Source organism: Vipera ursinii, assembly GCF_947247035.1.
Source record: "Vipera ursinii genome assembly, chromosome: 4".
Taxonomy (NCBI): domain Eukaryota; kingdom Metazoa; phylum Chordata; class Lepidosauria; order Squamata; family Viperidae; genus Vipera; species Vipera ursinii.
In genome coordinates this window covers 8964511-9252868 of record NC_139514.1, presented here as the reverse complement: position 1 = coordinate 9252868, position 288358 = coordinate 8964511, and the positions used below count along the sequence as shown (strand labels likewise).

At 42.4% G+C, this 288358-nt stretch overlaps 2 protein-coding genes across 3 annotated transcripts; one reads left to right on the top strand and one right to left on the bottom strand.

Annotated features, from left to right (window-relative positions):
• Positions 1 to 47153: 47153 nt before the first annotated feature.
• TMEM135 (transmembrane protein 135) lies at positions 47154 to 214334 on the bottom strand. The gene is made up of 15 exons (XM_083362146.1): positions 214072 to 214334; positions 202068 to 202195; positions 200858 to 200950; positions 179704 to 179737; positions 157026 to 157091; positions 100117 to 100163; positions 70696 to 70737; positions 69119 to 69265; positions 66122 to 66191; positions 55982 to 56149; positions 53743 to 53806; positions 52205 to 52281; positions 51221 to 51319; positions 49416 to 49483; positions 47154 to 48061 (listed from the first exon to the last, which is right to left on the bottom strand). Exons 1-15 carry the CDS (start codon positions 214210 to 214212, stop codon positions 47923 to 47925), a joined length of 1383 nt encoding a protein of 460 aa, XP_083218272.1. The 5' UTR covers positions 214213 to 214334; the 3' UTR covers positions 47154 to 47922.
• Positions 214335 to 247418: 33084 nt separating this feature from the next.
• On the top strand, positions 247419 to 269994 carry FZD4 (frizzled class receptor 4). Of its 2 annotated transcripts, none has more exons than XM_083362134.1 (2): positions 247419 to 247815; positions 258738 to 269994. In XM_083362134.1, exons 1-2 carry the CDS (start codon positions 247522 to 247524, stop codon positions 260067 to 260069), a joined length of 1626 nt encoding a protein of 541 aa, XP_083218260.1. In that variant the 5' UTR covers positions 247419 to 247521; the 3' UTR covers positions 260070 to 269994. The 2 variants fall into 2 exon arrangements, with proteins under 2 accessions (XP_083218260.1, XP_083218261.1); XM_083362135.1 differs by lacking the exon at positions 247419 to 247815 and adding an exon at positions 254189 to 254220.
• The last annotated feature ends 18364 nt before the right edge of the window (positions 269995 to 288358 follow it).

The following is a 288358-nucleotide window of genomic DNA, read 5'->3' as shown; positions in this document are numbered from 1 at the left end:
TAAGATTGAGCATAAAGGAAGGGTTGTGTTTCAACAGGACCTTATTAAGGACGTTTTTGTGGATTTTTATTCTAAATTATATGCTAAGGAGAAAATTAATGAAAAAGATATTGATACATATTTGGAGAATGCTAGCATCCCGGTTCTTACGCAAGTACAAAAAGAGGGGATTAATCAATTGATTACAGAAGAAGAAATTTTTACAGCAATTAAGGAATTGAAGTTGGATAAAGCACCAGGTACGGATGGTTTGACAGCGGCCTATTACAAAAATCTACAATTAGAGATGATAAAACCGTTAAAGGAACTGTTCCAGACAATTCAGAGGGGGGGAAAGGTGCCACCGTCTTGGAGAACAGCTTTTATTTCCTTGATTCCGAAGGAAGACCAAGATGCTACTCAAGTTAAAAATTATAGACCGATATCGCTTTTAAATACAGATTACAAGATATTTGCTAAGGTTTTGGCTAATAGATTGATGAGGGTTCTGCAACAGGTGATTCATGGGGACCAAACGGGGTTTATTAGTGGTAGGCAAATGAAAAATAATGTGAGGCATATAGTTGATATGTTAGAGTTTTTGGAAAGGAACAACCAGATCTCTGCGGCGCTAATTTTTTTAGATGCTGAAAAAGCTTTTGATCAATTGAATTGGCAATTTTTGTTGAAAGTTTTAGACAAAATGGATTTTGGGGAAAATTTTTTGCAACCGATTAGGGCATTATATCAAAAACAAACTGCCCGAATTATAGTTAATAATAGTTTGACAGAAGCATGTAATATTGAGAAGGGCACAAGGCAAGGGTGTCCGTTATCGCCCTTGTTATTTGTGTTAACATTAGAGATATTATTGGTTAAAATACGGAATTCGGAAAAAATTAAGGGGATACAAATTAGAGATCAGGATTATAGATTGAGAGCATTCGCAGATGATCTGGTTGTTACAGTGACCCAGCCAGAGAACTCTGTTGTGGACCTGATGGAGATAATAACACAATATGGGAAGGTTTCTGGATTTAAAGTTAATACACAGAAAACCAAAATTTTGGTTAGAAATATGACAGTTTCGCAAAAGGCTCTTTTAGAAGGACTAACTGGATTTGAGATTGTTAAAAGGGTTAAATATTTGGGGGTGCTTTTGTCGCCCTCTAATACAAAGTTATATAAAAATAATTATGAAAAATTATGGGGGAAAATTCAAAAAGAATTGGAGAATTGGGAAAAATTGCAATTGTCTTTGTTGGGACGGATCGCAGCAGTGAAAATGAATGTCCTGCCTAAATTTTTATTTTTATTTCAAATGATACCGATTCTTAAGAAAGATTCTAATCTGGAGGAATGGCAGCGAGGTATCAATAAATTTGTTTGGGCAGGGAAAAGGCCACGAGTTAAACTTAAGATTATGCAGGATACTCGTGAGAGAGGTGGTCTTAAAATGCCTAATCTTAAACTATATTATGAAGCTGCTGCGCTAGTAGGAATAAGTGATTGGATTAATTTGACACAAGGGAGATTATTAAATCTTGAGGGCCATGATTTGTTGTTTGGCTGGCATGCATATTTGTTGTATGACAAGAAGGTAGATAATGTGTTTAGAGTGCATATTTTAAGACAGGCATTGTTGAGAGTTTGGAAGAAGTATAGACATAAGTTAGATTGCAAGATACCACTGTGGGCGATTCCAAAACACGCAATAGAAAATATACATGCTGGTTTCAAACATGATGTGACTACGTACAAGGAGATCCTAAGTTTGGAAAGAAATGTCTGGTGTTTGAAATCATATAGCCTCTTGCGAGAAGAGAAGGTTGTTCAAAATTGGTTTCAATATACTCAGTTACGGGCCAGGTGGAAAGAAGATCAGAAAAATGGTTTTACAATGACTGATGAAAATTTGATAAAGCAAATTAGAAATCAGGGACCAGCACATATTAAATGGATATATCTTGCGTTGATAGAGATTGACTCAGAAACAGAACTTGTTAAGGATTGTATGATAAAATGGGCCCAAAATATCCAGGAAGTTATTACAATGGACACGTGGGAAAAGATTTGGGTGAGGAACGTAAAATTTACACAAGCTCAAAATCTAAGAGAGAACTTTTACAAAATGTTTTATAGATGGCATTTAGATCCTAAAAAGCTTGCAAGTATGTATCCGAATTATCAGCCTAAATGTTGGAGGTGCGGTGATGAAGACGCAACATATTTTCACATATGGTGGACTTGTAAAAAGGTTAAGGCTTTTTGGATAAAAGTCTGGTGGAACATGCAGAAGATTTTTAAACAGAGGATAAAGTTTTGTCCGCAATTTTTTTTGTTGGGAACAATTACAGATGCCACAGTTGTGGACACCAAGTTGATGTTGAATTTAATTACGGCAGCAAGACTTTTGATAGGTCAGTATTGGAAGAAAGAGGAACTGCCGACCATAGAAGACTGGACTTTAAAGGTTTCCGACCTGGCTGAGATGGCGAAGATTTCGGCCTATTTGAAAGATCACTCGCAAGAACGCTATATTATGGAATGGAGAAAATGGATTGAGTTTATCCAGAACAAGTATAGGGTTAAGAAGTTTCATGTAGCATTTGAATAAGTCTTCTTTCTTTTTTTATTTTAGTTTCTTTATATATATTTAATATTATTAAGGTTTGTTTTATCCTATATAAGCTAGAGAGTGATGGATTTTAGAGTTTATAGTTGTTAGTATATGGTTGTTTATGATTGTTTTTTTTTATATATACCTTGTATTTAGCTCTGGGAAGTCAGGGGGGAGGGGGGAGGGGGGAGAGGTAGGGGGGAGGGAGAAGGGAGGGGGAGGGGGGGTTTTAAAGAAAAAATGTATGTTAAAACTTTTCAATAAAAAAAAAAGAATAACAGAGAAGGAAATTTGGAGGTCTTCTAGTACAACCCCCCTGGCTCAGGCAGGAAACTGTATAAAGTAAAATATTATTACCGCTTTATAAAGCCCTAGTAAGACCACACCTCAAATACTGCAGCCAAATTTTGGTCACCGTATCACAAAAAAGAGGTTGAGAGTTTGGAAAAAATTCAGAGAAGAGCAACTAAGATGATCAAAGGCCTACAGTCCAAAACCTATGAAGAACAGCTGCAGGACTTGGATTTGGCTAGTCTAAAGAAATGAAGAAAGAGGGGAAACATGCTAGCAGAGTTCCAGTATCTGAGGGGCCGCCACAAGGAAGAAGGGGGTCACATTATTCACCAGAGCACCAGAGGGAAGGACAAGAAACTCATAATTCCAATGGAATCTAAAAACTCAAGGGTACCTTTTTTCCAGATAACCCTGTTCCAACAGCTCACTTTTGGGCTGGTTTTAAGAAGGGGATGGAATTTAAATGAAAGATCATGGCCACACTCTGGGCTCATTTAAGACATTAATGGGATCTGTCCATATTTGATACCAAGGAGAATTGAACCAGACAAAGGTCTAGAGCTTTAATTTCACCCGCTTTGTAGTTTGGGGTTTTATAATGGAACACATGCCATAAGTTTGAAAGCTGATTAGAAGGTAATTTTAAATTGGAATTCAGTCTAGCATTTCATCTCAGACTGCTGTGATTGTTGCGCGTCTGTGATTGTTCAGTGAAAAGCATTGATGTGTGTAAAACCCAGTTGGAATATGCTTGGTCTCTAAGACGGTTTCCACAGTCAGCTGCAGTGAGGCATTTTGAATTTTTCCTCGCAGTTTCTCAGGCATGTTCTCGCCTTGTGAGTTTTTTTAAAAACAAAACCAAAAACAAACAAAACGATATTTTCAGGAGGCTTAAGACTTTCCTTGAAGTTTTCCCATGGATGTTTTTGAGCTTAGAACTAGCATAAATGCCATTGGGGATATCATTGATTCAACTGGCAAAAACTTCCATTGCAGCTAGTCCTCATGACCACAGCTGAGGCCAAAACTTCTGTTGATAAGTGAGACAGAGGTTAAGTCTTACTCCCATTTGATGTCCTTTCCTGCCACCACAGTTGTTAACTGAATCACTACAGTTGTTAAGTTAGTAACTGGGTTGTTAAGTGACTCTGGCTTCCCCATTGAGTTTGCTCGTCAGGAGGCCGCAAATGGAGATCACGTGATCCCAGGACCCTGCAACTGTCATAAATAGCTGATCATATGACTCTGGGAAAAGGTGATCATGTGACAAAAGGTGATCATGTAACTCTGGGACACTGCAGTGGTCATAAATGTGAACCAAAAAATCTGAATTTTGTTCATCAGGATGCTGCAATGGTCGTTAAGTGTGAGAAAAGGTCATAAGTCACTTTTGTTGAAATTCTGCTTACGAAATGAAATTCAAAATTAATTTCTCTTTCATCAAATTGAGCGACAATTGGTAAGAAAAATGAGGAAGAATTTTTCTTGATTTATTCATTATGTGCCACCAACTTGTTGTTGACTCTCAGCAAGTACATAAATAGGTTTCCTCCATGAAGAGAACTCTACTATGTGACTCTAATTTGTATAATAACATAACTTAATATAGTAATTGTAAAAGAGAAAACCCGAAGTGCTGTAGTTGTTTGTTGATGGAATCCTGAAGAATGATTTGAGAACTTCTGGAAGTGGGGATGCAATTAAAGCATTATTTTTATTGGCGTTCAATCAACACTTTCTTGGAAAAGGCAAACCTAGGTCCAGTTCAAATGTCATGGGATAGAATTATCTCCTTCCTCTGGCATTCAGACTGTTGGCCAGATTGCAAGAGGTCCTTCTGCCTTAGAGAAAGAGAGTCTTGTGTTGTCTATGAAAAACCAGGAAACAGTCACCGTTTCTAGCATCAGATGGGCCATCACAAGATCTCAAGTGATGGACAAATTGATCCCAGCCTCCAACTGCACAATCCTCATGAGACCGCCAGGTCCTGCAAGTTCACCATGTGACTCTGGACTACATTCCAACAAACAAACACACACACACACACACACCAGAAACACACTCATGTAGTATATGTTTATTTTGACTATTCTCATGGAAGGCTATAGTTAGGTGCTAGGCTTTCCTCATCTATATACAGTATCTATATCTATATCCAGGGCTTTTTTGTCATAGAACGCTCAGAACGGAGTTCCGGCACCTTTTTTGGATGGAACCTTGTAGGGTAGGCAAGGCGGGTTGTATGACATATGTGAGTTCTGGCACCTTTTTCTTTTACAAAAAAGCACTGTCTATATCTATATCTATCTATATCTATATCTATATCTATATCTATATCTATATCTATATCTATATCTATATCTATATCTATCTATATCTATATCTATCTATATATGCCAATATCATCTTTCTTTCTTTCTTTCTTTCTTTCTTTCTTTCTTTCTTTCTTTCTTTCTTTCTTTCTTTCTTTCTTTCTTTCTTTCTTTCTTTCTTTCTTTCTCCATGGTGGTGCAGTGGTTAGAATGCAGCATTGCAGGCTAATTCTGCTGACTGCTGAATGCCAGCAATTCGGCAGTTCGATTCTCAAAGGCTCAAGGTTGACTTACCTGTCCTGTACAGTGGTTAGAATGCAGTATTGCAGGCTAATTCTGCCAACTGCCAGGAGTTCGATCCTGACCGGCTCAAGGTTGATTCAGCCCTTCCATCCTTCCGAGGTCAGTAAAATGAGGACCCAAATTGTTGGGGGCGAACAGGTTGACTCTATAAACCGCTCAGAGAGGGCTGTAAAGCACTGTGAAATGGTATATAAGTCTAAGTACTATTTCTATTGCTATTGCTATTTATTTACTATGAAATTGGTTTGCTGCCCATCTCATATCCAATGACCCTGGGTGCTTACAAAATAAAAGGTAGTAAGTTATTCACGTAGTCCTTGACTTACAACTACAAGTGAGCCCCTTATTTTCTGTCACTAAGCAAGACAGCTGTTAAGGGAGCTTTGCCCCATTTAATCACCTTTCTTGCCCCAGTTGTTCAGTGAATCACTTTAGTTGCTAAGTGAATCATTTGGTCATTAAGCAAACCTGGCTTCCCCCATTGACTTTGCTGGTCAGAAGCCAGCAGGGCAAGTTACAAACGGTGATCACATGACCCTGGGACATGCCATGAAGAAACCGGCATAAATACTTGCCAGTTGCCAAGCATCCAAATTTTAATCATGTGTCCATGTGGATGGTGCAATGGTCATCATCAAGGAGCGAAGCAGCCTAGAACTAAGGAGATATTTCCTGACAGTGAGAACAATTAACGAGTGGAACAGAAGTTGTGGGTGCTCCAACACTGGAGGTTTTTAAGAAGACATTGGACAGCCTAAAATAATATAGGGTCCCCTGCCTGTGTAAGATAGCGATGCGGTGGCTCAGTGGGTTAGGACGTTGAGCTTGTCGATCAGATGGTCGGCAGTTTGGTGGGTCGAATCCCGAGTGTCGCGGAACAGAGTGAGTGCCTGTTACTCGTCCCAGCTTCTGCCAACCTAGCAGTTCGAAAGCACGTAAAAAATGCAAGTAGAAAAATAGGGACCACTCCGGTGGGAAGGTAACAGCGTTCTGTGCGCCTTTGGCGTCTAGTCATGCCGGCCACATGACCACGGAGACGTCCTCGGACAAGCGCTGGCTCTTCAGCTTTGAAACGGAGATGAGCAATGGCCCCTAGAGTCGGAAACGACTAGCACGCATGTGTGGGGGAACCTTTACCTTTACCTTGCCTGTGTAAGGGGTTGGACCAGAAGACCTCCAAAGCCCCTTCCAGCTCTGTTATTGTGTTATTCTGGATTATGGGACTTCGTGGAGGAATGCCATGTTAATAGCCAGGTCAAGCGAGGTCAGCCACTTGTCTGAAATAATTTACGGTCTCCTGCTCAAGCAGAGCTTTGGACTTGAAGACCTCCAAGGTCCCTTCCAATTCCGTCATTCTATCTTCTAATCTATTGTTTAGTTTAATTCAGGTTTTGCTGGATTTCCCAGTTTGAAATAAATCCTAAATACATATCTGCGTATTTTCTTTTGCCTCTTGATCGCGCTACACTTTTACTTTTTTCTGTATTTAGCTGTTCATCCTTTGGGATATAGCAGCTTTATTTGTTTAGTTTGTTTTCTTATGCTAGTATGCATTGAGAAATCTGTAATTTTTTATGGTGCTGCAGCCACAGGAATGCACTCAGCCTGTTTATTCATGTTCAGCTCACAACAGACAGACCCTTTCACAGAGATTTATGTGTATGTGTGTGTGTGTGCGCACGCATGCATACAAAGGATGAAATGTGTCTGATGATATCACCTGAAAATACTGCAATGTACAGATAGTCCTCAAGTAATAATAATAATAATAATAATAATAATAATAATAATAATAATAATAATAATAAGAAGAAGAAGAAGAAGAAGAAGAAGAAGAAGAAGAAGAAGAAGAAGAAGAAGAAGAAGAAGAAGAAGAAGAAGAAGAAGAAGAAGAAGAAGAAGAAGAAGAAGTTGGAAGGGACCTTGGAGGTCATCTAGTCCAACCCCCTGCTCAGGCAGGAAACCTTATACCATTTCAGGCAAATGGCTGTCCATTTCAGAGAAATGGCTGTCCAGTCTCTTCTAAAAAACTTCCAGTGTTGGAGCATTCACCACCTCTGGAGGCAGGTTGTTCCACTGGTTAATTGTTCTAACTGTCAGGAAGTTTCTCCTTAGTTCCAGGTTGCTTCTCTCCTTGACTAGTTTCCATCCGTTGCTTCTTGTCCTGCTTTCAGGCGCTTTGGAGAATAGCTTGACTCCCTCTTCTTTGTGGCAGCCCCTGAGAGATTGGAAGACTGCTATCATGTCACCCCTCACCCTTCTCTTCATTAAACTACACATACCCAATTCCAGCAACCGTTCCCTATATGTTTTAGCCTCCAGTCCCCCAATCATCTTTGTTGCTCTTCTCTGTACTCTTTCTAGAGTCTCGACATCTTTTTTATATCGTGGTGACCAAAACTGGATGCAGTATTCCAGGTGTGGCCTTACCAAAGCATTGTAAAGTGGTATTAGTACTTCACTTGATCTTGATTCTATCCCTCCGTTAATGCAGCCTAGCACTGTGTTGGCTTTTTTGGCAGCTGCAGCACACTGCTGGCTCATATTGAAGTGATTGTCTACTAAGACTCCGAGATCCCTCTCACAGTTACTACTATTGAGCAAGGTACCACCTATACTATACCTGTGCATTTGATTTTTCCTGCCTAAATGTAGAACCTTACTTTTTTCACCATTGAATTTCATTTTGTTAGATAGCGCCCAGTGTTCGAGTCTGTCCAGATCCTTCTGTATCTTAAGCCTATCTTCTGGAGTATTGGCTATTCCTGCCAGCTTGGTGTCGTCTGCAAATTTGATGAGTTCCCCATCTATCCCCTCATCCAAATCGTTAATGAAGATATTGAAGAGCACTGGACCCAGAACAGAGCTGTGTTCCTTATGACCACAATCGTTGCTAAGTGAGACTGTGGTCGAGGACTACCTGTTCTTTAGTATATAAGTTGAGCTCCTGACTTCAGTGTTTCTTTTATCTTCCCCCAATAAAAAGCATATAACCAAAAGCAGAATAGGGAATGACAGATTTTCTTCCAAAGTGCACCCAGAAGTGCTCACAAGAGTTTATGAATTAAATTTTATAAATAATTGAACAAACAAACAAACAAACAAATAAATAAATCTTTCTTTTGTAGGCTGAGTGCATTTCCAGAATTCCCAGGGAAGTTACAGATGTCAGCTTTAAAAGAAACAGGATATAGCATACAGAATAATAGACTTGGGAGGGACCTTGGAGGTCCTCTAATCCAACCCCCTGCTCAAGCAGGAAGCCCTATACCATTTCAGACAAACAGTTGTCCAGTCTCTTCTTAAAAGCCTCCAGTGATGGAGTACCCACAACTTCTGAAGGCAGGCAGTTCCACTGATTAATTGTTCTCAGGGAATTTTTCCTTAGTTCTAGGTTGCTTCTCTCCTTGATTAGTTTCCATCCGTTACTTCTTGTCCTACTGTTGAAAGAAAAATCTTCATCAGGGTCCAGTCCAAGCTGGGAATAAACAAAATGGAGACTGCTTTAGAAAGAAGGTTGTAGTTTATTGAAGAGCAAAGCCAGACAGAAGCGTGGCTCTGGGAAAGCTGACTGCATGTAGTAAGGAGTGGTGAGTTTTTATACCTTCTTGAGCAGGTCATATCCTGCTTCTCTGTGGGTGTGGCTGATGACTATGTCCTGTATTGGATTTTTTTGCTGTAAGGGATTGTTGATTCTAGGGATCTTTGTCTTTCTAATCCCATCAGCTCTAAGCTTCCAGGTGCCAGTCTTTCTGAAAGGATTATGATATCTGCATTTCTAGAGTTGGTTTCTGCTTGGGGGAGGGAGACCTGGGGCTATTAAGAAAAACTGGGCATGCTTTTCTGCCTTTTTAAGATCCTTTGAGGAAATATAATATTCTGCCCTTTTTAATATTTCCATCTCTGGGGCGGGGGGGGGGCTGACTTCCCACACTACCTTCAGGTAATTTGGACAATAGGTTGACCCCTGTTTTCTTTGTGGCAGACCCTCAAATAAAAAAAAGCATCTGATTTTAACCTGAAACTGCTTAATAATACGTAGGCCAGAATGTTGTTAAAAAACATGTTCTGGTATACAATTGTGGCAAGCTGGTGTATAAAAATTGGTATTTGGTAGTCCTTGACATACAACCATATGGAGCCTGACCATTATGGTTGTATGTTGTGATTGTGTTTTTTGTGGCTGTGAATGTGGTAGCCATTAAATGAAAATGTCAGTCGTACGTGTGAACCCATTGTTCGCTAAGGGCATGATTTTGCCAAAACCCACAAATAAGTGTCCATTTCTTTGCAAAACCATCATAAATTGTGTTCGCAGGATTATGGGATGGTGTGAATGGCCTCAAACATGCTTGTGTTGCCAAGTGCCCAAAAGAGTGGTCTTGGGACCACAAAGGATGGTGGTTTTGCTCACTGTGGGTCATAAGTCCCCTTGTTAGGGTAGATCATAACTTTGAACAGTTACTAAGAGATCAGTCATAAGTGAAGGGCTACCTATAACCTGGATGTAGTTCTTTCCAGAAAGTTTTGTCCTCTGTAAAAGACTGTGGGAAGAATCCAGAGAAAGAAATATTTTGAGAAATATTAAAAAGGCAGAATATATTTCCCCAAAGGATTTTAAAGGCAGAAACCAACCCCCCCCACACACACACCCCAAAGTCTCTCTGCCCCAAACAGAAACCAGGTCTGCAGAAATGCAGATGTGATAATCTTGTTAGAAAGACTGGAGTCAGGAAGCTGGGATTAGAAAGACAAAGATCCCTAGAATCAACAATCCCTCACACCAAAAAACCAACACCCATCAGCCCCAGCCCCAGGGAAGCAGGATATGACATTTGGGACATATTAGGATTAACCCACCACCATCAGAATACCAGAAAGGCACACTCACACTCAGGTCAAAGTTCAGGCCACAAGACCAACTCCCAACAAAAGCCCAAGAAGGTATAAAAACCCACCACTCCCTGCTACATGTGGTCAGTTTTTTTCCCAAAGCTATCTTTCTGTCTGGCTCTCCTCTTCAATAAACTACAACCTTCTTTCTAAAGCAGTCGCCATGTTGTTTATTCCTGGCTTGGACTGGACCCTGATGAAGATTTTTCCTTCAACAAGACGTTTTCTGTCTTCTATTTCATTTTTATTGGAAGTGACACAATGCTGTCCCTGCTATCCTTCAATTTTAATTCCCTCTGAACAGCCGTTTTGCCATCTTAAGCAGCTTCTCTTGGTGCATAACATTTAAAGATCTTCAAAAAATCTCCCAAATGGCATTGTGCTACAGTTTCTTTATGCCCAGTTTCAACAGCAAGTTAGCCCTGTTCACCTTTAATAAACCTATGCAAGGAGGGGTGGGAAATCAGACTTTTGAGCTTCCAATTTCCAGTTTCTTTTTGGGCACGTCCAAGATATTAGTTATCACCTTTAAAGCCCGATATGGCACAGGGCCAGCTTATCTGCAGGACCACCTTGTCAACCAAGTCAGATAGGATAGGCACATTCCTTTTTTATAATAATAATAATAATAATAATAATAATAATAATAATAATAATAATAATAATAATAATAATAAGAAGAAGAAGAAGAAGAAGAAGAAGAAGAAGAAGAAGAAGAATATTTATTTATTTATTTTTATTGTATTAGACTTATATACCGCCCTTCTCCCGTAGGACTCAGGGCGGTTCACAAGGTTTTTTAAAAACAATACAGCAAATTACAAAAATTAAAAACAATTAAAATGATTACATTAACCTTGAAATAAAAACCCCAATTAGAATACAATTAAAACCTCGGTTAATACTCTCAGTCCAGGCCAGAAAGCTCGAAGAGCCAGGTCTTCAGGTCCCAGCGGAATGAGCGAAGGTCAGGGACAGTCCTAAGCTCTACAGGCAGCTGGTTCCAAAGGGCCGGCGCACCCACAGAGACGGCCCTCCCCCTTGGTATTGTCCGCCGGCAATCTTTTACCGGCGGTACCCTGAGAAGACCCTCCCTGTGGGACCGCACAGGACGAAGGGAGCTTGATGCCGGCAGCAGGTGTTCCCTCAGATATCCCGGACCCAAGCCATTTAGGGCTTTATAGGTCATCATCATCATCATCATTATATTATTATTATTATTATTATTATTATTATTATTATTATTATTATTATTATTATTATTATTCACTTGTTGCATAAAATACGAAAATGCAAAAGCAAATAATAGGGAACAAAGGTAGGGAAAAGGGAAAAAGAAAAATGTGGGAAAAGGGGGGAAAGGGAAAAAAGGCATTGACTTCCCTCTGTTGCAGTAAAATAAGGCATTAACATCGAATCTCAACTTTTTACATTTATGTAGTAGTATGAACTAGCCTTTTCTATATCAACCAATCAATCTAATCAGTAAAACCCAAAATTAAAGTGTTATGTACTAGGCTTTTAGAGGGAATACAACGTGGGTTGCTGGAGTAGCTAACGGCTCTCCAGCAACCCAGACTACAAGTCTCCTGTGCTGCAATTGGCTATCTCCAGGCGGCAATGGTTGATTCAAACCTATTGGCTGCTGCCTAGTGGCTAGACTATATATTGCGGCTGGTTGCAGCCATTTCCTCCAGTACAGTCACAGCACAAAATAAACGATGAGTTACCCTGTACTCCATCTCGCGTCTTCGTTCCTGCGTCAAAGAACCCGCTATTTAAGACAAAGTATCCTTTTTCTCCACCTCAAGCACAAAGTCCAGAAGCAGTTTTCCAAGTAGAAACAAAAGTACTTATATTCTTTTCTTTTATCAGAACAGTCAATTTAGTCATCTGTGCTAGGATTGGCCCACTCCTAATCCTTTCCTCTAAACATTGCCATCTGACAGGAGTTAGAAAGTGTGTGTGGGGGGGGTGTGTTGGTGACAGCCCCTGCCCTATGCAACGTTCTGCTCGGTGGTGGGATTCAAATAAGTGAACAACCGGTTCTCTGGGTGGACGCCACTTCTGGAAGTCCATTCTGGGCCTGAGCAGCAAAAAAATTAGCTAATCTTCTGTAAAGCTTTGAAGATCTGGCTTTCCCCCAAAATGCTCAAAACAAGATTGGACAATTGCACATGAGAAGGTGTGACCTGGCACCAACTCTTTGTTGTTGTTTTTTTGAATGTTTCAATCTGTTTAGTTTTATGGTTTTAAAATGATTTCTTACGTTCAGCCCCTTTTCTACCTGCAAGTGATGACAGGGAGAAAGTTTACATTGTTAATAGTGCGTTGCTGCTTTAGCTATTATACGTACACATACACATACACACAAACACACACTCTTTGCAGATCCCTCTGGTTTAAAGCATCTAAATTTCAAGTGTTTAGCAAACTACTGTAGGAAATTACCCTGCTGTGTTCCTGTTCCTCACAGTCACCTCCAGAGGTGTCCCCAGAGGCACCAACATCTCACAATACCTCTTCACTTCTGCAGCCAGATGTTTTCTTTGTTTCATCTTCAAAATTCTTCTTTTGTTCCTGAAAGAGCCCTTCTGGCGCTGGCAAATGAGTCTGTGCTGACGTTTACATCTCTTCTTTTTTTTATTGTGGCCGTGTTCATATTCTTGACTTCTTTCATAGCTTTTTCCTATGTCTTTAGCTCTTTGTTCTTTTTCTGAGTTCCTCCCCAGTTCCAACAGCTGCCTTCTTCTGTTGCCAAGGCAACACCCTTCCTTTCCTCACTTTCTCTTTAGGCTGGTAACAATCCACAGAGCCCCCCAAGTTCTTGGCAGCCTTAAACTTTATTTCTTTTCAAGATTTATTGGTTGGCTTCCCTGATTTACATGCTGCCTTTTGGCTTGGAGGACACAATCAAGGTGGTTTAACCTTGAAAGCAACTCTCCCTCAACACACAAGCATGATTTTAATTATATCGAACTGAAGATTCCCTTCAGCCAAGCTCATGAGAACATAGAATAATAGAGTTGAAAGAAATCTTGGAGGTCTTCTAGTCCAACCCCCTGTTCAAACAAGAGACCCTATACCATTCTGGACAAATAGTTGTCCAGTTAAGAAAGCTCTAGTGATGGAGCATCCACAACTTCTCAAGACAAGCTGTTCCACTGAATAATTGTTCTAACAATCAGGAAAATTTCTTCTTAGTTCCAGGTTGGACGTCTCTTTAATGATCATCCATTCATACTTCTTCTCCTGCCCTCAGGAGCTTCCCCCTCTTCTCTGTGAGAGCCCCTCAAGTATTGGAAGACTGCTATCATGTCACCCCTAGACCTTCTCTTTGTTAGACTAGACCAGGGCTCTTTTATGACTCGTGGACTTCAACTCCCAGAATTCCTGAGCCAGCATGGCTGACTGGAGAATTCTGGGAGTTGAAGTCCACGAGTCATAAAAGAGCCAAGGTTGCCTACCCCTGGACTAGACAAACCTAGTTCCCTCAATCATTCATTTGCCTACTTCTTATATTTGCTGATTAAGGGGTAGAGGGAGTTTCTGATTTACAACCATTTGTTTCGTGACTCGGATGAACAGTTGAAGGAGCTAAGTATATCTAGCCTATCAAAGAGGAAGACCAAGGATGACATGATAACAGTCTTCCAATGTTTGAGGGGTTGTCACAGAGCAGAGGAGATTGACTTATTTTCCAAAGCATCTGAGGGCAGCTTGTTAGTGAGGGATCCAACCGAGAAGTTAAGGAGAAATTTTCTGACATTGAGAGCAATTAATGAGTGGATTGGTTTGCCTCCTGGAGTTGTGGGTGCTTCATCGCTGGAGGTTTTCAAGAAAACCAATAGGGTTTCCTGCTTGAGTGGGGATTTGGACTAGGAAGACCTCCAACATCCCTTCCAACTCTCTTATTCTGTTAAGTTGGCGACTACCTGGATATTTCTCAGAGGTCTACCTTAGTGTTTCATATGGCTTCAGGAGTAAAAGATCACTTATCACACACTCACAGTCTATAGCAACATATGTAAGTGTGAGTTGAATAACTCTGGAGGGAGAACTGCCTAACAAGCTACCAATCTCATGCAGATTGGCCAAGTATTCCACAGATAACAGAATGTGCTCAGTCTCTTTCCAAAAACACAGCAAGTCTAAGAGCTGTTGACTGATTGGGAAATATGGAGAAAGCCATGGAGCTGAATCTGCACCATCAGCTTGGAAGAATATATGGTGAGAAACAACACTGTTATCACTGCAGGTCCTGGCTACAGAGGTGAAAAGTTATATCAACCAGATCCCCATCTACAATCTCCACATAATCCTGTTTTGTTGGTTGGTTGGTTTAAAGTCTTCAATATGGCTGATAGTTTGGGTCCAGGTAGATCTGGAATAAACTTCTCCCCACTGAATTCCAGTGAGGACTTGTAACTCGAACAAAACATAGATAAGAATGCTATTTCCTCTCCCCATCCAATCTCTTGGGTCATTGAAATTTGGGCAGCCAAGAGTAGAAAATGCTCTCTAGCTATAAGGAAGGCATTGGCAGAAAAAGGGTGAGTCACTAGCCAGATCTTCCCAATTTCCACTGTCTATGATGAGCAATAACGACTCTGCATTATTTGTTATCTGTTGGGGAAAATGAGAAAAAACACGGGCTTGGTTCCAACTTCATAAATGAGGCATTTGGCATTTGGAAATGACCATTTGTCCATGTGGCACCTATGATCACAATCTGCCAGCCTGCAGGTTTTGGGGGAGAAAAAGATGAAATGAAATGAAATGAAATTAAGATGGAGATGAGATGGAGATGGAGATGAAGGTTAGCAAAGGGTAGAAGGTCTTTGGTCAGAATTGCTCAGAGTTCATTTCCTTTTTCCTCCAATTTAATTATGCACAGATTTTTGGACATCATGGTGGAAAGTTTAGATATCTAATGAATGATAGGATTTGATTGCAACAGCCCTTTCATGATAGCGTTCCAAGACACCACACACGTCATCAGTCAGAGCACTTGATCAAGATTGTATCCAGTTTTGGTCACCACGATGTAAAAAAGATGTTGAGACTCTAAAAAGAGTACAGAGAACAGCAACAAAGATGATTAGGGGAGCTGAGGCTAAAACATATGAAAAACAGTTGCTGGAATTGGGTATGTCTAGTCTAATGAAGAGAAGAACCAGGGGTGACACGATAGCAGCCTTCCAGTATCTCAGGGGCTGCCACAAAGAAGAGGGAGTCAAGCTATTCTCCAAAGCACCTGAAGGCAGGACAAGACACAACAGATGGAAACTAATCAAGGAGAGAAGCAACCTAGAACTGAGGAGAAATTTCCTGACAGTGAGAACAATTAACCCGTGGAACAACCTGCCTCCAGTAGCTGTGAATGCTCCAACACTGGAAGTTTTTAAGAAGAGATTAGACAACCATTTCTCTGAAATGGTATAGGGTATCCTGCCTGAGCTGGGGGTTGGACTAGATGACCTCCAAGGTCCCTTCCAACTCTGTCATTCTGCTAACCTTATTCTAAGACTTCCTCAGATCGACATCATGACTGAATCATCCTTGGAGATTTTTCTAGGCCTCATGTGATGTTGTGTCATGTCATTACTGTGATCCTAGCACAGAAACAGACAACCAAGGTACAGTTAGGTCTTGGCTTATGACTATAACTGAGCCCAAAATTTCTTTTGCTAACTGAGACCTGTGGAAAAGTAATTTTGCCCCATTTTACAACCTTTCTTGCCACAGTTGTTGCAGTAAGTGAACCACTATAGTTGTTAAGTTCACAGCACGGTTGTTAAGTTAATGTGGCTTCCTCCGTTGACTTTGCTTGCCAGAAGGGCGCAAAAGGGGATCTCGTGACCTGTTCTGTACCAGCCTGCTACCGGCCTTGCAGAAAAGGCAACCCCTTTACAGACGGCAAGAGGCTGGAATACGTCTGCCAGATTTATTACAAAAACAAACAAGACACGAACCAAGATACCGGAGCTTTGAAACACTATCTGAGGGGTTGCTTTCAGCAAACCAGTCCTCCCCACACAAGTCCTTTATAAAGAGTTCAGGGCGTGGCTTCTCTCTCCCTCCTTCCGAGAAGCCCCATTGCCTTCCTCTGCTTACTCCTACTTGACTGCCTCCTGCGTCGGGCGTCCTTGAACAGGGCCAGCTGTGGGTCATCTTCATCCACACTGTCAGGCTCACACAGCTGGGTCTCCATGGTGACCAAGTGGGAGGGGCCTGCCTGAGGGCTATCATCAGCAAGGTCTTCAACACCCCCCTCCTCCCCCTCATCTGAGTCATCCGACCCAACTGCCGAACCCACAGGCTGACCCTGAATCACAACACGACCTGGAGACACTGCAAATGTCATAAATGTGAGACTGTTGGCAAGTGTTTGAATTTGGATCACGTGACCAGGGGGATGGCGCAACGGTCATAAGTGTGGAAGAACGGTCATAAGTCACTGTTTTTCCACTGGCTACATCCACTGCAGGTGATCGAGAAAAGAATGATCCTATGCACATAACTGAGCAACAAAGTCTCCTTATGAGAAAATTCTCCTCACGAGAAAATTTCTCCTCAAAAGACAATAGCAAACCACTTCCAAAAATGTTGTCAAGAAAACCGCAGGTACGTGTCATCTGGAGTCGAGACCAAGCTGAAGGCACAAAATAAATAATATCCCACTTTTACTTGGGTCACTGGAGTTTAGTTTAGTTTGAGACTATATTCTTCGTAAGCTAATGAGAGGAGACATCAAGTGAATTGCGGAATGCCACCGGGAAGCAATTTTCCCTCAAATGCCAACTCTGAAGAAAGAATGTGATTATTTCCTTCTCAAGGTTCATCACGGTGAGGGCGCCGTCTTTGGGTCTGCACTCCCCTAACAAATGGCTGGGCCATGTCCAAAATTAAAATGAAGATATCTGAAGAAATTGAATTTAAGGTACAAAATATAAATCGCAAAGGGAAACACTTGACTTTTGTGACAAGGCAAAAGCTCGGTGCATCCACTCGGACTTCTTAATTGCTCCTTTTTGCGCTTCCCAGCGATCAGACTTTTCGTATTTTACTAATCACGTCGACAATTCAATTCAGAAAGAAAAGGGGTTGTTTGATTTTGGCTAACTCTCCTCTTAGCTCCTCCTTCTATGTGCTGTGGCTGATATGAAAGTATTTGGACTTTCTCACGGATGCAAAATGATCCACTGGACTCTGTTGCAAAGTCTGCAGTCCTCATTTTGGATAGAGGGGACCATTGGTTTGAAAGAGGGCAAAAGAATCCATCTATGTTAGAGTTGAACATCCCTCCCTCAACAGAGGGCGAGGGATATTTATTTATTTTTTATTTATTTTAATTCCATTTATATCCCGCCCTTCTCCGAAGACTCAGGGCGGCTTACAAGCTTAGCAGTAGCCTTCATTCTATGTATATGCCTGCTTATTAGGGCTTTCACACACACCCCAAGCGGCATTATTACAAAGTCAGCTTATTGCCCCCAACAATCTGGGTCCTCATTTTACCTACCTGGGAAGGATGGAAGGCTGAGTCAACCACCTAACTCCACTTTACAATGCAGCTCTTTCAGCAATTCCAAGAAGATTCCACAACCAACTGCACCCTGATTCAGGTGACCCTGAAGGCAAAAATGAACCCCCAAGTGGCCCCGAGAGTCCTCAGGGAGAGTACTAATAACCAGGTGATTGCAAAGAAATGCAATCCTTCCATTCCCCGCTCCCATCCTATCAGAACCCATCCTTCTATCTCCCCACCATCCAGTCTCAACTGTCAGCATCTATTCTTCCATCCCTCAACCATCAGAACTGATGAAGCTTCTTAGATGAGAAGCAAAATGTTTTCTTCTTCCTCCTCAAAGAAAAAAAAATCCATCCAGTCACCTTTTGAAAAAGCACCTTTGGGACAACTACTGTCAAGGGTGGAAATTTGGAAGCTACATGCCTCTTTCAACTGGGTTTGTTAGAAAAATGAAACCTCTCCAATTCTTCAGCAGTTTGTTGAGGGAAGGCTGTCTGGAAACCTTTCAAGGACATTTTAGCAGGTGTGAAGAAGATGGCAGACGGTTTTCATAAAAAAGAGAATTTGTTTACATGAGCTATGTGGACTTCTGGAGGGTTTGGTTGGAATGTCATTGTTATATGCTTTGGTTAGATATCTTTGGATTTTAGAGTTAGTTTTCCTTCACCTATACCAGGGGTAGGCAACCTTGGCTGTTTTATGACTCGTGGACTTCAACTCCCAGAATTCCTGAGCCATGCTGAAGTCCACAAGTCATAAAAGAATGAAGGTTGCCTACCCCTGACCTATACCATGCCATGTATTCAATAAATGAAATGAAAGTAATCCTGGACTTTATTTGAATATTCGAGCTGGAGATTGGCAACTACAACCTGGATGACTGAGAATCTCCGTAGACATCTGCAATCCCCAACACTGCCAAGAAGAAATAATTTTCTCTTTGAACACTTCACTAGCTCCTGAGTCTAGGACAACTCACTGTGGCCAACTCACCACAGCCCATTCACTGTGGGACAACTCGCCATGGCCATCTTGCCACAGGACAGCTCGCCATGGGATAAGAGTTACACTAATATCAAATTATTCCAAATGGTGGAATAGAATCATTACAGGAAGGATGCAAAAGGAGGGACAAAGTGAAATGCGAATAACAAAAAATAAAATATTTTTTAAATTATTTTAAAAAATGAAATTGTATTGTTGAATTGTCCCCTAGCGAATTGGCCCAGGGAGAATTGGCCACAAAAAGTTGGCCCATTCTGTGGCCGTGGTAGTTATAGGTCCAGATATGGTGGAGGTGAAAAGACATCCAGATCCTCAATAGCTCTGGTTTTTCTTGCACACCTTGTCCTTGACTTACAATTGCAACTGAGATCAACATTTCTGTTGCTAAGCAAGACAAATTGTTAAGTCCGTCTTTCCGGCCAAAGTTGTTAAGTGAATCACTGCAGTTGTTAAGTTAGTAACATGGCTGGTAATTGAATCTGGCTTCTCCATTAACTTTGCTTGTCAGGTGGTCGCAAAAAGGGATCACGTGACTCTAGGACACTGCAACCGTCATAAGTACATGCCTGTTGCCAAGTGTCCGAATTTTGATCATGTGACCATGGGGATGCTGCAACAATCATAAGTAGAAAAAACAGTCATAAGTCATTTTTTGTAGTGCTGTTGTAACTTCAAAAGGTAACTAAATGAACAGTTGTAAGCTGAGGACTACCTGTAAAGACAGAAGTCAAGACGTCTTGTTGCTATGAAGACATTGGGGGTACATTTGTGCTGGCTTTTGGCTCAGTAGCAAAGCAGAATTTCCCTTCTATGCAGATTTAAAAATACCCCAAGTAGCTTTCTTTTTATTATCCCTTCACTCAATCCCTTCAGCGCTGGCTATTTTTATTTTTCTTCTACATCTGCATCACACCTGCCAGTTGGATATTCCTATTTCTTAAGACTACTTTAGCTTCCCATTTTTCAAAAATGGAAGATGCATTATTCTCCGTATTATTATCTGCTAAACTTTTGCAAAAATAGGCTAATTCCTCTGTATCGGATGTGCCTAACTCAGCAAAAGTTGCAAATCTGTATTCTTACTGTCCAATTATAGGATGCTATTTTGATTAAAAGGGACGCAGTGGCTCAGTGGGTTAGGACACTGAGCTTGTCGATCAGAAGGTCGGCAGTTTGGCAGATCGAATCCCAAGTGCCATGTAACAGAGTGAGTGCCTGTTACTCATCCCAGCATCTGCCAACCTAGCAGTTCAAAAGCATGTAAAAATGCAAGTAGAAAAATAGGGACCACTCCAGTGGGAAGGTAACAGCGTTCCATGCGCCTTTGGCGTCTTGTCATGCCGGCCACATGACCACGGAGACATCCTCGGACAAGCGCTGGCTCTTCGGCTTTGAAACGGAGATGAGCACCGGCCCCTAGAGTTGGAAACGACTAGCATGCATGTGCGGGGGAACCTTTACCTTTATTTTGATTAAAACTCCAGATCATCCTCTTGGTGATTTTCTGGCAGTGATTTCTTTAGAAAAGGGGTTAAGTCTTTTACTTTCTCTCATCCATCACCAGGCAGATTAATAAGGTATGGTCCATTTGTGGGAACAATTTTAATAATTGTGGAATGAATTTTAATTCAAGGAAGGAAGGAAGGAAGGAAGGAAGGAAGGAAGGAAGGAAGGAAGGAAGGAAGGAAGGAAGGAAGGAAGGAAGGAAAGAAGGAAAGAAAGAAAGAAAGAAAGAAAGAAAGAAAGAAAGAAAGAAAGAAGAAAGAAAGAAAGAAAGAAAGAAAGAAAGAAAGAAAGAAAGAAAGAAAGAAAGAAAGAAAGAAAGAAAGATACCAGATAATATTGAGGAGACATACATATTAGTTAAAGTGTGAAGAAACCACAGTAGCATTCTTTGGAATTCAGCGCACAACTTTGATATAGGGGATGTCTCAGGACTAATTGTTATTCTAACACACCAATCTGGGGTTTAAATGGAGACAGGGAAAAAATCAGAAGGAAACTACTGCACTTCCTCAAATCTAGTGGGTCCCCCTGAAGACAAAATTACTTAAGAATCTGGGGGCCATTGGCACAGCTACCAAGAGCACAAAGATTTTTTATTGCAAATCAAATGAACCACTGAAGAAGACTCAATATTCTAGACACATACTCAGATGTAAAGATCAATATTGGAATGTGCATAATTTATTTTTCCCAGAGCAATCCGTTTCCATAGATGCCTCCAGTGTTTCGAAACAAAGGCAAGACGGTTGGTGGTCAGCAATTGATCAATACAATTTCTAGGTAGTCCTTGATGTCAGTGCTGAGACTGAGCATGGCTACAGCCATTTTCCTGCTCATTCTGGTGTTGCCACATAGAACAGAAAGAGAGGGTTGTCCAGGTGCTTTGCTAGTCATAATAATCTTTTGTCCCATGGGAAACAAGGTCATTGGTTGCTCCCAAGCCTGCAGGCTGGGGGTTGTCGAAAAAGCCTGCCAAATGATTGCATTGGGAAACGTAGTTGCTTGCAGAGTTTTACAGGTGGGATTTTAAACTTTATATTGGGGAACTGTTATGTGTGTATCCAGACTTGGTTTCACTCTTGACCGTGCCGATAATTTGTAACCAATAAACTCATACTTTGAGGAATCTGCAAGCCTCGGAGTTCTGCTTTATTCATCTCTGTCTGTCGGAACCATCATACTTGACTTCAGAGGAGGAGGAGGAGGAGGAGGAGGAGGAGGAGGAGGAGGGGAGGAGGAGGAGGAGGAGGAGGAGGAGGAGGAGGAGGAGGAGGAGGAAATAATAATAATAATATAACACATCTTTGCCCAGTTTACCTATTTTTGCAAACCAGTGTTGCAACCTGTACCCATTTTAAACATTTGGAAAGGGGGGAACACTTAATGGAAATCTGTACCCCATATGTCAGCAGTGATTCTGCCTGTGATGAGACAGAACTAAGCCTGGATGCCAAATGGGAAGGAACTCTAATGGAAATGTATAGATCAGCCTTCTCCCATCTGATGCTGCAATAGATCTCTGAGGCAACAATTCCCTCAATCCCCATCAGTGGCAGCCCATCATAGTGGCAGCCCACGCGATACTTGAGCAACACTAGCATCTACACAATGCTGCAAGGCTAGTGCGAGTGGGGATGTTGTGCTTGCAGCGACAACAGCACCAGCATTATGCCTTGATGCTATCACGAGTGGGGGGGGTGAGTTCATGGTGATGCTAGTGCCCTCCTGATGCTCACGGCATTGCTTGCGCCTGCACAACACCACAATGCTAGCGCAAGTGGGGGAGTGTGAGTGTGCACCAGTCAGCCACTCATGCAGCCCAGTGGCCAACAGCCCACAGCCCAGTACTGGGCCGTGGACCACAGGTTGGTGACCCTTGCTTTAGACATTAACTCAGCCTTCCATCCTTCCGCGTCTAAACTGTACAGTATGCTGACTTTAGATAAGGCTGTAAAGCACTATGAAGTAGTATATGTCAGGGGTCCTCAAACTTGGCCATTTTAAGACTTGTGGACTTCAACTCCCAGAATTCCCCTAATTCTGGGAGTTGGAGTCCACCAGTCTTAAAGTGGCCAAGTTTGAAGACCCCTGATATAAGTCTAAGAACTATTGCTGTCTAGTCCAACTCTTTGCCGAGTGCAGGACAGCATGTTTGGCTTATGTAAGATGGACTGAATTTGCTTCAGTAATGACTTTCAGGTGACCAGACTAATTGAATCACTCGCTGTCACTCCAGCTGTCCTCTCTAGCCTTTCCAGCACTTTACTGGAAAGGCAAAAGAGAGCTTCAAAATTACCAGAGATGCAAAGCAAATCAACATGACAACTTGGCATTATTCTGTAGAATAAAAGATTGGCAGAGCTTCACGAACATCAGGTTTAAACATCAGCTGAAGCATCTTCGAACCAAATACCCCTTGGAAACTTGGAAGCGTCCTTAATCACAAGTTTGATGTCATCATCAAAGGTTAAGGTGGTTTTTTTAAGAAGAAATTTGTTTGTAATCGTATAGAGTCTCCTCCTTGAGTGAGGAGATCGACTAGAAGACCTCCAAGGTCCCTTCCAACTTGGTTACACTGTTACTGGTAGAGTCCATTCTTTGTCTAAGAGAGAATAAACGTTCTGATAACCCTTTCCTTCATTAAAACTGGTAGCAATTTCCTTTGCTTGGTTCTGCTTTTTGTACGGTTCTAATAAAAGCATTTATGCATGCTTTTAAGTCCATGCAATTTGTATCTTTTAAGTACATTTTTCCCCATTCAAATTTATGTCGATTCAGCCACTGGTTTTGCTAGAGTATGGATGGACCCCTTAGGAAAAGAAGGGAGGGAGTAGAATGTTTCAATAGTAACATATCAGGACTCAACAATCTGTGTTGAATAACCCCTGTAATGTACTGGCCTTTTGATATGCTGAAATTACTTGCTTGTCTGTATCGTTTGCTAACTGCTCTATTCATGTGTATGTTGTAACGGTTGCTGGGCCGGCCTAGACTGGCTGTCTCCAGCCGGCTAAGTAGGTCTTTGGGCGGGAAACCACTGCTTTAAACCTATTGGTCGCCACCTGTTGGCCAACCGTATAAATACCTGCATAGCAGCTCCTATGTTGCTTCTGTTATGTTCTGACCTTCAGTAAAGCCTGTTGTTGTTTAAACCTTCCGTCTCACACAATGCCTGCAAGAACCGACTACACAACAACCCTTAAGAGAAATTGTATTGAAGAGTAACAAAACACAGAAAGCAATTGATTTCATGTTCTTCTGACAGTCCAGTATGATCTTAAACATTTAGAATCTAGAGATGTGGGCAGGTTTGGGTTAGATCTCTGACTTAGAACAAAGCTGGTGTAAATGGTGAAAAAAGTAAGGTTCTACATTTAGGAAAAAATAACCAAATGTACAGGTATAGTATAGTATAGGTGGTACCTTGCTCAATAGTAGTAACTGTGAGAGGGATCTTGGAGTCCTAGTGAACATTATTTAAATATGAGCCAGCAGTGTGCTGCAGCTGCCAAAAAAGCCAACATAGTGCTAGGCTGCATTTTCAGAGGGATAGAATCAAGAACACATAAAGTGTTAATACCACTTTGCAATGCCTTGGTAAGCCCACACCTGGAATACTGCATCCAGTTTTGGTCACCACGATGTAAAAAAGATGTTGAGACTCTAGAAAGAGTGCAGAGAAGAGCAACAAAGATGATTAGAGATCTGGAGGCTAAAACATATAAGGAACGGCTGCTGGAATTGGGTATGTCTAGTTTAATGAAGAGAAGGACGAGGGGGGACATGATAGCAGTCTTCCAGTATCTCAGGGGCTGCCCAAAGAAGAGGGAGTCAAGCTATTTTCCAAAGTGCCCGAAGGCAGGACAAGAAGCAATGGATGGAAATTAATCAAGGAGAGAAGCAACTTACAGTAGAACTAAGGAGAAACTTCCTGACAGTGAGAACAATTAACCAGTGGAGCAACCTGCTTCCAGAAGCTCCAACACTAGAAGTTTTTAAGAAGAGACTGGACAGCCATTTGTCTGAAATAGTATAGGGTTCCTGCCTGAGCAGGGGATTGGACTAGATGACCTCCAAGATCCCTTCTAACTTTGTTGTTGTTGTTGTTGTTGTTGTTGTTGTTATTGTTATATTTGGGCTACTTGCTTGCAAGCGCTTCCAAGCATCTTCGGTTGTAGCTGGGTCTATGACAATTCGACACGGCCAACTCACCTCGGCCAGCTCATCACAGGACAATTCGATGCCGATAACAGTAACACTAATATCAAAGAAACAGTGGGATAGAATCAGTGAAGAAAGGATGCCCAAGGAGGGACAGAATGAAATGTGAATAGCAAAACTGTAAATATTTTTTTATTTATTTTAAATAATTCAATAAGAACTGTTAAATTGTCCCGCAGCGAATTGTCCCATGGCGAGTTGGTTGGAGTGAGTTAGCCGTGGCAAATCCATTCCCAGCGACGCTCACAAAGCAAGCCACTAGTATATAAAATAAGAGCAAACACTCTTCCTCACTAGCACTGATTATGTCATCTAGTTTGGTAGTAAAACGTCTGCAAGAAAACCAGCAAGCTCAGAGAGCACCAAGGATCCCACACAGCAGCAACAACCTATTTCCAAGGACCCATGATGATGGTTACACCAGCTCCAAGTGATGGAACATAAAACAACACATAGGTTGGCTCCAGACTGCCAATTTAGCAGCTACCCAATACATCTGTCTGTATATCAGAGTATTGTTAAGAAAATGAGTAGCTAACTGTGAAGTGTAGCAACAAATCAGCTAGTCAATAATACTACCTAGGCAGACATTCTTTGTTTTCCTCTAAAACCTCTCTTTTGTTTTATTTACCTTTTCCTTCAACACTTACACAAACTCTCCCTTTTTCCTTTCCTCTCCCCTCTATTCAGACAGCTCTACTCTCTGCATTTTAAATAATAATAATCTTCCAGTTGATCCAACAGGGATCCATTTAGTTGATCAAGTCTTATCATCCCTGAGAATCAAAGGGAAACAAAATACCGTATCTTTCCAAACATGGAACTTATTTTATCAGTGGTTGGAAAAACGAAATAGTGAGTAAGAATGTAATCTTTATGACTAGGCAAAAATAAACCCAAACGACACATTGTTTATTAAGCACAAATAAATTGTAATGATAGAAAACTAATAAAATACTTTTTTTTAAAAAAAGAAGTCTTATCACCCTTAGAAGCTTGCTCCGATGCTACAATAATCAAAGCAATAGGTTGTTCTTAGGTACGTAGATCTAAGCCAGGAGTATGCAACCTTGGCTCTTTTATGACTCGTGGACTTCAACTCCCAGAATTCCTGAGTCAGCCATGCTGAGGAGAAAGAGAGGTTTCCAAGCTGAGCCATGCTGGCTCAGGAATTCTGGGAGTTGAAGTCCACGAGTCATAAAAGAAATGAGGTTGCCTTCCCCTGACTAAGCAAATAGCAGTAGCAATAGGACTTAGACTTATATACCGCTTCACAGTGCTTTACAGCCCTCTCTAAGTAGTTTACAGAGTCAGCATATTGTCCCTGACAATCTGGGTCCTCATTTTACCAACCTCAGAAGGATTGAAGGGCTGAGTCAACCTTGAGCTCCATCAGGATCAAACTGCAGGTTGTGGGCAGAGTTATTCTGCAATACTGCATTCTAATCATCAACAAATGTTGTACAGCTTAATTCAATTTGCAAGGAAGGGAGGGGAAGGGAAGGGAGAAGGAAAGGGAAAGGAAGAGAGGGAGGAAAGGAGGGGGCACTCCAAGTACCACAGCCCTATCAGAAGGGGACCGAGCTCTGAAAAGAGCAGCAGATTAATTGAAGCTGGAGTACACAAGCTTGAAACGGGCTGGGAACATCAAACTTCGGTACTCCGGGAACGGTGAGTGGTCCACACCGGTAAAGGAGCTAAGCAGAAAGTATGGATTTGCCCCACAGCCTCTTATCCTTCAACAGAGAGGTGAAAGCTTCCTTAATCCTCCCTCCTGGAGGAATCAGCATAAATCTCTTCTTCTCAAAAAAAAAGCGTGAATTCACCACAGGAGGCAATCCTTAGCCATGTATTCCATTTGCAGATGCTAACTAAAGCCTTTATATTCCACCTAGTGGTACCCCAAAGATATGGCAATATTTATGTACCTCAACTTCCTACTTCTTATTTTATTTTTAATCTCCTGCACTGAATCTTCTGATCTCTGTAGATACCATACATTAAATAAATGAATGGATAGATAGATAGATAGATAGATAGATAGATAGATAGATAGATAGAATATGAATTGTATTTTCTCCAAATCCAAATACATGGATTATGTGCACTTAACTCCCAGGAGCAATAGGTAAAGGTAAAGTTTCCCCCTCAGGTGCCTGCTAGTCGTTTCCAACTCTAGGGGCCGGTGCTCATCTCCGTTTCAAAGCCGAAGAGCCAGCGCTTGTCCGAGGACGTCTCCGTGGTCATGTGGCCGGCATGACTAGACGCCAAAGGCGCACGGAATGCTGTTGCCTTCCCACCGGAGTGGTCCCTATTTTTCTACTTGCATTTTTTACGTGCTTTCGAACTGCTAGGTTGGCAGAAGCTGGGATGAGTAACAGGCGCTCACTCTGTTACGCGGCACTCAGGATTCGACCCACCAAACTGCCGACCTTCTGATCGACAAGCTCAGCGTCCTACTAGGAGTTTATTTGCATCTGCAAATGGAATACACAGCTAAGGTTTCCCTCCTGTGCTGAGTTCAATTTTCTTTGAGAAGAAGGGATTTATGCTGATTCCTCCAGGAGGGAGGATTAAGGAACCTTTCACCTCTCTGTTGAAGGATAAGAGGCTGTGGGGCAGATCCATACTTTCTGCTTAGCTCCTTTACCCATGTGGAACACTCACCGTTCCCTGAGGTAACCCTCCATTCCTTCCTAGCCCATTTCAAGCACCTCGTGCTTGTGTACTCCAGCTTCAGTTAATCTGTTCCTTCCTTCAGAGCTCAGTCCCCTTCTGACAGGAACGGCCATGTTGCCTAGGGAATGCTGGAAGCTGAAATTCACACAGAGCCCTAGGCTACAGAAGGTCTACAACAGGGGTAGGCAACCTCGGCTCTTTTATGACTCGTGGACTTCAACTCCCAGAATTCCTGAGCCAGCCATGCTGAGGGGAAAGGGAGAGGTTTCCAAGCTGAGCCAGGCTGGTTCAGGAATTCTGGGAGTTGAAGTCCACGAGTCGTAAAAGAGCCAAGGTTGCCTACCCCTGGTCTACAACAACTCACTGCAGCCAACTCGCCTCGGCTTACTCACCGCAGCCAACTCACCTCGACTTACTCCCCGCAGCCAACTCTCTGCAGGACAACTCATCACGGAACAAGAGTTACGTGGAATGGAATAGAATCGTTACAGAAAGGATGCCAAAGGAATGACAAAATGAAATGTGAATGATGAAGATTAAAGTGTGGTTTTAACTGTTTTAAGTGATTAAATTGAATGGTTGAATTGTCCTGTAGCGAGTTGTCCCGTGTGGAACTGGTTGTGGCAAGATGGCCTGTAGCATGTTAGCTTCGACAAGTTGTACCATTCCAGGTTGCAAAAGATAAGCCCTGGGCTCAAACGGTTAGTGGAGAAGAAACATAAGTCGACACAACAATGAAATAACCAAAATAATGCTAAATATCTTTTTTATCAAGATAACATAGCATGTCTCCCACTATACAGGTAGCTCTCGATTTACAACAGTTCATTTAGTGACTGTTTGAAGTTACAATGGCACTGACCATTGTTCACACTTACGACCATTGCTGCATGGTCACCTGATCAAAATTCGGATGTTTAGCAATTGGTTCATGTTTATGACGGTTCCAGTGTCCCGGGGGTGGGTCACGCAGTCACCTTTTGCGACCATCTGACAAGCAAAGTCAAGCAGATACAATTAACAACCATGTTACTAACTTAACAATTGTAGTGATTCACTTAACAACCATGGAAAAAAGGTCGTAAAAAAGGGGAAAATTCACTCAACCAATGTTTCACTTAGCAAACAGAAAGTTTAGGCTCAATTGTGGTCGTAAGTTGAGGACCGTCTGTAGCGAAACGCTCCAGTCCTTCTAGTAAAGAAAAAAGGCTACTCAGATGTGTTTGGTTTTCTTCTTCAATGAACTATAAAGTGATGGAGCATTGGACAAAGCAAAAAAGTAATTAAACAATCTGGACCTTTGCCCATCAATCATCTAGATTTTCTAGGTACAAGACCTGCGCTGTGACGCTTTTGACTGCCAATTTTGCAGCAAAACATTAAAAAGCGGAGATGTGAGATAACGTGAGTCCTTGAAATCAATTCTCTACAATATCCGTTTCTATCTGAAATGAGCATTGTCCCTGCCAACGATGGGAATAAGAAGTGCCAGAAAAACAAATCCTATCACAGTTTTCTGGTGGGCTATTTGGATCCTGCCAAGTGTTTTGTCATCGTTCTTGTGATTCTAATTGGCGGTAATTAAGCTCCTTAGTCCGAATGAGAGCTGGTCAAAGGTGGGTCAACAGAGATTCAACCGGGTCATGGACTCAAACTGTTTTAAAAACAATCTAGGTCATCACTGCTGAGTAAAAATGGTAATGTCTGTGAAGGGGTCATGAGAACCACCATCTGCTGGAGAAGGTCTTGGCTTGTTTTTGGAGCGACACTGGGATTCGCGGAAAGAACTGCGGATGCAGCTAGTCCTCAATTTGCTGCCACGATTGAGCCCAAAATTTCTGTAGCTGAAGCAAGACAGTTATGACGTGAATTTTGCTCCATTTTTACAATCTTTCTTGCCACAGCTCAACTTTTGCAAGTTTTTTAACTTCTTGTTAGCTGGCATCACTTGAGCTTGATTTGGTTATAGGATTAGGGCATTTTGTGCAGCCCTGTATTAAGCACAGTGGACTAAATCACCCAAACCAAGACTGAGTACATCCAACGTGCGCAGCCATTAGGAAAAGCTTCAAGATTAAATTCAGTCTAGGAAAACAGGCTGTGCAAATGTCACCGCTAAATCTTTAACCAGTCTAAACTCAGCGGTCTGAAACAAATATAAATATGGCAGAAAACTGAACGGTGGTTTTGCTAATTCGTTGGACTGGGCCTGATTGTCCCATTGTCTTTCTTCTATTCAGCTCTTCTGTGACATGTTCGCTCTGGGGCAGGACACATTCTCCTTTCTACGTATAGCTCCCTTGGCACCTCAAAACCATAACAAAGTGACACCGTCAAAGTTACACACAATCTCATTAATGAGGATGTTGGAAGCTTGCATAATTTCTCTCCTAATTTTTGAAAATGGTCCTGGCATCCGTCTGTCTGTCTGTCTATCTATCTATCTATCTATCTATCTATCTATCTATCTATCTATCTATCTATCATGACGGTAGTGAGGTAGTGACAGATTTTATTTTCCTGGGCTCCAAGATCACTGCAGATGGGGACTGTAGCCAAGAAATTAAAAGACGTTTGCTCCTTGGGAGGAAAGCCATGGCAAATCTAGACAGCACACTAAAAAGCAGAGACATCACCCTGTCAACAAAAGTGCGTATAGTCAAAGCTATGGTCTTCCCAGTTGCAATGTATGGCAGTGAAAGCTGGACCATAAGAAAGGCTGAGCGCCAAAGAATTGAAGCCTTTGAACTATGGTGCTGGAGAAGACTCCTGCAAGTCCCTTGGACTGCAAGGCGATCAAACCGGTCAGTCCTAGAGGAGATCCACCCTGACTGCTCTTTAGAAGGCCAGATCCTGAAGCTAAAACTCAAATACTTTGGCCACCTAATGAGAAGGAAGGACTCACTGGAGAAGAGCCTAATGCTGGGAAAGATTGAGGGCAAGAGAAGAAGGGGACGACAGAGAATGAGGTGGCTGGATGGAGTCACTGAAGCAGTAGGCGTGAGCTTAAATGGACTCCAGAAGATTGTAGAGGACAGGAAGGCCTGGAGGAACGTTGTCCATAGGGTCGCGATGGGTCGGACACGACTTCGAAACTAACAACAACATCTATCATCTTTCTTTCTTTCTTTCTTTCTTTTTCTTTCTTTCTTTCTTTCTTTCTTTCTTTCTTTCTTTCTTTCTTTCTTTCTTTCTTTCTTTCTTTCTTTCTTTCTTTCTTTCTTTCTTTCTTTCTTTCTCCATGGTGATGCAGTGGTTAGAATGCAGTACTGCAGATTAATTCTGCTGACTGCCGATTGCCAGCAATTCGGCAGTTCGATTCTCACCAGGCTCAAGGTTGACTCAGCCTTCCACCCTTCCGAGGTCGGTAAAATGAGGACCCAGATTGTTGAGGGCAAAATGCTGACTCTGTAAAAGCTGCTTAGAGAGGGCTGTAAAGTACTGTGAAGTGGTAGGTGGCAATAGCACCTAGACTTATATACCGCTTCACAGTGCTTTACAGCCCTAGGTGGTTTACAGCAGTGATGGAAAACCTTTTAGAAACCGAGTGCCGAAACTGCAACCCAAAACCCACTTATGTATCGTCCTGTGCCGGGTGAGCGTAGGACATTGGCTGGGTGTGGCCAATTGGCTGGGCATGGCCCATTGGGTGGGCGTGGCTGTGGTGGTAACAGCCAACTGGGTGGGACTAAACTCTTCAATCAATCAATGCCAACTTTGCGAGATCTTTTCTTTTCCCTGCAAGAAGTTGAAATTGATTGAACCTTTTATTTTTTTGCACACGGCGGCAGAGGACTAAAGCGAAAAGGTTTTATAAAACCCAGCTGAAGGCCTAGGACCGGGTCAATGGCCCGTGTGCCCAGAGAGAGGGCTCTGCATGCCCCCTGTAGCACGCGTGCCATAGGTTCGCCATCATGGGTTTACAGAGTCATCATATTTGCCCCTAACAATCTGGATCCTCATTTTACCGACCCCGGAAGAGTGGAAGGCTGAGTCAACCTTGAATCCATAAATAGAAATAGAAATGCTTCTGCTATTGCTGTTTGTTTGTTTGTTTGTTTATTATGAAATTGGTTTGCTGCCCATCTCACATCCAATGACTCTGGGTGGCTTACAGCATAAAAGGTAGTAAGTTATTCAAGTAGTCCTTGACTTATAACCACAAGTGAGACCCTTAATTTATGTCGCTTGTTGTTAAGACAATTGTTAAGGGAGCTTTGTTGTTCAGTGAATCACTTCAGTTAAGTGACTCATTTGGTCATTAAGCAAACCTGGCTTCTCCTGTCGACTTTGCTGGTCAGAAGCCATCAGGGAAGGTTACAAATGGTGGTCACATGACCCTGGGACATGGGTCAGGAAGAAACCATCATAAATACCTGTCAGTTGCCGAGCATCCAAATTTTAATCATGTGTCCATGGGGATGGTGCAATGGTCGTAAGTGTGAAAAACGGTCTTAGTCACAATATTTTAGTACCATTGTAACTTCAAACGGTTGTAGGTCCAGGTCTACCTATACTCTCATAGGTTGTTTGGCTTTGCTCTTTACAAAGTTCTTGTGCTTTCATTGTTTTACTTGTCCTTCTCAACTTGGTAAGGCCACACTCTGAATGCTGCCTCCAGTTTTGGTCACCACGATGTAAAAAAGATGTTGAGACTCTAGAAAGAGTCCAGAGAAGAGCAACAAAGATGATCAGGGGACTGGAGGCTAAAACATATGAGGAACGGTTGCTGGAATTGGGTATGTCTAGTTTAATGAAGAGAAGGACGAGGGGTGACATGATAGCAGTGTTACAATATCTCAGGGGCTGCCCCAAAGAAGAGGGAGTCAAGCTATTCTCCAAAGCGCCTGAAGGCAGGACAAGAAGCAACAGATGGAAACTAACCAAAGAGAAAAGCAACCTAGAACTAAGGAGAAATTTCCTAACATTAGATCAATTAATCAGTGGAACAACCTGCTTCCAGAAGTTGTCGGTGCTCCAATACTGGAAGTTTTTAAGAAGGGACTGGACAGCCATTTGCCTGAAATGGTATATTGTCTCCTGTCTGAGCAGGGGGTTGGACTAGATGACCTCCAAGGTCCCTTCCAACCGTTATTCTGTTATTCCGAATCATGGGACTTCCTGGAGGAATGATGTTTTAATATCCAAGTCAAGCAAGGTCATGCTTGCGTTTGAATAAACTTTCTTTTTATGGATCCAAAATAAAAGAAAAAAAATGAGGGGGAAGCTGATGAATGCTTTCCTCATTGCCTCTGATTTTGAAAAGATTGAAAGCAAAATAAACTGAAGGCTTCTGAAAAGTGGCCAGACAACCACAGAGTGGTTTCATTAATTATTTCATGTCGATCCTTGCTTTGCCTCAGAGGTGGATGATTAATGGAAATTGATTGGCCTATTTAGAAGTAAAAGAGTGGCAGGATTTTAAAAAAATCAGTGAGATGAATATAAGCTCGCCTGTTTTCCCTGTATTTTATTTTATAGTAATTTTATTAAAGATTGCAATTTCAATAAACTTGGATCCTAGTGCAAAAAAAATCAGTTTTCCCTATCCCTGAATGAGTCCTCTCTGTGGGCGCATGCACCATCGCCCCAGTCCTAGGGCTTCAGCCGGCTTTTATGAAACCTTTTCGCTTTAGGCCTCCGCTGCCGTGTGCAAAAAAAAAGTGGTTCAATCAATCAATCAATTTCAACTTCTCGCCGGGAAAAAAAAGATCTCACAAAGTTGGAATTGATTGATTGAACTTTTTTAGTCCCACCCAGTCTGCCGTTACCCAATGGGCTATGCCCCCCCAATTGGCCACACCCACCCAATGGGCCACGCCCACGCAGCACACAATGATACATAAGTGGGTTTTGGGTTGCAGTTTAAGCATTCGGTCTCTAAGAGGTTGGCCATCACTGCCCTATATCATTTTGGAGAAATAGCTATATATTCTCTTCTTTAAACGGTTTGCCCACAACTTCTGAATGCAAGCTGCTCCTCTGATTAATTGTTCTCATTGTTAGGAAATTAGAATAGAATAGAATAGAATAGAATAGAATAGAATAGAATAGAATGGAATAGAATGGAATGGAATGGAATGGAATGGAATGGAATGGAATGGAATGGAATGGAATGGAATGGAATGGAATAGAATGGAATAGAATAGAATAGAATAGAATAGAATAGAATAGAATAGAATAGAATAGAATAGAATAGAATAGAATAGAATAGAATAGAATAGAATAGAATAGAATAGAATTCTTTATTGACCAAGTGTGATTGGACACACAAGGAATTTGTCTCAGGTGCAGAAGCTCTCAGGTACATACAAACAACAATATAATATAATCATAAGATACCAAAAGGAGAAGGTAGTAGGAAAGATGTTAAGGGTAATAGTAATACAGTCCTACTATAAGGGTACATATCCTGCCATAAGACAGTGTTGTGAGAATTATGTGCTCAGCAGAGTGATCGTACGGGAGGGAAAAAACTGTCTTTGTGTCTAGTTGTTTTGGCATGCAACACCCTGTAGCAGTCTCTTGAGAAGAGGAGTTGAAACAGGTTATGTCCATGATATGAGGCCTCTGTAGATATTTTTTTCAGCCCTTTTTCTGACTCGTGCAGTATAGAGTTCCTCAATGGAAGGTAGCCTGGATTACATTTAAATAAATTTCTGCTTATTTCTAAGTAGGGTCTCTCTTTGATAAGCTTCTGTCCACACCGATGTATAACTGAACGCTAGTTCTCAAACCCATCCATAGTCATGTGTGTGAAAATATTTTTTGTTCTTTGCATAGGCATCTCCCAAGCAAAATGTCACGTAAAATTGTAAGGTTGTGACAAGCGCCCCAAATACCCTATGCAACTAAAGAAACAACTTTGACAAAATTAGAACAACTTGATTCATTTGCTCACTGGAGTACTCAGGTAGACTCATAGCTAAAATCAATGACCAACCCAATAGCCTGATCTAATATCAGAGGCTCTGGCATTTACCAAATGTTGTTTTCCTCCAAGAAAATTTGGGATAAAGACTAATATTTAATTCAGCAAAAGCCTGGGGTAGGAACTGACTTCTGAGCTATTGCAATTCAAGTGGATTGTGGCAGATGAAAAATATGATGCATTGCTCTGATAGTATTAAATTTATAAAGTGCATTGTCTGCCTAACCAGCCACTCAGGGCCAAACTGTAGCAATAATATTGATCAAAATTTAACATCAAACCGAGGATCACAGGATGTTGAAAAAGTACAAAACTTCAGAAAAGCATTAAAATTAGTGCTACCAGTTCACAAAATGTTATGGGGCAAGTCTTTTCTGACTCTTTAAGCACTGTATGAAAATACCGAAATTCATTTCCCTTCGAGGGAGTTTTATCCTTAAGGTGCAGCTACCGAAGGAATAGATGCCTTTCCACAAAGAAAATTTTATATACTGTTTTTGTGCTTTTGATATTTTATCATACACCACCCCCAGTGAGGGAGATGGGTGGTTCTTATATATATGATAAATAAATAAACAGGAAATAAAAAAATGTAAATGAGCTTAAATAGGAATTGGTTACATTAAGCTCTGATTATCAGAGGAAAGTTTGCTGAAGTTTCTGGGAACAGAAGCAATAAAATAAAGATATTTACAATGGGGACATCATATGTCCTCTCAGCTCAGTTTTCTGCTGACTTTAAGGATGAATGGAGAACATTATAAGTTGATGGTGTAAGATCCCTTGTGTATGATAAGATATAAACATAGGAGTCCAACTTTGACTCAGTCCAACTTTTGGTGCCCCTAGCCAGTGGTGGGATTCAGCCGATTCACATGACTTTGGCAGAACTGGTAGCTAATTTTTTTGTTGCCCAGGCCCAGAATGGACTTCCGGAAGCGGCATCCACGCAGAGAACTGGTTGTTCACATATTTGAATCCCACCACTGCCCCTAGCTCAGTTTCTGTAGAAGAGCAGGCAGAGCTGAGGGGGCAGGGTTAAATGTGTCATTAGCTCAGAGTCTTTACATTGTCACAAACGATTCAAGTGCTCACTGTTAGTTGACTAGATGCTTGTGTATAGGTTTGGGAATAAACCTTCTATGTTGCATTCTGACGAGTGGTCCTGATCCTTTGCACCTGACAGTTTTGTCAACTCCAACGAGATACGTGGTTTCAGGTAGGCATGTTGATGACCTTGATTTGAGAAATGACAAACTGCATCTGGGCTCTTTGGCATGGCTTGCCTTCAGAGGTGGTGACTGCTGCAACACTGGAGGTTTTTAAGAAGAGATTGTGTAACCACTTGTCTGAAATGATATAGGGTCTCCGGCTTAAGCAGTGGGTTGGACAAGAAGACCCCCAAGGTCCCTTCTAACTCTGTTATGTTGTTATTCTGCTAGATTTAATGGGACTAGTTGTACCCACGCAGGAGAATTTCATGTTATACATATGTGTTATATTTTAAAATGTCCTTCCATGATAGAAGGACTCCTCCTCCTCCTTCCTCCATTCCACAGACCCCAATCCCTTCTAGAACTGATGATGTTACCTAGTTTGGTAATGAAACACCTGCCAGAAAACAACCAAGCTCAGAGAGCACCAAGGACCCCACAGTCCCTCCTCCTCCTCCTTCTCCTTTCCACAAATCCCACTCCCTTCTAGCACTGATGATGTTACCTAGTTTGGTAATGAAACGTCTGCAAGAAAACAACCAAGCTTAGAGAGCACCAAGGACCCCACAGTCCCCTTCCTCCTCCTCCTCCTCCTCCTTTCCACAAACCCCACCCCTCATGTCAACCCTGAGCTACAAATATTCTTCTTTATTGGCAACTGGATATATTTCTACTCTCTTTCTTCCACAGCAGCAACTGGGTTTTTAGCTAACTCCCATATGGTAATTAAGATGTTGGCCTTGGACTGCAGAATGAATCGGTGCTTTGGGAGAATGGAAGATATTAGGTCTCAACGCTGTGACAGTGGATGTTGTCGCTCTGACAACTGAGAACCAGCAGCCCTTTTTACTTTTGCTTCTAGCCTGCCTTTTCTATTCTTTTAGAGTTCAGATGTAGAAGGGGGGATGGGGTGAACGCTTGAGGATTTAGCCAGCCATAACAGTGTAGAAGTGTGGGACATGGTCTGATAAGGTTTTGGCAGGCGGAGGGGCCGGTGAGAAAAGCCCGCTTGCATTAATTGGGGAATGCGATTTATGACAGCATTTGTGAGGTGGGAATTGCAACTTGTTGCTTTGTATTTGCGGGGAGGAAATCTCAGTTTGGGGTTCGACCATGTAAATGTCGATACTTTGTTTCCTAAAAAAAATGTTCTTTAAGGAAGAATTCTTGCCCTGAAGTTCTTTTACTGGATTCATCTATCGGAACCATGACATTAGGATAATTTGCTGAAATCTTCTGTTCTCTTTTGGTATCCGAACATGGTGTTCAGATATAAATAAAATACAGCTCATGAATTCTGAAAGGACAATGGGCAAGTGCGCGTTGAATCACTCATTGCTTCAACTTGAGATGTCAGGAAGCAATTATTTTGAATTACACCTAGTTTTCTACTCTGTCAAGTTTATAATTATCCCCAAATACAGTATTTTATCACTGCAATAAGGTTTCCAGGGATATCTAATCCCTTTTAAAGTAATTTCCTTGTTGCCCATCATGCTGTAAAGTGGTGATGAATTCCTTAAATTAATTAAATATTGCATGATCTTAAGTGTGCTTATTTGGCTCACCTTGGAGCAATTTGTTTGGTGGAAAATGATAGCATTCCCCACTGAAGGTCAATATTTTGTGGCATTTTTGAGAACGGAATGCTTCTCTCCCTTATAAACAGATGTGGAGACTCTGGAAAGAGTAGAGAGAAGAGCAACAAAGATGATCAGGGGACTGGAGGATAAAACATATAAGGAACGGTTGCTGGAATTGGGTATGTCTAGTTTAATGAAGAGAAGGACGAGGGGAGACATGATAGCCGTGTTCCAATATCTCAGGGGCTGCCCCAAAGAAGAGGGAGTCAAGCTATCCTCCAAAGCACCTGAAGGCAGGACAGGTTTTTGGGCACTTGGTCTCTAAAAGGTTCGCCATCACTGCCCTCTAGCATTTCCAGATTTTTAAGAAGAAATTGGACAACCATTTATCTGAAATGGTGTGGGGTTTCCTGCTTGAGTAGGGGGTTGGACTAGAAGACCACCAAGGTCCCTTCCAAATATCATTTATCCAAATCTGTTAAATTCTGAGCCAGACTTATGGTGGAGCAGTGGGCTAATGCCTCCTTAAGTAACACCAGCTGCCTGCAAATTAGCGCAGGTTCGAGTCCCACCAGGTTCAAGGTTGACTCAGCCTTCCATCCTTCCGAGGTAGGTAAAATGAGGACCCAGATTGTTGGGGGCAATTAAGCTGACTTTGTAATAATGCCGCTTGCGGTGTGTGTGTGAAAGCCCTAATAAGCAGGCATATACATAGAATGAAGGCTACTGCTAAGCTTGTAAGCCGCCCTGAGTCTTCGGAGAAGGGCGGGATATAAATGGGATTAAAATAAAAAATAAAAATAAATAAATGTCTTATTTTCTCCTTCTCCTTCTTCCCAGTTCTTGATCTTTGCTTTTGTTTTTATTTTTATTTTCAGTTCCCTTTCCATCACTGATAATTCAACAGTTGAACTGACTCTAAGGGGAACTCATCATTTGGTGCCAGGCAATTCATTTGTATATCTGTAGTTTGCGTGCTTTTTATACGCTGAAGTAAGTCAGCCCTGTGTGAGAAGAGCTTTTAAAAGTAAAAGAAGGAAATAGTATTGTGGAGATACAGCGCCATCATGTGGACTGAATGGTTAATCACAATGTTCATTAAATTAATTAGATTATTTTTTTCACAGGTACGGTAGTTCTCGACTTACAATAGTTCGTTTCAGAAGCATTCAAAGTTACAGCGGCACTGAAAAATGTGATTTATGACCTTTTTTAAACTTATGACCATTGCAGCTTTACCACGCTCACGTGATCAAAATTCAGACACTTGGCAAGTGACTCACGTTTATGACGGTTGCAGTGTCCCGGGAGTCATGTGATCCCCTTTTGCAACCCTTCTGAACAAGCAAAGTCAATGGGGGAAGCCAGATTCACTTAACAACCGGGTTACTAACTCAACAACTGCAGTGATTCACTAAACACAACTCTGGCAAGAAAGGGTATAAAAAAACAGGGCAAAACTTTTTTTTTAACAACCGTCTTATTTCGCAGCAGAAATTTTGGGATAAATTATGGTCGTAAGTTGAGGACTACCTACACTTGCTTTCTAAGGTAGCCATCCGTGCATTCTGTGACCCTGGGGCACTGCAACCATCATAAATATGAGCCGGTTGCCAAGCATCTGAATTTCGATCACATGACCCAGGGGGAATGCTGCAATGGCTGAAAAGAGGGTGAAAAATGGTCCTGTCACTTTTTTCTGTGCCGCTGTCATTTCAAAACAGTCACTAAACAAATGGCCATAAGTCGAGGACTACCTGTTTACAATTCTTCAGGGGTTGGACTCAGCACCCCATTTTTTAAAAAAAATCTTAAGGATGCTGAGAGCTCATTCTTCAGCCAAGATTTTGCCAGTTGAGTTCCTGCAACAGTAGTGGTTTTGCCGAGACTTCCATTGTCGGTGTTGCATATAATAATAATAATAATAATAATAATAATAATAATAATAATAATAATAATAATAATAATAATAATAATATCTGGATAGTGGACATGGTAGTGCCTGGAGACAGCAGAATAGACGAGAAAGAACTGGAGAAGATAACAAAATACAAAGACCTACAAATAGAAATAGAAAAACTGTGGCAAAGGCAAGCAAGGGTAGTACCAATAGTAATAGGCGCCTTGGGTGCAATCCCAAAACAACTGGAGCACCTCTTGAACACCATTGGCATGGACAAATTCACCATCAGTCAATTGCAAAAGGCGGCCTTACTAGGAACTGCTTCCATCCTGCGACGATATCTGCAGTGCCATCCAACACCCACATCTGCCTATCCCAGGTCCTTGGTAAGGACTCGATAGGTAGACAAAAATGCCAAATCCAGTCTCAACATCTGGCTGACTGTGCGATGATCAGTAACAACAATAACAATAAAGTTGGAAGGGACCTTGGAGGTCTTCTAGTCCAACCCCCAGCTCAGACAGGAAGCCCTATGCCATTTCAGACAAATGGCTGTCCAGTCTCTTCTTAAAAACTGCCAGTGTTGGAGCATTCACCGCTTCTGGAGGGAAGCTGTTCCACTGATTAATTATTCTAACTTTGTAATTTTTGATCACTAGAGAAGCAGGTGGCCCTTTTGTTGTCTGGATGTTTAAGGGCATAGTAATCCCTGAGGTTTGCTAGGCTGGCTTCCCCTCTTCTCGGCCTCCCAGGCTGTCTGTTCTCTGACGGACGACGTTCTCCGAGCCCAGCCAAAATTCCTCTAGTGAAACTTTCCCTTATATCTCTCTCTTCAGCCTGAGGGGGAAACAGCGTGACTCAGTTTCCTGCCTGGCTAGAAGCAGAAGGAAAAATGAGGAAGGTGGGGGACAGGGGGAGGGCTGGATCAAACACTTCCTGTAGACCAGAAGAAGTGGAGTGTTACTGTTGGAGTCTCTGCCAAGACTTAAAACTAGCTAAATTGCAGTGAAATTGTTGACTGGCATGGAGAAATGAACTTTGCCAGCTGTTGCGTGGCAAGCAGTCAATGGAATTTCAGCTGCATCAGTGAAAGTCCACGAAAACGGGAGAAAGGCTGCAAAACAAGCAGGAGAAAGAGCAAAAAATGTTGAAGGCAAAATCTTTCGTGCACTTACACAGGCAGTTCTCAACTTACAACCATTTGTTTAGGGACTGCCTGAAGTTACACCACGCTGAAAAAAGTGACTGACAACCGGTCCTCACACTTAACGATCGTCGAGGCATCTCCCCCCAAATTCAAAATTTGGGTGGGTTGGCAACTGGCATGTATTTATGACAGTTGCAGCATCCCAGGGTCATGTGATCATCACGTGTGACAGTGGTGGGATTCAAATACCTGAATAACCAGTTCTCTGCGTGGATGCAGGCCTGGGCCTCCGAGGCCTAGAACGGATTTTTGGAAGTGGCATCCAGGCACTTCTGGTGGGCCGTTCTAGGCCTGGGAGGTCTCCTCCAGGTTCCTCAGGCCTAGAACGGACTTCTGGAAGTGGCATCCACGCACTTCTGGTGGACTGTTCTAGGCCTGGGAGGCCTCTTCCATGCCTCCGAGGTCTAGAACAGACTTCCAGAAGCAGCCTCCACACGTGCATTCAGCTGGTTCTCTGAACTTAACAAAATTTAGCTACCGGTTCTGAATCCCACCACTGATATGTGACCTTCGCCGCTGGTTTTCAACAAGTAAAGTCAATTCAGGAAGCCGGATTGGCTTAATGATAGAATGATTCACTTAACAGCTGCAGTGATTTGCTTAACAAACTGTGACACGAAAGGCCATAACATTGGGCATGAGTTAAGCACTGCCTTCTTAGCCGTGGGAATTCAGATCCCAATCGTGGTCATAAATGTGTGTGTGTGTGTGTGTGTGTGTGTGTGCTCATCTCTGAGTAAAAGCAAGGTGTCTGCTGATATTTATTGGATTAAAACAGTTATGCTTTTAAATTGAAGCAGAGCTCTGAAACATTGCAAAATCTATTAATAAGTAAGAAGACAAATCAATAAGAGCAAACCTTAAGGTAGGCTCAGGGTTAGTACTTCAATGGCTGGATTTGAATAGTAAGAACTTACAGCTAGTCCTTATGACTTATGACCACAGCATTTCTGTTGTTAAGTGAGACATTTAAGTGAGTTTTGCCCCATTTTATGACCTTTCTCGTTACAGCTGTTAAGTGAATCACTGTAGCTGATAAGTTAGTAACCCGGTTGTTAAGTGAATCTGGCTTCCCCCCATTGACTTTGTCAGAAGGTCGCAAACGGTGATCACATGACTTGCAACGGTCATAAACATGAACCGGTTGTCCAGCATCTGATGTTGACTCTATAAATGAGCATGGCTGCAGCCATTTTTCCTACTCTTTTTCAGTTGCCACATAGAATGGATGGAGGGCGGTTGGCAGGTGCTTCGCGAGTCTAAATAATCTTTTGTCCTGTGGGAACCAAGGTCATCGACTGTTCCCACGAAAGCAGCCTGGGCTTTGCATAAAAAGCCCACCAAGATGTATTGGGGAATGTAGTTGCTTGCATAGTTTTAGGGGTGCGATTTTTAACTTTGTATTGGGGGATTGTTATGTGTGTATCCAGACTTGGTTTCACTCTTGACCGTGCCGATACTTTGTACCTAATAAACATGTTCTTTGAGGAATTTGCAAGCCTCAGAGTTCTGCTTTATTTGTCTCTTGTCTGTCAGAACCTTGACATGTGAATTTTGATCATGTGACCATGGGGACATTGCAATGTTCTTAAGTATGAAAAATGGCCATAGGTTACTTTTTTTGGTGCCATTATCACTTTGAATGGTCACTGACCGAACTGTTGTACATACCTGTAGTATGCTAAGGTAAAACTGTACCAACACTGGCCCATAATTGGTCATAGCCTTACCAAAGATATAAGGAGATAAGGTGATAAGAGGAACAATTCTGTAAAACTGTGATGTCTTTAGTCTTGTGGTTTCAGATGAGTCAGCTTCATGTCTGGCCCTGATTAAATATCATTCTGGAGTGCAAGCTTGAACAAGTCCACCAAAAGTTGCTTCAGACCACCTGTTTGTTTTTTTCCAATTGCCCTGTGACTAGAACAAACCGATTCCTAGTAAGCATGTTTCTAGCAAGCATGTTTTTATCCCTTTATAATCAGTATCTTCCAAAAAGCAATGATTTCTGCAGAATTTCCCAGACTTGCCTTTCAAGGCAGGCAGAGAAACCACTAATAAAAATTGAGGGCCAGGGATCTTCAAAGAAAATGCAGTGTAGTGTACAACAGACTGCATTCTACAATGCAGTTTCTCCTGAAATTCTGAATGGTTGGACAAACTGCTGAAGTTCACTGAGAACGGAGTGGAGTGGAGTGGAGTGGAGTGGAGTGGAGTGGAGTGGAGTAGAGTAGAGTAGAGTAGAGTAGAGTAGAGTAGAGTAGAGTAGAGTAGAGTAGAGTAGAGTAGAGTAAAAGCTGGAAGGGACCTTGGAGGTCCAGCCCTCTGCTCAAGCAGGAGAACCTATACCATTTCAGACAAATGACTGTCCAGTCTCTTCTTAAAAACCTCCAGTGATGGAGCGCCCACAATTTCTGAAGGCAAGCTGTTCCACTGGTTAATTGTCCTCACTGTTAGGAAGTTTCTCCTCAGTTCCAGGTTGCTTCTCTCTTTGGTCAGTTTCCAACCATTCCAATAAATAAATAAGCAAACATATGGTTTGGGAGAGTATCAGGAAAACAGGCCATCAAAAGACACAATGGCTGGACACCATCAAAGCTGACACCAGCCAGAGCACAGAACAACTCAAAGAAGAAGTGTAATTTTGTAAGATGTGGAGCAGGGGGTCTTCAAACTTGGCAGCTTTAAGACCTGTGGACTTCAATTCCCAGAATTCCTCAGCCAGCAATGGCTGGCTGAGAAATTCTAGGAGTTGAAGTCCACAAGTCTTGAAGTCGCCAAGTTTGAAGACCCCTGATGTGGAGATACCTGGCCCATAGGATCACCAAGAGTCAGACAAGATTGAATGGATAACATCAACATCATCATCATCATGTTAATGTTGCCTCCTCCCATGTTTTATTGACTTCTTCAAAAACTGGACAGAAAATGGGACTTGAAAACTGCCTTAACAGGAATTGCTTTCCCCTTTCTAATCTCAGGGGTTCAACCGGAGTCCTTTTTAGATTCAAAGAAAGTGGAGGAAAAACACAACCCACCTAACTTTTAACATTTGCCCTTTGCTGCTGACTTTACAGAGGGGTGAACGCAATCCCCCTTGTCTTTGGTATATCAATATAAATATGTGGAGTTCCTTCACAGGTTCACGGCAAGGGGAAGGGTTTGTAGATGGAAAGAAAGGATCAGCAAAGTCATTGGGTTTCCTGCCTGCGCAGAGGGTTGGACTAGAAGACCTCCACGGTCCCTTCCAACTCTGTTATCCTGTCATTTCCTCACCACCAAAACTGTTTTCCAATGTAACCAGCAGAACAATCTTCTGGGCTATGTGACTTCCATAAGGAGTCCAACTAAACAGAGATTCCTTAAAAGAAGTCTCGCTTTATTAAATTAATTCAAGAGCAATCAGCAAATGCTTAAATAATCAGGAATGAGAGAACTGCAGGACTCGCTGTTTATTTCCAACTGTTCCAGTCAAAACAATAACTTCACTCCTCTTTTAAAAGTCCTTTTATGTTACACAAAAATCCATCATCGCTATGAAATTGATAGAAGTGCTTCCTGCACATACACACTACTTAAGGTTTTATGTGGGAAAAGTCCAAATGCCTGACATGTATGCTGCTAGCTCCTAACTCCTAAGTGTATTTATCTGGAAATTTAATGGTTGGAGTAAAGAGGGTGTCTTGTCTGTTTTTTTTTAAAGTGGAACTTCCTCTTTCCTCAGCTGATGGAGGAATTGTGCTCTCTCGTGAGGGAAATGAATACTTTTTATAAGAACTATCCCTTGCAGTCATATTTTACTTCCACACAAGAAGCTTAAATCGGCCTGTTAAAAAGCATATATAAATAAAAATAGTATTTTCAACTCCCACTCGGAAGTTTGCCACAATGTGCAAAGTTCAACTTTTTTTTTTAATCCAGTGTTTTCCTCAGAGTAAGGCAAACTTTTTCTCGTGAAAGAAACACACCCAGAGAGTCCTCTGTTCTTTTAGACACAGGCGCCTCCTTAACAGTCAGTTTTCACTTACACATAATCCGACACAGCTTTATGAAACATCTACTATAGTGGATATAATCAATGGGTTATAGAAATCAATCTTCTGCGAGTTGCAATTGCAGATATTAAATTTCTGAAGTGATTCTATTTCAAAAAAGCTGAACAACATCTGCTACTGGCAATTTGAGCCTACCTGAAAAAGACAGTAGTAAGCTTCATTATGAAGAAATGTAAAAAAAAATAAAAATAAAGATCTAGGCTCAATACAAAGATCTACCTTAAGCCAAAATGCAAAGAGACTATTAGTCCTTGCAAAGATTAAGTTCTTTATTTGCAACTCCCAAACTAATGTTTTCCAAATGAAGACAAATAGGAAATATATACTTCCACAGAACACCCGTGCATTATCATATTTGTCTTCCCTTCTGCCATGTGACCCAAAATGACTCTTTTGGCTTGGCATCTGGGCATCTGAGGGAACCACCCTCTCCAACTGGAATCGGCCCAACTGGCCAGATTATTTAGGGAGAAGCTCCTTGTTGGTCCTGAAACTGAAGCCAGTTTGGGCCAGCCCCTCCCTGAAGACTTTTAGAAAGATGTTTAAAAACCGAGGCAACTTTGGAGAGAGTTCCAGATGAGTTCACGACTTGCATCTTCTTTTATTCCTATTTTTATTCGTGGCCTTCATTATATTTTTGTGATTGTGGCCAAGAGGATCGTTATTGGTTTATGGCTTTATGATTTAAATTTTTAATGTTTAAAGTACCTTGGAGGTTTAAGTTGTTGTTGTTATTATTATTATTATTATTATTATTATTATTATTATTATTATTATTATTACTATTATTGCATCATGGACATTATGGAGAGCTTTGGGAGGGCAGCCTGATATAAATGTGGTATCTAAACAAATAAATCACACAACAACTATGAACGTTCAAAGAGCTTGGGGCTGTGGTACATCATAAACCTCTTCCTGCTCAGGTCCAGTCAACTGGAATTCTCTGCGCTTTGCCCCTTCCCCAAGTTCCCCATACAGGTAAGATCTCCCATGCTGTCCTGAGGTAAAAAAAATTAAAAAGAGTAAGAAGAAAGTGCTCAAACACTTGGACATCCTTCTGGCTCTTTCACTCCCAATGCTGACTGCAGATGTCTCCATCCCATTCCATCTCACTTCTCCTGGCCCTCAAGTTAATCTATGGATGCCATAGAAGTTTTTCCTTTCAGGAAATTAGGATATCCAGAGAAAAGAAATACTGATGTTTGGAGATAGGATTAAAAATAAATGCTGACCAGGCACTTGTTCTGTTTATTTACTCTTCTACCCAGCCCAACTGGCAGGCGTCGGACTAGAAGAGCTGCAAGGTCCCTCCTAACTCTTGTTATTCTATGTACTTTGTTCTTCCAGGCTTTAACAACTGCCCTACATTTTTATACCGTTTATATTTGGGGGTATTTGTATTGTACAGGTGTTGGGCTTCTTCAAACTATTTCAGCAGACTTCAAAGTCACGGGCAAACACATGAGATGGGAGCTGGATAGACCCCTGAGTTCTAAGCTTACTTTTGTGAAGTATTTGCTCTACTGCAGAGGTCCTCAACCTTTTGGGCACCAGGGACCGGTTCCGTGGAGAGGTGTTTCCGCAAACCGGAGGGGGCGTAGTTTTGTATGCCTGCCTGCATCCCACGGATGGGGCTATGCTTGTCTGTGCTGACCGGCTGCTGGCATGCCGCAGCCCGGTAGCGATCCACAGACCGGAGGTTGGGGACCCCTGCTCTATTGCCTTTCATAAGGAATATGAGGTTCACCATTCACCCCTACCTGGGACATTCAAACTTTCTGCTCATCTAGCAATTGACAATGCATCACTTCCACCACACAACTGGCAGTGACAAATTTTTAGGGCAGCCATCTGATTTAAACAACCTAAGATAACACTGAACAAGTATAATCAATAGTCTCTTAAAACAGCAGGCCCCAACCTTTTGGGCACCAGGGAACGGTTCCGTGGACGGAGGTTTTTCCGTGGGCTGGAGGGGGGGTGGTTTCGTGTGCTGCCTGCATCCCGCAGATGGGGCTTCCCTTGTTTGTGTACCCCAGTTTCTGATCCACAGACCAGGGGTTGGGGACCGCTTATCTTAAAAGATTGACATATGATTTCATTCCCCAACAAAGACAATAAACAGAGTGAGTCCTGTTAGTCCAAACAACAACTGGAACACAAGTGCAAACTTGGATTGAAATATTATCTCACACCAGAGAGAGATGCTCTACGGTATGATGTAATAGATTTTTTTTTCCCCATTCCACTTTCCTTCCATTTCCATTCGTTCAGTCTGGATGACAATTCTGACAGGTTCTTTAGGATCAAAATAAAAAAAAAATTATGCTCCTGTCCTGTGAATGCAGCATCATCGTTACAGAGAGTGAGATAAGAATACTAATTAATTTGTGTGCATGTTCAAATCATATAATAGATGGGGGGGGGGGAAATACGTTTTTACAGAAATTAAATCTAGTTCCAAGTAATCTCTCTCCTTCTGATACTTTTGATCACAGGATCTTTCAGCTTTTAAGAAATCATACAGATCTAAGGTGGGTTTTTTTTCTTTTTCTTTTAATCTCTCACATGCTTTGAAAGTCCTTCTCTGCGGTTCATGTGCAACTATACTATAAGGTGACTGATAAAAGCAGAAATCAGATAATCCATCGAGGGAAGCGACTTTGTGCAATGACCAACTTACATTGTCACAGGCTGGTCAGAAAAATCAGCTAACACAATCTGTAGATGTAGATATCAGCAACATTCTCAACATGTTCCCTTTATCCACTAAATGTAAGGTCTTGGATTCACTTTGAACGTTACTGGAAGCCAACATTAAAGTTTATAAAATCAAGACAGCTGTATGTTCAGATGTGGCATATTCACTTTTCTGAAGAATGTTGTTAGAACAGTGTCAATTTTTCCCCCCCCCCCTTCAATTTACCTGTGCAAAAAACTGAAAAATGCTACATTCCATCTGGCGCTGATGATTTTCTATTATTTTGCAAGACCTCTTAAAAAGTCCCAAGTGTCCAACTTTTCCCCCCTCTCTTACCTCTCCGTGTGCAACTGGGTTTGGAGAGCTGGTGCTCTCAGAAGGCAATAGTCAAAGCCAAAGTTGGATATAAACAGTGCAGTTGTATAAATAAAGTACCGATATTGCCAATTGTCAAGAGCCATAATAATCTTTTTTTTTCTAAAAAAAAAAATCTATCTAAAGAAAATCTTTTTCACTAGAATCTGACCTGCAAGTATAGCATACATATACATATATGTCTGACATATCTTTTACTTCTAAATGTAAAAATATCATATATTTTTTTTATAAAAGGCTACCTACTGGAATGAGACAAGAGTGAAACTGTGGATGGTATATCTTTTAAACCACATCTGGGCAATTTTTTTTTTTAAAAAAAATTCTTTTTTCATATATTAATCCATCAATATATAATGTCATTTTTTTAAAAAAAAATCTACCAGGTTGTGTCGACCAGCCACGGTGACCCAGAGCTTCTATCTAAGAAGGGAAGTGGAATTAAGCCACAACTTGCTAGGGTGTTTCAGTATTTTGATTCGTATAACATAACTCACTGAAACAATACTGATGTGGAACACAAGCACTCTTCCATCTATTTGACTGTTAACTTAATTAACTCTTTAGGACAGCCATTGGCCAGACATAATCACCAACGGATATCTCAGTTCCAAAATTTTTCGACGGGTCTCTCTGGTGGAAAAATTGTGTATCTTGGGTCGAGTTCTGGATAGAAATCCTTAAAATGCTTAGACGCTTCAGTACCAAACGCGTCTAATATTTTTCTGTTCATGACACCAAATCTAGAAAAGGAAAAATCCAAAATTAATTTAACTATATAAACTCAGGGAATAAAGCAACCTAAAACAGGATTATGATCTCCGAGGTAACGAATTTAACTTTTCTCCAGCAAAGTTTAGGGACTTAAAACTATGTTCATCCCACTAAAAAAAACAATCAGGAAATAATATATATTGCTCCAAAAAAAAAAAAAGGGAACAGAAAATAAGACATCCTACTATTAAATACAGTACATTGTGTTGTTTAAGTGTTCCCTTTAATTATTTTGAGCAGTGTATTTATTAAAAGAAGCATGCAGTGATCTATTAAGAGAAATATAATAAATATAATAAATGTACTACTGTGTTTATACACTACAGTGGTAAAATGATAAGAAATGGCAAAAATATTTTCAAATAAACCCGACTAAAATTGTGTAAATTGGCCATCTCATCATTTAACACAAAATGCCTTCAAAATTCCTTAAAAAAAAAAAAAAAAAAGCTGGTATCCACCATGTTTCTTACAGAAATGACCAATGGTAATCTGTGAGACCCAAAGGTGCGTTTTGTCAAAAAGCAAGTGGACTTTCTTCCTTCCTTTCCTCCCTCGCTCCTTCCTTTCCTCCCTCCTTCCCTCCTATTCGTCCTTCCTTCCTTTCCTCCCTCCCTCCTTCCTTTCATCCCTCCTTCCTTCCTTCCTTTCCTCCCTCCCTCCTTCCTTTCCTCCCTGCCTCCTTCTTTCCTTCCTTCCTTCCTTCTTCCTCCCTCCCTCCTTTTCTCCCTCCCTCCTTCCTTTCCTCCCTGCCTCCTTCTTTCCTTCCTTTCCTCCCTCCCTCCCTCTTCCTTTCCTCCCTCCCTCCCTCTTCCTTTCCTCCCTCCCTCCTTCCTTCCTTCCTTTCCTCCCTCCCTCCTTCCTTTCCTCCCTGCCTCCTTCCTTTCCTCCCTGCCTCCTTCTTTCCTTCCTTCCTTCTTCCTCCCTCCCTCCTTTCCTCCCTCCTTCTGTCCTTCCTTCCTTCCCTCCCTCCTATCCGTCCTTTCCTCCCTCCCTCCCTCCTTCCTTCCTTCCTTCCTTTCCTCCCTCCCTCCCTCCCTCCCCCTTCCTTCCTTCCCTCCCTCCCTCCCTCCCCCCTTCCTTCCTTCCTTCCTTTCCTTCCTTCCTTCCTTCCTTTCCTCCCTCCCTCTTCCTTCCTTCCTTCCTTCCTTCCTTCCTTCCTTCCTTCCTTCCTTCCTTCCTTCCTTCCTTCCTTCCTTCCTTCCTTATGAAAGCATTTCATTTCTCAAGCTTCCAAGAAAGTTCAGTTGCCTTTTGGAAAAAAGCACCTTGGGGACAACCATGACCTGGGTAATAGACCTGTAACCCCTGGGAGTTACTCACCTTCCTTTTGTTAATCGCAATAGGAATTTCCAGTATGAAGGTCTCAAGTTCTGGACTTCCATCACAGCCTAAAAACAAAAATTCTGGCTTTAACTTGGGAATTCAACTGAACGTTTTGCTATAGTGAAACCCCACTCCATCAGACGCTGGGCAGCTTACAAATCCCCCTTCCCCCCAGCCCCAGCCCCAGCCCCCCAGCCCCCAATCAAAGCAGCCGGGGCTAAAACAATCAGAACAGTAAACAGCACAAATATATGAACGTACGCATGAAACCCAGCTTGGGACCAGAGTCGGATCTGAAGGCTTCCTCGGAACCCAAGGAGAACGGGCACCATCCCTACCTCAGGGGAGGGACGTTCCAGAAGGCAGTAAAAGCATGTTAGCTCAGTCCCTCAAGATAGCGACGTTTAATTGAAGGGAACTGGACTGCATTCACTTGTCCAGGTGTATCAGGCAGGCAGAAACATCGGGAGAGAGAGGGATGCCCAAGAAGGTCCTGTGCCACGAAGGACTTTCTAGGTCCGTGGTGGCGAACCTATGGCACGCGTGGCCACAGGTGGCACCCAGAGCCCTCTCTGTGGGCACACGTGCCGTCGCCCCAGTCATAGGCCATCAGCTGGGTTTTACAGAACCTTTTCGCTTTAGGCCTCCGCCGCCGTGTGCAAAAAAAAAAAGGTTCAATCAATCAATCAATTTCAACTTCTCGCGGGGAAAAAAAAAAGATCTCGCAAAGTTGGAATTGATGGATTGAACTTGTTAGTCCCACCCAGTCTGCCGTTACCACCGCAGCCACACCTACCCAATGGGCCACGCCCACCCAATGGGCCACACCCACCCAATGGGCCACACCCACCCGGCACCCGATGATACATACATAAGTGGGTTTTGGGTTGCAGTTTGGGCACTCGGTCTCTAAAAGGTTTGCCATCTCTGTTCTAGGTGCATCTTGAACTGCACTCAAAAGCCTACTGGCAACCACTAAATTGTGCCAGTAGGCATAACGTGAAGAGAGTCTACGAAAATGCACCATGGCCAACTTGCCACAGCCATCTCGCCGCTGCCAATTTGTTGAGGTCAACTCAAAGTGGGGCAACTCACCATGGCCAACTTGCCGCAGGACATTATTTACACGACTATAGAAGAAATAGTCAAATGGAATCATTAAAGAAAGGGTTCCAAAGGAGGGCCGAAATAAAATGTGTCTATGGAGTTTCTCAGTCGTCCCGGTCAGGGGTCCCCAACCACCGGTCCGAGGACCGGTACCGAGCCACGGCATGCCAGCAACCGGTCTGCACAAACAAAGAAAGCCCTATCCGTGGGATGCAGGCAGCACACAAAACCACGCCCCCTCCAGTCTGCGGAAAAACCTCTCTCCACAGAACCAGTCCCTGGTGCCCAAAAGGTTGGGGACCTCTGCTCAAGGTCATGGTTATCCCAAAGATGCTTTTTCACGAGGCAACTGGACTTTCTTGATTTTCCTTTGAAGACATTTTGCTTCTCATCCACTGACACCAAACTGAGAGAGCAGCAAGTATCTCTCAATTCCATCCTGCACTACAAATATTTTCTTCTATCAATGCGGTTGTTTGGGCTGTTGGAACATGTCCCCAGCTAGGGCGGGTTTGATCATCTCTTCTTCTCTAGCAACATGTAAATACTAACAAATCTCTTAAGGTGCAATAGAGTCAAGCAGCTATTGCATGAATGAATGTCCGGGACAAACTGCCCTACATCCTTTTGCTTTACTTAATGAGCAACCTTAGACATAAACAAAAAGAGTTTGAACCTAAAAAACAGAAACTTACAGCTTGGAAGCAGATGGCTGTGGATACAGCATAGATTATACTGTCCGCATGAGGGAAATAAGGAACCTTTCCAGCTTCAATGCCTTTGAAATACATGGTCTATAAAATTAAAAAAAAAAAAAATCAAGCAAGCAAGTGAATGAGTTTCCAAAAAGACCAGTGATGTAAGGCTGGGCACAAGAAAAATGACCCATACAGGGACTCAACCCTACCAGGCGTTTTAAAAAGCAGCTGTGGAATCAACAGACTATATCCTCCAGTGCAGGGGTGTCAAACTCCCGGCCCATGGGCCGGACATGTCATCCGGAAGCCACGAATAGAATAGAATAGAATAGAATAGAATAGAGTAGAGTAGAGTAGAGTAGAGTAGAGTAGAGTAGAATAGAATAGAATAGAATAGAATAGAATAGAATAGAATAGAATAGAATAGAATAGAATAGAATAGAATAGAATAGAATAGAATAGAATAGAATAGAATAGAATAGAATAGAATAGAATAGAACAGAATAGAATAGAATACGGAATAAAAATAGAATAGAATAGAATAGAATAGAATAGAATAGAATAGAATAGAATAGAATAGAATAGAATAGAATAGAATAGAATAGAATAGAATAGAATAGAATAGAATAGAATAGAATAGAATAGAATAGAATAGAATAGAATTCTTTATTGGCCAACTGTAATTAGACACAAGGAATTTGTCCCTGGTACATAAAGTCTCAGTGTCCATGCAAAACAACAAAGTAATAATAATCGTAATAACAATAACAATGGACTTCAAACTCTCAAGAGTTCGTCAACAGCCTCTGTAAGAAGCAGGCCCGCCGACTAGCTAAGAAACGGGATCCTAATATTTCTGAAAGGTGCTTTCTACTCATCTAGAAAATCCATGGTTGGGGAGCTTGACTCGGAGAATCACGGGATGAAACCAATTCTGCCATTCCTGAGGAAAAGATATTCTGACAGGACAGAGAGGCTCACCTCTACCAGTTTGGAAGCCAGGTACATTGAAATAGATGTGCTTCTGTAAAACATCATTGACAATCCTGCTAGGGACCCTGTGTGGTTAAAGATATATATATATATAAAGTAAATTAGCCAAATTCTGAATACTGGACCACATGAAATTCTACTATAGCAATTCCCAAATACATGGAGAGAAAAGAGAGTCCAGCTGGATTGAATAAAAAAAGATTTATCTAGTTCAGCATCCTGTCTCACCCTTGTGGACAACCTGAGGCCACTGGGACATCTTTCCACCTTGAAGGTTTATAAAGAGCTCAGGTACTTGAGGTAAAACAGATCATCCTTCCCTTTCTGATTTGCTGCAGGGAATCATGTTGGAGAAGGCTAATACATCACTGTGATGGCCAGGAGTCACTTAAAACTTGATGCTCTATCTGTCTACTCCTGTTCTGAAGCCACTGCGAATTAGGTATATCACATCACTGGTAGAAAATGTTACACTTCCGCCAGGTGCTGCGTGAAGAAGTGATTCCTTTGGTTTGTCCTAAAATTTTCACCATTTAGCTTCATTGGATGAATGCTGATTTTTAACACCATGAGAAAAAAAGGGGGGAGGTATCACAATCATCAACATATCCCCCCCCCATCTGTTAACTCATATATATTCAAGACTTGCAAACCATTCTATCCTAGGCGCCTTTCTTTCTGTGTTTCTGACTATACTTCCTTTCTGTGCCTTTCCAAGTTCTGCTGGGGTTGCTTCTGTTCCTACAATCTGTTCTAACATTACTCTCATCCCGAAACACCCACCCACCCTCATGATTTTTTCAATACTGCAAACGTTCTGTTCCAGACATGGTCTCCACACCACCTTTGTGTAATTATAGTAACTAGCTTCGTAATTTATCAAGGCTTCCTTGCAATCATTTGTGGAGCTTCCACCCTATAAGATCATAATCGTAGTAGTAAAGTTGGAAGGGACCTTGGAGGTCATCTAGTCCAACCCCCTGCTTGGGCAGGAAACCCTATACCATTTCAGACAAACGGCTGTCAAGTCTCTTCTTAAAAACTTCCAGTGTTGGAGCATTCACAACTTCTGGAAGCAGGTTGTTGCACTGGTTAATCGTTCTAACTGTCAGGAAGTTTCTCCTTAGTTCTAGGTTGCTTCTCTCCTTGACTAGTTTCCATCCATTGCTTCTTGTCCTGCCTTCAGGTGCTTTGGAGAATACTTTGACTCCCTCCTCTTTGTGGCAGCCCCTGAGATATTAGAATACTGCTATCATGTCACCCTTTGTCCTTCTCTTCATTAAATTAGACATACCCAATTCCAGCAGCCGTTCCTTGTATGTTTTAGCCTCTAGACCTCTAATCATCTTTGTTGCTCTTCTCTGTACTCTTTCCAGAGTCTCAACATCCTTTTTACATCGTGGTGACATCATTACATCGTGATGCACAACATTATTCTCCAAAAAGCATCAGAAAGCTTTTCACTCTTAGGGAGATGCATGGAAACTACTAACTTTGGGAATCTGAGAGAGGAAATGTACATTTACCTGCAATAAGTGCGTGTACTTCATCGTCCAGGTTCCGTACCCATCGCAGGAAACAGCTTGTACCCTGCATTTTAAAGGTAATCATGGCAACATTTTCGTCACTGCAACACAATAGATTATTGTTCCCATAATAGATCCCAATAATAGCCTTAAAATTTAATCAGGCAAAAAACCCCTGCTGATTATGGCTTCAGCTTTGATCACTATTTTATAGCTACCCTGTGCTATGACATATAAAATAAAATAAACACTGTATTTGGGGATATATTAAAAGATTGTCCAACAGGACAAAGCTTCAGCCAAATCCAAAGGGGTAGTAAGAGTCTTTGCACGCATGCAAATGTATGTGTTCGTCCCTTCTTATACAAACATTATTCAGTCATTTAATAATTAGCAACCTGTTATCTTAAATATCCTCCTCACACAAAGAAGCCTGTATATTTCTTATCTACTTTAAACTTCTATTATGGAGAATTTGCTTCACCATTGTGTACATTTAGGTATTGCATATAAAAACTATACATAGTAACGCCTTACCTCTAAATTAGACTTTTAGTTTTAATCGTAATGTAACACGTGCGAGCAACCGTTTTAAACTTAGTGTAAACTGCTTTAAAATTGATGGTAAAAATTTTGATTTTTGTAACAGAGTTGTCAAAGTCTGGAATACGTTACCCGATTCAGTTCTCTCAGCTACTAACTTTCACGGTTTTAATTCTAACTTAACTTCTGTGGACCTCACCCCATATTTAAGAGGTTCCTAAGGGGACATGCGTAAGTGCACTAACATGCCTATCGCCCCCCCCCGTCACATGCTAATTGTTTTCATTTTGCTTGTTCGAATTTGTAATTTTTGTTTCACAAATTAATGTAAACAAATAGATAAATTTTAGCCAGGCAGCTAAGAAAGTTTGGTGCAGTGGTTAAAAGTGCTGGCCTAGAACAGGAGATGGTGACTTTTAGTCCCACATTAGGCATCAAAAAACCAGCTTTGGGCCAGTCGCTCTTTCTCAGCCCAACCCACCTCACAGGGTTGTTGTTGTGGGGGAAATAGGAGGAGGAAGGTGTGTTGGATATGTTTGATGCCTTGAGTTAATTATAAAAACAGCAAAGGTGGGATATAACCACATAAATTAATAATGAAAAGTGATAATCAAGCACAACAGAACGCAGGTGCCATTAGGCATTTTACATCGCGGGCGTCAAACTCGATCATGTCACGTGACGTATCGTGACGTTTTTTGCCTTTGCAGAGCCGGGATGGGCGTGGCCTGTACGTGACACATCCGGCCTGCGGGGTGCCAGTTGGACACCCCTGTTTTACATGAAGGCAGCATTGCAAAATCAGAAAGCGTTTCCTTCCGCTGATTTCTAGTCTGAAGTTCTACCGTTTCAGCCAATCCATTAGCTCAGTGGACAGTCTGCCTGTTTTGATTCCTATACAAGCTTGTAGAAAGAAATAACCTTCACAAAGCAACTCCTTCTCTGTGCTAGGGAAAAAAACAAAAACCCAGGCATGTAGAGAAAGTGGGACTTGCTTGCATAGTAAACCTATTTGTAGTTACGTGAGGAAAATAGGAGGAGGAAGGAACATTTTGTGTGTTCGCTTTATTTGTAAAAATAATGGCAGCGGGGAATGAATGAATGAATGAATGAATGAATGAATGAAATTGATTAAAAATTAATTTTAACCAAACTCATTAATAACATTCATTAAAATTCAAGCTAATTGAAAATATTAAGGGTGGTTTTATAACAACCACTTAGCTAAACTTCAATTTACTGAGCCATGACAATACCATTTTTTTTAAGCCTCACATTTTTGCGACTCGATTTAAGACTCACATTTTTGCGACTTGTTGTTCCCTCTGGGCTTACCGAGTAATGGAATGTTATAGGTCAGAGAAAGTGAAATCCTGTCAATTTCCACCTTGCCCCTAATTAAGGAGGTTATGCATTTCTGACTCAACCCACCAATTTCCCTCTAATGCTCACTAAAGCGCATGAAGTCTTTATCCACATTAGGTTAAAAATGAGGTTGGATAATGCCACCATATAAACATATATATATATTTTCTCTCCAAAACTGTTTGCAGATAACACGTTTCATTTCGCTTCAAGAGATACTCTGCTCCGGAACAATCAAGGTACTTAACTAAAAGGTTGCAACAGCAGCAGCTGCCAGATGAGGAGCTTAGCATAATTGCGTTCTAATTTTTTCACCACTTTTGAAACTTACTTTGTATATACTGACAAATGACCCCAGGAAAGCTCCAAGCTGGAAATTTTCTTTGTTGTAGAAAAGCGAGAGAAGCCGGGATGGTTTTGTAAACAGATGTCGGAACGTGGATGGGATGCGAAGGCAACACTGGATCAAGTATCCAACGCTAAACATCCTAATGAAGCCCTAGAAAAAATATTCAGAAGGTGCCACTGAGAGGAAAACAGTGTCAGGAATTCCACAAATGGGCTTCGCAAGGAACAATTGAAATGATTTCCGCTCTTTGCTAAATACCCTTCTGGTTCCGATTTGTTTTTATCTCAAAATGTTATTATTGGATCAATCTGATTTGTATTTCCCAGATAGTCTGCACAGTCTATTGTAGTAGTCCTCTACTTACAACCACAATTGGGCCCCAAATTTCTGTTGTTCAGTAAGACAGCTGTTAAGTGAATTTTGCCCCATTTTATGATCTTTCTGGCCTCCGTTGTTAAAGTGAATCACTGCAGTTGGTAAGTTAGTCGTCCGGCTGTTCAGTGAATGGGGCTTCCCCCCATTGACTTTGCTCATCAAAAGGTCGCAAAAGGGGATCACATGACCCCGGGACACAGCAGAGGATCTTAAATATGAACCAGTTTGCCAAACATCTGAATTTTGATCCCATGATCATGGGTAATGCTGGAAAGGTCGTAACTGTGGAAAATGTTCATAAGTCGCTTTTTTCAGTGCCGTTGTAACTTTGAGCGGTCGCTAAACAAATTGTTATAAGTTGAAGACTACCTGTACAGCTACACCTCAACTTACAACCATTCATTTAGTGACCGTTTGAAGTTACAATGGCACTGGGGGGAAAAGTGACTTATGGCCATTCTTCACAGTTACGACCACTGCAGCAACCCCATGGCCACGGGATTAAAATTTGGGAGTTTAGCAAATTTAAGTTTAGTTTATGACAGTTGCAGCATCCCGAAGTCATGTGATCATCATTGAAACCTTCCCAGCTGGCTTCCAACCAAAAAGTCATTGGGGGAAGCCAGATTCACTTAGTAACCACATGATTTACTTAACAACCACAATGAGTCACTTAACAAGAGGGCCAAAATAGATTGTAAAATGGGGTACAATTGGTTTAACAACTGCCTTGCTTAGCAATGGAAATTTTGGGCTTCATTGTGAGAACTATCTGTATGAACTCTAGCCCTTTTCAGATATTTTGAAATAACTATTGTTTTTTTCCTTTTATCTTATTGAAGGCTGACTTTTGTGTTTTATTTGTTGGTCTATGACCAAATAAAGATTTGGCTTGATTTCAGCTTCACTATAAAACGCGCTTTTAATGTCAAGACTTGAGATGGACAGATTTCATTTCTACCTGGAAGCCACAGACCTGAAACCATGTTGTATTTACAAAGTTTTCAATTTATGGGAAAGAATAATTACTGGCTGACATTACTTTTCCTCTAGAAACCTCCAAGTTGTTGTTGGCTCTTCTCTTTGGACACCTTTAGAAAAATCTTGGGAGGCCAATGAGGCTTGGAGAGCCTGATTGATTTGCCCAAAGAGAACTTTGAAACTGACATTGTTGGGACTGAGTAACAATCTGAACCTAGGTCAGCTTTGTCCCAGGGCTACACAGAGATCTCGAGGCTATCACTCTCCAAACATTCAATAACTCCTTGGGGAAGAATGAACTTCTTGATTCCCAGCTCAGCTATTTATTTTTAGTAGACCTTGAGCGTTTCCTTTTCTTGGGAATTTGGGCAGCTACTCATGGCCTACAACCACGTAGCTTTGCATGGATTCGCTGGTAGCACTACAGATAAAAATTAAAAACAAGCAGCTCGAGGAATATTTCATTAACTCGTCACACACCCTTCCCTGGCATCTTAAAAGCAGCGGGTTACATTTCCCCTCTCTCTCGTGAATCAATTTGTCCAAACAAATTAGCTCTATCAGTCAATTCATCTCTGCTTCGCTTTAGTGGCGCTGGGGCCTTTTAAGTTCAAGGCATTAGTTTCACTCAAAACAGAAAGTCAAATCTCTTGCTCCTTAGTACCGTTGCCCGTGGACCAAACCTCCGTACTGGGTTGTGAAACAGAAAGGGAAGCATTGCGGTGAGAAAGATCTTCTCACAAAGTTAATATTGGGTTGAGGGGGGGAAATGTGACCAGGGGATTTGGGCAGGCTGGTGCAATGTAGGCCATTGGAGGTGGGCTTCTCACCTTTCGCTTTGCTAGCGAATGTTCCAAAAAGGGTGGCGTCTGTGCGAGCACAAAGCCACGGGCGAGAATGTACCAGCACCACAATGTTTAAGGGGAAAAACTCAGAACACAAAAGATATTTATGAAAGCATAGGAACTAGAATTCATACTTGAGCACTTTCAACGCTTCAGTTCTTTCAGGAACTACTTTGCCAGGGATACCCCAGAGCGAAAGGAGATTTAGGTGTTTGTAAAGAGTTCCAATCAATGCTAATTAGCGGATTTAATGATTTGTTTCAATATCTTGGCCACTTTCAGGGCTCTGAATACGTGTGCAAGCTATTCTCTAGAAGAGGGCACGCTGGCCTAATGGTTAAGATGCTGGGCTTGTCAACCAGAAGCTTGGCAGTTCGAGATCCTAGAGCCACGTGATGGACGAGCTCCCGTTCATGCCTCAGCTCCTGTCAATCTAGCAGTTCAAAAGCATGCAAATGCAAGTAGATAAATAGGTACCACTTCGGTGGGAAGTTAAGAGCATTCCATGTGCCTCGGCATATAGTCATGTTGGCCACATGAGGATGGAAGTGTCTTCAGACAATGCTGGCTCCCTCAACTAAGAAATGGAGATGAACACACACACACACACACACACACACACACACACACACACCAGATTTGGACACGACTGGACAAGGGAAACCTCTATTTTTACTTTTGTTATTTAGACCTAGCACCTGCCTTTCAGATTTACAGCTGTCAGAATAAGTGACTATATCTTGTATAGTACTTCTTCACAGATTCACAGTACGACCTCAACTCATTGGGAATACTACCTTGGCAGCTAGTAAAGTTGTTTGAGAATGGGGAAGTCTGTCTAAACTTTCATATTTACTTGAAATTCGGTATTCTGCGAGCAAGGAAGAGAAAGACCTGTTTTAGCAGTGATGTCAGCAAGTAGCAAAAACAATAATGCCATAAATGGCTCCGGTGCTGAGAAGGGTAGGCAAGATCCTAGATGTCTACTCATCCATATGATGTCACTGCCTGTCTTACCTCTGTTTGTTCTACATATCTCCGTGTCATTCCCATACACCATAATGCTTTTTAAGGAATGTTCTTCCCACCTTCTACCTATGTGTTAAAGCAGCATTTTAAAAACGTGGCAACTTTAAGATGTGTGGACTTCAACTTCTTGCACTGCTGGCTGGAAGTCTAGAAAACTGAAATCCGCCTAGCTTAAAGTTGCCACGTTTGAAAAACATTGTAGATTTTTGCTTGTCCTCTTTCTAATGGCCTGCCATTCTGAACATTTTTCTTTTAGCTTTCAAGTAATGTGATTCTTGGGAATCTGTAGGAGTCCTTTGTAAGGCTGTCAAATCAGATTTCTAAACCCCTCTGTCTCACAAATAAACTAGTGTCAACATGGCTAAGTGAAAGAGCATAGTACAACTTATCGGAAAGCAAATAGCTCCAGATCTCAAGCTACTAAAGGGAGCCAAACCACACAAGTGAAGAAAAAGGCAAAACAATTTCAGAGTCATTAACCTCAAGGAAAATTCCTCTTGGACCCCAAATGCAGATAAAAGTTGCACATGTAAAAACAGTTTAAAGAAATAAATATTTTTTGCAGAGTTAACTTCCTTCCTATCTAAAAACAAAAAACAAAAACTGGATCCCTCAGCTAGGGAAGGAAGATAAGCAACACCCCTATAAATGGACACAACTGGACTTGTGCTTTTCTCTATCTAAATGTACTGGATGGCCACCAGTTCATTTAGAATACAGGTAGTCCTCGACTTATGACCACAATTCAGCCCACAATTTTCTGTTGCTAAGCAAATAAAAAGTTGAGTGAATTTTGCCCCCCCTCCCCCATTTTATGACTTTTCTGGCCACCGTTAAGTGAACTGCTGCAGTTGTTAAATTAGTAACACGGCTGTTAAGTGAATCTGACTTCCCCATTGACTTTGCTTGTTTAGAAGGTCACAAAAGGGAATCATGCGACCCTGGGACACTGCAGCCGTCATAAATATGAGCCAGTTGCCAAATGTTCAAATTTTGTTTACATGACCATGGGGATGCTGCAACGGTCATAAATGGTCATGTCACCTTTTTTCAGTGCTGTTGAAACTTCAAACAGTCACTGAACGAACTATTGTAAGTCAAGAATTAGTAAAGGTTAAAGGTTCCCCCGCACATGCGTGCCAGTCGTTTCCGACTCTAGGGGCCGGTGCTCATCTCCGTTTCAAAGCCGAAGAGCCAGCGCTTGTCCGAGGACGTCTCCGTGGTCATGTGGCCGGCATGACTAGATGCCAAAGGCGCACGGAACGCTGTTACCTTCCCACCGGAGTGGTCCCTATTTTTCTACTTGCATTTTTACGTGCTTTCGAACTGCTAGGTTGGCAGAAGCTGGGACGAGTAACAGGCGCTCACTCTGCTACGCGGCACTCGGGATTCGACCCGCCAAACTGCCGACCTTCTGATCGACAAGCTCAGCGTCCTAACCCACTGAGCCACCGCGTCCCTTCAAGTCAAGAATTACCTGTACATATATTGTGAGTTTCATTCAACTTAAACGCAACTAGCACGCAGTTAAAGGTGAAGAACCTGGGTATTCCGGAAGCCATCAGATCCCTCTAGCGATTGTGTGAAGCAAAATCTGATTTTATTTCTTTGGTCCTCTAGCCAAGATATTTTAAATGGCTGGCAAGAAGGAATTAGTTGTCTTGTGCAGTTCCACAACCGAGAGATTTAATGTACTTTTCTCTTCCAGCATTAGAAAAATGCAGCTGATTAGGCGCAGTTGCTAGAAGTAAACAAAATAACACAAACCCACACGTTTGTGTTTTTTTTCAATCGATCCGATCCAATGTCTCTAAAATAATATGTATTTTGTCGTAGTTAACTAGAATAAGAAAATTTTCTCGATACTTAAAAGATAGAAAGGGGTCAACTGTAGGTTGCCCCACTTTGTTCACTAGTGAAGGAGGGAATGCCAGAAAAATGTGACGCATAAAGAAGTACAGCAATGGCAAGTCAACCTCTTTGGCAGGAAGAAAAGCTATGACAGATTAGAAAAACTGCTAGTAGCTGTCCTTTCCAGAATAAAGAGGCAATTGTTCCATTAAGAAAATAAAACCACATCAGGCTTTCCTTAGCAAACAGCTGCTGCTGATTCCGTCCAAAGATCGCCTTAGAAAAATATCAGAATTGCTTGTCTTCCTCTTAAAAATCTCAGTCCACGTGTTTCCAACCAGAAGGAAATGGCCTAAAATACTGATTTTTGCCTCAATTAATATAAAATAAGGCCATTAATCCAGACTGGCCAACAACTCCAGGATTCAGTTTGGCTAGAGTTCCTTAACATGAATAAGGCACCATCACCCCTGTTCTGGGTGAGCCCTTGGCTCTTAATCTATTTAATTTTTGTAATTGTAATTCTTCCTATATTTATAATTGTTTCTATACCTCTATTTTTATTGTATTTTAAGCTGCCCAGAGTTACTCTGGACAGCAAGATGGGCAACATATACAGTGAACCAATGAGTAATAAATAAGCAGGCAGATTTCCTTTTAAACACTCCACTTTCAACATGTGGCACTCTGGGTTTTGTGTTTGTGTGTGTGTGTGTGTGTGTGTGTGTGTGTGTTTGTGCGTGTGTCCTGCTCAAGATTTCCCAAAGGACTTGGTTGATTATTGTGAGAAAGGGAACACACTACACCATTTACAATGACCCTTTCAATTTCTTGACTTTCAAGGAGGTTGTCTTCTATTTTTAAACAGAGCATTTAAAAAATCTTGATGATTTATTTATAGTGCTGATTACTGTGTATTACTTTACAGGGTCAGGGTACAAGAATTTTGGGTGTGATTAAACAGGCCAGTGTGTGCTGGTAGCAATGATGGAAGTAATTGATGAAAATATGCCTATGCAATGAAATTTAAGACCACTTACGTGAGACTTAAAACAGACTATTGTGAACGAAGTCAACGCATAAGTTGCAACTAAAGCTGACCAACAACCAGCCTCTTGTGTGGAGTACTAGACGTTTGGATTGTACTGGTATGTATGTGGCTGGTTGTAATCTGCTACGGTACAAGAGCTGACACACAGGAAGTAGAAAAGACTTGCTCAGCACAAACACTCAACAAACGCACTTTGTCAAAATGTGCAAGCTACTGAATTGCAACTTGTCTTCCATATGCTGGTATGTTTTTTTTTAACCCGCTGTTGAAAAAACCAAAACCACTTAACTCTGAATGGAAGAAATAACAGGGCAAATAAAACATTTTTCTTCAAAAGCCAGTTTGCCCAATAAATATTACTTTCAAAATCCAAAATTTAAAATCTGCCGGAGTCCCACCAAAGCAAATAGAAGCAGGCGTGCCCACTTATCCTAATCAAATTCCAGACAAAATAATTTCCCTGCAGTTACACGGAAAGAAAACGCTATCACATTCTGGGCAAGAATAATTTATATCCCTGGACAACGATTGCTCTTCCTGTAAGCAACAACTCTGGATTTTCTCCCATTCGCTTTAAACTATATTCACAGGTTGACTTCAAAAAAAAATTGTCCTAATACGTAGAGAGGCACAGCTGTATGGATGCTGCTAACTTGAGCTGCTGAGCACAGCACATTCCCAATATTTGAGCTGATCTGGGGGACCAGATGTATGTGGGATCTGTTACATACTTTCTGGCCTTGATTAAATTAGTCAACACACACAAGATCTCGCTCTTCACTCACTTTAAGAGTTTACCGTTGACACTAATAATGAATCGTTTCTTCCACCTGCAAGGCAACAGTAGCCCCCAAAGGAAAAAGTCGCTTGTTAAAGCAACATTCTTTTGAAGATGCTTGCTTAAGGAGGGTGGTCACCCAAAAAGGTTACTCTAACTAGAGTTGCAGAAGCTGCTAGTTCACTGCACCTGTTAGTGTAAACCTCCTGATGCTTTACTTAAAAAAAAAATACAGTTACTTCGATTGTTAACAATCCAGTATTTTCTCCACCCATAAGAAAGGCTGAGCGCCAAAGAATTGAGGCCTTTGAACTATGGTGCTGGAGAAGACTCCTGCGAGTCCCTTCGATTGCAAGGCATTCAAACCGGTCAGTCCTAGAGGAGATCAACCCTGACTGCTCTTTAGAAGGCCACATCCTGAAGTTGAAACTCAAATACTTTGGCCACCTCATGAGAAGGAAGGACTCACTGGAGAAGAGCCTAATGCTGGGAAAGGTTGAGGGCAAGAGAAGAAAGGGACGACAGAGAATGAGGTGGCTGGATGGAGTCACGGAAGCAGTAGGCGTGAGCTTAAATGGACTCCAGAAGATGGTAGAGGACAGGAAGGCCTGGAGGAACGTTGTCCATGGGGTCGCGATGGGTCGGACACAACTTTGCAACTAACAACCACCACAACAACATTTTCTCCACCACAACAATCAAGCAAATGCCTCAAAATAATCAAGGCTGGAAAGCCATTTTGTTTGTTCCGTGGCTATAGCATGAGGGATAAAATCTCCACTCAAAACACCTGTGGACTTCAACTCCTAGAATTTCCCAGCCAGCATGGCTGGCCAAGGAATTCTGGGAGTTGAAGTCCGTAAGTCTTAAACTTGCCAAGGTTGAATACTCTGCTCTAAGAGACTGGAGAATCTGCGTTGTTTAAATATGTCCTGGATTTTTTGGAGGAAAAACTTAAAAAAGAAGATGAGACAGTTATTGGAGAAAAAGAATTCTTTGGAAAGGCATCGCTAAGACACCCAGAACTACAGTAGTCCTTGACTTACAACCATCACTGAGGCTACCAATTATGGTCATAAATCATGACAGTTGTAAAGTGGGTCACACAGGTAACCAACCTGAATTTACGCCTTTTTTTGTGGTGGTTATTAAGCAAACACCATGGTCATTAAGTGAAGCTATTGTTTGCCATGGGACCCTTTTCTCAGAAACTGGAAGTAAACCCTGTTTGTGTGTGTGTGTGTGTGTGTGTGTGTGTGTGTGTGTGTGTGTAAATAGTGTAAACCAGGGGTGTCAAACTCAATTTCATTGAGGGCCGCATCAGCATTGCGGTTGCCCTCAGGGGGCCAGTTGGGTGGGGGCGGGTGGGCGTGGCCTACTGGGTGGGCGTGGCTAGAGCGCGTATGGCCTACTGGGTGGGCGTGGCCAGCTCTACATTGTTCACATCAAGGGTGCCTATGGGGGCCTGGGCAGGAGTGGGACAGATCTGAGGGTCTCTGGCAGAAGGAGGGTCTCTGGGCCAGGGCCAAGGCAGTGGGGGCCGTTCCCTCACTGTTTCCAGGATGGCTTCGCGGGCCACATGAAACCACTTTGCGGGCCAGATCCGCCCCCCGGGCCTTGTGTTTGACATGTCTGTTGTAAACTGATCATGTACAAATGGGGAGTGCGGGAAATTTGGAACCAGTTCATAAATATCTTTTGGGGGGGTTCATTATAACTCTGAAAGATCGCTAAGTAACTGGTCGTAAGTCGAGGATTACCTGTATAAAATATAAGATAAGCATGCTTATTGCAAACTCCTTATTGCAATCCAATTTATGCACATCTCTCAGCATCTATGCCAGGGGTGTCAAACTGTCAGCCCAAAGGCCAGATGTGTCATGGCGAAACGGCACCCACCCCATTGCCAGCAACGGGGAAAAAACTGCGATACGTCATGACACATCACGTGATGTTGCGAGTTTGACACCCCTGATCTATGGGCTGTCTAAAGTTTACCCAAGCAATAATTTAACTTGCATTCTTAAGCAGCTAACATACCAATGAATCAGACTTTTGTGCAGAAGAAAGAAAGAAGTAAAAAAGAAAGTAAACAGGGCAATATCCACAACATTTTTATTTGTGATCACAGCTGGTGTCTTGCACTTCAGCCCACTGCCATCTATAAGGGTTGCACAACAAACCCTGCTTACATCCGTGGGAATTGCAGACAGCTGTTAAAGATCATGTGTTCATTTAGCCGATAATCATACACAAGGCAGTTTTAGTCTATATATTCTGCTCATGTGCTGCAGGTGACACATAGCTAACATACCAAGATGAGATATACATACCAAAGTTTAATCAACTATGATATTGAGCCTGCATTTGCTGGGTTTTCTGCAACACAGCAAACTATATCCCAGGAATTCATCCATTTTTCTGCTTAGAACCATACCTGGATCCATATGTTCTGCTCTAATAGTAGAGCAGAATTTGTAAATTAAGTATTGAGTGTTTATTGGAGGTAAAAATAATTGGAAACTGGTGGCTAGTGATATTCATGGCATATAAAAGAGGACTGCCTGCAAGAATATCTAGAATTTGGTGGGAGAAATAAACTAAAAGAAGGATCGTAACAGGATTTATGATGAAGCAATCAGAATGATTGAACAGAAAAGAAATATACTAATATTATTATTGTTTTTAGGAATATTGGGGGGGAATTATACATTTAATTGTTATTTATCAAAATAATAAGAACTGTATTAAACCAATGCTTGCAAAAGAGGTTATTTCGGGGAAAGAAGAAATCAACTAAAATTAATATGTGGAATATGGATTATAGAAATTAATTGTTAATGATTCATTTACAAATGTAACCCAGACAACGCACTGTTCACCAATTACTGAGTGGGGGAAAAAATCAATTTTTTTTTTAAAGAGGACTGCCTGTGTTTTATCTATTGCCTATCTCTGCCATAACTATGGTTTACTAGTTACAACTGCGATGTCCACCTAATCCATTAAGGCAAAAGGACATGGCTTGAGAGATTGTCTGACAAGAATCATGTATAATTTAACATTCGTTCTAGGTCACCATATCCATTTCTAGACCACAGATTAAGGATTTAGAGCGGGAACAACTCCATCAGAACTTTCATCAGCTTCTGTAATTTCCCTGTTAATTTCTAGATTTCTCTCTGCAAATGGAAGGGTTAGTGTTGACTCACTTTAATACAATATGAGAAGCAATTATCTTCATAGTGCTTACAGCATCTGTGCCTGGGACCATTTTTGCATCTGAAAAAGCAAATAAAACAGTGTTGACTCTCTAGATTTCTTCTGCATTCCACAGGTACCGTACATGTTCCTTTTTTTTCCCAACACATACAAAGTATTCTCCTATCAGTCCTTCATTATTTGTATTTACCAAGGTTTTATTTACGATACTTAGATGTAGATACCTGTAACAGTAAGCTTTGAAAATGCGGCACAACTCATACAAATAAAGGCACAATGGGATATCACAAAGAAACCCACCTATAGGATGTAAGAAAAGCAGGATTTGATCAACTCACTGCTCACTGCCAGCAGTTCGAGTCTCACCAGCTCAAGGCTGACTCAGCCTTCCATCCTTCCGAGGTCGGTAAAAATGAGGATCCAGATTGTCAGGGGGGGGGCAAAATGTGCTGACTCTGTAAACCGCTTAGAGAGGGCTGTAAAAGCACTGTAAAGCGGTATAAAAGTCTAAGTGCTATTGCCATTAAGAACTATATCGCCTCCGATATGCAGCCTATGAGCAGAAAACTATGCTTTCAGCCTTATTACTAATTCCAACATCAATTCCTTCTGCGTCTTTTTTTAAAAAATAGCAGTGCAAGAATGTATGAATATGTATGTGTTCATTTCCCCCCCCCCCCCCAAGAAAAATAGACCAGGCTTTCTCCCATGCCTTCACTTGGACATCAGAACCTTGCTGCAAACAACACAATCATCCTGGGCAGAAAGAAAAAAAATCTCAGTGACATCCTACAGCTGCGTTTTAAAGACCATGTAACCCCATTATTCATTTCTAGGTTAAGTTTATGGGGGAAAAAGGGACCCCATCAGCTGAGAGAGCAGGTAGCCAGGAATGTGTTTGGCACTGTTATACACCTCCCTGAAGAAATAATACCGCAGAGAAAGGGCACAAAGTTACTTGGGAGATTATATATTTGGCTTTCCAGTTCCAGCAGAGAATCTGTATATGCCTGCCAAATTTGTATTCTTCCGAGTTCACAGGACTTCACTTTCCATAAGCGTTAGAACTGTGCAAATCTGTCATGGGGGATTCCAGCAGTTTTATGGCAGAAAACTGGCAGAGGAATGGAAAATGATAAATACTTCATGGAGGGCTATCCAGTTGTTAGACATTATCAGCTGGAATGACAAGGAAATCAATGTGATCCTGGTTCTAAGACGTGAAATTTTCTTGCACTCAAATATTGGTAGTTGCAGCACAAAACAACATTACTCAGTCTTCATACCGTGCCAAATATTTTTGGAAGCTTTGAATTATGTGCTGCAAAGGCGTATTAGTCATAAATCATCTATCCGGGTCCCTTTTGTGTAGCAAAAATGGTAATGAGGACATGATCAAGTTACAGACATTTAGACTTAGCTATATCTGAAAGGAAACATATGGGAGAGAAACATGATAGAGGATTAGGATTACGAACTCAATGGTTTTTTGGGACATGTGCAAATGGGACATTAGAAATACCAAAGAAGGTTTATTCACCTTGTTTGCTGAATGTTCAGGACTTTTTTGTTTTTAAAGCCCAGCAGTGAGAGGTTTTTTTGATGGAGCTGATATTGACTGAGTAGTGATAGCTTTTTGTAAGGCTTTGGGTAATTTGCTGTTGAATAAAGTTTCTTACCTGGATTAATCCAAACATGTACCAAATTGAGCTCTTCAGCCTACTAAAAATGGAACACTGGGTCTTTTTTTTTAATTTCTGGAACTTTACAGGCTGGTTCATTCAAGGAAATATACCATGAAAAACCAGGAATCTTGAGAATTCAGACAGTAAAATGTATCTTGACATATTTTCTCTTCTGCTCCGGAAACTAGCAAGAATAAGCTATTTACTGGCTGGTGCTCCATTCTGCTTTAGGGCCATCCCACTTCACAGGTTTTCCATTCTACGTCAGAGGGCACATGATGGCAAACACACCTAATACAGGTAGTCCTCGATTTAGTGACCATTCAAAGTTACAATGGCACTGGGAAAAAGTGACTTAGGAACATTTTTCACACTTATAACCATTGCAGCATCCCCATGGTCAGGGGTAGGCAACCTCGGCTCTTTTATGACTCATGGACTTCAACTCCCAGAATTCCTGAGTCAGCTGAGAAGCAACCTAGAATTAAGGAGAAACTTCCTGACAGTGAGGATAATTAATTAAGATTTTTAAGAAGAGGCTAGACCAGGGGTGTCAAACTGCTGGCCCGCTATCTGATCAAATCTCATGCTGAAAAAGGGCCACCTTATATTAGATTTGTCGATCTCCTACCACCTGGCAAGATCACCTTTTTGGTTTTTAAGATCCCTTTATTGATGTAAGTTTCACTATGGATTTCTATCTATTTCTTAGTTGTAAATAAGTTTTAATGTGTTTGCTTTAAATATTTAATTGTAATTGTACAGCTTGCCTTTTATTTTCTTCTTTTTGTGCACCATTTATAATAGAAAGGTTAGATATGAATCACCTGCTTGCTCCCTGGTAACTAACTGCCATGTTCATTAATTAAAATGTTGATTTCTTTTCATTCAAGGCAGTTCACTGTATTCTAGCTCCCCAATACAATCAAGTATAAAACAAAACTGGAGGGGGGGGGGAAGAATTGCAAAAGGAATTTAAAAACCACATGTGATCTTTTGAGGCATTACTACTGGGGGGAAAAAACAGGAAATCAATCAATTGTTCATGTGCAATGTACACTCATTACTTGCTCTAAAAAAGGCCGGATTTGTGAAATAAACATTAATAAATGGAAAGATGTACGCATGCACAGAATGGGTTCGTGTATGCAATGGTGGCAGAATGAGATATGTAAATATTTCAGGTAATCAGCACAAATATTGGGGTCAAAATAAAAAAAAGAGGCAGTGTAAGGTTATAATTGCACAAGATAATGTACAGATAAAACAAGACATTACGAAGAATAAAAGTTTTGCACTCACATGTTGTCCACAATTTTTTTGGTAGCAGCAATAAAATTCATTTGTTGTGTTATATCTTTGCAGTGTTTTATTTTTCTTTCTCGCTTTACAAAAGCGCCTTCTGGTACATACGAATGGGTGGGAATTTCTTCTTTCCCTACAATGAATCTGATAAGAAAAGAGAACACATTTATTAGCTACCTGTGCTCCATTATTCCTTTTATAACATATATTACAACGGCTTCTAATTGTATGACAAAACGGGATATTTACAGTTTAAAACTTTTATGGTAAGGGTTTTAACATTTTGCTACTATGTTAAGACATATTAGCTTTTTTGCTAATATGTTAGATTCACATAGGTACAAAATGATGTGTTTATTTTTTTAAAAATAGGGAACCCTGCTTATTATTACAAGACTTAATATTCTATTGTAAACGTACCACTGATGACAACAAGACTTTGGAAAGTAACAAAAGAATGTACTTCTCTCTATATATGAAACATGTACAAATACTAACGTCTGGGTTTTTTTATCACATTTGTGTGAAGTCGTAACAACTTTATATATCGTGGCCATCCAATATAGAAATGAGGTAACCAAGAGAAAGTGAGTTGTGGAAACATAATGCAGGTAGTCCTTGATTTATGGCCTGTTGCTTAGTGACTACGCAAACTTAGTGACCTCCCAAGGGCTGCTTATAAGCCAGATTCAAAGTTTTGATGCTTCCAACCCTATGGTCATGTGATCCCATTTTGGGACCTTGGCAAACAATTTGCATTTATGGTTTTTTGCAGCATCGGGTGGTCGCATCATTGCAATTTATGATTTATTTTGGCAAAACCGGCATCTACTCCTGGTTTCCAGGCAAAAATGCTCGCTGCAGAGAACGGATTTGCTTAATGAACGTGGTGTTTGTAAAGAATGCAGATATTCACTTAATGACTGCCACCAAAAAGATTGCAAAACTGGGGACAGTTTGCACTGTGACCCACTTAATGAGTGGCACAACTTACGACTGTAGTTCCAGGCTTAAATTATGGTCATAAACTGAGGACTTCCCTGTAATGAAATTCTGGGCTTCTAGCCCTGACCCACAAAATATTTATTTGTCAAATTTAGATACTGCCGATCTTCAAATATCAATGCAAATGAATCCCCAAAAGAGATTTTCCTAGTCTTTTGAAAATTTATGAGCAGTCTCAGCACCTCTGAGAAGCAACTTAAATACATGTGTCTTGCATGCTATTTAATTTTCCCCCTGTTTCCCCATCCATAATCTTGTTTGGTTTGAGGGCTCCACTTGTTCTCTAAGTGCAGTGACACAGATGCAATCCAAAAAACATGCACGGCTGGAAAACTAAAGCTGATTTCATTTAATTCAAACCCAACTAGCATCAAATCTGTGGTTTGATGACATTCACATTACAATTCAAGGACAGGATTTGCCAGGCCTCTGGTTCTCCATTTCTGGATGGCCAAATTCTGCCATACGGGTTGGGTTGTTGCTTGTGCACCAGATTAAATTTGCACAAAATTTCACTCCATCTTGAGTTGGTCAGGCTATTAAGAAGAGACTTGCTTAGATTTGCTTACTTTAGTGCGGAGAATGTAAATCCTTTCAAACCATCCTTGCTTCTGAAATAAAAATCACATATTTGGGGTATGAGTAACCAAGAACAACCTCACTATAGAGGCAATTTACAATATCATAGCCTTAAGAACTTATTTCTCACAGACTTCCAGCCAGTCAGCTTAGGATAATATGTCTGCAGTTACTAGGTTTTTATTATATATTATAACTTTTCAAGAGCACATGTAATGCAAACAGGAGGACGAAAAAACATTCCAAATGACATTAGCAGCTTCAGCAAGTTTTTGCAAAGCCCAGCTTTGGGGGGGGGGGGGGGGAGAGTTGTTCTGATTTCCATTTCAACATTTGCCAAATAGTTCCAACATTCTGCCAGCAGGTGTCCCTAATCGGCAGCAATTAATCTTAAAATTACATCAAACTAATAAATTCAATGTTTAGACAAGAGTACAGATGGACATTTATTTACACTGACCGCTTTCTCTGAGATGTTTAACACATTTAGTATATTAGCCACCAATTATGAGAGCTGGAAATATGCTTCAAATACAGATTTCCTCTTTAAAGGCCATTTTACCTGAGGGACAATGAGTAATTGAATTTTGTATCTAATACGTTTTGGAGCTGGGTTGAGCCAACAGTTTAAAAGGGAAATTGCAAGAACATTAAAAATATTGCTTATATGGTACATGAGTGTTCTTCGAAAGAAAGCCCATAACTCACCATCAGTAATCACCCCGACAATTACCAAGGGAAGAATACAAATGTAAATACAAATCAGAATAATAGAAAAAAATAAGAGAAGTGGAGGAGACCTTGGAGATCTTCCAGTCCAACCCCCTGCTCAAGCAGGAGACCTTATATATACCATTCCAGACAAAATGGTTGTCCAATCTCTTCTTAAAAACCTCCAGTGATGGAGCACACCCACAACTTCTGAAGGCAAGACATTCCACTGGTTACTTGTTCTCATTGTCAGAAAATTCCTCCTTAGTTCTAGTTTGCTTCTCCTTGATAATTTCCATCCATTGCTTCTTGTCCTGCCTTCATCTGCTTTGGAGAACAGGTTGACACACACACACACACACACACCCTTTCTTTGTGGCAGCCCCTTAGATATTAGAACACTGCTATGTCACCCCTAGTTCTTCTTTTTTCATTAAAAAAACAATTCCTGCAACTGTTCTTAAGTTTTAGCCTCTAGCCCCCTAATCATCTTTGTCTTCTCTGCACTCTTTCTAGAGTCTCAACATCTTTTTCATACTGTGACGCTGAGCTTGTCGATCAGATGGTCGGCAGTCTGGCGGGTCGAATCCCGAGTGCCGCGTAACAGAGTGAGCGCCTGTTACTCGTCCCAGCTTCTGCCAACCTAGCAGTTCGAAAGCACGTAAAAATGCAAGTAGAAAAATAGGGACCACCACGGTGGGAAGGTAACAGCGTTCCGTGCGCCTTTGGCGTCTAGTCATGCCGGCCACATGACCACGGAGACATCCTCGGACAAGCGCTGGCTCTTCGGCTTTGAAACGGAGATGAGCACCGGCCCCTAGAGTCGGCAACGACTAGCATGCATGTGCGGGGGAACCTTTACCTTTACCTTAAAGAGGTACTAATACCTCACGTGATCTTGATTCTATCCCTCTGTTAATGTAGCCTAAGATTGCTTTGGCATTTTTGGTGGCTGCAGCACACTGCTAGCTCCTATATGTAAGTGATTGTCCACTAGGACTCCAAGATCCCTCTCACAGTTACTGCTATTGAGTCAGATACCACCTATTCTGTACCTGTGCATTTGGTTTTTCTTGCCTAAATGTCTTTGAATGCCTAAATCAGGGGTCTTCAAACTTGGCTCTTTTATGACTTGTGGACTTGCAACTCCCAGAATTCCTCAGCCAGCGTGCCTGGCTGAGGAATTCTGGGAGTTGAAGTCCACAAGTCATAAAAGGGCCAAGTTTGAAGACCCCTGGCCTAAACCATTGAATTTCATTTTGTAAACTGAGGGAGCTCCAGTTACTTAAAAGTTACTTGAATATGTTCATGCACTGTGCAATTTGTGGCCCTTACTGTGGGATTTGCCTGCTAGCAACATGAATAATCAGATATGTGAGTTAAGGACCACCATCTGCCCCACTGTGTAACATTAACAGCAGTTTTTTTTATAATTAATTAAATAAGTCTTTTATGTGACAAACATTAAAATCTGGAGAGGTATTTCTACACAAAAGCCATCTTGGGTCTGTGTGTACAAAAATGAGGTCAATTTATTATTATGTACACATGTGTAATATATAATATAAACAAAAGCAACATGGATTTGGCTAAGGTTTTGCAAAACAAACACAACAATATTTAGGAAGCAACAAAACCTCTGTATAAAATGAAAGGGATCAAACTTCCCTTATGAATGAGGGGGGAAAAAACCTATGTACTCCAGATCGTTCTGATTTTAATACAGATTAGCACTGGTTCCAGTCTTGTTCCCTCTAAGTCTAAGATAAATTACTAGCAATCTTAATGGCTGTCTGCTTCTGGTATATCCTTCTAAACGTGAACCAATCTGTGATAAGCAATGAAGCACATTTCTGCACCAACCAGTTCATATGGCTGAGATGGGAACTTGCCCTGTTGATGTTGCTGAATTTCAGTTCCAATTTAATTTCGTTGGCCATGATGCCTGGGGACCTTAGGAGCTGTAATTCAACATCTGCTGAGGCACAGATATCTTGTGGAGTAGAGTACTGCAAAGGGAATATCCTTTAAACTTTAAACCCAGATGTTGCTTAGGAAGACTTACATTTCTTTACCAGGCATGTTACAATGTGGCCAGAATAAACCTGTCAAAAGGTTTTTGCTCTGACAATGTCAGCGAGAGTTTAAAAAGATCAATCCTGAAGATATTTTTATGCTGTATCTCTCAAGCCAAGACACTTTGAATTTGTAGCCCTATTAAGGGATGAAGAATATCTGAGAATAGACTAAATTCTTTCCAAGGACAGTGGAATTGAAAGCAATGTATGTTAGTTACATATACTCAGCAAATAATAATTTATCAGGCTATAATTTGCTGTTAAACACATCACCATTTTGCATTACCCAAAGAAACTGTCAAGTTGTTTCGAGGCTGCTGACACCACCTGTCAGGTCTTCTTCTCCAACCTAGCACTGGCATTCCAGATGTTACAACCCATCTGGAAAACTCATTCCTGCTGAGTTTATTTTAAGTGTAGAATCAAGATGAAAAGTTTCACTCTGCAGTCAATCACTACGTTAACAAACACTGCTTTGTCTGTAACTGCCTACAGATAAAATCCCTTATATATATCAAGGAATTCCCAACAGTGAAGCTGAAATCATGGCTTAGCCTTGCAACGTTTTGAATCAGCAAAATAACGATTATGGCTTGTTAAATCGACAAAGAAATCTGTACCTTAAGGGGATCAACTCATCTTTTAAAATCCTGCCAAAACCCACTTTCTTCTTAGAGAAAGTCACACAGTTGTATCCTCGGCCCAGTATCCCTCTTGTCTGCTAAGAGAAGTTCAAATTAATTTGCCAGCAGTTTCTTCATAAAAGTGAAGTTCTCAGTTGGCAAACTGTAGAAAAAGTGGAATTGCTCATGTGTGACCATAAAAAAGGCTGAGCGCCAAAGAATTGAGGCCTTTGAACTATGGTGCTGGAGAAGACTCCTGCGAGTCCCTTGGACTGCAAGGCGATCAAACCGGTCAGTCCTAGAGGAGATCAACCCTGACTGCTCTTTAGAAGGCCAGATCCTGAAGCTAAAACTCAAATACTTTGGCCACCTAATGAGAAGGAAGGACTCACTGGAGAAGAGCCTCATGCTGGGAAAGGTTGAGGGCAAGAGAAGAAGGGGACGACAGAGAATGAGGTGGCTGGATGGAGTCACTGAAGCAGTAGGCGTGAGCTTAAAGGGACTCCAGAAGATGGTAGAGGACAGGAAGGCCTGGAGGAACATTGTCCATAGGGTCGCAATGGGTCGGACATGACTTCGCAACTAACAACAACAACAACAAACTACATCCTTTCAGAATAACAGAGTTGGAAGGGACCTTGGAGGTCTTGTAGTCCAAGCCCCTGCTCAGGCAGGAGGCTCCCATACCATTTCAGACAAATGGCTGTCCAGTCTCTTCTTAAAAACCTGCAGTGTCGGAACACCTACAGCTTCAGAAGGCAAGCCATTCCAATGGTTAATTGTTTTCACTGTTAGGAAGTTTCTCCTTAATTCCAGGTTGCTTCTCGCCTTGATTAGTTTCCATCCATTGTCTTGCCTTCTGGTGCTTTGGAAAATAGTTGACCCGCTCTTCGTTGTGGCTGCCGCTCAAATATTGGAAGACTGTTATCATGTCACCCCAAGTCTTTCTTTCCAAAAACCCCCCCCATGAAATTAAAATTGGCTTATGAGCCAGACACAGTTACCATAGAAACCTGTCAAATAGGTGACCATATTATGCATTTGAATCGTACGGAGGCAAGAAGAGAGCAAGTGACTTATGACCATTTTTCACACTTACAACTGTTGTGGCATCCCCACTGGTCATGTGATCAACATTCAGACACTTGGCAAACTGACTCATTTTTATGAGGGTTGCAGTGTCCTGGGGTCATGTGATGACCTTTTGCAACCTTCTGACAAGCAAAGTCAACTGGGAAGGCTGGATCCATTTAACAACAGTGTTGCTAACTGAACAACTACAGTGATTCACTGTGGCAAGAAAAGTCACAAAATGGAGCAAAACTCACTTAAGCAACTGTCTCACTTAGCAACAGAAATTTGGGGCTCAAATTTTTGTGTTAAGTCGAGGATTACGTAAGAATAGATTTATGATGTTTCACCCTAGAAATGATTTAAGAGATGTTTCTAAACCAGCTCGAGTCCTTTGCTTTTCTTTTTGTTGAGTCTGGTTGCACCACGTATTAAATAAAGTTTTGTGTTTTTTTTTAAAAAAGTAGGATTTTAAAACAGCTATAAAATTGTGTGTCTCTTAAAGTTATCTGAAGATTACTCAGCTCCACGCTTCTTTATTACATTTAGAAACAGTTGTTTCCTCTCCCAAGAGTATCATTATGCCAGATGTGAATGGAGGAGAAGAAGCACATTTACAACAAACACAGATGGACCAAGCAAGTAAGCTTCACTGGGAGATACAGGAAAAAGCTATCTTCCCGTGGTGACCAGCAATCAGGGCCAACAGGGATACTGTCTAAATTTAGTCACAATTGGAGAAATGGGGAGTGGGGTTGGAGTGGGGAAAAAAACTTGGAAAAGATTTTCTAACTCTCCTTACTCAAAGGATACGCAGACAAGTATACAAGTACAATCTGCAGCTGCTGTATAGGCACATTTCTGATTACAGGAGCTATATTTGCCTCCAGTAACTTCGGACGTGCCAATGAGATCTAACCATTTTGTGTCTAGCCACCGACCAAAACTAATTGCTTTTGTACTGGGAATGCGGGTGTACTAATCCTCTCTCCACACCCCCATTGTGAGCGAAGGCAAGAGGTCTCCACACCACTTTGTAGGGCTAAATGTCACCAATTAGCTTTTCCATTTTTTAAAAAAAAATGTGTCTTGTTGTAAACCTTTCAAAAAATTCTCATTTAGAGGGCCTGTCCAGGGCTCCTCTGGTGAGGCATAATCACTTTCGTAGGGAACAAGCATCACACGCAGTGAAAATTACAAGCATTATAAGATAGAGAAACGATTATAAAAGTAAAATGTAACTTTCCTTACAAGAAAGCTGTAATTATGGTTATTTTCAGGAAAGCGCAGCTCCGAGCCTGCCCTTTTTTACTTTTATTGTAAGCATTTTCATTCTGTTCTGATTGGGGAAAAGGGGGAATGGGAAATTCACAATAAATGTCACGTCAAAAGAACGGTGCATGTTTCTGGAAGAGAGAACTTTCTGTTATGTTTTGGTACTGTTCCTAGGTCTTCTAAAACATGCCGTTTCGGAGATTATGTTTTAGCTGTCAGAACTCTTTTACCCTAATTAATAACAATTGCTGTTGTTCTTGCAACAGCATTTAAATTATAAATGGATATAAACTAAGCAAGTCTAAAGTCATATCGGTACAACGCTTTCAAGGTGAAAGCAGAAGAGATGCAAATTAAAAGCAATGTCACAGTTCATCAACAATCTCAATAAATAACATGAAAGTCAACGGTTGACATTTTGGATCTAAATTATGGACATTCAGAAGCAGTGTCTGTATGGATGCAAGAATCTCTAGCTAAAGCAGGCTTATTATCACACAGCCATTTCAGGATATAATAGTATTGCTAGTACCTTTATAGTACCTTTATAGACAGGCATACATTACCTTGTTTACAAACTTCCTCAAATTAACAAACATCATATAAGAGCTGCCCTGTCTTTGGCTTTCTGAGAGTTATTTCAACCTTCTTAACTATTTGCGTTTGCAATGAAAATGATTGTGACATAAAATATATCCAATTCCTTCCCCTCGTGCTTTCACCTTCGTATATAAACATGCCTGACAAAACAAACCATCGATAGCAAGAACCAGGAAACAACCAGTCAAGAGCGATTTGCTTGGGTTTTCCAGGTCCTCCATTAAAAGAAAAAAAAATATGGGAGAAGACAAATTAAAAAAACCTTTCCAAATATGATCAGTCTTGCCAACCTTTTAAAAAAAAAGATTCAAAAAGAAACCGTAGTCCAAGCAGTCGACACAAACCGCAAGAAGGAACAGAATCCAGACGATAGGGGGAATGGGTAGAAAGAAACAGGAATTGTTTCACATTTTACTGTAGCTTATTTTTCATTTTGAAATATTGTTCTTCCAACTGGGGCAGCAAAGAAACTTTCTGAAATTACCCATCAAATGTGAAATATCTCCCTGGGTGAAAAACATCCTTCAGATGCTGTTTTTCATTCTAGATTGAAGCACTCTAAAGCTGCTTTAGTTAGCTAACAGACAAATGCATTGAGTAAAGATGCCAAAAAGAGCTCTTTTACAGAGGTCAGGAAACAGGGATTAGAACAAGATCAACCGTCCAACATGGCGTTCGCCTCTTGCCCTTGAAGTGAACAAAAAGCATGCTATAATCTTGGTTACACGGAAAGCTTCGCCGCTTCTGAAGGAACTTTGTTTATCTTATGTCAGACTCGCCTAACCTGAACCCTCTCAATATGTAAGACATAACTCCCATAATTCCCAGCTTTAATGGCCTCTGGCTGTAGGAAATTCTGACACACTAGCTTCCTTTCCTGCTGATTTTAAATCCTTGCCATACTTGTTTTCTTTTAGTCGTTTTTTTTGTTGTTGTTGTTGTTTTACCATTAATGGCTTTCAGAAGTCTTCAGACTGAAAGAGAACTATTTTAATAGTTAATATAAAAACCCAAGAAACGAAAATATTAAATAAACCAAAGAATATGCACGCCAGCTCCAAACAGATGTGGAAACTGACATGAGAAAATAACCACTCTCTGCTACGCTTGCGATGAAATACGAGAAAGACACTCGTTTTTGGAGAAAACCACCAGGCATGTTACAAAGTGTAATGTTCCATAAATACTATACCATAAACACCATAAATACTATTCATTTGGGTGCTTGGTGCTCTCTTGGTTTTCTTGGTGCTCTCTTGAGTTTGGGTGTTCTCTTACAGACATTTCATTACCAAATTTGGTAACATCATCAGTGCTACAAGGGAATGGGCTTTGCCCTTATTTTATATACTAGTGCAGACATGTCAAACACAAGGCCCGGGGGCCAGATCCGGCCCGCGAAGTGGTTTCATGCGGCCCGCGAAGCCATCCTGGAAACAGTGAGGGAATGGCCCCCTCTGCCTTGGCCCTGGCCCAGAGACCCTCCTCCTGCCAGAGACCCTCAGATCTGTCCCACTCCTGCCCAGGCCCCCATAGGCACCCTTGATGCGAACGATGTAGAGCTGGCCACGCCCACCCAGTAGGCCATACGCACTTTAGCCACGCCCACCCAGTAGGCCACGCCCACCCAGACCACGCCCACCCGGCCCCCTGAGGGCAACCACAATGCTGATGCGGCCCTCAGTTGTCGCTTTGCCTTGCCAGGGTTGATAGGACTGATCTTTGTAGTTCCTTGATTGGGTTGTTGTTTATTGTTTAGCTTGTTTGTCTGCATTGGCAGTGCCTTGATCAATCACTACCAATACTGACAGGGCAAGCCACTGCTATATAAAATGAGAGCAAATCCCACTCTCTGCTAGCACAGATGATGTTACCTAGTTTGGCAATGAAGCGCCGGCAAGAAAAAACAAACCAACCAAATTCAGAGAGCACCAAGAACTCCATAGTTCAATCCTGAGCTACAAATATTCTCTTCTATCAGTACTATTTATTGCACCTGTATCCCCCAGCCACCTTTCTTGAAAGAACTCAGGGTAGCTAATACGTGTCTCTTTCTTACCACTTTTATCCTCGCAACAGCCCTGTGAGATTGACTTTGGTAACACTAGATCAGGGGTGTCAAACTGCCAGCCCGCGGGGCGAACGCATCAGGTGGAAGCCGCACCCACCCCATTGCTGGCCATGGAGAAACCGTCCCGATACGTTGCGCGATGTCACATGACATCGCGAGTCTGACATGTCTGCACTAGATGAACAAAGTAAAGTTAGTTTCTCAGCTGTGAACAGATCTGAACCAACTTCAGGCCTCAAACATCACCACACTATGCTGATTTTTCACCTGTTTTTTCAAACTTACTAGGATTCTCAAGTAGGGATGTATTTCTCTTAGGTAACACAACCCCCTTTTGTTTTATTTTTGCAGATTTTATATCTGAGATACCGAGAATAATGAAGGGATTCATAACACGGATTAGGATGTTACAAATCATCTGTGACATGTGAATGGGGGTTTGTTTCTAAGTGGGCATTTTAATTTCCAAATAAGTGAGCAGCTATAGTCAGGAACATTCTTTGGAAACAGCACTCCTGACAATACACTTACTACATAATTACTTTATTTATTTATTTTATTTATTTTATTTAGTTACATTTATATACCGCCCTTTCCCTGAGGACTCAGGGCGGTTTACAGGGAATTAAAAAATCCACCATACAAAAATTAAAAACCAAATTAAAAAAAACTTTAATACCAAAATATGTCTACAAACGTGTCTCTTCAATTAAGTCTTGAAGTAAGGAATTTCATTAAGCAACAGCAAATAAAAGGTACTATTTTAAAATGAGAAAGTTAAACGGGCTGCACAAATATTACTTTAATACTATTTTTTTTCTTTTTAAAAAAATATTGAGGACAATTTAAAGGACAGTTCAGAGGAAAGCTCTCATGAAAAAAAGCCCTAGGCAGCTTGGAAAAATTTATTGCCTGTGGAAAACAAAATGACAGCTTGTTCTCATCTCACATTCACAAATGAAGTAGGACTGGAAGAAGAAATGTAATTCAACTTTGACAATGACACAGTGCCCTCAAGACAGCTATGCAGTATATTCAGATTTGTCCTCCAATCAAGTAGAGTAGATAGAAATAGGAGGAATGCCCCAAAATATTCTACTTTTCAGGATATCCCCAAAACTACCATCATATCACTCAATCTAACGGTAAAGATGATCTTGCAAAATCTGATTGAAAAGAACGCAAATTATTACAACAGTAATGAAATCCAAATCTGTCCACTACAGTCCTCGACCTATGACCGGAATTGAGTGCAACATTTCTGTTGCTAAATGAAACATTTGCTAAGTGTCTTCAGCCCCAATTTATGACCTTAAAGCGAATCCCTGCACTTGTTAAATTAGTAATAGGAGTTGTTAAGTGAATCTGGCTTCCTCATTGACTTTGCTTGTCAGAAGGTCGCAAAAGGGGATCCCATGACCCTGGGATGCTACAACCATCATAAATACGAGTCACTTGCCAAGAGTTCTGAATTTTGATCACGTACCAGGGGGATACTTCAAAGGTTGTAAGTGTGAAAAACGGTCATGTCACTTTTTTCAGGGCTGTCGTAACTTTGAACGGTTGCTAAATGAACTGTTGCAATACTATCTGTATTCTCTCTGTTTTGTTTTGTTTTTTAAATCCATCGGTCATAAAAAAAGAATATTTTTATTAGCATCTGGGTTTTTTTTCCCTCCATCTTGATCTACTACCTATGGAGATTTTTGGTCATCCAGGTCAGGATTGTCTCAAAAGTGCTTTTCCGGAAGGCAACTGGACTAGGTTTTTTTTTCCCCACCTTTGAGGAAAAATATGATGTTTCACTTCTGATCCAAGAAGCATCATCAGTTCAGAACTGATGAAACTTTTTGGATGAGTAGCGAAATGATTTCTTCTTCCTCAAAGGGAGGGAGGGAGAAAACCCCTAGTCCAGTTGCCTTTCGAAAAAGCACCTTTCAGACATCTTGCTCTGCTATTCTGTCCCATAAGCAGGATTCCCAAATCAAAGACAGTCAAGCAGCTGGAATCCAGCTTAAATAGAGACAACAAATCAAACATAAAGTAATGCTGTTTTGCCACAGTCCAACTCTTCCAGTGCCACACAGGCATTTAAAAAAAAAGTCTATGTCAAAAATTTGGGATTTGGAGGAATTAGGCTCAAACCCCAGATCCTCACAAGTGACAAAAACAAAGAAACCCCACTGATGACATTAACATCCCAGGTAACCAATGTTTACTAGCTTTGTAGCCTCAACAGGAAAGTACACACTGAATGGAGCTAGCTGATAAGACCCACCGCCCCATTGCACACACCACAATCTCCTCAACCCTAAGGTCACAACCTTTACCCTCACATCAATCACAGAAGAGAGACAGGGCTCCTTCGGTGAAAACCTTTGTAATTATTTGCTAGACACTTTAGTAATTGAGAAAGCACACAGACACAATTCACTGCTGGTGTTCTCCCACGAAAACACACTCCCTCCCTCACACACTGGGATGCCAAGTTACTCCTGAGAAAAAGCAAATGTACTGTTTATGTTGTAAACATGAAGAGTTCACCTCAGAAATAATCACTCTCACACGGGTAACGTACACACCAATTTACTTTGAGACAGTGCACCTAATATGACTTGAGTATAGGCAAAATCTTTTGAAAGATCACTGGTTCAATTACACCTTAATGTCAAAATTCAGAAAGCGTGTGTCAATGTGACAGCTGAGATATTAGAATTTCAGTAAGAGTTATGCAATCAGTAACCAACTGTATAGTATACTCAGGAAACTTTGTTTAGGCGGAACTACATTTCAAAAGAGTAAAGGTTCAAGCAACCTGAATTATCTGTGACTGGTTGTTTCTATTGTGTAAATCACATGTAAATGTAAAAAGGAGTAGCAATTAAATAATACAAGGTTTATATCTTATCTTTTCACATTTTCCTTAAGAACTCCGATAGCTGTACATGTTTATATCTATCTTTGGTTGTTTAGATTTGTAATATTACAATTCTAAACAGAATTTGTTAACAATCTAGCCATTCCTCCAGGAGTCCAGGCCAATTTACTTTAATTGAATTTGTGTAAATTTATTAGCTGCCCAATCCAATATATATCCATACTGATGGGTGGCATAGATAGATAGATAGATAGATAGATAGATAGATAGATAGATAGATAGATAGATAGATAGATAGATAGATAGACAGACAGACAGACAGACAGACAGACAGACAGACAGACAGACAGACAGACGTGCCTAGATCCAGCTGGAACCCCAACAATGGTCCTTTTCCTAGAAACCATAATAATAATAATAATAATAATAATAATAATAATAATAATAATAATAATAATAACAACAACAACAACAACAACAACAACAACAACAACAACAAAGTTGGAAGGGACCTTGGGGATCATCTAGTTCAACCCCCTGCTCAGGCAGGAAACCTTATACCATTTCAGACAAATGGCTGTCCAGTCTCTTCTTAAAAACTTCCAGTGTTGGAGCATTCACTGCTTCTGGAGGCAGGTTGTTCCACTGGTTAATTGTTCTCACTGTCTGGAAATTTCTCCTTAGTTCTAGGTTGCTTCTCTCTCTTTGGTTAGTTTCTATCCGTTGCTTCTTGTCCTGCCTTCAGGTGCTTTGGAGAATAGCTTGACTCCCTCCTCTTTGTGGCAGCCCCTGAGAGATTGGAAGTCTGCTATCATGTCACCCCTAGTCCTTCTCTTCATTAAACTAGACATACCCAATTCCAGCAACCGTTCCTTATATGTTTTAGCCTCCAGTCCCCTGATCATCTTTGTTACTCTTCTCTGTACTCTAGTCTCAACATCTTTTTTACATTGTGGTGACCAAAAATGGATGCAGTATTCCAAGTGTGGCCTTACCAAGGCATTGTAAAGTGGTATTAACACTTCACATGATCTTGATTCTATCCCTCTGAAAATGCAGCCTAGCACTGTGATGGCTTTTTTGGCAGCTGCAGCACAGTGCTGGCTCTACTAGACCACCAAGAGAGTACATATGGCCACTTGTGATGTTTTTCCAATTCAAGATATAAATTCCTGGCAAAATGAATCAAAGTACATACAGCATTGCCTGGTATCAAGCTTAATTCCAAGCCAAGCATCTTAAGCACGAATCGTCATCTTGACTCTGCAGAAGCAAAGAAATTCCAGTGAAGTGGCTTATGACTGCAAACTAGCGAGCTGTTGAGATTTTCATTCCAGCTATCACTTTGTAGTCAATATATAAGTCATCTTTAAAAGAACATTTTGGAGAAGAAATGAAAACCACATTTTTTAGCACATCCAGATTCAAAAAAGTATAACTGGACAGAACAAAGATAACCAGTGAGATCCATTTATCCCAGAAGAAGAAATGAGAGGGCTGGGTGGTCTGCATAGCGTCCAGGAACAGATGAATTTGGCATCCTCGCAAAGAAAATCTTTTTCACAGACACCCCAAATTGCTTTTTTATCCTCACAGGGTAAAACAGGTTGCAATAAATGCCGGGTGATGCTTCTTCTATATAAACTATCCAATGTTTTGTACAGCCACAGCATTAACTTATCTTGAACAAAAAAAATCTCATTTCTGTCTTCAAACAGCGAACCATCAGGGGACTGAAGAAAAGTCTCAGACATTACAACACACGTATAACTTAATAAAGTGGCTATGGAAATGAAATTTAAAATGTAATCTAGAAAGCAGATTTTCCACTGCTATTTAGCTGTGAATTTTAAAGTCAACAGTCTGGTCTCTATTTTGTGAAAGGGCTGAAAAAACATAAACTTCCCATCAGTCCCAGGAAGGCTGATAAAATGATTGCTAAGCCTTTTCCCGCCTGTCACAGGACTAATCCCTCTACTTTGCAAACGCGCAACACAAACCTGAATTCCAGAACCACAAACATCACTTCTGCCCCAAATCTCAACATAATTTTATATGTATAGTATCTGAATAAGCCAAAGGTGTCTTGGGCCTGATTTTTTTTAAAACACACAGAACTATAGAGAAGTTTCTATATATATATACATATACACAGTGCTTTTTTTGTCATAGAACTCACCAGAATGGAGTTCCAGCACCGTTTTTGATGGATTTTCCAAGTTTTAAAAGTAACTTTTGAAAATTTGATGTTTGGTCCATGTGGACTTGAACCGCCCTGTCGAGCGTTGCAGGTCGGCGGCAAAAATCATTAAAACGGTGCATGCGGGCTGCTTGTGTCAAGTCTGATGCATGCATACTTCATCCAACTGCTCGGCTTGTGGCGCTGCTCGGCTTGTGATTGGTCGTGTGGTCGCGCACTGAGTGCTTACTGTGGGCGGCGACCATTAGGTTTCGTTGCACCACTGACGCGTGTGGGTGCGTGTACAGTGATTGACTACGTGCGAAAGGTAAATAAAAGATTAACAACATGTGAGTTCCGGCACCTATTTTCGTACAAAAAAAGCACTGCGTATATAATTATGCATGTAATTGGATGCATCACCTCCAGCTCAGCTGTGTTGGTTAATGTATGCATAGCCCTCATTGTCCTGCTCCCCGCCACATGCTTCCTAGGCTGTGTGCGCCTGCCCCGTGATGTCAAAGTGTCCGGCATTATCCCACAATTGCTCTCCCTATTGTGGTCCGGTGCGCTACTGCCGGTTCTTGATACAAACATTTTTTTTTAGGATGTCTTACCTTGCATCTCTGAAAAACATTGAAAATTACTGTGGTTTGCTTGTACATCACAACACTTTGATATAACTTTGCTTTAGTTATGGTATCAACCGACAGGTTGCTACTTAATGGTACTTTTTGCATGCCAGGTTCAAATAGTAAGTGTAGTGGGGGGGGGGGGGAAGCCGAACTCAGTGAAATGAATTCATTTGGAGCAGCAGTGTGCAACTTTTCCAGCTTGGCAGCCCAGCCCAGGGGTGGGGGGCTGGTGCGTGAGTGAGTGGCAGGCGCACGCGTGCACAGATCCATTTGTGCGAGTGGCACACACCCGCTCCCTCCGCTCAACAAACGGAGCTTCACGTGCGAGCAGAGGGTGCTTGCAGTCACGCGCAAACCTCCCCTCGGGCGAGCAGAAGGGCACTCGTGTGTGAAACTTTGCACAACTGGAGCTTCACTCCTATGCTTGCCCATTTCTCCCACAGTCCGGTTTCGAACAGGCCGTGGCCCAGCGGTTGGGGACCCCTGATTCCAAGAGTTTCTCATTTAATCCTCCTATAAATAAGCTTGGAGCCTTCTCAAAGGGTTCAGAGACTTGCATACTTGAAATTGTTTTTTGGACTGAAGAGGGGGGAACCTGGCATTTCACGGTCTGTCGTCTGGTATTCCTGAGGGCTCTTAGGGTGGGGTACGTTATAAATGTGCTAAAGAACCCAACCCAGTTTTATAGCAAGTTTAGTTGCTGCAATAAACCTACTGATACATCTCAACATGTCAGCATGGGAACAAGAAGGGAAAGAAAGGAAAAAAAAGCAATGTAAAAGATGACCATTAATCACTTGGCAAATTTGAAGATCTGTGGGAAAGAGTCTGCTTTGTATCACTAGCTGTTTTCATATAATTCACCCTGCAATAATCTTGTACTGTACTTATCTCGTGGCAAGATGCCCAAAGAGGAAACCACAAACATCTAACCACAAAATAGTTGTTCTTTTCCGTCCCTGGGTTTACAGGTTAGCTCACTGGAGCAGAATCCTAGGTATTTAGCAGTGGCCCTGAAATACTACATATTTCTGAAATACTAATTTCTAGTAATCTCTTAAAACCTGCAAATGCTTTCCGAAACATGTGCAAACCTGTTGATTTAAACTGTTTTTCCAAGATAACTGCATAACAAAAATGGGTGGCATCTAAAATTTATGTTAGAACTCACACTGTGATGTTACGAAATACACACATTTGAATTAAGGGTCTAAAATGAACACAAAGACAGTTATGCACATTTTATTTAGTTATCTAATTAAGTTTGTATGCTGCCCATCTCTCTACCCAGCGATTCCGGTTGGCATCTTAATTTTTTTTTAATGTAATAATAAATATATATTTTAATCACGGTTATGGCTCCTATCCTTTAATATGAACTTCAAAATCACAATGGTCAAATTTTAATTTTGTAATAAAATGTTTTGAAAGAAATATATGAAGAAGATAAAGAAAGCTTTTGTCTTTCAGCAAATTTAAAATGGCATTAGTAATGTTGCCGAAAGATAGTTTTATATAATTGTACGGTTGATGTAGTTTTTTAAAAAGCTGTTTGGACATTAGACGGTATCCAAGCTTATTTAAGCATATGACAGATGTACATGTAGTCCTCGACTTAACGACCATAACTCAGCCTAAAATGTATACTGTTAAACAAGACGGTTGTTAAGTGAGTGTTGCTCCATTTTACAACCTTTCCTGCCACCGCTGTTAAGTGAATCACTCCAGTTGTAAAAAGTTAGTAACACGGTTGTTAAGTGAATCTGGCTTTCCCCATTAACTTTACTTATCAGAAGATTGCAAAAAGTGATCACATTACCCGGGAAACGGCACACATCACAAATATGAGCCGGTTGCCAAGGGTCTGAATTTTGATCACATGACTGTGGGGATGCTACAACGGTCACTAACTGTGAAAAATGGCCTGACACTTTTTTCAGTGTTACTGTAACTTCAAATAGCTACTAAATGAATGGTTGTTGTTGAGGACCATCCGTCAATAGGAGCCACGTTCTATTGATACTAGAAATTGGAATCCTAACGCATCCCAAGAAGCACTGCACTGGGAAATGATGGTTTAATAAACATGCATCTTGAGCTAGGGCCAATTTACCTATAAGTAAATTGTGTTTAACGTATTGAGGTACATTCCCAAATAAGCACAGCCCAAGAATTCCAGTTCATAAAACTGCATACCAGAAGAGAACGGCCACCAGATGTGTCTATTTTAATGAGAGGATCTTAGAAGATGTGATTAAATTACATCTTCTTGTTGCGGTGAAGCTTCAAGCAGGAAGGCAACAATTCTGATTAGGTTTATAAGAGATAACGAAAAAAGAATAAGCCCTTTTTTTTTGCCTGATGGAAACTTGGATATGATAGGGGAACCTGAAAAAGCAGCACTTGGTTATTTAATCTAAAAGCTTTCCAAGCATTTCAAGTATAGAGCCTTGGTGGAGCAGTGGGCTAATGCCTCCTTAAGTAACCCCAGCTGCCTGCAATTAGCGCAGGTTCGAGTCCCACCAGGTTCAAGGTTGACTCAGCCTTCCATCCTTCCGAGGTAGGTAAAATGAGGACCCAGATTGTTGGGGGCAATTAAGCTGACTTTGTAATAATGCCGCTTGGGTGTGTGTGTGTGAAAGCCCTAATAAGCAGGCATATACATAGAATGCAGGCTACTGCTAAGCTGGTAAGCCACCCTGAGTCTTCGGAGAAGGGCGGGATATAAATGGAATTAAAATAAAAATAAAATAAATTTGGGTGAAATGCTACTTTTAAACTGTTAGCATTGCTTTCCCCCCCCAGGGCAAAGAAAGAAACCAAATCACTAAAATTCAAATGTTTTCCCCCACCACCCTTGTAACATCAGCCACGTTCTCAGCAGAATCCACGAACTGAGAGCTGCGACAGGAATGTGACTCATTGTTAGTGACCCAGTCCTAACCATTCCAGGCAACTGGGGCAGAGATAGCCCCAAGCAACTTATATCCTCAGGGGCCTGAGAACCAGAGCAGCTATTTCTCCACTCCCCCCACCCCCCCACCACCACACACACTATTATTTTGTATCTGGGGATGACAGAAACATGATTAACAGCCAAAGGCCGGTCACATCATGCATTAAAGGGACAAAAGGGCTTTGTGACTGACAGAGGCAATCTTAAAAGGAAACCAAACAGCCCCCACTCATTCTTCCTGGGATGGCTGTGTTCGGAGACACCCGAAACTTTAGCCCTTAAAGGCTTCTCCCATTACTGCCAGCTCACCTTGCAAGCAAACACCTTCCTGAGGTAGAGAATCAGTCACCTACTGGAAATGCAACCACTGTTTAAAGTCAGAGATAATGCTTGTAATTCGGGACTGCTTGTCTCCAGCACTGATTTCCCCCCCTCTGACAACGTCACGACATAACTTTATCTAGCAAAATGAAAGCCATATAAGCCAGCAAGGTAGAGTTAGCTTCAGGAGTGGGTCTCCCAAACAAGGAGGAAGTTACATTTCTTTCTGTCTGTGTTTGATTTTTTTTAATCCCAACTTTTATTACTTAATAAATAAGTCAAAGCAGTGAACATACGTAATAGTCCTTCCTCTTCCTATTTTCCCCACAACAACGTGAGGTGGGTTGAGCTGAGAAGGACTGGTCCAAAGTCGAAGAAGAAGAAGGAGGAGGAGGACGATGACGACGACAAGGAGGAGGAGGAGGAGGAGGAGGAGGAGGAGGAGGAGGAGGAGGAGGAGGAGGAGGAGGAGGAGGAAGACGACAAGGAGGAGGAGGAGGAGGAGGAGGAGGAGGAGGAGGAGGAGGAGGAAGACGAGGAGGACAAGGAGACCTTGGAAGTCATCTAGTCCAACCCCCTGCTCAGGCAGGAAACCCTATACCAGTGATGGCGAACCTTTTAGAGACCGAGTGCCCAAATTGCAACCCAAAATGCACTTATGTATCATCGGGAGCCAGGTGGGTGTGGCCCATCATGTGGGTTTGGCCAATTGGGTGGGCGTGGCCCATTGGGTGAGCGTGGCTGCAGTGGTAAAGGCAGACTGGGTGGGAGTAAAAAGTTCAATCAATCAATTCCAACTTTGAGAGGTTTTTTTTTCCTGCGAGAAGTTGAAATTGATTGATTGAACCTTTTTTTTTTTTTTTTTTGCACACGGCGGTGGAGGCCTAAAGCGAAAAGGTTTTATAAAACCCAGCTGAAGGCCTAGGATTGGGCGACGTCATGTGTGCCCACAGAGAGGGCTGTGTGTGCCACCTGTGGCACACGTGCCATAGGTTCGCCACCACAGCCCTATACCATTCCAGACAAATGGCTGTCCAGTCTCTTCTTAAAGACTTCCAGTGTTTGAGCCTTCACAGCTTCTGGAGGCAGGTTGTTCCACTGGTTAATTGTTCTCACTGTCAGGAAGTTTCTCCTTAGTTCTAGGTTGCTTCTCTCCTTGATTAGTTTCCATCTGTTGCTTCTTGTCCTGCCTTCAGGCGCTTTGGAGAATAGCTTGACTCCCTCTTCTTTGGGGCAGCCCCTGAGATATTGGAACACTGCTATCATGTCCCCCCTTGTCCTCGGCTGTTTGGTAGGTGGGACTAGAACTTACCATTTCTTGGTGATTGGCCCAGTCACCCACATAGCTTTAATGCCTAAGTTGGAACTAGAACTCACCATCTCCTGGTGATTGGCCCAAAGTCACTCAGTCAGCTTTAATGCCTAAGAGAACTTACAGTTTCCTAGTGATTGGCCCAACATAAGTCAGCCAACTTTCATGCCTAAGGCGGGACTAGAACTCACCATCTCCTCATGATTGATCCAAAGTCACCCAGCTGGCTTTCAGGCCTAAGGCAGGACTAGAACTCACAGTTTAGTATTTTGGGTCCCTTGAGAAAGCTGCATCCCATGTTCCCACTGAATGCAAATGCTGCATCTATTTAAATGCAGTGTTTGTGCTATTATTTCTGCATGTTGCCCTCCTCTCAGAACCTGAACTAGAAGATAATAAATGTAATTAATAAACACAAACTTGAAACCTCTGTGACAACATCAAACCACTGATCTAAGGCAGGCATGTCAAACCCACGACATCTCTTCCAAATGCATGTGGCATGGATTTTGTTGTTGTTTATTTTGTCCAAAGGTAAAGATAAAGGTTCCCCCGCACGTGCCTGCTAGTCGTTTCCAACTCTAGGGGCCGGTGCTCATCTCCGTTTCAAAGCCGAAGAGTCAACGCTTGTCCGAGGACGTCTCCGTGGTCATGTGGCTGGCATGACTAGATGCCAAAGGCGCACGGAACACTGTTACCTTCCTATCGTAGTGGTCCCTATTTTTCTACTTGCATTTTTACGTGCTTTCGAACTGCTAGGTTGGCAGAAGCTGGGACGAGTAACAGGCGCTCACTCTGTTACGCGGCACTCGGGATTCGACCCGCCAAACTGCCAACCTTCTGATCAACAAGCTCAGCTTCCTAACCCACTGAGCCACCGCGGTCCCAAACATGAGATTTATTCTGTGAGAATAAACAATGGCCTGACACAGTCAGCATTTATCAGAGGTAGGAACAGACTCCAACTCTTTGTCAGAATGACCCATCAGATAGCACAACACAAGCTCTACTCTTTATTACATGGCATCACGGCACAAATAGAAAAAGGGGCAGGGCTTCCATTGTGTTACTTCTGTTGTCATTTGGCTCTGGCTTTCTCTCTCTCTCTGTCTGCCCACAAGCAGTATGGACATTGGGTGACAAAATGCCTATTTAAGAGGGACTCAAATCAAGATTTATTGCATCTGTCTAATGCTGCCTGCTATCATTTGAGAGGCATGATGAGAATATGAAAGCAGTATTTTCTGCTTAGCTTTTCAGGTTGCATTTTTTGCTGCCTTAGAACCGGGCACTATACTCAGAATGTTGTATGTTCTCTTTTCCTAACAAATACGGTATGATCACTTATTGGCAATCCTTTAATACTGCGACCATATAATACTAGGAAGAGGGGAGGGGAGGAGAGGGGGAGAGGAGAGGAGGGGAGAGGACAGGAGTCATTATTGCCTAAGTGTGATTGGACACACAAGGAATTTGTCTCCAGTGCATAAGTTCTAAGTGTACATGCAAGCAATACATAAACTTTTATAAATATATTTCCTTTCAATTCCAGCTGTTTAGAAAAGGAAGCAGCTACTACAGAAAGATCACGGGCTTACATCCCACAATTTCTGCCATTTCTAAAGAAAAACATTTTTTTCAGAGTTTCTTGGTTTCGGTCTCCCTTGAAAAGCCAAGCAGGCCAAACCAAATACGGTTTGGTTTGAAAAAGCCAAGCAGACGAGGCCAAATCAGGCCAGACCAAATACGGTTGTGATGCAGCTGTGAAAGGCCTACTACAGAACCGAATCCCAGAGTATACATAGGCCCTAAAGCAGACGTTTGGGGCTAAATATTCTTCAAGTTTCTTCCCATATTGCAAGCCTGATTTTGTATTCAAGTTATATTTGTCTTGTGAGAATTTCATCAGGGAGGACGCATAAGCTAAGGGAACAGGAGCATTCTTTGAAAGGACTCCAAGGAGAATGATCAACAAGCTGAAATAACTTTTTACCGACAATCTACGTAAATCATAAACCCAGCTGAAAGAAGCCTTCCTCTCGGTGCTAAATTTTCCAGAAATATTTTTAAAATAACAGGCAGATGGATTTGAAACTGAGGTGCCATAAAAACATGCTTCCATTCCTTTCTATTATGGGGTGGTGGTGGTGGTTGTTGTTTTAAAAAATGCACAGTAGCACTTACTTGCTGTAAGAAAACAGACTCTTAAACGTCCATTGCCTGATATTAGAGCCACCGCAGAGAAAGTGGAAGCTTATTAAATTGCACCTTGCATAATAAAATGTTCTAAAAATGGATCTTGGCTTTAGAAATAGAGTATCAAAGGTGCTTCTCGCTGACATAACTGATGGAATTACCGCCACAGTTAAATTTCATCCAGTTTCACTTCAGCAAACTTTGCAGAATTCTAATTTTATGTATGATGCTAGGAGGGCTACCTGCACAAATTTTCAGAAGGGTGTGTGTGTCTCATCACCGTGGAAATGGCAAATAGCTGCAAAGAGATAAAACTAAATGCATGGTCAGGGGTGGGCAACTATGACCTGTGAACTTCAATTCCCAGAATTCCTGAGCAGCTGGCTCAGGAATTCTGGGAGTTGAAGTCCACAGGTCATAAAAGGCCACAGTTGCCCATCTCTGATCTAGGTGCAATGGGAATCTTATTTTTAAAGAAAACAAAGTTTGGAATCTGAAAAATCTCATGTTTTTCTTATTGTTATCAACAAAACTGATCAGTAAGTGCAAAGATAAATAAAGTCACTTTATTGGTGAGATGGGTGGCATATAAATTAGTAAATAAATAAAATAAATGGAGAATGATAACCAAAATCTATAATCTAAGTTGTCCCCTTTTTTGCTAAATACTACCTTTCCTATTTCTTATTAAATCCTAAATATCTAACATCAAATGTTTAAGTATTTCATTTAAACTGACTTTTTTTCTAATCATATTTTTCATCACAATATGAAAAGTAATCCCCATATGATGAAAAATACTATTGGTCTTTCATGGTTTTTATTAACTGCAATTACTAGAGGCATTTTATCAAAATTAACCTATCTAATGTTGTTTATTTTAGATGTAAAATAATTTCTACTTATTATTTTTACACTTTTGCACTCTTTTCACTGATGCTGTTTCTTTCCTATAGTTTGCTGTTTATTTTATATTGCATTCTATTTTTTAATTCTATTTGTCTAAGTGTTTATGTTTACTTAACATACATCATATTGCCGATATTTTGAGGTGTCATCAGTTTGTTACCTTTCAGAAAAATCTGCACAATTTCTTACACTACATGATAGTAGTCTATCAGCCATGATCTTAAAGAAATAAAGTTGATTCTTATGACAACCTAGGCCACAGAATATTTCACATGTTTTCACAAAGGAAAAGACTTTGTTTGTTGTACCAGTCTGGAAGAGAATACAACTTGAATAATTAAAATGCCCCTGGTCAAAAAGAAAAATTAGTGTTAAAAAGCATCTAAATCTCTAAATCTTTCTTTTTGCTTCTTTTTTTAAAAGTAAGCATAAGTGTTCAGAGCTAAATGGGAAAGAAGGAGGGGGAAAGCTTACAGAAGTCTAGGGTGAAAGATGGCTGTCTACATATTGTGTTTTGAAAACAAAAGAGGATAAAAGATTGTGTTACCCGAACCACAGGTTATTTGGTCCTATTTAACTGCTTTGGCTCATATTTCATTAAAACACTCCCTGCAAAAATTGTAGGAGGATACATGAGGATATGGAAAAGGAAAGGGAAAAAAATCAAATAAGCTATCATTAAAATATTTTATCAAATGGGCCCCAATCTCAAATTTCATTAGAATTATAAAAACTCATTAGTCAGAAAGCAAATCTGAAATGAGTAAAATGACAACTCATATTTACAAAAGTGGATTTGACAATTTAAGTCTCAGTCTCAAATGAATCATTTTGGGATACAATGTAATATTTACATTAGCAAAACTGAAGAGCCAAATATTTAATTATAAACTACATAGTTAAGTTCCTTTGTATATACTTATTTGCGCATATATGTATTACTTTTTAATGTACGCAAATATATACATACGTATACATATATACATATTTGCGTACATTAAAAAGTAATCCTTAAGGATTCCTTTCCGTTTACAACTCTACCTTTACACTTCTCTTTCCAATGTTTAGTACAAATTCAGACACATCCAGTGTGAATCACTACTAAGGATTTATCACCATAGTAACTAATCTAGCCTATTGTACGTGCAACTTAAGAAAATTGCTGGATGTCTTAAAGCGATGTTGCAATGGATTTGCATTAAGTACATGTCATGAACAAAATGAAATATTTAGCCTATAAAATTTTACTGGAATCATTCAGCAAACACAAGAAGCTGTCCAATTCTTTGGAATCAATTCCCGAAAGGTGATTTGCTGTATATGTGGGACAGAGCCAACAGCACATCAGTGTGCAAGTTTTAAAAACAACCATATCTACGGCTGGAATCATGTCAAAGCTTCAGAATGCAGAAAAAGATCTGTATGCTTTAAAGAGTTTCACGTTGTCATGTCTTCCAAAACTCTAAGAATGCATAAAGATAAAGCAAAAATATTTAGGACAAACCAGATAGAAAGTTAACGTACAGCATTCTTTCTATATTATGAGGATAACTTTAGAAACGTAAGCATATCATATAGGTCTTAACGCTCTCAGCAACCAGCCTAAAAATTCAACTCTTATCACAAATTCAGTTGGACATTTAAGACTCACTTATTTGATAACCAATTAGTTCTTCCAACATGAAAGCCCAACTCAAGCTAATCATGAGTTTTTAGCACTATTGCCAATGGCAGTCAGGGAAGCAGGGGTCCCACTTCTTTTTTTACAAATTATATCAAAATAAGTTAGTGCGCTTGGTGTCAGTAAAGAAGTTAAAATAGAAGCCGATGAATAAGATTGATAAATGTAGTAGTAGTCAATTTGTTTACTGTGTTTATAATAAGAGGCCCAACAAGGAGACTTGAGGAATGTCTATTGAGAAGGGGAAAGACTGACAAACTAGGCCACTCAGTGAAACTAAAACACTGCATAAGATAAATAACGTTGACAGCTTCTGGAGGAAGGTTGTTCCACTGGTTAATTGTTCTGACTGTCAAGATGTTTCTCCTTAGTTCTAGGTTTGCAACTCTCTTTGGTTAGTTTCCATCCGTTGCTTCTTGTCCTGCCTTCAGGCGCTTTGGAGAATAGCTTGACTCCCTCTTCTTTGTGGCAACCCCTGAGATATTGGATCACTGCTATCGTGTCATCCCTCTTCCTTCTCTTCATTAAACTAGACATACCCAATCATCTTTGTTGCTCTTCTCTGTACTCTTTCTACTCTTGAAATCTTTTTGACCAAAACTGGATGCAGTATTCCAAGTGTGGCCTTACCAAGGCATTGTAAAGTGGTATTAACACTTCACGTGAACTCGATTCTATCCTTCTGTTAATGCAGCCTAGCACTGTGTTGGCTTTTTTGGCAGCTGCAGCACACTGCTGGCTCATATTGAAGCGATTGTCCACTAGGACTCCGAGATCCCTCTCACAGTTGCTACTATTGAGCAAGGTATCTCCTAAACCAGGGGTAGGCAACCTCGGCTCTTTTATGACTCATAGACTTCAACTCCCAGCATTCTTGAGTCAGCATAGCTGGGAGTTGAAGCCCATGAGTCATCAAAAGAGCCGAGGTTGCCTACCCCTGTCCTAAACTATACCTGTGCATTTGGTTTTCTTGCTCTAATGTAGAACCTTACTTTTTTCACTACTGAATTTCATTTTGTTAGATAGGGCCCAATGTTCAAGTCTGTCGAGATCCTCCTGTATCTTAAGCCTGTCTTCTGGAGTGTTGGCTATTCCTGCCAGCTTGGTGTCGTCTGCAAATTTGATGAGTTCCCCATCTATCCCCTCACCCAAATCATTGATGAAGGTTCAAACCATTTAAATGCTGCACTAGTAACACTAAGACAACTCAAACATGCTTTTAACGTCCAGGGGTCCAAGATGTCAAAAGCTGCAGATACAGCTAACCACAATAAGACTGATGATAGGCACTTTGCCTTGGCCACCATAAGCCATTAACAACACAACCTAATGCAGATTCTATAGATTATCTGACATGAAAACCCAAATGGGATGGATTATCGACTGAAAGATGAAGTGAGAATTGAAAAGGAATGATTCTTTCAAGAACTTCAAATAAAAAGGAAAGGACACTTGGTGACTATAAGGATAAACAAAACGATCAAATGACGATTTCATTTTTAATAAAGATCACACATAAGCATGTTTTCAGGAGTCAGCCGCCGCCCCCCGCCCAAATTGAAAGAAAACAGTTCACTAGCCTCATACCAAAAAGAAGGAAAGAAGGGAGGCAGGATAAATTGGGGGGGGGAGAGAATAATCCTGATAAATGCTAGCTAGAATTAGTAAACTGTTAGAACTGAGCTTTGATACAATTACAAAACAATTATCAAAATCACCTGGTTTCAAGAACAGTTGGTAAAGGTGAAGATAGAAATGATGGGAAAGCAGCAAATGTCTTCTTGGGAGATTTTGCTTGAGTACATATTAAATTTCCCCTCTTGCAGTCAATCAAAATATGCAGAGAGGTTGAGATTTGGAAAGATTGAATAGAGATAAATGCAAAAAAAAAGCAAAAAAAAATGGATCAAAAAAAGATGAGACACATATAAAACCTCCACAGGGTTGGAAGCCATACTGTTCACTATATTCCTAACAATATTTAATGCTGCAGATATTCCCCAACTTTGCTTCCAAGCAATCTTATTTAATTTCTCACCAGTCTTTCCAAAGCTGATTCCAATATGGCTGGTCATCCTACTGCTTTACAGTCCATGAAAATTCCTAGCTAAACTTTCCCTATCCCGATGCCCTCCAGATGTGTTGGAAAACACAGCCTTAGATCATCCTGGGTGGGAACCATGAAAATTGTAGTTCAACACATCTGGAGCACGTCAAGCTGGGGAAAGTTGTTTTAAAGTCATAAAACGACGTTGCTACTAGCTCTTGTGAACCCTTCAATACATGGCTGGGAAAAGGGAGAGCAAAGAATCCTTTAAGGAACTCTGTTTGGCCTAAAACATCCTTGGTGGGTGGGCTAGAGCAAGAGTACTATGAACTTGGCAACTGAAGATTAAATCTGTTTTAACATCCAGATTAAACTCTGTTAACTACAGACTTTGAATAACAAACACCAAGAAGCAAAGTTGGTTCTGAGCTATATTTGTTGGTGATTGAAAGACACCACGGTCCAACGCAACTGGAAAATATCATGTTGTGAAAGGTCGAAGAAGGGTATCCAGGGAAAAGTTGGCTTGAACTCTGAAAAGTTGCAAATTTACAAGCTTTCAGCTACTAAATGTTCTGAAGATCTTGAGCCTGGCAGAGTAGGATATTGTGGAGCCAAGCAAATTATTATTTCTTATGGGACATAAGAAATAAATCTAATTTCCAAATTTAACCATATGAGGTCTCAACTTCCAAGGAAGGAATGGTGAACCAAAGACATCTCTAATAAAATGACTGCAGTGGAATGAAAAGCTGGAAAATAGCTTAAATTCCTCTCTGGATAAAGAGATGATTTGAGATTGCACACAAGTGCTCCACACAGTTTACTCCTTGCAAGGAGATTAGAAGACAGCGGCAAGTCATCTCTTTATATATTTCTTCTTTTTTTTTACTATGTTTTTATATGTTCTTTCTTTTCTATTTTCCTTTCTATTTTGTCTTATCTGCACCTTCTATTTCTTTTCTTTTCTTTTTATATCTCACAAGAGCATTTTCTAGAGCACATTTTGAACAGCTAGATCTCATGGTAAGATATGGGAGGTCTCTTGGAGTTTAGTTTGAAGAAAGACTGTATTTGTGGAGCACCAGTTGTTGAAGATATATTCTTTCTGACTATATAGACTGTATTCTGCAGAAGAGGCTGCTTATTTAGATTCTTACTTAAAAACTTAAAAAAAACAGGACATCCAGGACAAAGTGTCTTACTCTTTTCAGGGAACAAACCAGCTTATCATTACTAAGGCCACACCCTTTATTTCAAAGGCCATTTCAAAGAGGAGGGATATTTAAACCAGATTGGTGTTAAATGTAGGGGTCATGACTTGCTATGAAAATGTCCTATTGTTCTCTTTGGATCTACTTGTATATTTGTATTAGTTTTATAGTTTTGATATGGCCAAATGACAATATCAATAAATAAATATTCCTATTCTATTCTAGGGATGCGGTGGCTCAGTGGTTAGGACGCTGAGCTTGTCGATCAAATCGTCGTCAGTTTGGCGGGTCGAATCCCGAGTGCCGCGTAACAGAGTGAGCGCCTGTTACTCGTCCCAGCTTCTGCCAACCTAGCAGTTCGAAAGCACGTAAAAATGCAAGTAGAAAAATAGGGACCACTACGGTGGGAAGGTAACAGCGTTCCGTGCGCCTTTGGTGTCTAGTCATGCTGGCCACATGACCACAGAGATGTCCTTGGACAAGCGCTGGCTCTTCGGCTTTGAAATGGAGATGAGCACCGGCCCCTAGAGTCAGAAACGACTAGCACGCATGTGCGGGGGAACCTTTACCTTTATTCTATTCTATTCTATTCTATTCTATTCTATTCTATTCTATTCTATTCTATTCTATTCTATTCTATTCTATTCGAATGAGCTATACAAATCAACATATGGTTGTTTGTGTTTTAATTCTAAAATAAAATAAACTCTCCTTACCTTATTAATTTTAAGTAATATACATTCCACCTTAGATTATACATTGGTGCAATATTTAATATTCTTTCTTTAGTTTTAATTAAAAAAACTCATTTAAGCCATCCGCCCGACTGCCTAAAGAGCAGATTTAAAGTTGCGTAATAAAATGTTTAAACCAAACACACAGAGAGAGTTGCCAGAAGCCAAAGATCCAACGTCCAAGCAATGCAATCATCGTGACCGAGCCAAGTCAGAAGAAAGCAAGCCAAAAAAAAAAAGGCAGACAGAATTATGACTGCTTTTCTTCTTCGTGGATCCCATGAGTAGGTTTAGGAAAGGTTTACTCAATTTGCCTAACTTAGTTGCCAAAGTTTAGAAGGTCTTTTGTGTGTGTGTGTGTGTGTGCTCATCCCCACAAAAAGTCAATAATAGAAAAATCCAGAAGCAAAATCTCAAGGAAGGCATTGGTTTCACTGAAGTGAAGTAGCTAGGTTATGAATACAACAATGTTCCAAAGGTTAAGCTTTGCTACAGAAATGCAGCACACCCATGCCCCAACTGCAATGAGAAAGATAAGGAATATTAGCCAGTAAGTAAACTAAGTTGATTCTGGAGAACGTGGTCCTAGATCAAGGGTAGACAACCTTGGCTCTTTGATGACTCATGGACTTTTCCCAGAATTCCTGAGCCAGCATGCGGGAACTATGGCACCTTCATGACTTGTGGACTTCAACTCCCAGAATTCCTGAGCCAACATGGCTCAGCTTTGGAAACCTCTCCCTTTCCCCTTAGCGTGGCTGGCTCAGGAATTCTGGGAGTTGAAGTCCACAAGTCATAAAAGAGTCAAGGTTGCCTACCCCTGTCTTAGATCTAAGAATGTTTTCTGTGTAGCATTATAAATTGCATTATAAATTCAAACCAACACTTTGATTTCCATTGGAAGCCTCTTGAAAGCCAGTGGACTGACCTACAGCATTTGTGTCATGTGCTCTTGCAACATGCACTAATTAACAATTGCACTGTGAATCAACTGCAGCTTTCGAGCCATCTTCAAAAGCATCTCTGTGCAGAACGTATTACGTATTCTTTCTGTCTGCTAGAATACTGATGTTGAAAGCAGGGGATAAATAATAATATCCCTCTCAATCTCATCAAACTGTAATATTGCTTCTTAGGAAAAATAAACGTGAATAATTACTGTAAGTCCGCACAACTCTTACTCCCAGAATTTCCCAGCCAGACAAATAAGGACCAGACATGCCTAAGACTGCTAAGATCAAGCAGCCTTGATCTAATGTATAGCCACATTCGTCTAATGTATAAGCCACGCAAAGAAAGTAAAGGATTTTTCAACTCATGGTCTCCCATTTTCTACCTTGGTGCTTTATCCACTACTAGACCAAACTGGCTCTCCTTATTTTAATTCTCCTTATTTTATTCTCAGGGTTAGAATTTTCTCTTTTTTGCAGAAATTAAGTTAGAATAAAACAGAATGCCTTTGTAAAATTCCATGCTTTTAAATGGAAGAGCAAGGGGAAAAAATATATGTACATCCATCATGGTATGTCATCACAATCTTTCCTCAGAGAATTTGTTTCTTGGCTGTCATGTTAAAATTAATAACCATAAGTGGTTTTGGAGCTAGCAATAGGTGGTTACGGAACTACAATAGTAGGAAATAAGTCATATGCAATGGATGTTTCATTGTGTTAAAAGCAAATGAATAACTAACTCCTTACTGGGCACTCTCCCAAAGTTTCCTGAGCTTTCTTATACATGGTGTTATATAATATAATCCCAAGAAAATTAAATTTGCAATGAAATCTAACTATACTTCAGCAGTTTATTTTTTTTCCTTTCAGAATAAGAACTTTCTGTTTGGTCGAAGATATAAAAGCACAGCGCTTTCCATTTTAAATAAACTTTTAACATAAAGTAAGAAAAGTATTGGCAACATACCTGAAAAAGAACATAAACAGGGCAGCTGTTACACAGAACAAAAGGACCTATAAAAAAGGAAAAAGAACATTATTTAAACAGCTAATCCCAATTAAGTACTTCCAAACCAAGATCAGATTTCAGGAAGTTTTAAATAATTCAAAGACCTCATTAGGCACCTTATAAAAAGTGAAATTTACAGTGAAAAATATCAATGACGATGTTACAAAGAATAGGGGTTGGGTTGTTTTTTTGTTATTTTTTTTGTCCTTTTGGTATATGCTCAACAAAGTACAGAATATATAGTAAATTAAAAAATTGGTCTTGTTTCTTTGACTGACTATGACAAAGTCCACCTACCCTAGCTTTGCTAAACATGTAGGCCAATGTGAAGATTTATGTATATTTTTAATCAATTTTAGATAGCCACTCATCTCAGCAAAGGATGCTGTGGGTGACGAACAAGAGTCAGTAAGAACAATTAATAGAAACAAAAAAGTACAAAATAAAAAAATTAATAAGTATCAATATCACAAAAGTGAAAATACAAGCCATAGGAGGAGGAGGATAAAGATGGCCACCTCAGTATTTATTTATTTATTAATCAAATTTATGTAGCTGCCAACCTCACCTAAGGCGACTTTTGGATGGACAGATGGACAGGAAGTTTGTCCTTGGGTCTACCTTGAAGTAAAGGAGCAGAAGGCCAACAAAGTGATGGGAACTGGTTATTGCACTGGCACAGAAAAGACCAAATTGCTAGGTCACAGGGGTAGGCAACCTTGGCTCTTTTATGACTCGTGGACTTCAACTCCCAGAATTCCTGAGCCAGCCACGCTGAGGGGAAAGGGAGAGGTTTCCAAGCTGAGCCATGCTGGCTCAGGAATTCTGGGAGTTGAAGTCCACGAGTCATAAAAGAGCCAAGGTTGCCTACCCCTGGCCTAGGCCTAGGTCGCTTTATGACTCATGGACTTCAACTCCCAGAATTCCTGAGCCAGCCACGCTGAGGGGAAAGGGAGAGGTTTCCAAGCTGAGCCGTGCTGGCTCAGGAATTCTGGGAGTTGAAGTCCACGAGTCATAAAAGAGCCAAGGTTGCCTACCCCTGTGGGAACTAAAACAAAACGTTTTTATAAAATAAATAAATTCATTAATTAAAAATTAAAATAAAATAAAAAGGGGTAAGAGAAGGAGGTGACGGCAGGTTCCTAGGGGTTCTAGAAACAGGATTTATAAAAGGCAGAAGGCCAATGTGGCAGGATGGCTCCCTCTTTGCCAGCGCTTCATGCAGACTGTCAAGAACAAAACGCATGAAATATAATCTGAGCTGAACTATATGAAGATACTGGTGTTTCCTACAATAAAGACCATGCTTTTCTGCAAAGTCTTGGAAAAGAAGACTGCAATAGTAGTCAGGTATTTGGGTAGTGGGGTGGGATGGGAAGGCAGCCCTTGAATTAGCCAACACGATTTTGTTTAATTATTGCCTATTATTGTGATTTTTAGGTACATTTTGTTGTTGTATGGGTATGAGCCATCTAGAACCCATGAAGGAGCAGCCTTGACTGAAAGAATGAAAAAAAAAATTAATAAAGCAGAAGTGTATACCAAAGACAAGGTTGTGAATGATTACCTATACACACACATATCAAAAATATAATGGAGAATTCCTATCATTATATAACGCAAATGTGCAAGAAACTGAAAGTAAATAAAAAAGCCTTAATTTTTTATTGCTTCTATTCTTGTATCCACCTGCACCCATCAATGCACTGCATCGGAGCTTGCATCTGGATTTACTATAGATTAAGCAACAATTAGCAAGAGTCTACAGATGTGGCCAAATTGTGACTTGAATTGCACATATAAATACTTCTTGCAACTCCCTGCAACAGGTTCAGGTGTTTCCATTGCTACCCATTAGCACAAGCACACTAACACACTTGTATTTCAGCGTGTCAGTTCAATTGCTTATTTTATTTTATCTCAGCAGTGGGTGATGTTGGCAGGCGTTCAAATGGCTACAAGGCACTTTTTGATCATTAACAGCCAACATGGGAGCATGTGATTAAATAAAGCCTGGGTTCAGAGTAAGCTCCTTCACCTTTTTTGAAAGTCAAAACTAACTTGTGTTACTTTTTAATTGCTGTTCTAAAACAAATGTGTTTATAATTGTTAGTGCTACTTTGATAGTCCATAAAAAGAAAGATTAGATTTTAAAAACTCTTTCTTGCTTTCTCCACTGCCGATAGGATTAACATTTTAAATTTAACATTTGATGTTTACCAACCCTCAAAAGCCATTCTTTTTTTCATTCGCTTAGCTTGAACGTTAATTAAAGGTAAAGGTTTTTCCCATACAGTCATATCTGACTCTAGGGGGCAATGCTCATCTCCATTTCTTGGCTGAGGGAGCCAGAGTTGTCCAAAGACATTTTCTGTGGTCATGTGGCTAGCCTGGCTATACACCAAGGTGCACAAAACGCTGTTACCTTCCCACTGAAGAGGTTACCTATTTATCTACTTGCATTTGCAGGATTTCGAACATGAAGTCCAACAATTTATAAGATTAACATAATACGGGTAGTCCTCAACTTACCACTCTAATTGAGCCCAAAAATTTATGTTGCTAAGCAAGACAGTTAAGTGAATTTTGCCCCATTTTCTTGCCACAATTCTTAAGGGACTCGCTGCAGTTGCTAAGTGAGGTTAGTAACGCGGTTCTTAAAGTGAATCTGGCTTCCCCATTGACTTTGCTTGTCAGAAGCTCACAAAGTGTGATCCCATGACCCTGGGACACTGCAGTCGTGATAAATATGAGTCAGTTGCCAATCATCTGAATTTTGATCACCTGACTATGGGGGTGCAGCAATGGTCGTAAGTGTGAAAAACAGTCATAAATCACTTTTTTCAGTGCTATTGTTAAGTTCAAATGGTCACTAAACAAACTGCTATAAGTCAAGGACTACCTATACCAAAGATTAAAACTCAACTAAAAACTGAAGAAACAAGCAAAAAAAATATACTATTTTCCTCTATGAGTTTTAATCATAGTTCATGAATCAGAGAAGCAATTTCTCATTGTGTTACTTAGACCAGAGTTCCCCAACCTTTCCGGCTTTGCGGACCGGTGTGTGTGTGAGGGGGGAGGATGGTTCCGTGTGAGCGGTCAGCAAGTGCGCATGCAGCTCCATTTGTGCGAGCGGCATGCACAAGCGCCAGCTGCTCACGCAAATGAAGTGTGCATGCACACGCTCGCTGGAATCGCCCACTGTTTCCACAGCCCGGTTGCAAACACCTCAAGGCCCACTAGTGGGCCATGGCCCAAAGGTTGGAGACCCCTGACTTAAGCCTGAGTTGCCAAGAGTTGGGTTGGGCTGAGAGAGAATGGCTGGCTCAAAGTCACCCAATTGGCTTTCATGGCTAAGCATACACTTGAACTCATGGTCTGGAGGCTTAGCCACTGGACCAGTGATAATTATCCTTTACTATCCACCCAGAAACAACTGGACAACTTCTTGTCCAGTAGGCAAGACAAGAAACTATGGGGTTAAATTATAAGAAAGTAGATCTCTTACATGTTCCTAATATGTAAATATCCTTATATAATCTCCTTATGAAAGATCTGTCAAATAAACAGCCTGCCTATGGAGGGGGTAGGCTCTTACTTGTCGGAATTTTTTAATTAGATGGCTGGATTTCCACCGCTGGGCATACCGTAGTAGTAGATTCTTGCATGTAGCAGGAACTAGATTAGATGACCTTCGGGATCCCTTCCAACTTTTTAATGATTCCATCATTTCCTTACCCATATTTCAAATTCTAAGCCTAAGGTTGGAATTAGCTGTTGCTTACTTACAACAGTAACAAAGTATTCCCAGGTTGTGTGATATAATCAAAAGCAACTCTGCAGTTGTTAAGACCTGTTTTGTTCCTGCAGAAAGAAAAGCTATAGAAAAGAACACAAATAAAATCTCACACACAAAAAAAAAACACAGCACCATCTGGACTCTATAAAATTCTATTGTAGAACCAGGTCGACGGCATGTTAGAATTCCTACCTTTAAAGTATTTTAAAAATATAGGAATCTCCCAGATTATGCCAACAGCCCATCTGATGGGATGGGGTTGGGTTTTATTAATGTGTTTTAACTTATTTAATGTGTTTTAACTTATTGTAAGAGTTGTGGGCATTTTGTTTAATCTCTTTTAATTTTTGTATTTTGTCTTTTAACATGCACTGCCCTGTTCACCGCCCTGAGTCCTTCGGGAGAAGGGCGGTATACAAATAAAATTAATAAATAAATAAATCTTGTCCAGCGTTCTGTATTGTACTATAACTAGACAAACACTTCTGAAATATTTTTAACAGGGGCAAAAGGGTCATCAGATCCTTTCAAAAGTGTGTTTTTCTTACTGCCCTTAATCAAGTGCTAATTAATTTCACTGAATTGACTCCCCTGTTCTGGCATTACCAGAAGGTTGGGGGGGAATCTATTTCCTCCACATTGTCCTGTTATTTCCTGCTGCCTTTATTTCTCCAACCAGTCTCTTCCTCTATTACCTTTAAACAGGCCCCTTAACTTCTAAATATATTCAGCACAAGTGATTTAAAAATATTTCTGTTGTTCTTATTTTTATTTTAGTTACACCGTACTTCTTGGGAAAATGACGTTATTCACATTTAGAAAAAGAACATCGCCATAAACGTTCCAAGGCCAGCTTTAAGAGGATGGTAAACGCGGATAATCATATAGCTGCATTTAAAATGATGGAGAGAACAGGAAAGCTTTCCTCCAGAGACTGGAAAAAATAGAAGAGGGATCTGACTTATAATGAGCCACATGTTGTCGTTGTGTCCGACCCATCGCGACCCCATGGACAACGTTCCTCCAGGCCTTCCTGTCCTCTACCATCTTCTGCAGTCCATTTAAGCTCACGCCTACTGCTTCCCTGACTCCATCCAGCCACCTCATTCTCTGTATTCCCCTTCTTCTCTTGCCCTGAACCTTTCCCAGCATGAGGCTCTTCTCCAGTGAGTCCTTCCTTCTCATTAGGTGGCCAAAGTATTTGAGTTTCAACTTCAGGATCTGGCCTTCTAAAGAGCAGTCAGGGTTGATCTCCTCTAGGACTGACCGGTTTGATCGCCTTGCAGTCCAAGGGACTCGCAGGAGTCTTCTCCAGCACCATAGTGCAACTGAGCCACATACCAAGACAGAAATCAGGCTTTCTAGATTTCTCTACAAAGTTAAACCCTCTTCCCCCTTGTGTTACACATGGTGGTCTGAAAGAATATGGAGGCACAGCGGGACTCGACAAATGTGTTCCATTTTAGAACATAGGAATCTTCTCCTCCGTCTTTAATTTATGCTCTATTTTTCTGTAACAGAATTGTGTACAAATGACAAACACGTAATTAGTAAAATGCATCAACTTGTATTCAAATTTGAAACATAAGTAAACATGCAAAACTATGTATGATAAAGCAGATATATCCTTTAGCGGATATGTCTCTGGGCGGCTTCCTTCTCCAAAAAAAAAAAAAATCTGAAATCTGTACAAAAACATGTACTTGTTTGATTATCCAGAATGCTCTTCCAGGGAATGTACCGATTACATTCGATGTTATCAGCATACATAATGTTTCAGATGGCTTCTGCTGAGACAACATCCTCTTATAGCTAGCTGTTCCCAGAAAAATAGATTTGGGAAAATAATCTTAATCTGAGCTCTCCTTGGTCCTGTTTTTAATCCACGTTCTAAGTAACGTGAGTGGGTCTGCAACCCAAAACGCACTTATGTATAGTCAGGTGCTGGGTGGGTGTGGCCAATTGGGTGGGCGTGGCCCATTGGGTGGGCATGGCTGCGGTGGTAACGGTACAGTGGGTGGGACTAAAAAGTTCAATCAATCAATTCCAACTTTGCAAGAGATCTTTTTTTTTCCCACAAGAAGTTGAAATTGATTGAAGCTTTTTTTTTTTTACAGACGGCGGTGCAGGCCTAAAGCAAAACGGTTTTATAAAACCCAGCTGAAGGCCTAGGCCTGGGGCAACAGCACGCGTGCCCACACAGAGGGCTCTGCATGCCACCTGTGGTACACGTGCCGTAGGTTCGCCACCACAGATCTAAGTCATTGAGAGGTGAATCATATACAAATTCAATAAATAGTCTTTATAGCAACAATAGCATCGACAAAAACTAGAATTACAAGCATCCCTCAAATGTCCATTGAGCAAGAAAGACGGAAGTGGCACAAAGAGAGTATGTCAAGAACTCTTATCGGGATCGCATAAATAAAGGAAAAGAAATTGAGAGAACCAGAAAAATCATCTAGAAGCGTTCTAATCCACAGCTGACCAAGAAGATCTTATCTATTTTCAGATAAATAGTAATAAGTTAACGAAAACTTGTAAATGCCATTCAGAATCCTGACTCTTCCAAACGAATTGGCATCACTGTCTATTACTGATGTAAGGTGACTTCCCTTGAGAAATGTTTTCCTCACCGAGATCAAGGCTTTCCTATCCTTGGGCCTCCAGTGTGCATATTTGTTGAAGGCTGAATATACTGCTGTCAAGGGGGCGTGATGGCTCAACAGTTAAAAGACGCTGAGCTTGTCCGCTGGAAAGCTGACAGCCTGGGTTTGAGACCCAAGCGCCGTGCAATGGGGTGAGCTCCCGTTACTTGCCCCAGCTCCTGCCCACCTAGCTGTTCGAAAGCATGCAAATGCGAGTAGACAAATAGGTACCACTTCAGGTACCACTTCCGTACGCTCGGCATATGCTCATGCTGGCCACATGACCATGGAAATTGTCTTTGGACAACTTTGGGTCCCTCCGCTAAGAAACGGAGATAAGCACCGTCCCCTTGAATCAGATATCAGCGGAGAGAGGAAAGCTTTCCTGACAGTGAGAACAATTAATCGGGGGAACAACCTGCCTCCAGACGTTGTGAATACTCCATCACTGAAAGCTTTTAAGACGAGACTGGACAGCCATTTGTCTGAAATGGCATAAGGTTTCTTGCTTGAGCAGGGGGTTGGACTAGAAGACCTCCAAGGCCCCTTCCGTTATTCTGTTCCATTACATCTTTTTACTGAAATCCAATCCCATTTTTCTATAGGATTAGCAACACAAATGCACAACACACAACTGCCACACAATAGCAAAAGGATATAATCTCTCATGGTGGTGTGGGAAACTAACAATTTTGCTTCCATCTGATCCCCTAAGAATGAAGACCCCGAAACTTTAAACAAAACTAATGTAAAAATGCTCAGACTCTGATTATTTACATAAATAAATAAATAAATAATTTTATTTGTATACCGCCCTTCTCCCGAAGGACTCAGGGCGGTGAACAGGGCAAACATATAAAAATACAAAATACAAAAATTAAAAAGGAATTAAACAAGATGCCCAAGTTAACAATAGATTAAAATACATTTAAAACAACAATAAAATCCAAACCCATCCCCCATCAGGCCAGGCCGGCTTGTTCGAACAAATAAGTCTTCAGATCGCGCCAGAATCCCTCAATAAAATGTCCAAATATGAACATATAGATAGGATTCAGTTAGCCTTAACAACGAAGAAGCGAAGCAATCATGAAACAAAGAAAAATGCATTCTAAAAAAATTTTGGGTCTTGAAAAAAACTGAATGGGAGATGGTTTTTAGACATGTCCTGCTTCTCCTAGTACCTGATAGATGACGGATCGTTGGAAGACATTTCTACACTAGAGGAGCCATTTGACTGAGGCAGCAGAACACTTCTAAAAAACTTTTAAAATGTTTTATATCGCATACAATCATAACTGTGTATTCACCAGCAACCAAAGCTGTAAATGACCCAATGGTCTGCTGGAATTTTACTTCCTTTTTTTTCTCCTTGCCATGACCCATTTATAACTGATTGATGTCTCAAACCTAATAAAATGGGAGCTCTGCAAGAGAGAAACCTTGAGATCTTCCAGCTGTATAAATAGCTCTATCCAACAGAAAGAATGGAAGAATTTTGAACTATTGGTGCATTCTTTTAAGTTATCTTTATAGTTAGCTTTTCCTAGATTGTGTTACTAGATGTTCCTTAAACAAGCAAAAGCTTTTATACTGCCTGATTCATTCATAAGCAAGCTTGTTCATGTAAGCAGAACTGAAAATGGATGAAAATTGATGAATTTTTAACAAATGGTTTTAAATTTTATTTTATAGGTTCAATATATTAAAAAGCCCCCTTCATGGATTACTGCCTTGTCGTGGCGAAGGGGCTTGCGTAATTCAATGAAGCTATGAGCTATGCCGTGCAGGGCCACCCAAGACGGACAGGTCATAGTCGAGAGTTCTGACAAAACGTGATCCACTGGAGAAGGAAATGGCAACCCACTCCAGTATCTTTGCCATGAAAACCCTATGGACAGTACCAAAAGGCAAAACGATATGACGCTGGAAGATGAGCCCCTCAGGTCGGAAGGCGTCCAATATGCTACTGGGGAAGAGCAGAGGGCTAGTACTAGTAGCGCCAGAAAGAATGAAGCGACTGGGCCAAAGCCGAAAGGACGCTCAGCTGTGGATGTGTCTGGTGGTGAAAGGAAAGTCCGATGCTGTAAAGATTTTTTCTCCATAGGAACCTGGAATGTAAGATCCATGAATCAAGGAAAGCTGGACGTGGTCAAACAAGAGATGACAAGACTGAACATCGACATCTTAGGTATCAGCGAACTAAAATGGACAGGAATGGGTGAATTTAATTCAGATGACCATCAGGTATACTACTGCGGACAAGAATCCCTCAGAAGAAATGGAGTAGCCTTCATAGTCAATAAAAGAGTAGGAAAAGCAATACTGGGATACAATCCTCAAAATGACAGAATGATCTCAGTTCGAATCCAAGGCAAACCATTCAATATCACAGTAGTCCAAGTCTATGCCCCAACCACCAGTGCTGAAGAGGATGAAATTGACCGGTTCTACGAAGCCCTACAGCACCTTATAGAACTAACACCAAAAAATGATGTCCTTATCATCATGGGGGATTGGAATGCTAAAGTAGGAAGCCAAAAGATAACTGGAATAACAGGCAAGTTTGGCCTTGGAGTACAAAATGAAGCAGGGCACAGGCTGATAGAATTTTGTCAAGAGAATACGATGGTCATAGCAAACACTCTTTTCCAACAACCCAAGAGACGGCTCTACACATGGACATCACCAGACGGTCAACACAGAAATCAGATTGACTATATGCTCTGCAGCCAAAGATGGAGAAGCTCTATACAGTCAGTAAAAACAAGACCAGGAGCTGACTGTGGCTCAGACCATGAGCTTCTCCTTGCAAAGTTTAGGCTCAAACTGAAGAAAGTAGGGAAAAGCACTAGGCCACTCAGGTATGAATTAAATCATATCCCTGTTGAATATACAGTAGAGGTGACAAATAGATTTAAGGAATTAGATCTGATAGACAGAGTGCCTGAAGAACTATGGACAGAGGTTCGTGACATTGTACAACAGGTAGCAACCAAAACCATCCCAAAGAAAAAGAAATGCAAGAAAGCAAAATGGCTGTCTGAGGAAGCTTTGCAAATAGCTGAGGAAAGGAGGGAAGCGAAAGGCAAGGGAGAAAAACATAGATATGCCCAATTGAATGCAGAATTCCAGAGAATAGCTAGAAGAGATAAGAATGCCTTCTTAAATGAACAGTGCAAAGAAATAGAAGAAAACAATAGAATAGGGAGGACCAGAGATCTTTTCAAGAAAATTGGAGAGATGAAGGGAACGTTTAATGCAAAAATGGGCATGATAAAGGACCAAAATGGCAGGGACCTAACAGAGGCAGAAGAGATTAAGAAGAGGTGGCAAAATTACACAGAAGAACTATACAAGAATGAGCTTAACGTCCCTGATAATCACAATGAGGTGGTCACTGACCTCGAGCCAGACATCCTAGAATGTGAAGTGAAGTGGGCCTTAGGAAAGCTGAGCAACAACAAAGCTAGTGGAGGTGACAGTATTCCAGCTGAGCTATTCAAAATCTTAAAAGACAGTGCAGTAAAAGTGCTACACTCAATTTGCCAGCAAATTTGGAAAACTCAACAGTGGCCACAGGATTGGAAAAGATCAGTTTACATTCCAATTCCAAAGAAAGGCAGTGCCAAAGAATGTTCAAATTATCGCACCATTGCACTCATTTCTCATGCTAGTAAAGTCATGCTTAAAATCCTACAAGCTAGACTTCAGCAGTATGTGGATCGAGAACTACCAGAAGTACAGGCAGGATTTCGAAGAGGCAGAGGAACTCGAGATCAAATTGCCAACATACGCTGGATCATGGAGAAAGCTAGGGAGTTCCAGAAAAACATCTACTTCTGCTTCATTGACTATGCTAAAGCCTTTGATTGTGTGGATCATAACAAACTGTGGCAAGTTCTTAAAGAGATGGGAGTACCAGACCATCTTATTTGTCTCTTGAGAAACCTATATGCGGGTCAAGAAGCAACAGTGAGAACTGGACACGGAACCACTGATTGGTTCAAAATTGGGAAAGGAGTCCGGCAAGGCTGTTGTTGTGACTCAGGGCCAGCCTGTGGGCCCGACAGCCGGGTCCGATGTATCGGAGGACTCAGATGTGGGGGAGGAGGGAAACGAACCGGCTGATGATGATTTGGAGACTTTGCAGAGTCCTCAGCCGGGAACCTCTTCTCAGCTGTGTGAGCCCGAGAGTGCGGAGGATGATGACCCACAGCTGGCCCTGTTCAAGGACGCCCGACGCAGGAGGCAGACGAGCAGGGACAAACAAAGGAAGGCTATGGGACTCCTCGGGAGGAGGCACAGGGAGACCACGCCCTGAGCTCTCTATAAAAGAAGTGTTTGGGGAGGGGCTAGTTGCTGAAAGCAACTTTTTCGTTTGAGAAGTCAAGCTCTTGTATTTTTGTAACAGTGTAATTAAAACTTGGCAGAAGCCTTTTGATCTTGGACGCTTTCCAGACTCTTCCTTTGATTAGGGGTGCGAGAAGAGGGCTGGTTTAGAACAGTTTGCTTTCAGCCCCCACCCCTTAATACTACGATGGAGCAGCTTCTTGCCGAGAATGTCCAGCTCAACCAGCAACTCACCTTGCTGGCCACTCAGGTGGCACAACTGCAGGCTCAGGTACATGCTGCCCCCCCACCCAGGAGGAAATGTCAGATAGCTATGCCGGATAAATTCGCTGGTAATCCAGAACTGTTTCCTGCCTTCCTGGGACAATGCCAGCTTTATATCAGCGTGAGAGCAGCTGATTTCCCCACTGACCGAGATAAGGTGGGATTCGTGTTGAGCCTTCTGTCGGGAGATGCAGCTCGTTGGGGCACGCCTCTGTTGGCACAGCCTAGCCCTTTGTTGGATAACTTTGGGGGGTTTTGTGACCATATGCGCCTCATGTACGAGGACCCGATTAAGGCACAGACGGCCACCCGACGCCTGAAAGTTTTGAGGCAGGGTCAGCGCCCTCTACAGGCCTATATCAGCGATTTCCGGCTGCTTAGCCAGGATTCCGCCTGGAATGAGGCTGCGCTCGTGGATGCCTTTCAGGATGGCTTGTCAGAGGAGATGTTGGATGAGCTGGCCCGCGTGGACATTCCCTCAGACCTGAATGGGCTGATCCATCTTTGTCTGCGGATCGATGCCCGGCTGCAGCAGCGTAAGAGTCGCCGTGCCACCCCACAGACCCCTGCCGCCCCTGTTGTGCGTGAGCCCCCGGTCCAGAGGGAGGAGCCAATGGAGCTGGGTGCCGCCAGGTCCCGTCTATCGGTGACGGAAATGGACAGACGACGATCGGAGGGGTTGTGTTTTTACTGTGGGGACCCTGGACATTTGGCTGCTTCTTGCCCGAAGAAGCGTCAGCGGGCGTCAGTGACCAAGCCTGCCCCGAGAAAGTCCCCTGCTTTGTTATCGGGAAACGGCCCGAGCCCGATCTAGACGGTGTGAAAGATCGGGCGACCCACAACATCCACACCGAGCGACGCCGTTCCGACGGTGCCTGTGAACCTCCACGGCATTTGATTTTGGAGGCACGTCTGATCCTCCCTGGCAAGTCAGAGGGGATTCCAGTCCATGCCTTAATTGACTCTGGGGCTACCACTAACTTTATGGATTCGGCCTTTGTGGCCAAATGGGCTGTTCCCCAGTGTCCAGTGGATCCGCCCATGCTTGTGGAGACCATCGATGGTCGAGTGCTCCTGTCCGGGCCTATCACGGCCGCCACGCAACCCGTGTGTATGGCCATCAGTACCCATGTGGAGGCCATTCAGTTCTACGTCACTTCGGATCTGCACTTCCCCGTGGTCTTGGGACTGGCGTGGCTCCGGGCGCATGATCCACAGATCTATTGGTCTCAGAACTTGGTCACCTTCCCAAGTTTGCAGTGCGTGGACCACACCCGCCATATCTGTGCCGGCCAGGTGGAGGGTTCCTCAGGGGTTTCCTTGCCTCCCGAACTGTCCGACTTTGCTGACGTGTTCAGCGAGTCAGAGGCGGACCAATTACCCCCGCACAGGCCCTACGACTGCTCCATTGACCTAGTCCCTGATGCGCCTCTCCCAGTGGGGCGTTTGTACTCCATGTCGGAGCCCGAGTTGGCTGCATTGCGGGACTTCCTGACGAAGAACTTGGCTCGTGGTTTCATCCGGCCCTCGTCCTCGCCAGTGTCTGCGCCCGTGCTCTTCGTCAAAAAGAAGTCGGGCGAGTTACGGCTTTGCTGTGACTACCGGAAACTCAACGCTATCACGGTGCGTAACCGCTACCCGCTGCCCCTCATCCCCGAGCTCTTGGACCGACTCCGGGAGGCTAAGATCTTCACGAAACTGGACCTGCGTGGAGCTTACAACCTCGTCAGGGTTCGGCCGGGTGATGAGTGGAAGACGGCGTTTGGTACTCGCTATGGACATTTCGAGTACACGGTGATGCCGTTTGGCCTGACCAACGCCCCCGCTGTGTTTCAGCATTTTATGAATGACGTCTTTCGGGATCTGTTGGACCAGTTTGTTGTGATTTACCTGGACGACATCCTGATTTACTCCCCGTCGCGTGAAGCGCATCATCAGCATCTCCGTCAGGTCCTGCAGCGCCTCCGGAATCATCGGCTGTTTGCCAAGTTGGAGAAGTGCCAGTTCTACCAGGTGACCATTGATTTCTTGGGTCACCGCATTTCTCCTGAGGGCATCGCCATGGAACCGAGTAAAGTTGAGTCGTTGCAGAGTTGGCAACCCCCGCGTCGCGTGAAGGATATTCAGCGACTTCTTGGATTTGCCAACTACTATCGGACATTCATCCCTGGCTTTGCTGCCTTGACAGCCCCCCTCACCCGGCTCCTGCAGAAGAAGACTCGGTTCCAGTGGAACGCCCCCGAACAACAGGCGTTCCAAGCTCTGAAGGACGCCTTCATGAAGGAGCCCATCTTGAAGCATCCTGACCCGCAACGGCCGTTTGTCGTGGAGGCGGACGCCTCCGACATTGCCATTGGGGCCGTGTTACTTCAGGCAGCGACGCCCAACGGTACCCTTTTCCCTTGCGCGTATCACTCACGGAAATTGAATCCCTCGGAGCGCAACTATACCATCTGGGAGAAGGAGCTGCTGGCCATCAAGGCGGCGTTCGAGGCTTGGAGGCATCATCTGGAGGGGGCGCGGCATCAAATCGAGGTCCGGACGGACCACAAGAATCTGGAAAGCCTGCAGACCGCTCGGAATTTGAACCAACGCCAGATCCGGTGGTCCCTCTTCTTTGCGAGGTTTGACTTCCGGGTGCGGTACATACCAAGCGGGCACAACCAGAGAGCGGATGCTCTGTCCAGGAAGCCCGAGTACACCCGAGTGGAAGACAAGCTTCCGCCCAGGACCGTGATCCCCGTCGAGTCTTTTGCTGCGGTGCGGGAGCCGGTGGATATACGGGCTCGGATCCGGGAGGCGCAGTAGCAGGAGGCGTGGGTGGCTCAGCGGAAGGAAGAGGTGGGGCCAGATTCGCCTTGGTCGGTCACGGATGGACTCCTGTATTATCGTGACCGGCTCTATGTTCCAGGAGGGCCACTCAGGGGACTCGTCCTCAGCCAATGTCATGATAACCCGGCTGCGGGGCATTTTGGCCTGTTCAAGACTCTGAACCTGGTCTCCCGTACATTCTGGTGGCCCCGAGTCCGACACGATGTCCAGTCTTATGTCACCTCCTGCGTCCCATGCAGGCAGGCCAAGTCAGCGACAGGGGCCCCGCCTGGTTTACTGCAGCCTTTGCCAACGCCCAAGAGACCCTGGGGGGCTGTGTCCATGGACTTTCTGACGGATCTACCCCCATCCTCCGGCTTCACGACAGTGTTTGTGGTGGTGGACATGTTGACCAAGATGGCGCACTTCATCCCCTGCCGCGGCTTACCGTCAGCTCGCGCCACTAGTCGCATGTTCATCCAACAGGTGTTCCGGCTGCACGGCCTTCCCGATAGAGTCGTCTCCGATAGGGGGGCCCAGTTTACAGCCCGCTTCTGGCAGGAGTTGATGCGGGCGTTGGACATTAAGGTTTGCCTCTCGTCCGCGCATCATCCTCAGACCGACGGGGGTACCGAGAAGGTCATCGGCATTTTGGAGCAGTATCTGCGCTGCTACGTTAACCTGCAGCAGGACAATTGGGTGGACTATTTGGCCATAGCCGAGTTTGCCTTTAACAACTCGCAGCACACCTCCACGCAGATGACACCGTTCTTGGCCAATGTGGGTTATCACCCTCGGTTTTTCCCCCTTTCTCTCGTGGACTCACCGGAGCCGGCAGCGAACGAATTCATGGCGGAGTTACAGGCGATCCATCGGTTGGTGCGACGGCAGCTGGAGAAGGCCAAGGCCGACTACAAGAGGTTCGCCGATCGGTCGAGAAGGGATACGCCTCCATTATCGGTGGGGGATCGGGTCTGGCTGTCCACCAGGAACCTACCATCCACTCGGCCGGCGAGGAAGCTGGACCACCGTTACCTTGGACCGTTCCCAGTCGAGGCCGTCATCAACCCGGTCGCCTATCGTTTAACTCTGCCACGTTCCCTGCGCGTGCACCCCGTCTTCCATCGGTCCTTGTTGGTCCCCGAACAACCGGCTTGTCCACTTCGCCAAGCGAAACCTCCCCCATCAGGACCTTGTGATGGCGACAGCACCCCCGAGTACGAGGTCGCCAGCATCAGGGATTCCCGCTGGCTGAAAGGTCGCTTCCAGTACCTGATCGAGTGGAAAGGGTACGGGCCGGAGGACTTCACATGGGAAGACGCGACCGCCGTTCATGCCCCTGCGTTGGTGACTGCTTTTCACGAACAGTTCCCATCCCGACCGCATCCGGATCGGCAGACCCGGGGGAAGGGCCCTGCGGTGCGGGATAGTGTTGTGACTCAGGGCCAGCCTGTGGGCCCGACAGCCGGGTCCGATGTATCGGAGGACTCAGATGTGGGGGAGGAGGGAAACGAACCGGCTGATGATGATTTGGAGACTTTGCAGAGTCCTCAGCCGGGAACCTCTTCTCAGCTGTGTGAGCCCGAGAGTGCGGAGGATGATGACCCACAGCTGGCCCTGTTCAAGGACGCCCGACGCAGGAGGCAGACGAGCAGGGACAAACAAAGGAAGGCTATGGGACTCCTCGGGAGGAGGCACAGGGAGACCACGCCCTGAGCTCTCTATAAAAGAAGTGTTTGGGGAGGGGCTAGTTGCTGAAAGCAACTTTTTCGTTTGAGAAGTCAAGCTCTTGTATTTTTGTAACAGTGTAATTAAAACTTGGCAGAAGCCTTTTGATCTTGGACGCTTTCCAGACTCTTCCTTTGATTAGGGGTGCGAGAAGAGGGCTGGTTTAGAACAGCTGTATACTGTCGCCCTGCCTATTTAACTTATATGCAGAGCACATCATGAGAAAGGCAGGGCTAGATGAATCAAAAGTTGGAATTAAGATTGCCGGAAGAAATATCAACAACCTAAGATACGCAGATGATACCACTCTAATGGCAGAAAGTGAAGAAGAACTAAAGAGCCTCTTGTTGCGGGTGAAGAAGGAGAGTGCAAAACTTGGGTTGAAACTTAACATTAAGAAAACCAAGATCATGGCATCTGGCCCTCTCAATTCCTGGCAAATAGATGGGGAAGAAATGGAAGTAGTGACAGATTTTATTTTCCTGGGCTCCAAGATCACTGCAGATGGGGACTGTAGCCAAGAAATTAAAAGACGCTTGCTCCTGGGGAGAAAAGCCATGGCAAATCTAGACAGCACACTAAAAAGCAGAGACATCACCCTGTCAACAAAAGTGCGTATAGTCAAGGCTATGGTCTTCCCAGTTGCAATGTATGGCAGTGAAAGTTGGACCATAAGAAAGGCTGAGCTCCAAAGAATTGAGGCCTTTGAACTGTGGTGCTGGAGAAGACTCCTGTAAGTCCCTTGGACTGCAAGGCGATCAAATCGGTCAGTCCTAGAGGAGATCAATCCTGACTGCTCTTTAGAAGGCCAGATCCTGAAGCTAAAACTCAAATACTTTGGCCACCTAATGAGAAGGAAGGACTCACTGGAGAAGAGCCTAATGCTGGGAAAGATCGAGGGCAATAGAAGAAGGGGACGACAGAGAATGAGGTGGCTGGATGGAGTCACTGAAGCAGTAGGCATGAGCTTAAATGGACTCCAGAAGATGGTAGAGGACAGGAAGGCCTGGAGGAACGTTGTCCATAGGGTCGCGATGGGTCGGACACGACTTCGCAGCTAACAACAAATATTAAAAAGCAACCCAGATGATTAGGGGCCTGGTGGCTAAAACATATAAAGAACCATTGCTGGAATTGGGTATGTCTAGACACGGTGGCATTAATTAATACAACAATATACTGAGGCATACACTCTGTTTTCCAGTATTAACTAACACCATTCCTCATGCTTACAAATGTCAGAAAAATACTTGTTCTATCTTTCAGATAATTGCCAGCATGTCTTGCAAAGAAGAGCAGAGATAGATTTAACCTGGTCATAAGGACAACTGTAAGCACAATTTAAGGGACGCAGTGTCTCAGTGGGTTAGGACGCTGAGCTTGTCTATCAGAAGGTCGGCAGTTTGGCGGGTCAAATCCCGAGTGCCGCATAACAGAGTGAGCGCCTGTTACTCGTCCCAGCTTCTTCCAACCTAGCAGTTCGAAAGCACATAAAAATGCAAGTAGAAAAATAGGGACCACTACGGTGAGAAGGTAACAGCGTTCTGTGCGCCTTTGGCATCTAGTCATGCCGGCCACATGACCACGGAGACGTCCTCGGACAAACACTGGCTGTTCGGCTTTGAAACGGAGATGAGCACCAGCCCCTAGAGTTGGAAACGACTAGCACGCATGTGCGGGGGAACCTTTAACTTTACCTTTACCTAGTTTAATGAAGAGAAGCATGAGAGGGGACATGATATGTTGGACTCTTCAATAACAAGCTTTTCCATAGCTTCTACAAATTTAGGCACATAATTTTGATAATTATCAGTAAGACCTAAATATCAAGTGCTCATAATAACAATTTCATTTTAATTACACTTTTAAAAAAAATCTAACAGGAAGGAAGTTGAACACTTGTACATTTCTGGGAGTATGAGGCTATTGGAGGTTATTTTTTAAATTTCTTCCCTCTCCACATATTATTATGCAGCTGCTCTGGGTTTATCTCTGAACAGCTGCTTTGCTGATCACTGACAGGCCCAGACCAGCATCCGAGCTGAATATGAAAAGTGACAAGCAGGAAGAGAGAGACAGTCTGCCCAATAGTCTACAAGCACAACCAATGTAGAAATGCTTATTTTCCTCCTATAAGCAAGTAACAAAATAAGGGGAAAAACCAGGAATGTACCCATACAGCTCCTGTTTAAACGGTAAAGTAGTAGATTAAAAGGAATGGAAGAAATCAGCAAGGAAATTTTAAGATCTGCACTGTAAGATCTGCACTATGAAAAAGCATTAAAGTCCAAAGTTTTTAAATATTTTAAATAATAAAATTTGTTATAAAATTTTAAAAAAAGTAAAATCATTAATAATAAATCCTCTTTGCTTCAACCATTTGAAAAAAAGCATGAGGGTTAGAATTATTTGAGACCACCTGCTCCAAAAGAGTTGTGTGTTAGTGGGTTAGGACGCTGAGCTTGTCGATCAGAAGGTCGGCAGTTTGGCGGGTCGAATCCCGAGTGCCGCATAACAGAGTGAGCGCCTGTTACTCGTCCCAGCTTCTGCCAACCTAGCAGTTCGAAAGCACGTAAAAATGCAAGTAGTAAAATAGGGACCACTACGGTGGGAAGGTTCCGTGCGCCTTTGGCGTCTAGTCATGCCGGCCACATGACCGCGGAGACGTCCTCGGACAAGGGCTGGCTCTTCGGCTTTGAAACAGAGATGAGCACCAGCCCCTAGAGTTGGAAACGACTAGCACCTTTACCTTTACATTTTACCTATGCCTGGTTTTACTTGCGGATAATACTTTCACATAGGTTGAGATCTTTGTAGCAGCATTCCAAAGTACAATTTTTTGCTTCATTACCCTAACCCAGGGGTGTCCAACTGCCGGCCCACGAGCCGGTTGCATCATAAGGAGGCCACACACACCCCCAGCTCCAGCAATGCAAAAAAAAGTCATGATACGCCATGACCCATCATGAGACGCGGCGAGTTTCACATCCATGCCCTAACCTACTTTTAGACATGTTTCCTCACCAGACAGCAAACTGTAAAATACGATGTTTACCGATTTTGCCAAAAACAACTGCAGTTCCTGTGGGACGTTATTCCCATCATAAGCATAGGTCTTCCCTGTTTCTCACTAGAAAGGTCACCTTTTTGAGTCAGGATGTCACAATAATGTCAGAAGAAAAGAACAAAGGACAATATGTGTTCTGAAAGCCAAAACATCTACAATCTTTTGTATCAAAACTGTAAGGTCTATCATTTGGAATGCAATGATTTGGGGACAGACCTAAGCAGTAGAGAAACCACCTAATCCTCAGCAGGCACACATTGGGAGGACCTAATTCACTGTCTCCCTTACGGTTGTCCCAAAGGTATTTTTTTCAAAAAGGCAACTGGATTTTGTTTTTCCCTGAAGATGTTTTGCTTCTCTCATCCAGGAAGCTTCTTAAGTTCAAAGAAGAAAGTAGGGTTCTACATTTAAGCAGGAAAAACCAAATGTACAGGTATAGTAGGGGGTTACTTGCTCAATAGTAGTAACTGTGAGAGGGATCTCAGAGTCCTAGTGGACAATCACTTAAATATGAGCCAGCAGTGTGCTGCAGCTGCCAAAAAAGCCAACACAGTGCCAGGCTGCATTAACAGAGGGATAGAATCAAGATCACGTGAAGTGTTAATACCACTTTACAATGCCTTGGTAAGGCCACACTTGGAATACTGCATCCAGTTTTGGTTACCACAATGTAAAAAAAAAGATTTCAAGAGTAGAAAGTGTGCAGAGAAGAGCAACAAAGATGATTAGGGGACTGGAGGCTAAAACATATAAGGAATGGCTGCAGGAGTTGGGTATGTCTAGTTCAGGGGTCAGCAACCTGAAACAGTGAAAGAGCCACTCGGAACCGGTTCCCTCCCAAAAGGAAAAACTGGGAGCCGCAAAAAATGTGAAGAGTGGAGCCAGATATGCACCTACCCTGCATATTTGAATTGATTGGTTGAACTTTTTTAGTCCCACCTTTTTGTTTTGGACTGCACATGGCAGAGGACTGGGAGCCGCAGAAGACGGCTGAAAGAGCTGCATGCGGCTCCGGAGCCGCAGGTTGCAGACCTGTGGTCTAGTTTAATGAAGAGAAGGACGAGGGGGGACATGATAGCATGTTCCAATATCTCAGGGGTGGCCCCAAAGAAGAGGGAGTCAAGCTATTCTCCAAAGCACCTGAAGGCAGGACAAGAAGCAACGGATGGAAACTAGTCAAGGAGAGAAGCAACCTAGAACTAAGGAGAAACTACCTGACAGTGAGAACAATTCATCAGTGGAACAACCCGCCTCCAGAAATTGTGAATGCTCCAACACTGGAAGTTTTTAAGAAAAGACTGGACAGCCAGTTGTCCGAAATGGTATAGGGTTTCCTGCCTGAGCAGGGGGTTGGTCTAGATAACCTTCAAGATCCCTTCCAACATCATCATCATCATCATCATCATTATTATTATTAAGATTCTTGGATGAGAAGTGAAACAGTTTCAAAGAAAAACAAAGTCCAGTTGCCTTTTGAAAAAGCACCTTTGGGTAAAAACCTGATTGTTCTCCCTAGCTTTGAGACATGGTGGCTTGTGAAGCCACATTTAATTATGTCTGCTTTATGATTATTCTCCCAGTTGGCCGGGATCTCTTTTTTAAATATATTGTTTCCCAAGGTCTTCAAGGAGTTGAGCAGCCTTGAAATTTGGCTAATGAAATACTAAACTTGATTCCTAATTTGTTGGTGTTTTTGCTGCTGTTCTCTGGATAGCATAAAAAGGGACAGGGAGGTTACTTTGCATTCAGGAGTTGGTTTCAAAATTCATTCAGCTTCACTTTCAAAGGGCTGAAAAGAAATACCCTTGCGAAAGATATTTGCACGCAAGTCAAAATTCTGGAGTATTTCCCCCTTCAGCATCTCCACAGCTTATCGGGAAGCTCTTTTGGGTGCTGCAGAATTATATCAAATGTTTTTCACTGTCTCTGTTGTCGGCAGTTAGCAAGCACTTGCCCTGTAAGAATTGCGAAGCTTCTTTGGACTTCTTAAGATCAACAGTCAGGCTGCTGTCCAGAATTTCTCGTACTGTTCCCGTTGCACGCGGAGGGAAAGGAGATATACTCAAGAGACAATTCACTGCAGCTTCTTGACCTTTTGCATGAAAGGCTAGCTTGACCTTCGGCTGAACATTTCTAAAATTGCTTCATTTCTTTTTTAAAAAAAACTGCAAGAAGTTGGAAGGCAAAAAATACCGGCTAAGTGAATTTTTTGTTGTGAAACCCAGACTAAACTAGAAATACAAAGTGAGAATTGGAAGCTGGCCAGTCCCCAAGTTGAAAGCTTCCTATGTGAAAATCCACCTCTGTTCTAAGCAGCGCTTAGCAGTTCTGGCTTCAGAAAAATCTACCTAACAGTTAGCCTAAATCTGTGACGGCAAACCTTTTAGAGACCGAGTGCCCAAACTGCAACCCAACACCCACTTACGTTATCGTCGGGTGCCGGGTGGGCGTGGCCCATTGGGTGCGCGTGGCTGCGGTGGTAACGGCAGACTGGGTGGGACTAAAAAAATTAATCAATTCCAACTTTGCGAGATCTTTTTTTTTCCCACGAGAAGTTGAAATTGATTGATTGATTGAACCTTTTTTTTTTTTTTTTTGCACACGGCGGCAGAGGCCTAAAGCGAAAAGGTTTTATAAAACCCAGCTGAAGGTGTAGAACTGGGGCGACGGCGCGGGTGAGAGGGCTCTGCGTGCCACCTGTAGCACGCCTGCCATAGGTTCGCCACCATGGGCCTAAATCTTCTTTCTTTTAATTCCAACCCACTGGTCCTTATCCTGCTGTTAGAGAACAGGTCCACTTCCTCTTGCCTATGACAAACCTTTTAGACATCCATTTCCTCACATTATCTGGAAACAATGATTCTTATCTGCAGCCCGAGATTGCAGTGAACTTTTTAACTGATGCGTCACACTTTTCACCCATGTTCAGGAGATAGTCCAGATATTTCTCACGAGCATTTCCATCAGCTAGGTTTCACCAATTCTGTAGTTATGCATTTGATTTTTTTTTCCTGACCTAGGTGCAAGACTGAGTACTGTATTTGTTGCCATTAAACATCATTCAGCTGGATTTAGCCCAATGTTTAGACCTTGTCGAGGTTATTGTGAGTAATGGTTTTCTCGTCTAAAAGTTATTAACCAACCTTCCTAACTTGTTGTCACCTGCAAATGATGTACTCTTTCCGTGGTATCTTTTAGATGAAGAACGATTTACAAGGGCTCTTTCAGTCATTGGTTCAACGAGTTGCAAATCTATTGGATTCCCCCCCCCCGGTGTTAATTTGTTTTGTCCAAAACTGGGAGACTACATTGCATTACAGAAATCAAGATATGCTACATCTACAAGCATACCTCTGATCTATCAACTTGTAATCAAGGAGAGAAGCAATCTAAAACTAAGGAGAAATTTTTTGACTGTGAGAACGATTAATCAGTGGAACGGTTCGCCTTCAGAAGTTATGGATGCTTGATCACTGGAGGGTTTTAAGAAGAGATCAGACAGCCACTTGTCTGGAATGGTAGAGGATCTCCTGCTTGACCAGATGGTTGGACTAGAAGACCTCCAAGGTTCCTTCCAACTCTGCTACTCTATTAGTAATAGGCATAAAGATAGACGGGCACAATTCTGCCTAAGTTGTTTGTACAGAGATTCCATTGAACTCAACAGGATTGGTTTGTATTTATTTCCATCTGTGATGCCACCTGAGATTACAAACGTGGTTTACAAGCGAAAACAAATTCAAAATATAAAATAGATAGGAAGTGTCACGACTGAAAGTAAAAGAAACAATCTCCCTGTGTATATAATCCCTTTAAATTTGCTTTACCATCACATCAGTTCAGCCTTAACATTTGTTTCAATCTACTACAAAACATACTTCTGGCCACGGTCTCACATATGCTTCATGCTGAGGCATGCAATATTTACAGGAAATTAAATAATAAAGCCTTTGGGTTCCCCCCCCAAAAAAGCCCAGTGCAACATTTCCATTTTTATGGACCTTTGAAAAATAAAGAAATAAAGTCATTAGGAGGAGGAAATCTCAGTCAGCCCTTTGATTCTCAACTTCCCAGCTCAAGATTCTGGAAAGGAATAAAACTGGCTAAAATCCAGGTAGTCTGTATAGTTTAAGCAGCCTCCATACAAAGTTCTATGTCTCGTTTTGTTACAGCCATCAGAAAATGCTATGCAATTTTTACAGTTATTTGTTAGTTTTGTTTGGATTAATTGGGAAGCTGCGTGGAACGGTAATGGATCTGGGGCAATTGGTTTTAATGGCTTAGTGGATTTTATATGTGTTCCTATAAATCATTTAGAGTCCATTTGGAACAAGTGGTATACAAATATTTATTCTGCAGTATTTATAGCCCACTCCACTACAAGCACACTTTGAAGAAAGAACTGTAAGAGCAAACCACACAAAATTAAAAATAAAAACAGTATGCAAACCAAAATATCATTGTAAAAATAATCAACAATGGGCATCATAAAGATAAAGGTTCCCCCGCACATGCGTGCTAGTCGTTTCCAACTCTAGGGGCCGGTGCACATCTCCGTTTCAAAGCCGAAGAGCCAGCGCTTGTCCGAGGACGTCTCCGTGGTCTTGTGGCCGGCATGACTAGATGCCAAAGGCGCACGGAACGCTGTTACCTTCCCACCGTAGTGGTCCCTATTTTTCTACTTGCATTTTTACATGCTTTCGAACTGCTAGGTTGGCAGAAGCTGGGACGAGTAACAGGCGCTCACTCTGCTACGCGGCACTCGGGATTCGACCCGCCAAACTGCCGACCTTCTGATCGACAAGCTCAGCATCCTAACCCACTTAGCCACCGCGTCCCTTATAATGGGCATCATAGGCACCCATATAAAGAGACAAACCAAACTAAGAAGCAAATGATATGCGGGCAAAAGACTGATTTTATCTGCTTATGAGACGCCAGTAAAACTGGGGTCAGGAGTACCTCTAGGATGATAGTATTTCACAAAGCAGCGGCCACCTCTGAAAAGGCATTCCACCTGTTCCATATCTCAACAATCTCAAGAGGAAAGAGAATCTGCAACAGGTCCTCTCTTTTGATGATGGGACCACCAGATCCAGTTCAGTTACTTGCTATGTTCCAGTGCTGCACGCTTAAGTACTGTAGAAGCCTACCTGCTTCATTTTGTACCTGCTGTAGCTTCCAGGTCACCTCCAAAGGTAAGGTGCTCTAATGTAGAGCACGTTAGAGCAGTCCAACAGAGTTGTAACAACCCTTGGGCCAAGATGCCTTGGTAACAGTAGCCAATGATTACTTGGACTGCTGTGACGTTCTCTACATGGGGTTCCCATGTCCAGAGACTCCAGCTTGTCCAAAAGGAGCAGGCAAATTTCTGACAATCCCATCAGAGTACAGTGAGACTTATTTTGAAACCCCTCCACAATTGCTAGCCCAGTTCAAAGTTTTGGAGATTATCTTCTGGCAACAACTTGCCAGAAATGAAGCTGCTGGTCTAGTCATCAAAAGAAAACCCACTCCCCATGAAGTGACCAATTCACATGCTTTCCTCTTACAGATGAGGCAAAATACCACAATGTGGGAGTTTGCCGGGGGGGGACATAGAGAAATTATATTGCTTTAATGAAACACCAATACTGGAAAAGGATGGAATTTTGTTAGCCCTACTAAGTTTGGTCTCTTCTGAGATCACTGAAATTGTTCTTATATCTCAGTAGCTTAATTAAAGCTTAGGTATTGTGTACAGTATAAATTACTTTTCACTCCGTGGATTGACACCTGAATACTAGACGGGTGTTGATAAAGGAATATCTCAAATGTGAGTCCTAAGCATTCTGAAATATAATGCACTCTGGTAAATATTTGTCATCGCTTTTCAGGCCCAAAGTAATTTAATAGGAATCAATGATTGCTCGGCATCCTGAATTCACATGTTTTATGGGAAAGGAATAAAACAATTTGTCAAGCATAGGTTGGGCTCTCAGCCAAGCTACGCTACACCTACCCCACCACAGCTGTTAAGATACTCTTGAACATATCTGCCAACAAGCCTCAAGTGAGCGGCACAGAGATAAGATCAAAAGAATGACTAATACATGATATTAAACAAAAGATTATGTAGATTCTTGTTAAAGCAATGTTGTCTGATCACAGTGAAATTATTAGAACTGGCAATTAAAGAACGCAACTGAGCCAAAATGGAGAACACCTGTCAATTAGAGAAGGGAGGGAGAAGCAAACATCTGATTAAATCCCTAGATTTTATGGTTCGCCAACCTTACATAAACATACAGGTTTAAGTACTAAATCAATATTTTATGAATACAGTTCTACTTGACAATTCTTAAAAGCTGATATGTTTACCTCTCTTGATCCAGATAAAGACAAACAGAATAGATAACCACAGAATGACGAAAAAGCCTTGCTGTTGTTTTCGCTGCCCTCAAGTGCAAGTTCATTTTTCAAACTACACCTTAAGGGCACAGATCAAGAGGTCCAAGCAATAAGCACGCTGGAAATAGAGCAAGCTTTAGATCTAGGCATGGTAAGTGTTTTTTTTTAATTCTGATCCTACCTGAAAGTAAAATAGACCATATATAACATTGAGGGCTTTATACATTTGCATTCAATAGCCTTGAACTCATAACCAAAGCCACATGCTCCCAAACAGAAGTCATATACGTATAAAGGTAAAGGTAAAGGTTCCCCCCGCACATGCGTGCTAGTCATTTCCAACTCTAGGGGCCAGTGCTCATCTCCGTTTCAAAGCCGAAGAGCCAGCGCTTGTCCGAGGACGTCTCCATGGTCATGTGGCCGGCATGACTAGACACCAAAGGTGGGAAGGCTGTTACCTTCCCACCGTAGTGGTCCCTATTTTTCAACTTGCATTTTTACATGCTTTCAAACTGCTAGGTTGGCAGAAGCTGGGACGAGTAACAGGCGCTCACTCTGTTACGCGGCACTTAGGATTCGACCCGCCAAACTGCCGACCTTCTGATCGACAAGCTCAGCGTCCTAACCCACTGAGCCACCACGTCCCTCATATACATATACATAATTCATGTGTCTTTTATGTGGCAGAATGATCTATTTTATTGTACGCCTCTCTTTTTTTCACTACCATTGTGTAGCTTAACCTTTAGGCAGATAGCCTTGTTTATAGTAATAATCATGTTAAGCTTCGTAAAATTTGAAAACTGCATTTCATCCCAATGCTTGCGTTCTATTTTTCCTTCCAAAAAGCAGCATTTCAGATACCAAATACACTCAATGACAAAAATTTATCTATCAACCAGTTTCAGATTAAATACTTACGGAAGAATAGGACCATTTCAAATGGTGGATACATAAAATCCAGAACTATGAAAGAAATGTGTGAATTTTTATGTTACGGTTAAAAATAGTTTAGGAATAGCGTCTGACTCAAATAATTTGTTTTTTACAAACTAAGTATATAGGGCATCAATAGGCCCACAAGTCATAATTTTCTTATTGTTCCATTCTTATAAACCTGAAGATTTAATTTGAATCCATTTCCACAAGATCAACTACTCAACACAATTTTCAGAAAAAACACACAAACATATTCTCACTATTGATGAGATTACTTTTAATTATTGCAAATTACAAGAAAAAGAGATTAATGTTGTATATTTTCCAGTCATTTCAAGCTAGGGAAGAAATGGATTTTGCCAGGCCTTTTAAGGTGGTCTACAACAGGGGTCTTCAGACTTGGCCTTTTTAAGACATGTAGACTTCAACTCCCAGAATTCCTTAGCCAGGAACGCTGGCTGAGGAATTATGGTAGTTGAAGTCCACAAGTCATAAAAGGGCCAAGTTTGAAGACTCCTGGTCTACAATAACTCATTTCTCATTGATACTGATAAACTGCACTTTCTCCTTTTTTTTGTATATATTACAATATGAGAACCAACTAAATTAAATGTGCATTTAACTTTTGTCAGGAAAGCTAAACGTTACTAAAAACAAAAATCAAGACAAACAGTTGATTCTCTATTCATGCATTCAACAATCTGACAAAAACACATTCACAGAGTAAAAAAAACCAAAAATAAAAAAACACTACTGAAATATGTCCTTGGATTTCAAATCTTACTTATTTATTTATTTATTTATTTATTTATTTATTTATTTATTTATTTATTTATTTATTTATTTAATATACTGCCCTATTCCCGAAGGACTCAGGGCGGTTTACAGGGCGAATTAAAACAATACAAATAAATACAATTAAAATAGAATTAAATTAAGACTAGCCCACAATTAAAACAAATTAAAATTTAAAATTTAAAGTTAAATTAAAACCCCCTCAGTCCAGGCCAGAAAGATCAAATAACCAAGTTTTCAGGTCCCGGCGAAACGAGCCAAGGTCCGGGGCAGTCCGAAGTTCCACCGGCAGTTCATTCCATAGGGCAGGCGTGCCCACAGAGAATGCTCTCCCCCTTGGAATCACCCGCCGGCATTCCCTAACCGGCGGAACCCTAAGGAGGCCCTCCCTGTGGGAGCGCACAAGATGATGGGAGGCTGATGCTGGCAGCAGGTGCTCCCTGAGATAATCTGGACCCAAGCCATTTAGGGCTTTATAGGTCATCACCAGCACCTTGAATCTCACCCGGAGGGGAACTGGAAGCCAATGCAGCTCGTGGAGGTGTTACATGAGAGTATCGGGAAACTCCCATTACTCGCGCGGCTGCATTCTGCAACAGCTGAAGCCTCCGAGTGGTCCTCAAGGGCAGCCCCATGTTATGGAACCATCTTCCGGTAGAGCTCCGGATGGCGCCCGACCTCCGCTCCTTCCGGCGCGACCTTAAAACCCATCTCTTTAAGGAAGCGGGCCTGGCCTGATGGGATGGGGTGGGTTTGTTATTATGACTTTAATTTTAAATTTGTACTATTTGTACTATGGGCATTGTTTAATCATGTTTTAATAATTTTAACTTTTGTATTTGTCTTTTACGTATTGCCCTGTTAACCGCCCTGAGTCTCTTGAGAGAAGGGCGGTATATAAATTAAATAAATAAATAAATAAATAAATAAATGTAGAGAGCGTTACAGTAGTCTAACCGGGAGGTCACGAATGGAATAAGAAAAATTTAGCAGGATCTCAGCATGGCAGAAGAACCCAGAAGTTTACAATAACTGAAATTGACTCATACGGTCATGTTCCTTTGCAACTCTCAAGCACCACACCGAAAATCTTCTTTTACCTTTCAGTAGCTAGCCATGCACAATAAAGCATGTCTAATTGTGCTGATGGGTGATGCAAACAGACACCGTGTTGAGCCATGTTCACGGAGGAATCTTACAAGTGGATAAAAAAGTTACGTTTCTAAGAATTATCAAGGAGAGAAGGAGTAACATATTTGTATAAATACAGAAGGAATGGGGGCAAATACCATTCATTTTACTAATGAGAGCCAGTTTGGTGTAGTACAGGGGGGGGGGGGTCTTCAAACTTGGCTCTTTTATGACTTGTGGACTAGAAACTCCCAGAATTCCCTAGCCAGCGTGCCTGGCTGAGGAATTCTGGGAGTTGAAGTCCACAAGTCATAAAAGGGCCAAGTTTGAAGACTCCTGCTGTAGTGGTTAAGGGACCAAGCTTAAAAGTAGTTCTAGTCCTGCCTTAGGCACAAAGCCAGCTAACTTTGGGCCTATCACTCTTTCTCTCTGTCTGCCCAACCCATTTCACAGGTTTATTGTTATAGGAGGAAATAGGAGGAGGAAAGTGTGTTATTTGTAAAAAAAAATAATAATAATAGAGGTGGGATATAAGTAAATGAAGTAGGGACGCGGTGGCTCGGTGGGTTAGGACGCTGAGCTTGTCGATCAGAAGGCAGTTTGGCGGGTCGAATCCCGAGTGCCGCGTAGCAGAGTGAGCGCCTGTTACTCGTCCCAGCTTCTGCCAACCTAGCAGTTCGAAAGCACGTGAAAATGCAAGTAGAAAAATAGGTACCGCTACGGTGGGAAGGTAACAGCGTTCCGTGCGCCTTTGGCGTCTAGTCATGCCGGCCACATGACCACGGAGACGTCCTTGGACAAGCGCTGGCTCTTCGGCTTTGAAACGGAGATGAGCACCGGCCCCTAGAGTCGGAAACGACTAGCACGCATGTGCGGGGGAACCTTTACCTTTACCTTTATAAGTAAATGAATAAATGTTATTAATATTTCAATGGAAAACCCCCTGAGCAGAGTTGATGGCTCCTGGTACATTTTGTATGGAAGTTAGGGGAGCTGCCCTGTGCATGCATTCCCCATCCTTCTAATGAAATTGCTGCAGCATTGCAAGGAGCCGGATCTAGTTCAGAGAGTTTCCTAGAAAATGCTAGAAAATCAAGACCTAAAATGATACCAGGATCATCACAATATGCTATGAAGTGTTCTACAAATCAATCCATATTCATACCTAGGAAGCTGCTTAACCCCAAGTCTCAAGAGTGCTTACAGTATATAGCTGCATCGTTTAAAAAATGTTTTTTAAGTTTTTTAAAATTACTGCCAACAGGTTAGCAAACCTGTCGTATGGCAAGAAGGTGTAAATTTATATCAATATGTCTTTCGGGGATCTTTATCTGATCACAAACTGTTAAGCCTTGGTGGAGCAGTGGGCTAATGCCTCCTTAAGTAACACCAGCTGCCTGCAATTAGTGCAGGTTCGAGTCCCACCAGGCTCAAGGTTGACTCAGCCTTCCATCCTTCCGAGGTAGGTAAAATGAGGACCCAGATTGTTGGGGGCAATAAGCTGACTTTGTAAAAATGCCGCTGGGGGGGGGGCGAAAGCCCTAATAAGTAGGCATATACATAGAATGAAGGCTATTGCTAAGCACATTGATTTGTGCTTCTTAGATTGTAAGCCGCCCTGAGTCTTCGGAGAAGGGCGGGATATAAATGGGATTAAAAAACAGAAGGATCAAATTAAAGTTAAAAATGGGTCAAGGAAGTTGCCAAAAAAAAACCAACCAGCAAAGGACAAAGCCTAAAATAAATAGAGAATTGCTCTTATCTGTACATTTGCAAATACTCCATTAATTATATTGTCATCAGTAACGAAAGGAATACAGGAGTAGCCTAAGTTTGTGGTCATATCTGAATATCACTTTCTTTGGGATTAATAACTGCTATCATATCAAAAATGATTAAGAAAGGAAAATACAGCATGGCATATGAAAGAGATCGTGTTCTAAGCTATTAGCAGGAAATACTGTATGCTGTATGTAAATCAACCAAGGACTGCAGGCTGAATTTCCGTCCTTAAAACTAACAGGAATAGTGACAGAAACACCCAGTGTCCTTTAATGTAGCACCATAACTCATGCTGGTGCCATAGTAGAAGGTAATGAGAAGTAGAGTGAATGTAAACAATTAGATTTCTGCCATAAAAAAGAGTTCCCATAATCCTGAATTTGGCTAGCGGAGAGGTGGAGGGAAGGAAAAGCAATTATCAGCAGTGCAGTTAATATCTAATCCCAGTTTGCCAGGTGATGAATGCTAAATTAATATTAGGAAAAGAGGGAGCAGATAAAAATGCGGAGAATTTCTTTTCAGAAATTAAGCTGCACTTCTTCCTTTCGCTAGGGTAATGAATGAGGTAATAAAATCTCCTGAATTACTGCAGGAGAACAACAAGTGAAGCAGTACATTTCCATCAAAGGGTCCCAATGACATCACAAGCCACAAGAACAGAGGTGGAGTTGTTTGGATGGTAACTAGACCCCAGAATTAGAGCTTGGAACAACAACATCCGTGACTGACTTGATTGAGCTTGCCCTTCTTCTGACTGAACATAATTGCAGTTAACTTACGCAAACATACCGGGTTTTCGGAAAACCAGGCAAACGTTTTCAAGCAGCACCTTCACTGCCGGTAGCTCAATCACAACTGGTTTTAAAAGCCCAGTTCCTGGTGAGATTAATTTAAATTCATTCAACAGGCTATGTCTGAAATGGTGTTCTTTCTTTCTTTCCTTTCTTTCTTTCTTTCTTTCTTTCTTTCTTTCTTTCTTTCTTTCTTTCTTTCTTTCTTTCTTTCTCTTTTTGGCTTAGGAGCAAAAAACAAAACAAAAAAAAACCCCTTACGGTATTGAAGTTCACTGGGTTTCACCAAAGCTTGAATTGTTGTGTGCTACACCAGGGGTCTCCAACCTTGGCAAATTTAGGACTTGCGGACTTCAACACCCAGAATTCCTCATCCAGCAGCCATTCCTCAGAATTCTGGGAGTTGAAGTCTGCAAGTCGTAAAGTTGTCAAGGTTGGAGACCCGTGTTCAAACACTATAATCCCAGAATATCAGATGATTAGGAGACTGGAGGCTAAAATGTACGAAGAACGGTTACAGGAATCGGGCATGTCTGGTTTAATGAAAAGAAGGACTAAGGTCTTCCAATATCTGAGGGGTTGCCCCAAAGAAGAGGGGGGGGGTCTCCAAAGCACCTGAAGGCAGGTCAAGAAGCAATGGATGGAAACTAATCAAGGAAAGAACTCTCTGTATAAATGGGGCACAGTATCCTGCTCTCAGTATGACTATGGTATCCCACATCAAATTGTAGATCACATCGTGACCGTACATCAGTCCAGTATCTCTCTAAACACTCATGCTCATTGGCTACAATCAGATGAAGGAAAGCTACCTGATGTCAACCTAAGAAAGTTGTGCTTCCTTTTTCGGGTTATTTGGCTATGACGTTTCACAGAATACAGTACAAATAATTGAACAAACTTTGTTGCATCGCATTCTCAATTAAATTATCTTTCCATTGATATATAATTTTATGGTTGTTGTTAGTTACGAAGTCATGTCTGACCCATCACGACCCCATGGACAATGTTCCTCTAGGTCTTCCTGTCCTCTACCATCTTCTGGAGTCCATTTAAGCTCACGCCTACTGCTTCAGTGACTCCATCCAGCCACCTCATTCTCTGTCGTCCCCTTCTTCTCTTGCCCTCAACCTTTCCCAGCATGAGGCTCTTCTCCAGTGAGTCCTTCCTTCTCATTAGGTGGCCAAAGTATTTGAGTTGTAGCTTCAGGATCTGGCCTTCTAAAGAGCAGTCAGGGTTGATCTCCTCTAGGACTGACCAGTTTGATCGTCTTGCAGTCCGAGGAACTCGCAGGAGTCTTCTCCAGCACCATAGTTCAAAGGCCTCAATTCTTTGGCGCTCAGCCTTTCTTATGGTCCAACTTTCACTGCCATACATTGCAACTGGGAAGACCATAGCCTTGACTATGCGCACTTTTGTTGGCAGGGTGATGTCTCTGCTTTTTAGTGTGCTGTCAAGATTTGCCATGGCTTTCCTCCCCAGGAGCAAGCGTCTTTTAATTTCTTGGCTGCAGTCCCCATCTGAGGTGATCTTGGAGCCCAGGAGAATAAAATGTGTCACTACCTCCATTTCTTCCCCATCTATTTGCCAGGAATTTTATGGTACTACTACAAAAAAAAGTGGTGTTATTAGCCATCAACCTCAAAAATACACAATTTTGGCCACTACTGTATGTAACAAAGAACTGCTGCCATTTCCATCTATTGGAAAAATCTATAGTCTTTCCATCACTGGACATAAGTGCGTGGGTTTTTTTTCACTCCCAAGCATACAAATAACACAAAACACATTTCATGTAAGCTTACAGCTTAAAGCAGATTCTTCTATCAAACCACGAAGTCCACGGACTTTTGGTTTAAGTGGCAGCTTCCTGAGAACATATAGGAAGAGCGAGGGAAATCCCAAAGTGCAGAGTAAGCACAAACTTAAAATACCTCTCAGGTTTCCCATGACAGGAAACTTCATAATGGACAGCTGATGTTAGCTGTCACCATAGGATAAAATTAACTCCCAGGATTTATGAAGCCTCCAAACAATTAACTTTTCACATTCAGGGATTGGGCTTTGGAAACCTTCAGAACTGAAAGAATTATTTTCCAAACGAAAATGGTGAATGAAAATTTGGAAAGAATAATTTGGTTGCAAGAAAAAGCATTGTACAATGGTGCAGATACTAGGAAGGACTATAAATAAAGCTCTTTTTCCCCCAAACAAATAATTAAAGCTGTTACTTTAATGTGCAGAAGAGTACATTACAATTATAATTGCATTATAACATTGTTCTCTATTTTAACAAGGGAGGGGAAAAAACATGGGTTACTGGGTGAAATCTGACAGAAGAAACAGCAAAGAGTTTTCTTACTCTTATTTATTTACAAAGAGTATAATCCTAGATGGAGTTGACATAAATGATCAGAGCATGATATTTAGAGACAATGTATGGAAAGGAGAAATTATTCTAAAACTTAAAAATTTTAATATTTTAAATTAAATTCCATACCTTCAGACATGACAGAATCAGCTGTTTAGCAATCTAAAGTTAATTCAAATCAGGTTCAGCAGCTTCTAAGCACTAACATACAAAATTCTGCAATTTCTGCAGAGATCACAATGGATTAATTCTTTAATAGAAAGTGCACAATTTCTGAGAGTTGCTAAGAGGATAAATGATTTTTACATACCAGGCATGGCACATTCAACAGAACGTGTTACCTCTCAATAAACATGATTCCTGCTATACAATATTAATAAATCTGTAATATCTTCTAGCAGTGTTTTCCAACCTCAGCAAGTGTAAGCTGCACAGACTTCAACTCCCAGAATCCCCCAGCCAATACATTGCCCTCAAGGATATAAAACCTAACCTTAATCAAATGAATGTTCTTTTAATTTCAAGTAGAGAGAATATGTTTAAAAACAATTAGGGATGATGTAAAGCAGTGGTTCCCAGCCTTTTCTATACCCCGCGCCCCTAGGACACTTCTGATATATTCTCGCACCCCTTACAAAAGATCAAAATAACGGCAACAAATTATGCATATACACTATAATTTTGAAAACCCAAGTTTTCGTACCTCCTGGAATATCGTCTCACACCCCCAGTTGGGAACCCCTGATGTAAAGGGAGGCTACTACGGTCTCCAAAGCAATGACAGATCATTTTGTATTCAATTTTTATAGTCAGATCACGTACTCTCTGCTTATCCTCTGCTAAAGCTTTATCTGAGCCCAACATATACAGGTGAAACTCGAAAAATTAGAATATCGTGCATAAGTTCATTTATTTCAGTAATGCAACTTAAAAGGGGAAACTAATATATGAGATAGACTCATTACATGCAAAGCAAGATAGTTCAAGCCCTGATTTGTCATAATTGTGATGATTATGGCTTACAGCTCATGAAAACCCCAAATCCACAATCTCAGAAAATTAGAATATTGTGAAAAGGTGCAATATTCTAGGCTCAAAGTGTCCCACTCTAATCAGCTAATTAAGCCATAACACCTGCAAAGGGTTCCTGAGCCTTTAAATGGTCTCTCAGTCTGGTTCAGTAGGAATCACAATCATGGGGAAGACTGCTGACCTGACAGTTGTGCAGAAAACCATCATTGACACCCTCCATAAGGAGGGAAATCCTCAAAAGGTAATTGCAAAAGAAGTTGGATGTTCCCAAAGTGCTGTATCAAAGCACATTAATAGAAAGTTATGTGGAAGGGAAAAGTGTGGAAGAAAAAGGTGCACAAGCAGCAGGGATGACCGCAGCCTGGAGAGGATTGTCAGGAAAAGGCCATTCAAAAGTGTTGGGGACTTTCACAAGCAGTGGACTGAGGCTGGAGTCAGTGCATCAAGAGCCACCACACACAGACGGATCCTGGACATGGGCTTCAAATGTCGTATTCCTCTTGTCAAGCCGCTCCTGAACAACAAACGACGTCAGAAGCGTCTTACCTGGGCTAAAGAAAAACAGACCTGGTCTGTTGCTCAGTGGTCCAAAGTCCTCTTTTCTGATGAGAGCAACTTTGGCATCTCATTTGGAAACCAAGGACCCAGAGTCTGGAGGAAGAATGGAGAGGCACACACTGCAAGATGCTTGAAGTCCAGTGTGAAGTTTCCACAGTCTGTGTTGATTTGGGGAGCCATGTCATCTGCTGGTGTTGGTCCACTGTGCTTCATTAAGTCCAGGGTCAACACAGCCGTCTACCAGGAGATTTTGGAGCACTTCATGCTTCCTTCTGCAGATGAGCTTTATGGGGATGCTGACTTCATTTTCCAGCAGGACTCGGCACCTGCCCACACTGCCCAAAGCACCAAAACCTGGTTCAATGACCGTGGGATTACTGTGCTTGATTGGCCAGCAAACTCGCCTGACCTGAACCCCATAGAGAATCTATGGGGCATTGCCAAGAGAAAGATGAGAGACATAAGACCGAACAATGCAGAAGAGCTGAAGGCCACTATTGAAGCATCCTGGTCTTCCACAACACCTCAGCAGTGCCACAGGCTGATAGCTTCCATGCCACGCCGCATTGAGGCAGTAATTGCTGCAAAAGGGGCCCAAACCAAGTACATGCTTTGCATGTAATGAGTCTATCTCATATATTAGTTTCCCCTTTTAAGTTGCATTACTGAAATAAATGAACTTTTGCACGATATTCTAATTTTTCGAGTTTCACCTGTATATAGAGAGAGATCAAAAGTTCACAATAAGGCAAGTCAGAGGTTATAATGCAATTTTTTAACAAGCTACAATAAACCAAACAAAAAATTTAGCCTATGAGACAGATTGTCAAAGGGACGGAGAACAGCCGGAAAGGTGCAAATATAATTCAGATTCAGTTTGTTTTCCCCTTTTCTGTTGAGCGAGGCCGTGATCCAAGGAAGGAAGCAAGGGAAGAGTTACTGATGTTCAAACATGTCTTTGACCCCTTCATTAGTGAGAGAAACACTCAAAACATCTCAGCTTCTTGCCCTTCTGCACGTCCTGTATTTTTGCCTGGTTTCTGAATTTCTTTCTTTATTCCTGTCAGAAGCACCACAATTAAAAAAAAGGCTTACTATACGACATAAAATTAAAATAAAATATACAAGATTAAAATGGGTACAAGTTAAACATGTTTAACATGTTTGCCAGGAGATCCTCAAGTGTACACTGACCAGGACACAAAGACACCCAGGACACTTAAAAAATGAAAAAGAATGTGGCACTATTTTATTTTATTTACTGCAAATCTGCCACTTATTTTGACTTTTTATATTACTGAAAAGGTTTATCTTATGGAAAGGTCTGTAGATACTTTATCCTTCAGTATGGGCTGTACTATTGTAATTAGTACAAGCTGGGTTGGCCATCTTTTAACAGACATATAACGGACTAACAGAGTTGGAAGGGACCTTGGAGGTCATCCAGTCCAACCTCCTGCTCAAGCAGGAGACCCTATACCATTTCTGACAAGTGGCTATGCAGTCTCTTCTTGAAAGCCTCCAGTGATCAAGCACCTATAGCTTCTGAAGGCAAACTGTTCCATTGGTGGATTGTTCTCACTGTCAGAATATTTCTTTCTAGGTTGAATCTCTCTTTGATCGGTTTCCATCCATTACTTCTTGTTCTTGTTTTGGAAAATAGATTGACCCTTTTCTCTCTGGGACAGCCCCTCAAATATTGGAATACTGTTATCATGTCAGCCCCCGCTCCTTCTCTTCATTAAACCAGCCACGCCCAGTTCCTGCAACCATTCTTCATATGTTTTAGCCTCCAAGCCCCGAATCATCTTTTGTTGATCTCTTCTGCACTATTTCCAATGTTTCTCCATCTTTCTTGTAATGTGGGGACCAAAACTGGATGCAGTATTTCAGGTGTGACCTTACTATGGCTTTATAGAGTGGTACTAGTACCTTGCGATCTTGATTCTATCCCTCTGTTAAGGCCACCTAGGATTTGCGTTGACAGACCCCTGGCATTTGCAAAAGTCAAGTTGTTCCTAATCGAGGTGGTGGATGCTGTGCAATAGCAAGACTGGCTACAAAATGGTGCTCTTTAAATGTTTAAGGCATTCCTTTGAAATGAGAAACAACAGCTTTCGACATTACCACACAATTAATCATGGAGATATCCTTGATTAGCTCTGGACAGTATAGTCTTGTCTTACAGAGGTCAAACAATCTTGTTTCAAAAATTCCTCCTTTTAACTTATCTAACTAGAAATGTGAAGTTGCTTTTATGTGTACAAATGTGAAGATTTCCCCATAGTTTTCTGACAGATTCTCTACCCTCCCATTTCTTTGTCAGATTACTTTGCTCTCAAGCCTCCATCTGCCCATATAATATCACTATTATAAAGCTGAACATGATATATTACATCACTACTAATTCCAAAATATACTGTTTTATTATCCAACTTTTTGATGAATTCCCTGTAAGCTCTGTTTTTTTTAAAAAAAAACTTTGTTAAAATGTACGTTTTACTTTTGGGAAGTCTTTTAAATATCTGGGAATACTTTTCCCAAGGAAACTTTGCAAATGTCGCAACGATGCAAATGAATCAAAAAGCTTATCTCTGATCAAGATGAACATAAAAACAGTTTAAAATCCCAGTGACTTTATGGCGAAAAAGAATGTTGTTGTTGATATATTAAAATATATATGATATATTAAAAAAGAAGAAAAAACAGCCACTACCACACACTTCTCCCAAAAGAACGAAGCTGAAGTCACCAGCCTGAGGATGACGGATGAGATTTCGTCGAAACATTGCCCTGATACCTCCAATTCTACGTGGGAAAAAACCCAAATGACCAAAGATCTACATGCAAACACACGCAAAAACCTAAGGGCAGGACAAGAGCCTAGATTAAAATTAGGGTTAGTTGATGATTCCAGGTTTAACTTTCCTCGTTTTCAGCTTTAACATTAGGCTTTACATTTCATCTTCAATTTCTTTATACTTAAAAATAAGTGGACTCAATTGGAACCCTCTATTATCACAGCATGGCCCTGTTCCTTTTCAGCAACACCTCCATTGTATTTCCTGCATTAAAGGCTCCAAGGCCTATTTGAAAAATGCTGGCTCAAAAAACTAATTCTGACCCTTCTAAACTTGATTAATTTACACTTTAGGGACAATCCCAGATAACCTTTAGTAGTGACTTAATTTCACCATCGCAAATCTAGAGATGTACCTAGTATGTATTTTTTTTAACCAAATACCCCTCTTTTTCTCTCAAAGGTGCTTTTTCAAAGTCAGTCAGAACACTAGTCAGAACTAATCCTTCCCTAGCCCCTACCATCCTGCCAGAACCGATGAAGCTCCTTGGATAAGAAGAGAAACTACTTCTGCTTCTTCCTCTTCTTTTGGGCACTCGATCTCTAATAGGTTCACCATCACTGTCCTAATCCAACACCATCATCACTAAATCCAATTTTATTTTATATATGCATAATGCAGTTAGGGGTCCTTGGTGGTCTCTGAGCTTGCTTGTTTTCTTGCAGACGTTTCATTACCCAGACTAGGTAACATCATCAGAGGACTGATGATGTTACCTAGTTTGGGTAATGAAATGTCTGCAAGAAAACCACCAGGCTTAGAGAGCACCAAGGACCCCTCATTTCAACCCTGAGCTACAAATATTCTCCTTTATTAAGCCTTGGTGGAGCAGTGGGCTAATGCCTCCTTAAGTAACACCAGCTGCCTGCAATTAGCGCAGGTTCGCATCCCACCAGGCTCAAGGTTGACTCAGCCTTCCATCCTTCCGAGGTAGGTAAAATGAGGACCCAGATTGTTGGGGGCAATAAGCTGACTTTGTAATAATGCCGCTTGGGGGTGTGTGTGAAAACCCTAATAAGCAGGCATATACATAGAATGAAGGCTACTGCTAAGCTTGTAAGCCATCCTGAGTCTTCGGAGAAGGGAGGGATATAAATGGAATTAAAATAAAAATAAATAAAAATTAATGAAATGTCAGCAAAAAAAGAAAAAAAACAAGCAAGCTCAGAGGGCACCAAGGACCCCCTCATTTCAACCCTGAGCTGTAAGTATTCTCCTTTATTGGTAGCACATATGGACATCAAACGCTTCCGAAAGCACACAAAAGGGGGGAGAAATTGCTTGCAGGGACACTTTCCACTTAGGATATTGCAGTTACTTTTTTATTGTGAGTATGCTGAGAAGGGACTGAACATTAGATTGTGTTCAGTTGCAATATTATGCTCATAGGTGTGAAGTTTGAAGAAAGGTCATTTTATAGCAAGTGATCTTCGAACATTGAAGTTAGTTGGAAACAAAGCTCTAAATGAGTCTTCGGTTTTTCATAATCATGCGTAACCCTAATATTACCAGGCTTGCGCCCAAATTCCAAATCTTTCTCTTCCCCTCCTACAAAACAATTTAACAAGCCCTGTGTTTAAAAAATGTTGTCGTTTTGTTAAAATCCTCTGAAGGAAAATGGATCCAATGTTAAACCCAATGCATTCTTCTTGACCTCTGTGAGCAAATTCAATCCTTGCTGAATCTTTTTTTTTTAAATCACTGCAATATCTAGTTCACAAGGTTGTAATGTGAGGACTGGTCAGCATTCACTCATTATTATCAGAAATGCCATTCATATGGTCCAGGTTCTGAAACTTTTCATATAAACGTAATTATTCGTGTAGTTATATTTTTGGCTTCATTTGACCTAAGTCAGTGTTTCTCAACCTTGGGCCCTTGAAGATGGGTGGACTTCAACTACCAGAATTCCCCAGCCAGCCAGTCTTTAATGGTAATTATCTTTAACTTGGCTTGGGGAGGGGGGAATATCACTGTTCAGGCCAAGATCCCCAACAAAACATTGTAAATCATCCTCAGGATCTCATCTTTCTCACTAGAGGCTCAGGACTGACTGCACCCTAACTACAAAATATTCATATGGGGCATTCCAAATGCTTCCCACACTTATTGGATGTCACTCAGCAACTGTCCCAGTGTACATGATGTGTTGAAAGCCATATACAGCCTGAGTAATCCCCGAGAAGGAGAGAAGCAATTCTCCCAGATGAACTAAGATCAACTTGGGTGATCCAGGCTTCAAAATTTGTCATTCTCCATATCTCATTTCTGAAGCATAAAATTGAATGGAGACTAACCTTAATGGGAAGCTACTATTTAACCAAGTAAATATAATGTTTAGCAAAGCCTTTGGTAGCAGCTGACAGTGCCCTCCACTGCAGTGGAGGTGGTCTTCTGATTTTTACATCCAATGTTTAATTTTATGAACCTGGTCTTAATGTGGTCAATTATAGTTTTTGATGTGTAGATGGACAATAAATGGGACACGATGGCTCAGTGGTTAAAGATGCTGGAGCTTGTCAGCTGGAAAGCTGACAGTCCCAGTTCAAAACCCGAGTGCAATGCGATGAGGCGAGTTCCCATTACTTGTCCCAGCTCCCGCCCACCTAGCAGTTTGAAATCATGCCAATGCAAATAGATAAATAGGTACCACTTTGGTGGGAAGGGAACAGCGTTCTGTGCACCACAGCATATAGTCAGGGTAGCCACGTTATCATGGAAGTGTCTTCAGATGAACGCTGGCTCCCTTGGCCAAGAAGTGGAGATGATGGAGCACTTGTCTAGAACTCTTTAAGGCAACTGCGTCTCCTGGGATTGAGTGGCTCTCAAACTACAGTTGGGACTGGTAACTCGGTTTTTAAGTGAAGTGAAGTGGTCGCAAAATGAAACCGCAACTGTCTTTATTTCAGCTTTCCTTCACTTTACAGACCTGAAAAGGTTGTACTGTGAGAACTGGTCATAAAATTACTTTTTCATCACCACTGTTAACTGTAACTGATGACTAAAGAAGACAGGTGCTGAATGAGGACTACCTGTGCATATTTCCAAGACATCATGGAGAGAGAGAGAGAGAGAAACAAATTCATCATGAACAGCAGTAAATGCTTCTTCTTTAAACAGTACTTACATTTTTGCTAAGAATTGCCTTCAGATACCTAACATTTACCATCCTGGTATGTGGGCTGCTTCTCTGCATAACCTCCACTCTCTGTATAATACTTAATTTTTAAAAAAAAAATGATAAAAGAAAGAGCACTATATTTTACACTGGGCACCAACATTATTATCCCAACATTTCTCAACTTACTTCTCAGAAACAAGCCGTGTCTTGCAGAAACATGAGGATAACACATTGCGGCACAGTATTGTTTTACCAGCAACTTGTCTCAATGCTTCCTGACAAAGAGAGTAACAGAGATTTTTGCTAAAAAAAAAAAACTCCTAAGTATAGAGGGTGCTCTGTTTCGTAGGGGATAGTGTTGCACAAATCCTCACCAAGCAGATGTGTTGGACTAAATAACATGTTTTACTGGGCCTATGTGGGCTCTGAGCAGCAATTAACTAACAATATTATTCCCAAACTGTTCTGATTTCCTCTTCACACTCCTGAATAGAAATGCTGCGTAACTGGAAACAGGCTTGCAAGCCCGACTTGATTGAAAACACGAGGAGAAAAGCACATGCCAAAAGGAAACCTGTAAGGAAAACGCAGCGTCCCTTCCTTGCATCTTTCAGACAATATTCAAAACAATGGGAAACGTTCTCTGAACAGTCCGGCAATCCCAGTCTGAGCTCAAAGATAATTTTTGAACTTTGCTCTTTATTTCGATAAATCTGCAGTTAAGATGGCCAAGCACCGAAAACATTTGCCGGAAACAGGAAACATCAGAGAATTCTTCATGTGTGTCACAGATTTTTTTTATTCATTTTTTTTTTCTAAACTGAAGTATAACCTGACCTCGGGAGGACCTTAATGTTTATAGGCCAAAGGGAATAATTACCCAAAGTGAAAACAACTCAGTCAAAAGCAAGAACAGCCCAGGCAGGCAGCAGCATATTGCCTTAAAACAGCCAGAAATCTGACTGGTGCATGCTGGATGCTGATGTGTTTCATCGCTTTGCATCAGTTGCAAGGTATAAATGGATATTCAGGGCTATCGTATTCCCCCCCCAAAAAAAAAAGACTGGGAGAGATGCCATCTTTTCACACAATATTATCTTCAGAATACAAGCAGATAGTTTTAAATGTCCTGCCTCGGGACGCAGGGTGGCTTGGGTTCGAGCTAAGGAATTCTATTACGCTCTTCTTCCAGCAATCATAATAAATACTTTTGATTTAAAATTGCATCTGTAACAGACCATCTAGTATTAGGTGGATGAAAACTAGGCCACTGTTGTGCATGGGAAGAATTTTCTGGCTGCATAGTAACTTTAAGGAAGTCATTCTATCCAGCTCTAGGTGAGAAAAAAGAGCAGGTAGCAAATCCCACTGACAAGTTTTTATTTAGATAGTTATTGATTAAGAAGTCAGTTGCCATTGATTTGCCTTTACTTCTCTGTTCCATGATTCACGTATAAAAAGGTTCCCCCACACACACGTGCTAGTCGTTTCCGACTCTAGGGGCCGGTGCTCATCTCCGTTTCAAAGCCAAAGAGCCAACGCTTGTCCGAGGACGTCTCTGTGGTCATGTGGCCGGCATGACTAGACGCCAAAGGCGCACGGAACGCTGTTACCTTCCCACCGGAGTGGTCCCTATTTTTCTACTTGCATTTTTACATGCTTTCGAACTGCTAGGTTGGCAGAAGCTGGGACGAGTAACAGGCGCTCACCCTGCTACGTGGCACTCGGGATTTGACCCGCCAAACTGCTGACCTTCTGATTGACAAGCTCAGCGTCCTAACCCGCTGAGCCACCGCGTCCCTGTAAATAGGAGTAAATGCTGCCGGCATCAAGTTCCCTTCGTCCTGTGCGCTCCCACAGGGAGGGCCTTCTCAGGGTGCCTCCGGTAAAAGACTGCCGGCGGATAACACCCAGGGGGAGGGCCTTCTCAGTGGGTGCGCCTGCCCTTTGGAACCAGCTGCCCGTGGACCTTAGGACTGCCCCCGACCTTTGTTCATTCCGCCAGGAACTGAAGACCTGGCTCTTTGAGCTTTCCGGCCCAGGCTGAGAGTTTTTAATTGGGGGTTTTATATTTTTCAGGGATCAAATTTAATTATTTTTAATTGTTTTTAACTTTTGTATTGTATTGACGTTTTTAAATACCTTGTAAACCGCCCTGAGTCCTACGGGAAAAGGGCGGTATATAAATTCAATAAACTTAAACTTAAACTTAAATAAAAGTATACATAATAAAGCATCCCACAAGAGAAAAGTACTAAAAAAGCCATGCACAGTAATTTTCAAATGATGTATATTGTGGCATGCAAGAAGCGGTCATTTTATAGCAGAGAAAAAGTAAAAGAAATCCTGCATTGTTACTGAACATGACTATAGTTAACGTGTACAGTGGAAACACATTGTTCATAGTTTAATGATGCAGACATGATTATCATACTTCTAGTAAATTAACTGTAGTATCTTTCCATAGTTCTACTTATATTCCAATTATATTAAGAACAGAAAATGGCAGATAAAATAAAATAAAGATGAACTTCGTTAAGCTGATTTGAGATTTGCAACTGTAGATGGCAACAGAGCACATGGTACTTTAGAATCCATAATTAAAAGCAATGTTCTGATGAACTTGTGACCTTTTTTCCCCAATAACATATACCAAGGTACACAGGCATGATTGTATTCTTACTTCTAGGTGAGAAACAATGAAAGTGGAGGAAGGTGTCATTTAAAGAATAAATCTGAATGCAAACTTATCAATTTCCGAGCTGCAAAGCATATCTCAACTTGCCAGCTGGCAGAACACCTAAAGAAAATAGAACGTATTCATCCGAGACATGGAAAACCTCTAAAATCCTTCAAGAGCACTTGGTAGCCATGTATTAACTTTATGAAATCAAGATAAAATATCAGCAATACACTGTAGAGGTTTCTCAGTGTTGTTATTCATGAGCAGCTTTAGTTTAACATTTGACCGCATTTATTTCATTTTTAAGAGCAATATCTTTATAGAAATTTTTCAAAACATGCAAGAAATGGGAAAGGAGAAACTTGAGGAGGAACAGCCATCTTTATAAACTTCAAAATATGAAAAAGATCAAGATTTTAAAACTCTTTCTCCCGTAATCTTTTGACCTCAGTCTGGCGATAGATGCCCTAGTAAAAAGCCCTTTAATGCAGTCACATCCTATGTCATTTTAGCAGTTCCACCACCACCAACCCAAATCATGCTTTTTTAAAAAAAATTAGAAGTTGATAACTTGAAATCACAAAGCAGGGTAGGAAATTAACAAAACAACAACAACAACAACAACAACAACAGGAATATGACAATTCCATTCACTGTTATGCAGAGCAACTGCTATCAACCGTCCAAAAATACAGAGTTAACAATTGGTAAGCCTACATTGCTAGCTGGTGATCAGCCAGAATTCAGAACTCTGCTTGAGGGGCAGAATATATTTTACAAGAGAATATCTGTAGCTGAACTGTGGAATCCTTGGTGCTCTCTGAACTTGATAGTTTTCTTATGGACATTTCATTACCCAACTAGGTAACATCTTCAGTGCTAGAAGGGAGTGGGGATTGCTTTCTGTTTATATACAATGGCTTACCCTGAGCATCCTAGACCAGGAGTCCCCAACCCCTGGCCCATGGACCATACCAGGCCATGGCATGCCAGCAACCGGTCCGCACAAACAAGCTAAGCCCCATCTGTGGGATGCAGGCAGCACACAAAACCACACCCCATAACCGATCCCTGGTGCCCAAAAGGTTGGGGACCTCTATCCTAGACCAAACAAATCCCAAAAAAACTGTGGAATTCCTGGGAGTCTGGTACTCAAACAAATCAGCCATCGTCAGGCACATAAAAATATCTTAATAATAATAATAATAATAATAATAATAATAATAATAATAATAATAATAATAATAATAATAATAATAATAATTTAATTTCTATACCGCCCTTCTCCCGAGGGACTCAGGGCGGTGTACAGGGCAAATACAATAAAAATACAATATACAAAAGTTTAAAAGGAATTAAATAGTGCAGCCCAATAACAATAAAAATAATACAATTAATATTAATATTAATTAATTAATATTAATATTATTCTTGGAGACAACAAGTCTGGCTTAGTCAGTGACCATATACCACTCAAAAGAGACAATCAAAAAGCTAAGAAGAAAATAAAAAGGCCAAAACATCTCTTCCATAGCAATCAACATCCAGATAAGCAGGGATTAATACCAGAATTAATAGCAGACCCAATCAAGGAACTACCAGTTCAGATGAACAATCAACAAGTAAACAACAGCCTAATCAAGGAAACACCATGAAAGCACCAAGCAACACTAACAGGACAAACACAAAGAGAATAAACCCCTCTCCCTTCCAGCACAGATGATGTTACCTAGTTAGGTAACGAAACGTCTGCAAGAAAACAATCAAGCTCAGAGAACACCAAGGACTCCGCAGAACATAATTTATCCGGCAGGAAAGGGAAGGGAATAATATGTCACGCCCAAATTTCTTTCTCCGCTAAATTATTTCCAATATCTGGCCAACTTCCTCTGCACCGCAACTGACAGCTTGTTCTCCTACCCGTAAGAAAAAGACCCCTTCTTTCCATTTTTTTTCCTACTTCCATTCTCTTTATTTTCTGCTCCATCTCTGCATTTATTTTGGAAAAGCAAAGCTGACATTTTTTGGGGGAACAATACCGGGGAACTACTCCATCCTTGGTGGAGCAGTGGGCTAATGCCTCCTTAAGTAACACCAGCTGCCTGCAATTAGTGCAGGTTCGAGTCCCACCAGGCTCAAGGTTGACTCAGCCTTCCATCCTTCCGAGGTAGGTAAAATGAGGACCCAGATTGTTGGGCGCAATTAAGCTGACTTTGTAATAATGCCGCTTGGGGGGGGCTGAAAGCCCTAATAAGCAGGCGTATACATAGAATGAAGGCTATTGCTAAGCACATTGATTTGTGCTTAGATTGTAAGCCGCCCTGAGTCTTCGGAGAAGGGCAGGATATAAATGGGATTAAAAATTAAAAAAATCTTATACGGCACTGCATTCTAAAAGCAGCCTCAGATGCCTGGTGGCTACTGCAGAATGGACTGGCTTGAAGAACAAGGAAGTTACCTCTAACCTGGTAGAGGTAGAAACCACCTGCCCTGTGATTCTTTGTCAGACAGAGGCATCAAGGTAAATCCTCTGCAATCTTAAATCATGTTGAATCTCTAGGTAAATTAGCAATTTAGCTAAACTGGCAAATTAGCAATTGAGATGTTAAAGAACATGCAAATTACCTTGTTGTCTCCATTCAAAGGTTTCCTAACTCTCAGATTTGCGTAGTGTGAGTAATGTTAACCTGGGAGCAGAAGATCGGAAACTAGGCACGGTACACAACTTTCTCCCCCTCTTGAAGGACCACAATCAGGGCACGGTACACAACTTTCTCCCCCTCTTGAAGGACCACAATCAGGTGCAATTAGAGCCAAAGAAAGAGCAATCAACAATCACTTTCCTTTTGCGGTATTTTTAAAAATTACTCCCCCCCCCAATTTGGTTCTCCCAGATGCTTTGAACCAAAATACCCAGCTTTACTGGCTAAAGGGTGGGGTGACAGAAGTCCAGCATATTTAAAAAAAATGGGATTGGAAAATGAAAAACTGGTAGAAGCACAGAGTAATTAATTCCCATTACAACAGTTTGAACATAGGGAGGCTAATAAGTTACATTTCTTTCATTTGTGAAGATTAGAAAAGCAGGCCTGTTGCTATAAAATGGAGTTGCTATATAGGATGCTAATTAATGCCATATGTTTTGTGTAAATTACTATAACAGATGTATTCCTTGAAGTGAAAAGGAGAAAATGTATTTCAGTTTTGCCCCAAAAGTATATATACGAATTAAAGAACAAAGCCATTTAGTGATCTTACCAAATATACCACAATTGTCATTTCTTGCTGTTTTCTTAACATATATTTATTCTCTACAGAAATAAGCTAATCACTGCACTGTGGAGTGGTGTTGTCATAATTTCCAGGGAGAAGCGCCAATGGCTGAATTTCGATAGAGTAAGAAAAAATATTTAGGCCAGAATTCAGTGACCTTCTATACAGTATAGAACGAGCTGCACACAGCTTTGCCTGACTCACTTCCTAATGTTATCCGGATGTTCTGGATTTTTTTTTTTAAAAAAAAAATGCTTTAACCTCTTTTGAATATCTCTGCCAAGGTCATTTTCCTCACTTTCTGCAAAGGGGAAAGTGGCTAATGGTATGACAATGTATCCAAAGGGCACATTTGCAAGAAAAAGTCCACAGTTCAATAATAATGAATTACTGTGATTGGCATCAAAAGTTTGAAGGCCTTAAACCTTGAGGAGGTTTCTACTAATCATTGTTAACTTGGGGACGGAGTGCATTTGAGTCATTCCTGACTCCTGGCAACTGCCTGAGCAAGTCCCTGGAAGAGTCTTGGATATGTTTTGGGAATGGTTTGCTATTGTCGCCTTCTACTAGGGCAGGGGTAGGCAACCTTGGCTCTTTTATGACTCGTGGACTTCAACTCCCAGAATTCCTGAGCCAGCATGGGGGAAACTTTGGCCTCTTCATGACTTGTGGACTTCAACCCCCAGAATTCCTGAGCCAGCATGGGGGAATTATTGCCCCTTCATGACGTGTCAACTTCAATTCCCAAAATTCCTGACCCAACAGGGGGAACTATGGCCCCTTCATGACTTGGGGACTTCAACTCCCAGAAATCCTGAGCTAGCATGGCTCAGCTTGGAAACTCTCCCTTTCCCCTCAGCATGGCTGTCTCAGGAATTCTGGTAGCTGAAGTCCACGAGTCATGAAGGGGCCATAGTTCCCCTGTGCTACCTCAGGAATTCTGGGAGTTGAAGTCCACGAGTCATGAAGGGGCCAAAGTTTCTCCCATGCTGGCTCAGGAATTCTGGGAGTTGAAGTCCACGAGTCATGAAGGGGCCAAAGTTTCTCCCATGCTGGCTCAGGAATTCTGGGAGTTGAAGTCCACGAGTCATAAAAGAGCCAAGGTTGCCTAGCCCTGTACTAGGAGCTGCCCAAAATCACGCAGCTGGCTACATGTTCAGGGCAGGACTAGAAATCTTCATTCCCCAATTTCTAGCCAGGTGCATTTAACCATTACACCAAATTGGCTATCCATTGTTGATTAAGTATTGCCAATTGGTGTGTCTAGAAAAGTTTCAGACTAAATTCCCATTAGTCCCACTTAAGAGAATGGAAGGGTTTTTAACCAGTAGGCGCTAGGTTGCCTTCCCCGTGTGGACAATACTGAGAACAATAACAACAATATCTGATTCATTATGAGAGTCTTTAATATTCTTTTAATGCTCTGACAAGTGAACACAGGAGGTTTTTTTTAATTTTATTTTTTGGAGGTGTGGGGAGGGACCCAAATGTTGACATACACATCTGTTGAGTACTTGCAGATGAGCAAGCTTGTTGCAAGCTTCAACCATCCCTAGAGCATTCAGATATATTTACTTCCAACTTCAGTGTTTGGGGTCACTGCATTTCCCAGCACATATAGATGCAATGATGAATTATTAGAATCTCAGACAAATACTTTCAGCAGTTTTTCCGCAGGAAAAGAAGCCAAGAGTTTCCATTCTCAAACCAACAGAGACTTGTAATTCCACGTCTGCCAATTAACGTCTCATTATTTCTTGGCTTTATTGGACAGGTGGAATGCAAACCATGCAGGCTGCTCCAGCAAGTTGTCAAAATATATAGAAGAGAGCATTTGAAATTAACTCCTCAAGAGGATTTCCAGTCTGCAACATTTTTGTAGTCATGTGTATAAAATAGTTTTCAAATGGCACTCTGATGAGCAAGCTAATTAAATACATAAAGAATGGCCATCAGTTAGAAAGATTATAGCTGACTTGGAAAAAGTATTTAAAGAATGCTCCACAACAGTTCTTCATAAAACAAGAGAAAAGGTCCCAGCCTACTATTCCTCAGGTTGTTGTTGTTGTTTTTGTACTATTGACTTGGATGAAAACACCACGAAAGCTTGAACTAGATCCCTCAACAATGAAAAATGAAAAATGATCAACCACTCTTCCAAAGCTATCAATGAAAAGCTTTGTGTAATGTTTCTCCAAGACCTCAGACCACCAGCAAAATTGACAAGAAGCAGTCTTCAAAACAAGGGAAGATGAAGGAGGAGGACAATCAGGTAGATTAATTAAAAAGTTTAGTCTTCTCCAGATTTAAGCTAATGGGAAGATATCCAATGGAAGGTCCCCGCAAGACAAGAGGAGAAGGAAGTTCATGCTGTATCATCCAAGCCAAGATATACCTGGATACTGTCAACAAAATATGTCTGGTACACTTTAAAAAGAGAGTAAGAGATCAGAGAACACAGCGACAATGTATATAGTATGAACAGAAAGGAGACAGAGCCCCAAGGAGCACACATGGTGTGACAGGATGTGGGAAAGACTGGCCATAGGAATGGATAGATAAGGGACAGCATAGCCTTCAGCTATAAAAGAGATGACAAAAGGGGGAAAGTTCCAGGCTCCATTTTGGTTGTAAGCCAAGGACTGCCCATACTTTTCAGACTTACAAGATTCTGTCAATGCAGCTTTACAATAAAGTAGAATTAGCTCATCTGGTTGTAGCTCCTACCTGGTTTACCTCACAGGGCCAATACATAGGTACTGTAATACGAAGGGCTAAGAGAAAGCCTTTCAACTGGCTTATAAAAATTACAAATAATCTAATAGGTACTAATTACATATAAACCTGGCTTAAGCTATTTCAAGAAGAAATGCCAACACAGATGCTTTACGGAATTCAGTTACTCCCTTACTTCGAGCACGGTACTCCGTGCCTTGTGGTATGCCCATAATACAACTGTACATTTTGAGGTAGGCATGGTGAACCATAGAAGGTAGAGACTGGGTAACTACATTTAAACATAGTTCTAAAGCTGTTCTGTTACCCTATGGGGGTAGCTTCCTCAACCCTCAATGATGGTTTTCAATTCACATGGGAGAAGACATTGGTCTTGAAAATTAATATTCCTAGGGTTTTTTTTCTGTCTAACCTATACCTTTTCAGGCATTAAAGGTTTGCAGTTATTCTGCAACAGCAAATTATAGCCACTGAGTGGCGGTGACTTAACTAGGTACCTAATCAATTACTCAAAGAAAATCCAAAATTTACAATAGTACCCAGCAGTGTAACACTTACACACTATGAGCCTGAATAATTCCCCCACCACAATTTTAAAGCTATAAGAATAAATAAAATTTTAGAATTAGAAGAGCACAACGCTTTCAAGAACATTAACAGCATTACTGATGTCTACAAAAGTTTTTTTTTCATATAGTCTGATCAAGCATTCTTTATAGTGCTTAGTTTTCCATGACTTTTGAGAGAAGCCCAAAATACTTCAGTTCACAGGGTTGTGTTCTTAAACTACTCTATTTTTTTAAAAAAATCAATTCTTAAGCAACAGCATGTTAATATGCCATAATTATATTTTAAAAAATTGCAGTATGAAGGAAAAATAAAATGAAAATTGTTATCTTCTCCACAAATTATCACAACAACCAAGTAGTCAGACAACAGCAGCGAAATTAGAGATGATGAGCTAGCCGTGAGAACAGAACTTTTGAACCCACAGAAATAATGGTATCTTTGTGATATGAATGAGAAGGGTGAAGAAATCGGATATCTGGGATCACATCACTATTTAGCTCTGAAATATGCCTGTGACTAAGGCCTGCCGTGTCCTCAAGCTAGAGAGAGAGGGGGGGAGGGAGGGAGGAAGAGAGAGAGAGAGAGAGAGAGAGAGAGAGAGAGAGATGGAGAGAGAGAGACTTGAAAAGTTTAAATTAGAATCAGCTTTTAAGATACTTTCACCGTTTCAGGCAAAAAACAGTTTTCCCTCAAGCATGGTATAGGAAATTTCTCAAATTCAGTTCATTACACTAACTCAAGAATTAAAAATAAGAAACGTTATAATAATTCAACACTATCAAGAATCACCTCCTTCCCAAAAGAAAACACAACTTGTTTAAAAGTAATGCACCGTCATTATCCTTTTAATATTATGTATCACATAAAAAGGAACTCAGTGGGTTTGGCTATTTAATTTTTTTCATTTGTATGTACCAAAATACAAGACTTTTTTTTTACGCTTATGTCCAACCTTTTCTCCATGGAATGCAGACCTTTTAAATCTACACTAGCCCTTTGAAGTAAGAAATGAATTTAAAATGCACTAAATGAATTTAACATTGTCATTGCCCAAGATTAACTGGTTAGCTTCTTAGGATGGGATTTATTTATTTATTTATTTATTAGATTTATATACCGCCCTTCTCCCAAAGGACTCGGGGCAGTGTACAGGGCAATTAAAACATGGCATACAAAGTTAAAAATAAATTAAATTAAATTTAGCCCCAAACCAAGTAAATCAAATTCTAAAATTTAAAATCCCAATCCCTCAGTCCAGGCTGGCAAGCTCAAATAATCAGGTTTTAAGGTCACGGCGAAAAGAGCGAAGGTCGGGAGCCATCCGGAGCTCAACGGGGAGCTGGTTCCAGAGCACAGGCGTGCCCACAGAAAATGCTCTCCCCCTGGGGGCTGCCAGCCGGCATTCCCTGACCGACGGCACCCTGAGGAGGCCCTCTCTGTGGGAGCGCACAGGACGATGGGAAGTTGATGCCGGCAGAAGGTGCTCCCGTAAGTAATCCGGACCCATGTCATTTAGGGCTTTGTAGGTCATCACCAACACTTTGAATCTCACCCAGAGGGCAACTGGGAGCCAATGCAGCTCGCGGAGAAGAGGTGTTACATGGGATTATCGGGAGACCCCCATCACAACTCGCGTGGCCGCATTCTGCACCAGCTGGAGCCTCTGAGTGGTCCTCAAGGGCAGCCCCATGTAAAGAGCATTGCAGTAGTCTATTTGAGAGGTCACGAGCGCATGAGTGACTGTACGTAGGGCATCTCGGTCCAGATAGGGCCGCAACTGGCACACCAGGCGAACCTGGGCAAAAGCCCTCCTGGTCACAGCTCCTATGTGATCTTCCAAACTGAGCTGTGAGTCAAACAGGACGCCCAAGTTGCGAGCCCTATCTATGGGGGGTAACACCACACCCCCCATAGTTAAAGATGGAATAGGGTGGATTACCCGAGATGCCGGTATGTACAACCACTTGGTCTTATCGGGATTAAGCCAAAGCCTGTTCCTCCCCATCCAGACCCGAACCGCCTCCAGGCAACGGGACATCACGTCGAGGGCATCACTGGGTTGATTTGGGGTGGAGATGAAAAGCTGGGTATCATCAGCATACTGATGATACCCCACCCCAAAACCAGCTTCGTATAAATGTTGAACAGGAGGGGCAAGAGGACCGACCCCTGAGGAACCATGGTCGATGGTATCAAAAGCCGCTGAGAGGTCTAATAGGACTAGGGCAGAGGAACAACCCCTGTCCCGAGCCCACCAGAGATCATTCACCAGCGCGACCAATTGGGTGACATGTATTTTTATTTCTACGAAGGGGGTTCTATAAAATTACTACTTGTGCTTTTAATTTTATTATCTCTATTCATGTCTTAAAATGCATTAAGCCTGGAATTAAGGACAAACCCACAGATATGTCAGAAGATGTTTGATTCTTGTTTTCTGCCCTCCAAACTGGAAACTGATTATCCACAGTTTTTAATTCTTCACTCTCTTCTACAAATACTCAAATACAGTCCCATATTCCTTTCACAATAGTGGCAATCTTTTAATTTTCAATCATATAACATAAATCGCACACTGTGATTTGTTCCCATTTAGCATGGTAATGCTATCATCTCATATGACTAAAAATTCTTTTTTTCCTCAGTATACATCAGCATATACCTGACTTGCCACAGGCCTGTTCAAACTGCATGAATCCTTCACATTCCTCTCCCACACTTTAAAGGGAAGAGACAGAAAAAAGGAATATAGTGATGTCCAATACAGTTTGAAAAAAATGTACAGTAGTTAAAGACTTTTAAGTTTTGATGTCTTCTTCAACTCCACTCAACACTAAATGGTGATAATTAGTGGAGAAGTTTTAAAAGTGTGAAAAAAGGATAGACAGCATTCCCATTTGGAACTTTTGAATAAGGTTATTAGATTCTGGCTTGGGAAGATTTTCAAAAATATTTGGTCCTTTTATTGGGAGAATCTGCTAGGCAGAGTAACATTCTTAGAAGATGCATATTAATATCTGAATTCAGTATACGAGGAGACATTTAGATAAGGAATTGATGCACTTCTCCCTGAAGATTTATTTAAGTTTCCAAGATTTCTTGTGTACTTCTAAGTCTGATCCTCTGTTTTCATCAGGTAAAAGTTATAGGTTTTCCTATCTACTCATGTCTCATTCTAGGGCGCAGTACTCATCTCCGTTTTTTGGCTGAGAGAGCCCGCACTCTCCAAAGACATTTTCCACACTCATGTGACCAGCATGGCTATACACCAAAGGCACATGGAATACTGGTACCTTCCTTCCAAAGTGGTACCTATTTATTTACTCACATTTGCATGCTTTTGAACTGCTAGCTAGGCAGGAGTTGAGGCAAAGAACGGGAACTCACCCCGTTGTGCGGTCTCGACAAACTTAACATCTTTAATACTGAGCCATTGTGTCCACTTTTTTCATCAGGAGAAATGCATAAATTTTCCGTTGCATAGGTACTGCCAGTTTGAAAATTAAACATAACTTTAATTGTTACTGCAAGGTAACCATTAAAGCAGGCTTGCCCTTGCTATTATTTCAATTAGCTTCTCTTCCTGACCAACAAATCTGCAGCAGGCATTTTTGAGATAAGAGGAAGAAGAAGAAAGTTCAGGCTCCATGTTAGGTTTGAATGCAGGAGAATTATGTGAGAATCAGAGTGTCTGACCAGGTTGGGTATTTTTTTTTAATCAGTCTGCCTGTGAGACGAGTTGATGCCTTTGTAGGGGATGTTACAGAGCCCCAAAGCATAGGGGCTTTGGCAGAAACTCGTTCACAAATAGCTGCTGAAATAATGCATCAACTCTGGCCACCTCCCAGTTGTTCCAGTGCCCCAAGCAATCCGATCTGGGTACCAGTGCCAAAGCAATTAGAGTTTCCATTAACAACAGAGATACGCAGCAAGAGAAACATGGCTTTAATGACAAAGGAAGAACTAGAACTCACAGTCTCCCAGTTTCTAACCTGGTGCCTAAACCACTAGACCAGGGGTAGGCAACCTTGGCTTTTTTATGACTCGTGGACTTCAACTCCCAGAATTCCTGAGCCAGCAGCATGGCTCAGCTTGGAAACCTCTCCCTTTCCCCTCAGCATGGCTGGCTCAGGAATTCTGGGAGTTGAAGTCCACGAGTCATAAAAGAGCCAAGGTTGCCTACCCCTGCACTAGACCAAATTGACTCCTGGTGAAAATACTTTAGTAAGGAGGAGAGAAATGTGCTGAGTCATCAAGTCAATTATATTCTTAAATTTCATTATCTCCCCTGGTACGATTAGACTTCTTGGAGATCAGTCAACTCCATGGCTGTAACATGTCCTGAAGTAATTTTTCAGCATGCAGTAGATGTTGTTGAACAGGATCACCATTCCAAGAATTATCTGCCTTGCTTGGATGAATGACACTTGGCAGCCCCAGTTCCACACCCCGTGCCAAAACCTTGTCAATAATGCTGTAATCCGTGCAAAAAACAGCAAACAACCCCACGTTAGCTGTAAAAGATGACTTCTTCTATGAAAAGCTTGATAAAAGAAATACAGCCAGGGAGACGAAGAAGCTGAATTATCCCAGCACACAGAAAAGATGAGAGAAGGAACCAAGGGAAAGAAAATATCCAGTGTTATAAACTCCACATCCATTTGACTCTGGAAACACGCCCAAGTCTGGAGAGCCCTTACGGACTCGTTTGGTTTGAGTGCTATTTTTCAAATCAGCTCACTCTGGCGCAAAGTGGGGGAATCAAATTATGAATTCAAGATTATTCTTACCGTTCTTTTGTTTGCTACCACTCAAACGATCACTTAACCAGTCAGGAGAAACGATCATTTTAAGTGGGTTTAATCGTTTCCCGCGGACAATGTTAATACAAGACTGCATCCACAGGTATGTGTGGATATTTATTTTATTTATTTATTTATTGCATTTATATACCGCCCTTTCCCTGAGGACTCAGGATATAGAGATAGGTGACAGACAAGAGATATATTTCCTCTGTTCAATTGTGTCTGAGTCTCCGGGACACCCTGGGCAAGATCCCTGCAGTTTTCCTGGCCAGTTTTTCAGTTGTGGCTTGCCACTGCCTTCTTTCTAGGGCTGAGAGAAAGGACCTGGCCACAGCTGGCCTAAGTGATTTTGGAACCAAACACACATACAACCAAACTCAAGTGAAGTCTTACTGTAACTGCCTCAGCTCTAGCGAGTCAAACAGTATGAATGCTAACATGTTCTCTGGGCGTCCAAACTAAACATTTTGCTTTGCATCCCACATGAAAATCACAAGCATTCTAAAGCCTTCCGGAGGCAACAGACCTTTTTTTTTTTCATAAACATCAGCTGCTGTACAAGTCAGATCCCTAACAAAATGCTGGAGAATAATGGCCCTCTTCAGTATCCCAGCCAGTCAACGTCTTTCAAAATAATCCATTCACTTCACCGCCAGCCCACAAAGGCAAGAGTCTCTAGAGACGGACGGAGCTGGCCCTCTCGTTTGCTGAACACTCGTTTTCTTGTCGATGTGGCTTCTTCGTGCATAATTAATCTGTGAAATCCATCATCGCAGGATGAGGTTGTAGCCACTAACCTGACCCCACCTTTGCAGACAGTCTGTCAAAGCAAAAACATCCAAGGGAGGGGATTGTGTTTGATACGATGTGTTCAGGGGAAGAGAATTCAGATTCGGGCATCTATCCAGGCCGTGCCGATGCTTGGTTCTCATTATTACAGACTTTTTAGAATAAACAATGCCTGAAGACTCTTTGAAGTGTTTCATTAGTCGGAACCATGACATCGTCTTTGACTTATGATCACAATTGGGACCAGAATTTCCATCTCTAAGCAAGAGTGAGTGGCACCCGATTTTTCTGCCACAGCTGCTAAGCGAATCGCTGCACTTGTAGGTAAATCAGATGGTCATTAAGCGAACCCAGCTTCCCCCTTTGACTTTGCTTGTCAGAAAGGGGCTAGGACCGTCACAAATGGTGATCGCACAATCCCAGGATGCTGCAACTATCATAAATACAGGCCTGTTTCCAAATCCCTGAATTTTGATCATATCACCATGGAGAAGCTGTGGCTCTCACAGGCGTAATGACTGTATATAAGGTCACATCATCTGGTCACTAAACAAAACGATTTTAAATCAAGGATTACATGTAAAAGGAAATGACTAAATCCATGCAGAACTAGGGAATTGAGGGCAATTACTCATGAAAGCAATTACTATAATTACTTAGCAATTACTATTGCTAAGCACATTGTGCTTTAGATTGTAAGCCGCCCTGAGTCTTCGGAGAAGGGCAGGATATAAATGGGATTAAAATAAATAAATAAATAAATAAATAAATAAATAAATAAATAAATAAATAAATAAATAAATAAATAAAATGAAAGGTCCATGTTATCTTGAGGGGAGATAATATGCCTCCCAATGCTTGCTGCAGGAACAATGGCAGGAGAGGAATATATCTAGATCTCCTGCTTCTGAGCAACCAGAGGAAAAAATGCTGGGCTCAGAAAGCAGTCCTATCCTTCAGTTCTTAAGATGGTGTCATTTTGTCTTTTTAAAAAATCTGTATGTCAGCTGCCACCTTATGCTGCTACGTGGTAACAGACTGCCATGAACTGTGCGGAAGGGGAATGAAGGCGGGAATGTTTGGGGAATCAAAAGTAAGTTCTGTATCTCCTTGAGACGCTGCCTCAAGGTCTCCCAAAAGTTGGAAGGAGGGGGACGCATACCAAACTGCACTTGGATTGACTGTTATGAAAACGTCTTGCCAGAACCTGACTGGTTACCGTAGGGTGGGAAATGAGAGACAGTTAAGGGAGGAAAAAGTAGAACTTAAGGATTTGGGCACACAATTTTCAGTTCTGGGTTTGTACTACTGCAATACACTTGATTTCTAATGAACTATACCTTTCTCAACAAATGGAGCTAAGGGTCGTTTCTATTTAGAGGTTTAGGTTGTGTGGTAGGTCCGACACTATACAAGGATTAGTACTCACCCTTGAACTGCTAATTAATTGCAGAGATGGCAATCGTGAGAAAGCAGTGATAGTTCTATTTTCATTTCTCAGGTATTTCTATCAGCCCTCATCAAATTCACTTTTAAAACAATACCACGCAGGTGAAAAAAGTTTTACCTCTCCATGTCTTAAAGGAGTAATGTGTCCTCTTGATACTCCCATGCGGAATAGAGTTTCTGTGGCCTGCAGACAAAAAAGAGAGAATATATGAAAGAAAATATTCTGCTTTTTGAAGTTACATTCACAATACGGCGGAATTCAAAGGGATTTCCTCTTTTAACACATACTTTGGTAAAAATCCTTACTATTCATACTATTATAATATTTTATACCATGCTTACATAATACTTGACAAAAGGAGGACTTTTGGAAGATATTCTGTGTCATGGTTCCGATAGATGAGACCAGTAGAAATAAGAACTCTGAGGCAATTGCTTTCCTCAAAGAACACATTTAATGGCTACATAGTATCGGCACGAACAAAGGTGAAACCAAGACTCAAAGTTACCCCCCCCCCAAGGTTACATGGGAACAAGTTGAATTTCCCACCCCTGCAATATGTCATAAATCACAATCCCCAATTAATTACTTTGGAGGGCTTTCTAATGGAAGCTCCAGTCTGCCAAAATTGAGGCAGCTTGACCTTGGTTCCCACAGTAAAGTTATTTTTATGGCTATACTAGAAAAATGCATCTCCCCCCTCCCATTGCTGTGGCAACTGAAAACAAAGTGAAGATGGCTGCAGCCAGAATCGTTTGAAGGTTGACATTCTCCTTTGTTTATATGACAGATTAGACAGCAAAAGGGTTGTTAAAGCATAAAAATTCAAGACAATCCATATACCTACAAAAATGCCTTCAAGACCAATTGGCTTTGGTATCAGCCCAACCCCTCGCCTCAAATACGGGGATTTTCCTCCTTTAGCCTTAGGAGCGGTTGTTCTTTCCATTCAAGTCTGGTGGGCAGCAGAGAGTCTTCTTGGTTGCTCTTCCCACTCAAGGCTGGTGGGCAGTAGGGAGTCTTCTTGGACTCCCAGCTCCTGTTCAAAACTACCTGCCATCTATGGCATAGGAAGCCTTTGCATAGCTTCATCTTCTGTGACAATTGCACCCCTTCCTGGATCAGCAGGCCTTTCATCTACTCACACTTGCCCTAATCTTTCTGCTTGACTACTGCCATGCATTCTCCATGGGCTGCCCTTGAAGAGTATTCAGTAACTTCAAATGTTCCAGAACATAATGGCGTAGATGACTGATGGACATGATAGCAATATGTCCATGTAGCATCATGTTTCACAAACTGAATGAGTTGCAGGTGTGCTTTCAAATACTGGTTATTACCTATGAAGCCCTACATGGCATAGAATTATGAGGTTCAAGGTGTTGGTTACACCTTGAAGGCCCTACATGGCATAAGGCCCTACATGGCATGGGTCCGGGATACCTCAGGGACCACCTGCTGCCGGCATCGACTCCCCTCCGCCCTGTGCGTTCCCACAGAGAGGGCCTCCTCAGGGTGCCGCCAGTCAGGGAATGTCGACTGGTGGCCCCCAGGGGGAGGGCCTTCTCTGTGGGTGCTCCGGCATTATGGAATCAACTGCCGGTGGAGCTCCGGATGGCACCAGACCTCCGAACTTTCCGTCGGGGCCTGAAGACCCACCTGTTCGAATTAGCTGGTCTGGCCTGATGGGGGATTATGGGTTTTTAATTGTTTTTTAAATTTGTATTACTGTTTTTAATTGGGCATGGGTTTAATCCTTTTTTTAATTTTTGTATTGTCTTTCTTTTTATATATGCCCTGTGAACCGCCCTGAGTCCCTACCAAGGAGAAGGGCGGTATATAAATCAAATAAACTATAACTATAACTAATTATGTTATTTGAGGAATCACCTCTCTTTCATAGTTTCTACCCATTCAGCAAGAGCTGACAAAATGGTGTACTCTGGGTCCCTTTAATTAACCAATGCCCCCTATCAGGACCCAGGAATGTATCTTCTCTGGTGTGGAGCCTATTCTCTGAAATGAGATCCCCCATAGATTCATGTAGTTTCAACACCAAGGATGTTCCAGAAAGCCTTGAATGTCCCCCCAGACTTTGGAAAAAGGTGGATATAATTCACTTTTTCTGCACTGTTTAGTTGTGTTGTATTTTTTTATTGTTGCTTTTGTATTATGAGCCTCCCAATGTCACTTTTGTACGACAGAACCTAAATCTCTTGAAATAAATTAACTACATTTATAACCAGCTTTAAATCTATCTCTTGCAAAATTCAAATGTGAGAGAGAAAATTCAAAATTTCCAAACAAAGATAATTCTTTTCTCAACATTACTAACACTAATGAAAACAATATAGAGAATGGTCAAATAAAACACTGCTTTGATCATGACACAAGAATTCAATGGTTAAGAGTTACAAAAACTCATAGTACGTTAAGAATACAACGGGTTTGTTAACATTTAAAATAAGTAGGAAAAGAATTCTTAAAAAGCAAACGCTATTTTTCCTTAAAGCAATTTTTTTTAATTTATGGATTACATTTGTACCTTAACTCCTATGTTTCAAGAACTCTTAATGCACTTTTATTTCTTTGTGCTTTCAACTATGGATGAGATGGGGCAAAGAATCATCTGCCTAGTCAGCGACTCATTTATTTGTTCATTTACACCCACAAGAAGTTGCAAGCCAGTCTCAAGACGTAATTCTACATTCCCTTGAAGATTAAAGGGGTGACAACTTCATGCAACCTTTTGTGTTCATAAAAGCTGGTTTCTTTCATCAGGTCTTCCTATCAACATTTTGAAGATGTTTCAGCAAAATAGAGCATTCTGTCAATACTGCTAAGCTTCTTTTGTTTCTATTGAGAACCAATGATCTATGTAATTTTCCTTCTTCTTCAACTGATAAGAGAACTCCTTTAATATACTTGTACTTGCAAAGCTAAAACTCAGTTGTCAAAGCTTCTTAGATAAAAGGGTGTTTCACAGCTTGGGTGAGCCCAGGACTGTGGAGTTCTTGATAGAATCACCATTCACATATGCTAAGAAGATTAAGTATATTTCTGAAGTGTTCTGTTTAAACTAAAGTTGGGGAAAAGAAGGCTTATCACAGCCAAAACATCTCAATAGTAAGCTTTATTTAAAAAATAGAGAGGATTATGTAATTAGATAAGACAGAAGATGGAATTTCTGACAAGTGAAAGACAGTATTAACAGAAACATTAAATGACTGCATAAAAAACGGGAAGAATGGATTTTAAGACAGAAGATCTAAAAAAAAATAAACAATGTAGGTTTTGGAGAGATTAAAAATGAATAACTGGATTTAAAGAAAAATATTGCTAAAAACAAACATGGTCCTGAAAATATCCGTGCAATAGAACATCACTAAAAAATCTCTTTCAAATGTTAATAGTATAATACACTGACACACGTTTTCAACACCCCGGCAAATCTGTATCAAGGAAAAAAAAGTCCTAAGATCTTATAAATTAAAAAATAATCTTTCCTAGCAAATCTAAAGACATAATTCAAAAATACATGTCTGCTGAAGAAAGAATTTCTTTCTTCAAGTAAAAGAAATCCCTTGGTTCCTGATGTATAGTTAATATTTGCTTTCAGGGAAAGATAATGAATATAAATTCAATAAATCTAATCTAATCTAATCTACTCTACTCTTCACAGCAGCTACTAGGGGTGTCTAGGAAGAGTGCCACAGCATGAGAAAGTTCCCCTAAAACAGGCATGTCAAACTCGTGACGTCACGTGACATCGTGCGACGTATCGGAACTTTTTCCCATTGCCGAAAATGGGATGGGTGCAGTTTTTCCGTGACGCTCCAGCCCACGGGCTGGCAGTTTGACACCCCTGCCCTAAAACATTGTCCAGTTTCTTCCTGCGAAACAAAGCATGAGGTTATAGAATAGCGGCAGTAAATCATGGTGCTGTCATGAGATGAACTCAATGAGAAATGTGTCCTGTGCTATATAAATAGAATGCCCTGTAGAATACCATATAGTAAGTATCCATAACCATCATCATCATAATCATCATCATCATCATCAATTCTAGCCACTGTCTATCCACTGCAGGATGAAGGCCTCTTCCGCATGTTTCCAACCAATATGGTCCTGAGTTTTCTTTTGCTAATTGGGCCTGCAATATTTGCTGATGCCATCACGCAGTCTTGTTTTAGGTCACTTTTGTGGATGCTTTTTATCAAATTCTATAACTGCCTTGGTCCACCTGCCATCAGCTCTTCTGGCTATGTGATCTGCCCATTTCCATTTCCATTCTTTTACTCTCTTGATAATATTGCATGCTTTCGTTTGTTCTCTAAACCATGTGCAGGTCTTTCTATCTTGTCTTGTGATGCCCAGCACGCATCTTTCCATGGCTCTTCGCACCACTCATAGCTTTCGTGCTGATTGCGACGTTAGTGTCCATGTTTCACTGGCAAGTGTTATAACAGGGAGCACACCCTGATCGAAAACTTTTCAGGCATAGGAGAAAGTTGTTCTTGAAAAGTGTGCTTAACTTGCCAAATGCCTGCCAACCACACTGAACACACCGTTCAATTTCCTTTTTTTTTATCCCCTTCCATTGTGACCCATTGACCAAGGTATATGTAGTGGTCCACTATATTTATTTTTTTATTTATTTTAATTCCATTTATATCCCGCCCTTCTCCGAAGACTCAGGGCAGCTTACAAACTTAGCAGTAGCCTTCATTCTATGTATATGCCTGCTTATTAGGGCTTTCACACACACCCCAAGCGGCATTATTACAAAGTCAGCTTATTGCCCCCAAGAATCTGGGTCCTCATTTTACCTACCTCGGAAGGATGGAAGGCTGAGTCAACCTTGAGCCTGGTGGGATGCGAACCTGCACTAATTGCAGGCAGCTGGTGTTACTTAAGGAGGCATTAGCCCACTGCTCCACCAAGGCTGTATATCTAGTTCATACACACACACACACACACACACACACACACACACACACACACAAACATATTTCTTTAGTGTTTTTATTAAACATAACCTGCTCTTTTCCAGGTTTATTTTTAAGCCAAATGGTTCTCCTGCTTTGTGCAGCTCTTGTGTCTCTGTAAATCTTCTGAATCTTGTAAGAAGAGAACAATATCGTCTGGAAGTCTTAAGTGGTTTAAATAGGTGCCATTAAGTATCCGTAATAATTCAGATTAAAAAAGGAAAAAAACAAAAGTGAATGCCCATATAGAGACATCCAGAAGTCACTTTTAAACAGCCACACAAGCACACGGAAAAAGGACAGGGCTGCTTTAACAATCTGAAATGGTACTTCTGAAGCAGTCTCAAATCATCTACACAGCCCTAGGGAACAATTCTTGACTCAAATCCTATACTTCCAGAATAAACTGCACATTACTGTTTTTTGAAACACTGGTTCGAAGTGAAAAATAATAGCATTCTTTTGCAGAGATTAATATATCATGACTGCATTCATGCTAGTTTCTTGACAGCCTGGTGTGCAATTCTTCTACAATTTCTTTTTTTTTTAACTTCCAAGTTGAATTAGCTTTGGGATTCAAGGTTCTAACGTATCTAAAAACTATTCAAGATGTCACTGCTAGGTCTCCAAGATCAGACACGTTGGCTAAGTGATGCAGTCTGTAAATCCCATTTAGTGCACTGGATAAGTTAATATTGTGTTTGCAGGCCAATGTGCTGCATATTGTTTTAGGCATTAATTAATACAACAATATACAGAGGCATACACTCTGTTTTCCAGTATTAACTAACACCATTCCTCATGCTTACAAATGTCAGAAAAATACTTGTTCTATCTTTCAGATAATTGCCAGCATGTCTTGCAAAGAAGAGCAGAGATAGATTTAACCTGGTCATAAGGACAACTGTAAGCACAATTTAAGGGACGCAGTGGCTCAGTGGGTTAGGACGCTGAGCTTGTCAACCAGAAGGTTGGCAGTTTGGCGGGTCGAATCCCGAGTGCCGCGTAGCAGAGTGAGCGCCTGTTACTCGTCCCAGCTTCTGCCAACCTAGCAGTTCGAAAGCACGTAAAAATGCAAGTAGAAAAATAGGGACCACTACGGTGGGAAGGTAACAGCGTTCCGTGCGCCTTTGGCGTCTAGTCATGCCGGCCACATGACCACGGAGACGTCCTCGGACAAGCTCTTCGGCTTTGAAACGGAGATGAGCACCGGTCCCTAGAGTCGGAAACGACTAGCACGCATGTGCGGGGGAACCTTTACCTTAAGCACAATTTTGATTAAAAATTCTGAATAGGAGCCAGACTTGTCCAATTCTCACCCTTTCGCTAAAGAACATCATTAAATTTAATCAACACACACAAGTCCAATATATTTGTGCATATTATGCAGTCATGGTCCCAGCCTGTCATCAGCCAAATAAGCACTAATTCAGTCCAATAGAAATGGGTGTATTTTTTACCTAGGGCAATCTATTGCTCCCTTAAATACAAGATGAAAATGCCACCAGGTGACAGTGTAATGTTTCTTCATTCCGTTTAAATAGCATGCCAATTATTTTTCACGATAGTATGCCAATTATTTGGTTGAGATCAGATTCCTATCAGGCATGGCATGAATTCAACAAAGTATCTGCAAACTCATTATAACCTCTAATTCTATTTTCTGAAGTCTATTTTTAAAAAAAAAGCTAACACGACTGCTCTCAAAGACACAAAATGTTATAAGCTACAATTTGACCTCAGGACAAAGAAAGATTGAAAGTTGAGGCTTTTCTAAAGGGAGTGAAAAACTGGGGAAGTTCTTTCAAAACAAATAAATAACTAGAACTTATAATTTGAAGGAAGCTTCATGGAGAAAAGTATCAGCAGTTGAAATAGTCAGACTCGTATGTCACCTATATCTTATGTTCCAAAAGTCACATAGATAAAAGGGATGCCACTATAAATCACTTAGATAAATAAACTGTAGGAACATAATAAATATGCATCTAAAAGAGATGCACATTTGTTTCCAAGAAGGAAGAAAAGAAGGAAACCAACAGATAAACATGCATGGAAAAAGTAAAAATAGGCAGTCCTCGACTTACAATCCCAGTTGGGACCAGAATTTCCGTTGTTAAGCAGGACACTTAAGAGAGCGGCAAAGAATTGTACAACTTTCTAAGGAGATTCTTAGTCATTCAGATCATGGTTATCCAAAAGGTGCTTTTTAAAAAGGCAACTTGCACTTTCTTTGTTTTGCTTGCAGACGTTCACTTGTCATCCAAGAAACTTCTTGGATAAATAGTGAAACCTCTTCAAGCAAAACCAAGAGAATCCAGCTGCCTTTTGAAAAAGCACCTTTGGCACAATTTTACAATCTTTTTTTGTCACAGTTATTAAGTGAAATCTGGCTCGACGTTGACTTGGTTTGCTGGCAGGTGGCTGGGAACGTCGCGAATGGCAATCATATAGAAACAGGGATTCCCAACCTATAGGCTGCAGCCCACTACCGGGACCTGGCCTATTCTCAACTGGGCCACGTGAATGGTAGGATGGCCAATGCACATGCATGTGCAGCCCTACTCGCACTAGCAGCGGACGCCGGCACTCGCAGCCCCACTTGTGCTCACTGCGGGCGCAAACACTTGCAGCCCCACTCATGTCCCTGCAGATTTTATTCCTTTAGTTGTTGCTGACTATAAGGGGCAGTGCTCACCTCCATTTCAAGGCCACTGAACCAGTGCTGTCCGAAGACATTTCCGCGGTCATATGACTAGATGTCACAGAGCGCAGTTAACTTCCCGTCAAAGTGGTACCTATTTATCTACTCGCATTTGCATGCTTTCAAACTGCTAGTTGGCAGGAGCTGAGCGAGGACAGCAGCTCATCCTGTCGTGTGGCGCCCCGGGTCTCAAACCTGGGCTGTGGGCTTCCCAGTCGACAAGCCCAGCATCTTAATCACTGATGCTAAAGGTGGACCCAGAAATATGGTTACAATTATAATAGCTTCACACTGTATGATTAAAGGTAAAGGTAAAGGTTCCCCCGCACATGCGTGCTAGTCATTTCCAACTCTAGGAGCCGGTGCTCATCTCCGTTTCAAAGCCGAAGAGCCAGCGCATGTCCGAAGACGTCTCCGTGGTCATGTGGCCGGCATGACTAGACGCCAAAGGCGCAAGAAACGCTGTTACCTTCCCACCGTAGTGGTCCCTATTTTTCTACTTGCATTTTTACGTGCTTTCGAACTGCTAGGTTGGCAGAAGCTGGGACGAGTAACAGGCGCTCACTCTGTTACGCAGCACTCGGGATTCGACCCGCCAAACTGCCAACTTTCTGATCGACAAGCTCAGCGTCCTAACCCACTTAGCCACCGCGTCCCTTATGTCACCATTTACATTCTCCTAATATAAAAGCAAATTTATGTAGGCAATTCAATCATTTATGCATAAATTCAGACTGCTAAAAAATGCATCTTGTATGATTACCACTGATTTACTACAACTTCACAGTACACAATACAGATTAAAAATTGCATCCAATCTGGTTGACAAATGAAGCTTTATTTCAATAGTCATAAGCCTTACAAACCCTCCAAACTAATCAGAAGCAGAATAACAAAACTTAAACTATTTCACATTTTTTGGGAATTACTGCTACCTTAATTCTAGACTGATGGCTAATTAGAACTGAATCGTTTCTGACAAAGGATGCGTGTAATCTGATATAGAACTAGTTGGTGCAATATTTACTTTGGATTACTTTCAAAGTGAAACCAAAGTTTTACAATCAATTGGGTAAAATAGTTAAAAGGTCAGGCAACCCATTCATATGTTATAAGAGTGTTTCCTATTTGAAAAACTGATCTCTTTTTAATTTAATCTACTGGGATTTATAGCAAGGCTTAGAAGAACAAACTTTGAAAAATTCCATGAAATGAGTGTATATCTTCACTATAATATAGGATTTGAAATCAGAATAGCAATTTTTAGCTACCGATGATATATGGTAAATCTAGCATTCTTCATACAATTATAAGTTTTCATAAAGTTAAAGATTTTAAACAGTTGTTTCATTTCCCAATATCATATTAAGAATAATTCCGTATTAGAGTGGTCCTTAACCTTTTCTTCAGCATGGACCCTTTTTAAATAGCTTTTGTAACCACGGAAATGGCCATGGACCGCCGAGATTTAAATAATAATATTTCTTCAAGCTTTCGTGGACCTCCTATGACAATATCACAGACCCCCAGACCACCGCCATACTAGAATAAGTCTAAAAATTCAAATTGTGTCCCCTCCAAATATTACACAGCATAGAGAAGCTGAAGACAAACTCTTGCTAAACATCCTCTCTATGCCATCTAACAAGTACAAGAAATTTGTTCAACTGATTATATTCTATGAGGTAAATTTGGCCACTGGTGGGTTGGCTCCTTAACCTTCTTAACTTGTTCACACTACCAGTAGGAAAAATATTAGGCGTAATTCCAAAACATACTAACAAAAAATATCACCAATTACTAAGATATATATTCACAGATAAAGTTAAAGCCGCTGGGTGAGATCATTTGTGGTTTTGGAGTGGGGTATCATCAGTATGCTGATGATACCCAGCTTTTCATCTCTACCCCAAACCACCCCAGTGATGCCCTCGATGTGATGTCCTGTTGCCTAGAGGCGGTTCGGGTCTGGATGGGGAGGAACAGGCTTTGGCTCAATCCCGACAAGACTGAGTGGTTGTACGTTCCAGCATCTTAGGAAATTCGGTCCATTCCATCTTTAACCATGGGGGATGAGGTGTTACCCCCCGTAGATAGGGCTTGCAACTTGGGTGTCCTCCTGGACTCACAGCTCAGTTTGGAAGACCATGTAGGAGCTGTGACCAGGGGGGCTTTTGCCCAGGTTCGCCTGGTGCGCCAGTTGCGACCCTATCTGGACCGGGATGCCCTGCATACAGTCACTTATGCGCTCATAACCTCTCGTATAGACTACTGCAATGCTCTTTACATGGGGCTGCCCTTGATGACCACTCGGAGGCTACAGCTGGTGCAGAATGCGGCTGCGTGAGTTGTGATGGGGGTCTCCCGATACTCCCATGTAACACCTCTTCTCCGCGAGCTGCATTGGCTTCCAGTTGCCCTCCGGGTGAGATTCAAGGTGCTGGTGATTACCTATAAAGCCCTAAATGGCATGGGTCCGGATTACTTACGGGAGCACCTGCTGCCGGCATCATCTTCCCTTCATCCGGTGCGCTCCCACAGAGAGGGCCTCCTCAGGGTGCCATCGGTCAGAGAGTGTCAGCTTGCGGCCCCCAGGGGGAGATCATTCTCTGTGGGCGCGCCAGCCCTTTGGAATCAATTACCGGTTGAGCTCCGGAAGGCTCCCGACCTTCGCTCTTTCCGCCGTGATCTGAAAACCTATTTATTTGAACAGGCCGGCCTGGTTTAAGGGTTTGGGGTATTTTTAATTATTTATTGTTAGGGCTTAAATTAATTTAATATTACTTTTAACTTTTGTATGTAGTGCTTTTATTGCCCTGTACACCACCCTGAGTCCTTCGGGAGAAGGGCGGTATAGAAATTCAATAAAATAAAAGAAATAAATAAACAAACACAAAATTGGAAAATAGATACCTTAACAATGATATTATACTGGGAACTTAAACTAGGAGAATATGCAGTAATGGCAAAATGAAAAACAACAAAGCATATATTCAGAAGTTTAACCAAAGTGAAGCAATAATAGCTTCCATATATTGTATTTATTACGCAGCAAGTCAAATATAAATATGTAGTTTTAAAAGGGGAAAAAGTAACCAAAGAATTGAAATTAGAAATACATACAGAAAATAATGGTTTATAAATATTGTACATCAGCCAGAATGTACAATGAAGGAAATGTTATAAACTAAATATTTATCTATCATGTTTTAACAGATTTTTGTATTTTTAACCAAAAAAATGAAGATTTCAGCACTTAGCTCAGGAATTCAAATCCTTTCTTATATTGCTAAAGTATTCTGTCTTTTATTAATTTCTTACAATGACATTATCAATGACTATAAGCACTAACTGCACAATCCTAGTAACTCCTTTGACCACTTACTAATATTTTATTTCTACTTTACTTTTTTTTTCCTTTTCTCTTTTTACTTATTCTTTTTCTTCTGTTAAATAAATGAAATAAGAATTAAAAATAACCTGGCTTTTTTCTAAGGCAATGGTACCAAGGCAGTAGAACCCAATACACATGAGCTATTCTGTAATAAATAACAATATTTTATCAACTAGCCATAGGGCATCTCAAAATACAAACTACAAAAATATAAGGCTATGGTAACAAAGCAACTGTGGCAAGAAAGGTCGTAAAATGGAGCAAATTTCATTTTAACAATCGTCTTGCTTGGCAACAGAAATTTGGGGCTCTCTTGTGTCTGTAAGTCAAGGAGTCCCTATAATCCATTTCCAATTGTTCTGATTTAACACTAGTTCTCATCAAGCAGAACTTGTCAGCTGTGAAAAAACTAAAGCAAAATAATATACTGGAGGGGAAAAAAAGCAGCAAGTTGGTGTGTTTGTTTTGAAAACTGTCTCTGGTAAGCCCACCAAGCCTGATTATCATCACCAAAATCTTTGAAGACAGACATTAATGGCTGACAACTTTATTCCCAGTGAGGCAGCTCAAGTTAAACATGGGCGGAATATCCATCAAAACAATTTCAGTTTTTAAAATATCTGGAATCAATTAGATGAGGGGGAAGTTTCCAAAAGGCCACCCATTAATAAACACAAAATAATTTGTGTCTGCTGTCTTGTTTGTGATAATTTTTTATTGCTACCTCAGTTTTAGATGACACAGTAATGACTTCCACATTCTGATTAAAACACGAATTGAAGACACATGTTAAAAGACAGCTCATCAAAAGTGCAGGAGTAAGCATAATTTTCGTAGCTACTGAAACACTGACAAGCTAAGAAAAGTGCTGCCTCATGAACTATTTTTTTTTAATTACTTAGCCAACTTAGCTCCAAGGTTTCGTAACCTGAAGCAGTAAGCCATTGTAATAGCTCCTAATTGAATTCCTCCAAAAGAAAATTAGCTAACCCTTCAATGAGAGTATCACAAGGTTCTGAAAGCTTTACAATAATTACAAGATTAAGACAACTATCAAAAGACAGCCAGTGTGTGCTTCTGGGACAAGGAAAAAGACCCAACAAATTTCTCTTGTTTATTATTCTTTTTTTTTTGCCACTGCAAATCAGCCAAAGTTTAGGTTTAAGAGGGTAACAACTATTTTGTATTAGAGAAAAGGAAATAACAGCCATAATGTCCAGGACCTCAGGATAAAAATGATGGGTAGCATGGAAAGAGAAGCAAAGAGTCTGAGTTTTTCTTTCTTTCTTTCTTTCTTTCTTTCTTTCTTTCTTTCTTTCTTTCTTTCTTTCTTTCTTTCTTTCTCTTTCTCTCTCTCTCTCTCTCTCTCTCTCTCTCTCTCTCTCTCTCTCTCTCTCTCTCCTTCATACAAGGGATTAAATATTTGCAATGGTGATTGCTGGGAAGATAGGCGTAAGAAGGGAAATTAATTCAATGTGTATTTTAATACACATCCACCCACCTGGTTTATATTTGTCAAATTAATGCAATCAAAATCAACAGAATTAAGCAAAATTTAAATACCAATCATTGTTTGCATTTATCTGAACTGTGTTGCAATTCTCAGTCAAATGTTGTGCATATCATATGAATATGTTAGAAATTATATATGTGGTTTATTCCATTACGAGAAATTTGTTTGCAAAAAAAAACCTGTATACATTAGGAGAAACAGAAATGAGAGATTGAAAATGTGTATGATTTTCATGAAACCTTTTGTGAAACATTAAAATAAAAAGAAAATATTAAAATGAGAGGTACTGAAGTTATCACACTCATTTATCATTTATGGACTATTAAAGACTGAAGCTTAGAAGATACTGTGCAATTGTCAGCCTCCCTTCATCTGCCTAATTTTCTTTGCTGCTGTTAACAATTCCAAATAGGGAAGCACTATTTGTCTGTAACAGACTAAATATTTGAAGATTTAATTAATGGCTAGCACAGTCAACCTGTTTTGGCACCTCTATTTATATTACACCTATGAAACGAGTGGAACTGCAATTCAGCAGCTTTCCAGATTCAGAGGTTGGTATCATCACTGTCCACCTAGAAAGACGCTTTTTAATCCTCGCACTGATGTCTTGATAGCTTAAATACCCAAGTCATACATTGTTTGCATTCAACATTTAATTCTGTATGTTTCAGGTTTAATAACACCTCATATTTACAACAAGAGATGGTGTTCACCTGCAACAAAAATACAGAACAAGCTATAATTACTATGAGCCAGTGTCAACTGTGCTTTTAAACTGCATGCTGTATCCATAGTTAAGGTTCTTTAATAATTAAACAACCCCCAAGCCTTCCAAAGCTTCTGAACAATTTTAGTGGAACATTTAAGGAGAAACACTGGCCATAGTGACAAGCGTATGTAAAAGGAAGAATACAGATATCAAAATGGAATGTCAAATTTATTTATTTATTTATTTATTTATTTATTTATTTATTTATTTAAATCCCACTTTATTATTTTTAAACAATTTGTGATTGTTTGATGTACCAAATCTGAGCTACTAAATACATCAAAACATTAGCAATGCGTACAGGCAATAAAAAAGATAAAAAGTTTTCCAGCATTGTCTAAAGGGACTTCCATGTTTAATTTGAGGTATTTTTTAATTGAGTACAGGGTCAATTTAATATTTTTAATTTGGTTCTTAATTTTTGTATTTTGGATTTTTAATTCCCTGTAAACCGCCCTGAGTCCTCAGGGAATAGGGCGGTATATAAATATAACTAAATAAATAAAATAAATAAATAAATGTCCATGCGGTCAGCATGACTATATGCCGAGGCGCACGAAATGCTGTTACTTTCCCACCAAAGTGGTACCTAGGTATCTACTCGCATTTGTATGCTTTCGTGCTGCCAGGTTGGCAGGAGCTGGGACAAGGAACGGGAACTCATCCTGTCACAGGATACCTGGGTCTTGAACTGCCAACCTTCTGGGTCGACAAGCCCAGCATTTTAAGTGCTAGGCCACCACACCCCTCAATACGGGCAGTTAACTTCCCCCCAATTTCTGTTCTTGTTCTGAATTTTATCTCCCAACCCAACTGAGGTTAAGAAAGCTCATTTTTTTTAATCAAATAAAAACAATGTTATAAAATAATAGTATAGCAATTATTTAAAGAGTCTTCAAATAAACTCAAACTGAGTGGAATCTAGGAATTTGTTTGGTTTGGTTTCCTAAATAAGATCTTTCCTTAATGGAACAAGTAAAAGGCATTTTATTTTCAGCTTTTGCAATGCCAGACTCCTTGAAAATGGAACTGCCTTCCATCAAGTTTGACTTTTACAATCTATGGTAGAGTCAGCCCCCGCCCCCACACTCCCAACATCTAACCATTAATGAAGACCCAAGGAGTTTCTCACTGAAGATACGAGATCTCAAACGGTCAGCCTCCTCCATCTGTCAATTCAAAAAGCTGTTTACATAACAGGCCTAAATTCCTACAGGTTCAAATTCGGCATTCTATAATTGCTTTTTAAAAACTGGCTTTCTTACTTAAACTGTCAAATTTCTGAGACTTGGAACAACACTGGGAGAAGATTGGTGTTTTCCCGTATTAAAAGTGGGAACAAAATTCAGGCTTTTATCTCAAGAGCGTTTAATTTAGGCTATAAATGCTGCAGTCAAAACTACTTTAAAACAGCCAACAAAGAAAAATACAGGCTTGAAGTATGAAATCCTCAACTCAAAAGAGCATCATGGACTACACATTTTAAATTACAGTATCAATTTACAAACTAAGTAAAATGCAATATAAATTTTGAGGTTTTCCGGGGGGGGAACAACAGAGGGCAATTCTGAAAGTGGGTCCATGCTAAGTTTGTGGAAGATTGACTCACTGAAATGTATTAGAAGGAGGAAGGAACTCTATAGTTCTTGTCGTAAGTATACACTTCTTTTTATAAGCACACACAATCAAATGTACAGGTTTATTTGTTTTCGATGAACATTTTCTTTCTGGTTTTACAATAACATGCTGCATACCTAGCAAGGGAATTGGCAGTTTTACCCTGGAGGCAGGAAATCCAACTAATGTGTGCTTCTTTATCGGGAAGGGGGGGAAAAATGAAGTAATATCATTCAGTGAAGAGATGTGCTAGGACCAGCTTTATTCCAGTGAAGATTGGCTAGAAAAAGGGAACTCAAAGCAGGAAATCAGACAAAGATGCATCAGGTAGATTTTATTCCAAATGGAAAGTTTGTCCCTTCAATTTTTCTTATTTCAAGCTGGGAGTTCCCAAACAGAAAGTAGCTAAAGGGCTGTCTTTATTTACAAACAATAAATCAGGGGTCTTCAAACTTGGCCCTTTTATGACTGGTGGGCTTCAACTCCCAGAATTCCTCAGCCAGGCATGCTGGCTGAGGAATTCTGGGGGTTGAAGCCCACCAGTCATAAAAGGGCCAAGTTTGAAGACCTCTGCGATAAATTGTCAGGCGTTCACATTTCAGGGACATCCCAGACAAAAGCTATGTTGTTCTCACTAGGAAGGACACTTCTCAATTCTTCTCAATGAGGTCCATCAGTCCATCAGTGACATACACTTTCGTTTGCTTTCCTCCCTTCTCCGTCACATGCACGCCTCTTGTGCATTCACTCACTGTGGAAAAACATGAATGAGCATTCAAAAGAACCCCTCTCGGAAGGTAAGCATTTTTAGATTAAAAATCTGAACAGGGTTGCAGGAAAGCTAAAGGGAAGCAAGGCTGCCCTGCGTAAGAACAAAGGAGAGAAAATCTTGAAGAATTTCTCTGGCTCATGTCAGAATTTTCGGTGCTGAGGTGACAGATGAGGTTTCCTGGGGCTAATATGCCCATGCCAATTAGCCATGTCAATCCACAAGTACACCAGCTGCAGGGATCTAACATTATTAGTGTATGATTTTTTTTTAAACTGAACGCATCAGCGAATCTTAGGAGTTCACATAACCCCTAATTCTAAAACTTGTCTCAGAAAGATTTGCTGTAGAGTGGCAGCAACGACCTTAGACTCTGGCCTTTCAGAAAACAAGAGGAGTGCTATTCATTTTCTGTAATTTGATTATACCATGCACTGTTAATCAAATTAGCTTATATTACAAGCCTCAAAAAAAAAATATCTGGATGATCAAGTCATTTTCCCCCCCCCCCCGCTTATATTTCATAAATCTTTCTTATTTTAAGGGTATCGGTTCGTGGTAGTATTCTCCTTGCTCTATTCCAAACTGCTTATTCCACAAAATATGAGATCTTTAATATATACATGGCTAACCATTGAGGGCATCAATTTTCAAAGAATAAAATGACTTGTCGGGAAGCATACTGAGCCTTTGCAAGCTAACGTAAAACATGTTTGCTCCATGATTGCTTTAAACATATGCATTTCATTTTTCAAGACAGTTTTCAGCATCGGTGAGCTCCTTACCAAGTTACCAAAATAGTTGAGAATGAAATCAAAGAGACCAAGGTGACTTATTGCTCACCTAAACTATAGCTCAATGGAAGAAATACAAAAACCGTTAGTGAACTAAGAGTCTAAGAGCAATTCATTGTAGCCACAAATTACTATGCCTGTTTATGATTTAAACCAACGTTTATAACATGCTCTAACTCCTTGATAGTTGCTAGAACTTCAGTAAATCAAAGTTCATCCCTTACAATTTAGCAGCTGTGATTGGGCTATTTACTCTTTCTTAAACATTTTGAAGGGACGCGGTGGCTCAGTGGGTTAGGACGCTGAGCTTGTCGATCAGAAGGTCGGCAGTTTGGCGGGTCGAATCCCGAGTACCGCGTCCCAGCTTCTGCCAACCTAGCAGTTCGAAAGCACGTAAAAATGCAAGTAGAAAAATAGGGACCACTACGGTGGGAAGGCAATAGCGTTCCGTGCGCCTTTGGCATCTAGTCATGCCGGCCACATGACCACGGAGACGTCCTCGGACAAACGCTGGCTCTTCAGCTTTGAAAGGGAGATGAGCACCGGCCCCTAGAGTTGGAAACAACTAGCACGCATGTGCGGGGGAACCTTTACCTTTACCTAAACATTTTGATTCTTCATTTGAGAAGTTTTTTGCAGAATTAATTCATTTCACTGAAACATCCTCCATGTGGATATATTTGGAACACATTTATTTTCTTTCTGTGCAACCCTACACATCGTGATTATGATTAACTTTACAATTAAGATTCTGGACTAGGACTTATTATTACATTTAACTTTATGGAAGACCAGGTTCTGGTCTACTAGATATCAGAATACAGAATAACAGAGTTGGAAGGGACCTTGGAGGCCTTCTAGTCCTCCAGGTTAGGGGTCCCCAACCTCCGGTCCGTGGACCAGTACTGGGCCGCAGCATGCCAGCAACCACTCCTTACAAACAAGCAAAGCCCCATCCGCGAGATGCAGGCAGCACACAAAACCATGCACCCTCCAGTCCATAGAGAAACCTTTCTCCATGGAACCGGTCCCTGGTGCCCAAAAGGTTGGGGACCTCTGCTCCAGGTCTGCAACCCGCGGCTCCGGAGCCGCATGCGGCTCTTTCAGCCATCTCCTGCGGCTCCCAGTCTTCTGCCATGTGCAGTCCAAAAAAAAAAAGTGGGACTAAAAAAGTTCAACCAATCAATTCAAATATGCAGGGTAGGTGCATATCTTGCCTTGGCTCCACTCTTCAGTCAAACCCATGCACATGTGCGCATGTATGCGCATGCGCACACATTTTTTGTGGCTCCCAGTTTTTCCTTTTGTGAGGGAACCGGTTCTGAGTGGCTCTTTCACTGTTTCAGGTTGCTGACCCCTGCATACCATTTTAGACAAATGGCTGTCCAGTCTCTTCTTAAAAACCTCCAGTGTTAGAGAACAACTTCTGAAGGCAAGCTGCTCCACTGGTTAATTGTTCTCCATCAGCAACTGGAAAAGACTGGTCGCATAGGTCCCTCCTCCCTGCTGTGGGGAACAGGCACAGAAAACTCCTAGGTTAAGAGGGGGTAATCCATGCCCAACAAGGGACATGGATGACAACATCAAAATCACATTGCCACTGCCCTGAAGTGTAAAACAGTTCTAATATATTTTGTTGTTAGCTGCGAAGTCGTGTCCGACCCATCGTGACCCCATGGACAACGTTCCTCCAGGCCTTCCTGTCCTCTACCATCTTCTGGAGTCCATTTAAGCTCACACCTACTGCTTCAGTGACTCCATCCAGCCACCTCATTCTCTGCCGTCCCCTTCTTCTATTGCCCTCAACCTTTCCCAGCATTAGGCTCTTCTCCAGTGAGTCCTTCCTTCTCATTAGGTGACCAAAGTATTTGAATTTCAACTTCAGGATCTGGCCTTCTAAAGAGCAGTCAGGGTTGATCTCCTCTAGGACTGACTGGTTTGATCGCCTTGCAGTCCAAGGGACTCGCAGGAGACTTCTCCAGCACCACAGTTCAAAGGCCTCAATTCTTTGGCGCTCACCCTTTCTTATGGTCCAACTTTCACAGCCATACATTACAACTGGGAAGACCATAGCCTTGACTATACGCACTTTTGTTGACAGGGTGATATCTCTGCTTTTTAGTGTGCTGTCTAGATTTGCCATGGCTTTCCTCCCCAGGAGCAAGCGTCTTTTAATTTCTTGGCTGCAGTCCCCATCTGCGGTGATCTTGGAGCCCAGGAAAATAAAATCTGTCACTACCTCCATTTCTTCCCCTTTTATTTGCCAGGAATTGAGAGGGCCGGATGCCATGATCTTGGTTTTCTTAATGTTAAGTTTCAACCTAATATATACCCCCCCAAAAAAAATTTGGCCTTGAGGGTCTCTGCAAAAGAGTTTACTGCTCCAGCATGGGATGCATCTGCACAGGCAAAACAAGACGATATCACCCTCAATGAAGCAGTACGCTTAGTGACAGGTTGTCTCAAACGGACACCAATTAAGAAAATATATCCTCTTGCTGACATTGCCCAATTAAGATCAGGAGAGAACTAGCAGCAGACACTAGGAGAACTAAGCAAGAGAATGATCCTCAACATCCTCTGAACAGACATATGCCCCAAGCTTGTTGATTCAGATCTAAGAACAAAACGCAGCTCTATGGCAAAAACAAACACAAGAAGATACACAAGAACAAAATCAAATTAAAAGATAGAGGAAGGAGACTATTGAGCAAGGAATAACATTGAAGGAGGATACGGCTGAAGGATCAACAATCAATCAGCCTTTATTATCAGAGTACAACATGTTTACAATGAGATTGGCTGAGCCTCCCTTCGTGCCCCCCCACAGCTCACAGTGACAACAAACCCACCATCTTGTTACACCATGGGAGCTAATTGCACAAGGTGCCGGTCCTGCAAGTCTATTATACATGGAGTTATTTCACGTTCAGGAGCCTGACAGCCCATGGATAGAAGCTGTTCTTCAGCCTGTTGGTACGGCTGGGTATACTTCTGTATCTCCTACCTGATGGTAGGAGAGTAAACAGATACCATCCAGGGTGTGAGTGGCCCTGAGAATTTTCCTCACTCTTCCAAGGCAGCGGGCCCTGGTGATGTCATCAAGTGGTATCAGGGGACAGCCCACGATGTTTTGTGCTGTGCTCACCACCCTCTGTAGTATCTTTTCTATCCACGGCTGTCAAGCCAGCATACCACACCACAATACAGTGTGAGAGGATGCTTTCAATAGTAGACCAGTAAATGAAGGTCATCAGCTGTTGTTCCACCCTTATACTGACCTCCCTTATACTACTTGGAGGAGCCAGAATAGGTTGAGAGTTGGAGTGCCTAAATTGTAAAACCAATATGCTCAAGTGAAATAAAAAAACCCCCACCATGTGTTGGGCCAATAATTCGGATCATGGTCACGGTAGCCATCAACTACCAAGCTAAATGAAAACAGGTTGAAATCCACCAGCACCGTATCCCAGCCTGGAGAACGCGCCTACCAGCCAGGCCCAGAAATGGAGAGAATACTCAAAATGAAGTTTTTTCAAGGCAAATCAAAACATTCTAAAGTTACGGATTTTTTAAAAACTAAAGAGAGAAAAACATGCTTTGTATAAATAATAAAAGCAGAGGCAGCAGAAACAAATTTGTTTAAAAGCTCCCTTGCTTGGCGAGCACTTTATTATTATAATAAAAAAGATAATGACCACATTTTACTTTTTTCTGAAAGAACTATCTCCCAAAAATTCCAAACCAGGCTAAACCCATTAATACCCAACAGGGATACGGGTTTTTGTTTCAGACATTCTGTTAGCTTTATTCCCAGTTCATTGTTTTATAGAAGCTAAGTATTATTCTATGTGTTTTATTAACTGTTTTAAAAGTTTCAAGCAAGGAAGTAGAACAAAGATTAATAAAGAAATGTGCATAATCTCAAATTATTCCACTGAATAACACTACTCACACACAACACTTTCAGTCCTGTTCTTTCCCACCCACTGATATATTTTTTTCTTGGGCTTAAATATTTGGGATCTTCTTTGATGCACTTCCTCAATTTTTGGCCAGCTTTTTACCTTCTATGTCTTTTACTTTCAAGAGTGATCTTAGGCCCATTTTTTCCTACCTTATTAGATAAAAATAACTGCTGTGATCACGTATCATTTTCTCCTCTAGCTGGAATCTGGGGTTCTCTTTGATCTCAATATATCTTTAGAAGGGTCGTCTTAGACACATATATGTTACCAATACATCCCTTTTCTGACCATCTTAAAAATGTCTTGCCGTCAACATGTGCCATCCAAAATAGATTTGGAAAGACTTGTGAACAGTTTGTCCAGCCTCCGGTACCAGCTACGATCATTTTCAGGTCCTTGGTATTACAGAAATGTTGATTCATTGATTGCAACTGGTTCAGATTCTACAGTCCACGTTCCTCGCTACGTTAGAGCTAGTATTATTTTACGTATATCTTTTTGTACAGGCTCCTAGTGAGATCATTGGATGTTTCACTAAAACTGAAGATCAAAAGGCATCTCCCTACCTCAAGAATGAGGAATCTGTGCTGGCCCAGGTAACTCTCAGTGGTATCAACCACCAAAACAATGAAAGACAAGATACTAGGAATCATCAATTTGCAACATCTGGAGCGTCACAGGTTCCCAAATGCAGACTTTGACACGTGTAGAAATATAAATCTTTTTGTAAAAGCAGTCATTTCCAGAATTGGCAAGATCTCCCTAAATACAATGGCAGGGTGTACATTTCAAATTCAGGGCCTTGGTATGTAGTAGCTATGAACACTTGATAATCTCCCAGAAACTCTACAATAAAAGAAGATACTATACTTCTAAACCTTGGCCATAGTCAAATGTTTCAGACATGATCCAGAAAATATAGGATCTTTACACCTTGCTGAACACCTACAGTAACAATAGAATAGAATAGAATAGAATAGAATAGTAGAATAGAATAGAATAGAATAGAATAGAATAGAATAGAATAGAATAGAATAGAATAGAATAGAATAGAATAGAATAGAATAGAATAGAATAGAATAGAATAGAATAGAAATTCTTTATTGGCCAAGTATGATTGGATACACTAGGAATTTGTCTCAGATGCATGAGCTCTAAATGTACACACAAGTAACAAGTAATAAATTTATTTATTTATTTATTTATTTATTTGTTTATTGAATTTATATACCGCCCTATTCCCGAAGGACTCAAGGCGGTTCACAGGGCAAGTTAAAAACAATACAAAAAGAGAGAATAAAATAGAATTAAATTAATACAAGCCCACAAAATTAAGATAATGTTAAAATTGAAATTTAAAATTAATTTAATTTAAAATCCCTCAGTCCAGGCCATACAATTCAAACAACCAGGTTTTTAAGTCCCAGCGAAACAAGCAAAGGTCAGGGGCAGTCCGAAGTTCCATCGGCAGTTCGTTCCAAAGGGCAGCTGCACCCACAGAGAACGCCCTCCCCCTGGGAATCACCCACCGGCAATCTCTAACCGGCGGAACCCTAAGGAGGCCCTCCCTGTGGGCACGCACAGGACGATGGGAAGCTGATGCTGGCAGCAGGTGCTCCCTAAGGTATATATTTTATATTTATATTTATTAAATTTTTATAACGCCCTTCTCCCGAAGGACTCAGGGCGGTGTACAGGGCAATAATCCGGACCCATGCCATTTAGGGCTTTATAGGCCATCACCAGCACCTTGAATCTCACCAGGAGGAGAATTGGAAGCCAATGCAGCTCGCGGAAAAGAGGTGTTACATGAGAGTATCGGGAAACTCCCATTACTACTTGCGCAGCTGCATTCTGCACCAGCTGAAGCCTCCGAGTGGTCCTCAAGGGCAGCTCTATGTAGAGAGCAATCTTCATAAATTATAAGAGATGTTCTCTGGTAGTTTTGCTGTTTTTTATTATTGACATGTAATGCAAGTCACATTATATACTTTTTCTCCAAGCAAAATTTATTATCAACAACTTCAATAAATAACCCACTGCTGCAAGAAAGCCGCATTAGATAAGAGGACTGAGTAATACGACCTGATAATACTCTTCAGCCCAGAAACCTTATTTGTCTTTTTCAGCCCCAAAAGAAAGGTGGATCTGGGCTCTAGATATCACTTAAGCCAATGAAGGGACTACATCTCATGGAATTGAAAGCAGAATTCAGTCTATATATTTATACATAGCTTTCATGCTTATGTATACTGCATTATAATAGCATTACTTACCAAATTGGCCATATAAATTGTAAGCAATCCCCTCCTGTAAACCAAAACAAAAAAGACAGAGTAATTATTAAGACATTCAAAACTCAATTCTCATATCAAACACAATGCATTCAAGAATTCCGTCAGATATAAAAGGAAATTATGGCCATAGCAATAAAAAAAATACCATCCTGTTCCTTCAGTGGTATTATTACCATGTACAATAAAACTGCCGGTTGATGTGATCAAACTTGCTGTATTGTTCTTGTCAATTCTTTCTTAAAGAATGCCTAGCAAATACTAGTATTTAGGGTCAATGCAAGCTAAGAACCCAAAGCCTAAGAATTTGTGGTGGAATGTAGTCTGGAGTCACAGGAGGAAAAGACAAAGAGACACAGAGCTGGAATATCTGCTGGGCAAAAGAGGGCAAAGACAGATCTTCCCTAGCAATTCACAGAGTGTATCTATAATTATGCAAATAATTGCTTTAGTCTGGCATTTAGTCTGACAGTAAAGAAACTGTTCTTGCCTCCAACAGTGGGTGCTCCATCATTAGAGGTTTTCAAGAAGAGATTGGGCAATCATTTATCTGTTTTCACATACAGAATGTTCTTAGTTTAATCTGGACAGGGCTGGGAAAATTTCCATTGGGAATCTGAAAAGCTGCTGCCCGCCTGCGTAGACAAAACACACAAGTATAGAACCGACAATCTCATTTAAGATAAGGCAGATTCTTTTGTTCCTATCTGACGATCTTTTACATTGATGCCCTTTCAAAGTTGTCCAATTTATTAAAAGTGTATTGCCAACTATATCCAATACGTTCTTAAGACGGATGCACTCTCACAAAACGTGACTCGTGTGTTGCAGAATACAGTAATAGCAATAGCACTTTAGACTTATATGCCGCTTCACAGTGCTGTGCAGCCCTCTCTAGGCAGTTTACAGAGTCAGCATATTTTCCCCCAACAATCTGGGTTCTCATTTTACCAACCTCGGAGGGAGGGAAGGCTGAGTTAACTTTGAGCCGGTGAGAATCGAACTGCTGACAATTGGCAGAACTAAGCCTGCAATATGGCTGTGAAAGTTGGACCATAAGAAAGGCTAAGCGCCAAAGAATTGAGGCCTTTGAACTATGGTGCTGGAGAAGACTCCTGCGAGTCCCTTGGACTGCAAGGCGATCAAACCGGTCAGTCCTAGAGGAGATCAACCCCGACTGCTCTTTAGAAGGCCAGATCCTGAAGCGGAAACTCAAATACTTTGGCCACCTAATGAGAAGGAAGGACTCACTGGAGAAGAGCCTCATGCTGGGAAAGGTGGAGGGCAAGAGAAGAAGGGGACGACAGAGAATGAGGTGGCTGGATGGAGTCACTGAAGCAGTAGGCGTGAGCTTAAATGGACTCCAGAAGATGGTAGAGGACAGAAAGGCCTGGAGAAACGTTGTCCATGGGGTCGCGATGGGTCAGACACAACTTCGCAACTAACAACAACAAAAGCCTGCAATACTGCATTCTAACCACCGTGCCACCACGGCTCCTTTACAGTAATGCAATTCTGTAAACCTTTACAGTTGATAAAAGAAAAGGGGCAAATATATTGAACTAGCAATTAAGGTAAAGATAAAGGTTTCCCTGTCCAGTCGTGTCCAACTCTAGGGCATGGTGCTCATCTCCGCCGAGGGAGCCAACATCGTCAGAAGACATTTCCATGGCTATGTGGCCAGTATGACTGTATGCCAAGATGCATGGAATGCTGTTACGTTCCCAGCAAAATGGTATCTATTCAGCTACTCACATTTGCTGCTTTTAAACTGCTAGGTGGGCAAGATCTGGGGCAAGTAATGGGAGTTCACCTCATTGAACGGCACTAGGGTCTCGAACCCAGGCTGCCAACTGTCCAGCTGATAAGATCAGCATTTTTATCCACTGAGTCTTCGCACCCCCACCAAGAAGTAAGGCGCCTACAAATCCTGTACTACAATTTTTCTCCTTCTGGTTCTGTGAATACCCATGCCACTGTGTATTATACTTCTGCAGTAATTTGTCCCATACTGTATTTCTGCTAAAGAAAAACAGTTCACAATACACATATTACAAGGACAAATCTTTGTATAAATTGGCTCCAACAGGAGGCAGTTTATATGTCTGTTTTTTTAACGAACTTTAATTGCACAAAACTGTTTGCAACAGGGCTGCTTCAGAAGATAGAATCTAATCTACAAACGCCACCATTTTAAAAGTTAAATATACAAGTTAACCTGCACAATTAAATCAAACAGCAAAAAATTACGGTGACCTCAAACCCATAATCAAATCAAGAAATCGCCAATTTATTCTCTGGACAGCTGCCTAAGTGATTGGCCCACAATTCCATATCTGGAATTACGATGGGGTTGGTGGGAGGGAAGTCTGAAATAACAAAGCATTATAGTTGATGTTTAGATTATGCTTAATCACTCACACCCAACTATTTCCTTCTTTCAACTGAAGTCTGACAGAGAGACCCCGGTGCAAAAGTTCACATAAAACCAACAAGAATAGCTAAGCTTCAAAATAAGAGGACTAAAAATGCAGACGAGGTAGGGAAATTTCAATCTAAAGAGAACCCTTGTAGTGAGGCTGTAGTGAAATAACTTACAGTGAAAACAAGTATCTATCACAAGATATAGTTTACAGATTCCCAACCAGTAAACCCAAGAAACAATTTCAAACAGCTAAAGCAACTTCGTGCAACGTTGGCTATGCATTATAGTAGAATACCACAAGACTTATTTAAGTCTTATTTAAGACTTATTTTCATCTTAGCAATGAAGCAAAATAATTACTCTCTGTTAATACTGAAAAAGGTTATAGGACAAAGTATTGTATTTGAAATATGTTAGAAAAACTTGACAAGATTGCATTGTTACATATCTGTATAAATAGATCTATTAGAGTCCTATTAGCATTGTACATCAATTTTCATTTAAAGATGAACTTGATCTGTCTGATATTCTTAGTGTGCCCATTATTTTGCACAAACCAAACTTTCCTTTGGGTAACATTTACAGAACCTCTAACTGACAGATGTATATCTCATGAATGAGGCTACCATACGAGGGCAAATTATGCATTGAAAAAGATCATTTGGAGGTGGGAGATACTTCCAATGTAATCTACCAGATCCCCTGTGCCTATGTAGAACAAATGGGGACAAAGCTAACCACCAGATTGTTAAGAACACAAGCGTGCGCTCAGACAAGGTGACCCAAACACATTGGAAGCCTCACACTATTATGAACAAGAACGCACATTTAATTTCGCAGCAACTAAGATTGTTGGCCATGCAGGTACAAAGATAGCCAGGGAAATGATGGAAGCCTGGGAAATGAGCCCCTTGTCAATCAACAGAAGTGCTGATTTACCACCAGCTTGTCAAATACCTTAGGAGCCGAGGACTTGGCAGCACAAGGAAACAACAGCCGATCTGCCAGCCATCGACACACCAATCAGCCAATAGGAAGGCACCACATAAACACGACTAACAGAACAGCCCAAAGCCCCTATTCCAGGGTGAGTCGGAAAGCTCTGAAGAGTACATCTCTGGTCCCGGTGACCGAACCAAATTCGATCTCACATCAGCTGTATATCTGTTGCTCATGGTTTCCTCTGTTAACCGTAATACATTTGATACCTAGCAAGTATGTGATTATATAGCTATGGTACATATTATTATTTATAATTTATCTTGCCCTAATTGATATCATATAATTAGCAATGTAGGAAATTGACAGTCTGATTTTGTTACCATTTTCTCTGTTTATCCTTTTTCTTTCTGATGCTGGCATCAAGGTTGCATGCCTTAGTTCAGGGATAGGCAACCTTGGCTCTTTTATGACTCGTGGACTTCAACTCCCAGAATTCCTGAGCATGGCTGGCTCAAGAATTCTGGGAGTTGAAGTCCACGAGTCATAAAAGAGCCAAGGTTGCCTACCCCTGCATTCCTCAATAAGCATTGCATAATCATGCTGCTATTTCTATCAAAGTCCTCTTTCTTAATAAACTACAGGTTTGCCTCATTTTAATGCAAATTTATGTTATCGGGATTTGTTATTTTTGTCCAGGAATTGGCCACACTGCACAGTTCCTCCCCATTGTGGTTTTAATTGAGACTTAATTACATTTTAGACTTGAATTAATTAAATTAAATTAGTCTTTAGTCCTTTTGTGTCTTTACTGGTTCTTGGAGCACAAAACATTTGACCTGATATTGCTTTATGGGGAGGGAAAGAATTGCTATGATGCAACTTGCAACGCAGGACTGGAAATATGCCAAGACTTTTCACCTAAATACATCCCAATAGATGTGTCCTTATTTAAGTGAAAGTATACAAATCTGATGAAAGGGTATTTGAGGGAGGTTACAAACCAAATAGGCAATACTAGGCCTGATCTGTGAAAACAATTGACTTTCTTCTTTCTCTCTTTGTAACAACACTGAAAAATCCAAATATTCTGAAGATGAAAAAAGAAACGATGAGGACAAGGGCAGTCTTGTCGATATTATCTGGGAGGAGTTTGATCTTGTGACTCCTGAAGATGTGGACAGGATCATGGGGAAGCTGAGCTCCACCATGTGTTTGTTGGACTTGTGCCCCTCCTGGCTCTGTTCCTGGAGGAAGCTGATTATCTAGACCCGTATCAATCGGGCTTCAGGCCCGGGTACAGCACAGAGACAGCATTGGTTGCGCTGGTGAATGATCTCTGGCGGGCTCGGGACAGGGGCTGTTCCTCTGTCCTAGTCCTATTAGACCTCTCAGCAGCTTTCGATACCATCGACCGTGGTATCCTGCTGCGGCGCCTCAGGGGGTTGGGAGTGGGAGGCACAGTTCTTCAGTGGTTCTCCTCCTACCTTCTGGGGCGTTCGCAGTCGGTGTTGGCAGGAGGGCAGAGGTCGACCTTGAGGCCCCTTGTTTGTGGAGTTCCTCAGGGATCGGTCCTCTCGCCTCTCCTGTTCAACATCTACATGAAGCCTCTGGGTGAGATCATTCGTGGTTTTGGAGTTGGTTATCATCAGTACGCTGATGATACCCAGCTTTTTATTTCAACCCCAAACCACCCCAGTGATGCCCTCGATGTGATGTCCCATTGCCTGGAGGCGGTTCGGGTCTGGATGGGGAGGAACAGGCTTCGACTCAACCCTGACAAGACTGAGTGGCTGTACGTGCCGGCATCTCAGGAATTCATAATATTCCACCTCTTTCTATGGGGGGTGAGCTATTACCCCCCATAGATAGGGCTCACAACTTGGGGGTCCTTCTAGATTCACAGCTCTCCTTAGAAGATCATATAGGAGCTGTGACTAGGGGGGGCCTTCGCCCAGGTTCGCCTGGTGCGCCAGTTGCGGCCCTATCTAGACCGGGATGCCTTGCGTACAGTCACTCATGTGCTCGTGACCTCTTGTTTGGACTACTGCAACGCTCTCTACACGGGGCTGCCCTTGAGGACCACCCGGAGGCTTCAACTGGTGCAGAATGCAGCCGCCCGAGTTGTGTTGGGGGTCTCCCGATACTCCCATGTTACACCTCTGCTCTGCGAGCTGCATTGGCTGCCAGTTGCCCTCCGGGTGAGATTCAAGGTGCTGGTTATGACCTACAAAGCCCTACATGGCATGGGTCCAGATTACCTACGGCAGCACCTGCTGCCGGCATCAACCTCCCTCCGTCCAGTGCGCTCCCACAGAGAGGGCCTCCTCAGGGTGCCTCCGATCAAAGAATGTCGATTGGTGGCCCCCAGGGGGAGGGCGTTCTCTGTGGGCATGCCAGACCTGTGGAACCGCTTGCCGGTTGAGCTCCGGATGGCCCCCGACCTTCGCTCCTTCCGACGCGATTTAAAAATTTATTTGAACAATCTGGCCTGGTCTGATGGGTTTGGGGTTGGATTTAGTTTTAACACACTTTTATTATTGTATTATATTGGGCATAATTATTTAATTCTTTTTAACTCTTTTTTAACTTTTGCATTTACATTTTGATATTTATTGCCCTGTACACCGCCCTGAGTCCTTCTGGAGAAGGGTGGTATAAAAAATTAATAAATAATAAATAATAATAAACTCCCTACATCTTTGGTATATGAACAATCATTTAAAATTCCCAGGACCTTCATGAAAACTGCTTCAATGGTCAAAGGCTTTCGACCATCTTCCAAGCAGTGAGTGGGAGCATTTTTTTTTTTTAAAAAAAAGACAAATTGACTGAAAGCTCCCCACACGTATTTTTCAGTAACATGCAAGCTTCTATCCTTTGTTCCTCTACAAAGATAACTCACAAAGAGTGACAAATTCAAATACCTAAAACATGAAACGGCATTTCAGGCAAACTAAATTTTATATATATATTTCCATTCTGAGGTTTGCTTTTTTGCCAAGAACACAATAATCATATTTTCACCTCCAGAGTCATCCCATTCCATCATAGCTGTAATGGTTGCTGCAAGGCACCAAATAGCCTCAGCTGTTACAAAGCCAAGAGCTGTGTACAATTCTGTTACATTGTGGGAAACACCACAGTTAACTGTCTCAATAAATTACAAACTGTGCTTGTGTTTTGGAACATTTGCTCTCCCTTCCTGAGGAAAGATAAGAAACTAAAACAAAAGTTTAATTTCCTGGTCATCAAGAGGTCATCAGGCACTAATTAAAAAATAATATTTTTATTTAAACTAAAACTGAGATTCCCACTGTGGGAATGCTGATGTCTTATACTATCTTTATTGAAATTTCTTTGGGGAGTCTGTAGTGCAAAGGCAGGACCTGCAATTTAATGAATTACATTCTGGTTCAGACTTGTTTAAAATGGGGGGGAAGGGGGTGAGGGGAAAAAATGCCAAAACAAATTTAAGACACAGGCAACCACAAACATAAAATATACAATAACAGTTTTGCCAAAGTGCAACTGATATTGAAACTGTCAAATCTACAAAAGCCACCTTAACTTCGTAGTACCTAACTGACCGTCTAAGTCAGGGGTAGGCAACCTCGGCTCTTTTATGACTCATGGACTTCAACTCCCAGAATTCCTGAGTCAGCTGTCTCAGGAATTCTGGGAGTTGAAGTCCATGACTCATAAAAGAGCCAAGGTTGCCTACCCCGGTCTAAGAACTGCCATCTCCTAAATATGCTGTGTGCCAAAAACATTCTAATATTTGATCAGTTAATGAAGTGTTTTTCTCTATCACTTGGATATCCAAATTCAAAACTCTACACTGTTAAAATTCCAAAATAGGCAACATGGTTTTTTAACATAAACATCCACATCTTTATTAATTTTAGCATTTAAACAAACTCATCTACATTAAAGGTAAAGGTTCCCCCGTACCTGCGTGCTAGTCGTTTCCAAATCTAGGGGCCGGTACTCATCTCCAGCACTTGTCCAAGGACGTCTCCGTGGTCATGTGGCCAGCATGACTAGACGCCAAAGGCGCACAGAACGCTGTTACCTTCCCACCGGAGTGGTCCCTATTTTTCCACTTGCATTTTTTACGTGCTTTCAAACTGCTAGGTTGGCAGAAGCTGGGACGAGTAACAGGCGCTCACTCTGCTACGCGGCACTCGGGATTCGACCCGCCAAACTGCCAACCTTCTGATCAACAAGCTCAGCGTCCTAACCCACTGAGCCACCGCGTCCCTCATCTACATTATATAGCATGAAAGTTATGCGCCACAGATTGGGAAGAGAAGCCTGTGAGCCCGTGAAAGGTGGCAAGTATGAAGATAGCCAAATGCCTTGAAAATATTAAACCCAGAATACAGGAGCTGCATCAGGAACAGAAAAGGGTTTAAGATTTTTCTACCCCCACCATTATTATTTTTATAAATAACTCAAAACAGCAAACATACTCCTTCCTCCTCCTATTTTACCCACAAGAGCAAACCTGTTCAATGATTTGGGCTGAGAGAGAATAACTGGCTCAAGGTTGTCCAGTTGGCTTTCATGGCTAAGGCGGGACTAGAACTCACCGTCTCCTGACGATCAACCCAAAATTACCCACCTGGCTTTTATGCTAAGTCAGGACTAAAACTCACAGTCTCCTGGTTTCTAGCTTGGTGCCTTAACACTAGACGAAACTGGCTCTTGAATTAAAAAGCGCTGGAGATAGCCTGAGGAATATTTTTGCGGCAAAAATCATAAAACGTCAACACAGAACTTACAGGGATGTTGCCTGCTGTGTAGTAATGCATTAGGTACCACTATAATGTTAACAGACCCAATGTAAATACTTAATTCTACCTAGAGGACACTTGAAGGGGGACAAGAGGAAACACACAAACAATTAGGACTTTTCAAAGCCACTTCAAAACTTTACTTTCATTAGCTGAGATTAGGTTTCTTTCCCAGTGTTCACAGTGGTATAATTAAACAAGTAAAGACTTACAGAGCTGGTCTCATAAGTCAAATAATAAAACGATTGTCTTTTAAAGAGAGGCCTAATTTTCTTGTACATGGTGTGCCAAAATTACTACACTGCTTTTTTTTGGACATATAACTTTACTGAATTTAAAAAAACAACAAGAAAATAAACGAGCAAGAGGGGAAAAAGGAAAAAAAGGAAAAGTTGGGAAAAAGCAAGATAAAAGTGCAAAAGAAAAGAGAGAATAGAAATGTCTACCAACTTCCTTTGGTACAGACATAGATAAAACATCAAGCTCTTACTCTGAAATTCACGGTAGTCTACGTTATTTCTATAATCCCACATAAGTTTAATCATCTACTCCCAAAATCAAATTTTCATTTCTTTCATTTTTCTCCAAAAAGTCCAAAAGTGTTTTTCCCTGTAGAAATATAATTGATGGAAGTCTTTTCTTTAATCAAAACAGTCAATTTTGCTCTCTCTTCACCATCCATTCTTCCAGTGTAGGTATTTGCAAGTCTTTCTATCTCTGTTCATAAAGAAGGCTCATTGCTATTATCATATAAAAAACAAAGTTCCATATGATCTTTCGGTCTGTTTGTCCATTAACCCCAATGGAGAAATATCTGGTTTCATTATTTTTAAAATACATTTGGCTTATTAAATATGACTTAGAACAGACATGTCAAACACAAGGCCCGGGGGCCGGATCCGGCCCGCGAAGTGGTTTCATGCGGATCGCGAAGCCATCCTGGAAACAGTGAGGGAACGGCCCCCAGTGACTTGGCCCTGGCCCAGAGACCCTCCTTCTGCCAGAGACCCTCAGATCTGTCCCACTCCTGCCCAGGCCCCCATAGGCACCCTTGATGCGAACGATGTAGAGCTGGCCATGCCCACCCAGTAGGCCATACACACTTTAGCCACGCCCACCCAGTAGGCCACACCCACCCAGGCCACACCCACCCTGCCGCCTGAGGGCAACCGCAATGCTGATGCGGCCCTCAATAAAATTGAGTTTGACACCTCTGACTTAGAATCAAAGGTAAAAGAAATTCATGAGCTATGAAGACTGGAAGAGATATTAATCTACCTATTGGATCATTCTAGGTCACGGGTCGACAACCCACAGCTCCGGAGCCGCATGCAGCTCTTTCAGCCGTCTCCTGCGGCTCCCAGTCCTCCTCCGCCATGTGCAGTCCCGAAAAAAAGAAGTGGGAGTCAAAAAGTTCGACCAATCAATTCAAACTTCTCACGGGGAAAAAAAAAATCTCGCAAAGTTTGAATTGATTGGTTGAACTTCTTTGGTTTGTGGGACTGCCCACAAACCTCTTTTCTTCTTCGGACTCCACATGGCGGCAGAGGAAGAAGAGACTGGAGGGTTGCTGGAAAGGTGAGTGGGCCCTTTTTCCGTCTGCTGCGTCTTCCTTGGGCTCCCCTCCTCCGCACACACTGCTGCCGTCTCGCCCGACTCTCTCCTGACCTCAAAGTGGAGGAGGGAAGCCTGAGGAAGGCGCAGCAGACAGAAAAATGACTGAAGGGCCCTGCTGTGAAAGAGTGGGGTGGGGAGAGAGTCAGGCGAGATGGCAGTGGTGTGTTCGGAGGAGGGGAGGCGAAGGCAGCAGCTCCGCCAGCCTCTGCCACCCGCTTCCACTTCGTTGGGCCAGGCAGCGGAGAGAAGAGGAAGGCGGAGGCTGGCGGAGCTGCTGCCTTCGCCTCCTCTTACTTCGGGGCAAGCAGCAGAGGGAAGAGGCTGGCGGAGCTGCTGCCTTCGTCTCGTCTTCCTTCGGGATAGGCAGTGGAGGGAAGGGGGCGGCAGAGGCTGGCGGAACTGCTGTCTTCGCCTCCTCTTCCTTCAGGCCAAAGATGGCAAGCGCAACGGCTACCACGCCGGGCCTGGAGCACCTCCAGCATCTCTCAGAGAGCGCACTAGGCCACCCCAACAGCAGCAGCCACTGCCGGAGCGATTGCTCGGCCCTTGGGGCCCGCTGCTGCCATGGGGGCCGGTCCGGGAATTTGTTTCTGCGGGGGAGGCGGAGGCTGACGGAGATGCGGCAGACCTCCAGCATCTCTCTCGCCACCGCCTCCACCGCTACTGTCGGCGGCTTCCGCTACGGCCGAACCCGGGCAGCCTCCTCTACCCCCAGCAGTGCCATCCGGGGGTTCTCCGGTTTCATCGGAACCAAGCAGCAAGTGGAAAAGTTAGCAGTAGCCGGGCTACCAGGAGCGGTTTCAGTTCATTTCATTTCATTTCATTTATTTGATTTCTATACCGCCCTTCTCCCTAGGGACTCAGGGCGGTTCACAGGGCATATATAAATAGCTATACAAAAATTAAAAGAAAATTAAACCATGCCCAATTAAAATACAGCAATAATAGAATAATAAAAACCAATTAAAAACCCATATTCCCCATCAGGCCAGACCAGCTAACTCAAACAAGTGGGTCTTCAACCCGCGACGGAAGGATCGAAGGTCCGATGCCATCCGGAGCTCAATCGGCAGTTGGTTCCATAATGCTGGAGCACCCACAGAGAAGGCCCTCCCCCTGGGGGCCACCAGTCGACATTCCCTGACCGGAGGCACCCTGAGGAGGCCCTCTCTGTGGGCACGCACAGGGCGGAGGGGAGTTGACGCCGGCAGCAGGTGGTCCTCGAGGTATCCCGGACCCATGCCATGTAAGGACTTAAAGATCATAACCAAGACCTTGAACCTCACCCGGAAGACAACTGGTAACCAATGCAGCTCGCGGAGCAAAGGTGTAACATGGGAGTACCGGGAAACTCCCAAGACAACTCTCGCGGCCGCATTCTGTACCAGTTGGAGCCTCCGAGTGGTCTTCAAGGGAAGCCCCATGTAGAGAGCATTACAATAGTCTAGGCGAGAGGTCACGAGCGCATGAGTGACCGTACACAGGGCATCCCAGTCCAGATAGGGCCGCAACTGGTGCACCAGGCGAACCTGGGCGAAAGCCCCCCTAGTCACGGCCACTATATGGTCTTCCAGGGTAAGTCGTGAATCTAGGAGGACTCCCAAGTTGCGAGCCCTATCCACGGGGGGTAAGAGCTCACCCCCCATAGAAAGCGATGGAACATTTTGAATGTCCCGGGATGCCGGAATGTACAGCCACTCAGTCTTGTCAGGGTTGAGTTGAAGTCTGTTCCTCCCCATCCAGACCCGAACCGCCTCCAGGCAACGGGACTGTCCCCTTCATTGCCAAGCTTCCCCATAGAAGTCAATGGAGGCGCCGCGGCTGGCCTTTTGAGTGAATGAGAGCGAGAGAGAAGCATTTTCGAGCAAAGTGTGAGTGAAGGTGAGAGCAAGAGAGAAGCTTTTGCAAAGGAAACGTGAGCGAATGAGAGCGGAGGGGGCAGGGCGGGTGCCTGTCTCGCCTTAGGCTCCACTCTTCAGTCAAACCCTGTTCTGCGCATGCGCGCATGCACACACATGCGCACACAGTTTTTGCGGCTCCCAGTTTTTCCTTTTGTGAGGGAACCGGTTCCGAGTGGCTCTTTCACTGTTTCAGGTTGCCGACCCCTGTTCTAGGTGCCAATTTCACCTATGTAACTTCACATTGTTTTCAAGAGAAAAATAGCAATTTTATAGTTGTGTGAATTGTCAGATAAACAAAACAGATACCGATGTTTTCACTATGCCTCATATAATGCTTAAAGGGCCAGAAAATAAAACCGTGCTTTTGCCTCTTTGTGGTCTTCACACAAAAAAAAAAGAAGAAAGAAGACTTCAGACTCAGTAGGGTGCCTTGATTATCTTCAAAATTGGATTGTAAGAGAAATGGAATAAAACACTGCTTATCCCCTTCCCCAAATTATTGGATCCCCAGATTCTGTCTCACTGGAGAACAACTCTAGAAACCCCAATTACTGGCTACTTAGCACAGAACTACTGGAATCTGGTCACGTTCTCTAGGGTGACCAAAGTTACTTCTCATGATGGAATTCATTAAATTCTCAGTAACAGAAATTGAAGTTATCTGATTATCCCGTTATTGCAAATAATATTCCTTGGGGTCACTGTGTGAAGCAAGCCTCAACCCTACTCCACAAAATCTCAGGCTGCGTGGTCTAATTTGCTTCGGCCTGGACATGGAAAGTACATCCGGCCCAGAGTTCTTACACTTTACAGGTCTATGTACATTCTCCATTCTGCAGTTTCCAAAAATGTTTTAAATATGATTAAGTCTAGAATTTTCTCAGAGTAAAGAATAAGTCCTACAGAACAACTCTGAAACTTACTTTTACAAAAATGTACGTAAAATAGGCATAGGACAGGTAGGTAGCTAGTTTGATGACTTTTAACAAAAATATGCAACGTGACTGTTTTCATGTTACTCTTTGCTCTTTTATCTGCAAGTACACATGTTAACATTTCATAACTGATTAATTCACAGCTTTTGCAACAGCGATAATCCTGCCTGTTTTACAAACATATACGCAGAAGGACATACGGAGTTGTATGTATACTCTATGCTGTCGTTTGTGTGTTCTGTCTTTCTTTGAAGTATCAGTAGGGTAGTGCTATACAATGAAAATTATCAAGAAATCCTTTGTTAAGGGCCTTGTTTGTCCTATATCTCATCACCTTAAGGCAGGGGTAGTCAACCTTGGCTCTTTTATGACTCGTGGACTTCAACTCCCAGAATTCCTGAGCCAGCCGTGCTGAGGGGAAAGGGAGAGGTTTCCAAGCTGAGCCATGCTGGCTCAAGGAATTCTGGGAGTTGAAGTCCACGAGTCATAAAAGAGCCAAGGTTGCCTACCCCTGCCTTAAGGCAAAGATACTTTGTCTGAGATCAATTGTTTTTAAAAACCAATATTCTTTGCTCCTACATAATTGCTAAGCTAGCTCAGCATGACCCACATTTTCGTGGAAGTCCATCCTCCCTTCTCCTGGTAAATTGTTCCGTTAAAATGACTCTCTAGAACAGCCTTTCCCAATCCAGTGTTTCCAGATTTAATGGAGCCCAGCTACCATATTCCTTTGCAATAATGAACTTCTGAATGCGGTGATGGGAACTCTGGATGATGGGGTTCTTAGATCAAAACAGCTGGCAGTATACTGGAAAGACTATCCTTGATGGTTAATAAATTATAGCCACAGTTAACAAAATCAGGAATGTGCCTGGATGTTTTCCTACTAGACTAACAGACTCCTGCTCATGAGTGGAGTAGATAAGAGCTTATTAAGCAAAAGCTCAAACTTCCATGTAGAATAGACAGAAGGATCAGGTATTTACAGAGCCTTACCAAAACACCCTCCTTAGGTAGTGCAGTCATTGATACCCCATGAAGAGAAAGTTCAAACTTATATGTCAACATAAGAACTCTTGAAAACCCAGGGCTAAAATCCCAGGACTTTTCCACTGATCAACATTTGCTCACAAACAGATGCAGGAGGCTGCTAAGTTGGATTCACTCAGTAGTATCTCTTATTTTTCCACAAAGGGATCCAAAACCAGGTGGGGATAACAATTCAAGAATTACACGCCTAACCAAATAGGAGGAAAATATATTTCAGGCTATTTTTTTTTTCATAACTGATTTCAATCAAGTGGATGTTTACGCTATTGAGAAAACTTTGCCAGGAACTTCTCTACTTTTTCACCTTTCTCTGTGGTAGCGACCGGAAAAGAGCCTTATTCCTTCCCATAATTATTTCTGACCCCAAACTAGAAACAGTGAGGAAGAAAAGAAAGCATCAAGAGCTGCACCTCATAAATGCAGGCAGAGACAAAAAGACACACAAAATTCCCGCTGCAAAGAAAATTTCAAACAGAAACCCCTAAGGAGGTTTTTAAGAGGGGATTGTACAACCAGATGCCTGAAATGGTATAGGGCAGGGGTAGGCAACCTCGGCTCTTTTATGACTCGTGGACTTCAACTCCCAGAATTCCTGAGCCAGCTATGCTCAGGACTACAAGGACTACAAGACCTTGAAGGTCCCTTCCAACTCTGTTATTCTAGATGCAATAAGAACAGAGAAATAATTATTATTCCCAGCCTTTTGATTCTATTTGCTTCTTCTTTTCCCCTAATATTGCTCTAGGCATCTCTGCCTATTTTATTTCCTGGAGCTCTTCAACAAACCAAGATGATTTATGGGATCAGGAAGTGGGGACGGGCTGTTTCAAAAGGATCCTGTCAAGCACCTTTGTATTCCAGTGGTTAACGTAGTACCCAATAGAAATGCCTTTCAAACGGCTGGATGATTCCTCAGGTGCTACCAAATAATCTACTGGATCCATCAGAAATTTGGGGCAGACCATCTTAATAGGTTCTTCCTCCCTGCAGAACTTGTTGGCTCTAGGTAATCTTATACTTTTGAGGAAGTGATCTGTTCCTAATTGGCCTTGTAGCTACATGGAAGCATTTCTTCATCTGCCTAATAGTCTAGTCCAGGGGTAGGCAACCTCGGCTCTTTTATGACTCATGGACTTCAACTCCCAGAATTCCTGAGTCAGCTGAATCAGGAATTCTGGGAGTTGAAGTCCATGAGTCATAAAAAGAGCAAAGGTTGCCTACCTCTGCCCTAGGCCATTTTTAGTCTAGAATACTTTGGAAAAATAAGAGAAGGAGGTGAAATAATGTTCTTCCAACAAAGCATTAAAAGGATCCTAATGTTCTCAAAAAAAAAAAGAGTATGAAAATTTGCTGCCAAGCTCTATATTTTTGCTTAAGAACTTAGGTGTTTTTTTCACAAGGTTTTTTTTTTCTTCCTGTTTTAGACGTGCAAAATAGCGAAGTTCAAATTGTCCTTGGCACAAACACTGAAAACCATACAAATTCTACTTACGGGATGAAACAATAATGCTCAACAAAGTGACATCATCTTAAGTAGTTGACTTACAGAAGCCCTATTAATCTAATACTGTACCTCAAAAGCTGTCACACAATAATATTAAGTAAGAATTCAATCATTTGAAGCAGAAGAAAAAAAGAGAAGGAATATCTTTTTTCAGGAATTAATTTCAACAGGTAATAAGAGTTCACCTTGCAGAAACTGAAAGGTTGTTTTTTTTTTAAGAATGGATGATTTAACCCTTCAAAAACTAACTCTCAAAACTGATTGGTGCTTTTAATAAAATACATTTAGCGGATACCCACTGCTGAAATAAGGGAATTAAAATTGAAAGTTTTCCCCTTTGAACAGGAAATGTTATCTGAAAATCTCTGCAAAACCTGAACTAAAATTGAAGGAGAGGGGGGTGATGTCACTGTGTATGTGATGTGTCCTAAACTAGAACCCAATCTAGAAGAAATTCGCCTGCAAATGAACCTGTGTGCTGTTTTGATGCTTTGCTTGCAAGAGCTGTTGATACCGGAGGGAAAAAATGCAAGGCAACCTCAAATATAAATAGTACAAATCCAAGCTCTGTTCACTGCATTAAGCTGGCACCTGATGTTTATACACTTGGAATGTCAAGTATTCTCTTGGATAGGTGATCACCATTCAGCTGCTCAGGCCAAAGAAAGAAAAGGGATGATTAAGCTTAGAGTTTTAATATTTCTGATATGAGGGGAAGCACAGCAAGAACACAAGAAGTCAGATCATGCAGGTGTTCAAACCAAGACGTTATCAGCATTTATCGCAGGGTTGGCAACTATGCCAATGTTATGACCTCTGGACTTCAACTCCCAGAATTCCTGAGCCAGCAAGGTTGGCTCAGGAATTTCGGGAGTTAATGTCCACAGGTCATAAAGTTGCCATACTTGCCCACCCCGATTTAGCAGGTAGGAAATTCACTTTCTTTCCAACTGCAGTACAGGTAGTCCTTGACTTACAACAGTTCATTTAATGACCGTTCCAAGGTTACAACAGCACTGGAAAAAGTGACCTGTGACCCTTTCTCACACCTACAAATGTTGTAGCATCTCCATGGTCATGTGATCAAAATTAAAATGCTTGGCAACTGACTCATATTTATGACGGTTGCATTGTCCCGGAGCCATGCGGTCATCGTTTACGACCTTCTGTCTCGCTCAGCAACATAAATTTTGGGCTCAATTGTGGTTGTAAATCGAGGACTATCTTATATAAATGCCTGGACCATTGCAACCTAATTGAGGGGAAGCTTCTGAATCGGCTCCTTCTTCAGTCAGATGAAAGCTCGACCTGCCTCGGTTCATGGAAAATGCATCCAGTTCCAATCTGCGCTGTCCTATAGTATACAACAATGGAACTCTGTGTAGAGGAAATATATTATACTTAAAAGAGATCAAGGTGGATAAGAAAGACCCTTTAGTGCCTGCATTGTTAGGGAATGATTTAAAGTATTTAAATCATTTATTTTCAGTTACTGCCAAAATACAGGGAGTCCCTGTTCCGGGACCATTTGTTCAGAAGCCATTCAAAGTCAGGACACTTCTCAGCAAGGGGACTTATAGTTGTAGTAGTTGCAGTTTTGGCACCATCCCTGCAATCACTTGATTAAAACTCAGGTGCTTGGCGAGTGGCTCGCAATTACAATGTTCACAGAATCCCATGGTCACGTGATAGTAATAGCAGTAACAACAGCACTTAGGCTTATATGCTGCTTCATAGTGTAGACCGCTCTCTAAGCGGTTTACAGAGTCAAGAGTATCGCCCCCCACAATCTGGATCCTTATTTTACCAACCTGGAAAGGAATGAAGGCTAAGTCAACTTTGAGCCAGACAGGATCAAACTGCTTGGCAGTCAGCAGCATTAGCCTGCAGTACTGCATTCTAACTACTACGCCACCACAGCTCCTCACGATCCCCATTTGCAACCTTCACTGCCAGCTTCTGACAAGCAGTGCCAATGGGGAAGCCATTGGGAGGTTGTAAATGGTGATCATGTGACCGCAGGATGCTGTGACCAGGTGGGATTTGCCTAATGGCAGCAACTGGAACTGCAGCAACTGGCATTGTCGGTACAGTTTAGAGTAAGGGTAGGCAACCTTGGCTCTTTTATGACTCGTGGACTTCAACTCCCAGAATACCTGAGCCAGCATGGGGGAAACTTTGGCCCCCTCATGACTTGTGGACTTCAACTCCCAGAATTCCTGAGCCAGCATGGCTCAGCATGGAAACCTCTCCCTTTCTCCTCAGCATGGCTGGCTCAGGAATATGTATATGTATATGTATATGTATATGTATATGTATATGTATATGTATATGTATATGTATATGTACGTATACGTATAAGTTCAGATGTTGTGGCTGCTGCATCACTGGAGGCTTTCAAGCAGAGACTGGAGAGCAACTTGTCTGGAATGGTATAAGGCAGGGGTAGGCAACCTTGGCTCTTTTATGACTCGTGGACTTCAACTCCCAGAATACCTGAGCCAGCATGGGGAAAACTTTGGCCCCCTCATGACTTGTGGACTTCAACTCCCAGAATTCCTGAGCCACCATGGCTCAGCATGGAAACCTCTCCCTTTCTCCTCAGTATGGCTGGCTCAGGAATATGTATGTGTATGTGTATGTGTATGTGTATGTGTATGTGTATGTGTATAAGTTCAGATGTTGTGGCTGCTGCATCACTGGAGGCTTTCAAGCAGAGACTGGACAGCAACTTGTCTGGAATGGTATAAGGCAGGGGTAGGCAACCTTGGCTCTTTTATGACTCGTGGACTTCAACTCCCAGAATTCCTGAGCCAGCCATGCTAAGGAGAAAGGGAGAGGTTTCCATGCTGAGCCATGCTGGCTCAGGAATTCTGGGAGTTGAAGTCCACGAGTCATAAAAGAGCCAAGGTTGCCTACCCCTGGTATAAGGTCTCCTGTTTGAGCAGGGTTTGGACTCCTCCAAGGTCCCTTCCAACTTGGTTATTCTATTACTCCTCAGTGCTGAATGTACAGCAAGGATTTTAAGGGAGGGGCCAACTCAAGCAATCATAGCGTATTTTCCAGAACTCAGATCGTAGCTCAAAATCTTTCCTCAATTGTCATTTTGGGATACAACCTGTCTCTGATTTTTTTTTTCTTCTCCAAAACAGACCGGGAGCAGGGAGGGAAAGAACTGGGCATCAACGTTAAGTCCCTGCAGTTGCTTTTGGTGGGGGGAAAAATGGGCTTGGATTTACTTTGTGCTCAGGTGATGATGCGGTTGATTGCCTACAATTTACAGATGCCGCAAAAATTTGGTAGGCTCCCATGCTAGCAGACACGTATTTTGAGTGATAGATGATACACACCCCACAGAGCAAGAACAAATCACACCCATGGGGGGGGGAGATAGCCCACCCATTTTCCCCTCATTAATTCTTGGCGATCTCTATATGCCAAGCTTCTTGCCAGGGCCATTTCCTTTCAAGGAACCTCACAGGCCTTCGTGAATACTGCACCTGTTTCTCAGCTTAATCCCTTTTGCCCTCTCTTGTGACGCCTTCGGCTGTAAAGAGCAGCCAGAGATGAGAACAACATGAGCCTAGCGGGAGGGGAAAAGCACAGGGCTTCATTCCAAAGAAGGTCTTTAGGAGCCCTCAGGAGAAGCAGGTGATTGGAGAAGGGTGGGTGGTTAGCCCCAGTTATGTGGTGAGAACAAATGGAGCAACAGGATACAGAAATGAAGGGTGGTTTTCTGGACCGGTGAAATGTATAGCCGAGGGGCGCTGATGCATCACATCAAAAAAGCGAGAAGGTATGGTTGCATAGCCGTGGAAATGTGCTTGTTTAAAAGGCCATGGTTCTCAAAGAAGACCTTCCAGGAAATTATCTAAATCAGACAGATAAGAGTAAGAGGGAGTATCTTTTGATCATATATCCCTTCCCCACTCTAGGAATGTGACTATCTTCATAAATCCTCCCCTTCCGCTAACAGGTTTAAACCTTAATGGACCATCCCCAGTTCTGTAATCTCTCTTAACACTATTTCCAGCAATACCATCTCGATATATTTATTGTGCATAGTGTATCCTTATGCAACTGTAAAAGAATCTGAAACATTATGAAAGAACCATTAAAAATTGTATAAGCAGAAACTAATAAAGATGAGTACTGAGGCTCAAACTGAACAAAACAAGGCCAGTATATAAATTCCACAAAGCACATGAGGCAAGTTTATCTGGTTCAATATTGCATTTCTTATCAAATTCTTCTGAGCAGTCCACAAACAGGACATGATGGTAACTCCCTATTATTACATCCTAGTGTCTGACAGAAAAACATCTACTTCTGCTTCATTGACTATGCTAAAGCCTTTGATTGTGTGGATCACAACAAACTGTGGCAAGTTCTTAAAGAGATGGGAGTACCAGACCATCTTATTTGTCTCTTGAAAAACCTATATGTGGGCCAAGAAGCAACAGTGAGAACTGGACACGGAACCACTGATTGGTTCAAAATTGGGAAAGGAGTCCGGCAAGGCTGTATACTGTCGCCCTGCCTATTTAACTTATATGCAGAGCACATCATGAGAAAGGCGGGGCTAGATGAGACAAAAGTTGGAATTAAGACTGCTGGGAGAAATATCAACAACCTAAGATATGCAGATGATACCACTCTAATGGCAGAAAGTGAAGAGGAGGTAAAGAGCCTCTTGTTGCGGGTGAAGAAGGAGAGTGCAAAACTTGGGTTGAAACTTAACATTAAGGAAACCAAAATCATGGCATCTGGCCCTCTCAATTCCTGGCAAATAGATGGGGAAGAAATGGAGGTAGTGACAGATTTTATTTTCCTGGGCTCCAAGATCACTGCAGATGGGGACTGCAGCCAAGAAATTAAAAGACGCTTGCTCCTGGGGAGGAAAGCCATGGCAAATCTAGACAGCACACAAAAAAGCAGAGACATCACCCTGTCAACAAAAGTGTGTATAGTCAAGGCTATGGTCTTCCCAGTTGTAATGTATGGCTGTGAAAGTTGGACCATAAGAAAGGCAAAGCGCCAAAGAATTGAGGCCTTTGAACTATGGTGCTGGAGAAGACTCCTGCGAGTCCCTTGCACTGCAAGGCGATCAAAACGGTCAGTCCTAGAGATCAACCCTGACTGCTCTTTAGAAGGCCAGATCCTGAAGCTGAAACTCAAATACTTTGGCCACCTAATGAGAAGGAAGGACTCACTGGAGAAGAGCCTAATGCTGGGAAAGGTTGAGGGCAAGAGAAGAAGGGGACGGCAGAGAATGAGGTGGCTGGATGGAGTCACTGAAGCAGTAGGCGTGAGCTTAAATGGACTCCAGAAGATGGTAGAGGACAGGAAGGCCTGGAGGAGCGTTGTCCATGGGGTTGCGATGGGTCGGACACGACTTCGCAGTTAACAACAACAACAAAGTGTCTGACATTTGCAGTCATGCTGCCTCTGATCCTGTAGCAATGTCTTATTAATTATAGAATTGATATGAGTAAATTACCAAGTAAAATTGATTTGAGTAACTCCCACCTAGAACAAGAACAGAAGCCAATAATCCTCTTTACAAAGTTAGACAATTGATTCTACAATAAAATAAAACATTTTCATGGGGACCATAAAAATACTGCAACATATATACTGAGCGTGCCAAGTTAGAATAATTATGTTAAGTGCTGTTTTATCTGTTCATTGATTACTGTGGTTGAATCACACCCCAGCGAGAGATACAGTAGGTTATATAAACATAAAAGGAAACCAGGCCCTCAAAGAACACAGCGGCTGGACGCCACCAAAACTCACACCAGTCGGAGCACAGAACAACTACAAGCAGTGGTCCAAGATTGGAGGTCATGGAGAGAGACCTGGCCCACAGAAATCATCAAGAGTTGGACATGACTGAATGGATAACCTCATGACATAAATGACAATTCTGTTTGTTTGTTTGTAAAGGATGTAAAAACACATACCTGCTCTTCCTTTCAATAAGAATGGCTATATAGGATGCCGGTAAAGCAGCACCGAAGCCAGGAGACCAAAAATAGAATTTTCCCAGTATTCGCCTGAAACGATTAAATGTGGAATTAGTTGCATTCAACGTGGCTGGGAAAAGGTGGTCATATTTTCTTAAACAAATAAATAAGTGGGATTCGCAGGCTGAAAATAACTTTGGATCGAGGGTTCCCCCATTAGCAGAACTATACTCAGCAGATGCTCCTACTAAAAGCAAGAAGGGGAGGTGATTTTCAGATTCCCCCTTTGCCTGGCAGTCACTTGTGTCTCCCAAAACTATCTGCAGAGGATTAGGTTAGGATACTATGTGTGGGAGGTTGTAGTAGAAAGTACTAAGTATGCTTACTTCCTCCTCTTTGGTCCATCAGGAGTGTTCTTAACAACACTTCAAAGAACCTCATAGCATTCATAGTTCTAACACCTCCAGGAGGAACTTCAATTTTGCTGCCTTATATTATTTCAAAGGTTTATTTTTTTTAATTTTTTTTATTTTAATCCCATTTATATCCCGCCCTTCTCCGAAGACTTACGGCGGCTTACAATCTAAGCACAAATCAATGTGCTTAGCAACAGCCTTCATTCTATGTATATGCTTCCTTATTAGGGCTTTCGCCCCCCCCCCCAAGCGGCATTATTACAAAGTCAGCTTATTGCCCCCAACAATCTGGGTCCTCATTTTACCTACCTCGGAAGGATGGAAGGCTGAGTCAACCTTGAGCCTGGTGGGACTCGAACCTGCACTAATTGCAGGCAGCTGGTGTTACTTTAAGGAGGCATTAGCCCACTGCTCCACCAAGGCTCATTACTTTACTTTAACGCAAAGGACCATGTGCATTTTGCACAATGATAAATCCTGTTTGTTAACACAGGAGAAAACTTTAAAAGCTGACCAAGCATTTACATTAGCATTCAATGAATTTATTATTTATTAAAATTGATGTTTACCCCCCCCCTCCCTTTTCAGGATGACATTTCCCCAACAGCGAACAATGGATATACAGAACCGTAAATAAAAATGCAATAAATATTCTGTAAAAAATAAGAAAACTGTTCGAATCCTTCGCATAGGGCAGTCAGCAAGTAGTAAAGGCCCGGGTGTGATGGAAGATGAAACCAGGTTATTTCATCGTCCTCTTGATTTGGTCAAAAAATGTATAATCAAATCACCTGAAAATGCAGAAAAACAGAATGTAAAGACTTCCATTTGCTGTAAGGAAGGATGTTGATTGCAGAATTTCAGGAAGCAGCTTGTTCAAATAATAATCAAATTTTCTTTTCCGGAGAATTGCAGCAATCTGAAAGAGATCCGTGAACCAGTTCAAACTATTTATTTAAATGTTGTTTACCCTTTCAAATCCTATTTACAAATGAGAAAACCCCAGGTAAATAAAACTGTAAATGACATTGAGATAAAACCTGTCCCAGATTAATGTTCATTCTGTTAACTTGCCCCATTAGAGCACATTACACACTTGAGACATAGTCCCTCACACCTTTTTTTTTAATACTGCTTCAGCAAGAAAGCAAATCTAGTTTTCCAACAATTTTCCAAAATTGAGGTCAATGAATCAGAAACATGACTTGCTCAGCCAGTACTAGAAGTAATGCTATGGTTACTCGCGTCCCTCCATTTCTGCTATTCCCTTACTCTTTTATGACTAGACCCCATCTGTGGGGAAAATCAGGCTTCAAGAATCCTTAAAAGGGGAAGATTTATACGATCTGAAGAGAAACCAGAATCCTTCATTTGTCCAAACCAGAGTCTTCAGAAAGTGCACATTATGGGTACCAAAGCATTTCAAATTCCTATGCAAACTGAGGTGGGGGGGGATTGTACTTAGGACCCAGTTTGCATTAAAAATGGGCTGGTTCTGATCCCTTTTAACATATTTCAAGTGCAAAATAGCTTTGTTTAAACCTCAAAACTTCCAAAATGCGTGGAGCATTTTGGCAATCAAAACCTCTGAACACTCCAAGGGGCATTTTGAACATAGAACATGGTTCGAGTTCCAAGCTTTTAGACAGCCCTATTTTTCCCTTTACATTTTCATACAAAGGAAATCTGTTCCCTACGAATTTTAAAACACTGATTGGTCATTTCCCCATCCTAAAATATCCTGACGTGCATACTAATTTATTACCTTGGTTTCTGTGCAAATAACCTGTCTGTGTAGAGATAACGGAAAAGGGGCCTTTATTTTTCCTAACATTTCCACCTCTTGTACTTCCTCAAAAGTGTAACTTACGATATCACAGCAAGACAAGTATCATTATCCAGGCTTATTTTATAAGATGTAATGTAATTTATTAAACTCGCATGCTGCCCAACGTGCTTTACAAATTGTTAAAAACATTTAAAAACAAGAAAACAACACAAAACAAAAAACCATCCTATAAAGGTAGTTATGATGGCCATATTCACATCTGCAGTAGATATTGTTTTACACAGTGTGGCACCCTTGATACTAAACTTTTCTATACTACCTAAGGAAGATATCTCACCCTACAGAGGGAGGTAATAAGTTAAGACCTATTTGTTACAAGGATGCAAGGAAGTATTGTTGTTATTATTTGGTTGTTTCCAATGATTCTAGCAAAATGAATAGCAGCCCTCAGTAGTCTGAGTTTCCACTTATCTTTGAGGGGAAACCTCCGGAAAGAAACAATTTACAAAAGGCTGCCTTAACAAGTTGTGGGGAAATGCCAAAATGTTGTTTGAACACGTTTAAAAGTTGTTTCTAATATTCTTGGATAGCTTCACAAAGTTCTTTTTACAAGTGCTAATTTTAACCCAATCAGAGCATACAAATAACATGTCACCAACGGCATCTAAGACACCAAAACAGAAGATGTTGCAAGATCCCCAGGTTGCGGGTCTTACACAGGCCAGTAACTGACACATTAGTTTAATTATTTAAATTTAATAATTAGGTTTGATTTAATTCTAATCAACCTAATTTAATTTTTAAAAGTTAGCAAACTACCTGTTCAGAATTAAATACTTTATTTTATAAAGGTAAAGGGACATGGTGGCTCAGTGGGTTAGGACACTGAGCTTGTCCATCAGAAGGTCGGCAGTTTGGCAGGTCGAATCCTGAGTGCCGCGTAACAGAGTGAGCGCCTGTTACTCGTCCCAGCTTCTGCCAACCTAGCAGTTCAAAAGCACGTAAAAATGCAAGTAGAAAAATAGGGACCACTCCGGTGGGAAGGTAACAGCGTTCTGTGCGCCTTTGGCGTCTAGTCATACCGGCCACATGACCACAGAGACGTCCTTGGACAAGCGCTGGCTCTTCGGCTATGAAACGGAGATGAGCACCGGCCCCTAGAGTCGGAAACGACTAGCACGCATGTGCGGGGGAACCTTTACCTTTACCTATATGGCCACCCAACTTACTGTAAACGTTGCAACTCTGGGCAACAAAATGTAAACCTCAAAACAATATAAAACAAATTATTTTAATTAAAATCACAAGTATTAATAAGCAACCGGAGATCCATCATATGCACTATTGCATGTTTCCAGATAGGAATGGCCATCATCCAGGACCAAATGCCTAACAGCGTTTAGTCTTTAATATGCTTCTACAGAACTACAGGATGACGGTACAAGACTGAGACCAGAATTTCCTTTGCTAAACAAAGTGATTGTGAAGTGAGGCATGCAGTTAAGTGAATCAATGCAGTGAAGTGAATCTCTGCAGTTATTAAATGAATTAAACGATCATTAAGCAAATACAGTTTGCCCCATTGACTTCACTTGTCAGAAGCCAGCTGGAAAGGTTGCAAATGACAATCACATGACCCTGGAACTGTGGTAAAATGCAGCTTGGAGTCCCAAGAGGGAGGGGGCTGCTTCCAAGAGACCAAAGGCGGTCTCGCCCTAGAAGTTTACAAAGTATATCTATAGTTTAGGCTGATAGTTGTTTTAGTCTGGCGAGATTCTGCCTGTAGCCGAACAACAATAAGGAAACTACTCAGAAGTAACGCCACATAACCGAACAATGGAGTTGGAAGGGACTTTGGGGGTCATCTAGTCCAACCCCCTGCTCAGTGGGGAGACCCTATGCCATTTCAGACAAATGCTTGTCCAGTCTCTTCTTAAAAACTTCCAGTGTCGGAGCATTCACAACTTCTGGTGGCAAGGTAAAGAGAAGATTACTCAGCAAGGCTCATTAAATCTGTTCTGTAGAGAGAGATACGAGCACTGGGAGGGTTAGAGTACTTTTAACGTGCCTAGCACAATGGTTCCGTTTCTCATTAGTTTAATATAAACTTTCACCTGACATAGCTAAACTTTATATTTCTTGCACGTACAAAAGCACTTTTGTTTCCTATATGGTCTTTTAAAATGCTGACTGGTTACTTCCCCATCTTGGAATACCCTGACATGCATGCTAATTTATCACTTTAGTTTCTTTGTGCATGACCTGTCCATTCAAAGATAATGGAGAAGGGCATTTATTTTCCCTTTTAACCTAACTGTTTAACCTACTAGCTTTCTGAACTAATCACTTATGTAAACATAGGAGGACAGACTAGTTGCTTGTTGCAACTCAAGTTCAAGCAGTAGATACCTGGATTTTTTATAGATTTTGTAGCAAAACATTAAATGCATTTAATAAAACTTAGTATCTTCCTTCACATTACATAACCAGAAGAGGAAAAAAATATTCTTGGTAACTTTTTTTTTCATTCAATTTCCACCTGCCACAATTTGGACACTGGATGGGTTAGCCTGGTTCCGCTGAAGCATCCATTTAAAATTGATAGATTCTTTTACAATCATTATTTCCTGTAATTTAGAAAAGAAGAAGAAGAAGAAGAAGAAGAAGAAGAAGAAGAAGAAGAAGAAGAAGAAGAAGAAGAAGAAGAAGAAGAAGAAGAAGAAGAAGAAGAAGAAGAAGTTGTAGTAGTAGTTGGAAAGGACCTTGGAGGTCATCTAGTACAACTCCCTGCTCAGGCAGGAAACCCTATTACCATTTCAGACAAATGGCTGGCCAGTCTCTTCTTAAAAACCTCCAGTGTTGGAGCATTCACAGCTTCTGGAGGCAGGTTGTTCCACTGGTTAGTTGTTCTAACTGTCGGGAAATTTCTCCTTAGTTCTAGGCTGGTTCTCTCCTTGGTTAGTTTCCATCCATTGCTTCTTGTCCTGCCTTCAGGTGCTTTGGAGAATAGCTTGACTCCCTCTTCTTTGAGGCAGCCCCTGAGATATTGGAACACTGCTATCATGTCCCCCCTCACCCTTCTCTTCATTAAACTAGACATACCCAATTCCAGCAGCCGTTCCTTATATGTTTTAGCCTCCAGCCCCCTAATCACCTTTGTTGCTCTTCTCTGTACTCTTTCTAGAGTCTCAACATCTTTTTCACATTGTGGTTACCAAAACTGGATGCAGTATTCCAAGAGTGGCCTTACCAAGGCATTGTAAAGTGGTACTAATACTTCATGTGATCTTGATTCTATCCCTCTGTTAATGCAGCCTAGCACTGTGTTGGCTTTTTGGGCAGCTGCAGCACACTGCTGGCTCATATGTAAGTGATTGTCTACTAGGACTCCGAGATCCCTTCCATAGTTACTACTATTGAGCAAGGTACCACCTATACTATACCTGTGCATTTGGTTTTTCTTGCCTAAATGTAGAACCTTACTTTTTTCACCACTGAATTTCATTTTGTTAGATAGCGCCCAATGTCCAAGTCTGTCAAGATCCTTCTGTATCTTAAGCCTATCTTCTGGAGTGTTGGGCTATTCCTGCCAACTTGGTGTGGTCTGAAAATTTGGTGAGTTCCCCATCTATCCCCTCATCCAAATCATTGATGAAGATGCTAAAGAGCACTGGACCCAGAACAGAGCCCTGGGGCACCCCACTACACACTTCCCTCCATGTAGATGCATTTCCACTGAGGACCACATGCTGAATACGGCCCGGTCAGCTAGCTACAAATCCATCTGGTAGTGATGATGTCTAACCCACATTTTTCTATCTTATCTAGAGCCTTGGTGGAGCAGTGGGCTAATGCCTCCTTAAGTAAGACCAGCTGCCTGCAATTAGTGCAGGTTCGAGTCCCACCAGGCTCAAGGTTGACTCAGCCTTCCATCCTTCCGAGGTAGGTAAAATGAGGACCCAGATTGTTGGGGGCAATAAGCTGACTTTGTAATAATGCCGCTTGGGGGGGGGGCGAAAGCCCTAATAAGCAGGCATATACATAGAATGAAGGCTACTGCTAAGCTTGTAAGCTGCCCTGAGTCTTCGGAGAAGGGCGGGATATAAATGGAATTAAAATAAAAAATTTTAAATAAATCTAGTAGTAGGTTGTGGTCTACTTTATCAAACGCCTTACTGAAGCCCGTGTAAATTATATCCACAGCATTCCTCTGGTCCACTAATTTTGTCACTTGGTCAAAGAATGCAATAAGATTTGTCTGGCATGATCTGTTTTTGACAAACGACTAGCACGCATGTGCGGGGGAACCTTTATCTTTAAGTATAGCCAGCTACTGTACTTTAATGCTGTGAAAATATTTTACATAGCTAAATTTCAACATGGACACCTAGACATTCCAAAAGCTATTTACAAAAGACTTCGATCATCATTGATGTTATGTTTTTCAGTTAAGTGAGAGAACAGAACTTCTAAACTTTTTAATGGCCACGTTTGAGTAACAGGACTCCTTAAGAGGAGCCAATTCCACTGAAGAGATGTGGCTGATAGCTTTGAGTATAAGATCAGTTTCGATATAATATGTAATAATCCTCCTGCTGCAGATTCCTGACAGTTCCAAGATGTGTCTTAACTGAATCATAACATGTATGCACAACAGCCGTTCCTCCATGGTGTGATCATATAACAGATAAGAGAATAGCGCAAGCTTATTAGCACATTCAATGACAAAGTCAGTCCACCTACCTGGTAATCTCACTTGTTGCAAAAAGATTACTGAAGATACCTGTCTATAAGCTGGTTAACATTTTAGCTCACCCGTAATGTTGACTGGTCTTAGCATGCCCTATTTTCTTGGCCTTCCACAAAGAGATCAAAACTTTGACTTGGCAGCCTTAGGTGGGAGGCACAGAGGGCCATACAAGTGTAGGGCTGACTGACCCCATGAGGAAACACACACACACACACACACACACAGAGAGAGAGAGAGAGAGAGAGCCTGTATTAACTAATACTAAATAACTATCTTGAAATAGATACTATGAAAACTCAACGAACAGTGATTTATTCAATTAAAATTTAGACAATTGTAATAGAATTACCCCTTACACCCCACAACACATACTTTTCTCTCAAGAGACTGTGCAACAATATTTTTATCTCCTTTTATACATTGTTTATATATTGATTATATTGTATACTGCCCAGAGCCCGATGGATGGATGGAGACAGAGATAGATAGATAGATAGATAGATAGACAGACACTATGAAATTTAGACAATTGTAATAGAATTACCTCTTATACCCCACAACACATACTTTTCTCTCAAGAGACAGTGCAACAATATTTTTATCTCCTTCGGAGAACCATAGTTAGAAAAGAGGCTCCTATCACAAGTCTATGCTGGTTCCTTTATATTCTTCAAAAGTGCTGGTTCTCTACAAAATATAAGTCACAACCCATATAAACTCACCATATTTACTCAACCCGAGGAATCTTGTTCAAGATTACGTCTTTAAGATTAGGCTCATAGGCTCCACTTCCTCATAGGGCAGTGGGTCTGGTTTTAACTAAACATATTCCATAAATTCATCCACTGTGGCTTGCAAGCTACGCTCCACACCTTAGCAAAATGAGCAATCCGGATTTTCATAATGACTGAAAGAACCTTAGTAAGCTGTCCAACCTTAACTACTGTTTGGATTCCTATCTCATATAGTTTGCTGGGCTCTCACTTCTATTTTGCCCAAACAGAGCTACTACAGTTTACAAACTACATGCCTTAATATGGGTGTGAATCCAAGTGTGGTGAAACCTACTTCTAGATATCTATCTACATAACCACTGCCCAAATTATGGGTTATAAATTGTTGCCTTCCGATTCTTTTAGGTTACAGTTCTTCTAAGGCCCAACAAGAGCTAACAATAGAGCTAACTATTGCAATTATTGCAATGCACTCTACATTTGTCTGTCCTTGAAGACTATCTGGAAACTTCCAACAGGTCCAGAATGCAGCAGTTCACACAATAACGGGGGTCCCTAGATTTGCCCAGGTAACACTTTTGTTGCAAAAGCTACACTGGCTTCCCATTTCTTTCTGGTTGCAATTCAAGTTGTATATCCCAGGTTTCTGCCGGACTAACTTTTAAGATCAGATACAATGGACACACTTCTACTCCCTTCCCCAGGGAGTTGAGATCCATGAGTCATAAAAGAGCCGAGGTTGCCTACCCCTGCCCTAAATATTGCCGTCTATTGGGAGCTAGGAAGCTTCACTTTTGCCGTGGCAGCCCCTGCCCTATGGAACTCTCTGCCCCCTGATGTTTGGCAGGCCTTTACCCTGAGGAAAGATTAGACAAAGGGACGCACTGGCTCAGTGGGTTAGGATGCTGAGCTTGTCCATCAGAAGGTCGGCAGTTTGGCGGGTCGAATCCCGAGTGCCGTGTAGCAGAGTGAGCGCCTGTTACACTTCCCAGCTTCTGCCAACCTAGCAGTTCGAAAGCATGTAAAAAGGCAAGTAGAAAAATAGGGACCACTACGGTGGGAAGGTAATAGCGTTCCGTGCGCCTTTGGCGTCTAGTCATGCCGGCCACATGACCACGGAGTCGTCCTCGGACAAGCGCTGGCTCTTCGGCTTTGAAACGGAGATGAGCACCGGCCCCTAGAGTTGGAAACGACTAGCACGCATGTGCGGGGGAACCTTTATCTTTACCTTTAACCATTAGAAGTTCGACTTGGCACCAGGTTTTTGCTCTTTTGAATGTGTTTAGTTTTATAGTTTTAATATGGTTCTCTGTTGTTTTTTGATTGAGAGCCCCCCCACCCCAAGAGTTGGTTATAAGACGGTGGCTATATCAATGTTTGAAATAAATAATTTATATGACTTAACAACACTTCGGTTTGGATGTTAAGGATCTTAAGGATTCAATTGAAATTTTTCTATGTAAAGTATTTGTTTTAAACTGGTCTTTTGATCTACGCCTACAGCTATCACCAAGACACTATCAGCAATGTTCAATCAAAAACATTGTAATAGGCAAAAAAAAAACTGAGCACCACACTGTACGCATAAACCTGGCTGGGTTCACATTTTGTGCTAGTTTGATGACAAGTTTGCATAACTTCCTAAGCTGTACTTTTTAGCTGATAACCCATTATCCCACATCCCACTCAGTCAAAAATATCAATCATTATTACTTGGTATGATGTTTTATTTGGAGCACTGAGTCCTTTAAAGTTCTATAGTGGGAAGTATTTTTTTAAAAAAATAGGTGGTTCTATAAACTACATCCAAAGTTTACTTTTAGCATTTCCAAGGCCAAAGGGATCAAGAATAGTAAATGCTTTTGCTTACTATTCTGAAGCGGGTCCTAGTTTACAATAAATCACTCAGGAATTAATAATCTTGAGCACCTACACAACAACAGTAGTTATTTCTCAGCTTACCTTCTTCACTATTATATTCTGTCCTCGCTATAATAACAAATCTTGCTTGTGTGAACTAAAGCCAAATACAATAGAGCAGACATGTCAAACACAAGGCCCGGGGGCCGGATCTGGCCCGCAAAGTGATTTCATGTGGCCCGCGAAGTCATCCTGGAAACAGTGAGGGAACGGCCCCCACTGCCTTGGCCCTGGCCCAGAGACCCTCCTTCTGCCAGAGACCCTCAGATCTGTCCCACTCCTGCCCGGGCTCCCATAGGCACCCTTGATGCGAACGATGTAGAGCTGGCCATGCCCACCCAGTAGGGCATACACAATCTAGCCACGTCCACCCTGGCCGTACCCACCCGGCCCCTTGAGGGCAACCGCAATGCTGATGTGGCCCTCAATGAAATTGAGTTTGACACCCCTGCAATAGAGTCAAGGTCCTTGCACACAACCAATGTTGAAACTGATGATAACTTTAAACTTTGAACATCCCCTGAGCTAGGCAAAGATAAACTGAGCGATTAGAGACAGGAATGGAAAGGTCACCGGGAATTGTACAGTCATCCTAGGAAGGTCTAGAGGAGACAGCAAAGAATAAACCTGGGGACAGAACTGATAGACATTTATCTTTGGGTCTTGTTTATTATTTATTTGATTTTTATCCCATCTTTTATCATTTTTATAAATAAGCCCAGATGGTGAACTTAATACTTAATACTCCTTCCCTCCTCCTATTTTCCCTACAACAACCCTGTCAGGGGAGCAGTACCGAGAGAGACAGCGACTGACCCAAAATCAACCACCAGCTTTCATGACTAAGGGAAGACTAGAACCCAGTCCCCTAGTTTCTAGGCCAGTGATGGGCGAACCTTTTAGAGACCGAGTGCCCAAACTGCAACCCAAAACCCAGTTATGTATCGTTGGGTGCCGGGTGGGCGTGGCCCATTGGGTGGGCGTGGCCCATTGGGTGGGCGTGGCCCATTGCGTGGGCGTGGCCCATTGCGTGGGCGTGGCTGTGGTGGTAACGGCAGACTGGGTGGGACTAAAAAGTTCAATCAATCAATTCCAACTTTGCCAGATCCCTTTTTTTCCCCAGAAGTTGAAATTGATTGATTGAACCTTTTTTTTCCCCACAGGGCAGCTGAGGCCTAAAGCGAAAAGGTTTTATAAAACCAGGCTGAAGGCCAAGGACTGAGGCAACGGCGCACGTGCCCACAGAGAGGGCTGTCTGCCACCTGTGGCGTGCGTGCCACAGGTTCGCCACCACGATTCTAGGCCACCAACTTAACCACTAACTAAAACTGGCTCTCTTTCAATAGTATGTTCTTCTTCCAATAACCAGTGATTTTGTTTGTCTAATAGATAGCCGTCCGTCTCAGAGAAACAGCTACTTACTCCTCTCAATTCAAACACTTGTATATACACTTCATATTGCTCAATATCTTTTGCACAAGTAACAAGTATCTGCTGTCATATTCTTATAGAAGCTAAATAGCTATGGGCTTAATAAAAGATCATATCTCCCTAGAAACCCTAAATCATTTTGACATTCTTGCAGGAAAAGTGAAACAAAAGCATAATAGGCAGGACTTTTTTTTTTCCCCCTTTCCGTTCAATCTTGTCCAATTCTCAGATACTGCCTGGGCAAGTTCAGCAGTTTTCTTGGCAAGGTTTTTCAGAAGTAGTTTTAACATTGTCTCCTTCCTAGGGTTTAGAGAAAGTGACTGGGCCAAGGTCACCCGGCTGGCTTTGTGTCCAAGGCAAGATTAGAACTCACGTCCTCCCAGTTTCTAGCCTCAGGCTTTAACTACTATGGCAAACTGGCTCTTAAACAGACATGTCAAATTCACGATGTCACGCAACGTATTTGGACAGGCAATGGGGTGGGCACAGCATCCATGTGACGCATCTGGCCCGCGGCGCTGGCAGTTTGACACCCCTGCTCCAAAAGGACTCTGCAGCACTTCAGATCCCAAGGGGAAAATGTGCTTAACAAGACAGAGAGATATAAATGCAGTACTATCTGCAACTCCTTAAAGCAGGCATGTCAAACTGCCGGCCCAAAGGACCGGATTGCATCATGCCGGAACCGTGCCCACCCCATTGCCGGCAATGGGGAAAAAGTTCCGATATGTTGCGCGACATTAGGTGATGTTGCCAGTTTGTCATGCCTGCCTTAAAGCAACTGTGTCTTTTTCCAGGATTATGCTGCTTGTCATGTGATCCTGGCAAAAGACGCATTTCCTTTAAATCAGATAGAGACGGGTGTTACTTTCACAACCCTGCAAACTCAGAAGCACCTTTTTGCCTTGGAATCTGTAGACTCATAGACAGCTTAAGTATAAGAAGTGGGTTTTAAAAAAAAAAACTGTGCCTTTAGGGAAAAGAGCAAGAGTGCACGTCACCCAGCTCCCAAGTCCCATAAGATGACAAGACTTAAAACAGGGAAGATGGGGCAGACCCTCCCTGTGAGAACTGTGGGGCAAGCAGATAATTCTCCGGAGAAGGCAATCCTTCAAGTCACCTGATCCTATGCATATATACAGCAATGTACATACAAGACTGAGAACCTCCATAGACACACGGCAATATACAGTATACACAGTTGGTAAAGATGTCATTATATCAGAGCTATTATAGAAGGTAGAATAACAGAGTTGGCTATAATGTATTCCATCTATTTTTTTTTAAATTCCATTTATATCCCGCCCTTCTCCGAAGACTCAGGGCGGCTTACAAGCTTAGCAGTATTACATATGTGACAATGGGCACTTTTCTTTTTTCTTTTTAGAAAATAGCAGCCAGCAGGACTAACACAACAGAACTTAAGCCTCTCACTTGAGAGAGACCTGGAGGCCACATTAAGGAGCCTTGGTGGAGCAGTGGGCTAATGCCTCCTTAAGTAACACCAGCTGCCTGCAATTAGTGCAGGTTTGAGTCCCACCAGGCTCAAGGTTGACTCAGCCTTCCATCCTTCCAAGGTAGGTAAAATGAGGACCCAGATTGTTGGGGGCAATAAGCTGACTTTGTAATAATGCTGCTTGGGTGTGTGTGTGAAAGCCCTAACAAGCAGGCATATACATAGAATGAAGGCTACTGCTAAGCTTGTAAGCCGCCCTGAGTCTTCGGAGAAGGGCGGGATATAAATGGAATTAAAATAAAAAAAAATAAAAAAATCAGATGGCAGGCAAGGCTTCAATCAATCAGAACAGAGCTGGAAGGGACCTTAGAGGTCTTCTAGTCCAACCCCCTGCCTCAAGCAGGAGACCCTGTACCATTTCAGACCAGTGACTGTCCAGCCTTCTCCTTTAAAAAAAAAACCTCCAGTGATGAAACTTGCATCAATCTTGATTTATTTTCGGGAGGAAGGGGAGGGGGGTGTCTTTTGACAGTCACACCAACCCACCTTCCAGTCCAGCTGTGGCTGCCACAAAGGTGCCCTCACACCTGTACCCCACCCAAGCCCTCTCTTTCCCCCTCCCGCTCCACGTCCATCCTCCTCTCCTTCCCCTCCCCAACCTAAGGTTAGGAGCGGGGGGGGTGGAGCTTGCAGGAAGGCAGGGGGGGGCTCTCACCAGGTAAAGGGTCCCATAGATGCGGAGCGACTCTCCAAACGCCCCTTGGGTGATGTGCACTAAGGCTCGCCGGCAGTGGGGGTGCCAGGTGTGCCCGATCTCGTAGCAGTTGTGGGGGATGGACTTGCTCAGCGCCGCCATCTTGGCCCAGCGGCTGGAGCCGGAGGAGAGGAGAAGGGGAGGGGGGGAAAGGGGGCGCGCGCGAGCCCGAGGCAGAAGCACACGAGACGAAGACGACTGGCGCGCGCGAGGGAGGGAGGGAGGGAGGGAGCGATCGCGCACGCGCGCTAAGCCAGGACGACTGCGGGCCGGCCCGGGGTTACTCTCGATCAAACCACCCTTCTTTTTTTTTTTTTTTTCCCTCCGCCCCTTCGCTTTTGCCGGCTCGCGTGAGCCCGCTCAGCCAATCCGGAGCCGGCTCTCGCCCGGCCGGAGGAAGGGGGGGCGAAAAAAGGGGGTGGGGGGAGGAGGAGGAGGAGGGGAAAAAAAAAAAAAGGAGCTGGCGCGAGCGCTCCCGACGTCGGTCCCGTCGCTCCGCCCCCGCCCGCGCGCGCTCGGAGGTTTGTCTTGCACGTGGATGCGGTTTTGCAAAAAACCGCTGCGGTGGTCGGCAGGGTGTGGGTTGCGCTGTAAGGGACCCAGGTTGTTGGGGGCAATAAGCTGACTTTGTAATAATAATAATAATAATAATAATAATAATAATAATAATAATAATAATAATAATAATAATAATAATTGTATTTATATAAATAAATAAATATAAATAAATAAATAAAATAATAATGCTGCTTGGGGGGGGGGGCAAAAGCCCTAATAAGCAGGCATATACATAGAATGAAGGCTATTGCTAAGCACATTGATTTGTGCTTTAGATTGTAAGCCGCCCTGAGTCTTCGGAGAAGGGTGGGATATAAATGGGATTTTTTTTTAAAAAAGGGGGGGAATTCGGGGGCTGCAGCGGCAGCAAATTCGGAGGACGTGCTGCAAAAAAAAAAGGCATTGGGGGGGGGAAGCTTGACCTTGCACCAGTTCTGTTAGAGATAAATGTGGGACTGAGGGGGGGGGAGATGGGCTGGGAGGAAATGATAAGATGCCTGTAAGGAGTCGTAGGTGGCTCAGTGGGTTAGGATGCTGAGCTTGTCGATCAGGAGGTTGGCAGTTTGGCGGGTCGAATCCCAAGTGCCGCGTAACGGAGTTGAGTGCCTGTTACTCGTCCCAGCTTCTGCCAACCTAGCAGTTTGAAAGCACGTAAAAATGCAAGTAGGAAAATAGGGACCACTCCGGTGGGAAGGTAACAGCATTCCGTGCGCCTTTGGCGTCTAGTCATGCCGGCCACGTGACCACGGAGACGTCCTCGGACAAGCGCTGGCTCTTTGGCTTTGAAACGGAGATGAGCACCGGCCCCTAGAGTCGGAAATGACTAGCACGCATGTGCGGGGGAACCTTTACCTTTAAAAAACCGTAACAAGAATAAGAATGCAATAAGCACGGGCGGTAAATTTGGAGTCCTTGGTGCTCTCTGAACCTGGTTGCTTTCGTTACCCCAACTGGATATACCACCTTCACTAGCAGCACTGATGATGTTACCTAGTTGGTTAATGAAATGTCTGCAAGAAACAACCAAGCTCAGAGCATCAAAGATCCACTGCCGTCCTCTTTCTCCTCTGCAAACCCCACTTCCTTTTTGCCATTGATGTTGCCTAGTTGGGTAATGAAACGTCTGCAAGAAAGCAGCCAGGCTCAGAGAGCACCAAGGACCCTGAGCTACAAATATTCTCCTTTATTGGTACAACCGAGGTAGCAAGTTTGTTGCCCGCCCCCGCCTGTCAGGAAATCAGCAATTTCCCTTCATGCTGTTGAAAGTGGGGCAGCTTTATTTGGAGTAATAGACCTCAAAGGGAAAGTTTCCTGATTTCTTAGCTGCATGGGGGGGGGGAGTGGTGGATTCAGCCAGTTTGCACCAGTTCAACAGAACCGGTAGCTAATTTTTTGTTGCCCAGGTCCAGAATGGACTGGGTTGGCTTTTTACAACCTTCCTTGCCAAAGTTGTTAAATGAATCGCTGCGGTTAGGTTTTAAGTTGTCTCATATTTGTCTATGTTTTCTTCGTTCTGAATTGGCAGCTCTGATCCTTGGACTGTAATTATTTGTAAATGACAAGGGAGGCATTGCAAAAACTGTCACAAGGGGTGCATAGTACACGCAAGTGACATACGTTCCCTAAACACACCCACAGATCCTTAACGTTGGAGGAACTTGGAAAAATTGAGCATAGTTTTGAGGGATTTATTTTGCTCCTTCTTTATTACCTAATCCCAACAATTAATTCTTCCTGCAACTTGTCTCATTAATTAAGATTGAACCAGTGATTAAGGCAGCAGAATAGAAACCAGGAGACTGGGAATGCTGGCCCCACCTTTGGCATGAAACCTGACTTTGGATCAGTTGCTTCTTCTCAGCACAGGGTTCTTTTTGGGGTGTGGGGGGAAATGGGACAGAGGAAAAGAGTATTGTATGGGTTTGTTTGTTTTTTAATCCCATTTATATCCCGCCCTTCTCCAAAGACTCAGGGTGGCTTACAATCTAAAGCACAAATCAACGTGCTTAGCAATAGCCTTCATTCTATGCATATGCCTGCTTATTAGGGCTTTCACACACACACCAAGCGGCATTATTACAAAGTCAGCTTAATTGCCCCCAACAATCTGGGTCCTCATTTTACCTACCTCGGAAGGATGGAAGGCTGAGTCAACCTTGAGCCTGGTGGGACTCGAACCTGCACTAATTGCAGGCAGCTGGTGTTACTTAAGGAGGCATTAGCCCACTGCTCCACCAAGGCTCTATTTAGATTACCTTGCTAGGCCCCAAACATGGGACAAATCTTTATTTCCTGTTTCGGCCTAACCAAAGGCCATCCACATATAAAAGTAAAAGAAATAAATAAAAATAAAATAAATAATATAAAATAATAATATAAAATATAAAAATAAATAAAATAAAATAAAATAATGGAATTAAATGAAATAAAAATAAAGGTGAAATAGATATAGCTATAGATATATACACACACTCATTCACACTCACACGCACCCACCCCCACACCACTATAGCTTTTCCTTCAGTTGTCCATGCACTGGTAGCTTCTTGTTTAGGCTATTACAATGTTCCTATATATACAATGGTCTACTTAATGTCTTGCATTTTGAAGAAGAAAGCACATGAAAGCATAGCCTTACATTTAAATGTTAAAAAAGTATTTAGAAGTGCCCCAGCACAACAAAGCAGAATTCCCAGCTACTGCAATTGTGTCCTTGATAATTAAATGCACCTTCTCGAACATTCTCTTACGTCCTGTATGGAAAGATTGTGACTCCAATGCAGTAGGAGGCAATTGTTATTCAGAACATAAGTAATTCATGTGAACCACATTTTAGTTAATAGAATAACAGAGTTGGAAGGGACCATGGAGGTCTTCTAGACCAACCTCCTGCTCAAGCAGGAGACCCCGTACCATTCCAGAGAAGTGGCTATCCAGACTCTTCTTAAAAGCCTCCAGTGTTGGAACACCCACAACCTGTGAAGGTAAGGCATTCCACTGGTTAGTTGTTCTCAATGTTAGACAGTTTCTCTTTAATTCTAGTTTGCTTCTCTCCTTGATTAGTTTCCATCCATTGTTTCTTGTCCTGCCTTCAGGTGCTTTGGAGAATAGCTTGACTCCCTCTTCTTTGGGGCAGACTGATATCATGTCACCCACTAGTCCTTCTTTTTGTCAAACTAGACATACCCTGTTTCTGCAACCATTCTTCATATGTTTTAGCCTCCAGCCCCCTAATCATCTTTGTTGCTCTTCTCTGCACTTTTTCCAGAGTCTTTTTTGTAATATGGTGACCAAAACTGGATGCAGTTTTGTTTGTTTGCTTATCAAATTTTAAAACTGCCCATCTCCTTCACAGAGGGACTCTGGGCGTCATACAAATAAAATATTCAATACATAAGAAATAGTATATAAAATTTAAAAAGAGGCAAACCATGTGAAAAATTAATTTAACGGTGGAGGGATGACTTTTATTAACACTTAAATTATACTACTTTTCTTTTCTTTTTTTTCCTTTGGCCTGGCCAATGGCTATGTGGGACCTTTGGCCCAAAACCAAATGGTCAGCCTTGCTGGAAAGCAACATCTCCCAATGGGGCAACCATGTGTATCAGTCATAATTGCCTCTATAATTCCAGCTGTGGAACACATAGGCACAAAATCTGGGAGGAAATACCCTGACACATCTGGACAGTAGGGATTAAAGAAAGATGGCTAGTATTTTAACCAGGGGAAGACAACTGGGTGCATTGCAGATATGGTACACCTTGGTTTCTGCAATCTTTTACCATTAGCTATGCAAATAAGAATTATTGAAGTCTCAAACATCTGAAGGGCTCCTGGTTGCTTGCCCTGCCTTATATAGATAGTCCTCAACTTACAATCTTGGATGCAAACTAACCAAGGAGAGAAGCAACCTAGAACTAAGGAGAAATTTCCTGACAGTTAGAACAATTAACCAGTGGAACAACCTGCTTCCAGAAGTGGTGAATGCTCCAACACTGGAAGTTTTTAAGAAGAGAGTGGAGAGCCGTTTGTCTGAAAAGGAGTAGGGTTTCCTGCCTGAGCAGAGGGTTGGACTAGATGACCTCCAAGGTCCCTTCCAACTATTCTATTCTATTCTATTCTATTCTATTCTATTCTATTCTATTCTATTCTATTCTATTCTATTCTATTCTATTCTTTCATTTGGTGACAGTTCAAAGTTACAATAGCACTAAAATAAGTGACATGGTAGCTTTTCACACTTTACAAATCCGTAATTTTAATAAGCCTGTCTGAGTTTAGGTAGTCCTTGATTTACAACAGTTCATTTAATGCCTGTTCAAAGTTATAACAGCACTGGAAAAAGTGACTTATGAGCATTTTTCACACTTATGACCACGGCAGCATCCCCTCGGTCACATAATCAAAATTTTGACGCTTGGCAACCGGCCTGCATTTATGACGGTTGCAGTGTCCCCCAGGATCATGTGATCCCCTTTTGTGACCTTTTGACAAGCAAAGTCCATGGGGAAGGCAGATTCACTTGATAACTCTGTTACTAACTTAGCTGCAGTGATTCACTTAACAACTGTGGCAAGAAAGGTTATAAAATGGGCCAAAGCTCACTTGTCAACAGTTTCACTCAGCAACGGAAATTCTGGGCTCGATTGTGGTCATAAGTCGAGGACTACCTGCATAGTATGAAGAGAAAACAATATGTGTGCTGTTTGGCTGTTGTATTCCACTCTTGGGAGTGGTTCGCCATTGACTTGAGGGAGGGGGGGGGGAAATCAGCCTCTGCTCTGAATTTCCTCCAAATGACAGCGTTAAACCCCAAAGACCTTTCACATGGTTGGAAGGGAATTTTTTTTTACCGCAAGTAGCTCTGTGTTATTTGCTCCTTTCTCTCCCTTTTAAAAGTAAAATATGATCTCAAAATACCCCTGTGTCTATGATATTTCAAGGTAAGGGAATTAAACTGGAACCCTTCCCATTTTCCAGATGTCATTTTTCCAAAATAAATAAGGGGAGAATTGTTATTCACAGCAGTATCCTGCAGTTTTGCAGAAAACTGGATTTTCTCCAATGATAAATGTGTATCCTTTTCAGCAAAGGTATTGTGAGAAGCCTCCCTCTCTTTCTCTAAATCATATATATTTTCCCCCCCCCCATTTTTGAGAACTGATAATAAAATACTTTTCGCCTACCTGCCAACGATTAAATGGAAGAGCCACTGCCTTTCATTATTGATCTGTTTATTTCCCCATCTATATAACTAAAGATCTCCAGTCCTTTCGCTGCGGCCTCAAAACACTCCTTTTCCACCTGGCTGACCTGGACTGACAGAGATTTTAATTATGTTTTTAATTTTTTAACTCTAATTTTTAATTTATTTTAATTTTAATTTATTGTACAGAGGCCTTTAATTTTAATTTCATCTTAACTTCTGTATTTATTGTATGTTATTGTTGTTAGCCAGCCTGAGTCCTTCGGGAGATAGGGCGGCATATAAGTCCCAATAATAAATAAATAAATAAATAAATAAATAAATAAATAAATAAATAAATAAATAAATACCGATGGGAATGCATCAGAGCCAGAGAGGCTATCCGGAGAGATTCACAAAAATGTGAAACTTTTTTCAAATGTTTAGCGGCCATCTTGTGGAAGTCCTTGCTGACCCCGGGGCCACTGCCACCACCGTAAGTACATGCCAGTTGCCAATCATCTGACTTTTGATCACGTGACCACAGGAATGCTGCAGTGTGAAAAATGGTCCTAAGTCACTTTTTCCAGTGCCGCTGTAACTTTGAACAGTTACTAAATGAGCTGCTGTAAGACGAGGACTACCTGTACTACCAGACAGCTTTATTAAAATTTATGGATTTGAAATTAGTATAGATCTTTCCACCTGGGTACGACGGAATCCGTTTATTTTGTATCATTTAACGGTTCAACGGTTGCATTTTGTTCTCATTTTTGTTTCTGGCTACTCTTAACGGGCGTCTTTACACTGCTTATATATCTCAGTATAAACAAATATCAAAGCCATAGGACTCCTCACCAGGACAATTTTCCCAACCTCCATTGCTGTACAGATAATTTTATTGTAACGAGTAATGCTAGCATTTTCCCACTTGCATAGTGAAGTGGTACAGTCTAAACAAGGGGTGTCCAGCCTTGGCAACTTTAAGACTTTAAGCGTGGTTGGCTGGGGAATTCTGGACGTTGAAGTCTACGCATCTTAAAGTTGCCAAGGTTGAGAAGTAGTGGCTTAAACCCAACACTTTTACCACTACATTGAGAATTAGGTCTCAGCTTGGGATAATGAGTAACACACTTTATGCCTTTTAAACTCCGTCTACAAATCACAACCCTTCCATATTTGCGCGTACAATTTTCCCAGGCTCCTTTTAAAAAAAATACCCCAGAGATGTATCCATGGGGCCAAAATAACTAAAAAAAAATTGACTTTCTGGCATGGTGGACCTAAATTACTACTTCCCATATTATTTTGGCTGCAAAGTTATCTCCCCGAAGAGTTAAACATTCCTGTGAGAAATATGAAAAACAAACACTGAAATTCACGTACACCACCAGCGTTATTCACGATTCTCCTGGGCAGGCTTGCAAAATGTTTGAATCGTCTTCTGACATAAATAAAACACTTTTTATTTTCCAAAATAAGAGGTTGTTCAGGATTCCGATGTGTGTCAACAGAACCGTTTCAGATGAAACAGAATTTAAGAGGAAGGATGAGTTGGGTTCCAAAAGTCTGGGCACACCACACTGAATATCTGAAAGTACCATTAGCTCCCAAATGAACTAAATAAGAAAATGCTAAACCAAGGATTAGGACTGCATGGGGAATGGACATGTTGTATGAAATCCATTTTAAAAAAAACTTCCTCACACATAATGGAAATAGGAAGAGACTTCTATGGGCAACTTGGCGTAATGGTTAAGGTGCTGTCCTAGAAACCAGGAGATGGTGAGTTGTAGTCCCACCTTAGGAATGAAAGCTGACTAGGCCAGTCATCAAGATCCTGTGAGTTCTAGTCCTTCCTTAGGCATGAAAGCTGGTTGGCTAATCACCAGGAGACTGTGAGTTCTAGTCCCTTCTTAGTCATGAAAGCTGGTTGGGTGACTTTGGGCCAATCACCAGGAGACGGTGAGTTCTAGTCCCTTCTTAGGCATGAAATCTGGTTGGGTGACTTTGGGCCAATCACCAGGAGATGGTGAGTTCTAGTTCCTTCTTAGGCGTGAAAGCTGGTTGGGTGACTGGCCAATCATCAGGAGACACTGAGTTCTAGGCATGAATTAGGACTGTGAATTCTAATTCAGCCTTAAGCATGAAAGCCAACTGGGTGATTTTGGGCCAGTCATTCACTCTCAATCTAACCACTTCGCAGGGTTGTTGTTGTTGTGGGGAAAATAGGAGGAGGAATATATACCATGAATGTCCACCATCTTGAGTTACTTATAAAATCATAAAGGCAGGATAAAAATCAGGTGAGTGGATAGATGGTGGGAGGGAGGGATGACTGACAGGTGGTTTCTCTTGGGTTTTTCCTTGGAATCCTGAAATAGGGAAAGAAGAGCAATCCAGAAAGGAGAAAGAATTCACGGTGTTCCTATTCTGTAATACCTTCTACTATTCCCCAACTTGCAGAAGGGAAATTCAGTGTCAGCTCCTCACAAGAAAACGCAACGCAGCGTGAGAAATGCCCACTGAATGGAGAATTGCTCTTCCTTTTGTTTGCGATGCAATACCATGAACTCCAGCAAAAGGCAAGAATCACAAAAACCAGTGCTTTTTTTGTAAAAGAAAAAGGTGCCGGAACTCACACATGTCATACAACCCACCTTGCCTACCCTACAAGGTTCCATCCCAAAAAGGTGCCGGAACTCTCTTCTGAGCGTTCTATGACAAAAAAAGCCCTGACAAAAACAAAGTAACATAGGGACTAAAGCCAGCTTCCCAATTTTACTCAGAGCATTGAAAAGATGTGGACATTTTGCTGTCACTGGAAATGTCTCCCACTGAGTCACATTGGGAGCTTCTCCAGTGATAGGGCGACAAGGACAAATTTAACCAATTCTAAATTTTCTCTATCAGTTTTCAGCAAACTGTTGCCAACTGGATGTGTTATACTGGAGGTCCCCAACCTTGGCAACTTTAAGACTTGTGGATTTCAACTCCCAGAATTCCTCAGCCAGCCAAGCTGGCTGAGGAATTCTGGGAGTGGAAGTCCACAAGTCTTAAAGTTGCCAAGGTTGGAGACCCCTGTGTTATACTACATTTGTCATTCTCAGTGTGGTACTGATAGTTCATCATATCTAGGAAAGTCTCTTTACTTTTATACATCCAGAGAACCAAGTTTCAGAAGAACATCTCCACTCTTCTGCAATCATTTCTCATATTCCCATACCTGTAGTCTTTGACGTACAAGAATTTGTTTGGTGACTGTTCAGTTTACAACAGCACTAAAAACAGTGTCTTATGACCATTTTTCACATTTACAACCTGTGTCTCCAGTGCTGAAACACTCATAACCTTCGGGAGGCATGTCATTCAGCTGATTAATTGTTCTAACAGTCAGGAAGTTTCTCCTTAGTTCTAGTTTGCTTCTCTCCTGGATTCGTTTCCATCCGTTGCTTCTTGTCCTGCCTTCAGGGGCTTCGGAGAATAGCTTGACTCCCTCTTCTTTGTGGCAACCCCTGAGATATTGGAAGAGCCGTGATGACACTGTGGCTAGAATGCAGTATTGCGAGCTAATTCTGCCAACAGCCAACAGTTCGATTCTGACCAGCTCAAGTTTGACTCAGCCTTCCATCCTTCCGAGGTCGGTAAAAGGAGGACCCCATTAAACCACTATAAGTCAATGTTGTTGCTATTGCTACTGTATCATGTCACCCCTACTCCTTCTTTTTATTAGACCTAAGCTGTGATCCTCTGGGATACACTTATTCAAGACCCGCCTAGTTGCCATTCATCAACTCCTCAAATGCCAATCAAATAATAGAGGGATTGGGATTTTTTGACAACCGTGTCCTACTTGGTAGTGCCTATATCAGGGCTTTTATTCTCATAGAACGCCCAGAACAGAGTTCCGGCACCTTTTTTGGATGGAACCTTGTAGGATAGGCAAGGTGAATTGTATGATGTGTATGAGTTTATTTATTTATTTATTTTATTACATTTATATACCGCCCTTTCCCGAAGGACTCAGGGTGGTTTACAGGGTAATTAAAAACCAAAAATACAAAAATTAAAAACCAAGTTCCGGCACCTTTTTTTTTTTTACAAAAAAAGCACTGGCCTATATAGAGACATTTCAATAAACCTTGAGGGAAAGAACAGTAACGTTTCCCTAATGTAGTTCAGGTGCTTTGCGCAGCTGCAGAGATGTGCGCCCACCATAAAACTCAGCTGAACAAGAGTGCTTGAGGGAAGTGTGGGGATGGGTTAAAGGCTGCGTTGTTTTGTTAAAGTGGCCAGAGTCTACCTGTGAATTTAAAGCATGATCTTTCATCTGTTCTCCGCATCTGACATGCAAATGCTCGGGTGGAAGCATGGCTTCCCTGTTAAGTCATCTGCTAAACTCTCATTCCTCTAATGGTCAGCATGAGTTGCACCATGAAATGCTTCTTTTCCTTGGGCATGCAATCTGCTGTGCATTAAATTAACAACTGTTTGCCTGCTTATTTTCACTGGACCTGTAATGTATGTGAGTGACATACAGGATAACAACTACAGGAGGCGCTGTGCTGGACAGCTCCGGTAAGGAGCCGCGTTCGACGGGAAAACCTCACAAACCCATTGGTTGACAGCCTGGCGGGAAACCCAGGTTTGAATCCATTGGCTAGCGTTCACCTGGACAGGTACAAAAGGACTAATAGTAACCTCCTTTCCCCAGTTCCCTTTGTTCCAGTCTGCCGTTCCAATAAAGACCAATTGTAACCTCCACGTGTGTTTCTGTTACTGCTCCAAACATAATAGGACCCACACCAGCCCTTCCTTGCCGACCTCCCCACAATCCTTGGCCATAAAGAACAGTGTCCTTTTTATTGGCGCTTCTTTCCACGCTAGGAAAAAGTTCACTTCCTGTCCTTCTACTCTGAAAGTCCCCCCCCCCCCGGCTAGTCTTAAAGGCCCAAGAATAGTACAACGTTGAAAGGATGACAAGCCTGCATTCTTAAAATTGCCTCCGCGAATCAAGATATTGTACTGTTGCTCCGACTTAGAATGTTCTAACTTTTTGAGCCTCCGCGGCTCTTAATTTATAGGAATGTTGGGACCAGAAACATCTTTGCCCAACAGCCAGACATTGCTGATTGTTCTGTACCAGCCTGCTACCGGCCCTGCAGAAAAGGCAACCCCTTTATAAACGGCAAGAGGCTGGAATGACGTCTGCCAAATTTATTACTACAAAAAACAAACAAGACACGAACCAAGATACAGGAGCTTTGAAACACTATCTGAGCGGTTGCTTTCAGCAAACCAGCCCTCCCCAAACATTCCCTTTATAAAGAGTTCAGGGCGTGGCCTCTCTCTGCCTCCTTCCAAGAAGCCCCACAGCCTTCCTCTGTTTACTCCTACTTGACTGCCTCCTGCGTCGGGCGTCCTTGAACAGGGCCAGCTGTGGGTCATCTTCATCCACACTGTCAGGCTCACACAGCTGGGTCTCCATGGTGACCAAGTGGGAGGGGCCTGCCTGAGGGCTATCATCAGCAAGATCTTCAACCCCCTCAGCAAGGTCTTCAACACCCCCCTCCTCCTCCTCTGATTCCTCCGACCCAACTGCCGAACCCACAGGCTGACCCTGAATCACAACACTGATGCAAACCTACTTCCTGCTTTGCATCTAAGAAAGAAATAAACATGTCCCGGCTACATTTCTTTTTCTGCTTTATCCTTATGACAGTTACATTCATCCCATCCTCGGCCCTTGTGTGAAAGAAGCTTGTTGTACTTTCTGCGGTGCTTCCCTGTTTAAACGGGCAGCATTCAGCAACACAGGAAGATAGTCCTTGACGTACAACCACAATCGATCTCGTGGTCATGTGATCAAAATTCAGGTGCTTGGCCACTGCTCATATTTATGACAGTCGCAATGTCCCGGGGTCATGTGATCCCCTTTTGCGACCTTCTGAAAAGACATAAAATGGGGCAAACCTCACTTAACAAATGTCTCTCTTAGCAACATAAATGTTGGACTCGATTGTGACCGTGAGTCAAGGACTACTTGTAGTTAATAACATGGCGTAATTGAGAACAAGGAACAGAGAAAGAACAGAAGAGAACAAAATAACAGAATTGTTCTTACTGTCACTGTACCATTTCAGACAAATGGCTGTCCAGTCTCTTCTTAAAAACTTCCAGTGTTGGAGCATTCACAACTTCTGGAGGCAGGTTGTTCCACTGGTTAATGGTTCTAACTGTCAGGAAAGTTCTAGGTCAGGGGTGTCAAACTCAATTTCATTGAGGGCCGCATCAGCATTGCGGTTGCCCTCAAGGGGCCGGGTGGGTGTGGCCAGGGTGGGTGTGGCCTACTGGGTGGGCGTGGCTAGAGTGTGTATGGCCTACTGGGTGGGCGTGGCCAGCTCTACATCGTTCGCATCAAGGGTGCCTATGGGGGCCTGGGCAGGAGTGGGACAGATCTGAGGGTCTCTGGGCAGAAGGAGGGTCTCTGGGCCAGGGCCAAGGCAGTGGGGGCCGTTCCCTCACTGTTTCCAGGATGGCTTCGCGGGCCACATGAAACCACTTCGCGGGCCAGATCCGGCCCCCGGGCCTTGTGTTTGACATGTCTGTTCTAGGTTATAAAAATACTCCCTCCCCTTCTTTCAACTGGCTGAAAATAAGTGAGTGAACTTGCTCATGGTCACTACAGGTCCTTAACTTAAACCAGCTCATTCAGTGACCACTCAAAGATGCAACAGTGCCGACAAAAATGACTTATGACTGTGTTTCACACTTACCACTGTTGCAGCGCCCTCATGGTTGTGTGATCAAAATTCGGACACTTGGCCAGTGACTTAGATCTATGATGGTTATAGTGTTCACCTTTTGTGACCTTCTGACAAGCAAAGCCAAGGAGGAAACTACATTCACTTAACAACTGTGTAATTAAAGAGTTGCAGGGATTCGCTTAACAATTGTGGCAAGGAAGGTCGTAAAATGAGGCAAAACTCACTTAACTTGCTGTCCAGGAATTCTGAGCTCAACTGTGGTCGTACGTCGAGGACTACCTGGTCATCCCGCCATTTGGATTGCTGCAATGAGTTTTACATGGGGCTGCCCATGAAGACTACCCAGAAATTTTAACTGGTCCAGATTGCAGCAGCAGTGCACACAGTAATGGGGGTTACTAGCTTTGCCCATGTAACACCTTTTTTTTGCGAGCTAAATTGGCTTCCAGGTTTTTTTCTGGGTGCATTTCAAGATAACAGAACAGGACAGAACAGAATAACAGAGTTGGAAGGGATCTTGGAGATCTTCTAGCCCAGGGGTCCCCAACCTGTGGGCTGTAGCCCACTTCTGGTCCATGGCCTGCTGGCCACCAGGCTGCAGGACAGGCTGGCCAGTGCATGCACATCCCATTTTCACACCCGAGGTGCATCATCCTGTTTTTGCATCCCACTAATGCAAGTGGGGGGGTGTGCGTACACACAGGAAGCAACGGATGGAAACTAACCAAAGAGAGAAGCAACCTAGAACTAAGGAGAAATTTCCTGACTATTAGAATGCATGTGCGGGGGAACCTTTACCTTTTACCCCCCTACATATACAGTACATAACATATGAATATTAAGCACTGTCCATCTTGAATATATAACAGAAGGAGGAAGCTTGAGAGTTCACAAGATTAATGCTGTATGGAATGAAACGATGGCTGAATCTGGATGTTCTGCTACGGATACCACAAAGCCTCCTCCTCCTAGAAGGTAACAAGGAAAACAGGTTGTGAAGAGGATGGGTAGTGTCCCAGATTATCTTGCTCAAACAACGCTTCTGTGCCATGTCCTGGATGAAAGGCAAGGAACTGCCAATGATCTTTTCGGCCGTCCTCACCACTCTCTGCACCACCTTCCTGTCCGAAGCAGGGATGCTTCCAAAAAACACAGAAGAACCTTGACACTGCCATCCCTCAAATGCTGCTGGAGATGTTACCTGGCCTGGTAACGAAATGTTTGGGAAACAAATCCTCAAGCTCAGAGAACAAACCTTCACCCTCATCCATCTATCTACTCAAGCAGTGAATATTATTCACCTGCTAACATCTACAAATCAAGGTCCTTCTGCCAAAGGACTGGAGATGCTTTAAAAAAAATTGGCAAGCTGACAATACTGCAGATTTACAACCAAGGTCTTTTGAACTTCTAGAGAAGGAGCCTGTGAATCTATGCAACATAATCCAATTTTTTGAGCTCCTTCAATCTGCAGGATGCAAGAATTGTGGCTCTCTGTATAACCGTGGTCTCCTGCCAGTTGAAGGGCAATGACTTCTCCATCACGCACCAACTACTCCTGCCAGGAAGCATCTCCCGTGTGGGTCATTATCTGCATAGCGAAAATATTAAATCATTTCCTCTTGCAAAGCTGGCTGGCTTTCTTGCTTTCTGGGCCTCAAGGTGGGAAAAGGCCATTCCTGGGCCATTTTAAAATACTAAATAATCTGGGAAGTCATTCCTGCTGCAGCTGAAAAATGCTTGGAGGGAATGCAGTTTCAAAGCCAAATTAAATAAGAGATGGGGAGATACATCCCTTTCAGATTTATTTGCCACCCACATCACGCTTCATGTGATCCTTGGCTCTTGGAACTCAATACAGATAGTCCTTGACTTACAACGGTTCATCTAGTGACCTTTCAAAGTTACAATGGCACTGAAAAAAGTGACATGTCTGTTTTTCACACTTACGACCGTTGCAGCATCCCCCTGGTCATGTGATCAAAATTCAGATGCTTGTCAACTGGCTCATAATTATGACGGTTGCAGTGATCCCCTTTTGCGACCTTCTTATAAGCAAAGTCAATGGGGAAGCCAGATTCACTTAACAACCAGGTTCCGAACGTAACAACTGCCATGATTTACTTACCAAATGTGGCAAGTAAGGTCGTAAAATGGGGAAAAAATCACTTAACAAATGTCTCACTTAGCAACGGAAATGTTAGACTCCATTGTGATGGTAAGCTGAGGATTACCTGTATTTGGCTCAAGTTTACAAAGATGAAGAACGATAATTTGGGGAAGAAAAGAAGATTGTGTTTTGCCACACCTGTTACATGGGAAATTCAAGATGGGACCGCTACATTTTTCATCCAGAACTGCTTCTGTTTTTTTCATCAGAAGATTCAAAAATCCAAGCTCACAAGGGAATATGGATAGTCCTCAATTTACAACTGTTCATTTAGTGTCTATGGAGATCTTAGTCATCCAGGTCAAGTTTGTCCCAAAGGTGCCTTCTGAAAAGGCAGCTGGGCTTTCTGTATTTTTTCCTTGAAGACGTTTCACTTCTCATCCAAGGAGCTTCTTCACTTCTGTTCATTTAGTGACCGTTCAAAGTTACAACGGCACTGGGAAAAGTGAATTTTGATCGTGTTTCACACTTATGACTCGTTGCAGCATCCCCATGATCACATGATCAAAATTCAGAGACTTGGCCATTGACTCATATTTATGACACATCCTGGGGTCGTGCAAACACCTTTTGCAACCCTGTGACAAGCAGTGTCAATGGGAAAGCCAGTTTCACTTAACAACCATGTTACCAACTTAACAACTGAAGTGATTCACTTCAGCTGTGGTAAAAAAAGGTCGTAAAATGGGGCAAAAGGCAACAAATGTCTCACTGAGCAACAGAAATTTTGGGCTCAATTGTGGTCATAAGTCGAGGATTACCTGTATTTAGAAACTGCTTCTGAACGTTCTGTGTGAAAGAGAAAAAAAATGACATTTGACTTTGGGTTTTGACAATTAAGTGAAGTGGATTATAGATATAGAAATAGCTAGTGGTTATTATTTGGCATAACTAAAAAGTTTATATTATAAATTTACTACCTGTGTTTCCCTGAAAATAAGACCAGGTCTTTTTTTTTTTTTTGCCTCCAAAAGAGGCACCAGGTCTTACTTTTGGGTTAGGCCTTACCTCACCCCCGGCACCAACAGCCCCACCCAGCCGGTGCACTTCTTCTGGGACCAAAGTTCTGCAGCTGCATTCAGGCCTGCATTTTGCAGTCAGGCTGTTCCAGAAGGCCTAAGCCGCCGAGTACTGAGCTATAGATTCAATCCATAGCCTGGTGCTCGGCTGCTGAGGTCTTGCAGAACCGAGCTATGGATTTAATCCATAGCTCAGTTCTTGGGTGCACAGGGCTTCCGGAAAGGTCTCTGACTGAGAAATGCAGGCCTGGCTGCAGAAGAGGCCTCAGAAGAAGTGGGCCAGTGAGGAGAGGCCTGGCTGCGAGGTAGGTGGGTGTGGGGCGGGTGTCTCTCCCCAAACCTAGGGCATATTTTTGGGGTAGGGCTTATATTAGACCCACCCCCAAAAAATCAAGGTAGGGCTTATTTTTGGAGTAGGCCTTACTTTTGGGATATCTCTTGGTATATCTCTTACTGTAGCAAAAAAAAGTTGGGAAGTCACTGCTTTTTGTTTCTTTTCTTTTTTCCCCCTTCCCTCACTTTATCCCTTCTATTCCCTTTCCTTTCCGGTTTTCCATTGTCTTTATTTCCATCAGTATTTTATATTACAAAAAAAAACTTAAATTAAAAAATATATATAAAGAATATTCAGAAACCCAAGCCCACCCCTCACAAAAGAGAAATCAGGCTGTTGTTAAGTGAGAAATTTGTTGAGTTTTGCTCCCTTTTACGACTTTTCTTGCCACAATCGATAAGTGATTCACTGCAGTTGTTAAATTAGTAACACGGTTGTTAAGTGAACCTGGTTTCCCCACTGGCCTTGCTTGACAGGAGGTCACAAAAGGGGATCACATGACTCCAGGACAGTGCAACCGTCATAAAAGTGAGTCAGTTGTCAAGCATCTGATTGTAAGTCGCGGGGATGCTACAACAATCGCAAGTGTGAAAAATGGTCATAAGTCACTTTTTCTAAAATGCTGTTATAACTTCGGTCCTTAAACGAATTGTTGTAAGTCGAGGACTTCCTGTAATGTTTTTGCACATTTTCTCTTTATGCAAAGGACTGAATTAAACTGCAACCCATGGTTGATTAGATTCCTTACACAAGTATTCCGAGGGCAACAACGCCATGCCCTCTTTTTACACTTTGCTAAAACTAACTGTGGTTACATGCAGGGCTTTTTTTCTCATAGAACGCTGAGAACGGAGTTCCGGCACCTTTTTTGGATGGAACCTTGTAGGGTAGGCAAGGCGGGTTGTATGACATGTGTGAGTTCCGGCACCTTTTTCTTTTACAAAAAAAGCACTGGTTACATGTGAAGCAAATCCAATTAGACGGACATAACGTAGTAAATCACGAGACAGTTTTTTAAAAAAAAAAAAAAGAAGGGGAAGGAGAGGAAGGAGGAGGAGGAGGAGGAGGAGGCTGAACCATAACATTATTTCGACAAGGCTTTTTTAGAAACCGGAAATCTTTCTTGATCAATGCTGCTTATATCTGGGGAATGTGATGTCTGGAATCGCAGCTATGCTGAAATCCAGGATTTTTCAACTGATTCTTTGAATTAGGTTTTCCTGAAACGTAATTGAAAGTGGCTCGCTCTTCTTTGAAGTTTCCAGTGAAATAAAATCTGCCCCTTCCTGGCCATGCCAGGCTGATATGAGCTGCAGAAACACGGGAAGATCAAGTACTCTGCTGTTGGGAGGGGGGTGCCTCTTGCTCAAGAAAGCTTTAGCGTGATTAAAACGGCCCGTACAGGTAGTCCTTGACTTACAACCAGTTACTTAGCAAATTAGATTTAAGGTGCTGGTACTTACCTTTAAAGCCCTACATGGCTTAGGCCCGGGATACTTGCAGGACCGTCTGCTGCCGGGAACGACTTCCCATCGCCCAGTACGCTCACACAGGGAGGGCCTCCTCAGGGTGCCGTCGGCTAGACAATGTCGGCTGGCGACCCCCAGGGGGAGGGCCTTCTCTGTGGGAGCGCCAGCCCTTTGGAACCAACTTCCCCTTGAGCTTTGGATGGCCCCGGATCTCCGGTCCTTTCGCTGTGGCCTTAAAACATTCCTTTTCCATCAGGCTGACCTGGACTGACGACAGGGATTTTTAAAATGTTTTTTTAATTTTTTTTTAATTTTTAATTTCAATTTTAATTTATTTTACTGGGGCTGTTAGTTTAATTCTTTTTAACTTTTGCATTGCTGTATTTTATTGTTGTTAGCCGCCCTGAGTCCTTCGGGAGATAGGGCGGCATATAAGTCCCAAAAATAAATAAATAAAATCACTCCAAATTACGACTGAACCAAAAAAAGGGGATTTAAGAATCAAATAGAACAATAGCTTTATTGTCGCGTTAAATGTACATTAATTGGCATGCATTAAAATGAGATTTCGTTGCAAACAGCTCTCAAAGGGTAACCACCTCCAATACAGATAGTCCTTGACTTACGACATCTCGTTTAGGGACTGTTAGAAGTTACAACGGCCCTGAAAAAAGTGACTTAGGACCATTTGTCACGCTTATGACCGTTGCGCATCTGTATGGTCACGTAACCAAAATTGAAATGCTTGGCCACTGACTCACATTTATGACGGTTGCAGTGTCCCAAGGTCACATGATGCTCTTTTGCGACCTTGCAACAAGAAAAGTCAGTGGGAGAGCCAGATTCACTTAACAACCAAGTTACGAACTTAACAACTGCAGTGATTCATTTAGCAACTGTAGCAAGAAAGGTTGTAAAAATGGGGCAAAATTCACTTAGCAAATGTCTCACTTAGCAACAAACATGTTGGGCTTACCACATTGTGGTGTGTGTGTATGTGTGTGTGTATGTAAGGGATGTGGTGGCTCAGTGGGTTAGGACGCTGCGCTTGTCGATCAGAAGGTCGGCAGTTTGGTGGGTCGAATCCCAAGCACCGCGTAACAGAGTGAGCTCCTGTTACTCGTCCCAGCTTCTGCCAACCTAGCAGTAAAAATGCAAGTAGAAAAATAGGGACCAATACGGTGGGAAGGTAACAGCGTTCCGTGTGCCTTTGGCGTCTAGTCATGCCGGCTACATGACCACGGAGACGTCCTCGGACAAGCGCTGGCTCTTCGGCTTTGAAATGGAGATGAGCACCGGCCCCTAGAGTTGGAAACGACTAGCACGCATGTGCAGGGGAACGTTTACCTTTACCTTTATGTTGTATGTATGTATATGTATATATATTATATGCATATACCCAGATACACACACAGACACACACATATGACCCAGAGAAACAACACAGTCTAGTTCGGATGTATACAAAACAATGCAACAACCCAGATTTGAACTGCCAACAGCCAGACACACACACACACACCCCTGCAAAGTTAATTCTCTAGTTATAGATTAAGATCTAAAGGAAGCTATTGGCACGTTTGAGAAGGAAAGACTTAAGTCCGTATCAGCAGTCATCAATCATGTCCATGTCTCACTCAATTATTCCAGCAAGCCCTTTGAGCTATAGCCATAGTCTTTGAGATATTCAAGCATCCCCTGTGTATTAAATGTGCTGAGGGCGGCTGTGGCACGCTTCCTGGCCACAGATATATCGTGCAGTTTAACCTTGCCGTCCCCTCTTTTTCCTGCTTTGATCTATTTAAAGAACCAATTAAGAATGTTTTTTATCTGGGCTATAGAAGCAATATTCCTACACACATGAACCAGTTCCTATTGTCCCCAACCGCCTTCGTTTCCCCCCCCCGCCCCTTTAGCCAGGTTCCCGTTATGAAAGTACTATAACTGTGGGTTGTTTTCATTAACATTTCGTTTTAAGATCCAGTTATGGGGAATGAGTCATTTCAATGTGTGCAAGCTCCTCATAATAACTACTCCATGGTGGATGGGGCAACGAGGCAGATAATCGTTTGATCCTATAAATAAAGTTCAGTCCAAGGTTGCATAAAAAGAAGCTCAGTTAAGATCAACTGACAGTTGGAATTCCTCCTAGGGGGGAAGCACAATTAACCTCCCAAGGGTCAAGCTGTAGATGATGGTGATAAATGGGATTGTTCACCCAGAGATTTGCAAAGGAGATGTTTCCTCAAAAATTAGAACATTTCTTAAACTGATACCAATTTCCCTGACAGAAGAACAAAAGCTAAAATGCAGCTAGGGAAGATAAGAAAGACTTTCACCCATATAAGAACATCCATTATATAATGCAGATAAGTGCATGCAGGCAGTCCTCGATTTAGGATTGTAATGGAACAGGCCCATTGCTGTCATAAGTCGTGACTGTCATAGAGTGGGTCACCCACATGACCAACCCAATTTTATGATTTATTTTTTTGCAGTGGTCGATAACAGTCATTAAGTGAACGCCACAATCATTAAGGTACCTAATTGTTTGTTATGGGGCTAGTTTTGCCCCCAAACTGGAAATATAACTAGTCCTCAACCTATGACCACAACGGATCCCAAAATTTCAGTTCCTGAGCAAGATAGTTCTTGAGTGAATTTTGCCCCATTTTTTATGACCTTGACTGCCACGGTTGTTAAGTGAATCACTGCAGTTGTTAAGTTAGCAACGTGATTCGTAGGTGAATCTGGCTTCCCCATTGACTTTGCTTGTCAGAAGTTTACAAAAGGGGATCACGTGACCCTGGGACACAGCAAGCGTCATAAATATGAGCTCAGTTGCCAGGCGCCTGAATTTTGATCACTTGATCATGGGGATATTGCAACGGTCGTAAGTGTGAAAAACGGTCGTGTCATTTTTTTCAGTGCCATTTGAATGGTCATCTCGTGCAGGGGTAGGCAACCTTGGCTCTTTTATGACTCGTGGACTTCAACTCCCAGAATTCCTGAGCCAGCATAGGAGGACTATGGCCTCTTCATGACTCGTGGACTTCAACTCCCAGAATTCCTGAGCCAGCATGGCTCAGCTTGGAAACTTCTCCCTTTCCCCTCAGCATGGCTGGCTCAGGAATTCTGGGAGTTGAAGTCCACGAGTCATAAAAGAGCCAAGGTTGCCTACCCCTGGTAGTGGTTAAGGCATCAGGCTAGAAAGCAGCAGACTGTGAGTTCAAGTCCCACCTTAGCCAAGAAAGCCAGATGGGTGAATCTGGGCCAATCACCAGGAGATGGTGAGTTCTAGTCCTGTCTTAGGCATGAAAGCCATCTGGATGACCTTGGGCCTCTCTCTCAGCCCAGCCCACCTCACAGGGTTGTTGTTGAGAAAAGGGAGGAGGAAGCCGTGTTGGATATGTTTGCGGCCTTGAGTTACGTGTAAAAATAGTAAAGGTGGGAGATACAGATAAATAAATAACATTCAGCGAAGCTTGAACCAAATTCCCAGCCTGGGTTCTCCTTGCTGCTCTCCCATCCAAATACTAGCCGGGTCCCAGTATGTGAGGGGCTGCCACAAGGCAGAGGGGGCCAGGTTGTTCACCAAAGCACCAGAGGGAAGGACGAGAAACAATGGTTGGAAACTGGTCAAGGAGAGAAGCAACCTATAATTAAGGATACACTTCCTGACAATGAGGACAATCAACCAGTGGAACAGATTGCCACCAGAAATCATGGGCACTCCATCACTGGAGATTTTTAGACAGTCTGAGATTGTCTAAGATAGTATAGGTTCTCCTCCTTGAGCAGGGGGCTGAACTAGAAGACCCCCAAGGTCCCTTCCAGTTCTATTCTATTCAAGTTTCTGTTTGAAAGGTTCACACCAAACTGCATGTATTGTATTGTCCCAAAGGTGCTTTCCCCAGATGTAACTGGACTTTCTTGATTTTTTTTCCTTGCAAATGTTTTTTCAGTTCCTAAAATAGCTTCTTGGATGAGAAGCAAAATGTTTTTTTTAAAAAAAAAGTCCAGTTGCCTTTTGGAAACGCATCTTTGGGACAAGCATGACCTGGAAGACTAAGAGTCTCCATAGACTCACTGTATTATTTTACTGAGGTAAAGAACAGATGCAACTGTAGTCTTTGGAAAAGGGGTGAACACAGTACTGGTCAGATGCATTAATTAATTCCATTGCCTTTCTCTAACAGTAACTAAGCTTCTTCCCAATGAAAAAGTGAAAGAGCTGCACTCCTTGTAAACTCCAGCTGTGCTAAAATGTGGTTTATCTTCCAACAGCCAAAAAGGGAAAGGATGGTGACCATCAACCAGAGCATCCCTTTCACAGCACCCAAGTCGAAACGGGCATCTCTCCTACGTGGTATGAGTTTTGCACAACAGCATCCGCAGAAGAATAACAAGCAAGATCATGAAATGTAGGACAATCGTTCCTTGTGTGAAGAAGAACGTGTGTGCCACTTTATAGCATACGCTAAAAAGTGACCGAGGGAGAAAATGATTTATGTCCCCAAGTTGTTTCTTTTTTTAATGCATGCCTCCTGCTAAGCCACGGGCTTGCTTGACAAGTCAGAATTTATTGGACTTTAAAACGTAACTTGGGTCATAAATAATTTATGGGCCTGCCGTGACCAGAAATCTTAGCAAATCTTGCTGAGTAAAAAAGAAAATAAACTGCATTGTGCTTAGAGCAATCTTTCTCAATCGTGTCAATTGGGCTTCAACTCCCAGAATTCCCCAGCATGAGGAGAAACACGGAGTTTAGAACAAGGTGTAGTCTATATAACCATAAAAGAATCCCAGAATGCTCTTTGAGGGGGACAACATTGAAAAATACCAAATATGGCAACCTGGGTACAATAATAGAAATTCAGTAGACTTTTAGTAGCGCAATATTGGAAGAAGGAGGAACTGCCGACTATAGAAGAGTGGACTTTGAAAGTTTCTAACTTGGCGGAAATGGCAAAGATTTCAGCATATTTGAAAGAACAATCGCAACAGAGATACATTGTGGAGTGGAGAAGATGGACTGAATATATTCAGAATAAATATGGGACTAAAAAGTTTCATTTAGCATTTGAATAAGTAGTGGTTTTTATATGATGTATTATTAGTTATTTGTTATCTGTTAGTAATATAATTATAGTAAGTGCGATAGAATTTATTGTCTTATGTTTGTTGTTAGCATATTCTAGCTTATGTTTGTATCACTATACCCTGTATTCAGCTCTGGGAAGTCGGGGAGGGGAGGGGAGGGTTGGGGAGAGGGGAGGGGGAGGAGGGAGTTTTTTGTATTTAAAAATGTATTGTAAAACTTTTCAATTAAAAAAAATAGAAATTCAGCCACTCAAATCCACTAAACCTCCCATACTCATTTTCTATAGGTAAAGGTAAAGGTTCCCCCGCACATGCATGCTAGTCGTTTCCGACTCTAGGGGCCGGTGCTCATCTCCGTTTCAAAGCCGAAGAGCCAGCGCTTGTCCGAGGACGTCTCCGTGGTCATGTGGCCGGCATGGCTAGATGCCAAAGGCGCACGGAACGCTGTTACCTTCCCACCGTAGGGGTCCCTATTTTTCTACTTGGCTTTTTACGTGCTTTCGAACTGCTAGGTTGGCAGAAGCTGGGACGAGTAACAGGCGCTCAGTTTCTATACTGCCACTCAAATACAGGTAAGTCCTCAACTTACAATCATTCATTTGGCGACCGTTCAAACTTACAACGGCACTGAAAAAAGGCGATTTATGACAGTTTTTCACACTGATGACTGTTGCAGCATCACCATGGTGACATGATCAAAATGCTTGGTGACTGGTTCATATTTACGATGGTCGCAGTGTCCTGAGGGTCACGTGATTCCCCTTTTGCGACTTTCTGACAAGCAAAGTCAATGGGGAAGCCAGATTGGCTTAACAGCCGTGTTACTAACTTAACAACTGTGGTGTTTCACTTAACAACTGTGGCAAGAAAGGTTGCAAAATGGGGCAAAACTCACTTAACAACTCTTGTCGCTTAGCAGCAGAAATTTTGAGTTCATTTGTGGTGGTAAATTGAGGACTTCGTGTACTCAACCAAGAGAACCTTGTTGTCATTAGTATATATTTTTTTCTCATCTGCCATTCTGGTTTTCCATTCCCTTTAAATATATTTTGTCCTTATGAACACCTCTACTGAATCAAGCTCTGGAGCTTCACTACCTGGTAGAATCTCCAGCTAGAACAGCCCCAGGAACATATGACTCTTTCTCTCCCTGTTTCACAATTTACACTTCTCTTTAGCCTTCCCATCGCCACAATATAAAAAAGAAAGATCTTGAGACTGTGGAAAGAATGTAGAGAAGAGCAATAAAGATGATGGGAGGCTAAAACATGGGAAGAACAGTTGCAGGAATTGGCTACGTGTAAAAAATTCAGAGAAGAGCAACTAAGATGATCCAAGGCCTGGAGACTAAAACATACGAAGAACGGCTGCAGGACTTGGGTTTGGCTAGTAGTCTAAAGAAAAGAAGAAACAGGAGAGACATGATAGCAGTGTTCCAGTATCTGAGGGGCTGCCACAAGGCAGAGGGGGCCAGGTTGTTCACCAAAGGGAAGAACAAGAAACAATGGTTGGAAGCTGATCAAAGAGAGAAGCAACCTGGAATTAAGGAGAAACTTCCTGACAGTGAGGATGATCAACCAGTGGAACAGCTTACCCCCCAGAAATCGTGGGTGCTCCATCACTGGAGATTTTTAAGAAGAGGCTAGACCAGGGGCAGGCAACCTCGGCTTTTTTATGACTCATGGACTTCAACTCCCAGAATTCCTGAGTCAGCATAGCATAGCTTAGCTGACTCAGGAATTCTGGGAGTTGAAGTCCATGAGTCATAAAAGAGCCGAGGTTCCCTACCCCTGGGCTAGACAGTTACTTGTCTAAGATAGTATAGGTTCTCCTGCTTGAGCAGGGGGCTGGACTAGAAGACCTCCAAGGTCCCTTCCTGATTCTATTCTATTCTATTCTATTCTATTCTATTCTATTCTATTCTATTCTATTCTATTCTATTCTATTCTATTCTATTCTATTCTATTCTATTCTATTCTACTCCATTATTTTCTATTCTGTTCTGTTCTGTTCTGTTTCTATTTCTATTCTATTCTATTGATAAAGACAAAAAAATCTACCTTCAGAGAAATACATCCCCTTTGCAGAATGCCCCATTCTGTTCAATGTAACGGGCTCTTAACTGCTTTAGTTATAAAGTTAGTGGTCCTGCTCGTAATGCATACTTGAGAGCCCAAGAGAAAATAGGATGATCTGAAGGCTCGGCGGTGCTCTCGAAGCTTCCTCATATTCATACAAGCTAACAGTAAACAGCCCAACCAAAAAACCACCCAGATCACTCCCATTAACAGGACAAGCCATTTACAGACATGTCAAACACAAGGCCCGGGGGCCAGATCCGGCCCGCTAAGTGGTTTCATGTGGCCCGCGAACCCATCCTGGAAACAGTGAGGGAACGGCCCCCACTGCCTTGGTCCTGGCCCAGAGACCCTCCTTCTGCCAGAGACCCTCAGATCTGTCCCACTCCTGCCCAGGCCCCCATAGGCACCCTTGATGCGAACGATGTAGAGCTGGCCACGCCCACCCAGTAGGCCATACGCACTCTAGCCACACCCACCCAGTAGGCCACACCCACCCTGGCCATACCCACCCGGCCCCCTGAGGGCAACCGCAATGCTGATGCGGCCCTCAATGAAATTGAGCTTGACACCCCTGCATTAGAATATACATTTGAGGGCAAATCCCACCCAGTAAGGCTAATGCAATAGTGGCGAATCTCTTCAATAGTGGCGAATATCTGTAGCTCAGGTGTAGGATGAGGATGAAGGTTTGTTCTCCGAGCTTGTGGCTTGGTTTCCAAACGTTGCGTTACCAGGATAGGTAACATCTTCAGCGGAGTTGAGGGGGTGTCAGTGTCTGTGTTCTTGTGTTTATAAGGGCTTCAGCCGTGGGGGTGTCAAGTGAGGGTCTTGTGATGGGGTCAGGTGTGAGTCATCAGTGAGAGGCTTGTGTTGGGTCTTGTGATAGGGAAGTTACATCCGGTCAGTCATTGGGAGGTGAACCGGTGGTGGGGGGATTGTGTGGGTTCATTGAGAGTCACTGCTGTCTCTGTTTTTTTTTAAAAAAAAAATATTTTATTATTTTTTTTAACATAATCATTTTAATATTTGGTAAACAGCGTTGTTGTCTGGGTTTATATTTACAAACAATCAATAACAATTACTTTCTATTATTCCGTAATCCACACAGTAGCTTTCCTTGATTTTTCTCTTCTTCCAATAATATGCTCTTTTATCAACCTCAAATTAGTACATTTCTTAGCATTTTAATAGATGACAATTGTATATAAACATTTTTCTAGTATTTCTACAAGCAACAACCACATCAATAGGAAGCTTCTTTTCTAATTAATCATCTTAATCGTCCTGGTTTTAAAGTTCTTATTTCAAATTTGCTTCCCAAACAATGTTCAAAAACATTTTCACCTGTTAAGATTTTCTTAGAGCTAATTACACTTAAGTATTTAAGACTTTTTCCTCATATAAGCCATCCCAACAATTTTACATTTCTCATATCTTAAAACAAAAACAAAAAAACAAACAAACGAAAAGAAAGAAATAATATACTACTTGAAAAACGTGCCCCTCTTAAACCAAAATACATTTAAGTTCAAAAAAATTTCTGTTCACTGCTGTCTGTGGTTGGCTGTGTGGCTGATTTGGATTCCGATTGTAGGTCGATGTGTTTGTTGATGGAATTGCTTGTGGAATGAACTCACAAGCGTGGCGGGTGGTAGCCTGGCCGATTTTTGTGTTACTCCAATCGAACTGGTGCTCTTTAGTGTCAGCGTGGGTCGAAATTAAGGATTTGGGATCGTGGCATTTGACTGCCAGCCAGCGTTCGTGGATCCTGGTTTTTAACTGACGTGATGTTTGTCCCGCATAGAATTGGCTTGCAATGGTTACAGGTTGACTTTGCAGATTACATTGTTTCTTCCATCCTTCTGTATCTGATGAAAGACACAATGTAATCTACAAAATCAACTGTAACCATTGCAATCAATTGTGTGTGGGACAGACATCATGTCCATTAAAAGCCAAGATCCTTTACACACAAGCTCAGCAAGCACCAAGGATCCCTCAGGAAAAATTGTCTAATGGCTTCTTTAAGTTCTTACAAGCACCTGCCTGGATCATTAATGATCATATCAATGAAGGAAAATATATGTGGCTCGGGGTTTAAATGAGACCAGGGTCCTTGCTGCTCTTTGAGCTTGGTCGTTTTCTTGTAGATATTTCGTTACCCAAACTAGGTAACATCATCATGGCATGGGTCCGGATTACCTACGGCAGCACCTGCGGCTGGCGTCAACCTCCCTCCGTCCAGTGCGCTCCCACAGAGAGGGCCTCCTCAGGATGCCTCTGATCAAAGAATGCCGATTGGTGGCCCCCAGGGGAAGGGCGTTCTCTGTGGGCGCGCCAGACCTGTGGAACCGCTTGCCGGTCGAGCTCCGGATGGCCCCCGACCTTCGCTCCTTCCAGCGGGATCTAAAAACTTATTTATTTGAGCAATCCGGCCTGGTTTGATGGGTTAAGGGCTGGGTTTTTAATATGATTTTAATTACTGTTCATATCGGGCATAATATTTAATTGTTTTTTAACTTTTGTACTTCGTTTTTAATATTTATTGCCCTGTACACCGCCCTGAGTCCTTCGGGAGAAGGGCGGTATAAAAAAATTTAATAAATAAATATATCAGTACTCGTAAGGAGTGGAATTTGCTCTCAGTTTGTATTCTGGTGGCTTGCCCTCTCAGTGTTCCTGTCAAACACACACAGACCAACACACACAAACACACACACCAGCAATCAGAACTCAGATGAGCAGAGATTAACACCAAGATTGACATCAGACCAACAATCAAGAAAATAATCAAGGAACTGACAAAGAGCCTAATAGTAAACAGCCCAACTAAAGAGATTGTAAGACCACCCCCCACCAACACTGACAGGGCAAGCCACTAGATTACAGAGGTGGGGAACCTTGGCTCTTTTATGACTTGTGGACTTCAACTCCCAGAATTCCTGAGCCAGCCATGCTGAGGGGAAAGGGAGAGGTTTCCAAGCTGAGCCATGCTGGCTCAGGAATTCTGGGAGTTGAAGTCCACAAGTCATAAAAGAGCCAAGGTTCCCCACCCGTGCACTAGAATATAAACTGTCAGTAAACCCCACTCCTTCCTAGCCCTGATGATGTTACCTAGTGTGGGTAGTGAAACTTCTGCAAGAAAGCAAGCAAGCTCAGAGAATACCAAGGACCCCTCATTTCAGCCCCGAGCTACAAATAATTCTCCTTTATTGAGCTAGCTGAGCTGGCTCGGGGAGTTGAAGTCCACAGGTTGCAGAGTTGTCATAGTTGCTCACCCTTGCAATAAAATAACACTGAGCCTCTCAGAAGACTTAGCTTCCACCTCCAGCTTAGGTTTACCCTACGTTGTCCTTGGGGATGATAAAAGCGGTCAGGGTTTGTATACAGAACTCTAGGGGTGTGTTGGGAACCCTTGCACAACTATAACACTCTTAGGGAAGTCTAGGGAACTCTTCTACTGTTTAACAGAAGTTTTAAAACTCCCATTACCAAAGGACCGTAGCTTACTCCCTAAAAGATTTTCTGTAAAGATAAATCAGATCCTTCAAGTAGGCCAGTGGTAGGCAACCTTGGCTCTTTTATGACTTTCGGACTTCAACTCCCAGAATTCCTGAGCCAGCATGGCTCAGCTTGGAAACTCTCCCTTACCCCACAGCATGGCTGGCTCAGGAATTCTGGGAGTTGAAGTCCATGAGTCATAAAACAGCCAAGGTTGCCTACCCCTGAAGTAGGCCATAACCCGTCACACTGAAGCAGCTTGGCTGGCATCCAGCTGACTATCTGGGAATTCTGACACCAATTTTTAACTCCCATTGTGTTTTTCATAAATTCATTTCCCAGCCTAGATGGATGGATTGGCTTTCACTCCGGGCAAAAATGTTCACTCCTTTCTTGACCGGTCGCTGGACATTATTTTGTGGAAGGAATCACAATGCATCCTTTTGTATAAGCTTTAAACCTTATCAGTCTCAAGCGGCAATATAATTAATGAGCAAAATCCTCTTATCTGGACTGTAGAAGAATCTTATCTGGGAAAATATCCCCTGCAGTGTGTAAGGATTAGGGGCGATATGAGCAGAGGGAGGGGTAGCTTTTCACGGGCATAATAATTTGCACAATGGTGTTTTTGCAAAGTAAACTTTTCCAATAAGGATTATTTCAGGTTCAGGTACAATCCTATATAATGTGGTATGCCTAGAATAGAATAGAATAGAATAGAATAGAAGAATAGAATAGAAAATATGGAATGGAATAGAATAGAATAGAATAGAATAGAATAGAATAGAATAGAATAGAATAGAATAGAATAGAATAGAATAGAATAGAATAGAATAGAATAGAATAGAATAGAATAGAATAGAAGAATAGAATAGAAAATATGGAATGGAATAGAATAGAATAGAATAGAATAGAATAGAATAGAATAGAATAGAATAGAATAGAATAGAATAGAATAGAATAGAATAGAATAGAATAGAATATAGAGAATAGAATAGAATAGAATAGAATAGAATAGAATAGAATAGAATAGAATAGAAAATAGAGAATAGAATAGAATAGAATAGAATAGAGAATAGAGAATAGAATAGAAAATAGAGAATAGAATAGAATAGAATAGAATAGAATAGAATAGAAAAGAAAATAGAGAATAGAATGGAATAGAATAGAAAATAGAGAATAGAATAGAATAGAATAGAATAGAATAGAATAGAATAGAATAGAATAGAATAGAATAGACTCCTTTATTGGCCAAGAATGATCAGACACACAAGGAATTTGATGCCGGTAAGTTTTGTCCCATTTTAACCTTTCTTGCTGTAGTTTTTAAGTGAATTACTGCAGTTGTTAATATAATAACATGGTTGTTAAGTGAATCTGACTTCCCCATTAACTTTGCTTGTCAGAAGGTCACAAAAGTTGGTCGCATGACCCCGAAACGCAGCAACCATCATAAATACATGCCAGTTGCCAAGTGTCTGGATGTTGAACATGTGACCCTCAGGATGCTGCAATGCTCATTAAGTGTGAAAAATGGTCATAAGTCCCCTTTTTCAGTGGCATTGTAACATCAAACGGTCACTAAATGAATGGTTATAAGTTGAGGACTACCTGTATACTGGATATCTTTCATTATAACATGGATGTGGCCTTGTATTAGCTTTACTATAAAACGTTCCCAACAGGCAATCATAGATCTCTTAGAGCGAAAAGCTAAATCTTGGGCTAAATCTTGTTTAAAACAACTCTGGAGTTTAATGATAGAAGATGATATAACGTCCCATCATGGAAGTGGGTGTGGAAATTCTGTCCCTCAAATGCTACACCAGTGGCCCCCAAACCTTTGGGCACCAGGGACCAGTTCCGTGGAAAGGTTTTTCCATGGACTGGAGGAGCCGTGGTTTCACATGCTGCCTGCATCCCACAGATGGGGCTTCACTTGTTTACCTGGACTGGTTGCTGGCATGCCACAGACCGGTGCCGGTCCATGTACTGGGGGTCGGGAATCCCTGCTCCATACCATTTCAGACCAGTGGCTATACAGTCTCTTCTTAAAACCCTCTGGTTTTTGAGCACCCATAACTTTTGGAGACAAGCTGTTCCACGGATTAATTAGTCCGTCAGGAAGTTTCTCCTTAGTTATAGGTTGCTTCTCTCTTTGATTAGTTTCCATCCATTGCTTCTTGTCCTGCCTTCAGGTGCTTTGGAGAATAGCTTGACTCCCTCTTCTTTGGGGCAGCCCCTGAGATATTGGAAGACTGCTATCATGTCACCCCTAGTCCTTCTCTTCATTAAACTAGACATAACCAATTCCTACAACCGTTCTTTGTATGTTTTAGCCTCCGGCCCCCTAATCATCTCTGTTGCTTTTCTCTGTACTCTTTCTAGAGTCTCAACATCGTTTTTTTATATCTTGGCGACCAAAACTGAATGCAGTACAGGTAGTCCTCGACTTACGCCCACAACAAAGCCCACAACGTCTGTAGTTCAGCGAGACATTTGTTAAGTGACTTTTGCGCCATCTTACGACCTTCCTTGCCACAACGGTTAAGTGAATCACTGCAGTTGTTCAGTTAGTAACACCGTTGCTAAGTGAATCTGGCTCCTCCATTGTCTTCGCTCATCAGAAGGTCTCAGAAGGGGATGACGTGACCCGGGGACCCTGCAACCGTCATAAATACGAACCAGTTGCCAAGCATCTGAATTTGGATCACGTGACCGCAGAGCTGTGGAAAGGTCATTAAGCGTGACCAAGGGTCCCCTAAGTCACTTCTTTCAGGGCCGCCGTAACTTCGAACCATCCCTAAGTGAGCTGCCGTAAGTCGAGGACTACCTGCGTTGGTTACCCTTTGAGAGCTGTTTCGGTGTAAACCAAGGCTGTTAACCGTGAAAGAAACGGTCTTTAAGTCCCTCCTTTCAGGGCCGCCGTAACTTCGGACCGTCCCTAAGCGAGCTGCCGTAAGTTTTTTTTTTTTGTTTTTTTTAAAAATTCCATTTATATCCCGCCCTTCTCCGAAGACTCAGGGCAGCTTACAAGCTTAGCAGTAGCCTTCATTCTATGTATATGCCTGCTTATTAGGGTTTTCGCTCCCCCCAAGCGGCATTATTACAAAGTCAGCTTAATTGCCCCCAACAATCTGGGTCCTCATTTTACCTACCTGGGAAGGATGGAAGGCTGAGTCAACCTTGAGCCTGGTGGGACTCGAACCTGCGCTAATTGCAGGCAGCTGGTGTTACTTAAGGAGGCATTAGCCCACTGCGCCACCAAGGCTCTACCTGCGTCGGCGGTGGTTACCCTTTGAGAGCCGTTTGGGTGCAAACCAAGGTTGTCAACCGTGAAAGAAACGGTCCTTAAGTCACTTCTTCCAGGGCCGCCGTAACTTCGGACCGTCCCTAAGCGAGCTGCCGTAAGTCGAGGACTACCTGCGTCGGTTACCCTTTGAGAGCCGTTTGGGTGCAAACCAAGGCGGTCAACCGTGAAAGAAACGCTCCTTAAGTCACTTTCTTTCAGGGCCGCCGTAACTTCGGACCGTCCCTAAGCGAGCTGCCGTACGTCGAGGACTACCTGCGTCGGTTACCCTTTGAGAGCCGTTTGGGTGCAAACCAAGGTGGTCAACCGTGAAAGAAACGCTCCTTAAGTCACTTCTTTCAGGGCTGCCGTAACTTCGAATGGTCAACCAAACCAACTGTCGTTAAGTCGAGGACCCCCTGCATTCCCGAGGCCCTATAAAACGGTACGAGCACTTCGAGCGGATCTTTTTTTTTTAATTGAAAAGTTTTACAATACATTTTTTAACTAAAGAGCCTCTTGTTGCGAGTGAAGAAGGCGAGTGCAAAACTTGGGTTGAAACTAAACATTAAGAAAACCAAGATCATGGCATCCGGCCCTCTCAATTCCTGGCAAATAGATGGGGAAGAAATGGAGGTAGTGACAGATTTTATTTTCCTGGGCTCCAAGATCACTGCAGATGGGGACTGTAGCCAAGAAATTAAAAGACGCTTGCTCCTGGGGAGGAAAACCATGGCAAATCTAGACAGCACACTAAAAAGCAGAGACATCACCCTGTCAACAAAAGTGCGTATAGTCAAGGCTATGGTCTTCCCAGTTGCAATGTATGGCAGTGAAAGCTGGACCATAAGAAAGGCTGAGCGCCAAAGAATTGAAGCCGTTGAACTATGGTGCTGGAGAAGACTCCTGCGAGTTCCTTAGAGTTCCTGCAAGGCGATCAAACCGGTCAGTCCTAGAGGAGATGAACCCTGACTGCTCTTTAGAAGGCCAGATCCTGAAGCTAAAACTCAAATACTTTGGCCACCTAATGAGGAGGAAGGACTCACTGGAGAAGAGCCTAATGCTGGGAAAGGTTGAGGGCAAGAGAAGAAGGGGACGACGGGGAATGAGGTGGCTGGATGGAGTCAGTGAAGCAGGAGGCGTGAGCTTAAATGGACTCCAGCAGATGGTAGAGGACTGGAAGGCCTGGAGGAACATTGTCCATAGCAGCGTTTCCCAACCTTAGGAACTTGAAGATGCGTGGACTTCAATTCCCAGAATTCCCCAGCCAGCTATGCTGGCTGGGGAATTCTGGGAGTTGAAGTCCACGCATCTTCAAGTTCCTAAGGTTGGGAAACGCTGGCCCATAGCAGAGGTCTTCAAACTTGGCCCTTTGATGACTTGTGGACTTCAACTCCCAGAATTCCTCAGCCAGGCATTGCCTGGCTGAGGAATTCTGGGAGTTGAAGTCCACAAGTCATCAAAGGGCCAAGTTTGAAGACCACTGGTCCATAGGGTCGCGATGGGTCGGACACGACTTCGCAACTAACAACAACAACAACAGTCGCGGACAAAACTTTATCACTTCGAGCGGATCTTGATTCTACCCACCCCCGTCACCCCCGCGGCAGGAGAGGCCGGGCTGCGAGCTAGGCCGGCGATTCGCTGCCGAGGGAAGAGCGGCGAGGGCGGGCCGAAGCGGCTCCGTCCCTCCCCTGGGCAGGTTTGCTGGCCCGCCCTCGCCCCTTCCTCGCCGGGAGGCCCGGCGCCGCCCTCTCGCCCAGCCAGCACCGCCTCGCCTGGTGTCAGAGCGCGCTGCGCCGGCGGCGGAGCCAGAAGGGCGCTCGGCGGGCGCACGGACGGCGCGAGAGGCGAGCCTCTCTCGGTTCCTGCTCCGGCAGGGCTGGAGCCGGCCGGGGAGGCGGCAGGATCGGCGGCCAAGCCTGCCGGACGATGTGCCCGGCCGCGGGGCAGAAAGGTGCCCGGTGGTGGCGTCGGCGGCGTCGGTGGTCGCTGCTGCTGCTGCCGTCGGCTTTGCTTTGGCTGGCGGCGCTGGAGGCGGCGGGCGCTTTCGGCGACGAAGAGGAGCGCCGTTGCGATGCCATCCGCATCTCCATGTGCCAGAACTTGGGCTACAACGTCACCAAGATGCCCAACCTGGTGGGCAGCCAGTTCCAAACCGACGCCGAGCTCCAGCTGACCACCTTCACCCCGCTCATCCAGTACGGCTGCTCCAGCCAGCTGCAGGTGGGTGCCCGCCGCCTCCTCCTCCTCCTCCTCCTCCTTCTCCTGGGGGTGACTTTCCCTTTCCTCCTTTCCTTGGGTGAATTCACTTTCTCCTTTCCGGGATGCAGAGGCTCCTGTAGATGTCCGTGTTCCCCCCCCCCTCCGGGGGTGGGAGCTGCTAACTCAGAGGTAAGCCGCGTGGAGAGCTCGGCCTTTGGACTGAAGATCCGTGTCGTAAAGGCTCGGGCCCCAGCGTTTTCCTGCAGTAATTTTTTTTTACTTTTTCTTCCCTCCGGAGTTTATTTATTTTATTTTATTTTATTTTATTTTATTTATTTTATTTTATTTTATTTTATTTTATTTTATTTTATTTTATTTTATTTTATTTTATTTTATTTTATTTTATTTTATTATTTTATTTTATTTTATTTTATTTTATTTTATTATTTTATTTATTTTATTTTATTATTATTTTATTTTATTTTATTTTATTATATTTTATTATTTTATTTTATTTTATTTTATTTTATTTTATTTTATTATTTTATTTTATTTTATTTTAATTCCATTTATATCCCGCCCTTCTCCGAAGACTCAGGGCGGCTTACAAGCTTAGCAGTAGCCTTCATTCTATGTATATGCCTGCTTATTAGGGCTTAGTTCCAAAAGGCCAGGGCGTTCAGCAAAAGAAAAAGAAAAAGAAAAAAAAGCGGATTTTAACTCTTTAATGAGGCGGATGGGTTGAGAGCCGCCCTCGGAATAAAAAAAAAGAACAAGAAAAGAGCTTCTCGGGCCATGTGCTGAGTGCCTTTTCCGTAGGTCTGAGAGGAAGGGAAGCTGGCCGAGGTCGCATGTTGTAGTCCTTGCTGACATCCAAAAGACCTTGTGTGTTCTCTCTTCGCCCAACTAAACCCGGCAGGTTTAGGCAGATGGTGTGAACTCATCTTGCTTGACCAACACAGGCTACTAACCCAGAAAAGAAAAGAAAAACACAACTCATTAGCCAACCGGGTCAAAAAGTGTGTTTTGTGGGAATTGTCAAGCAAAATTGAGTCTTAACAGGGAATGAGTAACAGTCACAAGGCAGCTGTTTGGAAATTTTATCCTCTGGATCCGGGGACCCTTCTCTTGAGATCTCAGGAGACTGCGACCATCCCTGGTTCAAAAGAACAGCCCCTTTTTTTCCAAACACTTTTGAGATTTTGCTCAGTCTTTCTGCTGGTGGGGGGAGTTTTTTTCGAAAGGCTGGGGGGGTTCGAAAAGGGAGGCTTGGCAGACTGTGGAGAACTTTGCAAGAAATAGCCCTACCAACCTATTCACGGAGGGCATGAAAGAACGATGACTCTTCCTCCACCTGATGAGTCTTCCTCCACCTTTCAAACAAAACATGCTTTCTCGGAGGAGTGGAGAGCTTAATCCACTCCTGGGTGTTTCCAGACAGGAGGCTTTGGGGGGGGATCAGGTGTACTAAGAGGAAGCTGGTACTTGGCAAAGACCCTGGGGGGGCCCTGGAGGACAGTTGCCCTGAGGGGGGGGAGTGCCCAGCTGAAGAAGTAGAGTTGTCCTCTCCAGGGCTGGAGATCAGAATTACAATGGGGATCAGGGTTATGCTAAGTTAAGTAGTTAACAGGGTGGTGGTGCTGAAAAACAAAAAAAAAGCAACTTCCAAGCTTGGAATTATGCCAGAGGGCATTGCAAATAAAGCAAGCAAAGGTTGGAGGGAAACATTGCTTGGAGGACCTGGGGCCAAAGATAGAAGTGAGTAAGGGAGAGAGAAGATACTACGACCAAGACAAGGGCAACCAGGACGATTAGGGGACAAGAGAAAAATTACAGATGGGAGGAAGGGTGGTTTTGCTTTTAGGTTCAGAGAGAGGGAAGGACACACGCACAGAAAACCCCCACAAGATAAGTATATAAAAATCTCACACAATTGACAAAAGGTAGGCAAGGAGGGGTTTCCCCCCCCCTCTAGGGGTCATCCATGAAAACAAAATACTGGGAAATTCGGGCACCATGAAAAGGAGATATCTGTGCCACTCATTGCTCAGCCATGTAATAATAATAATAATAATAATAATAATAATAATAATAATAATAATAATAATAATAATAATAATAATAATAATAGTAATAATAGAGTTGGAAGGGGCCTTGGAGGTCTTCTAGTCCAACCCCCTCCTCAGGCAGGAAACCCTATACCATTTCGGACAAATGGTCGTCTAGTCTCTCCTTAAAAACTTCCAGTGTTGGAGCATTCACAGCTTCTCTGTGTATGTGTGTGTGTGTGTGTGTGTGTGTGTGTGTGTGAGTGATGTGATCCCCTTTTGTGACCTGACAAGCAAAGTCAGTGGGGAAGCCAGCAATCGTGTTGCTAACTTAACAGCTCCAGTCATTACAACGGTGGTAAGAAAGTTGCAAAATGGGGCAAAACTCACTTAATGACTGCATTGCTCGGCAGAGGAAATTTTGAGCTCCGGTTGTGGTCGTAAGGCGAGGACTACCTGTGGCCTTTGGAATCATGCATGCCAACTGCTAGGGAGCAACAGTGGAAGAGAAATATTTTACCTCCCATCCATGGTGTTGTGTTTAAAAGGCTCCGGATTGGATATTATATTATGCCAAATGCTGGATTAGTTGGCCTTGGTTTAATCCAACGGAGCTTTTCTTGAATTCTTTCCTTCTACGTAGTTTGCTTTCCTCTTTTAGTGTTTTTTCTTGCTTGTTCTTGTACCATGATGGCCTAAACCATAGGTCCCCAACTTTTTGGACACCAGGGACCAGTTCCATGGAGAGGGGTTTTTCCACGGACCAGAGGGAACATGGTTTCACGTGGTGCCTGCATCCCGTGGATGGGGCTTTGCCTGTTTGTGTGGACCGGTTGCTGGCATGCCGTGGACCATGGCCTGAGGGTTGGAGACCCCTGGCCTAAACCTCTTAGGTCATCAACATCCTACTTTCTACTGGTGGGTTTCAGTCCTGGAGTGGTGGTGTTTGCACACGGATATATCCTGGCAGTTTGGCGAGTCAAATCCCGAGTGCCACGTAACAGAGTGAACGCCTGTTACTCGTCCCAGCTTCTGCCAACCTAGCAGTTCGAAAGCACGTAAAAATGCAAGTAGAAAAATAGGGACCACTCCGGTGGGAAGGTAACAGCGTTCCGTGCGCCTTTGGCGTCTAGTCATGCCGGCCACATGACCAAGGTCCTCAGACAAGCGCTGGCTCTTCGGCTTTGAAACGGTGAGAACTGGATGAGACTCCCGGAGAGTGGCTTTCCAGAAGACCTGTACACTTCAGTGCCCCGTGTGAAGGAGAAGCCTGCATCTCAGTTCAGTTCATAATTTGAGGTTGTCCTCACCCAATGTATGTATACACGCCTTCACTTTGCAGATCTTTTCCCTACCTGCATGTGAGAAACACATCAGGTACACAGGTAGTCCTTTAACGTACGACCCCAATTAAGCCCCGATTGCTTTGGCTAAGCGAGAACAGTTGTTAAATGAATTTTGCCCCATTTTACAACCTTCCTCGGCAAAGTTGCTAAGCGAGTCTGTGCAGTTGTTACATGAATCTGGTTTTCCCATTGATTTTGCTCGTCAATAGGTCGCAGAAGGTGAACACATGATCCCGGGACTTTGTAAGCGTCATAAATAGGAGCCACTTGCTGAGCGTCGTTTAAATTTTGATCAGGTGCTGGAATGGTCATAAATGTGAAAAATGGTCACGGGTCACTTTTTTCAAACCCTGTGTAACTTGAATGGTCACTGGACAAACCTTTATAAGGCGAGGGTTGCATGTATCTCTTCCAGAAGAGAAGAGTCTGAATCCAGAGCACAGTGGATGTTCAGTATTACGAGGTCATGCAGCATCCTGCAATGAAGTCTTTGCTTAAAACAGATAGAGAGATCTGCTGGCTTTTCCCTGGGAGCTGATCTGTCTCTCCCCACTATTTTTAGGAGACTTAAAAAAAAAAAAGCCAGCTTGGGTCGCTTCCTAGACTTTCCTGTTAACCAGCAAGTAGCATGTCTCGGCTCTCCTCTGTTTTTGCAACCAACGATCAGCAAATGGTGCTTCAGCAAATGGTGCTTCTACTGCATGAAAACTTGCCACGCGCCATCCATCCGTAAGTCTCTTTCCCACTCTTGCGAGAGCAATTTTGGCAGCTGAAGCGGAGAGGATGGCAGGTTGCTTTCAGAAGGGTGGCGGTGGGGGGGGAAGGGAGAGAGAAATAAGGAAATGCAAATATTGCTTGTGGTGAAAATCATAGCAACAAAAGTTTTCTAATGTTCTACTACGCCACCCATTTTCTACGTTGGGCGGCTATGTAAATTTATTCAGTAAGTAAATAAATAAAATAATGGCAACTTGAAAAGAAAGGTGAAAAACCTGACAGGCTTCAGATAGCCTTATGAACGTTTGAATTTTTGTCAAACTCTGCTGGAAAAATCTTGTTTTCCGAAAGAAAGCAGCCCCCTTGCCTTCTCATCATGGCTTGTAATCCAACCTGGATTGGATTGCTCCTTGTGGTTAAGCCTTGTTGTTTTCCAAAATGACTCCTGGAAGTTAACAGCCAGCTTGAAGCCAGTGCATCTCAGGTCTGCAAAGTAAGAAGACCAAGAAAAGGGCCAAGATTGAATAAATTGCTTTTCTTTCCCACTACGCCTTCAAAGAGTCCTAAGTATCTTTCTTATTCTCAGAGAGTTTGATAGGTCTCTGCAGACTCTGCTATTCTCTTCATATTTTGTACCAGCGGTCCTTGACTTACGACCATTCCTTTAGTGCAGGGGTGTCAAACTCAATTTCATTGAGGGCCGCATCAGCATTGCGGATGCCCTGGGGGGGGTATGGCCACGGTGGGCGTGGCCTACTGGGTGGGCGTGGCTAGAGTGCGTATGGCCTACTGGGTGGGTGTGGCCAGCTCTACATCGTTCGCATCAAGGGTGCCTGTGGGGGCCTGGGCAGAACTGAGGGTCTCTGGCAGAAGGAGGGTCTCTGGGCCAGGGCCAAGTCAGTGGGGGCCGTTCCTTCACTGTTTCCAGGATGGCTTCGCGGGCTACATGAAACCACTTCACGGGCCGGATCCGGCCCCCGGGCCTTGTGTTTGACATGTCTGCTTTAGTGGCTGTTCAAAGTGACAATGATATTGGGGGGGGGAAGTGGCTGTTTTTCGCACATATGGCTGTGGCAGCGTCCTGCACGTGATCAAAACTGCACACTTGGCAACTGGCATGTACTTATGGCAGTTGCAGTGTCCCGGGTCACGTGATCACCTTTTGTGACCTTCCGACTTATTTATTATTCACTTAATAACCGTGGCCAGAAAAGTCGTAAAATGGGGCAACACTCCCTTAACACCTGTCTGGTTTAGCAGTGGAAATTTTGGGCTCGATTGCGGTCGTAAATTGAGGACCTGCTGTACCAGCAGGTTTTAGAAAAGGAATGGTGCAGACACATTTTTCTTGTTGGGAATAAAAAAAACTGCAGGGCAAAGGAAATGAGCAGTAGCAAAGTTTTCCACTGGGTGTGAATCTGCCAAGATAAGAAACAGACTTACAATAACATCTAAATCCAGGAAGGGTCTGGTGGTGAGGGGTTGTTGTTTTTTTTGCAAAACTGTAATGCAATCTTTTTCCTCCTTTTCCTTCTCCTTCTCTGCCAGCCTCCCTCTCTCTTTTCTTTCTTCGGGTTAATTTGCACAGGGAAGCAAAAAAAAAAAAAAGAAGAAGCTGTTTGTCTTGAAAAGAAAATCTCAAGCTTGTCTTAAGAGATTGGCAGGTTATCCCTGCAGAGAGTGTGTGTTTGATCAGGTAGCTCAGGAATTTAGACAACCCGCACTCAGCTCTTTAACACCAGAGTGGGTGCTCAGAATTGACATTAATCAACAAAAGACAAACCAGCGGTTGCCTTTTAAATATGCCAGATATTTTCACCTTAATGGAGGCGAAATCCCTCCAGGTAACATACACGAAAACAAAACGGCAGGGGAGAAGCAAGCAGTTACCCAGTTTAGGTCACGCTAAAGAAGCTCTTGCTTTTAAAAACACATTTGAAACAAGCTTCGCAGGTCAGACGCATTCAAGCATGTTTCTAGCCCGCATTAATAATTAGCGTGTTCTGAAACTGCAATAAAGCTTTCCATTTCCTTGGACACATAAACTGGTTTATTTGCTGGCTGCTAGCGACTAGAATGGGCCAGTTTTGGGTGGCTTTTTCAGGGGGACGGTAGAGTGTTAACCTGTTTATGCACACTGCCCTACATAAAACTAGTGTGGCAGGAAAAATCGGGTCCAGTTCCAAGCGGGGAATAAAATGGAGGCTGCTTTTGAAAGAAGGTCTCTATTGATGAACAGAACCAGTAGCAGCATGTGATTCTGAAAGAGCTGAAGTTCATTTGAAGACTACATGGATTTTTTTACAGTTTCCACAGTATTTCATAATGTAGAGGCTTGCTTTGTGTGTTTTGTTATTTGATTGGTTTTACTTGTTTTGCAAAGGCTCGTGATGGTTCTTAATTATCAGCTTCCTTGGTCCTAATCCTCTCAAACAAATGTAATTAATTTTAACCCCTTATCTTTAGTCTGTCTGTTACCACCATTAAGCTCTGTTTGTGAATCAACAGGCCTGTTTCAATGATTCTGCTTCTTGAAATAGCCAGGGGCTTCATGAGTAAAAACATTGCTTCTGTATTTCTTTTCCTGAGCTTCATTTTTGTAATTGGGGGGGGGGGGGGCATAGTAAAAAGGATTGGGGGGAAAAAACCCAATTTATATCTTCTTTTGGATCCAGAGATTGAGAGCATGGCCTGAATCAAAGGACTCTGTGTTCAAGTCAAACCTCTCTCTGCCTTTTTTGTTCAGCGCTGAATTTCTTGGTGTCTCCTATCAAAGTACAGGTCAGTCCTTGGTTCGTTTAGTGACCCGTTCAAAGTTACAGCGGCACTGAAAAAAGTGACTTATGACCATTTTTCACACTTACGACTGTTCAGCATCCCCATGGTCACATGATCAAAATTCAGATATTTGGCAATTGGCTCGTATTTATGACAGTTGCAGCGTCCCAGAGTCATGTGTTCATCTTTTGTGGCCCAAGGAAGTCAGATTCACTTAACAGCTGTGTTACTAACTTAACAACTGCAATGATTCACTTCATAACTATAGCAAAAAAGGTCGTAAAATGGGAATAAACTCAGTTAACAAATGTTTCACTTAGTGACATAAATTTTGGGTTCAATTGTGGTCATAAGTTGAGGACCATTAGAAGACCTCCAAGGTCCCTTCCAGCTCTATTCTATTCTATTCTATTCTATTCTATTCTATTCTATTCTATTCTATTCTATTCTATTCTATTCTATTCTATTCATTTGGGGTGGAATCATGTTGGCTTAAGAGCTGTTATTTATGTCAATAAAGGAGAAGGACAAATACAGCCTTTGTACAATTATATTTATATTAAATTCAGTAGGTGTTTCTTGCCTTTTTTGTGTGTGTTTAAGCCCACACTCATATTTCCAAAAATCCAGTTTGGTGTAGTAGTTAAGGCATCAGGCTAGAAACTGGGAGATTGGGAGTTCTAGTTCTGCTTTTTAAGCATGAAGCCAGCCGGGTGACCTTGGGGCAGTCACTTTCTCTCAGCTTTAAGGAGGTGGCAGTAGCAAACCACCTTTGAAATCTTGCTAAGAAAACTGCAGGAACTTGTCTAGTCTGACTCAAAAGTGCAGCATACACACATACACACAAGGAAATCCATGGCCTGGCTTTTTCCAGGACTGAGTTTGTGATCCTAAGTAAATGTGCGTACTTGGAGGCAAGCATCAAGGGTGACAGTGAAACTGACCTTTGAGTAAACATGCAAATGATGGTATTGCAAGTTAAATATATGAGAAAATGTTGAACAAGAACTCTTTGTTATCTTGTACTCTATGGCAAGGGTCTCAGTACTTGGCAACTTGTGACTTCAACTCCCAGAATTCCTCAGCCAGTCATGCTGGGAGTTGAAGTCCACAAGTCTTGGAGATACCCCTGTCTATGAGCATATGCAGCAGGGGTCTTCAAACTTGGCCCTTTTGTGACTTGTGGACTTCAAGTCCCAGAATTCCTAAGCCAGCGTGTCATTGATTTGTGACCAGTTACAATGGACACCTTAAAAGCTACTTAGGACCCAGATTCAAAGCTCAGATACAGACAGACAGACAGACACACACACACACACACACCACCATCATCATCATCACATGACCATAATTTTGAGCTCAGCAACTGATCTGTATTTACAGCCATTTGCAGGGCCTTGCAGTCACATTACCTGCAATTTACTATGTTTTTGTAAGAAACCAGCATTACTTCTGGTTTCCAGCAAAAATTGGTTGGGTTCACTTTACAACTGTCATGTTCGCCAACACCAACAGCAAAAAAATGTCTTAAATTCAGGTGTGGTCATGTGGTAGCCCACTTTATGACTGTCATGCCTTAACAACCGAAACTGGGGGTTCAGTTCCATCGTAAGTCGAGGACAATCTGTATTAAGCCTGAATAAAAATGGTTCAGCTTCTTTCTGGCTCTAAAATAATCCCAGTTATTTCTGGTGACAACTTCAAACATTTCTTGATCCAGTGAAGTTTTTATAAAGTTCTTGGCTGGGATATTGCCATGTATATACATGTTTAGCATTTGGGAGTGGACATATTTTTCTTCTGTGTTACCTGTGCATTTGTGTGCAAAATAACTTCCTATGTATAGAACAGTAAGCTAGGGCAAAAAAAAAAAACAACCAAAACCCCAACAAGCCAGTTTAAATTTCTAGAGAACTGAAACATGACTATCATCAACATTATCATCAATCCTGCAACTGTGCTCTTCCATTATAAGGGGTGGAGGTTAAGCAGGGGTATATTAGCATCATTTTCACTGAGTTTCTCCCCCTTTTTTTAAAAAAAAGGTATATTTCAATATTCTTTCTTCAAAAACCGTATCGTGTTTGATGTGGTGAATTACAGGCCTGCATTAATCTTAGCTTTGTTGTGGTGAGCGAGCATATTTGGAGGGGTGGAAACTTTGAGTAAAATCCAGAATCTTTCAGTTCTCATTTTTAATGGGGGAACAAGCTTGAGTTTTTATCCTGTCATTCTTGGATAGGCTGATACAATACTCTCAAGCTAAGCAGGATGGGACCCAGCTAGTATTTGGATGGGAGAGCAGCAAGGAGAATTTGGCTGGGAATTTGGTTCAAGCTTGGCTGAATGTTATTTATTTATCTGTATCTCCCACCTTTACTATTTTTACAAGTAACTCAAGGCCGCAAACATATCCAACACGGCTTCCTCCTCCCTTTTCTCAACAACAACCCTGTGAGGTGGGCTGGGCTGAGAGAGAGGCCCAAGGTCATCCAGGTGGCTTTCATGCCTAAGACAGGACTAGAACTCACCATCTCCTGGTGATTCGCCCAGATTCACCCGTCTGGCTTTCATGGCTAAGGTGGGACTTGAACTCACAGTCTGCTGCTTCCTAGCCTGATGCCTTAACCACTACCAGGGGTAGTAGGCAACCTTGGCTCTTTTATGACTCGTGGACTTCAACTCCCAGAATTCCTGAGCCAGCCATGCTGAGGGGAAAGGGAGAGGTTTCCAAGCTGAGCCATGCTGGCTCAAGAATTCTGGGCGTTGAAGTCCACGAGTCATAAAAGAGCCAAGGTTGCCTACCCCTGCACTAGACCAAAGTGGCTCTCCAGGCTAGGAACTTGAAAAAATATTCCAGTAGTAGCAAAACACTGTTGCTGAGGAAAATACATGGATGGGTCTGTTACATCAGTAGGAGTTACCTCCATCTTTGGATTGGAGATTTCACTTTAGCTTCATTGATCTCTTTTTGTATACAAAACCTACCTGGGGTTAAGGAAGACAAAGGATGTTTTTTTTTGCTATGTCCCTGATTTCTATACAGATAATCCTTGCCCTACAACCACATTTGAGCCCCAAATTTTCATTGCTAAACAAGACAGTTGTTAAGTGAGCTTTGCCTCATTTTACGACCTTTCTTGCCACGGCTGTTAAAGTGAATCACTTTAAGTTAGTAACACCATTATAAAGTGAATCTGGCTTCCCCATTGACTTTGCTTGTCAGAAGGTCACAAAAGGGGATCACATGAAATCCGTCCTAAAACACATGCCAGAGTCAAGCATAATCATAACCATAATAGTAAAGTTGGAAGGGACCTTGGAGGTCATCTAGTCCAACCCTCTGCTCAGGCAGGAAACCCTCTACCATTTCAGACAAATGGCTGTCCAGTCTCTTCTTAAAAAACTTCCAGTGTTGGAGCATTCACAGCTTCTGGAGGCAGGTTGTCCCACTGGTTAATTGTTCTGTCAGGAAGTTTCTCCTCAGTTCTAGGTTGCTTCTCGTCCTTGATTAGTTTCCATCCGTTGCTTCTTCTCCTGCCTTCAGGCGCTTTGGAGAATAGCTTGACTACCTCTTCTTTGTGGCAGCCCCTGAGATATTGGAATACTGCTATCATGTCACCCCAGTACTTCTCTTCATTAAACTAGACATCTAATTCCAGCAGCTGTTCCTTATATGTTTTAGCTTCCAGACCTCTAATCATCTTTGTTGCTCTTCTCTATACTCTTTCCAGAGTCTCAACATCTTTTTTTACATCGTGGTGACCAAAACTGGATGCAGTATTCCAAGTGTAGCCTTACCAAGGCATTGTAAAGTGGTATTAATACTTAATGTGATCTTGATTCTATCCCAATTTTGATTCGTATGGCCTTCAACTCCCAGAATTCTCCAGCCAGCCGTGCTGGCTGGAGAATTCTGGGAGTTGAAGTCCACACGACTTAAAGCACCCAAGGTTGGGAAACAGAGAAGTCTAGGATGCAAAACATTGGGAAGACAGCATCACCTGCAAGCCCGTTTTTTCTAAAGTTGCTTTGTCCTTTCTTCCTCCTCCAGTTCTTCCTGTGTTCCGTCTACGTCCCCATGTGCACGGAGAAAATCAACATCCCAATTGGCCCCTGTGGCGGCATGTGCCTCTCCGTCAAAAGGCGATGTGAACCAGTCCTGAAGGAATTTGGGTTCTCCTGGCCAGAAAACCTGAATTGCAGCAGGTTCCCCCCACAGAACGACCAAAACCACATGTGCATGGAAGGGCCAGGAGACGAAGAGGTCCCCCTCCACAGCAAGGCCCCCTTGCATCCCGGAGAAGAATGCCAGAGTGTCGGATCAAACTCAGATCAGTACATTTGGGTCCGGAGAAGCTTGAATTGCGTTCTCAAGTGCGGCTACGACTCTGGCCTCTACAGCCGGTCCGCCAAGGCGTTCACCGACATCTGGATGGCCGTGTGGGCGAGCCTCTGTTTCATTTCCACCGCCTTCACCGTCCTGACCTTTCTGATTGATTCCACTCGCTTTTCCTATCCGGAGCGGCCCATCATATTCCTGAGCATGTGCTACAATATTTATAGCATCGCTTATATTGTCCGGCTGACCGTAGGCCGAGAAAGGATTTCCTGTGATTTTGACGAGGCCGTCGAACCTGTTCTCATCCAGGAGGGCCTGAAGAACACCGGATGTGCCATCATTTTTTTGCTGATGTACTTTTTCGGCATGGCGAGCTCCATCTGGTGGGTGATCCTGACCCTGACGTGGTTCCTGGCTGCCGGACTCAAATGGGGCCACGAGGCCATTGAGATGCACAGCTCGTATTTCCATATCGCTGCCTGGGCGATCCCTGCGGTGAAGACCATCGTCATCCTGATTATGAGGTTGGTCGACGCCGACGAGCTGACAGGCCTGTGCTATGTGGGCAACCAGAACCTTGACGCCTTGACGGGCTTTGTGGTGGCTCCCCTTTTCACCTACTTGGTCATTGGGACCCTCTTCATTGCTGCCGGCTTGGTGGCTTTGTTTAAGATCAGGTCCAACCTTCAAAAGGACGGGACCAAAACAGACAAGCTGGAGAGGTTGATGGTGAAGATCGGGGTGTTTTCCGTGCTCTACACCGTGCCTGCCACTTGTGTCATTGCCTGCTATTTCTATGAGATCTCCAACTGGGGGATTTTCCGCTACTCCGCAGACGCCTCCAACATGGCTGTGGAGATGCTCAAGATTTTCATGTCCCTCCTGGTGGGCATCACGTCTAGCATGTGGATTTGGTCGGCCAAGACGCTGCACACTTGGCAAAAGTGCTCCAATAGACTGGTGAATTCGGGGAGGGTAAAACGGGGGGCGAAGAGGGCAGACGGGTGGATGAAGCCTGGGAAAGGAAATGAGACAGTGGTATAAAGAAAGGCCAGGAACCCAGAAAATTCTCTTTTCCTTCTCCTCCATGACGAACTGATGGAGATGGCCGGATCTGGAGAAGGAGGAGTGTTAGAGTCAATCCTTTATTGAGAAATATTTGAGTTTTTGCTGGATTTCGAAGGAGGAGAGCAGCAAGGGGGCTAAAGCAGGCTGGGGGGGGGAGCACAACTTTCACAATGGCTTCACAAAACTGTGAAGGTAAAGAGTAGAACCTCTTGGATTTCTATCAGCAAGCGGTGATTTTAGGATTCATGGGACTTTGCACCTCCTGGTTATGCACAGTGTGCCTTCTCTCACTCTTTTTCTTCCCCTTGGCCTGTTCCAACTCACATTTATCACTGTCTTGTCGAAGTAGTGCACGAGAACAAAATGGAGAGGGAGAAATTCCTAGGAATTCTTTGCAAGGTTTGGGGAGAATTGCTGGAGTCAGGGAATTTTGAATCCAAGGTCCTTCAATTTGGAAAGTGATGTTCAGTTAGATGTCCAGAGCGTGTTCATCTTGGATACGGCAGAAAGTTGCACTTTAATGTGCCAACTTTGGAGTTCTGCAGAATTCCTTCAAACACAGACCAGAGAAAGTTCTGAGATTCAAGCCAAACCAATTTGCCTTTAGCCCCCCCATCTACTAAGCACTACCGGTATTATGGAGTGAGCAAACAAACAGAATGGAAACAGGATGTGTTTCTAATCACCCTGACCCCAAAATGACATCAAGATGTCACAATGCAAGAGATAAGGTCATCAAATCCACGAACCCCTCTCGAAAGATTTATTTTGGTGGCAACCCCCCCCAAGAAACTTTAAACACAATAGTTGCAGGATTCTTTTCCTATTTAGTAGCAGCAGTTACTAAACAAGATTAACCTTCAAGCATCACAAGAGGATAGAGCAGTGATAACACGATCCCCTGCAGGGGCAACAGCTGGTTTTCAAGTCCTTGGGGAAATTTTGAGAGGTGAGGAAGTTTTTTCTTTTTTAAAAAAAAACCATCGAAGCATAATGCATCTATTTTGCTTCTTAATTTAACTTTCAAGTCTCACGCAGCCACTAAAAAGTTGGCGGAAGTTTGGCTCAGGAATTAAACTTTTAGTCTCAACGATCGAGGCGGGAGTTTAACATTTTCCAAGAAATGGAACAATTCTTCCTTTTTTTTCTGTACTAACTCCCTACTTTAACAAATGTCTGGCAGCTTTTTCCAAATTGGGGGGCCTGAAGGCATCCGATATGTGGTGCTTCCTTTGTAGAGCTTATGGCTTAAAATGTTTAGCTGGTTTTTATTCTGAAAAAGGCTGAGGGTAGAGATGGGAAACCTCTCAATATCCATTGCCATCCTGACTGAAAAGCTTTAAATTTACCCATAGTATCTTCAAAATTAAACTTTTGGGGCCTATTTTCATGTTTCTCAACAGCATGCAGGCTAGGGAATTCTGGGAGTTGAAGTCCACGCATCTTAGAGGCACCAAGGTTGAGAAATACTGACTAGCCAAAGGTTCTGAAGAGATTTTTTTTCACTATGCTCCTGTTCCTAGTCCTTATTTTCATGTTTTTAAGCTGAAAAATCCTACTAAAATCCATTCATTTGGCTCTGTTTTGAGGTTAAAGATAGACTTTAGCCTGCAGACATGCCGAGCCAATCCACCAGCGTGCACCAAATTAAATTAAAAAATGCAACACCACACTTTCTGACCCCTTTGAGGAACATCGTCTCTAAATTTCTCCAGCTCACAAGGACAAAAACAGTAAATTGGAGCCAGACTACAGCTTGTTATGGAGCTCCATGAATATTAATAGGAAAATTAATTGCACTACTCTGGCTTTCAGCCCAGAGGTGAGGTTAGCTAATTTAGCCAGGCTTCTGGCCTCCCCCAGGACATTAAAGCTATGACCTCTCTCCTTGGATAGCAACTTTGCTTTCACGCAACTATTTGTGCTGTTGCTTGCAGTTGCCGGAGAGAAGGAGCAGAACATGCAGAAGTTGTTCAAGAAAGCCTTGTAAACTCTCCTCCTGATTTAAGCAGTCCTTGCCCATAATAGTAAATGCCCACAGCATTAAATTAATAAGGCTGTCTTATTAATTCACTGTCTGCGAAATAACTCATTTGTCAAATTTCCCTTCCCCCCCCCACTAAAATATGTTGAATCTGGCAGCAAAATGGGATCTAGGGAATTTTATATATTTAACGGCACTCCTGGATATAGGCAGCCCTGGTTTAGTGTCCAGAAATTGGAATCAACAATTTGGCCATTAGATGAAGCAGTCGCTAAGCGAAACATCACCTAAACGCAACTGCATAGCTTTTACGAAGGACAACGCGTACTGACTGACTATGATGGGAAACATACGACTCAGAGAGAGATGGCGCGAAGGTTCTGGATGTGGGCACTGGCTGCAAATTTACTTGGCCACCACTGTCATAACTACGAAGAGTCACTGAGGCAGTCACTAAGTGAGGACTACTTGTAATTTTTTTAAAAAAAGCAGTATACATCCTGAACGCACCCACAGCGGAAAAAAAAGCACATGGGGGTGCTGCCTTTCCCCCCACCCTTTTCTGAAAAAGATCTAGTGTTGCTATAGCATTGCAAACGTGCTGTTCTATCCTATCCTATCCTATCCTGTCCTGCTTTGTTGGGGGGTGGGAAACCCTACCCTGAAATTTGATCTCGCTTTGCGGCCAGACTCTCCCTGTTCTATGCGATCTAAATGTTGGTCCCCCCCCCACCTCGCCTTTTGAGATCAAAGAGGAAGTGTCCTTCAAATTAAACCCAACTTTTGATAACATGTTCATACGCGAAACCTCAGATAGCCATTAATCGCTTTTCCAACTAGCCAATTATGTCTTTTGTACTAAAAAGTCAGAAAAGTGACTACAGGCGGGTTCTCAGCTTACGGCCACCATTGAGCCCCCAAATTTATGTTGCTAAGTGGGAAATTTGTTAAGTGGTGTTTTGCCCCATTTTGCGACACTTCTCACCACTGTGAATCACTACAGTTTTTAAATTACTAACACAGTCATTCAGTGAATCTGGCTTCCGCATTGATTTTGCTTGTCAGAAGGTCGCAAAAGGGGATCACGTGACTCTGGCACCCTGCAACTGTCATAAATGTGAACCGGTTGTCAAGCATCCGAATATACATGACATGACCGTGAGGATGCTGCAACAGTTATAGGTGTGAAAAAGGGCCATAAGTCACTTTTTCAGTGCTGCTGTAACTTCGAACGGTCACTAAGTGAACCATTGTAAGTCGAGGACTACCTGTACAGATAGTCCTTGACTTACAACCATTTGTTTAGTGGCCATTCGAAATTACAACAGGACTGAAGGGACCTACGACCGTTTTTCACACTTAACGGCCATTGCAGTACCCCCGTGATCATGTGATCGAAATCCAGATGTTTGGCAGTTTGCTCATTTTTTATGACGGTTGCCGTGTTCCCGGAGTCACGTGATCTCCTTTTTGCAACGCTTCTGACAAGCAAAGTTCATGGGGAAGCCAGATAACTCTTTACAACCGTGTCTTAACAACGACAATGATTCGCTTAGCGTAAGAAACGTCGTAAAATGGGGCAAAGCTCACTTTACAAGTGTCCTACTTAGCAACGGAAATTTTGGGCTCCATTGTGGTCGTAAGTCAAGGACTAGCCGTACCAAACTCCTGTTTGTTTTTTTTTCACACGTGCACGTCGAGATCCCTCCCTCCTGGCAGTATATGGAAGTCAGTGGCTGGCTATTGTCCCCAAATGGGATTTTTTCTTTTTTTAAAAAAAAAATAACTTCCCAGGATAAGTGATAGCCCTGGGATCTGACCATCTCAGAGTCTTCCTCGCTTTGCAAAGTCATCTAGCTTGGATTTCACGCACCCCTCATTTATTTCCTGGATCCTTTCTACTTACTGTCTCCAAATCTAAAAGTCTTATCTCTAAAGAAGGCTTCTGTGCAACCGGGAGCTAAATAAGTAAAGGAGAATGGAACCCCTGACAATTGTCTTTCTTCAAAGCCGGTTTTGTTCTGCATTCTGTCTCTCTTTTCTCTGTCTTTCGCTCTCCTTCCCCCCCCCTCCCAAACCTGGGTAAGCTAATATGGCCACCCCTGGAGACCCATTGCATTAAGCAATTAAGGCTTAATATGTTTCACCCTGTGCGATTGTATCTTGTGTTGACGCCAGTCTGGGCAAACTGAAATGTTACAAGTTCCTTGGCAGCTTTGCATTCACACAGATCAGTTGCATAATTTGTGTGTCAGTTACAATTAAGGGGACGTACCCCAGGCCTGGTGGGGGGGGGAAGCGCAGCTGACTCCCTCCGAACCCAAAAACAAAAAACAACCCAGGAAGGTTCACTTTGAGTGTGTTTTCTTTTTTTTTTACTTTTTGCCTTTTGGTCAAGGAACGTCAGGGTGCAGAGAGAATAAAATGGAGCGATGGTCAGAAGTTTGGTGAAGTTTTAAAAATTTGGCAGCTTTGTTATCTAGTCTGCCCTGAAGGGATTTGATGGCGGTGATCCTTTGGGTGCGGCTTTAAGTGTTGAGGAATTTAGCTGCTTGGGAAGCTGGCTTAATTCTTTTTTTTTTCTTTTTCGTCTGTAGAGGATTTCCCTCTTTGACACAACACTAGTTCAATCATCACTTGGGTTGCTGGTTAAAAAAAAACCCAAAACAAAACAGTATTTTTGTGAGCCCTGAGGTTTACTGTGTGGTGAGACGGGCGGGCCCATAAATTTTTGTTGTTGTTAGCTGCAAACTCCCATCGCGACCCTGTGGACAACGTTCCTCCAGGCCTTCCTGTCCTCTACCATCTTCTGGAGTCCATCTAAGCTCACGCCTTCTGCTTCAGTGACTCCATCCAGCCACCTCATTCTCTGTCGTCCCCTTCTTCTATTGCCCTCCACCTTTCCCAGCATGAGGCTCTTCTCCAGTGAGTCCTTCCTTCTCATTAGGTGGCCAAAGTATTTATAAATTTTATAAATAAATAAATAAATAAATAAAATCTTTTAATGGTGAGGATTGTCCACTGTCAGCTTGGGGGTGGGGCGCACATTTACAAATAGACCTCAGCTTACAACCACAATTGAGACTGGAACTTCCAACGAAGGCAGTTGTGAAGCGGATTGCGCCCAATTTTATGAACTGGTTTGCCCTGCTTGTTCAGCGACTGACATGGTTGTTAAGTGAATCCGCCTTCCGCCATCATTTTTGCTTGTCGAAAGCCAGCTGGGAAGGTCACAAACCTCATTCACATGACCCTGGGATGCTGCAACTGGCATAAATACATGCTGGTCGCCAAGCACCCAAATTTATGACCTTGGGGATGCTGCGACGGTCACAAGTGTGAGGACCTTTTTTTGCGGTGCCATCGTAACTTTGAACATTCACTAAATGAATTGTTGTAAGTTGAGGACTACCTGTCTAGTGTGTTGAAGGAAAAATCTTCATCATGGTCCAGTCCAAGCCGGGAATAAACAACATGGCGACTGCTTTAGAAAGAAGGTTGCAGTTTATTGACGAGGAGAGCCAGACAGAAAGATGGCTCTGGAAAAAAAAAGAGAACACATGTAGGGGGTGAGTTTTTATACCATCTGGGGCTCTTGAGGTTGTTTCCTGTTCCTGTTTGAGCCTTTGTATTTCCTGTGTCATGTACTTTGACCTGAGTCTGAGTGTGCCTCTTTGGCATCTGTGGGTTAATCCTATTATGTCCTGTCTTAGAGTTTGGGTGGGGTATGTGGATTTTAAGAGTCTTCGTCTTCCTAAGCTTCTAGCTGGGGGTCTCCAACCTTCCTGAATGGATTATCACATCGGCATTTCTACAGAGCTGGTTTCTGCTTGAAGGAGGGAGACTTGGGGCTATTAAGAAAAACTGGGCATGCTTTTCTGCCTCTTTAAGATCCTTTGAGGAAATATAATATTCTGCCCTTTCAATATTTCCTTCTCTGGGGGTGGGGCTGACTTCCCACAAGTGAAATTGGGATTATTATTATTATTTTAATCAAGTGGGCCATGTGCGGTTTTCGTTGAACGCATGAGTCACCCTGTGCTCACCTTCGGATGGCAGCTTTTAGAGTTCCCAGTTGGGATCACGGGAGATGCAATGGATAAATACATATTTTCTTTTCTGCTTCTTGCAGCTCACAAAATAACCAGTCACAAAACCTGACTTTCTAAATTTCTTGACCTGCAGTCTTCTATTTTCCTTTGCAGCAATGTACAGGGGGTCCTCGGCTTACGACTGTCTGTTTAACGGCTGTTTGAAGACTCCCTAAAATGGGACTTAGGAGCCGAAATTCGAAGTTATGATGTCCTTCCGCCCAGTCACGTGTTCTCGTTTTTGGGTGCTTAGCAACCAGCCTGCACTTATGGCTCTTTGAAGCACCCCACAGTCACGTTGCTGTGTGCAGGTTCAAAAAATACAGGAAACCAGAAGTTGCCTTCAAGCTTTACATTTTTATTCAGCTGAACAAAGACGGGCTTCTCTTAAAAAAAAGAGGAAAAGCCCCAAATATCAGAAAAGCCTTATTTTTATACCTTCTTTGAGTACGTAAGCAATTCACCCAGCAAAGCTGACGCACATAAGATAAAGACTTCGCCCTTTAAGGCTGGCATACTGTAGATAAGAAGCAATAAAGCAGAAGTAGCTAAAAATGTTCCCTTTTGGGTGTTCCCCCAAGACACCAGATGTTCCCTTTTTTGTGGTTTAGGTGTTTCCCTAACACCAGATGTTCCCGGGTGGGTTAGGATATTTATTGGCTGTTTCCTTTTGTGACTTGCATTCATGGGCCTGCAAGTGGCCCGAGATAGCAGGGCATATATTCCCAATAGATACTTTTCCCTAAGTCCGGGTCAACAACGTGACCGTGATTTCCAAAGTTTTTGTTGGGAATCCGGCATTGACTTCTGGTTTCCAGCAAAAACCGCCTCATCGTGAACAATTGCTTCGCTTCACCAACAAGTCTAGTCACATGATGGCCCATTCTGTGACCATCACGAATTTACAACCGAATTTATGAGTTCAATTATGGTCATAAATCGAGGACTACCTGTAATTGGAAAAAGTCCTGCGCCTTTCTGTCCCTATTTTTTTCCCCTCTTTTTTCTTTTGAAGAGTATACAAAATCCTTTTTCAAGCATGCTTATAGAAGAAACTATTGGGCTGCTGCGTCGAAAGACTTTGCATTTTCTTGGCTTCTAACAGTTGCAGACGTTTCTTTCCCTTTGTTATCCAATCATTATCCAATTGGTTATCCAATCCTAGCTTGCTGACTAAGGAATTCTGGGAGTTGAAGTCCACGCATCTTAAAGTTGCAGAGGCTGAAAAAAAATCCTGATTTTGAAGAACCATTTAAAAAACAACAACACACACCTGATCACTAAAGCTACCTTTTTAGATGCCCTGTGTTTTATACTCATTTCCAAATAGGAATTTCGGATGTTTCTTTGCAATCGAATTGGTGGTCCTAACTTGCTGACTGGGGAATTCTGGGAGTTGATGTCCAGGCATCTTAAAGTTGCAGAGCTTGAAAAACACTGATCTTGAAGAACTATTTTTTTAAAAAAGAAAACCTGATCATTAAATTGCCTTTTTTTTAGGTGACCTGTATTTTGTACTCATTTCTAAATAGGGGGAAAGGGTTATTTCTAATGGAGCAAACCGGCAGATGAAAGCCTGTAAATTTGTAAATTTGCTGTCAAGCTCAAAAAAGTGTGACTTTTGTTGTTGGCTTTATTTTGCATTTGCAAATACAAAATTATGGAAGCAGAGGGGGCAAAGATAGGAAGTTGACCTGTGGCACATGGTGATGTCCAGTGGTAGGATTCAAATAGGTGAACAACCGGTTCTGTGTGTGTATGCTGCTTCTGGCACTTCTTTCTGGGCCCAAGCAACAAAAAATTAACCACCTGTTCTGCCGAACTGGTGCAAACCAGTTGAATCCCACCACTGGTTATGTCTTTTCAAAACATTGTTTATCCCACATCTCAGCATGAGATGTTTTGCACACTAGCACCCTATGATGACATGACCACATTGCTGGATCCTTGTAATAGAAATACCTGAGAATTAGAATAGAACAGAATTAGAATTAGAATTAGAATAGCAGAGTTGGAAGGGATTTTTGAGGTCTTCTAGTCCAACCCCCTGCTCAGGCAGAAAACCCTGTACCATTTCAGACAGACAGTTGTCCAGTCTCTTCTTAAAAACCTCCAGCGTTGGCGCACCCACAACTTCTGGAGACAACTCATTGTACTGATTAATGATTTTAACTGTCAGGAGATTTCTCCTTAGTTCCGGTTGCTTCTCTCCATTTTCTAAAGCCTTATCTGGCACAGGACCAATTTATCTGCAGGTCCACCTTTCCCTAAGAACATCTGCGCGTCCTATCAGGTCAGATAGGTGGGTTTATGCCTTCCCCTAAGTATTGTCATCTGATGGGAGCTAAGAAGCTTGCCTTTTTCCATGGAAGCCCCTGCCGTATGGATCACTCTGTTCTCTGAAGTTTGGCAGGCCTCCACCCTCTTAGCCTCCAATAAAACATGGTTTAGCCCCCAAATGCTGGGATAAGATGACTGTGCATTAGAAGTTTGACTTGGTGCCAGGTTTTTGTTTTTCATGTTTTGATGTAGAATAGAATAATAGAGTTGGAAGGGACCTTGGAGGTCATCTAGTCCAACCCCCTGCTCAAGCAGGAAACCCTACACCATTTCAGACAAATGGTTGTCCAGTGTCTCCTTAAAAACTTCCACTGTTGGAGCATTCACCCCTTCTGGAGACAAGTCGTTCCCCTGATTAATTGTTCTCACTGTCAGGAAGTTTCTCCTTAGTTCTAGGCTGCTTCTCCCCTTGGTTAATTTCCATCCATTGCTTCTTGTCCTGCCTTCAGGTGCTTTGGAGAATAGCTTGACTCCCTCTTCTTTGGGGCAGCCCCTGAGATATTGGAATTCTGCTATCATGTCACCCCTCACCCTTCTCTTCATTAAACTACACATACCCAATTCCAGCTATACAAATAAAAATTCGTGGAAATGCAGTCTGTCAGTGAGCATCCTTTGTGATGATCTGAAGGGTTCAAGGGGTGTGTGTGTCAACTGAGCTTGGAAATACTCAAAATTCCAAAAGTAGTGAAACCACTGGAATATGACCTCAGTAGACTGGATGGTCTCGTTCAGGTTACAGTCAGGAGGGCGGCCCCCCCTGTAGAAATGTGGGAGAATGACTCTGGCCAGCTCGATGTCTTTAGTTCGATGTGGGGGGGGGGAAACTGAATTTACAGGAATGTTGAACAAAATGGGCAGCCCTCCTACTCACTGTAATGACACAATCCATTTGTTTTTTGAGTGCTTCCACTTTCTTTGGCTGCTGTGTGTAGCATGACATGTCGAAGGGGGGGGGGTTTAAAAAAAATCAGCCACTGAATTGCAAGGTTGTAAATTAGATTCCTGCTCACTCTTAAACCACATGCAAATGTTTTAATTCCCCTGCCCAAGTTACCCTAATTTAAGTGCCGGTATGTTTACTTAATTCCTCTCCCACACTTCTGTTCTGGAGTGATTCTGGCCACATCTTTCTTCTATTATATAGCGTTAGAATTTTTTTTAATTTTTTTTTTAAGGCTTGTTAACACTTGTAAAATAAGAGTGTGGGTGATTTCATGGACACCTAGCTTCAGGTTAGCCAGGTGCTTCGCTGGCTGAGGTGGTGATACTGAGGTACCTGTTTTATGTTACGCATCCACGACGAGAATTTCCACCCTGATTTTTTTTTTAAGTTAAACGGACACAATGGGGGGCGGAGGGAACTTCGTCGGCCATTGTACAGAGGAATAGCCACGTCTACTGTAAATTTCTTAATTTATCATTGTACAAAAAGAAGGCCTTTCCTATTTAATTTTTGTATCAAAATAAATTTTCGTTTTATTAACTCGTGTGATGTGGTAACGAGTCATCTTGCATCCTAAGTCACAATAAAGAAGAACTGTGGGACTCAGGGGTAGGCAACACTTCAACTCCCAGAATTCCTGAGTCAGCCATGCTGAGGAGAAAGAGAGAGGTTTCCAAGCTGAGCCATGCTGGCTCAGGAATTCTGGGAGTTGAAGTCCAGGTGTCATAAAAGAGCCAAGGTTGCCTACCCGTGGGATAGGCTAAGAGTGGTTCCTTATGTCTCATCGCGAAAAATTGTACAAAGGTTTACTCGGAAGCCAGGGTTGGGAGGGACTTCAAGGATCATCCATCGCCTCCTGATGGGAGAACACTGGAAGTTATTAATAGCCTCAAACGGGGACTAGTGGAGGGTGGGGGAATAATCTAATTATGCTGTAAACAAAAGAAAATGTGGAAGGTTTCCCCATAACAGAGGTGGGGAGTCCAGCAGCCAGGAGTGCTTGACTAGGAAAGCTATCTAATGACAAAGGCATCCTAAGCTTTGTCCTTCTACATACACATTTTGATATTGTGTGCATGTATGAATGGGCAATCTGTTACTTGACCCAGCTCCTGCCCACCAAGCAGTTCGAAAGCAGGGAAATGCAAGTAGATAAATAGGTACCACCTCAGTGGGAAGGTAACAGCATTCTGTGTGCCTTTGGCATATATAGTCATGCGAGCCACATGATCACAGAAGTATCTTCAGACAACCCTGGCTCCCTCAGCTAAGAAATGGAGATGAGCTGGACATGACCGGACAGGGGAAGTCGTCACCCCCTTGGTTTTTTATGAATGGGCAAAACGTATGGCACAATGCTCTTCTGCCATTTTGATGGGAGGATGGGATTTTGCAGATAGCTTTAGTGGCAGGAACAAAACGAAATGGCAATTTCTGTAAATGTCCTTTCTTCTTGTCCAAAAGATAACAAGACAATGATGGAGAGCAAAATTCGTAGTTAATTTAATAGTCTGCGGCTGTGTCAAAACCGGCAAAAGTTCCCACGAAAGTTCCTTCCTTCCTTCCTTCCTTCCTTCCTTCCTTCCTTCCTTCCTTCCTTCCTTCCTTCCTTCCTTCCTTCCTTCCTTTTCCTTTCCTTTCCTTTCCTTTCTTCTTTCTTGCTTTCCATCCTTCCTTCTTTCTTTCCTTCCTTCCTTCCTTCCTGATAGTCATTGATTTATGACTGACTGCTTGGCCACTGTTCAAGGTCCCGACAGGCCTGCCTGGGGAGAAATTGGTAGTCCAAATTCAAAGCTCCGACAGTTGCCATACAACCCCACGGTCACATGAACAAATTTCAGGTGCACAGCAACTGGCCACAGAGACAGCCATTCGCAGTGTCCCGCGTCACGTGACCGTGTTTTACAATGGTTTGGCCAAAGCCTGCATTTGCTTCCAATTTTCAGCAAAGCTGCCATAGTCAACAATGGCTTTACTTAATGACTACGCCCTTTGCTTAACAACTGCAATAGCACTTTATGATCACAGCATTCATTTAACAATTGATACAAAAATGTTTTAATATTGGGTCGGTCACATGATCTACAACCTTTATGACCATCACAGGTAACAATTGTGATGGGCAGGCTCCACTATGGCCCTAAGTGGAGAACTACCTGTAATATACTTGGATTACCTGGATTTTAGGGTAACGTCTTCCTTCTGGGATTCATAAAAAGCAGGTGAGTTTCAAGCATAAAGTCTCATAGGAGTAAGGGCCCTGTGGTCTTCTCAATGCTGCTGAACTACAGCTCCCATTGGCAGAGCCAGTCAATACAGATAATCCTCAACTTATGATCACAATTTAGCCCCAAATTTCCGATGCTAAGCAAGACAGTTGTTAAGTGCGTTTTGCCCCATTTTAAGACCTTCCTTGCCATAATTATGTGAATCATTGCAATTGTTAAGTTAGTAACACATGAAGTGAATCTGGCTTCCCCGTTCACTTTGCTCGACAGAAGGCCACTAAAAGTGATCACATGACTCCAGGACCGCAACCGTCATAAATACATGCCAGTTGCCAAGGATCCAGATTTTAATCATGTGACCATGAGGATGGGTGTAACTTGTAAGTTACTGAAAAAAAACGGTCATAAGTCACATTTTCAGCCCCCTTGCAATTTCTAAAGGTCACTAAACAAATGATTGTAAGTCAAGGACTCTACACCTGATAGTCTGCTACAGTAAGAAACCTGGGGACAATATTTGTGGAGCACAGTTGTGCCTCTCAAACAGTAAAAACAGCAACTGTGAGAGGGACCTTGGAGTCCTAGTGGACGATCACTTGACTATGAGCCAGCAGTGTGCAGCAGCAACCAAAAAAGCTAATACAATTCTGGGTCATATAAACAGAGGCATAGAATCAAGATCACACGAAGTATTAGTATTGCTTTATAAAACCCTAGTGGGACCACACCTGGAATACTGCAGCCAATTCTGGTCACCATGTGACAAAAAAGATGTTGAGAGTTTGGAAAAAATTCAGAGAAGAGCAACTAAGATGATCAAAGGCCTGGAGAACAAAACATATGAAGAACGGCTACGGGACTCTGGTTTGGCTAGTCCAGAGGGAGGCAACCTTGGGTCTTTTATGACTTGTGGACTTTCAACTCCCAGAATTCCTGAGTCAGCCATGCTGGTTCAGGAATTCTGGATATTGAAGTCCACAAGTCATAAAAGAGCCAAGGTTGCTACCCCTGGGCTAGTCTAAAGAAAAGAAGAAATAGGGGTGACATGATAGCAGTGTTCCAGTATCTGAGGGGCTGCCACAAGGCAGAGAGGGCCAAATTGTTCATCAAAGCACCAGAGGGGAAGGAGGAGAAACATTGTTTGGAAACTGATCAAAGAGAGAAGCAACCTGGAATTAAGGAGAAACTTCCTGACAGTGAGGACAATCAACCAGTGGAATAGCTTACCCCCAGAAATTGTGCATGCTCCATCACTGGAGATTTTTGAGAAGAGACTGGACAATCACCTATCTGAGATGGTATAGGTTAGGGTTAGGGTTGTCTTGCATGAGCAGGGGGCTGCAGAAGACCTCCAAGGTCCCTTCCAGCTCTATTCTATTCTATTCAATTTATTTTTCCTGCCATCAAGCTGTTCCTTCAGTGGCTCATGTTCTTGTCATTCCTTTGGCCATGCTAGAGATACCCCCATACCTTCTGATTGCAAACCAGTTCCCCCAATGGGAATTGCAGTTAAAAGATTAGTCTCTTCTCTACTGAAATCATGTCGTTTACACAGGCAAATTTTTTTTATTGAAGTTTTACAATACATTTTTTAATACAACCCCCCTCCCCCTCCCCTCTCCCCAACGCCCCCCAACCCTCCCCTCCCCCCTCCCGACTTCCCAGAGCAAAATACAGGGTATAAAAATACAAACAAACATAATCTAAAATATGCAAACAACTATAAAATATTAAAATCTATTGCACTTTAACTCTTAGTAAAATGACCACAAGCTAGTTGTACATTATATCCGCTACTTATTCAAATGCTAAATGAAACTTTTTAGTCCCATATTTATTCTGGATATAATCAATCCATCTTCTCCACTCCACAATATATCTCTGTTGCGATTGGTCTTTCAAATACGCTGAGATCTTTGCCATTTCCGCCAAGTTGGAAACTTTTAAAGTCCATTCTTCTATAGTCGGCAGTTCTTCCTTCTTCCAATATTGCCCTATTAAAAGTCTCGCTGCCGTAATTAAATTCAACATCAACTTAGTGTCCACAATGGTAGTATCTATGATAATACCCAATAAAAACAATTGCGGACAAAACTTTATCCTTTTCTTGAATATTTTTTGCAAATTCCACCAAATTTTAATCCAAAAAGCTTTAACCCTTTTACAAGTCCACCATATATGAAAATACATTGCATCCTCACAACCACACCTCCAACATTTGGGCTGGCAGTTCGGATACATACTTGCTAATTTTTTACACAGGCAAATTTTTGACCGCTGGCCAACACAGCACTTAAGAATCCAGCCTCCTCAAAACACCGATGCATAAAGTTCACCAGGCCACCGTTTCTTCAGGCAAACAAACAGTTTGTACCATTTTACTTTCAAACACAAGGGAAATCGGTAATCCGGCTTCAATGCAGAGCCTGTTATGAGAACCTGAAGCCTTTTTCTGTTTACATTAACCGGTAGCTAATTTCCTGAGGACCACTCCCGTTTCCCTAAGGAAGTGACATGTCCTTCCTGAATTTTAATTGAAAATCTGTCTTGGAATGTTCCTAAATCAGAAAGCGCAAGCTGTTTATTTTAATGCGCGCTGATGAACTGATCCTGCAATTATTCCACAGGGGGAAAGAGTTTGTTTGTTTGTTTAGTTAGTTAGTTAGTTAGTTAGTTAGTTAGCTAGTTAGTTATATTTCACCCTTCTTAACCACCCATCTCTCTGAGAGAAGAACTCTGGGTGGTGCACAATTTGCAAGTTCTGTAGTACTTAAATGCTTGCATGTTCTTAAGTTTCCATCCATTGTTTCTTGTCTTGCCTTTTCTTCCAAAGCACCAAAAGGCAAGACAAGAAGCAATGGTTGGAAACTAATCAAGGAGAGAAGCAACCTGGAACTAAGGAGAAACTTCAGTGAGAACAATTAACCAGTGGAACAGCCTGCCTCCAGAAGCTGTGAATGCTCCAACACTGGAGGTTTGTTTACAAGAGACTAGACAACCGTTTGTCTGAAATGGTATAGGGTCTCCTGCTCGAGCAGGACTAGAAGACCCCCAAGATCCCTCCTGTTTGGTTCGAATTGACGAGGACTCAGAGTGGTTAACACTGAACGAGTTTATTGAATACACAAAGTCAACTGTCAAATGTCAAATGTTGCAACCCTTTTATAGAGAAAGCGTTTGAACTGTAACCAATACAAACAGTCTGTTTTCCCGCTCCTTGGTTGTGGCGTCCAATGATTGCACCTTATTTTCCCGCTTTAAACCTTGCAAAGCTGCACTGTGTTTGCAATCTCTTTCATGGCTTATTGCTAACTATTTACATACACAACACCCCTTACCCCCCAGTTGGTGTCATTTCTTTACAAAATCCATTAGGTATTTTGGTGGCCTATGTATTCTAGAAGGGTATCTGTTACTTTGGCTGCTAGGGACCCTTCTTCCTGGTTGACTGCTTGGCTGCTGGTTACTATGCTGGTTACTACTAGACCTGGGCTCAGGGTTACTGGCTTCAGATGTACTGCCTTGTGTATTAGGTTGTGTTTGGGATTCAGTTGTCACTGGCCTACTTCGCAGGGGTATTTCCCAATCAATTGGACTGAATTGTTGTTGATGGGCATCAGGAAATATGTCATCTTGCCCAACCACTACACCACTTTCTGGCCTAATGTTATCTGTACTGTTTGCCCTAACTGAGCTTTGGTCCCCCTCAGCTGGCACACACCCACTAGATCTTTTCCTCAGCTGGTCTATGTGTCTTTTACAGACCCTATTCCCTTCCCCCTCAATGATGTATGATAGGGGACCTAAGATTTCAGTTACCACCCCAGGAATCCATTTATCCCCTTGGGCGTAGTTCCTGGCCCAAATCAAGTCCCCCACTTCAAATGTTCTGTTAGGAATGTCTAATTCAATGTTTGGTTGGAGTCTGTCAGGGTGTAGTCTGTCCAACTTGGTCAAGATTTTTCTTCCCCACCTCATTTCGGCTGGACTTTTCCCTGTAGCCGAACAAGGGGTTGTGTGTTGAGCCAACAAGAACTCAGCTAGTCTCTGATGCCAGTCACCTCGAATGATTCTTTTAAGCGCGTCCTTCGTGGTCCTCACGTTCCTTTCAGCCAATCCGTTGGTGGAGGGGTGGAAGGGTGCAGAAGTCTTATGCTTAATCGAGTTGGCCTTGAGGAAATCCTGAAATTCAATAGATGTGAATTGTGGCCCGTTATCAGACACTATTAAATCCGGCAACCCATGAGTGGCAAAGAGGCCCCTTAATGCCTGTATTGTTCTGCCTGCCGTTACTGAACTGACCGGTACTACTTCTAGCCATCTAGAGTAGCTGTCGACCACTACAAGGAACGTTAACCCCTGGAAAGGTCCCGCGAAGTCAATATGAATCCTGGACCAAGGATTCCTAGCTAGCTCCCATTTATGTGTGCGGATGTGTTGTTGTTCAGGCCTGGAACGTTGGCACAGATGGCAATTGGCAACGCATTCCTCAATGTCTTGGTCCAATCCTGGCCACCACAAGTGACTCCTAGCCAGGGCCTTCATCCTTACTATTCCGGGGTGTCCCTCATGCAATTCAAATAGAATAGCTGATTTGTGGATTCCTGGAATTACTACACGAGTTCCCCAAAGTAAGCAACCCATATGAACTGATAGTTCATCCTTCCTTCGGAAAAATGGACTGTATTTTACGTCCGGGTTGGCGTTGGGCCAACCGCTCATGACCCAGGCCATTACTCTCCTTAAGATGAGGTCCTTATTGGTTGCCTCAGCTATGTCTTTAGCAGTTAGGGGCAGATCAGGAATATCTTGTAGGGACATTACTTGTCCCACTGGGGCAGGGTCCTCCTCTGTTGTGCTAAGGGGCAATCTGCTAAGAGCGTCTGCATGACCCATGTCCTTACCTGGTCGGTATTGGAGGGAAAATGAATATGCTGAGAGGAAAATGGACCATCTCAGCATCCTGGGAGACATAATTTGGGGAGTCTGTTTATCTGTGGTAAACAGTCCCAGCAGGGGTTTGTGGTCTGTCAGTATTGTAAAGTTCCTGCCATACAGGTAGTCGTGGAACTTTTTAACTCCTGCCACTATGGCTAAAGCTTCCCGGTCAATTTGAGCATAGTTTCGCTCTGCCTTGGTTAGTGTGCGGGAGTAGTAAGCAATGGGTCTTTGCATTCCCTGGGTGTCTAAATGGCTGATTACTGCCCCAACGCCATAAGGCGAAGCATCGCACGCCAGGTAGATTGGTCTGTTTTCTATAAAGTGGGTTACAGTTGAGCTACTGGAAAGGATATCTTTTAAGGTCTGGAAACTCGCTTTGTGCTTGTCTTGCCAATGCCAAGGGGTCTTCTTATCTAAAAGCCTGTGCAGTGGTTCTGCAATGGCAGCCTTATGTGGCACAAAAGTGTGATAAAAATTTACCAAGCCTAGGAAGGCCTGTAGCTCAGCCTTGTTCCTTGGTTCAGGCGCCCCTTTTATTGCTTTAATTTTTTCAGGGGTAGGGTGGACTCCGCTTTTGTCAATCCTGAACCCCAAAAAATCAGTGGACTTAACCCCTATGCTACATTTTTCCTTTTTTAATTTTAATCCAGCCTTTCTAAATCTACCCAGTACCTGTTCCAGTCGCTCTACTAACATTCCTTCATCTTTTCCAGCTATTAGGACATCATCAAAGTAAGGGCATACTCCAGGTATGCCCTTTAAGGTCCTCTCCATCACTTCTTGGAAGATGCCTGGAGCAGCTGCAATTCCAAATTGCAGTCTGTGGACTCGGAACGCCCCCTTGTGGGTAACAATTGTCTGTGCCTCTGCAGCCTCTTTGGAAACAGTCAACTGTAAGTACGCATGCGCCAAGTCGAGCTTGGCGAAGATGGCGGCATCCTGGATCGTGGCGAGGACCTGCTTCACCGTCGGGACCGGGTAAGCATGCTTTTTCATTCCAATGTTGAGGGTCGCTTTATAGTCGGCGCAGATCCTCACATCCCCATTGGGTTTGAGGGGTGTGACGATCGGCGTCTCCCACAAACCGCCCTCAACGGGTTCTAAAACTCCGAGGCCTACAAGCCGGTCGAGCTCGGCCTCGATTTTTTCTTTTAAGGCAAAAGGTACCCTCCGGGCCTTTAGCCTGATTGGGTTTACTGAGGGGTCTAGGTTAAAATTAATGGGGGGCCCTTTGTACTTGCCTAGAGATCCATCGAATACGTCTGCAAATTCTTTGCAGACGGATTCGAGGGTCTTATTTCTGATCACTGAATTTATTCCCCCTATCCAAATTCCCAGGGCAGGAAACCAATTAAGCCCTATTAAGCTGGTCCTATTCCCCTCCGTAACTATCAAATCTAAGACCCCCTTAAACCCCTTAAAGTTTACTCTAAGGCTGGTCTTTCCTTTTACGATTATTGGACTTTTTTGGAAGTCCATTAATTGAATATTTGTTGGACTAAGTGGAATTCTTTTTCCACTTAGTTGTTCGATTTTCTCAAGGGTTTCAGTGGAAATTATCGACACTGAAGCCCCTGAGTCGATTTCCATTCTGCAAGGGACCCCTTGCAGAAGGACTGTAATTTTTAATTTTCCGTCCGGAAAATTGTGCCCCCTTCCCTGCCGTCTCCGATTGACTCGGGCCACCTCCCTTAGGTTTGGAAATTTCGCCCGGGATCTAGGGGTCTCCTTGCCACTAGCATTGGGGGTTACCTTACCCTCTGGCCACACATCGACTTCATTCAGACGGGAGTCCCGAACGCGGTTTCTGCAGATGGCCTGGATGTGGCCGGTCTTGCCGCAAGCCCTGCACTTGGCGGTGCGGAATCGGCAGGAAGCGCGGGGATGGTTGCCGCCACAGCTGCCACATCGGTTCTGGGTGTCGTTGTCGCGCGGTCTGGTTGCGGTGTCCCGCCACGGTCGTTGTGCCCCGGTCGGTGGTCTTTGCGGTGTTGCGGGTTGTTGCCGGCGGCCTGGTTCAGGCCCCTCGCTTCTAAGTTGTCTGGGTGCCATCTTTCCAAATCGCCTGGAGACTTCGGCGATCTCTTCCTCCCACTGCTGATCCACCTCCCCGCAGTCCACATAGCCCTCTTGGTTAATTTCAGGTGCTGTCGCCATGCTACTGCGGGGGGGGGTCGCGATACCCGGTTGACTCATACGTTAGGAGTTCGTCGAGCACTTCCTGTAAATCGCCGGTAGGTTTGGCGATTATTCTATTTTGTAATTGTTCATCGCGTAAGCCCAGCACGACTCTGTCCCGAATCCTAATTTCTAAATTATCGTATTTGCAACGTACTGCGGCTTCCCTGACGGCAGCGACGAATTTCTGTATGGACTCCCCCGGTCTCTGATTTCTGTTCTCGAAGATGCGCCGCCAAAAAAGTTCGGACCTTCGGGGAGTAAAGTGAACCTTTAGTTTTGCAAGGAGGTCGGCATAGGGCACGCTGGAGACTGGTTGTGGCTGGCACAGCCCGACAGCGACTCTGTAGACCGGTGTGCCGCAAATTGTCAAAAGTGCCGCCGCTTTTTTTCGGTCGTCAGTGATTCCGTTCACTAACAGGAATCCTTCGACCTGACCAATGTATTCTTCCCAATCTTCGGGGAAGTTAGGGTCAAATTCCTTCAGTGACCCGATTTGCGCCATTCGGAGAATTTTTTTCCTATTCTGCCGCGGCCGCTCGGTTGACTGTGACTCGCTCTGACTTTGCCGCCTTCACGACAATTCTTCCTAATCTCTGGTCTTCTGTCAATCCCACCTTCGTCGCCAGTTGTTTGGTTCGAATTGACGAGGACTCAGAGTGGTTAACACTGAACGAGTTTATTGAATACACAAAGTCAACTGTCAAATGTCAAATGTTGCAACCCTTTTATAGAGAAAGCGTTTGAACTGTAACCAATACAAACAGTCTGTTTTCCCGCTCCTTGGTTGTGGCGTCCAATGATTGCACCTTATTTTCCCGCTTTAAACCTTGCAAAGCTGCACTGTGTTTGCAATCTCTTTCATGGCTTATTGCTAACTATTTACATACACAACACCTCCCAACTTTATAATTCTATGTTCTATGTTCTTAATATCCAGGGGAGAAGCTGCATTGGGGAGCTTAAAATAAAAAAGGAGGCTACAATATTTTGCACAATAAGTAGAAGTCCTGACAATTTGTGATTTATTTGTGAGTGCAGTAATTAATATTATTCATCAAGAAACAGTTGAGCAAAACAGTTTAGAGACATATAGATATAAATCAAATAGACTATTCCAAGGCAACAACAACAGCAGCTCATTATTATTATTATTATTATTATTATTATTATTATTATTATTATTATTATTATTATTATTATTATTATTATTATTATTATTATTCAAAAGAAGTTTTCATTTCCTTCAGCAAAGCTTGAGGAGAAAAGGGGCGGAATTTCTGTAACTCCTTAGAAAACGTAGAAGCAGCACCCTTTAGTTCTATTTCCTCAAAACATAATCCCCATTGGATATACAAATAAGTATTGGTCACCAACAAACAATTGGTTTCATTTTTGGAAGATGTGAGAACTAACCAGAAAAGGAGCTTAAAGCCTCTTGCTGGCTTCTGCCCATGTTTTAAGGATCCATCTTGAGCAGTTAAAGGAAATAGATATGTCTGCTCCAGGGGTCTGCAACCTTGACAACTTTAAGACTTGTAGACTTCAGCTCCCAGAATTCCTCAGCCAGCAGCTGGCTGAGGGATTCTAGGAGCTGAAGTCCACAAGTCTTAAAGTTGTCAAGGTTGCAGACCCCTGGTCTAGTCTAATGAAGAGAGGTTTTATGGGGTGACAGGATAGCTGCCTTCCAGGACTTGAGGGGCAGTTACAAAGAACTGGGTGTCAATGTTCTCCAAAGCTGCTGAGGGCAGGACAAGAAGCAACGGGTGGTCAGATCACCAGAGGGAGATCCAGCCTGGCAATAAGGAGGAACTTCCTGACAGAACAATTACAGATAGTCTTCTCAACCTACGACCATAATTTTTGTTGTTAAGTGACATTTGTTAAGTGAGTTTTGCCCCATTTTACACCTTTTCTCGCCACACGGGTTAATCACCACAGTTCTTAAATTAGTAACAGGGCGGTTAAGTGAATCTGGTATTCCCATTGACGTTGCTTGTCGGAAGGTCACAAAAGGGGACAGTACAACCTTCATAAATGTGAGTCAGTTGTCAAGCATCCGAATGTAAATCCCAGGACCATGGGGATGCTGCAATGGCCATCAGTGTGAAAAACGGTCATAAGTCACTTTTGAGGACTACCTGTACCTTGATAGGAGTCACCAAGAAATTCAGGGTAGAATGGAATGGAATGGAATGGAATGGAATGGAATGGAATAGAATAGAATAGAATAGAATAGAATAGAATAGAATAGAATAGAATAGAATAGAATAGAATAGAATAGAATAGAATAGAATAGGAGTTGAAAGAGACCTTGGAGGTCTCCTAGTCCAGCCCCCCGCTTAAGCAGGAGACCCTATAGCACAGGGCTGTCAAACTGCCAGCCCGCGGGTTGGATGTGTCACGCAGAAGCCACGGTCACCCCATTGCCAGCAATGGCAAAACAGTCCCGATACGTTGCATGGCCTCATGTGACGTCACAAGTTTGACATCTCTGCTATACATCTCAGACAAGTGACTGTCCAGTCTCTTCTTAAAAAAAACTCTAGTGATGGAGCACCCACGATTTCTGAGGGTAAGCTGTTCCACTGGTTGATTGTCCTCACTGTTGGAAAGTTTCTCCTTAATTCCAGGTTGCTTCTCTCCTTGATTAGTTTCCATCCATTGTTTCTTATCCTGCCCTCAGGTGCTTTGGAAAATAAGTTGAGCCCCTCTTCTTTGTGGCATCCCCTCAAATACTAGAATGCTGCTATCATGGCACCCCTGTTTTTTCTTTCCTTTAGATAGCCCAACCCAAGGAAAAGGTAGAGATTACATCTGAACGCAGAGTCCTCTTAATTCAAGCCATCCTCTCGATCTCTGAATTAAAAGGAAGATATAAATTGTTCTTTCCCGCTCCTAGTTTTGTGTCTCCCGGAATTATGAGTGCTCCATTGCTGGAGGTTTTCGAAAGAGGTTTGGACAACCATTTGTCTGGGATGGTACAGTATTTATTTATTTATTTATTTATTTATTTATTTATTTATTTATTTATTTGTTTTTATAAACCGCCCTTCTCCCGAGGGACTCGGGGCGGTGTACAGAGGAAGGACGAAGAATACAGACCGAACAATAAAATAATAAGAAACATGTATACAGTAAGGTCTCTCATCTTGGATAAGTGGTTCAACTAGAAGACCTCAAAGGTCCCTTCTAATGATTGGCCCTAAACTTTGGTCTACTACTAAATTCCAGTATTTGAGAGGCTGCCACAAGGAGGAGGGGGTCAAATTATTCTCCAAAGCACCAGAGGGCAGGGCAAGAAACAATGGATGGAAACTAATCAAGGAGAGAAGCAACCTGGAATTAAGACGAAACTTCCGAACAGTGAGGACAATTAACCAGTGGAATAGCTTGACTTCAGATGTTGCCTTCATCGCTGGAGGCTTTAAAGGAGAGTCTGGACAGCCAATTGTCTGAAATGGTATAGGGCAGTGATGGCGAATCTTTTAGAGACCGAGTGCCCAAACTGCAACCCAAAATCCACTTATATATCATCGGGTGCCGGGTGTGCGTGGCCCTTTGTGTGGGCGCGGCCAATTGGGTGAGCATGGCTGCAGTGGTAACGTCAGACTGAGTGGGACTAAAAAGTTCAATCAATCAATTCCAACTTTGCAAGATCTTCCCCCCCCACCCTGCAAGAAGTTGAAATTGATTGATTGATTGAACCTTTTTTTTTTTGCACACAGCGTCGGAGGCCTAAAGCAAAAAGGTTTTATAAAACCCAGCTGAAGGCCTAGGACTGGGGTGACGGCACGTGTGCCCACAGAGAGGGCTCTGCGTGCCACCTTTGGCACCCGTGCCATAGGTTCTCCACCACAGGTGGAGTACTACAAGTACTACAAGACCTCCGAGGTTCCTTCCAACTTTATTCTGATTCTGGATCCAAGTCTCTGAAATGCTTAGTTTTCTGCTATTGTGATGAGTTAGTGACATCTAGTGGGAAATTCAGGCTATACCTGTGGAGCACAAGAAAGTAGGAATGAGAGGCAAATTATTAGGGCCCTAACAAAGCCCATCACAACATTAACCCTGAGTTATGGCTGAACCACAAAGTGACAAATCGAACCGTTTCCTGGACACTCCAGACTTCCATCATTTAATTTCAAGTCAGAATTTGAAATTTTCTGTTCGGTCTCATGCTATCTTCCTGAGTCAGAGTGATTGTGAGAAATCAAAATGGGGGCCTCATCAAAATGAAGGTTATGTCTCGACCAAGCTGGCTGGAGGGGGGACGACACTGATGTGAGTTATTCCAAAGGTGGAGGAGATGTTGGAGACCATGTTGAGAAGGTGAGAGACTGAAGGATGCCTATAGAGATAGTCTTGGATGTGCAACAGTGCATGAAGTGACTGTTCAAAATTATGATGCATTTTCACACTTAGGACTGTTGCAACATCACCATGGTCATGTGATTAAAATTCAGATGCTTGGCAACGGATTCATATTTATGATGGTTGCAGTGTCCAGGTCCTGGAATTGTGGATGCTCTACCACTAGAGTAGAGGTCACTAACCTTTCTCATTTGGCAGACTGGAGGAAAAGGGAGGGGGAAGCATTTTATACATGTGCATGCACATGCACACACACGGGGCCGCGAGCATGCACATGCCGCAAACAGGGCGAGGTTAGCACCCACGTAATACTCACTAACCCTGCCCCGTTCTTGTGTCATGCAGCACCTCATTTCTGCGTGGCGGTGGCTAAGCTTGTAAGCCACCCTGAGTCTTCGGAGAAGGGCGGGATATAAATGGAATTAAAATAAATAAATAAATAAATAAAATTTTTGTGTTCTGTGATGCAGTGGCGGCCCGTTTTTGTGTCCCACGGCACAGTGACAGCCCATTTTTGTGTCCCGTGGCATGGCAGCGGCCCATTTTCACGCCCTGAGGCATGATGGTGGCCCTTTTTGTGTCCTGCGCTGCAGTGGCATCCCATTTTCATGCCCTGAGGCACAGCTGTGGCCCATTTTTACCCTGCAGTGCAGCGTCCTGTTTTTGCGCCCACAGCTGCGGCACTAGTGCAAGTGAGGGGGAGTACACACACACACGTGCGCATACTGGCCAGCCTGACCCAAGGCCCAGTGGCCAGCAGACCACAGATCACTACCGGGCCGCGGCCCACAGGTTGGGGATCCCTGCACTAGAGGATTTCAAGAAGAAACTGGACAAACATTTGTCTGGATGATATCAGATCTTCTGCCACGGGTAGAGGGACGGATTAAAAGATCTCCAAGATCCCTTCCAGTCCTGTGATTCTATGAGAATAATCTGATTGGAGCTGACTAGTTTGGAGGCACCTGAAACAGCCATGTAGCTAGATTAACACCAGCTTTATTCTAAGCTGGGCCCTTGTCTTGGTAGTGCAAAGATAACACTCAAGTTCAAGGCAGATCATCAAGGGCATAACGTAGACATGACCTCTCAAGATGACCCTGGAAGTAGAGGCATAATCATCAAGTTTTCTTTGTTCAGCAGGAGGATATGGTTTCTGTTATTTTTGCAAGAGATTTGCAAGAGATTATTGCACTGCGCCCCTTGTTCCCTCCCCAGTAGTTTACTTAGTCCACTCCCCCCAAAAAGAAACACAAAGCTTATCTTGCTCCTCCTAAAGTCATATATACATTTTTTTGGCTTCCAGCGAGAAAAATAAATGTGATTGAACTCCATCCATCTCTTTCCTTTAGAAACCAGAAATCCAGCTCTCATTGCTAGATGCATTTCGATTCCTATCTTAACAGAAGGGACCTTGGAGGTCTTCTAGTCCAACCCCCTGCTCAAGCAGGAAACCCTACACCATTTCAGACAAATGGTTGTCCAGTCTCTCCTTAAAAACTTCCAGTGTTGGAGCATTCACAGCTTCTGGAGGGAGGTTGTTCCATTGATCAATTGTTCTCACTGTCAGGAAGTTTCTCCTGAGTTCTAGGTTGCTTCTCTCTTTGGTTAGTTTCCATCTGTTGCTTCTTGTCCTGCCTTCAGGTGCTTTGGAGAATAGCCTGACTCCCTCTTCTTTGGGGCAGCCCCTGAGATATTGGAACACTGCTATCATGTCACCCTTAGTTTTTTCCTTCCTTCCTTCCTTCCTTCCTTCCTTCCTTCCTTCCTTCCTTCCTTCCTTCCTTCCTTCCTTCCTTCCTTCCTTCCTTCCTTCCTTTTTTCTCCTCTTCCTTCTACTTTCCTCCTGTTCCCCTTTCACCTCCTCTCTTTCTCTCTGTCTCTCTCTCTCTCTCTCCTCCTCCTCCTCCTCCTCCTCCCCTCCTCCTCCTCCTCCTCCTCCTCCTCCTCCTCCTCCTCCTCTTCATTAAAGAATCTTTTACTTAAGTTTGCAATAGTTTGCAGGGAAGGGAGTCCAAAAAATCAAAATGGTGCTCACAACCAAGCTATCAACATCCATAAAAAAAGATAAGTTGGTCACATAGAGACCATCCTCTTGACTTTTGTTGACCCCACTCCCTATGGAGCACCCCTGAAGCTTGAGAATAGTGTGTCAGTGGGACATACCCTAAGCATTCTCCTAGGGTACATGCTTAATCCAGGAATGCCTCAGTAAGGCTGTAAAGAGTAAGGAAGATGACCTAGATGCAGTGGTGGGATTCAGCCAGTTCGCACCAATTCGGCAGAACCAGTAGCTATTTTTTTCTTGCCCAGGCCCAGAATGGACTTCCGGAAGCAACATCCACACAGTGAACCGGTGGTTCACATATTTGAATCCCACCACTTCCTTGATGGATATATTGTTGCTTAGGCAAAGGGCGGTAAAGTATTTCTTAAGACCAGAACATCAAGACCATATTCAGAAGTGGATCAGGCAGACACTTCCCTAATTCACTGAACTATAAGAAGGAGAAAGAGGTACACCGTGATCAGTTTTACAAAATTCTGTTATTAAGCTAAAAGAGAATTCTGTTATCAATTAAAGTAGATTTAACCATCCTATGGAGTTGATTTCATGGTCTGGTCTACCTAGTGCAGACATGTCAAACTCGCGACGTCCCATGATGTCGCGGGACGTATCACGAATTTTCCCCCATTGCCGGCAATGGGGTGGGCACAGTTTCAGTATGATGCATCTGACCTGTGGGCCGGCAGTTTGACATGCCTGACCTAGGGGGACTCACAGGTGGCAGCTCCTAGCTGACCACGAGTGATCCCAGACTCTAAACAGGACATGATTAAGCCTTGGTTGGGAGACTACCAAAAAATTCCAGGATTGTAGGGAGTTCTTATTGATCAGAAAAAAAATATTCCAGAAGTTTGGGGGGGGGGGGAAAGACAATGACAGATTCGCCTAAGAAAGCAGCATGGGTCCAGCCAAACTCTACTTAAATGGATTTTTAGCTTTGAAAAATGTTGAGAACATTTTTCACCAACATCAATTGGAGACAACCTGTCCATAAGGGGGAAATTATCCACTCAGCCCTTTTGCATAGTAATCCATGGCAGTAACATGGTGTGAAGGGATCTGTTGAAGAAAGGTCTGCCAATCTTAATAACGCTGCCTGCAGGACACACATAGATTGCCACAGACATGACTGCTAATACAGGTAGTCCTCGACTTACACACAGTTCATTTAGTGACTATTCAAAGTTACAAGGGCACCAAAAAATGGGACTTAGGACCGTTTTTCACAGTTCCGAGCTTTGCAACATCCCCAAGGTTACCCGATCAAAACTCAGATGCTTGGCAGCGGTTTCATCTTTATGACCGTTGCTGTGTCCCAAGATCACATGATCCCCTTTTGTGACCTTCTGAGAAGCAAAGTCAACGAGGAAGCCAGATTCACTTAACAATCGCCTTACCAACTTAACAACAACAATGATTCACTTAACAACTGTGGCAAGAAAGGTCATAAAATGGGGCAAAATTCACTTAACAAATGTCTCACTTAACAACGGAAATTTCGGGCTGCATTGTGGTTGTAAGTTGAGGACAGCCTGTACTTCAGAAGCCTTTTCTTTCTTTTTTTTTTTTTAAGAGAAGCTTCATTTCCTGAAACAGAAAAAAAACCATACATCCGTCTTGGAGATCCTGGAGCTTGTTTGACTTTGGCTGTTTAAAAATAAGCATGTACTGAACTGTGTTCAAAAATAATTCAAATAAATGGCAAAAAGTTACCTCTGGGAGCATAGTCCTGTTCTAATCTTTTTTTTTATGATTAGAATGTATTTTATCTCTGGGACTTAGAGAGACGGAATTCTAGGAGAACCAGATTGAAATATTTTGGATAAATGAACTGCAGTTTAAATGTGAAAAGACTATGTGAGAAGGAAGCAAAAGCGTTGTACAGAATATGAACCTTATTAAGTGCACAGTTCCTGACTGTATGCTAGACTGCCATCTCCAATTCTCGCCTATTCTTGATCTCCTCCTCCACTTTCATTGCTTAAAGTGACAACATTCCTTTGTTTAATCTCCTCTGCACAAAACACAAGTGATTATTCTTCTGCATCACCCTTCCCCAACTTGGTACCCTGCAGATAGGTGGGGAATCAACTCTTTATAAGACCTAGCCAGCTGGATCATCTGTCCATAAGACCTACCAGATGGATCAACTCTCCGTAAGACTTAGCCAGCTGGATCATCTATCTATAAGACCTACCAGATAGATCAACTCTCCGTAAGACCTAGCCAGCTGGATCATCTGTCCATAAGACCTACCAGATAGATCAACTCTTTGTAAGACCTAGCCAGTGGATCATCTGTCCATAAGACCTACCAGATGGATCAACTCTTTGTAAGACCTAGCCAGTGCATCATCTCTCCATAAGACCTACCAGATAGATCAACTCTTTATAAGACCTAGCCAGTGGATCATCTCTCCATAAAACCTACCAGATAGATCGACTCTTTATAAGACCTAGCCAGCTGGATCATCTCTCCATAAGACCTACCAGATAGATTGACTCTTTATAAGACGTAGCCAGCTGGATCATCTCTCCATAAGACCTACCAGATAGATCGACTCTCCATAAGACCTAGCCAGCTGGATCATCTGTCCATCAGACCTATCAGATGGATCAACTCTCCATAAGACCTAGACAGCTGGATCATCTCTCCATCAGACCTATCAGATTGATCAACTCTCCATAAGACTTAGCCAGCTGGATCATCTATCCATAAGACCTACCAGATAGATCAACTCTCCATAACAGCTAGCCAGCATAACCACTTGTGCCAATTGAATTGAGGAGCTGAAGTCCAACACTTCTGGAGAGCAATGCCTAATCCTTTCTGCTGATAGCACATCACATAGAAACCAGTACAATGCACATTGATGTATTGTTCATATATAAATTCATGAAACAAATCTTCTGTCTCATGTTGAGACTCTAGAAAGAATGGAGAGAAGACCAACAAAGATGATCAGGGGACTGGAGGCTAAAATATATGAAGAATGGTTGCAGGAATTGGGTATCTGTAGTCCAGGGGTAGGCAACCTCAGCTCTTTTATGACTCATGGACTTCAACTCCCAGAATTTCTGAGTCAACTATGCTGACTCAGGAATTCTGGGAGTTG

Coding starts and splice junctions, on each gene's coding strand:
- TMEM135 (XM_083362146.1), bottom strand. CDS start 214,212: ATGGCGGCGCTGAGCAAGTCCATCCCCCACAACTGCTACGAGATCGGG. Junction 202,196..214,071: donor TCTATGGGACCCTTTACCTG/GTGAGAGCCCCC, acceptor GATCTCTTTCAG/ATTGCTGCAATTCTCCGGAA. Junction 179,738..200,857: donor CTTATTGAAAGGAAGAGCAG/GTATGTGTTTTT, acceptor TTTGGTTTACAG/GAGGGGATTGCTTACAATTT.
- FZD4 (XM_083362134.1), top strand. CDS start 247,522: ATGTGCCCGGCCGCGGGGCAGAAAGGTGCCCGGTGGTGGCGTCGGCGG. Junction 247,816..258,737: donor GCTGCTCCAGCCAGCTGCAG/GTGGGTGCCCGC, acceptor TTCCTCCTCCAG/TTCTTCCTGTGTTCCGTCTA.